This window comes from Coturnix japonica, chromosome 18 (assembly GCF_001577835.2).
Source record: "Coturnix japonica isolate 7356 chromosome 18, Coturnix japonica 2.1, whole genome shotgun sequence".
In the NCBI taxonomy this organism is placed as follows: domain Eukaryota; kingdom Metazoa; phylum Chordata; class Aves; order Galliformes; family Phasianidae; genus Coturnix; species Coturnix japonica.
In genome coordinates, this window is record NC_029533.1 from 4,644,125 (window position 1) to 4,887,917 (window position 243,793).

The 243,793-nt window shown below is 54.0% G+C and overlaps 12 protein-coding genes and 1 long non-coding RNA gene across 41 annotated transcripts in view; 7 read left to right on the plus strand and 6 right to left on the minus strand.

Moving 5' to 3' along the window:
- Positions 1-96,753, minus strand: part of RBFOX3 (RNA binding fox-1 homolog 3) — a 106,432-nt gene extending 9,679 nt beyond the window's left edge. Inside the window, exons 1-4 of one of the 13 annotated variants that reach the window (XM_015879970.2) lie at positions 96,383-96,753; positions 48,489-48,594; positions 16,979-17,022; positions 7,556-7,900 (exon numbers count right to left, since the gene is read on the minus strand). In XM_015879970.2, the coding sequence (XP_015735456.1) occupies positions 7,556-7,657 (102 nt within the window). In that variant the 5' untranslated portion in view covers positions 7,658-7,900; positions 16,979-17,022; positions 48,489-48,594; positions 96,383-96,753. Of the gene's footprint in view, positions 1-7,555; positions 7,901-16,978; positions 17,023-34,308; positions 34,427-38,864; positions 38,961-48,488; positions 48,595-71,764; positions 71,859-72,611; positions 72,790-96,382 lie in introns of those variants that run through there. The other 12 variants (XM_032448353.1, XM_032448351.1, XM_015879969.2 and 9 more) reach the window with 12 other exon arrangements.
- Positions 89,325-93,384, plus strand: ENPP7 (ectonucleotide pyrophosphatase/phosphodiesterase 7). The gene is made up of 6 exons (XM_015879962.1): positions 89,325-89,613; positions 90,492-90,637; positions 91,408-92,028; positions 92,241-92,454; positions 92,589-92,689; positions 93,114-93,384. The coding sequence occupies exons 1-5, from the start codon at positions 89,340-89,342 to the stop codon at positions 92,675-92,677; spliced, it is 1,344 nt and encodes a 447-aa protein (XP_015735448.1). The 5' UTR covers positions 89,325-89,339; the 3' UTR covers positions 92,678-92,689; positions 93,114-93,384.
- Positions 96,754-97,158: 405 nt separating the features above from the next.
- On the plus strand, positions 97,159-103,818 carry CBX2 (chromobox 2). Its single transcript, XM_015880185.2, has 5 exons — positions 97,159-97,365; positions 97,451-97,494; positions 98,122-98,187; positions 99,791-99,860; positions 100,163-103,818. Exons 1-5 carry the CDS (start codon positions 97,294-97,296, stop codon positions 101,495-101,497), a joined length of 1,587 nt encoding a protein of 528 aa, XP_015735671.1. The 5' UTR covers positions 97,159-97,293; the 3' UTR covers positions 101,498-103,818.
- Positions 103,819-105,417: 1,599 nt separating this feature from the next.
- On the minus strand, positions 105,418-110,030 carry CBX8 (chromobox 8). 2 transcript variants are annotated; one of them, XM_015880156.2, is made up of 5 exons: positions 109,883-110,030; positions 109,293-109,336; positions 108,997-109,062; positions 108,832-108,922; positions 105,418-108,690 (listed from the first exon to the last, which is right to left on the minus strand). In XM_015880156.2, the coding sequence occupies exons 1-5, from the start codon at positions 109,949-109,951 to the stop codon at positions 107,866-107,868; spliced, it is 1,095 nt and encodes a 364-aa protein (XP_015735642.1). In that variant the 5' UTR covers positions 109,952-110,030; the 3' UTR covers positions 105,418-107,865. The 2 variants fall into 2 exon arrangements, with proteins under 2 accessions (XP_015735642.1, XP_015735643.1); XM_015880157.2 differs by having other exon boundaries at positions 108,832-108,898; positions 109,883-110,029.
- A 14,542-nt stretch (positions 110,031-124,572) lies between these two features.
- On the minus strand, positions 124,573-128,841 carry CBX4 (chromobox 4). The gene is made up of 5 exons (XM_015880129.2): positions 128,660-128,841; positions 128,522-128,565; positions 127,746-127,811; positions 127,072-127,138; positions 124,573-126,726 (listed from the first exon to the last, which is right to left on the minus strand). Exons 1-5 carry the CDS (start codon positions 128,726-128,728, stop codon positions 125,401-125,403), a joined length of 1,572 nt encoding a protein of 523 aa, XP_015735615.1. The 5' UTR covers positions 128,729-128,841; the 3' UTR covers positions 124,573-125,400.
- Positions 128,842-130,064: 1,223 nt separating this feature from the next.
- LOC107321969 lies at positions 130,065-136,064 on the minus strand. The gene is made up of 3 exons (XR_001558737.2): positions 133,467-136,064; positions 131,712-131,822; positions 130,065-131,550 (listed from the first exon to the last, which is right to left on the minus strand). It is a non-coding gene; the product is annotated as an uncharacterized LOC107321969 (long non-coding RNA).
- Positions 136,065-140,306: 4,242 nt separating this feature from the next.
- TBC1D16 (TBC1 domain family member 16) lies at positions 140,307-163,177 on the minus strand. Of its 4 annotated transcripts, XM_015880067.2 has the most exons (13): positions 162,972-163,177; positions 158,583-158,818; positions 157,171-157,582; positions 156,964-157,014; positions 147,799-147,987; positions 147,521-147,680; positions 146,370-146,534; positions 145,491-145,639; positions 144,629-144,763; positions 144,155-144,341; positions 142,956-143,135; positions 142,205-142,351; positions 140,307-141,813 (listed from the first exon to the last, which is right to left on the minus strand). In XM_015880067.2, the coding sequence occupies exons 2-13, from the start codon at positions 158,758-158,760 to the stop codon at positions 141,568-141,570; spliced, it is 2,199 nt and encodes a 732-aa protein (XP_015735553.1). In that variant the 5' UTR covers positions 158,761-158,818; positions 162,972-163,177; the 3' UTR covers positions 140,307-141,567. The 4 variants fall into 4 exon arrangements, with proteins under 4 accessions (XP_015735553.1, XP_015735552.1, XP_015735551.1 ...); XM_015880066.1 differs by having other exon boundaries at positions 147,533-147,680; positions 156,964-157,582; XM_015880065.1 differs by having other exon boundaries at positions 146,370-146,537; positions 147,533-147,680; positions 156,964-157,582.
- Positions 161,482-172,985, plus strand: CCDC40 (coiled-coil domain containing 40). Its single transcript, XM_015879699.2, has 19 exons — positions 161,482-161,491; positions 163,210-163,328; positions 163,691-163,850; positions 164,012-164,166; positions 164,664-164,747; positions 164,836-165,055; positions 165,297-165,454; positions 165,855-165,977; positions 166,353-166,474; positions 166,642-166,885; positions 166,992-167,174; positions 168,018-168,263; positions 168,915-169,128; positions 169,640-169,809; positions 170,127-170,218; positions 170,770-170,890; positions 171,360-171,548; positions 171,966-172,124; positions 172,639-172,985. The coding sequence occupies exons 1-19, from the start codon at positions 161,482-161,484 to the stop codon at positions 172,882-172,884; spliced, it is 3,015 nt and encodes a 1,004-aa protein (XP_015735185.2). The 3' UTR covers positions 172,885-172,985.
- A 27-nt stretch (positions 172,986-173,012) lies between these two features.
- Positions 173,013-177,841, plus strand: GAA (glucosidase alpha, acid). Its single transcript, XM_015879510.2, has 19 exons — positions 173,013-173,520; positions 173,594-173,739; positions 173,936-174,101; positions 174,179-174,275; positions 174,343-174,462; positions 174,547-174,665; positions 174,738-174,869; positions 175,073-175,183; positions 175,283-175,396; positions 175,486-175,570; positions 175,647-175,764; positions 175,904-176,037; positions 176,124-176,275; positions 176,352-176,500; positions 176,580-176,721; positions 176,901-176,999; positions 177,102-177,266; positions 177,463-177,615; positions 177,686-177,841. The coding sequence occupies exons 1-19, from the start codon at positions 173,161-173,163 to the stop codon at positions 177,743-177,745; spliced, it is 2,622 nt and encodes an 873-aa protein (XP_015734996.2). The 5' UTR covers positions 173,013-173,160; the 3' UTR covers positions 177,746-177,841.
- Positions 177,842-178,578: 737 nt separating this feature from the next.
- Positions 178,579-181,510, minus strand: SGSH (N-sulfoglucosamine sulfohydrolase). The gene is made up of 8 exons (XM_015879709.2): positions 181,209-181,510; positions 180,906-181,066; positions 180,702-180,807; positions 180,162-180,312; positions 179,879-180,035; positions 179,701-179,782; positions 179,418-179,621; positions 178,579-179,246 (listed from the first exon to the last, which is right to left on the minus strand). The coding sequence occupies exons 1-8, from the start codon at positions 181,489-181,491 to the stop codon at positions 178,687-178,689; spliced, it is 1,704 nt and encodes a 567-aa protein (XP_015735195.1). The 5' UTR covers positions 181,492-181,510; the 3' UTR covers positions 178,579-178,686.
- SLC26A11 (solute carrier family 26 member 11) lies at positions 181,467-186,770 on the plus strand. Of its 7 annotated transcripts, none has more exons than XM_015879700.2 (16): positions 181,467-181,681; positions 182,046-182,238; positions 182,412-182,497; positions 182,852-182,931; positions 183,451-183,593; positions 183,688-183,863; positions 183,952-184,024; positions 184,135-184,185; positions 184,319-184,379; positions 184,629-184,684; positions 184,772-184,912; positions 185,189-185,316; positions 185,431-185,530; positions 185,710-185,846; positions 186,071-186,174; positions 186,374-186,770. In XM_015879700.2, the coding sequence occupies exons 1-16, from the start codon at positions 181,490-181,492 to the stop codon at positions 186,543-186,545; spliced, it is 1,893 nt and encodes a 630-aa protein (XP_015735186.1). In that variant the 5' UTR covers positions 181,467-181,489; the 3' UTR covers positions 186,546-186,770. The 7 variants fall into 7 exon arrangements, with proteins under 7 accessions (XP_015735186.1, XP_015735191.1, XP_015735187.1 ...); XM_015879705.2 differs by having other exon boundaries at positions 186,102-186,174; positions 186,293-186,770; XM_015879701.2 differs by having other exon boundaries at positions 185,713-185,846.
- Positions 186,771-186,863: 93 nt separating this feature from the next.
- On the plus strand, positions 186,864-232,413 carry RNF213 (ring finger protein 213). 6 transcript variants are annotated; one of them, XM_015879694.2, is made up of 67 exons: positions 186,864-187,285; positions 188,638-188,747; positions 189,629-189,951; positions 190,366-191,037; positions 191,481-191,668; positions 192,102-192,242; positions 192,486-192,679; positions 192,875-193,176; positions 194,238-194,506; positions 195,386-195,574; positions 196,075-196,273; positions 196,823-196,878; positions 197,131-197,284; positions 197,610-197,768; positions 198,335-198,433; positions 199,189-199,311; positions 199,642-199,822; positions 200,135-200,308; positions 200,559-200,714; positions 201,009-201,595; positions 201,889-202,054; positions 202,666-202,883; positions 203,359-203,499; positions 203,724-203,885; positions 204,309-205,449; positions 205,832-206,025; positions 206,395-206,538; positions 207,219-210,809; positions 211,299-211,435; positions 211,727-211,822; positions 212,126-212,244; positions 212,436-212,558; positions 213,320-213,399; positions 214,232-214,379; positions 214,736-214,871; positions 215,019-215,207; positions 215,649-215,788; positions 216,156-216,310; positions 216,811-217,017; positions 217,385-217,566; positions 218,328-218,448; positions 218,543-218,643; positions 218,909-219,088; positions 219,616-219,779; positions 219,862-219,964; positions 220,663-220,777; positions 221,279-221,489; positions 222,156-222,346; positions 222,595-222,723; positions 223,521-223,622; positions 223,852-224,097; positions 224,645-224,726; positions 225,061-225,095; positions 225,407-225,501; positions 226,228-226,387; positions 226,682-226,862; positions 227,674-227,768; positions 227,930-228,181; positions 228,523-228,655; positions 229,288-229,371; positions 229,595-229,775; positions 229,901-230,102; positions 230,314-230,397; positions 230,687-230,884; positions 231,094-231,183; positions 231,259-231,437; positions 231,800-232,413. In XM_015879694.2, the coding sequence occupies exons 2-67, from the start codon at positions 188,651-188,653 to the stop codon at positions 231,951-231,953; spliced, it is 15,600 nt and encodes a 5,199-aa protein (XP_015735180.1). In that variant the 5' UTR covers positions 186,864-187,285; positions 188,638-188,650; the 3' UTR covers positions 231,954-232,413. The 6 variants fall into 6 exon arrangements, with proteins under 6 accessions (XP_015735180.1, XP_015735181.1, XP_015735184.1 ...); XM_015879695.2 differs by having other exon boundaries at positions 186,864-187,176; XM_015879693.2 differs by lacking the exon at positions 186,864-187,285 and adding an exon at positions 187,606-187,713.
- Positions 232,414-232,542: 129 nt separating this feature from the next.
- Positions 232,543-240,850, plus strand: ENDOV (endonuclease V). Of its 2 annotated transcripts, XM_015879710.2 has the most exons (9): positions 232,543-232,636; positions 232,726-232,897; positions 233,140-233,274; positions 233,474-233,513; positions 233,607-233,719; positions 233,835-233,903; positions 234,507-234,635; positions 239,452-239,528; positions 240,569-240,850. In XM_015879710.2, exons 1-9 carry the CDS (start codon positions 232,581-232,583, stop codon positions 240,633-240,635), a joined length of 858 nt encoding a protein of 285 aa, XP_015735196.2. In that variant the 5' UTR covers positions 232,543-232,580; the 3' UTR covers positions 240,636-240,850. The 2 variants fall into 2 exon arrangements, with proteins under 2 accessions (XP_015735196.2, XP_032304223.1); XM_032448332.1 differs by lacking the exon at positions 240,569-240,850 and having other exon boundaries at positions 234,507-234,691.
- Positions 240,851-243,793: the final 2,943 nt, after the last annotated feature.

Below are 243,793 nucleotides of genomic sequence, written 5' to 3' on the forward strand. Positions count from 1 at the left end.
ACTCTGCCTCCTCAGCACAATCCAGGCCATTTCCTTTCAAGTCATTTAACGCGTGGGGCCGGTTCCTGCCGACGCCGCACTTTGGTGATTGTGCCTGTCAGCTCAGGGGCTGACGACGCCATTTTTTTTCACATTTTTTTCTCCTTTTTAAGTCAAATAATGCACTGGAAACCCCACCAACACAGAGGAAGCGTCGGTGCACCTGGCAGAGCATGGTGCTAATGAGAGGTACCAGTGGCACACGGCACATCCCCATGCTTTGCCTTCAGGAGGGTCCTGACCAGCATGGGGCAGCCTGCAGCTCCACCTGCATCGGGGCAGCTGCAATGGGGCTGCAATGCATTGCAGGAGGCAGAGAGTGCTGTGCTGTGCCCACCTGCGCAATGCTGGAGCTGGGGGGAAGCCTGGGAAAGGCTGAGGCTGCTTGTGGCCTCTGCAGAGTGCTCTGCTCCTGTGTGCAAGGATGCATTGAGAGCATCTGCAACTGCTGCTCCAGAGCAGGGCAGTGCAAGCAGGGCTGCAGCAAAGGGAATGTCCCAGCCATGGTGCCATGAGGGTCCCTGCACGGCCATCTGCGGAGAGCCACACGTCCCCTCTTCGATCCAGCCGCTCTCTCATGCTAATGACTGTCAACATGAAACAGAGGCCGTGAAGGGGAAGAAAATTACTCCCTGAAAAGGAATTGACTGATCCCCGTCATTTCTCAAGGAATCACTGACCTGTGAATATTTCATTACCCAAAATGCTGCGCCATCCATACAAAGCAGTGCTCCCGGCCCCGGGGCAGCACAGCTGCAGATCCAGGCTTGGGGGGAGGTCACGAGGCCCCACTTGTGGGGGGCTGTTGGTGAGGATGTCCCATTGCTGGGGGCAATCCCTGCCCACCCTGTGCTGGTGGCACAGCCCACGGTGCTTCAGGACAAGGAGTGGGGAAGGAGCAGTGAAAGGAGGCGAGGAGCTGGAGGTGGCAGCCACGTTTGTAATGTCTTCATTAAGGATGTGGCAGGGGAGGGGGGAAGAGCCCGCTAATGGCATCTGCTCAATGGATGCTCAACTGGGAGCTTTGCAGAGAGCGGGGAGGATGCAGGGCTGCAGGAGGGGACCCACAGCACAAAGCTCAGCCAGGGCAGAGTGGTGCAGGAGCAGGAGGGGACAGAATGCAGCTCTAGTGAGTGGCAATGGGGATGCCCTTCTGTAGAGTGCTATGAGCTGGGAGATGGGTGGCACCATTGGTTGGTGGCACCTGGAGCTGCCCTGGCTGTGCATTACTGTCACCTCCAGCACGGGACTGACAGAGACGGGGTCCAGCATGGGCTCCTGCCTCCATCAGCCGGAAACTTCGGAGCTGAGGCTGCATGAAATATTCATGAAGTAAATGGTGCAATTTCATCTGCATTCAGCCAACTTCATGTATATTTCAGAGTATTATGAAATGATAATGTTGTGTAACTGAGGCGAGACGGGGGTGCTTGGTGGGGGCTCCAGGATGCCGCCACCTCCCAACCCCCCCCTACATGCCTGGGACATTTCCTGGGCTCACACGGACCTGCGCAGGGATGGATTGTGCTGTGTCTGTGCTGGAGATGGGCCAGGCTGTGGTGTGTTGGGCTGCAGCAAGTGGCAGCCTGGTTGCTGTGGGATGTGGAGCCCTGCCCTGCCCGGTGGAGCAGCGCAGACATAGATGTTTGCATGCATTCTGCCAGGATTTCCAGGAGTGTTCATTCTGTATCAGCCACCAAAGGGCCTGGGCTGCTGGTCATGGAAGAGACATAAGCATGGATGTGTCAAGCATGGAAATGGGATAGAAAAGGAGCCACGTCCCCAGCAGTGCCCACCAAAGCTGCACTACCTGCTCCTGCTGAGCCCCTGCAGGCATTCCTACCTTGGGGCATCCCTTAGCTCTGCTTTCCTGCCTGCTCTTGCAGTGTGAGCTGCAGCATGCAAGCCTTGCAGCCCTGCTCTGCCTTACCCACCGTGCTCAGTGCCCAGCACAGGGAGCCCTGCATCCCACAGCCCAACAGTGATAGTGCTCTCATGGACTCTGGATGCAGCCACATCCCCTGGCAGAGCCCATCGCTGCCACCCACCACCACGGGCTCAGGCACAGCTGCATCCAGCACTTCCCCACGTGCACACTCGTGACGGCACGCACACTCGTGGGTGCTCAGCAGCCACGTAGCCGCCTGTGCACGGAGCTGGGCTCACACACGAACCTCTTCTAATAGGCAGTCAGGAGCATAATTTTTCCTCTAATTACATATTCAGCACTTCTGAGAAAATGAGATTTTGGTAATTCAATTGGACTGAGAAGCAGGGCTATAATAAAATGAAATTTGTAACAATCGTGCAGTTAAATTAGTTAAATGGAGAGGAAGGAGCTGTGGAAAATTGACCCCTCGATCTCCTAAAGACTAATCAGACATTTGAACCGAGTTGTGCTAACAAAGCCCCTGGGGTGTTGCAGCACAGAGAGAGGGGAGGAGACCAGAGATGTGAGAGGGAGGAGTGGGCACAGGGTGCACCCTCGTCCTGGTGCTGGGGGTCACAGGGAGGACCCGGGTGGGCATCCTGCAAACCAAAGGGGCTCTGCAGCAGGTACAGAGCAGCCTCGGTCCCGGTCCTGTCGTTCAGCTTTTTATTTGTATTTGATTTTTTCCTCTTGTAAAAGAAAAGGAGAAAAAGACGAGTTTCTCATTTGCAAGTTAATTAGCCTAATTAGCTCTAATTAAGAGCTCCCCACACAATGCAGATCACAAATAAGCTGCCACCGTCGTCTGCCTCTCACTCTTCTCTCCCTGTTTTTGATTTCAGACAGGAGCCTGCAGGATGCTATAGCCAGCACTGAGCTGACTGTAGGGACACGAGGAGGGGATGGTGGCAGAGCTCAGTGCAGCTGGACACCTGCACAGAGATGCCCCCAAGCAGCACGAGGCTCTGGGAAGAGACAGAGAGAAATAGAGAACAGGTCTGCAAAGCATGGAAGGTTCAGGACACGCTGCTTCAGGCTCCTGTCCAGCTGTGGGCTGCGTGCAGGAGGCAATAGGGACATTATGGGGACACAGCGTTCCCAGCACAGCGCAGGACGGGGCATGTGGGCAGCCAAGTGCAGCTCCTCCTGCTGCTTCCCCACTGCCATCCTGCACCGCCCCAGCACTTCCAGCTGCCCTCAGCTCCCAGCTCTGTTGCAGCGCGGCTGGAGGAGGCACGGCGGCAGGATGGGAGCAAAGGGTGAGAAGCTGGGGGGCCGTGTGGCACGTCACAGCCCCTGCCCACCTTCCCCCTCACCGCCAAGGGAACAGATGTTGCGTGGCACTGAGAAACAGCAGCAATCATGTCAGTTTATGTGTCATTTTCTACTTGGGTAATGTGAGCAGTGAAGGATTGCTGCTCGGAGATGAGATGAAAATCATGACAAAGTGCTGCAAGCCCAGCACTTCGGCGAGGGGGAGCGAGCAGCCAGCCCTGCCTGGTGCAGCCTGCAGTGAGCCCCACCAGCACAACATGAGCTGCTGGGACAGGGGTGGGCACCCAGCTTGGCACCGCGGCCACATTCCAACTCCAGCACCCACCACGAAGGACTGGAGGAAGCGATTTCAACAGCGGGCACAGCAGCTCTGATGGAGGAGGTGGATGAGATGCTGAGCCACCCCACAGCCCCAGGCAGTGGCACCCACGTGTCCCCAGCGCTGAGGCTGGGGCTGCCTGCACACCACTCTCTCCCAACACCATCTCTATGGAGTCCCTCCTCCCCGCGGGTCTCCTTCCAGCGCTCGTCTCACTCTGTGTAATCGCTTCCCGGTGCCAGGGATCGCATCTCAGCAGCGCTGCTTACACAGAGGCTGGAGCAAATCCTGCTGATGCTGTGCAAAGCCAATTTCTAAGCTCGGCACGGCGCAGACAGGACGTGGGGGTGGTGGTGGGGGGGGGCTGTACTCTGGGGGTGCTGATGGAGCCAGCTGTGTGCTGAGCAAGTATGGGAGCAGTAAAGCCAGAACTCGGCACACAGACACTGGTCAGGGGAGCAGGGCTTGCCAGGGGATATGGGAACTGTAGGGTAGATGCTTGCCCTGTGCCAGACACCACAGCCCCCTGGCACAGCTGTGCTGCAGGATGCAGCTGCCCAGCGTGTGGGAAATGCAACCCCCATTGCCTCCACTTGGCATTAGGGTGAGGTGTGGGCAGCACGGGGGCACCCAGGGGGTGGATGTGGGGAACACGGGGCGGCTGAGCCTAATTACACCTCATCCCTGCAACGACCGCCTGTAACGCTTTAAAGAATGATAGATACTAAATCTAATTTAATCTACTCATTCACCCATCACTATAGCACTAAAATAAGAATATACCTATAAAAAGAGCATCGCCAGGCAGGGTAGGCCTAAATTACAGCTATTGTGGGAAAACCGGCTTCACAAAAGCTAAAATTAATGCTGGTGCTTTCAATATATTTAAAAGAAAGAGAAAAGGCAAACAGATTTGTTGCAGCTCCAAAGCCACCTTTCCTGTGCAGGGATGGGGTCCGGGCTCCCACCCCATGGAATGTGCACGCAGGGGATGGAACCAGCATTTAAACAAACCCGCTGCTGCAACAGCTACAACACTGCTAGGAATAGACTTGCTCCCTAAAAATATAATCTGCTAAACTTGGCAGCGGCCCTTTAGGAGAGGAATTTTCCAAGCAGCCTTTTGCAGAGGCTGTTCCCCAGCAGCCGGGTGCTGCTTGGATCAGCCCATAGCGCTGGTGCTGGGCAGTGCTGGGGGCTGCATGGACACCCCAATGTGCTGAGCCCACCCACAGCTGCCCTCACATCCAGCCCCACTGTGCCCATGAGCATAGGATACTACAGCCGGGTTCCTCCGCTCTAACACTGATGCTGAGTCTCAATGCCCAGGGCTGTTCCGGGTCAGCAGTGTGTCTCTTCCTGGAGTGATTAGCTGCTCTTATATAATTATAGCAGAGACACTTCAAGCAGTGACTGATTCCTCTGTTAACTAAATGCAACCACCAAGGTCTCGCTGCATGTGAGGCCCTGCCCGAGCACAGCACCGCGCTACAGCTTTGGGTATAGAAGGAGCATTCCCATCCCCTCTGGCCACCAGCACTGCTCCCAACCTCATGTCCCCTCCAGGGGTCCCACGTTGCCGGGCTCTGCAGCACACACAGAGCTGCGGCATGGTGCAGCACCAGGCAGGAGCTGAGCTCCAGTGAGCTGCCACAGCCAGGCTGCCCGCGGTTCCTGCCTAGCCAACAGACAGCTCCATTTCTTGGTCATTCCCTCCAACACCATCAAGATCAAAACCACCGCTGCTAGGGAGCAACACCGACAGAGCTGCCTCTGCAGGAACAGGTAAAGCAGTGGGGACTGCTGAGCACACTGCTGTTCTCCAGGTCCCACTACCCCCAGCAGAACCCAGCACCAGCACTGAGTACCACCAGCACACACACCTGCACCAGCTGTGTGCCACCCGTCCTGCTATGTGGATGCCAGGCTTGTACCCTAACCCTGAGCTGAACTTCCCACAGCGCATTTGGAAGTTTCTTGAACTCTCTCAGGTGTTTCCAGCTGTGTGAAGCAGCCCAGGCTGGCATGAGGTGAGCTCTGGGGCCACATAAACTCAGCACTGCTGCCCTGTGGGCTTTGGTGCATGGGCGCATTGACGTGGTCGCATCCAAAATGCAGTGAGTCCATGGACAGAGCGCTGCGCAGTGAGTGGGATAGGGCTGATGTGTCTGCTGCTCAGATGGACAGGGCAAGAAGCTCTGCACTGTGCCATTCAGCTCCCTGTGCCATTCCCCACGTGGCCACTGCCAGCCCCGTCCTGTGCCTGACATCTTGCTGCAACTTGCACCAGAAACATCATCTCCAAATGCAGAGTAGACCCTCAGCAACAGACAGGATAGAGGCTTTGGCCTCCACCTCAGTCACCGCTGGGTGAAAACCTGGCTCTAAATCTCTCCATAAAACCCTCTTCTCTTGCTTGTGAGGCCAAACCTGCAGCTGAGGAGCAGAAAGCATCACGGAGAGCAAGAGGACGGGCACAACACCACCTCCAAATTACAGCAAACGGGGCAGCAAAGGTCCCAGAAACTGCTGGGTGCAATCAGGGCTGAGCTGCACTGAGACAAGCACTTTTCCTTCCGCAGACCAGTGGTCTTCTCCAGGACCACGTCCTCAGCTGGCTCCAATTGCTGCCATCCCCCACAGCCTCCAACACCGGCACCAGCACCAGCACAGCCCGGGAGTTGAGGGCAATGCAGCCGCTCTGCGCCGGGTGCTGCAACGCATGGAGCAGCCGCCTTGAAGCATCTGCTGCTCTCCCTGCAGACACACATAACCCTCCCCCAGGGATGGGTGGGGGCCTGAGGATGATTCCTGCTCAGTGTCAGAGGCCCTGAGCCTCCCCGGTGCACCAGGACAGCCGAGCAGCGGCTGCGGATGAGCTGCTGTGCTCTGCGCAGCCCAGGGAAGCACAGATCGAAATTCAGCCCAACCCCAGTTCGCCCACAGCCTCTGCCTGCAGGAAGGTGGAATAAATCACGCACCGTTCTGGCCAGCCTCTGCAGCAGCCCCGCGAGCTCCAGACCCCTGCACATGCAGCAGCTCCGCACACTTGTGTAACCAGCAGCGGCTGCACCAGCCCGGCCCCGACGCGCTGCATGGAGCAGCCCAGGCCTTGCTGTCCCCAACCCCAGCCCAGCTGCGTGCTGGCTGCAAGCAGACACGGGCTCTGGGAAGCGATGCACAGCCCCCATCCCCTGCCCAGGCCGTGGGGCTGCACCGTGCCGGCCGCTGTCCCCAGCTGCCAGGTGAGTGTGCGGGCCAGGCAGGGCGCAGTAGGATGCTATGAATTTTTAAAGTCCTGAAAGCACAAATGGAGCAGTTTAGCCCGGCTGGGAGGCTGGGATTTCCGATGCAGCAAAGAGGCTTTTGAAGAAAACACTGCCTCTCTCAAACCGTGCGTCCCCTGGGATGGCAAGCCTGGAACTCTGCGTGTGGGATCGAGCAGCACCCAGGAGCTGCGAGCCCTGACGGGAAGTTGGGAGCGAAGCTGAGGGGCACATAGACCTGCTGGTGCCTGCAGGGCAGCGCTGGCTGCACGAGCTCCGGCCCAGCACCCTCCTGGGATGCACCTGCAGCACCCCACGCCTGCAGCCGGGCAGCCCCATCCACCCCTACGTGACCACACACAGCACACAGACGCACACCCGGGTGCACACGCACTCATGCAGCTCCTCGCTTCCCCTTGTGCATGGGCCGGAGCAGCACGGTCCCCATGCACGGAGCAGCGAGTGCTCCATGCTGTGCTGAGCAGCAGGAGCTGGAGCCGTGCCTGCTCACCCGCCTGCAGCACCCGGCCATAAACCCACCACCAAACAGAGCAGCAGAACCAAAGGGACCCCGCAGCCAACCCAACTCGCAGCCGAGGAGCAGGAGCTGCCAACGCGACACAGAAGGATGCACCGGGGAGGAAGAGGTTAAACTCTGACCCTTCGCTTAGAGAAAGCACGTGTGAGCCACAAAGCAGAAAAAAGCCCCAGAAGAGGGTCACTTACCTGTTGGAGGTAGAGGAAGGCTGGAGGACAGGGGAGAGAGTGAGGAAGCATGCCTGAGTTGGAGACAAGGAGGCAGCCCGAGTTAGCCATGGAGCACAGCATGTGTTGACAGGTAGCCGTGAAGCTGCTCGCAGTTTCGTCCTCTTCTACACACTGCTTATCCTCTGTCTTCCTGGCTCTCCCCTCTGGCTCTCCCCCTCCTCTTCCGTCCCCTCCCGTCCCCCTCGGGCGCTATTTAGGAGGAATTCATCTGAGGAAGGCTGGCCCCGCTCTGCTCTGACACTGCCGGAACAATGCTCGGCTATTTACTTCGGTGCCATTAGACACTGGCACTGAATGAACGGTCTGCAAAGGGTGTGCGTGTGAGAGAGAGAGAAGGAGAAGGGGGAGAGAGAGAAAGGAAGGGGAGGAGGAAGGGAGAGAGGGTGAGGGAGTGAAATAAAAGGGGTGGGAGTTGGAGGAGGAGGGGGAGTCCCCTGTGCATTCAGACATCAAACAGAGCTCTGTGTAAAATGAAGAGAATCCGTAATGACATGAGAACAGCTGATCCCGCACTTAACCCCTCCGCCGCTGCCTCTCGCTCTCGGTTGGCTTCCCCGGCCCCGGGCGGCCCCGGGCACGCGCGTTGCGGGGCGGGGGCGGCGCTGCGGCGGCTGCGGGGCTGCCCCGGTGCTCGGCGGAGCTCCGCGATGCTCCGCGATGCGGCGGCACCGGGAGCCGGGACCGCACCGGGAGCCCCGCAACCGCCGCTCCCCCCCCTTCCTCCGCCTCCCCCCGCGCCCAGCCGGCGGCCCCGGGATCCCCCCACGCACACACAGCGGGACACGTGCACACGCACCACGCTCTCCCCCGGGAGACACGCACGCAGACGCGCGTGGAGCCGCGCACCGCACCCGGCTCCTCCTCCCGCAGCCGCAGCCCCGCGGCAACGCCGGTGTGTTTGGGGGGGGATCGGCCCCGACACGGGTGTGCGGCCCCTCCCCGAGTCGCGGCCCCCCGCGACGGCCCCGGCCACGCACTCCGGGGGGCACTGCGGGGATGCTGCCCTGACGAATCAATACCACGCACACCTTTGTCACAGCTGCCATGGCAATAGCCTACGTGCCCGCACCCGCGAGGGGCAGCCCCGTGTGCTCGGCCCGCTCCCACCCCGCTGCATCCCGCCTCGGACCCCCGGGTGCCCCACAACCGGGTATTGCTAAGGGGGGTCACGGCCCTTCGCCCCGCGCTGCCCACCCGCACGTGGGGGCTGGCACCGCAGCGCTGCCGGGATGGCTTTGTCCTGGGGTATGTGGGTAATGAAACCTGGGTGCCGTTCAGTTTCCATCTTGGCCAAATGTGATGCACAAAGGCAGGTCTGTGCCAGCAGCTGCTGATGCTCTGTCTCCTCTGAAGCCTCCAGCACATGAACGGCCCTATTTGGAGGCTGGGATTTTCCACAGTATCCCTAGACATAGCGACATGCTGCAGTGTCCTGGTACACTTGCAATGATTCCAGTTTCTGCTGCAGATGCTCATCAGATGAGGTGTATTGCATGGCCACCAGGGCCACCAGGCAGAACCTTGTGGAAACAACTGCTCCAGGAAAAGCCATCCCTGAACAGAGGGCAGCTGGGGGCCAGGGGCATCTCAACCCTGTATGGGTTCCTGCTGTTGTGCAGAATGCACTGCTGAGGGACACAGGGTGATGAATTGGGGAGGGGGACCTCAGACTGGGGGTTGTTCTCACCACCATCATTCCTCACTGCCAAAAACAGAAGGATCCAGGCAGCAGCATCCACTGCCAGCAGCACCCTCAGCTGCTGTGGGACCATGAGGGACCCCAGACCCTCAGGAACCACAGTGCTCAGACCCTGTGCCCCCTTAGCTCCAGACCCTACAGCCTCCACGCTGCTCTCCCCTGCATGCTCCAGTGCCTGGGGCAGCTGCGCAAGGGCAGAGGAGCACGTCCCCAAAGCCCCTTGTGCAGCCGTGGTGAGTGGTCTGCACCACACAACCCTGACACACGGTGAGGATGCCCTGCCCAGCAGCCACCCCCGCTGCTCTTAACGCAGAGGTGAAAAGGGAAGGAAATGGCCCACAGCATCCAACCAAAGCAAACCACATGAGGTGAGAGCTGAGGATGAGCAGCTCCAGGATGAGGTCATCTGCCCGTCCTCCCCCTTCCCGGAGCCTGGCTCCAGGCAGGGTGACTCAAACACACTCCTGGCGGGTGGCAGCACTGCAAGTCCTGGCACTGCCCTGTGCCAGCAGGGCCAGCACCGAGGGGTGAGGAGAGGTGGGAGGAGAGGTGGTGTTCCAGCAGGGATCGGGGTGCTGGCAGCCGTGCCCAGCTCCATCCCCAATAGGCTGCAGGCACTCCATCCAGGAGCCCTCTGCACCATCAGCAGCAGGAATTTGCCACATACGCCCTGTGCTCCTATCCCCAGCACAGCAGTGGTTATCTCTGTGCTCCTGCACATGATGTAAAATCCCATAGGATGGAGGAACCAGGTGTGGCTCAAGGATTCGAGGAGTGCTTGCATCTCCTCTCTCCCTCCTGCAGCCATCCCCAGTGTCTGCTTGACTGCAGTGGGGAGCATCCATGGGGTACAAGCATAGAAGGGATGTTTGGGGTAGGAACAGGTCCATGGCCCATTCCCCTTACCCTGCTGCTTCCCCCCACCCCAGTTGATGCCACAGCCGTGATGGGGAGTCCTGACCGGAGCTGTGCAGCCCCGCAGAGCTGCAGCCCCAGAGGAACCCCTCCAAAACTCCAAGTCTCCAGGAAGGAAAGTTTATTTATCTGTTTAATTAAGAAGTGTTCACCAGGCACACAGACCCCGTTCCATCTGTCTCACTTAGAGCCGTGTCCCAGTAAAATTAAACCTAATAAATATCAGAAGAGGGAAAGCAAAGGGCACATGTAAGATATATGATCAAAGGCAGAAGTTGCACAGGGCTGCAGTTCTAAGCACATCTTTCTCTCTGCCCTTTGGGGTTGGGTTGGCGATGCACTCCCATGCACAGGATGGGGCTGGCTTTCCTTCAAATCAACACTATTTTCATTTTTTATTTATATTAAATGAACCCTTGAGGGCTCCTCGGTTTTGTTTTCTGGAAGAGGGAGATCAGCGTGGCACCAGGGTGGGAGCAGCCCCGGACAGCAGCTCAGAGCCCAGCAGAGTGCTGGAGCCTGGCAGCTGATGCTGTGCCAGGAGGGGTGGAAGGAGGGACCTGCCTGCAGTAAAGCCAAACCTTGTGCTGCCCCTGGGATGTACAGGGTGTATGTAATGATGGTGGCCCAGCGCAGCTGCGCGGTGCCAGGAGATGCGTGGTCACATCTGCCATGTGCTCAGCTCCTCTTTTCAGTGCAAAACTTCACCCAAGGTGGCAATCAGGATGACATCCATCCAGAGCGCAGCTCAGAGCTCTGCCTCAAGCACCGGGGTACCACCAGACTGCAGCTGCAAGTAAAGCACCCCGCAAGCACAGCACACACCTGGTCCTCTCCTCCAACCCAGCCCACAGTGCCCTCAAGCTGAGGCACTCATTAATTAAAAGCTCATTAGTTGCTAGTCATAGACATAAAGCGATTAGATGAAGATGTTGATGGATCTGGTGTGATCGAGGGGAGCTCCAGGGCTGGGGTGAGGGCACAAGCCCACACACCCACTGTCCTCAAGGAGCACACAGTGCTGCATGTGGACCAGAGGACAGATAAGGGACAGATGGGTGCCAGGGGCTCTGCAGCACTGCAGGAAAGTCTCTGCCTAAACATCAGCCTGCTCCATATCATCACTGTACACGCACCTGGCTCTACTGCCCAAGCTCTCCCCCACCCACCTCGTCCTGTCTGCTACCGAGCAGCATCATCAGGCTTCACTGGGCCAACAGCACCCTGCACAGACAGCACACAAACTGAACAACTTTCTCCTGTTCCAGCACCACCATCACTCTCTGCACTGCAGCTCCCAGCCTTGGAGCAGCAGCAACCAGGGGCTGCCCTGAGCCCCAGCACACTCTCTGCCTCCTGCACAGCCATCCACAGATTTCTACTTTACTGCTCCTTGTCTGAAAGGCAGATTCAGATTGACCACAAGTGAAATTGAATCCAATACGGCCATTACAGACCATCCCTAGAGGGTGTGAAGACATCACAGGGAGCACAGGTGGGATGCTGGGGAGGGTGCTGCAGCCCAAGGGAGCTGGGGGGAATTGGCTCTCACCGAGAGCAGTCACCAGCTCCAGGTCCCAATTGGCCTTGGGTGCTTCCTGACATCTCTTAAGGAGATGGGAACCATGGGCTGCAGGGAGCCCTGGCAGCAGGCTGCAAGCAGAGAAACACAACAGCCATAGAGAGGGGCTCAGCAGTGAGTGTGTGTATAACCACAGCAGCGAGGCTCACACAGGGGCTGCACATGGTGCCAGCAATGGGCAGTGCAGCGAAGATACAGCCCTAAGAGGCTCACCCTGCCACCAGGCACCCCAATGGCTGTGCAGCCAATACACAGAGGGGGAGAGAGGACTGGGGAGGAGGAAGAGCTCCAGCAAGTCGCTGGGGAGAGGGAACGTGGGGCTGCAGAGCATGCAGCAGCAGGGAAGCGAGCGGTGAGCACTGTGGGACGCTGCCGCATGGGACTCCTGCGTCCAGCATCGCTCCATTGGGACACCTGGGGGAGCCCCCTCTGCAAGCAATTAAGCCTTCTTCCTGTGTTCCCCCCATGCGCTGGTGGCTCTCAGGGGGTTGGTGAAGCCGCTGTCTGCTCTAAAATCCAAAACAAGGCAGAGATTTCCACTGCAAGGAAGCCTTGGCTCTGCACTGATCCCAGTGGGAGCCGCACCTGCGGCTGCTGACCCACATAACAGCCCTGATGCTGATCCAGGCTCCCAGCGCCGGTCACAGCACCACGGTCCCGGTCCCCAGGCAGTGGTGGTGATGTCACCGGCACCAAACATGACCTCATCGGATAAGGAGAGGATCACAACAGACAGCAGCTATCTGGGACAGCAGCTGGAACAGCCGGGAAGGGAGCAGAAATGCAGAGAAAGCACATGAAAGTTTAATGGGAACCAGGGAGAAATATCAGCTTGCTGAAACTTTGCTCACCCACAGCGAGGAGGGAAGAAGGGATGGGGCTCTGAGACGCTCCTCCATCCACCTGGTGCTGCTGCAGGCAAACAGAGCACACCAGGGCAGTGGGGTGGTGGGCACTGCACTGCCCAGTGGTCACACACAGCTCCAGGCTGACTGAGCACGGAGCAGCTGCCCACACTGGAGCACAGGTCAGGCTATAATGAGGGAAAGCAGGCACAACCTTGATACTGCACCTGTGAGAAAGCCTGGCTTTTCCCCTTCCATCAGCACAGCCCTTCCTAAAGCCCTCTCACTTGACAAAATATTTACATGAAAAGCCAATTGGGCTCCCCGGATTTAATGAGAATTAACGCGCAGGCAGCAGAACCGTGGCAGAGCAGATGCTGCTGAGCACCCTGGGCTCACAGCCGGGTATCTCCAGCAGCAGGGAGCCCTGCACCAGCCCATGGCCAGCAGCAGACAGAAGGGATGAGGGGCCTCCCCACAGCTCACTCCAATCTCAGCCCTCCCATCGCATCTCTCCAAGGGGCTGTGGACCCTTCAGGGCCTGGACAGATTTGGGACCTCTTCCCATGAGACAGGGACACATTGCAAGGATAGGAGCCACCAGGACTTGCTCTCCTGGGGCAAGCACTCAGTGTCGTGCCCTCCAGAGGTGGGAGCAGTCCAGCTGGATGAGGGTGGTCATGTTCAATACCATGAACAGCAAAGCACTGTGAGAAACCAGAGCCTTAACACAGTGCCTTCCCAGAGCTTCCCCTTCCTTGGAACAAATCCCTGTGGGTACCCAGGAGAACTCACACCTCCAGCAGGGCCGTGTGCTGGGCTGACACCTGCACTGCGGAGCTGCAGCACGGGGCAGGAGGGGCACTGCAGGCTGTGAGGCACGGAGCAGCCCCAGCAATGGGGTGGTATAGGGATTGCTGCACCACACTGGGATGTGATGGGTGAGGTGGGCAGCGTGGGAGCGCGAGGCAGGAGGTGCTGGGGAAGCAGATACTCCGTCCTCATTATAAGGCTTTTTAAATGCACAGACAGGATATTAGCGTTTAAACAGTCTCTAGGACTCCAGGGCAAACTTTAAAAATCATAATATTTATAGAACCCTCCCTCCACTCGCCCCGCATGCTCTTTATTTCTCCTGCAATTACGGCTAATTTGAAGACGTTTTGCTTTGGCATCTCAGCCTGTTGCGGTGTCGATTACTGAGCCGCCCGCTGCCGATTGCCACCGCAGAGCTCCTGCAGTGCTCCCAGCCATGCTCCCATCCAGGCAGCATTAATACCCCAGCAGGATCAGCTCCTTCAGCCCCACTGATCGATGTGTCCCTTCCCCTTTGCTCCAAGTCTCTGGTACACCAGCAGCAAGCTTGCACCCATATCCACACTCAGCATCCCATCCCTGGGCATGGTTGCTGCAGAGCACCTGCACAGCTCCAGCCCCCCATTCCGAGCTCACAGGGAGGGCAGGGATTTCTGCAGAGATCCCTTCCCCACTCTCAGGCTGGATCCAGCCCCACAGCTGGGCTGCAGCGCTGACCCCACACAAAGGCCTCTGTATGAGCACAGCCGAACTCACACCATCAAGGACAGAGTTGCTGGAGAGGTGCAGGGACCTCTTGGGATGAGGGAAGGGCTGGGATCATCCCATCCCACAAAGCACAGATCACACCACCTCTCCCAACACAGATATCCATGGGGCAGCCAACAGAGCCCACCCCATCTAAGCAGCACTTCCAGCAGGAGCTGTGCCTACACTGCTGTACACCGATCCCACACACCCATATGGGGCACCAGAAAAGGGGGGAATACTTCTGGGCAGGACAGGGCTGGGTGAGGGACTGCCAGCCATGGGATCTGCTTTTGCTCAGCTCCTCCACGGCACCACAACCACACACTGCCTGCACCCGGCTGGAAGAGCACATCACTCCCTTGGCAGGCAGCACTGCTGGAAAGCGATACCGGCATGGAAAAACTCAAAACCCCAAGCAAAGCCCCAGCAAAGATGGAGGGGAAGCAGCCCTGATGGCGGTACCTACCCAAAAATACATCATCATGTTGGCAATGGGTGCAGCGCAGCTCTGCGGATCGGCGGGGGGCAGCGAGCAGCTCTGGGTGCTGCTTCTCGGTGGGCTCCGTCCCCTCTGTCCAGCTGCAGCCCTCAATGCACGGAGTGGGTGCTTAGGGCTGGGTGCCTGGCATGATGCTGTGGGGATACAGGGGGGGCTGCAGCCGTGGGAATGTGCCCGGATGGGCAGCGGGGAGCTCCGGTGTGAGGAGCCAGGGGGGAATTAGTTCATCATAAAGGAAAAGCAAAAATGGGAGAGAGCGAAGGATGAAAAATAAATCCTCTCTAGCGTCTCGAAGAGCAAAGGGAAGGGCAAGAGGCTGAGCAGGAGGCTGCACGAGGTGCGGGTGGGGGTCCAGCAGCGGCAGCGTGTGCACTCACAGGAGAAGCGTGGGCTCCGCACGGACACGCGGAGCGGCAGATGTCCAACCTCAGCATTTTCCAAGCTCCCCTGTCAATAAGGCTCTCGCCATTAACCTGCGAGCTGCCAGCCGGCTCCCAGTACCCGCCTGTGGGAGGGGGGCACCCAGAGCCCTCAGTGACAGCAGGACCCTCAGCAGCAGCCATACAGCCCTGCAGCACAGTGTGTCCTGCACAGCCCCAATGCAGAGCTCCCATGCTGTGCAGGGCAGCTGGCAGAGTGGGACCCCTGGGGTCAGTGGGACCGGTGGTGTAAGGACAGCCCCCCATTTACCCATAGTGGGACCCCAGGTAGGAGAGCCCTGCTCGCACAGGGCAGTTCTGCATGCGCTGCGTGGCTGCTACTAAATCAACTGTCCCTGTGGGGCTCTGCACCGCAGAGGAGAGCAAAGGGACCGTGTGCGCTGAACCAGACGCAGGAGCAAGAGAATAAATAAGAGTAAGGGAAGGCAAAGGAGTGAGAGGGGTGGCAGATTGGTCTCTGGGGCCCTGCTGGCTCTGACATCTCCAGGCCCGTAATCATATTCAAAGCAGAGCCAGGCTGAGGCATTGCTTCTCCAGCACAGCAATAAAAGAAAGCAACACTCTCAATAATTCAGCACCGGGAGAGGGTGATAAAGCAGAGGAGCCACCACTGCAGGCAGCAGGAGCTGGGGGCTTCCTACTCCCCTCTTATGTCTTGGTGATAACACTCTCCCCTCTTTCCTTACACCCTACAAGCACAGCCCCAGTCACAGCAGCCAGACCCCACACTGCTGTTGGGACGGGCAGGATGCTGTCCTCTTAGGGCAGAGGATTCCTGCTGCATTTTGACACAAGCTTCCAAATAAAACTACAGTCACCACAACAGCTGAGACCCCACAGACAGCCTGTGTCAAAACAAGGCTCCAAGGGCTGCATCCACAGGACAGCAACCCCACTGCTGTGTCCCCAGTGCTGCAGGGGAGATCTCCTCTCTGAACACTCAGCCATGCAGGCTCGGGGCAGGCTGTACCCCAGCCCATGCTGTTTATGAGCTCATCCCTAAAGGTTTCTCCCAGAATGGCAGCACAGGGGTGTATGGACACACGGCTCCATCCCGGGCATGCAGAGCTGTGCTGCACCCAGAGCACAGCCCTGAGTGGTGACACAACAGGTGCCCAGGACCTGCGTGCTCCCCACAGTGACTGCAGCAGGGAACATGCAGCCCACATGCTGTACTCCATTGCCTGCACCATACATCTGCTGCCAGCTCCCGGTGCCCAGGGCCCTTTGATGCCCCCAGCTCTTCTGTACTCCCTCTGGCAGACTCACAGTCCCTCTCAGCCCGCAGAGCAGATCACCATCAGGCACACCTGAGCCATCCTCACCCCACCATGACCAGAACTCTCCTCCCCATGCAGCTCTCTGCTCCATCAGCACCACCCTGGGGCTCAGCGAGCTGCAGAGCAGCCAGGCTGTGTTACCCCATGAACCAGCAGCATCCCTCTGGGGTATCATCCTGGGTATGGCATCACCCAGGTGAGAACACATCCTTTCATAGATGGCCATAAGGAGTGCTCCCGGAGCCTCACAGCACACAGATAACACTGCCAACACACACAAACACCCCACAGACACCACAGCCCGGCTGGTGCTGCCTGGACTCACTCCATTCATGCCACTCTGAACCAGGTTTGGTGCCGGGGATGGGAGCCCAGGGCCTGAGCAGCCCTCCCTGCAGCTCTGTGCCCTCCCACCCCACAAAGCCCAATGCTTCCTGCCCCACACATGCAGCTCTCAGCTCCCAGTCCCTGCCTTCCTGGGGTGATCCTGGGGCAGGGTTTGGGCAGTGGGGCACATGAGCACTGCGGGCTCATCAGAAGGGGACAGCTCTGTACCTTTATGCAGCCAAGTTCCTCCCGCGGTGCTCGCGCTGGGCTCTCTAAGAAAAGACAAGAAAGAGGAGGAAGAATTAAAATCAATGACTGCTATTGCTAAACCTGCTTACAGGCAATGCTATTTGCTCAGTGACCAGCAAAATTTTTACAACACGAGGATAAACATGAATGCTACCATCCAGGAGCCTTGAGAACACTCCCTGTTAGCAGCAGGCAGCCAGGCTGGGTGGCATCAGACACAGCTTTGGCTGGTGCTCCCAGCTCTATAGGGTGCCGTGTCACCCAGTGACACCCCATGTCAGACCCCATCCCCTCCAGCACTGCTGTCCCAGCACTGGGTACTTCTTGGAGATGATCACGGAATTTCAAAGAAAACTTCCTGAAAGCTGCACTTCAGCTAATTGGCTTTGGCAACGGTGCCAACCCGAATGTTCATCAATCATGTCAGACCCTCAGAAATAATGAGAGCGGCTCATATGGCACGGGATTTTTTTTGTGAGAGGGAGCAGATGAGGATTGCTTCTGTTTGCTCACTGCTTCTTTGCGGACCTCAAAGCTCAAAGACCCCACAGCCTCTCCCCACCTGAAGATCTCTGCTTGGAGAACACCCCTGGGATGCTGTCCCTTTATATCCCCTTCTGTTCTCCTGGCCCCATAGTGGTGCAGCCCCACACACAGCCTTGGGGCTGTTCCGGAGCCCCATGTGAGCAATACCCAAAGGCACAACCCCAATGTTGGAAGCACAGAGTGGGTTCCCAGGCACTTCTGTTAGCAAACACCGCTCTCAGCCGCACAGCAGGATAATCAATTATGGTAATTCCTGCCTCAATGAATCAGATTCATGGAGGAACACAGCTCATTAGGCTGGTGCTGACTTCCATTAGTGCTCTTATGATAAAAACCCTCCAGAAAGCTCCAGCCTGGCTAGACACGTTCTCCAGCTCAGCACATAGAGGTGGGAAGCCCCTGGTTCTCAGTGCAGGGACATCCCCACCCCAGTGGCAAACCACTGCGTGCTCCCACCCACAGACACTCTCTCCTCTGATCCAGGATCCCTTTGAGCCATCCTGACCCCAGCTGGTGGGATGGAGGGGCAGGGGGAGCCCTGAGTGGGCACCCAGGGAGGACCCCCCACCCTCAGCCCCATCACTGTGCCTTCCCAGGGAACTTCTTAGCAGAACTTTCCCAAAGTACATCCTGCCCCCGCCCCCCCAACAATTCCCTTCACCAAAAAATCCTAAATTAATTTTTTCTTTTAATTAAATTCATTAGCAAAGATTATCTGGCTGAGGAAAAATAATAACCTGCCCCTCCCCCAGCAGCCCTCTCTATTTATATCCCCTATATACATAAGCAGCAGCGAATATTTCTTTATGGGCCATTAAAGGTTTAATGTTTAATTTATAACCACGTTCTCTGGCGGGCGGGATGGCCAGGCACAATGTCAACACTTTTAATTAAATGAGAAGGATCTTTTTTTTTTTTATCCTTAAACTCAGAAGGATGGAACGCCCCATTCCCAGCACTGATGCAGGCAGCAGAGAAGAGAGGGCTGTGGCCCAGAGGCAGGTCCCTGTGTTAGCAGGGATGTATGCAATGGGATGCTCTGACCTACAGGGCAGCTCTGAAGGAAACCAGCACCCCATCATCTCTTGCTCTGCTGCAATATGGGCAGCAGCCATGCAAGCCCATGTAGGTTTTGTTGCAGTGGGAACAGAGCCACAGCACCAGGATGGGCACAGGGATGGGCAGTGGGACAGCTTCAAGGCTGAGTGACTGTTTGGGACAGTCGCCCAACTGCCAGCTCTGATCCAAAGAGTGCAGTCACTTCTTGGCTGCCACTGACAGCACAGCACTGCTCTTCTCCTGTACCTCCTCTCAGATATTGTCAGCAGATGCCTCTTGCCTGGACAGAGCAGACCTGCTCTGCTTTGCTGCACAGTGCTGGCTGGCATACACCTGACACAAGGTTAGAACATGGCAGGCACATGACTGGATCACGGCTAGCATTAGCCAACACGTAGCTAATGATTATTGAGATCCCTTCCAACTCAAGCCGTTCTAAGGTTCTATGGCTCATCGTGGCTAGCACATGGCTAGCACATGGCTCAATCACAGCTCACACACAGATAGCACTAGGCTCATCATAGCTAGCACATGGCTGGCACACAGCTGGCATGTGGCTCATTGTGGCTAACATATGGCTAGATCATGGCTATCACATGGCTCAATCATGGCTGGCACACAACTAATCACATCTGATACATGGCATCATCACAGCCAGCACATGGCAGGCACACTGCTGACACACAGCCAGATCATGGCTGGCACACAGCTGGCACACCTCTGGCTCACAGCTGTCACACAGCTGGCACTTGGCTGGGCACCCATGGACGTGGAGTGCCCTGGAACAGTGCTGACCTTCAGCTCCAGCTGCATTGCCACTGCCTTTCCCAGACAACGCTACCCTGAGAAGGAGGAGAAAGAGGGAAGAGGAAGAGCTTCCTGTGCCCAAATCCACAGCACAGCAGCACTGAGGCACAAAGTGCAGTGTGCTCACATTGTGCTGCTGGGTGCACACCCAGCTCCTGTGCTGGTACCAGGAGAGAGGCAGCCATGGGCAGGTGGGCTCCTCTGAACAGAGTATTTTCTCTTACAGGAGAGATTAAATCTCCACTGAGCGGCGTGAAAGAGATGAGTCAGCAGCTGGCACAGGGCAGGCAGGCGCAGCCATCAGCGTTTGGCCGTGGAGCAGCACTTCACCCTCCTGCAGCCCCACATGTTGGGGGACATCCAGCTGTACACCCAGAGCCAGGCTCACACGGGGATGGACGGGCACACAGCCGCACACGCGTGCGTGCAAGGAGGGAGTGTGTGAGGATCGGCCATGGTGAGCCAGGGAACGGAGCGGTGATGGCACGGTGCCGCTCACTAAAAGCATGAGTGTCACTAAATCAATAATTCATTTACTTTAATGAGATAAGTACTTTGAAAACTAATTGCAAACCTGCTCCATTTACTCCAAGCCGGTGCAGCCCTTAATGTAAATGGCAGAAACACCGCTGGAGGAAGGGGAAAGGCTTCAGTGGAAGATCGTGTGTCATCTTTTCCCCCTTCTTCTAAGAAAGAGAAATATCGCTCATAAACAGGAACAGTGGAAACCCGAGCAGCCACACGATCGATGCTGCAGTGAGCAGAGTGCCCACCACCCCCAGGGCCACCACAGCCCCTGTGCCCACTGCCACCACCCTGCAGATAAATGTCACCTGCAGCCAGAAGGTGATGCTGCTTGAAGGAGAGGTGGTTCCATCCCAGGGCTGCATAGGGATGGGTGGTGGAGGGCAGGAGGTGTGCAGAGCACAGGGCAGCACGGCATGCTGCTGGATGCTGTTAGCCCAGGGCTGGGATGAGCCCAGTGCCCGCTGGCCATGGTTGTGTTCCTCAAAAGGAGCTCACAGCAGCGGTGCCCACACGCTCCCGATGGCAGCAGGATGCCAAGAGCTCTCTCCTTGCTTGCTGGAGCAAATGGCAGGTCATAAAAAGGAACCGTGACAGAAGAGAAAATGTTCCAGAGTCCACAAGGACCAGTCCAGGGTAAATCCATCTGCTCAGCAATTTAAGTAGAAAATCCTTTCCAATCATCCATGCTGCAGGTCCTTCAGGTCACAAGAGCAGCTCTGGGCACAGTCCTGCCCACCCTGATGGCTGTGGGCAGCTCACATGGAGGTGATGCTGCTCACCCCCACCCCACAGGGATGCTCGGGGCAGGGGGTCCCAGCTCCCCCCAGGGCTGCTATGCTGAGACTTTCCCATGGCAATGGGAGATTGAAACCATGCAGAGGCAGGCAGGAGCGCACTGTGCTGTGGAGGGGTCTAGGAGTGGAACTGGGAGGTGCAGGCAGCAGAACACAAGGCCCTGTCCTTCCACCTTCAGCTCTGCCAAGGGAAAACAGCAGCAGGGTGCTTTACTGCCTGCAATAATTGACCAAAGCACCGAATCCCCCAGCACATAACTCATCCCACACAGCAGCCATCAGCTCTGCAGGGCTCTGCAGCACAGACACACAATGTGTCCCGTCCTCCTGCTCCCTCCATACCCACCCCAGTCCCATGTTCACAGAGTCCTTCCCATACCCCAGTACCCAACCACACAGCAGTAGGCCCTGTTACCCTTCTGCAAACAGAAGAAGGAGGCAGAACTGTGCTGGCAGCCAACAGCAAGACCCAAAGCTGCAATGAAGGGATACCCCTGTCCTGCACAGGGCTCAACAACTCACCACCACTGCTCCACCATCAGCACTGAGCTCTCCCCACAACCATCCCTGCAAATCCCACCTCCACCGCTCCTCCTGTCTTAAGGAAAATCAATGGCGAGCATCTCAATTAATCACACCGGGGGCAAATTGATTAGGAGCCTAAATAAGGTCAAACATGGTTGTCTGCTTATAGGGTAGGACCCCTTAATCATCATTTTATCTGCGGCAGGCCACAGGACCTGCAATCACACCATCTTTGGGAACTTGGAGGGATTTTTCACTTACCTCCCACGTTTGCTGGGGCAAGCAGAACAGAAGCTGTGGCAATGCTGAAAAGCAACTGAATTCCAGCAGGCACACAGTTGTGAGCCCTGGGCACAGCCCCAGGTCCACCCAGCCCAGCTGTCTGCTTTGATTCAGGGGAAGACAAAAGCAATTAAGCACCCCTGTGCAAGGTGTGGTGCATTCCCTCCTGACCCCACAAGCCACAGCTTATGCCTGAGATTTGATTAGCCCTGTCATTACCTTAGATTGCACACCTGAAATACTGTTAGTGGTCTCAACAGTACTGAACCTTTGCAGGACTCCAGCCATAGGTCCTGTCTCAGTGCCCTCTGCAGATAGAAATCCCACTGTCCCTGCTGCCCTGTGCCAGAGCCCTATGAGGGACATTGCCCCCATTATCCATTCAGCCCCCAAGGGCTGGTGCTGCCAACCTGTTCTCATGGAGAGAAGGCATTTGGAGCTGACAGAGCCTAAGGAACACAGGGTGTGTGGATGCAAACACAGCCAACTGCCTCCCTTTGCTATGTCCATGGTGGGAATGCAGAGCACCCCACAGTGAGGGGAGCAGATGGGTCAGTGGGGCCCCACACCACACAGCACAGACCCCAGTGCAGTCCTTAGTAGAGCACATCGCTCACCTCATTTCAGGTTGATAATACAGTTTGTTTGGCCAATAGACTTTCCAATTGCAAATGAAATCAGTTCAATGGGGTGTTTTGCTCAGCCCGTTTCCCTGCTGATGGCATCCATTGGCTGTGCCAGGGCTGACGGCTTCTCCCATCCCTACTGGGATGCTGTGGGGTTGGTGGGACCCCAACGTGCCCAGCACTGGGAGGGCTGTGCCCCTGGCCATGTCCCAACCACCCAGGTCCCCCACTGGCACCTAGAACAGCAGATCCACATCCCCAGCTCAGTGTGTGCCACCAGTACCACTCTGCTCCCTCCTGGCAGCGCCCAGCTCTGGGCAAAGCCATTAAGGGCAGCTCTGCTCCTCGTGTCCCAGATGTGTGAGCTGTGGCATGGCCAGAGTGGGGACCCTGGGACCCTTGGATTGGGTGCAGCCCCACCTGCTTGCACAGCCCTGCCCCAGTGCGCACCGCTCCCTTTTGTTGGAAATATGGTTATAAATATTATAATTTGGTTTAATATTTAATATAGTCAGGTTAAATAAGCATTCCCAACCCCATAAATAATCATTAACGGAGGGTTCTAATTGTGCTGTTGGGATCCTGCTTCATGACTTATTTAGAGGGCAGACGCTATTCCCATCCCCGGTTCCCTTGCACACCGTAAATTAACCTGAGCTCTCCCTCCTTGCTGAGAACCGATGGGACACAGCACAGCCCACAGCTCTGCTCCGAGGGGTGACAGCAAGAGGACAGCACTGAGGAGCCCAGTGGGGTCCGGGGATGCATGGAGCTGTGACTGCAGGGTGCTCAGCATCACCAGGCTGCAGGTAGGAGATGGAGGGAGGGGGGGGGACGTGGAGCACAGTAGGGCAAGCCGGGGGGTGGGGGGGTGGGCTTTTTGCAGATCTACCGTAACATCAATTGGGAACAACAGTAAAAACAGTCGTTTTTTTATTGTTATTATTTTTAAAGAAACCAATCCTGAGCGCAGAGGGAATGGCCGGGGGGCAAAGAGCTCTGAAAGTGCAGAACGGAGGCGCTGAGGACAGAGAGAGTGCAGGAAAACCTTGGTGTGAGAGTGCTTTACCCCGAAGGGATGCGCTGATGCGTTGCTTTAAAAAGAGGTCTGGGTTCTGCGTTCTTGCTCTCTAAATGAAAAACTACAAAGGTAAATGGTAAAAGCCCTCTCAAACAGGCCTGGGATTCACTCAAGCCCTAGGCTGATATGGTGGAAATGCTGGGGGGGGGCTCTCTCCTTTGTGCCCCCTCTTGCTGTGCTGGGGACAGCTGAGTGCCACGCTGCAGACAGACACATGGACACTCTGTGCCCTCGTGTCATGTGGGGGCAGCCCTTGGGGGGACCCTCCTGACCCTAAACCACCCCCAGCGGGCGCAGCACGGGCAGTAAGCGGGTTAGCATCGATCCCCTCTGCAGGGATTGAGATTCCATCGGGTGAGCGAGACCGCGCTGCAAGGAGCGCGGGGTTTACATTTCATCTCAGCACCGAGGTTCTCTGCTCAAGTCAGCACATTAATCACGGAGATTGGCCAAGTCGTAATGCTAATGAGGCAGCAGCAGCACGATGTGCGGGAGCCCCTCTGGCAGCACTGGGTCTGGGGGCAGCGGGGGGAGTCCCCAGCACCAGGATGTGGGGCCAACGCTCCTGGGTTGGCAGGGAGCAGGGCAGAGCCCCACAATGGGAGGCTTGGCTGAATCCTTCAGCCCATGGGAGCGAAGCAGCACAGCCCACAGTGATGCTCAGTGCTCACTGCCCCTGCCCCCCTGGAGGACCCCTCCCCATGGCCACGTGTGTGTGGGGCTGCCCTGACTCAGCACCAACCCATCCTCGTGTCCGGGCTGTGGCTCAACAGAAAGCAACGTATTTTATCTTTATGTGTCAGGATTTATATAAAAGGGGGATAGTTCAGCTCTAAATGTAATGAGTTGGAAGAACAGCCCTCCAGTGGCTTCCTCCAGCTCACACGGCATCAATAACATCGATTGCTAAAAATAACGAATAACCCCGACCTCGCAGCAGGGAATGCTCTGTGTGGGGGGCACAAGCTGCACCACAGCCCCAGTGCTGAGCCTGGGCTGCCCACATCCCCTCACCTGGAGACACAGAAAAGGAAGATATTAAGCTATATTTGATGGTAGCTGTGTGTGTGTTCTTACACACGTTGGAGTCAGCACTCAGGAGGGTGGATGCACATTGCCATGCACCAAAAAATGAGGTTCCAGCCCACAAGGATGGAACCAGAGCTTCCTGAGCAGTGCTCCATCCCCAGTACCAGGCATGGTTTGGATGCAGAGCATCAGTGCTGCAAACACACCATGCAGAATGCAGAGTGGGGAAACATGCACTGTGCCCAAAAAGCGATCCTAAAGGTACCCAGCACTGGGCAGAGCCACTGCCAGGAGTGGCACTGAAAAGCAATGAGGTCATAGAGCGCAGTGGAGAGCAATTATTGGTAAATAATACCTAATTAATGAGATCCTGGCGATAGGCAGCACAGTGCTGCTCCAGGCAAGGGTGATGGCAACCACCATCCTTCCACTTCTCAATTACGACTTCAGGGAGAGAAGCAAAAAGTGGCCAGGGTGAACGAGAGAGACTTTTGTCACGTTTAATATCAATTCATTTCTCAGCCTGCTGACGCAGCGGGATTTCAACGCTCGGAATTTATGGCTCTTTGGAGAGACTCGTGCAAATAAATGGAGGGTGGGGGGGGAGGTAAAAAAGAAAACAAACAGAACCCCACCGTGCCATCAGCATAAAGGCACAAACACCATTGGGAAGGAGCTGGAGGGGTCCTGGGAACCTCCTGGTCCTGTTGGTTCCATCATGCCACCAGGGCCACTGGCACATGGCTGGAGCCCCACGGTTCCGGGTAGAGGCACTGCTAATAACACAGCCATTATTACACAGCGCAATTCAGCCCCAAGGGGGTTTTATGCAAAATGACACACAATATAAATGACTGTTGTAAACAGAGAGTTTAATAAAGGGCTGTGTGCGAATTTACAGCCTCCCCAAGGATAATTAAAATTATTTATCTACTTACCTAGCTAGCCGCTGGAGCAGTCTATTAATTATTATCTATTATACGCGGCTGCTTTGCATGCTGCCAGTGCATCGCCCTACACCACTGTGCAACAAGGGGACACCGGGGGCTGGGTGAGGGGATGCTCTGCCCACTGGGTGCAGCACAGCACAGCACTGCTGTGTGCATGGAGGTGGCACTGCCACCCCACAGAGCTGAGCGCTGCACTGGGGCTGCAATGGTGCTGGTTCAAGGAGCAGATGGGGTCCAGCTGAGGGCACGGTGCTGGTGGAGGAACAGTGCCTGGCGCAGTGCTACCTGCTCTGCTATCTATTAGTGTGACAGAGCAATCATCAGTTCGGAGGCGCTGGGATCCCTCGGGTCCTCTCTGCACATAAAAAGACCTCAGGGGGCTCCAGTGTGCGGATACTTAACATTGTTTTATTAGCTTAATAAACCCAGCTGATGGCTCCTGAATCTGCAAAGCAGCCCCACTCCCTCCTCACTGCGGGGACGGCTCTGCAGGGCACGGGGTAGGGGCACACTGGGGGCCTACAGACATGCAGAGCCTGTGCAGGGTTTGCCCCCAGCCCCAGCAGCCCATGGAGCAGCTCGTTGGGAGCGCAGCATCCAGCTGCTCATGGCACTGCAGGCTCAGTGAGCTGTCAGCTCCCTCCAGCACAGCCATTAATTACTGCTGCAATTGCTCTCCATGCCCCATGCTGCCCTCAGCAGCCCCAGCACAGGTGGGCACGGGGCTGCTATGCCCCCAGTGAGGAGCCCCAGGGCCACCAAAGCATCAAGCCCTGGGGTCAGCCACCAGCTCAATGCCTTCAGCCCTACAGCCCTGCCCATAGGCCAGGTGACATTGACCCACAGAAAGATTTCCTGCTGGAGCATGGCAGCAGCTCTTACATCAGGAGCACAGAACCCTTCCCCGGATCCTGGGTTGTTTGTTTGTTTGCCAGAAAAAAAGGCTGCTCCCCCCCAGTTCTGTGGTGCTCAGCCTGCTTTGCTTTGATCCTGAACAGCTCTCACTATCTAATAAACGCAGCATGATCCAATTCCAGGTCATTACTCAGGGAAATAGACCCCTCCATGGCCGCAGTGAGAGCTCCAACCCAATTTGAGTGAGCCCAGTGCTTCCAGAGCTGCCGCTGCTGCCACATCGGAGTCCCAGCGGGCCTGGGCTCACAGTAAGCACGATGCAAAAATCATAATGGAAGCGCTTAAAGGCAATGCCAGAGGGATGCTCGTAAATAAGGGCACTCAGTAAAGTGGGGCCGTGCCAACAGAAGACAGCTCAGAGCTCTGCAATCCCTCCAGGACAGCTCCTGGGGGGAAAGTTTGCACATTTGTTCCTAAATCTGTGGCTGTGAGCGAGCAGGTCCTGCAGGGATGGGTGCAGGGGACAGAGCAGGGACCCTATGGGGACCCCTCGGTGAGAGCAACCACACAAGCAGGTCATGCAACATACATGGCCCATAGATGGCCACGCAGCAGCACAGTGATGGTGTGCACCAGGAGCGAGCCACAGTGCCGTCCCTCCCACCACAACCTGCGGGATATTTACTGCCCGTTCCCCCCTAAATCACAGCTGACGGTGGAGCAGCTCGTGCTCCATTACTGAGAGCTCACGCTGAGCCGCAGTTCCGTTGAGCTTGCAGAAACGTGGCCTCAGAGGAGCAGCCCACCCCGGGCTGTCCGGCGCTCGCTCGGGATGATGGACGGTTATGGACCATCTGCACTTCCAGGAGGGGAGAGATTTATGGGCGGCACAGACAGGCAGAAGAGTGTCCATTACTATAACTCACGGTGCCCTCTTCAGAGATATTGTAATCAGGGCCCTCTGCTGCTGCAGCGGGAAAGTCCGGGTTAAGCACTGGCAGGAAGGAAAATCAATTATGTTTTTTTAATACACTGCTGGCAGTGGGTGGGGGTGGGGCAGGGAGCAGGGCTGGCCCCACTGTGCAGACATTGGGGGGGTGTCAGTGGCACCGGAACCCCCATTGCTTTCAATGGGGTGCTTCAGTGGGGGTGCTTCCCTACATCCACAGTGCTGGGACCTCTGCAGCTGAGCTCCCACCCCTCCAGCCTCATTATTGCCATCACCTTGATTAAGCTTTGATAGAGCCCAGGATTCACGACAACAAGAAGCACCGGAGGGCACCATGAAGCCTTCCTGGCTGGAGCCTGGGAGAGGCAGCAGCAATGCCTGCACCTCACTCATGCCATAAGCATCACAGCTGATGCTGCTCCATGGCCACCTCATACACCCCAACCACTTTGCACAGAGCTCCCTTCATTAATTCCTCCATGCTCCACCCATGGGGCAGCTCCCCAGAGCTGCACCCACCATGGATGCTTTGGTGCTGATCGTGGTGGATCAGACCATAAGGCAGCAATCAAACCATGCAATAAAAAGCAAGGTGCTCTCATTTCAAGGCCTGCCTCCTGCAAAGGGGAGGTGTGGGGCCGGGGATGCTCCAGGATAGAGAGCAAAGGAACTTCTCCTAGAGGATCTGCACACAGAATTTGCTGAATGTGGGATTGCAGAGCATCCACCTGTGCAAACTTCATCCTGCATTGGAATGCAATGCTTCTTGTTTCTTTGTGGCTCACCATTCAGAGACACAGGGACACCATCACAACGACACAGCTGCCCTGGGAGCTTAAATTGGGTGGAGATAAGGAAAGGCAAACGTTCCTGAAAGTTCAAGGTGGATGAAGCCAGCAGGAGCCTTGAGCTGCACAGTGCAAACCCTCAGTAAAACACATGGGGACAGCAGCCCCACTCACCCCCACCCATACAGACACAGGTGAGCAGTGCTGGGCTCAGCCCATTCCCCCTTTGATGCTTTCCCCTTCTCCCAGAGCATCATGCAGGATCAGAGGTGACAACAGCCACGTGCTTCCCCAACCTCACTGTGTCTGGGGCTCTTGCTTTATCAGTTTTTATCCCGTGTAATATTCATCACGCTGGTTTATTTATGGGCCCCCTCTTCGGGAAGGTATTTTTCAGGGCTGGTGAATAAAACATGAGCCTGTGCTGCTTGTCAGAGCGAGCGCGGCTCCTCTGATGTCAGCCTGACGAACGGCCTTTGGTTTTCTCCAACGACTGCACTTTGAGAGAAATTTATTTGTATTTGGGTTCACGTTGCTTGGGAAGATGCAAACGCTTTTCCCTCCAGAATAAATGAAAACTTCAGCTGCGCAACAGCAGCGAGGCGGCAGCAGGACGGGCACTGAGCATTGCAAGCAAAGCCCCATTGCAAGCAACCCCCTGCTGCAAGCAAAGCCCCATTGCAAGCAACCCCCTGCTGCAAGCAAAGCCCCATTGCAAGCAACCCCGGCACCACGCAGCATCCCCCAGGAGGTGCTGAGCATCCCAGGATGGTGGTGCATGGAGAGCACAAGGACCCGGTGCTGCACCATGGGCAAAGCCTTCCCTTCACCGGTTAAGGAACGCCTGGCTGTAACCCAAAACTCCTATTAACAAATCAAACTATAAAACCAACAGAAGCAGCCGGGAGATTTCCCTCCATCATCTGTTAATTTATAGGGTTAGTGGTGTCAGCAGTTGGAAAGGAGCAGAATTCTATCAAAGAGGCACTAAAACCCGACGCCGCGCGCTTTAAAACAATCACAAACGCTCATTGGAGAGGACTGCTCCGGCCATCACTCCTTGGTGTTTAATTATTAACATCCCAGACAAACTAGTGATATTCCACCGAAGAGAAGGAGAAGCAATCAGAGATAAAAATGAGCTGGAGTATCGTCAGTCATCCCAGGGAATATACTGCACAAATCTCACTGGAGCTGCTATGCTCCTCTCCGCTCCTCTCCCCTCCTTGCTGTTCGGTTTTCCTTATCTAGCAGGAAATAAGGGCCAAGTTTTCTCGCTGCTTCATCTCGATTCAGTCGGCTTTATATCTCGCAAGCACATCCGCAGATTGCTCTGCTTCTTTATTTGTTCATTAAGGCTTCAATAAAAGAATGTTATAAAAATGCCCCTTTTTTTTTGTTGTTAATTGCAATTTCTGTTTTAATATGCAAGCAGTGCTGGCTCTCCTCAGAGACTCCCTGTGCCTCTCTGTAAATACCGCATCTGCTTCGCCTCACATCAGATCCCTCTCAGCCTCCTCTTCCCCATGAGAACAGCCCCAGGGCTCTCAGCCTTTCTTCTTATGGGAGATGCTACAGGCCCCACCATCTCTGCACCCTCTAATGGGCTCTGCAGCAGTTCTACCTGGAACTGGGGGGGCCAGCATGGTGGTCAGTGCTCCAGATGTACCCTCTCTATGGCAGAGAAGAGGGGAAAACCTCCCAGCCCTGCTGGCCACTCTCAGTTCAATGCACCCCAAGGAACCATTGGTCTTCTTGACCACAGGGCATGCTGCAGGCTCATGCTGGCCAACTGTTGGTCAACCATTGGCCACCTGGACCCCCAGTTTCCTCTTTGTAGAGCTCCTTTCCAGCAGCTCAGCCCCCAGCCTGTACTGATGCATGCAGTTATTCCTCCCCAGGTGTAAGACTCTACACTTGCCCTTGTTGAACCTCATCAGGTTCCCCTTGGCTCAACTCTCAGCCTGCCCAGCTCTTGCTGAATGGCAGCACAGCCTTCTGGGGTGTCAGCCACTCTTCCATCAGTAAACTTGTGGAGGGTGCACTCCATCCCTTCATACAGGTCAATGATGAAGATGCTGACCAAGACTGAACCAGCACCAACCCCAGGGATCACTTCTAGCCAGGTTCCTCTGCACAGCCAGGGTGGATGTCTGGCTGGGAGCACACTGCAGGCTGCCAGTGCCCCATCAAACATGGGGTCACCCCACAGGGATCACACTGTGACCCAGCAGGGCCACCCCATGCCTGCTTGCAGCAGACTGCAGGTGGCTCAGCCCTGGGCTGCTCCAGGCTTTATGGAGCGCAGCATTACCGCAGTCCCCAGCGCTTTAAGAGACCCTATTATCCCTTGCCTGTAGCTTCACACCGTATAAGTCAGCTTGCTCCAATATCTCCCACACACATCCACAGCAGCCCACAGTCGCAATGCTCAGATCCCAAAGCCCACCTTGCAGGGCTTGATGCACAGCACGGGAGGCAGAAGGATCCCAAAGCTGCAGCACTCCCTCCCCACAGCACTTGGAGGAGGGGGGTTCCCCTTCCCAAAGCCAGAGAGCAGTTCAGAACATGCTGAAGCTGCAACCCAAGCTCCCAGTGCGGCAGCGCAGGGACCCTGAGGGGAGCACAGCACAGCGGATGCTCACTTGCAAGAGCAGCACTCAGTTGCTGGCAGCAGCAGGAACCTGCTTGTGTTGAAACTCTGACTTCTGGAGTGAGAACAGCTCCTGCCAGGGCTGCTGCAGCAGCAGAAAGAAGGCAGAAATTAGCTTGGCATAACAGCATCCAGCAGCCTCCCAGTCAGCAGTAACACCGACTTTCTGGTTGCTAATTCTGGATGATGGAACTGCGCAAAGCTTAAGATTTCTTTATGCCATCATTTTTCACCCTCAAAGGAAAAAAAAGAAGAAGACGAAGAAAATCCAAGAAAATGTTGGGCTCTTGTGGCATATGCCTGTTTTGGAAGTAAAGCTGCTCTCGTATATTATATTGTTCTGGTACCGCATCACAATCTATCAACGTCGGAGTCCCCAGAGCACGAGAAATCAAAACATCATGAATAAAGTGCAACTTTAAAACTCCAGCAGTCTGACAGCGTTAGGCTGAGCCTCCTAACATGCGGTGCTGTATTGATGCTCTCCCCTAATAAAGTCAATGCTGGCCTAGCTTCGCTGCCTACAGCGCATTTGCTCAATTAGAGGAGAACAAATAAGGCAACAAGCCAAGATGGTGGTAAACGCCGCGCAGAGCTGAGCCTGGAGCTCAGCAGTCACAGTGCTGCTCTGAAGCTGCTCTGCAGGACCACCCTGTGGGGTCTGCAGGGCCGAGCACCCACCTGTGCTGGTGTTATCTACAGCTGCACTGGCTCTGCAGATCCTTCTCCCTGGCCACTGCTTGCCAGGAAGGGGATGCAAAGAGATGCAAGCTTAGCTCAGGTTTTTGCTGCTGATCTGCCCATCCTTGTGGAAGCGCTGGGCAAGAGGCACCTAAGACCCTTTTGCACCAACACTGCTGCTGTGCACAGAGCACACAGGCTCGGCCCCAGCCTGCCAACCCCTCCATGCAGTGCTTGCCCCAGGTAGTCCTCATAGGGCTCCTTGTGCCATCCCAGCACACAGCATCCCTGGCACAGCCCAGGTGGATCCTCCCATTGTCCTCAGCTCCAACAGGCACCCGTGCTGCCATAGGCAGCTGTGTTTCTGTGCCCTCACGCAGCGTTCCTGGCTCTCGGTTTGCATTTTTCAAAGGCAATTAGAACAGCCTGAGCTGCAAAATATGTCAGCGATGGCTCAAGAGACCAGGCAGCGCAGGGACTCGCGCTTTCACACCTTTTCTGCTGCTCAGAAAAAAGCCCTCACAGGTGCAGAAGGAGAACACAATGAGAGGACAGAGCAGCTGGTGGGTTAACGCCTGATTCACCCATACAGCCCCAGGGAGCCACCAGGAAGGCTCCCATTGCCTCGGGTGGAAACGTGCTCTGCAGCATCACCAGAGTGGGAGCACACTCTGCCCCATGCACCCAAAGGGATGTGCTATTCCTGCTGTGTTCCACCTTACCCTATTGCTTCCCAGAACCAATGGGTCCCCATCCCCTCACTGCCATCTGTGTAGGCACCGGGCACTGCCATGTGGAGCACAGCGAGGAACCCAAAGGAGAACTTGCCCTGCCAAGAAGAGTGAGAGGGAGAGCCAGAAGATGTGGGCAGGCTTAGGGTGGGAGAGCTGGGAGCACAGTTAATGGGATGGAGCTGGGAAGGGCAGTGCAGGGAACAGCAGGAAATATGGGCACACAGAGCAAAAGCTGCAGCAGGTCTGAAGGCGAGCCAGGCAGATGGCAAGGCAAGGAACAAAGAGATGGCAACAGGAATGAAGGGAGGGAGGAGAGGCCACATCAGGGCTCCCAGGGACAGGAGAGCTGGTTCCACCTGCACTTTGGGCACAACCTGCTGTGTTCCTTCTCTTCCACCAGCTCTAAATTCCAACCTGAACCTCAGGGCTTCCACCCAGCCACCTCCTGCAGCGTGAGGACAGATGATGGCACCTCTGCTTATATCATGCGGTGATCATCCCCTGCATTACACACAGCAAGTACAAAGAAATATCAGGGTGTGCAAAGGCACCAGGGGGGTAGTGGGGGGTTAAACTGCCCTGCTTTAAGGCAAACCTGCTCTTAGACCCAGGACACAGGGCTGCCTCCTGCATTAACACCATCAGGGCTGTGCAGACACCACCCGAACTCATTGCTCAGGGAGTGATGCTCACACCATAGCACTCCTTGCAGCTGCCTGCACAACTTATTCCTGTCCCCCCCCTCCCAGCACGTCTCATCACAGTCCTGTGAAGTCCCCCCCGCCCCATTTGCCCTTTTGCTGGGAACGAGCGGGAGCACCAGTACAGCAGAAGGATTTAATTGCATGTCAAAATTAAATCTCTTTTGATGAAGAACAATTCAACTCCGGCTCTGCCTAATCAAATTAACAAAGTCTTTTTTGATTTTCAATTATCTTCTTCACTGGAACACTTTATCCGACGCTCCTGCGCTCCAGCCGACAAGCCCCGACTAACAATGAAGGTGTTTGCTGCACTTCACCAGCACGCGGTGACCACCAGAGCCCTCCTCCATCTGCCTCCATGCAACCAACCAGGGAAACACGTACTTCTCAGTGCCCTTTTCTCCCCCCAGCTGCACTGTTACAGATACGGATGGAGCTCTCCCCCCCTCTACCAGAGCCCAGGGAGCTGCAGGAGGTTGATGATGCCCCAGTCCCAGCACCCAACAAAGGCAAATCCTGCACCCACTGCAGCAACCCCACACCAGCAGAGCTGTGCACACCACAGGCACCGGAGTTGTTCCCAGCTCCCTGCAGCTGGAGAGGAACATTAAGCTGTGATGGCAAGACAAAATGTATTAGATGATGCTAATTTAATTAAAACAACGCGACACTGGCTAAATGAGCAAGCGAAGGAGAACACCTATTTGCACCAAGGGCATGCACACAGCAGCATGGGGACGCTGCGAGGCCCTGTGGCTGCAGGACTGTGGTTCACAGGACAGGAGCTCACCCCCTGCCCTATTGCATGGGCTCAGTATGCACTGAACATGCAGATCTCTTGGCTCATCTTCCACCTGCAGCCTCCTCCCAGCCCCGGGCAGCACACTGGGTAACCTCCAGCAATGCTCCCAAACACAGCCATGGCAGTAATCCCACTGCAAGGTCTCTGGGGCAGGGAATGGGTTTCCATTTACAGCTTCCACTGCATTTACCAGCAGCCAAATAGAGCTGTGCTTTCTCCCAGCAGTGCTGGGGGGACACCACATGCACGCAGCCCTTCTTCCAACCCCTGCCAACCCGAGGTTGCATCCTGCCGAGCCAGCTCCAACCCTGCTGCAGCAGCCACAGCCGCCTGAGCACAGCTTTATTGCCTTTTCGCTTTATTAAGCTGTTTTCCACGGAAACCATCTTAATTTGGATCGATCTGCAGTTCAGCAGCGCACCTTCCTGCGGGCTCACTGCAGGTTCACCCCATCTCCCCCATCCTCCAGCATAAAAACGGGCCCCGCGACTTCAGCAGCGCAGGATGCAGAGTGGGATGCTGCGGCTTCGCACCCGACGCTCCCGGGGGATCTCAGCGCTGCGGGGCCGGAGGGATTTCCGAGCCTCACCACCACCACCCCCAGCTCCTCCTGTCTCCACGGGCTACAGCTGCCACCTGCCGGCAATGCGGCCCCACCGTCGGGGCTCTGCGCTCCGCATTCGTCGTCCTCCCCGCATATGTGAGTGTTGGAGGGGGGTCCCGGTGCCACGTCCCCGCCCCGTGGATCACGGCGTGGCACCGGACACCCCACAAAGCTCCCCGTCCCCCACATCCCATCCCCTGAGCGAACAGATTGCGAGGCAGAAGGACAGCCCGGATAACCGTGCGGGTGCCAGATGCCTTCTGCAACACTGAGCGGCATAAGAGCGCACCCTGGTTTCAGGGTCCTGCCTACCTTGATGGCGAGCTGAGCTGCGGGGCCAGCACTATTGTCCCTGTCCCTCCTGCAGCCATCTGTATGGCAAAGGGTGAGCTGAGGGACGCCACTCCTCAGGATGCTGGTTGTTTCCAAAGAGAATATGTCATTCCCTTCGTTCCCTCTTCGTGGATGGAGGGACGGGTGCCCACTCCCGGGTCTCTCCTGTTCCATTCCCTTTTGTGCATTTTCCAAAGAGGGGTTGATCACATCCTGGCAGATGCTGGGAGCAGACGCCTAATGGAGGCCATCTGCCACATTTCACAGGGAAAATTATTCAAACTCACTAGGACTTTAATTTAATCAGCTGGCACTGAAGTGGGCACTGGGCTTTCATGTGAGCAGGTGTGAGCGCAAATCAGCAAAGGCAAGGAAAAGCATTTCATCTCCATTCACTTCGCCCACAGCAGAGGAGCTGCTGTGCCTTCCCCAGCAGTCTGCACCAGTGCAAAGGCACCGCACGCTCTGGTGCATGCAGTTACCCTCAGGAAGAGATAACAACGCATCTGCCACAGACAGGAATGAATCCAGCACAGCTCCTGTAAGAAGCAGGGCAGTGCCCCAGGTGCTGCTCTCCCCTCACTGGGCCACAGCCGTCCCACCATGGCTGCTCCATGCACACAGACATGGAACAGGTTTGTGCCATCACCTCCCTTCTACCAACTTCCATCCCAGCACACCAGGACCCGGCTTAGCTGGAAAAGCCAATGAAATTGGGCAGAGAGAGAACCGGGATAACTTGGCAGCTGCTCACATTGAGTTTACACCTTCTTTGCCAGTGTGGAAAGAAACAAACGACCTGTGAAGGGAGCGGAGTGCAGTGATTCATTACCCCTGATGTGTGATGATGGCTTAATTATTTTTCTAACTGGGGAGAGACGCTTTCTGACAGCAGGTGCAAATTAATTCTCCACTGTTTTAAGGAGTGATCGGCCCAGGACAAGCGGAAAACTGGAAAACCTAATTAAATCTGGAGCTGGGTGGAATAAATGGAGCGGGGAGTTTGTTTGCACGGTGCTGATGGATATTAACGATTGGTGGTGAAGCACCGGGGCTCCCCGGCAGGAACACGGAGCTGTCAGGGGCTTCACGAACTCTGACACCTTTGGGCAGGAGGGGCTACGAAATACGGCCCGCAGATGGAGAAAGGCCTGAGGGGAGGGGATGGACCCGGTGGGATGCGGGACCGGGAGCTCCGGAGCGCACCGGGCAGCTCCAGCGCTCCGCCTCCGCCCGACGTTCCCGCAGCCCCCGAGCACCTGAAGGGCTTTGCCACGGGGGGGAGCAGCCTCGGGCTGCCGGGGAACATCGCGGGCTCCGACGTCGGAGAGGAAGGAGGTGATGCTGAGGAGTTACCATAGAAACAGGACTTATCCATCCCTGCAGCTCCAATGGGCGGCTCAGCACGGCCCCCTGCAGCCCCCTCCTCTGCCCCGCAGGGTTGGGGGAGGTCATATCCCCCCCTACCCCGCTGCTGCACACACCTCTGCCCGGGGGCTTCTGCTCCCCTGCACTGCCACATGCAAGGGAGCACAGGACACTGCTCCCATCCCACTGCTAGGCTGCAAAGCCCTGCAGAGCTGTGGCAGAACTTGAGGGTCCCACCAGCACACCCGGCCCCATATTGCACATAGACAGAGCAGTGCAGCAGCACCAACACCACAGCATTACACACAGCTCAGGCACAGACACCACTGTGTGGCAGCTCTGCCAGCACCCGTGGCTCCAGCATGAGCTCCCCCCCAGCCCCCAGGGGTGCTGCTGCCCAAGGAGCCGGAGCTACCTGCAGCTCTGCCCCACACCTGAGCACCAGCAGCGCTGGGAAAAGAGCCCTAATTGCTTTTTGTTTTGCTGTTTCTCCCATCATTAAATCCCTTCTTCATCCCTAATAGTTTGGGATTATATGAAGGTTAATATGTTTCAGGTTCCACACAACTACAGCTAATTAACAAACAGTCCCCTCAATTCCCTTTAATGCCTACACATGTAATGTGATCACTGCAATTACCTGCTTCCCAAAGCCATTAGAAACCTCAGAAAATTAGCTGGAATAGGTGATAATAACCTTCCTTTATTGGTGCACACAAGGAGAGCTCCCAGGGCAGCACCCCCAGCCATCCCCAGGTGAGCTGTGCAGCTGGAAGGGGCTGTGTCCATGCAGCTGCTGGGGGTCAGGCTCAGCACTGCTGCTGGGGAGCATCACACCCAGCTCTGCCTTATGTCTATGAAAAGAAGGCTGTAATCAAGCAAACCCCTTCACACACACCTCCTGGATGCTCAGGGTACCCTCAGGTGAGCAAGCAGAGTTCTGCTCCCAAGGGATGTCCTCCCTGGTGACATGGGCAGCATAGAGCTGGAACCCGAGGGATGTATCTCAGAAGTACCTGGGGATAGGGATGGGGTTAGAGCTACTCAGCATCAACCTGGGGACAGGGATGGGGAGGGGACACAAGGGAACAGGACAGCCCCTCTCCAGATCCATCCATTGAGAAGCTGTGCCCTCTGCAGACCCTGTATGGACCAGGATCAGCCTGCCCCATGGGACAGCCCTCCCCCAGCCCTGCCTGGGGAGCTGATCTGCTCCCGCAGCAATCAACACCGCTCACTCCAACCACTCCATGGCTGCTCCAGGGAGCCACAGAGGGCCAGACCCAGCGCCAAGGAACGCAATGAGCTCTCAGCAAATTGCTCCATCTCTCTATTAGCCCTCGTTAAAAGAAAAAACCCATCCCCATCAGGCGAGCCTCAATTTCCAGCTACCGCATCCTGCAACGCTCGCGCCTGCCAGATTAAAGAGCTCTCTAACAATCAGCATCTCTGCTCCACCGGTTACACTGCAGAGGTGATGCACACTTTCTCTCTAGAGTTTGCAGACCAGAAGCACTGTTGGCTGCAGGGCCCTTCCTCAGCCCCAGCATCCTCCCTATGTGCCCAGAGCACCCTCCAGCGATGGGCTCCCGTGCAAAGAGCTCCTTCTGAATGTAAATTGGGAACAGCCTCGCAGCACCGGAGGAAAATCACTGTAAACAAAATCTCAGTTGCTGTGGAAACCAGTAAAAATAGATTCCCCACGCTCCCCCTTTTGTGCCGGGTATTATACAGCTGGTCTCCTTCATTCCGCATTATTATTACTTTTTAATTATGAATAATTTCCTCCTTTCTATAGGAAGACGGAGTAAAAAAAAAAAAAAGCAGAACTTTCCCAAACGAAGGGCCTTTAGGACACATTTCGATATGCAAATGAAGGCAAACACGCATTCTGTTGTGTTTACGCCACAGGGTAAAAATCCTCCTGCATTAACTCTTTCCATTCCACATCCCCCCCCATCCCTTCAGTGTAAGGGGAGGTGGGCACTGCCCCACTGTCCTGCTGCAGGATCTGCTCTCTGAGCAGCACAGAGATGAGGCTTTGCAATACCATGTGAGCACAGTCCCCATCCAGAGCCTGACTTGGTGCTATTTGCATCACCAGGAGGATGCTCATCCATAGGGATACAGGCAGAACTCAGCACGGTGAGCTCCTGGCAGCAGCTCCTTCCCAGCGGAAGGAATGGAGCAGCCTGGCCTCAGACCACAGCACAAATTGCACACAGCAGTGAAGGAGCAGATGGACGGTGCTGGGGGAGCATCCCGGTGCCTGCAGAGCTGATGTCCTGCCCGCTCACCCGCTGCTCGTGCTTCCCCCCATCCCGCAGGGCTGTGGCTGCCCGCCCACAGCTCTGCCAGCTCGGGGGTTTGGGGAGCACAAAGCATGCGGGTGGGCTGCGGAACATGCATCTGTCTGCCTGCCTGTGAGATAAGGAGCTGTGCAAGCACACATCCCACCGCCCCCCAATTGGTTTGGGACCCCAAAACCAATTTCCTCCCCAAGAAGGAGCTGGAGCCAGTGGATACAGGGAGTGCAACTTTGAGAAAGTCAACTGTACCCCATTACCCAACACTATAAGCAAAGCAGAGACCTTCCCCTGCAGGAGAGAGGGACAATTTACACACAATAAGACCAACAAGCCCCAAAACTCTGTATTGCCAAAAGGGCATCTGTCCCAGCGCTGAGCATTGCTTCCCTCCACTGTGCATTGGATGGAGTCAGCCCCCTCAGACCCCACATCCACATGGGGCACAGGTGATGGAGAATCCCCCATGGACTGGAGCTGCTCCTGTTATTAACAACCATCCCAAAGACTTAAAAGCACTTTGTTGGTAGTCAGAATTTGCCTGGTTCTCAGCCCCTGGATCTCATTACGTCTCTTTGCTGCTAAATCAGAGAGCTCACAGAAATCTCTTGATCACAGCTCAGCGCTGCTGATGTCGCACGGCTGCCTCTCAGACTTTTGCTGGATGAAAGTTCACCCCCCCCCCCCCCCCCGTCACATCCCGCTTCCAGACCAAGAAACACTTCTCCACACACCCCCATTTCAACACCATCTTTCCAGCACAGACTCCAAGAGCAGCCTCAGTGTTCCAAACACAGCAAAGAGCCACAGCAGCCCCCAAATTGCCAGCATTCATTCCCCCCATGCATGCACATTACTCACCCCACCAGCTCCACAGCAACTAGCGGATTCCAGCCACAGCAATGCAACACCAGGCTTCAGCAACCTGTCTCCAGGTGCCAGGAAGGGAAATGCTTACAAAGAACAAGCACTCCCCCCCACCCCAAGCTCCTGCTTTACAGCAGGAAGGTCCCACCCCTGGGCAGCCAATGAGCTGCACATGGGCCAAGGGCACAGGTGAAGCAATCGCCACCCCAGCACTGTTTCCTGCACTCCCAGCGCGTCCAGCTCTCAGCTTGGCTCTAGTCAAAAAAGCACGTGGAAGAGGGAAGGATGGAAACTGCAGATGCCCTGAAGGCACTCGGTGCTCACCTCAGGGCTCAGCAGAGCACAGACATGGGGTGCATTGCTGCGCTGCACCCAGCACCCATAGGGTGACACAGAGCCCCCAAGGTGCAGTCAGGGGGACCCAACTTTCTGCTCCAGCCATTCCTGCATCCTCCTCCAACTCACAGCAATTACACTCGCATTCTGCTAGACAAATAGATTTTACAAGCCCTCAGTTAAATGCGGATAATTACAGCTGCCTGCACCAGGGGACAGCCCTGCCCGGGCTCAGGAGAAGGAACCACATCCCGGCTCTGCTAATGCTGTAAATTAGCACAGAGCGTCCCAATGGCAGCAGAGCAATTATCAGAGATCCCCCCCCCCCTTCCCTTCCTGCTCCCCCTCCCCCAATCTGTGTGTGTGTTTCCAGGCATATGCTGCTGTTAATGGGGCTTCTGTCACTTCAGCTGCTGGCGGAGATTATTTTATCTTGGGAACCTCTTCCCATGTCGGAGCGCAGACTTCCAGCTCTAAATCATCACTGGGAGAACACACAGGTAAAGGGGAATGCAGAGGGAGGCAGCAATTCCTGCAGCACTGCTGGGAAGGGCATGGCAGCAATGGGCAGCCCAGAGTGAGGGGTCTGCCAGCACTGAGCCCACAGAGCCCTGCAGGATACATTGAGCCCCCTCATACACACATACACACCTTGGGGCACATCCCCCTGCAGCCCAACAGAGAAAAACAGGTGATGCAAAGGGAAACTGCTGCATTTTTCCTGATGCTCCATCACAGCACAGCCTCCCAGCCTGACACCCCTGGGCCCCCATCACGGCCCTGCTGCCATGCAGTGTATGGGGTGGGCACCCACCCGTGCTTAGGGGAGCTCCTAGCAAAAGGAGCTTGACTGCTTGGCTGCTGCTGAGAAGCCTTGACGTTCCTGAAATATCACCTCCCCCTGGGCAGCTCCTTGTGCAGGGCTTGGGATGCACCAGAGCATCACTGCCATGTAGGTCAGAGCACGGTGCCTCCAGGAAAAGGGTTTTCCTCCTGAGCTGGTACTCAGAGGGGGACCACAGTAAGGCATGATGCTGGGGTGGGAGTGGAAATGGGATTTAAACACTGCTGGGACCTGGGCTGGAGATAAGCTGCCTTCGCTGGAGGCTCTTTGTGGTCCTCAGAGCAGCACATCTGCATCAAAAAGCAACCGCAGAATTTGGAGCAGTGGGGGAGTGTGTCTGGGCAACCAATATACACATCATGAATGCAGCACGGGGCACGGGCAGGTCCTCACTGATACAACCCTGTGACCCTGCAAGGACTGCACTGCCAAGGACCCTGCACAGCCCCACTGTCTGCAGGGATCCCAGCTCCTCCCTGTAACCCCCTCGGCTACAGCAGAGCAGGACCTGTAGCAGAAGCCTGTGTGTCCCCTGCATCTCTGGGGTAACCAGGGCTCCATGCTCTGCGTGCAGCCAGAGTAGCAGAGAAATGCCACACTCACAAAGGGCTGAGCCCCCAAAGGAGGAAAAGATCAGCTCTGGGACTGGCAGAGGGATGGGATGGGATGGGATGGGATGGGATGGGATGGGATGGGATGGGATGGGATGGGATGGGATGGGATGGTGCAGTGGTGAGGCCAACCAGCCCCATGCTCCTGCAGATCTCAGTGTCCAGCACACGCGCATCTCTCCCCCGCTGTGTCACAATGATTGAGTGCCGGATGCAGGCACCGTAATGGTTTCATCAACTTAGCTACTTTTTATGAGAAATTTGTTCCAATCCGTCCACTTTCCCATGGTGCTGTCACTTTAACAGATGCCAGACCAGAAAGAATAATCATCGTGATAGGAAAACTTAGCGCTGGAGCGAGCAGCTTCCCAGGGAGGGGGCAGAGGGTGGGCAAGGGCTGATGTCTGCAGGAGCCCTCACCAGCTCAGAGCTCAACCTGCCACTGTCAGAGATGCTCCTGTGCCCTCTTCCACCCTGATGGGAAATAACTACTTGCACACAGGACATGGCTGAGGATAAGAACATTCCCTCCGCCTCAGGAAGCCCCCCTCTCTCCCACACCTCCAGTGCCTATTTCAGTCCCAACTCCTCTCCCCTCCCAGCCCTGAGCTCCCCACACAGCTCTGCTCTGCCGTCCCACCCGCAGCCCTCCCTCTCCCCGCTCCCACGCTCTGTGCAGCACTCAATTATGCCCCAGAGCACTCTGTCACTTACTCCTTCCACCCACAACTTTGCCAATTAACTCCGGCGCTCGCCTGCTACCGCCCTGACTGTGCTCACCAAGGAACAGCCGCCTGCAGCACGTGGAGCCATGGGGAGGGCTGGGCAATAAACCCAACTGTGGGGCAGACATTCCCATCCTGGGGTCTCCCTGCAGCTAGAAACCAGCCTATGGCAAAGGGAAACCAAGCATCCCTGCAGGCACATGGCAGCCATGGGGTGTACAGCAACCATGGGGCACATGGCAGCCATAGGATACACTGCAGCCATGGGACACACTGCAGCCAGGGTGTCCCTTCTGCATCCAGAGGGTTTGACACAGAGACAAAGCAGCAGCAAATAGTGATGAAGCAGCCTCTGGGCCGTGCTGTTAATCAGCAGGTTTAGCACTTGCACGATGGGATTGCAGGAGTGGCTGAAAAGGATCTGGTGAGGGCAGTGCAGCACCCCCTGCCCCACGCAGCACCAGCAGGGATGAGCTTCTAATAGCAGCTCCTGCTGGGTGTGCCTGCTCCACTCCTGCCCTCCTGTGGAGGCTGTGCCAGGCACGGGGTCACTCAGCACCCTCTGCCCCACACCCTTCCCCTGAACCCCACATTTGGGGCACAGGGATGGTGCCTCAGCCCCGAACTCTGACCCCTGTACCAATGGGGCACAGTACACACCGGGGGGAATCCCCAGTGCTGTGATACCAGCCCTGCCCAGCACTGCTCAGAGATGAGTCACTGCTGGGAGATGAGTTCTATTTAAAGGGCGTTATTCGTAGAAAAACTGAGTTTTAATAACAGGGCATCAAAATGAGGAGAAAATACCAAACTTCCAAGCAGAGCACATCTACTGCTCGGAGGCACAAGAATCGCACAGAGCTGCTCTCCTTCTGTCAGAAAGGCACTGGGTGCCCCCAGCTGCTCCCTGCTATTGCTGTGAAGGAGCATCCCCAGCCCCAAAGCATCGGGGCAGCCGCTCTGGGCACAGCACAGCCACGGCACAGGAGTGGGGTGATGGGAGAGCAGTGATGGAGCTGCGCTGTGGGAGGGTGGGTAGAGACAGCGCAGAAATTGCTTTAAAAATAGATCAAACTCTGCGCTCCGGAGCCATTTCATTAGAGCAGAGCGAGCTGTTGGGCTGCTGACACCTCTGAGAAGTTTTCCTTTATGGATTTGGAAAACAGCTGAGGGGAAAAATGATGATGACAGCAGCGCGGGGCTGTTTTCCACTGGTGAAGGAAGGAGCACCCAGCAGCACATGGAGCCCAGAGGGCAGAGAGCAGTGCTGTTGGGCTCCGTGCTGCTACAGAACTGAGGCTGCCCCCCCTCAGTTACAGCTCCTTTTGGGGTTTTTATGGGACTTTTCTAAGCCTGGAGCACAGTGTGGCAGTGCTGGGTCCCAAACTGGAGCAGACCCCACATCAACGGAGCAGATCCAACTGCATTCTAATAGAACAATCCAGTCCTGAATTCTGGGTGCAGCTGCAGGAGCCCTGTGCTCCTCAGGTCCTGGTGGGCTCCCATTTGCTGTGCCTGGGCCCTTTAGGGCTGACAGACCCACAGAATCCCCCAGTCATAACATACCCCGAGAGGGAAGGGCCCCATAGGGGACAGCAGGAGAAGCACCTCAGAGGGGCAGCACGGTTGGCCCCATGTCAATGCCACGCTTGGTTTGTTCCCCTGCCCTCAGCCTCCTCAATCCCCCCTCCACACACAGCTCTGATTTCAAGGGGGGAACGACTGGGCCACATTCCTTCTCTGCCAGAATTTAACGAGTAATCAGTGCCAGGGTCACCTTTCCCCAGGTGAGGCTCCCATGAATACTGGATACAGACACAGCATAGCACAGCGGCTGCGTGCAATGGACCCCAACCCTGGGATACAGGGACCTCACTGCTGGCTGACACCAGAACGGTGCCTCCACAGTACCCAGCTCCCTGTGTCCCATCCCATCCCTGGGTGCCATTGCCAGAATGGCACAGAGAGCCATCCCAATGGAACGATCCCCAGGGCCCTATGGCTGTGATTCTCAGCTTCTCAAGCTGGGGAAGGCTGGAGGGGCTGTGCCATAGGGATGTATTCCAACACGGCCCTGGAGCATGCAGCCCCCAGCTGAGGCTCCCAGCGCTCCCCTTTTGTGCGCGCTGCAATTGACTCATGTTCTTAAAAGGAAAATTGAGGAGGGTTGGGGGGGGGGGGGATGATAAAAAACAGAAATGCCTCTGAATCCAACCTCAGAGAAAGCGTGGGAGCTCTCCGGAGAGGAGGAAAGCACTTTCTCTATAATTCACCTTTTGTCATTTAATCACCATCCCTTCTCTCTGCGGTGCTGCTGGGTAACAGCATTGCACTGGGAAATCCACCTCGTGGTGCCCGGAAAGCACTGACTGACTGACTGCCTCCATCCCCAGGGCTGTGTGCATCCCCTGCGCCCGGCCACAGCTCCACACTTCCAGCCCTGGCCTCTGTTCTGAAGCAGCTTACCGAGCAGCTGGAGGAAAGCCAGAGTCTTTTTAGAGCAATGTGAGTGATGCCCAGGGAAGAGCTAATCATGTGTCATGGAAACAACTTCGTGCCACTCAGAGCGCCGCAGGACTGAGCGCGGTGACACGTGGACACAGAGCTGGGCTCCTTTCTGCTGCTGTGTGCCATAGCCCTGAGCATGGCATCAAGGCCCATGGATGTGCAGTGGCACCAGCATTGCTATGGGGCTCCCCTAGACAGTGCTCCTGGCTGAAAGCAGCTTGGGGCTTCGGGCAGGCTTAAGGCTGCAATGAGACCCTAGTGCAAATGGCCCTGTGTTGGTTCAGCCTCAGTGATCCATCTCCAAACTCCATCTGCAAAGCAGGGCTGGATCTGGGAGCAAGGAGAGAAGCACCTCAGAGGGCACCGCCTCCAAACTGCCAGGAGTGCAGAGCTTTACTTAATGCAAGGAGAGGAAATAAAGTCCTCAGCGAGAGGAATAAAGCTCACAGAGAGCAGCCCCAGAACTAAGCGGATAAAGAACGGAGCCAACGGGATCTGAGCCACAGGAGCTGGGGAGCACCAGAAAAGCGGGCATGGCACAGAGCACAGCTCCCAGCAGCAGGGGAAGGGCAGAGCACATGGAGCCCAGCAGCACAGAGTAGCACTGAGCAAGTGGGATGCAGCAAGGGGCAGCAGTGCCCTACCAAAGCTGCAGCCCTCCTGCAGTGCATACGGCCCAGCATGGCACCATGGGCAGCAGCAGCAGCAACCGGGCACCAGCAGCCCTGAGCAGCACCAAGTTCAGAATGCTGCACATATGGACCATGCAAGAATTTCTGCTCTAACCTGGAAAAACACCCAGAGAAACATCTAGGTACATTACTCAGTTCCAAGCTGACTATGAGTCACCACCTCCTGCATCTGTGAGAAGGAAAAAAAAAAAAAGAAAAAAAAAAGGAAGGAAAAAAAAAAATAGCAAGTGTGTTTCTGGGTTGCTTGCTTGGGAGGAGAGAGATTTCCAGGAGAAACGAGGAGGGGCGGCTGTGCTTTGTGCACAGCAACAGCCCATCCAGAGCCACAGCAACAGAGCAGCACAGCGCAGGGTATCTCCTGGGGTACCTCCCCATAGAAAGGCTGAGCAGAATGCTTTGGGATCCCTGTGCACACTGCACTGCTTGGCTCCCAAATCCGAGCTACGCATCAGATGGAAAACCTCCACCCCATCATCAATAGAACGAGCTATTTATAAACCCCAAAACCTCTTTTTGCGTTATTATCATCTCCCCCCCAACAAACCCAAGGGAAAAAAGAACAAACCAAGCAAAATAAGGAATAAAGCAGAAGATGCTGCTGAGTGCACCCCAGCACGGAGCCGCGGCTCTGCAGCGCTGTGCCGCTCCCCAGGCAGTGCCCAGCGGAGCAGATGGCAGCGTGGGCGCGAGGTACCAGCCTCCTGGCAATCCGAACAGCTGTTACCGTTAGAAAATGCTAATTGCCATCAATCAGGACAGCACCTACCCACATTTACATGCGAGCACCAAAAAAAATAATAATAATAATAATAATAATAAAATAAAAAAACGTTACGTCTAAATTTCGCCCGAGTACAACACTCGCTGCATGTTAACTATGCAGAGCTGCTGTGCTGCTGCAATGGGGATGGCCCTGGTGATGGGCACAGCAGCACCTGCCCATGGGGGCCCAAGGAACTGGGTGCTCCCTCAGCCCTGCAGCTCCTTTTGCTCCAGTGAAGTGTGGTGCTCCATCCCCAGGCACAGTGTCAGTGCTGTGGGGCAGCCCCCTCCTTGCAGTCCCCCTTTGATGGGCTCCTACAGCCCTGTGCTGTGCTCTGGCTGCAGCCCTGGAAGCTGACAGGTTGAGCAGGTTGCAGCACCGCTGCTCGCTCTCTGCAGCTCCCACCATCACTCGGCAGCTGAAGGAACAGCTCGGAGCTGCAAGGTCACTCAGCAGCACCATCTGTCCATGCACCGTGTGCTTCACCCTGGGGAGAGCAGGAGGAGAACGATGGCAGCACACCGAAGACCATCCCCTCCAAGCAGTGCCTGCAGCCACTGCACCGATGGACACAGCGCCCACCTTGCCCATTTGGGATCGCACATTGGAGCACCCTAACAGTTCCATGCCCCCTCTCTGCACCAGGGACTATTTTAGGGAGCTGAAGTCACTTGCACTCAGGCTCTGAAGTCACCCCCATCTGCTTGTGCTACATCTCCCGTGCCTCAAAGTGTCAAAACAAGCGAGCTATCTCTGTCGAGGCAATCGTCCCCCACGCACGCTGTCCCAGATGCATTCCCAGCACCACAGTGTGGGGCTGCCAGCACTGCTGGGCACACAGGGACTGGGCCACACCAAGCCCAGCCACTACATAAGCACCAGACCCGAGTTCACATGCAGACTTCATAACAAGGAGCACTTCAGCAGGTGCTGAGGCACATCCTGATGCTCAGGGACACCTCTCCCAGCACTGGTGTCACTGCCACAGCCTCGATGACTGTGACCCAATGTGCTCAGCCCTGAGCCCCACATCCTCACCCCACCCCAATGGGAACAGCCCACCTCGTGGCCCTACACCGACCCCAGGACCCCAAACCAGCCCTGGGATCCTCACACTGGCCCCACAGCAGGACGCCGTCCTACAGCAAGCCCTGCTGTGCTTGAGATTGTTTCCATATGGGAGCACCAAGCAGAGCTGCCAGCTCCCGGCTCCAGAGCTTGCTGCTACATCTGGAAACTCTTCTCACCCTTAATTGTTCTTAATGCTTTAACACACGGAGTGACTAATAAGACACTAATTGGGCGGCGTTAGCAGAGAGAGGCAGTGTGGGGAGCAGGGCTGGCAGTGCCCTCTGTGCTGTGCTGGTTCTCTCCCAGCCACTTTGCTGCAAACATCAGAAATCTCAGCAAAACTAATGCCTGCCCCAAAGCAATGAGCAAAGCCATTTCCCAAAGGCACAGTGAGCCAGGACCTGCAGATTTCAGCTTACTGTCCTGCAGACACTTGTTGGCAGCTGAGGAGCTGGGGGGGAGGAGTGGCTGCAGTACAGTGTGGGGGAGGCTTTCACTGAGGGGTCTGAGGAATGGAAACAAGGAGGATGGGGATACATAGGGATGCATGGCCCCACTGCAGGAGCTGGGGGTCCCCAAGCCCATCCCATCCCACAGTGCACCAGCCCTGCCCCGGGCACACAGCGCTCACTGGATCTGCTCTACAGCGGGAAATAGCACAAATCTTGTTACACACCGCCTAAGCCTCCCTGGGCATGTTTTCTATAAATCTCCTGGAATTTATTATATGATAACTAGCCTGGAAAAGCCAAATTAAATCCACAGCCAAGAAACTGACTTTCAAGTGTGACCCAATTTCCTCACTCAGAGGGGAGGGGGAAGAGGGGATCCCGGTGACAGCCGCTCCCGGGCTGACCTCCCCCTGCAGCCGCCCCCCGTCCTCCCCCTCGCCGTAGCCCCGTCCTGACTTTGGGGATGGAGCTGCAGCCTTTCATGTCTAAGCGGATCTAGCACTCCCACTCACGGAACAAAAGCGCCTCGAGGGCTCCCCTTTCTGATGTTTTTCCATTGCTCAGTTTCAAGCCTTCCTTCCAGGAGCGCTTTCCCCGCGGGGAGGGCTCAGTTGGATTGAAGGATGATGGGGAGCATCTCCTTGGGGCTCAGCGACATGCAGGCATAGAGGATATATCTATGAGCCCCCTGAGCCAAGCAAAGCACCATGCTCCTGCCCTAGGGCTGGGATGCCACATGGCCATCCATGACAGCCCCAGGCTGGACAACCCCAGCCCATAGGACCCAGTGGCAGTGCAGGGCATGGGGCAGCACAGGGCTGTGCAGCCCTGGGGGTGGGCTGGGGCTGTTGTTCTGGAACAGCATGCACTGGCAGAGCTGCATGTGGGAAGCTTGCATAATAGCGGCAGCCCACACTATGCCTGCTCCTACCCAGCATGATCAGACCCTCGCTTTCATGAGCAATAACATCCACCCAAAGTTTTCTAAAAGACAAAAAAAAAATAATAAAATAAGAGCTTCAAGGTGATACACAGAGCTCAGCTTCCTTTGCTGCCTTCAAGCTGATTAATGCAGCTGGGGAAATACATCTGCACAGCCTCCTCGCAGAGGCTTCGCTTTAATCCTTCTCTCAGGACAACCTCTGCCCTCAGCAGGGGGGGACTCAGCTCCTCCAATTCACACTCATTTTCCCATTCCAGAGCACTCCCATGGGACAGATGAAGCAGTGCAGCAGTGCTGATGGGCTCTCCCCACACCACTGGGTGCCGTTACATGAGAGATGCACACACACCACATTGCATCCCATGCAACACCCCATCATCATGCAGTGCCTATGTCGTGCAGCTCCAATCTATGGGGACGGGGGTTCCAAGTAAAGCAGCGCCTACCCCACATGTGGTGGCACACTCTGAGGGAGCTCCATGGAAGCATTCACACCCAGGCAGGTGGCACATACCCCTTGCACAGTGCCGGTACCAGGTATGGAATAACTCAGATCAGACCATGGGCTGCAGCACCAGGCATGGCCCTGGGGAAGCAGGACCTGGCTTCAGCCCCATTGAGACCACGCACTCCCTCCCTGCCCAGCTGTGTGGGGACAGACAGATGGACATACCTGGGGATGGAGAGGTGCTGTGGGTGCAGCTGGAGCTCACGCTGATATCTGCTCCTGCGTGTGGTCGGGAAGAGCCGTCGGGGTCTCACAGCAGCGGCTGCTCAGCCTGCAAGAGAGAGGGAGAGGCTCCAGTGCTGTCCCTGTGTAGGCATCACCACTAATAACGGAGGAGGCTGCAGCAAAGCTGCTGAGCAGCACAGCTTGCAGGGTCTCATGTATATTTTGCCCCATCCCAACACGCAACTCGTGGCCATAACACATCCCACCTGGCTGCAATGGGCACAGCATGGCCCCCCAGTGCTCAGGGTTTCCCCTTGGTGGGGGCATCCCAAAGCAGGATGCAGCACACAGCCTGGGGAATAGGAGAGGCAAACACCCCCAGCCCCTCAGCTCCTGGGAGGCAGCTGCAGTCCAACATTGTCTGGATGGCTCCATTTTGCTTTCCCCCCACTGGGCAAAGTGGGCAATCCTTTAACACATACCCCCCACTGTCACAGCCTTTCTCCTCACACCAGGTGGGACAGCATCAATCTTAGCACTGAGCATTCACCATCTACCCCTCGAATCCCAGCACTGCCCCCCCCCCACCCCATGTGAGTGATGTGAGTGCAGTGAGACGGGCCCTGCACTGGGAGCAGATTTATCCCCATGGCACAACAGGGGGCAGAGGGGGGCAGATAAGTCACTGGGAAGCAGCAGGAGCATCTTTCAAGGTCCTCCAAGGTTGGCTCATTACAAAGCAGAGAGAAGAGGGAAAAGGAGTGTCCATAGCAGCGTGGCACACAAGCATCCCTCTCATTTTGAGCAGCACGGAGCTCTGGGTGAGGGTCGGTGGTGACACCAGGACAGGGCACAGCCAACAGCACCACCAGCACAGATTCAAGCAGCATCCCAGCAGTGAGCAGCACTGCACCCAGATGGGGCCATCAGTCTCTGTGCAGCAGCTGCACAGCTGCCCCATCCCATAATGCTGCAAAGGGACCAAGAGCCACTGCTGGGAGCCCACGGAGCAACTCAGACATCAGCACCACACATGGGGTACCCTCAGCTCCAGGCATCCCCACTGCATGCAGCCTGCAGCAAGAGCTGCACCTGCGAGACCACAGAGAGGACCCAGAGCCATGCAGGGAGTCCCCAGGCTTCCCCAACCTGCTGGAATTCCCCTTCCATCCAATTATTCCTGCTCATTAGGCTCTGCTCCTGATTAACGCGTGTAGCAAGAGCGCAGCTCAACAGAACCTTACGCTTCAAAGCCCCTCCCCCCCCCAACCCCCGCCATCAGTCACCTCTGAAGTCAATCTGTCACAGCCCAATTTCCTAATCCACCCTGCACGGAAACCCATTTGCAGCTCTCCCTCAAATTAAGCTCCACTCGCAGCTCTGCTCCTCTCCTCCTTTGATTATTTTTGTTACCAGACACCGAAGCGGAGCGCAGGGTTAAGTGGAGATTCAGCCGTGCGGGCTCCTGAGAGCGGTTTTTAATCACGCACGCGGCTCCTGTGCTCTCCCACTGGCACAGCCACCATTAATCACCGCCAAACTGCTGCCTGCAGGCAGGGGACCCACAGCCCCAGGGTGCCCATAGCCCACGTGCAGCATCGCTGGGCTCCATTCCCGAGCATCTCCTCACCAACATGGACACATCCACCCGCTGTTCAACTCTTGCACTGCAGGGTTTATCCAAGATGAGATAAAACCTGAGATGCTTAGGACCCAAGGGAACATCATGGAGATATGTGAGAGGAGGGTCAGGGCAGGGTGAGGGAAGGACTCTGCACAGAGAGCAATGGGCACAGCCCTGAGCTGCTGGAGCTCAGGGTGTGCCAGGACATGGCTCTCTGTTGTAGGATTTGGGTTTGGGTGGTGCTGGGGTTGGGTTCTGTGGTCCCTGTGGGCTCCTTCCAACTTGGGATCCTGCATGACTCCACGCTTATGCACAATGAATGTGGGACGTGGGAGCGCATTACTGATCCCCAGGTGCACTGCACCCTGCGTGCTGCTGAGCTGGTCCCAGACAATAAACCACTGCGATTGTATCTACAACCCAACCCCAGGAAGGCTGAGGAGAGGGTTTATCAAAGCCAGCAGCAGCCCAGGGAAGAGGAGTGATAACACTGCAGCAGCGATCCCAAGGCCAACCTCAGTACCAATACAGCTGCTTATTTTTGGGCTGCTGGGTCAATGCTCTGCCCCAGCCCCATCTCTGCAGGACAAACACCCATACATGTCTGTGACTTGGATTTCACTGCGGCAGCATGGCTATGCAGAACTGTCCTTTTGGGCTGGGTTGTGTGGGGGGGGGAGAGGTGGAGGGGAGGGCTGTGAAGGCGAACACGGGCAGCTATTCTCCCTTTGTTCCAGCAGCAGGGGACTCTTTCAGCAGCAAATGCACTGAAGCAGCACTCGGAGCCTGTGCAGCCCCAGATAGAGAGGCTGCAGCAGCTGAGATCAGGAGCTATTTCCCACTTATCTGCGCCACGCTGATATCTGTGCAGCAGAACACAGCGTTGGGTAATAGGATTTCGATGCTGAACAGAAGATGCTTCTCCCCAAGCTTCACTTACGTCACACCTGGAGGTATCCGTGGCCACAGAGGTGACACAGAGGAAGGCTAAAGACTCTGAACTCCTGCGCCGAGGGAGCAGCATCTCCTTCAGCTGCAAAGCAGCAGAATGAATGTAACCTAAAGAGTGCAAAGCAGAGCTCACCCCAGCACCCATGCAGCCCCCAAACCACACTGCATCCCCTCCTGCTGTCACCGGGCCCTGTGCTACAAAGGGCCCCATGTGGAGCCCCTGGGGCTGCGGGTGAGCAGCTGCTGTACCATCAGCATGCAGTGCTGCAGAGCCCGAGATAACGAGCTCCAAACGGCACACAGTGCATGCTGCTCACGATGCGCAGCGCTAAGTCCTGAAAGGCTGCGGGCAGGGAAGGCTGAGTGAGCCAAAGGAAGGGGCTCATTAAGGAGCAGAGCGGGCGCTGGGAGCAGGATGTGCCCCGCTCGCTGCATTTGCATGTTGGAACCCAGCTCCAGAGAACAGGGAGTTATCGCAGCCTCATTTAGTACTGGAGGTGCATTTCTATGAGACTAAAGGGTTGGGAAGGAAGAGAGAGAGAGGCATGGAGCAGGAGGAGAAACCACCTTGAAAAACAGGATGGAGAAGGGCTTGGGAAGAGCCCAGAGAGGTCAGAGGGACCTACCCCTATACAGACAGCAGCTGCAGGCACAGTCCCTCTGTTGCAGCCCTCTGGCTCCTCACCATTAGGAACACACTCAACCCTTCTGTGCATTCCCCAGCGCTCAGAATAGGACTGGCAGCGCAGCCCCTGGCCATGGCAGCCCCATCCTCACCCCACAGGGACCACCTGAGGGCAGTGCGTGCCCAGGGGGAGGGCACAGGCAGCACCTGCTGCGGGGGGGCCGGGTGCCAGAGGAGCGGTGCAGTCTGTTCCTCTGCACAAGTGCATTAAGTATTCCACACAGCACTTTTGCTGTAAATCACTTCCTATTCAGGCTCACTGCTGAGGGTCTCTGAAGGTCGATTTTCCATGGTTATGACAACAAAAACTAAAATTGGGTCAAACCTGAAAGGTATTATCTTCCTCCAAGCTGCTAAATGCACAATAGTAATGAGGTTGGTTAAGCAATTCACCCACAGACTGCATTATTTGCTCTGAAGATGTATTAACCAGTTAAATGAGCGTGATAAGGCAGCTCTGCTTATTTCCCTCAGCAGCGCACAGAGATCTGAGGCTCTGGGTCTCTGCATCCCTGCTAATAACCACAACTGCAGCAGCTCCGACAAAGCACCGCTCTGCTGCAAGCCAGGCTCTGCCCACCTGACCCACAGAAAGAGAATGGGAGCTTTATAGGCACCCCACACACCTCCTCCCTCCCCTTGCTTTTCCTTCTTAAATGCTCATCTCCCCTACCCCAATCTTGCTGTGTGTTAGGGTTAGGGTCTCCCCAAGCTTATCCTCACCGCCCCTGGCTACACCAGCTTTCAGCATCCAACCCACAGTGGGTCACCACGTGCCCACATGTGTGCACACAGCAGTGAGTTCTCAGCTGGCACATAGGGCTGCTGAGCTGTGGGTAGGGGTTTTATTGGGAGCTGGCAGAGGTGGGATGCAAGGAACGTGTGTTTGTATGGGATTTCTGCTGCTTTTCTGAAAACAAACACCATTCATGTAAATAGAGCCGATGTAAACAAGCATGACCCCAAAATCCATGCGCAGCTGTACGTAACAGGAGGGAAGGAGGGAGAGAGAAGGAAGAAACACTTCAGTTAATCCCTAAAATGATAAGATGGAGAAGTTCGAACGGAACAGAAAGCATCTGTGCCTGCAGCAGGACAGGACTGCCATGGAGCAGTCATGGTGCCATTCCCCCATGCAGCTCCAGTGCCCTGCGGGGACGGTCCCAGAAGGTTCTGTTGTTCCCTCTGGTGCTCCAGCTGGTGCTTTGCCAGCAGGCAGTAGGTGCATGGAGAAGCGCCAGTGCTTTCTAGCACAGAAGGACTGAGGTATCCTGAAGTTGGATCCTTGTCAGCAGCTCTGGAAGCAGCACGTCCGCCAAGCACGGGACCAAAATACGGCTGTGATGCTCTCAGCAGGGGTGGGACAAGGGGAGCTGCCCTGAAGAATGGCCATCCCAGCTGCATGCACAGCACTGCCTCTCAAGGTGACACCCCGGCTGCTCAGGGATGCCTTCACCACTCCTCCAGCCATTATTAGATCTTAAACTCTTTCCCTCGCCATCTGCCACTCACTACTCACATTTTAAGGATGGAAATGACAGCTTCCCCATAATCAGCCCTCTGGAAACCCCGCAGGGCTCAGTGTCATGGAATGAGGAAATTGGTAATTCTGCTTAAGGGGGACTGTGACCTCTGATCACACACAGTGCTCAGACCTGGCTTGCTCCATCCCTGGACCATGGTAGCTTGGGATGGCTCTGCCCCACGATGGTAAGCCATTGTTGCTCCAAATCCCAGACAGCCAATGTACAAATCCAACCCAAGATGCACACCCAACCCAATACACAACAAAGTGCATAGCCAACACAACGTATTCTCCCAACCCAACTCACACCCAAACCGATGCACGAACCCAACTCAACTCACACCCCAAACCCAAAGCACTCCCCAATCCAATGTGCACCCAGAACACAGCTGCATCACCAGGGCCAGTGCCCAGTTTTGCCAGTGCACCAGGAAAGGCAGCCTATGTCCACAGCAATGTGTGTATCACAGGGAAACGTGAGCATCTCCAACCTCCATGGGGGTTTCATGCCAAGAGGCTCCAGGACATACAGTGACAATGTGATGCCCCAGGGTCCCCAAATGCCACTGCACTCAGCTCTGCAGCCCTGCTGCTCCCAACCCTGCTGTTCCAGGCAGCTGCCGTAGCATCTGAGCCCCGCTGCCTTTTGCAATGCTGTCGGTGATGGGAGGGAGCCAGGAATGCCAGGAGAAGTGTTCCTCATTTTGAGGAGCTGGATCACCTAAAGACTGGCAACAACCCAGGGCCTGGAGAGACAAGTCCCAGATTTATGAGCAGCACGGACACAGCAATAGAAAAGCTTTAGTGAACCTGGTTGAAAACTCATGGGAAAGGCGACAGTGAAAGATGGGAGCCACCAGGCAACACCAGCTCTCCAGACAGAAAACATAAGCAGCACAAGAACCGAGCCCACCAAGTGACAGCCCAGCACCCAGGAACCATGCAGCAAAAGCAGCGTGGCACACAGCGGGCACACAGTGCCTGGCTGCTGGCCCCTGAATCCGTGTGTTAATTAACATTCCACGTGTAAAGTTGGGATTGTAATTACTGCAACTGATTAACAGGCCGAAGGTAGCCAGTCTCTGAGGGAGCAGATTAACAGAGGCTCTCTCAAGCTCCTGCTCTCACCTCAGCACTGCCGATGCATTTTAAGCAGGGCCTGATGCCCCCACTGGCAGTGATTAATGGGCTCTGAGAACATGTGGTTGCTCCTGCCCCGCTGCTCTTCCCATGATCTGAGATGGGATGGCACAAAGCTCCTCCAAGCTGTGCTCTGCCCCGGGGACAACACTGCTACCAGGGGACCACATGGAAACACAGAAGCTCCATGCAATGCTCTGTACACCATTCCATGCAATGCTCCATGCCCTGCTCAGCGCTCTGCTCCATGCCCTGCTCCATGTCAAGCTTCATGCCAAGCTCCGTGCAATGCTCTGTGCCCTCCTCTGTACAATGCTGTATGCCCTGCTCCATGCAATGCTCCGTGCCCTGCTCCATGCCCTGCTCCATGCAATGCTCCGTGCCCTGCTCCATGCAATGCTCCGTGCCCTGCTCTGTGCACTGACCCAAGTAGAACAAGGGGGAGTGCAGCAGGAGGGAGCCTAACGAGACGCCAATAATTACCAGCAGATCAGACGATCAGCTGTAATTAAGCACTATCCACAGGCAGACCGTTCGGCTGCAGACTTCCTTCCCTTCTTTTCCCCAAGACTGCAAAATAAATTATCCTGCAAAGTTAGCCCAGGCTGAGCTATGGAAACAATTAAACAAAAATTAAATCTAATTCATTTATACTCGGAGCACAAAGTGGATAATGTGGGGGTTTTCTTCTCTCTCCTCTCTTTGCCTTGGTGTTACAGAGGACTATTATGGGAAATTAATCACGGGGAAAAGCAATGAACGTGATCTATCGCTCTTTAAAAGTGCACTGTAGTGATTATATAAAAATCTATTAGAGCAGCCAGGAAATTTAAGAGTGACACCATTTAAAAGGAAAAAGGAAACGGGGCCGGTGGCAATTTCTGCACAGACGGATCCTTGAAAGAAGGAGCAGGAGGAGGTCAGGCCTGGGGGGGGGGGGGCACAGCTGCTTCTCACCCCCCATAGAAATGCAGCCAAACACCCCAGGGCAGAGCTGGAGCTGCAGCTCAGGAGCAGCAATGCATGGAAACACAATGAGGTTGGTGGGGGAGCACCAGGGAGGGGACAGGGGATAGTCCAGACAGCACTCATGGATGGGAGCAGGGCTGTGTGCGATGCTCTGAGCCCACAGGGATTGGGTGTGGGGTGTGATCCTCCTGCTCAACCATGTAAAGGATGCAATAAAACCTTTGTCTGGGCAGATTTCATCATAAATCCTCACCCCCGGGTCAGCCTGATGCTTTCATGGCACCATCAATCCCAGGGGATGTGTAATCATCGTGCTCAGCACAATGCCACCAGGGGGGACCCCATCCCAGGAGGGGACAGCAGACATCCCACTGCTCCCTGCACCCTGACATATCAACACAGCCATTCTGGGGATGGGGATACTCACATAATGCCTCATCCTGGAGGTGCCCAATGCCAACTTAGATGGGTCCTGGGCAGCTCAAGCTGATGGGGGGCGACTGGCCCATAGCAGCGTGGTTGGAACTGGGTGATCTTTAAGGTCCCCTCCAATCAGAGCCATTCTGTGATGCTATGCCACATCTGGCAGAGACCAAAGGGGATGTGGGGAGGCAGCACCCCATGTCCCAGTGGCACTGCAGGGCAGTACAGGGGGAGTCCCAGCCCGCAATGTTCCCAGGCCATTGCCCCAGAACCAATCTTTACCAACAATCCACTTCTGCAACAATACAGGCAGACGCCTTGATGTGAATTGAATGGAAGTTCCTCCTCCCTACCAGGCTAATGGAAACAAAAACCCACACAGCTCTCCCTCCAATGCATCTTTTCAACAATTTCAAAGAAATAAGCTTTTAAAAAGAAAAGAAGAGGGAAAAAAAAGGGGAGGGGGGGGAAGAAGAACTCCTTTGATCTCAGCAGCCCGTTTGTTTTGTCCATGCCGGGATTTAATTGAGGAGGGACGTCCTTGAATAAACGCAGAGATGTCCTCGCTCCCCAGGAAGCCCGCTTGAAGCGGCAGCACTGCTGTGCAATGCTTTCTAATAGCCCAGGGTGAGCTGGGATGGTGTCACCCACGGTCCCACAGCACCTGATGGGAGGAAGGAAGGGGGAGGGTGGGGAGGGAGATGGAAGATGCTGATGTCCCCTTGCCTACAGTTCAACCCTGTGCCACCATCAGGTTGAGGTGTTGGGAGGGCAAAGCTGCAGCCTGGGCTGGGATATGGCCCACTGCTGTAAGGGAACAGGAGTGGGGTTTGTCCTCCTCCATCACTGCCAGCCCCAAAGGTGAATTCGGACCCTGGGGTGTAATTAATGGTGATAAAGGTGAGCAAAGGGAGATAGGACACGGGGAACTCCCGGCTCGTTAAAGCTGTTGCTTCCTTTATCCCATGGTAACAGCAGCTCCTTTTCTCCCCACAGCCCCCACATTCTCCCCCAAGGGCACAGTCCCCCCTTGTTGCCAGGCTGGGGGCACCCCACAGCGCCTGGACCCCTGAGCTGCACACAGGCCAACGGCGAGCTGATTAAAGCAATTAGGGCTTTAAATAGTAACATCAGAGTGGCTCATCAGCACTGAAGAGGCAGTCAAGTGACAGGGCTGAGGATCCTATTTAGGGATGCAGTTGGCACAGCATCCCAAGCCCTGAGCCCTGCACAGCATGGCCGTGCCATGGGGCGCCCACCCCACACCCAGGCAGCACCGTCCTTTTTCTCAGGCTCCTTATTCCATTTGGTTTAATTATCTTATAAAGGCTCAGGGAAGAGAAACGTGGGAAGAATGGAGCATTGCTTCTCTGGGAGGCAGCACCGCACACCAGCATCCAAAAAGTACCTTTTGCAATAGATAAAACAGAACACGCACATCTTGTCTGTTTGGACTCAAAGCCTGATGTGGCAGAGATTTAAGGCAGTCTGGTGGGAAATCCGTCTATTTTAGTATATAAGAATCTCCAATCACAAAGGAATCTGGACACAAATACAGATGCAGGAGCAGCACAAACAGCCGTGAAATGCTCCATTCCCTTCCTTCTGCTGTCTGATTTCCTGCCCTTGGATTTGTTTCTTGCTACAGCTGGCGAGCTGCTGCACACAGATGGATGCAGCGCAGCCCCAGCACCTCCTGGGATACTGGCAGCAGGGTGGGAGGGACGGGATGGCATGGGATAGGATGGGACAGGATGGGATGGGAGGGGATGGCATGGCATCACTCAAAGCAGGGCTGACCCCCATACAATCTCTGCACCCCAGGGCAATGGCACAGCTGCCCTGTGAAGCTTTCCCCTTTCTCCATCAGGAGTCAGGGGGTGAGATAGAAGCTCACCAGCCCCACACACAGCCCCTCACTGTGTGAATGCCCACACTGACGTGTGCCAGTTGCTGTGGTTGGCACAGGGATCCCACCAGGGGGATCCGCCACTCTCAGGTGGGGACAGGAGACAACAGCACAGGAGTGGATCCGGAGCAGAGCCACTCATTGGCTTCCTGCAAGCTCAGGAGATGCTGTAGGAGGGCACTGGCAGAGGCATTTACATTTATTTATAGGCATTTCAGTGGCACTCAATTAAACGCTGCGGTGAAGATATTGCAGCGTGAAGAGTATTTAGAGCCATTTAACACCTCTGAGTCGGCACAAACCCATCTGATCCCCAGGGTGAACTGGGGCAGAGTGAGCTGGGGGGCTGTCCTGATCCAGGAAGGTGGATGGATGGATGGATGGATGGATGGATGGATGGATGGATGGATGGATGGATGGATGGAGCTGCTCACAGCGGAGCATCCCTCACCTCACCTCGTTCTGTGCTTTGCAGGAGGGGCACAGGGGTACACAGCCCCCTCCATCCCTGGGTAGAGCCCAGCTCTCCAGCCTCACAACCCAAATGGAACAGTACTCAGAGCATCCCTGCCCCTCTATGGAGGTTCACCCACCCAACAAGGCTTAGGATCACCCCGCTGCCCCCCCGGCTCGCCCCACACGCCTGGGATTGTGTTGCTTGCAAATGGCTGCAATTAAGTTGATACAGCAGCGGGACAATAATTGCTGTTTCCTTAGCTCGGCAATACGACCCTGGAAACCCCCATTATCCTAATCACTGTCAACCAAATCCAATCGCAGCGCGCATACAAACCCGGTGCGCTCCGCGGTGAAACAGAACACCGCAGAAGGCTGAACCGTTCCATAAATCTACTCGGCACTTAACACCGCCTGCTAAATGGCCCCGCTTAATTATAGCTCTATAAACATGACTTTATAGCAATATCAATACCGTCAAAAATCAATCCCGCTGACGGACACGCGGACAGGGTGGCACTCTGCCTGCAGGGCGCTCACAATGGGGACATCCATAGGTGCCACCCGCTTGGCCCCATTGCTCGCCCGTCCCCAGGGCACACAGTGACCGACCCCTATTGGGAGCCGCCCCTCGCTGCCAAACCCGCCGCCACAACATTAGCATTACAACCCACACCGATCTTTGTCAATTACGCTCCAGTATTTGAGCTCTAACCAGCTTTAAATTGAATCAGGACGAAATCATCAGTATAAAAAGAGCCCGCACCAGCCTTTCAATTCCAGCACTGGGGAAAAAAAAAAGTTATACATCTCATAATGGCCTTCTACCCCATAATGAACAGGAAAAATAAATTAGATTCCCAGCTAAGGGTATATTTATACAATTTCATTATGTGCCCATGAGCAAGTCTGGTTTTCACCAAGATAAAAATGAGCTCTCAGCAATGCTTGTACTAAATAAATGGAGTGATTTAACAGCTTAACAAGGAGTGTGAGAGAGGGGATGGGGAACTATGGCAAAAATGGAAAATAAAAATACAAATATATATATTTATATATATAAAACTTTTAGAATGCTTGTGCTTTTTTGTGAGCCCAGATGCTGCACAGCGGGGCTGCGCCGTGCCCAGCACTGGGATGGGATGGGATGGGATGGGATGGGATGGGATGGGATGGGATGGGATGGGATGGGATGGGATGGGATGGGGGCTGCTCTCATCCCACAGCATCGCATCCCTGCATCACTACCCCTCTGGGACTGGAAGGGTATACTGTCATGATATACTGTCATGATACCCATGTGCTCCTGCATTGAAGCAATGCCCGCACAGCACAGCCCCCAGCACAGCTCTCTGGGAGCACCACGTTCCCCTGGTGCTGCTTCAGAGCACCACAGAGCCCTGCAGCTCATCTCCTGTGCAGACACACAGCAATGATCCCTCTTCCCTCTCCCCTCAGTCCAGATGCAACCCAGTGAGAGAAGAAAGGAGCAGCAGAAAGAAACCCCAGGGCCTTGGGATTGTGGAAGCTGAGGATGGGCAGAGTGGGCACGGATGGGTGCAGGAGTACCAGGAGCACAGCATGCAGCCACAAGCAGAGATGTGCTGATGGCTCGAGGCGCAGCGTGAGCACCCCAGGGAAGCTGGGAGCTCAGTGGGAGCTCACCCACAGCTCAGCTCCACGGGTTGTGGCAGCACGGCACAGCATGGCACAGGGATTGCACAGCACTGTCCCTGCCGGCTGCTGCTGCTGCAAAGCCCCTCTCTTCCAGCCAGCTGCCTCATGCACAGCCCGCATTCCCTTCCAACCAATTTCACCCAGCCCAGAGGGAAATGCTTAACTCCCTCCTCCGAGTGCAGCCTGCTTAATCAACCTCCTATTATCCAATTCGGCCGCCAGCTGAAACCCAGCCATGCTTTTCACACCGCTTCCCCCATCTCCCTGCCCGTGGGGGGCTGCAGCACATCTTCACCCCACGAGGCCCACGCTGCACATATACACACAGCCATAGAGCTGTGGGACCCCTGGGAATGGCCCCTTACAGCCCCACACCGTGCATCCATCCGGGCTCAGCATCGCAGCCCAGGCAGGCTGATCCTAAACCCATAACCCACACTTGAATAGCTCATCCATTTCATGGCAGCTAGCTGCCAGCAGGCAAATCTGTCCTCTCAGCAGCAGCAAAACCAGAGCTAAGCAGTTGCCTTTTCTTTTACCGTTCCCCCCTCCTTTTCTAAATCAATTGCCAGGCCACATGGTCCATTGCAACGATCTGGAGAGCAGGAGACATCTCCACGAGGGAGCTTGGCAGCGTGTCACAGCTTTCCTGCCACAAGGTGACATTCCCCCCATCCCTCCCTGCCCCAGGGAGTGCAGAGGATTAATAGTGCCACGGGGCTCTGGGGATGTGTGTGCTCAGAGTTATGAGCCTGCTTCAGAATTGGAGTTCCCTCCTTTGCTGCAGAGATTGATCACCACTACAAACACCATTTGGGATCACCTGTCCCAACCCACAGCCTGGTTGGGGGAGAGGAGCATTCCCTGCACAGCACTGCAACATTGGATGGAGATCTCCTTCCCAAGGAAAGCAAAGGCAGCAGCTGTGCCATGAGCTTGAGTCCCTCCCATATAAATTAAGGCCAGGTAATGCTTAACACAATATTTTAACCCCAGCCCAGGCAGTTTGCTGGGGCTGCTTGCACCCCCCTGAAGGGCTACAAATGGTTTTACACTTTTCCTTTCGACTGGGGAGAAGGAGAGCAACGTCGGCTCAACAGCAATTAGAGCAAACTGCAGCTCTGAAGCAGCCCAAGCTCACATTACCACTGCGATGTGGGAACGAGCTGATCAGACATGGGGTCAGACACCCCAAAATGAAACAAACCTTAAGGGAGATGAACACGGCTCATGCACCCACACAGCACTGATGGGCAGGAGGAGAGGCCACAGCATGTAATGAGACCTTCATCCCCAGAGGAGGAGGAGGGTCCCTCAGTCCCTGCCATGCTCAAAAGCAAAGGGCCCTCTGGCCCCTGTGCCCCCTGCCCTCCCTTTGCCCTTTTGTGCTCTGAATCTGCCTCCCCAGCCCTGAATCGAGTAGGATGCAGGTTTGGTTGGGTTGGATGCTAGAGATTAGATTGCATCTGTCTGGGTATAAATAATTTACTGCTTGATGGTCAGAGTGAATTTAATTAGTTCTTGTTCTCCTGATAGAATCAGCCCACCGCTGCTAAAGCATTTCACTCCGAATTAGCCTGAAAAGGACTAACAAGGCAGTGCTAATTTTACACACACAACATCCCCCGCAGTCTCTGAAAATACAGCTCCATGGAGCAGCGCGCTGCAGTCCCTGCCTGGGGGGTGGGGGGGGGGGGAACAAACCCTGGGCACAACCTGTGAGAAGAGATGGGGGCACATGGGTAAGGGACAGCACCATGAAACCAACCCCAGCTCTCCTCCCACTGCCCAAAATTGCATGTCAATGGCAGGACCCTGAGTCCCAGGGCAGGACCTCAAGCCCCAGGGTGCAGCCATGCAGTCCACCCCCCCCCCCCATCCCCAGCATGGGGTCAGGCCCTACTGTTGGGATGTGCAGGAGCAGCAGAAGCCTCACAGCAAAGTGAGCACAGAGCTGAGAGCTGTCAGTGACCTGGAAGGAGAGCACGGAGCGGGAGCGCTCCCTCTGCTCCACATCAGACCCCGTGTTCTCCTCTAAGGACGGTGTCTCATTGACTGCAATGCATTGCTGCTCCTGCCTCCCTCCTCTGACCTACCCTGTCTCCACCACGATTTATGCTCCACATTAGCAGTCTAGAGAAGCCTCTTCCCACGACGCCGGTGAGAGGTGGCACTGCGGGTGTCTGTGCTGCACTGAGCAGTGCCCAGCAGGTGCCCCCCAACCCCCACCAAACAAAGGGCAGTGAAGGATCTCTTCATACCAGCCACAGATATTGCTGTGAGCAGGGTGACAGCAGAGCTTGTTGATGTCCTGGGCACCTCTGCTCTGCAATGGAGCAGCGACCTCAGCCTTGGGAACTGCCCCTGACCTGGGAACCTTCTGCCCTAAGGTGAAGTTCAGCCCCATTCGTGCCAAGGGAACCACCAGGCTCCTTTTCTTCACTCAGCTCCCATTGCCAGGCTCTGGCTCTCAGCCTGCAATCCAACATGCAGCATCTCCCTCAATACATCATAACCCCAGAAAGACAGACCAGCAAAAAGCCATCAGCAGCTGTCACAGCCTGCAGCAAACCCATGGGCTTCCACGAGCCCATAGGAGCATGCTGCCCTGCCAGGTGCTGCAGGAGGGACACAGCACCATGGGACAGGTATCATCTACCCACCCTGAGGTCATCCTCTAGGGCAGCTCTGTCCCTGCCTCAAGCAAGACAGTCACTTTACATGGAAGACCTGAAAGACCTCAGCCCCAACAGGGCTGTCGCTACCTCACATGGATGTCAACAGCACCTGGCCCTGGAGATACCCCTGAAAGCCAGGTCTGAGCCCAGCAGCCAAAGAGGAAGCAGTGAAATGCATTGCTGGGAGCAATGCCAAGCAGAGGAGAGCAGCGGCCACCACAGCCATGTGAAATGGAGGCTGAGAGGTGAAGGAGAGGCTGAAAGAGTTCAGGCTGGAGCCTCACAGCATCCCTCAGTGCAGAGCCAACCCCAGCTGCTGCCCCAGACCCCCACTGCTGGGCAGCACCAGCCCCAGCCACAGGGATGCACAAGAGCTCAGCAGTCCCAATGCAACCTGGTGCCCAGCAACACCATCAACCAAACCAGCAACACCAACCCTGCATTCCCCCTTCCCCCCCACCCTGCAGCAGGCAGTCTCTGCTGTCTGCTTGCATATTGTTACCCTCACTCCTATATCCACATAAGCTGTGCTGACACCTCCTCTTCATCACAGTGCCCGGCCCTTCCTCGGAGGCCATGCATCTCAAGCAGGACAGCACCATAAATATTGCATAGGAGGTGGTTCTAATCTAGTTATGGGTTCTGCCTCTCACGCTCTTCCATCAGGGAGCCTTGGATTGAAATTGAAGTGTATTAGTATAATTTTATCAGGTTTTATTAAGCCTGGGGTCTTACGTTTTTGATATATAGTTTTAATTAAGTTTTAAGTCAAAGAATGCGGCCGCTCATATTTTATCTTGCCATGTCACATCAGAGGGAGGCAGTTAATCAGCCTGTACAAAAACTTCCCATCGCCCATGAGGAACACTCCTGAACTCTGCCTGCAGGAGCTCAGCCCTCCCCCATTGAAAACACTGGGCAGCAGCATCCAGCAGCATCCCATATAGCCCAGCATGGGCACAGGCTGGGGTCATTGGGGAGGCCCTGTGGATGTATGGCTCTGCATAGAGGTACTGCATGTATAGAAAGGGATTCAATTAAAAACCATTTAAAAAACAAAACAACTCTCATATTTCGCACGTCAAGTTTCTCCATAAGGGAGAAATACAGGCAGAAACCTCCATGTGTAACATGAACAACGTTGGGATCTGCACCCTGCCAGCAGCAGCCACTACCCAAGCAGCCTCCCCAGGCCTCCCCCAAGGGGCAATGATGGTACCAGACCCATGGGCATGGGGGAAGGTTTGGGGGGTGGGGGTAACCAGCCTTACTGCACCACACAGAGCCCCAAGCACCCACCCTGCCTGGCACGCATGTTCCCACAGCTCCCACCCCGAAGCAGCACAGCCCCCACTGCTCCCACCAGCAGTTCTCATCTATTTTAGGCTGCTCTGAGAGCTCCAGTTTCTATATGAGGAGAGAAACACAAGGAGTGCGGCTGCTCGGCTGCTCCCTTCACACCACTCCCTCCCCAGCCATGCAGCCCACAGTCCCAATCTCCCCATGCCCTCTTCTCCCTTCTACTGCCCTAGAGCCCTTCCCAGCCCCTGGGGTCAGCACCAGCTCCCCATCCCCCCCAAACCATCATGGTACAGGAGGATTAACACAGCCCCAGAAGCCCCAACCGTGGGTGTCTCCCCACATGGGATGGCCAAAACCCACAGCGCTGTGGCAGTGCCATGGGAACAGCAGCAAAGAGGAGGGAAGGGAATCCCAAGAAGGAATGATTCTGTTCATCCGTTGCAAGATCGATAAGACGTGGTGGGGAGGAGGGGGATGGGGAGAGCATTTTGCTTTTCACCCTTTCTCATTCACAGAGAAACAGAGATTTGGGTTTGGATTTGAACATCACCCAGAAGGGAAGAATTTTCTTCCCCCTCCATCCCTGTTCTCCCAATTAAATGGGACTGGGGGCAAGAAGCTTCATGCCAAGCAGCCTCACACTGCACAACACCTACAAGGACGGTTCCCCAGCCCCACACCAGAGACCCTACATCCACCCACAGCACAGAGGGGACACATTGTGCCCAAAGCACACCATGTCTGTATAAATAAGGAACCCACAGCACAGCATGGCTGGGATGCTCTCCAACCCGCGCACGCTGCAAGGCAGAAGGTGCACACAGAGCCACATCCAGGCTGCAAAAAGACTCCCTGAGAGCCTGGGGCGTGCATGGACTTCAAGGCACACTGCAGCCCATTGCAGCCCCAGCTCCATCCCCTGAGGGCTGCACTGCCCGGTGCCCTCACATCACCATCATCTCTACTCCCTGCATTGCTGGGGGGGGGGGACGGGCACCTCTATGGGGATGTTTCAGATGGGCAGCAAGAGAACAGGGGGAATGAGAGCGCTGTGTGCCATCTCGATGCGTGTATTTATATCCTTCCCCGACGCAGCATCCCTTTGTAACGGAGCGGAGCACGCATCGGCAGGGCTGTCAGCTCGGCGGCATGTTACAAGTGTTTGATATGGAGATTTTGGCAGTGGGAATGGATGTACCTCGCTGAGAGGTTTATGTAAAATGACAGCTTCTGGAAAACGAAGCACTTAGATTAAGGAGGGGAAAAATAAAAGTACAAACAAAAAGGACGGGGGGGGGGGGGGGGGGGGTTCCAGGCAGTGGGGCCAGAGCGGCCACCTCTCCCCATTGCAGCCCCCAGCCCCGCTGCCCCACTTCCCTCTCCTGCTCTCCATTTGCTGTTTACTGGGCTCAGCCTTTCATTGCTGCCTGTGCGTAGGCATGCGTGGGTGGAGGGAGGTGGATGCCATGCAGAATGCTGCTCTCAGGGCCCACCAGCTCTGCCCATTGCAGGGGGTTTCAAAGACCAGGATGGCTGTGGTCTCACCCTTTGGCTCTATATCCTCCTGGGTTGTCCCTGGCCCAGGGGTAGAATGCACGCCTGTAGCAGGTCCTGCTCGTACCCAGCTATCATGATCTATAAAGGAGCTGACTTATTTCTTACCTCTCCGCAATGAAGGATGGTGATTACCCTCCATCCCAGTCCACAAAGCTTAATCCAAATTGATGGCCTCCCAGAGATTGCTTCTCCTACCTATCGCCCAATATAATACCCAGCCCTCCCCTGCCCACCTCTGCTGAGGAGCAAAACATCAGAGTAACTCATGCCAGCTCTGAAGGAAAGGCCATTTATCCTGAAGTGAAGGGCTCCCATACCAGACATTAGATTCACCGTGTGCTGGGGACAATGACAGCAGCCTGAGCTGTGCCAGTCTGCAGGGTGAGGGTCTGCCTGGCCCCAAGAGCAGTGCCACCCCCCTCACACCTCTATGGAGCAGGACATGCCCCACAGGGCACTTCTGGGACCGCGCTGCCCCACAGGCACTGTGCTCAGCCCCTGTCCTGCTCTGCTCTCAGTGCAGCATTGGGCTGCGTGCGTGCAGGTCTGCCGAGCTATAAATATCCAGGGGCAGGGATGACAGTGAAGGCTACAGCTCAACTGCATGCCATATATTATGGGAGCACAGCACAGGCACTGAACTTAACCGCTGTGTGCTTCCCCCCCCCCCCCCCCAACACTTTAATGAAAAAGCTTTCCCATGTCCTGCTCGTGGACAAGATCCACTGGCAAACACGCAATCGTCCCTCCAGCACATCCACCTCGGCTGTCCCCAGCAGTGCTGGGACGCAGCATAGCGAGAAGAGGCAGCTGCATCCCAGCAGCACCAACTGCAGCCCCTCGGCTCCATCCCCAGCCCAAAACTTGCAGCACCCTCCCCACTAATAGCATCCCTGCTGACCTCAGGCCCCCCCTCAGCTGCTGATCCCTGCACCCTAACCCTACATGCCTGCACAGCACATGCAGGGGATCATGGGCCCCAATGGCCTCAGCCCTGGGCAGGAGAGCTGATGAACATTCATAAATCAACATTCCCTTTTGCTTGCTTAAGATATCCTCATTTATCCCGCACCACAGGTGTGCACGGCACTCAGAGCCAGAGAAGCAGCCGCGCTCCCTGCCAGGAGAGCTTACTTTCTAATTAGACAGATAACAGCAAATCATGACAACAGACCACCGTGGGGAATGGAAAGGACTGCTGCTCTGCGGACAGCGGGAGGTTCGGGGCCGTTCTGACACATACACCGCTTGTTTCACATTCATTTCCCACACCTGATAATGGGAACGCAGCAGCAGCCCACACTACAGCCAGAGCCTGAGGGGAGAACATTAGCAGGAGGAGTAGAAGGGAGAGGAGCTGGTGGTGGGGTAGTGGGGTCCCAGCCTCAGTTCCCTTCACCCTCTCCATTGCTCCTTAGAACCAAACTTCCCCGTGCATGGCAGGCTGCAGCGCGTGTGTTTGCATGTGTTTCCAGCCCAGTCTTTAAATGAGGTCTTTGCGGAGAATTTACAATTCCCCCATGGCCTCAATCTTGCAAAGATTGCTTTTTTAACACTGTTGGGCTTTAATTCTAATAAGCCTCGTCTTTATTACGGAACCAGGTCACATTGCCTTGACACTGCAAGAAAATCTTTCATCAGGAGGGAAAACAGAGAAGAGGGAAAAGAAAGGAAGGAAGGAAGAAAAGGGGGGGAGGAGGAAGACGGGCGAGACAAACAAGCAGAGCTGCTCCCCTCACCTGAAAGACACGGAGGACCCACAGAGCTCCATAGGGAGCACAGCCCCCTATGCACACCCCAACCCCCAGCAGTGCTCCTGGTGCAGCTTTGCCTCCCACACACCTCCCACCTTCAGCTGCTGAGAAGTACAGGGGGAGCAGGAGGGGCAGCACGGCGGAACTTTGACAGACACAACCAGGACAGAGTTCAGACGTGCACATACACAGAGCAGCTCTGCATCGCCTGCCCATGGAGCAGCACAGCCCCCACCTGCCAGAACCACAGCCCTCCCCAGTGCTGGAACAGGGATCTTCCCCCCTGGAGGCTGAGAACCCTCCAGCATCGCATCCCACAGCCATATGGGGGCATTGCCTGCCTTTCCAGCTCTGCACCAGCTCCATCCTGTGCCACTCTTCAGCATCACTTACCCAACTGTGGCTGCACCATGGACAGAACCCAAAGGCAATAGCACCCATTGATGCTCCATCAATGGAGGTCAGGGAAGAGCAAGGACTCAGCCCCCCCACCAGACACCGGCCCCAGTGACACCACCACTGCAACCACCCCTCACTGCATCAAGCTCCACACTTCCAAAAGCAGCAATGCAGCTCTGCACAAACACCTCCATCCCATGCCACGGACCCCATATCCACCCGCTCTATTTGTGCTGCTGGGCTGGGAAGAGCAGCGCTTTGCTAAACCAATGGGGGAGCTGGGGAGCCCCTTCCAGGCTCTAGCGCATCCCACACGGCAGCACAACGGGATCGCAGCTGGGGGAGGCCAGGGCTGCTCCAAATGTGGATGTTTTAATTCTTAATGCCAGCAGCTGCACTTAAGGCGCGAGCGGCATGGAAGCCATGCACAGGAGTAACCATGGCAACTTCACGGAAGTTAAATAAAAACTTCTTTAAAAAAAGATAACGAGGTCCCTGAATCATGCTTTATCAGCTATGTTGCTATAAAGATCGAGATACAGCCAGCTCAGGATTCCTAATTACTTCTGCAATATACTGGAGATAGCTTTATTTAAAACAAAACAAAAAACCAAAAAACCTGGCTCTGTGGCGCATCATTTCAGCCCTCATCCACACAGTGCATTGATCCTCACCTGGATCTGCCCATGAGCACCTTCCCATGCAGCACCTGCCCACCCCTCATAGCTCCCCATGCACCAGAGCTGTAGCGCTGCACCGACACACCAATGGTGACCTGGGCTTTGCAGAGCCCAGCAGCGTGCATGAGAGCTGCAGCCCCAGCTGGAGGTATCACCCAGCCTTGGGATCACCTTGTATATCCCTGAGACCCACACGTTATGTTGGGAGGTTGCACTGAAACACGCTCTTTTTCCATCAGTCCAAACAACAGCAGAAAGATGCACCGCAGCCATCCAACAGAGCAACAGCACTGGTGGCAGACTTGGGACCAAGCAGCACCCAGTGCTCCCCAAACCCAGCTCAGCCCCCAGATAAAAGGGGCAGAGACCCCCTGGGCACACAGCCCCATGGCCAGGGAGGGTTTAGGGATTGCAGATGGAGCCGGCAGTCCCCCCTGCCCCCCCCAAAGTCTAAAGTGATGGATTTATTCCGACTGCTGCTCGCAGGCACCACTCACTCCCAGCCATGCAGCACTTTTAATTGCCCATCAACAGAGTGGGGAGGGACCATAAATCTCCCCCCCATCCCTGCTGTGGGCTGGGGCACGGAGCAGCCCCACATCCCTATTCCTCTTGCTGAACACACGCCGGCACCGCGCTCCACCAAAGGCCTGTTGTGCTGCTGGCAGAGGGATGCGCTGCATGCAGATTGAAGCAGCGACTTAAATTCTTTATTGCCACAGCTTATGTTGAGGCTAAGTGAATGATATTTATTATTTACTGTTTGGTTGGCTGGTGGGGTTTTTTTTCCCCTCTAAACTCGTTTCATTTAAGGCGGTTCTGAACAGAAATTAGAATTCAATTAAAACGCGGTTGGGGAGGGGGGTTGGGGGGTGGTTGGAAGTCAGCATTTTGAAGCAGATTATTAAGCAAAGCTCCATTAAACACGTTGGGAGCAGAAATATCGAGGAACGAGTGCTATATTTAAAAGGAGATTTATTCAGCAAAGGAAGCATCATCCGCGGTTCAGGAATTTGAGCGCGCCTTATCGAGGTCACCATTTCAGAAGCAGAGCTCAGATTCTCACATCTCTGCCTCACCCACGGCCTGATTCAGAGTTTGGAGATCTGGAAAACTCCCTTTTTCTCCGGCTCCCCGCTTTCCAATTAATTGTTTATCGATCTGATAGGAGGAAAATCTCCTCTCTCTGGCCGCGCGGGAGGTGAACCCGTTGTCAAAAGTTGTTTTATCGCTCCCATAAATTCTGGTTGTAATGACTTCCCTCTGGTTCAATACTTCGAGTTGCTCTAAACACCAGCAATGCACACGACCTGCTCGAGCATCCCTTGTATTACCTTGACAAGGGGAAGGAGCCGTAACAGAGCCAGGAGTGGAGACAGAACTGGGGACATGAATGGGTCAGGGCGGCCTCAAAGGGGCATGTGGGGCTGTTGGTGAGCAATGGAAGCGCTACAGCACTGCTCAAATGGGAGAGCAAGAGGCACAGCAGACTGAGCGCACCACAGAGCCTTACCCAGCACCAGGAGGCTGCACCCAGACTCAATCCCTGCAACACACATTGCCCCCATTTCTCACCCAGGTTCTCCTTTGTGCCGTAACAACTCCATCCTCCTACAACCAAACAGGCTCCTGCACTCACACCAGCCTTAGATCTCAGCCTTTGCAAGGAGCCTGGGGATGCTCACGCAGCGGTGCAAGGAGCAGCAAGATTAGGCTGTGCATCCCTCAGTGCAGTTGAGCCCACAGCCTCAGGCCCACCACCAGCTGCCCTCCCTCTGCTATGACTGTTTGTTCCACAGAGCAAATCGTTTGCATGAAGTGATGATTCAGCACGCTCTCACCTCCTAATACCATAAATTAAAAGTGCTCACATAAATGAAGGAACTTCCCTCACGTCTTGTGTTATCTCAGTAACCTTCAGAGACATTTATCCACCACCATCTGATCCGTCAGAGAAATTGTGACAATAAACTCATCTAATAAACGCACGCATTTTAAAACCTTCACTTACACACCAAACAAGCAGCCCGTGCTGGATGAGCTGCTGGGGATGCAGCTCTCAATGGGGACACCCAATCCCTGCACTCCCAACCATCCGGGGACACCCAGGGCACCTCGAGGCATCACAGCAAAGCAAAACTATGCCCAGGATGGAGAGCAGCCACTGCTCTGTGGGAGGAGGTGGTGCAGCGTTGCAATCAGCAGCAGCACAGAGGCAGCTCTTAGTACAGCGCTGTACCAGCTGCATGGCACCTCAGAGCCCAGGATGTGCATGCAGCCATTAAGGATGACACGTTGTGGTGGGGGGAGATGGAGGAATACATGCAAGTAGGGGAGAAGCTCTTTGTTTGGGAAAGAAGACCTCAATAAAAGGCACTGACGAAGTGGGGAATGCACTGAGTTCATAGGAGGGTTTGGGAGAGCAAATGTAGAGGAAGAGAATCTCCTCCTTTGGGCTGGAAACATCACCTAAACCCTTCCAGGGTCCCTCTCCCACTCAGAAAAGCAGCAATAGAACTGACTGGCACTGCAGCAGCCACCAGCGGGTTTGCATGCTTGGAACCGCACTCCGGAACCACCTTTCCAGCTCAATGCCCAACACCTGCAACCCCAAGAGACAACCCTAATGCTGTGCCCCAAAAGCCCTCGCTGTAATCCCAGCAGGAGTTTATCCACTGCCGCAGCAAAGCATTTGTGCGTGCCCTTGTGCCAAAGCTTGCTGAGTGATCCCACCCATGGCTTCAAAGGAGGAAAACAGACAAATAAGTACAGAAAAACCAGATGTCTGTTTCTCCCAAAGAACAAACAGAGGTTCTGCACGGCTCCCCAGAGCCAAGAACAAGTTCCCAGCGACTGGCCAGCTCTGAGCAACCCTGCCAGCCCAGCCGCTGCATTCAGCCTTCTGCAGAAATTACAAACTCTGAGCGTTTGCTCCATCTATTATACAGAGGGGGATAAAAAAAAAACAACCACCCAGCCTTCGTTTCTCGCTTTGTGAGGCTTTGTGCGGTTTGATCACGCCTCAGCCATTTTAGCCAGAAGCCTGGAAGCTCTTTGGGGAACGGACCGTCCTAATCTGCATTTGCACAGCACCCAACAGAACGAGGCCTCCAGACTGACTGCAGCCTTCAGGCACGCAAATAAAGCAGAGGCAGCACGCAGTGTGGGGAGACTGTGATAAAACACAGCCCTCTGGACATCCAGGAGAGCAGCAGGCAGGGAGATGGCATGGGGTATCCCCAACCTTCAGGGCTCAGCCATACACCATGCCCCACTGCAAGCACCGCACGTGGCACCACACACAGTGGGGAACACCCCCGCTCAGGGCCAGGCTTCCACGGAGGCAGCAAGCGAGCTCCAACCCTTCCCAAAAGGCAGCCGAAAATAGCCGCTGTGTTAATGTCATGCTTACTGGAGTGAGAAACCAAGAAATCCCTGCTGCCACACTCCCCACCGCAGCCTCTCCAACCCCACAGCGCCTATGGGGATGGGGCCATACCCCCAAGCCCTACCCAGTGCTCCCAGCCCTAATGCTACATTTGTTTACCTGGAGCATCCGCGTTGAAGTGCTGGGACGCAGCACCGCACACTGCTGCAGGCGCACGCACCGCCAGAGCATCACTGACATACAGAGGGCTGAACAACGGCGCTGGGTATTTACCCACGCAGCACCAATGAACCAGGTGACTCCAGAAGGCCCTCGCTCCTTCCATACACAGACAGCCCTGAGCACAGCACCTCAGCACAGGGAAGGATGCACATCCTGCACCCATCTGCTCGGTGCACCCCTTCCCCACACCAATGCTGCCCACAGAGCCCCCCCTCCAGCCCCACTCCTCCTCCTCCTCCTCCCCATCAATCCCAGTGCCACCTCGCCTGACTTTTCATTACAATTCATCTTCACCTAGAGGGTGTGATGTTAATTAGCATAATATTCCCTTCCACAACAGTCCCTAATTAAGACATCCATTAAGAACCTATAACGCAAACTTAATGAGAAGTTGTGCCAGGATTCTTTCGCAGGCGAATAAAACGCTGCAGACGTTAACTTAGAGAGACAGCCTCAGGAACAGCCGGGTTTCATTAACAGATGCACCTGAGCCGGGGAAATCGGACTGCCCGGAGATCACGGCCGCAACGCGCAGGGGAGAAACTTCCTACTGCAAAGCACCGGGCGCTGCGTGATGCCGCGCCGCCTCCCAGCGAACCGAACCGAACCGAACCGCTGCGCTCCCACCGGCACCGGGGCTCGCAACATCCCCGCACCCTCCCGCTGCCGGTGGGGGCAGCCCCTCAGGGTCACCCCAACGGAATCTCCCCGCATCCTCCCCTTCATCCCGCTCGTCCTCCCCGGTACCGCCCGACCGCCGCCCCCTCGGCTCCCGGTGACTCACGCGTTCAGATGTCCCCGCGGCGGCGGCGGAGGCTGAAGGCAGCCGCGGGTCCCCACCCGCCGAGCGGCATCTCCCAGCAGCGGGCGGCCCGGCGGCAGCAGGCGGCGCGGTACCGACTGGGCTCGCCTCGCACGCGGCTGCGCCCGCGCCGCCGCCGCCCCCGGAGCCGCCGAACGAAAGAGAACGGAGCGCGCCCGCCCCCGGAGCCGCGGGGATGGGGGTGGGAGGGAGGGAGCACGTGCGGCCGCACCACCCCCGCCCCGGCGCCCCCGGCCCCCGCCTCCTCTCCCCGCCCTCGGCCTCGCTGCTCCGCCGTGACGGTTTCGGCACCGGGTGAGGGCACAGACTGCGGGGTTCCCACCGTGGGGCCGGGATCCCCCTCGCTCCCACCCTACGATGCGCCCTACCAAAGCAGCGCAGCACGCCCCTCACGCCCCCTCCCACCGCGGTTTCCCACCCCCCAGCCGCACGCGGTCCCAGTCGTCGAGGCGCTCTCCCACCTCGGCAGCGTGCTCGTAACGAGCCCGGCACGCTCCCACCTCCGCCCTGCAAGAAGAGCCGGCTTTTTCCTCATATCTGCCTTGAGAACGAACACGTTACAGCAGTGTCAAGCGAAGAGGTGATTTCCGCAGCGAGGCATTGCCCACTTGCAGAGATCTGTAAGCACCGAGCTGTCCCAAGGGCTTTAGCTCTGCCTTAAGACGCGTTCAGCAGCACCAGCCCGGCGAGGAGTGGCCTCCTGTATTTCTCACCCACCCCAGCAGAAGGGGCACGGGGCAACGATCCCGATGTACCCACAGCAGTGGGATGCAACAATCCTTCCTATCTTACACAGCAGCAGCCCTCAGGCTCCCCCAGCCCCGCTGTTTGCCTTCACCTTGGAAGCCCGGTGCATTTCTGCACTCCAGGACTTTACAAAGCACGGCCTGCAGGAGGTCCCACAGAGCTGCCCCTTCTCCTCTGGCTCACCAGCGGGATGCACGACCTCACTGCACCTCAGTACCCTCTATAAGATGCGTCTGCATTCTGCTACATCCCCTCCTGACACGTTTTCTCCTTCCTCCAAAGGCTCTGAGAAACACAGGATATCATCGGGGTTACACAGAGCAGCAGTGTGAACACAGACTGCAAGATGCACCCATCCATCTCAGCACCATTCTGCATGACACTGCCATGCACAGCACCTCACTGCCCTCATTCCCAGCCCTACCAGGACACTCCTTGCTCTGCCCCTCCGTGCTGCTTTCCTCACGGTTCGCTGAGGCTGAAGATGCTTTAGGCAGCACATTTAGAGAATGCAGAAGTGGGAATGCAGGAGGAAAGAGGCGCTTTGCAAAACCTCACTGCACATCAAGGCCCTGAGCTGCTCCCAGAGCTGGGCCCGCTCAGCACAACCCCATGCAGAGCAGGAGCCGGCGGTGCTGTGGGATTGCTAAGCAACCCCACGCTGTGCAGGGCTGCACACAACCATCCCCCGGCCCCATAGAGCAGCCCACCTCGTTGCTTCCAGAAGGAGGAGGAGTGGGAAAGGAAGGCAGCGTGGAGTGATGCTGTGGTGGGAGAGGCGGTTTGGAAAACACAAGTCAATAGAACCCTGCCTCTTGGCAAAGCTGTGATGTGAACCAGAAGGAACAAGTATTAATCTGGAAAAAAATATTTGTTTTTCTTAGCTTATTTCACAGCCTATTTGCCATTTAGAGCCTCCGTTTGGAGGGAGGCAGAGTTGCTAAATGACTGTTGCTTTTTTATCCATAGTGATGGGGCTGTTTTCCTTTCCATAGCTGCAACTGGAAAAGAGACCTGTTGTGGCTCTGCCTGGGGTTTTCCTTGGATTCAGACTCTATAAACCAGAGCTGCAGCAAAACCACAACATGCAGGGATCCTCCTGTCCCCTGCACTGAGCATCATGACCCTCCTGCAGCACCCAAACAAGGGCAGTACAAGGCTCCAGCCCTGCAGGGATTGCCTCTGAAATGCAGCAATGTGCTCAAAACAAGGAGAGGAGACAGGAGGGGTTTCCCTCAAGCCACCCACAGTGGCTCGAGCTCTTGGGGACCCCCAACTTCCAGGTGCCCAAATACAGCCCACCCCCTTTCAGAGCACTGACCACACAGACAGTGCCTGCATTGCTGATGCTGGGCACCCACTGAGCCCCACAGCTCTGTGTTCAGCCCCCTGCATGAAGGTGCATTGACCCCACAGAACACCAGGTACCTGCACAGCCCCTATAGGGTGGGTTGAGGTGTGGAAGGGCCTGGATGTGCTGATGGCAACGTCAGAAACCCTGACCCACAAAAACCCAAAGCAGAGCACGTAATAACCATACAGAAAGTAACTGCATGCCTGGTCGTGGGCGAGTGCAGCCTGCAAAGAGCTCTCCTGCACCAGAGGGATAAGGAGAGAGAGCCCATGTTAATGCACTCTGAAATAATGCTTTTTCAAAAACAATTTGTGATAGATTTCATAGCCAAGTTACGCAACGTAATGAGCAAATCTAAAACATAATTGTCACTGCACATTAACAGCAAAACCCTGAGCCTCTACTACGCTAACAAACTTATTAAATCAGCCAGCATTGCACTGCATCAGTCAATTACTCCAGCAACACTAAGATCACCAGAACAATCTGATATCCATTACAGAGGGAGGAGGAGGGAGAGCGTGGAACTGGAGCTGCCCACAGCGTGACACGTTCTGAAGCATCACATGTCGTTACACTCCTGATGCGGTGCTGCACCTGTGGGATATTTGCAGCCACTCCATAGAGCAAGCTCAGCATCTGTCAGAGCAGATCTGTTGCCTGGCTCCATCCCTGTGCTCTGAGCTCACCCCTGGCTCCAGGGCAGGCAAACACCCACAGGGACACACAGGTCGGCACAGCTCCATGTCCCCAGCACCACCATCCCATAATGTTCTGTCCACACAGGGCTGCCAAACAGCAGAATAACCTCATTTTGAGGTGAGCCTGGGAAGGCATCCCCGCAAACACCTGGAGCAAAGTGCTCCTCGGCACCGTGATTTGACACGGTGTTAATTATGCAAATTAATCACTGCTAAATCAGGTGTGTGTATTTATTTATTTTGCATTTTGCACAGCAACCAAAGCAGGAGGAGCGCCGTGAAAGCAGCACTGCCCCATTCATCCCGATAAGGGCTGCCTGCTGACACGCCGTGCCACCCAACCTCCCCACCTCCTGCTTGAAGATCACATTCCCCATTGACTCCTGGGCATCGCACCATTCCCAGCTCTCAGTGTGTCATTGCAAAGAACAAACCACGCTGGGGACGCAGCCACAGCCCTCTTCCAAAGAGGTGGGATTATCTTCCACCCTCTCTCTTTGCTCTGAGGTTCTCAAAGTTGAAAAACAGAGCAACAAACATCACTCCAACAGCCGAGGATGGGAGATGGAGAGGAGCTGCCCCACTGTGCAGTGCTGCCACCCCCTTCATTCCAAACACAGCGCTTTAGGAACACAGAGACAACTCTATCAGGGGAACAAGAGCTAATTAAATTCACCACAATCACTGGAGAGGAAATTACTTAATATTCTGCATGGAGTTTGATATCTGAGAGCATGAACAGCCACGTTCTGTTGGAGATCCTTCTTGGTGCCTGAGGCTGCACTGTGTGGGACAGGTTGATGCGGGGCTGCCACGTCTCACAGTGGGCAGGCAGTGCTGACCCGCAATGCTGTCACCCAGCCCTGTTCTCATGGCCAACGTGTTATGGCAGCTCATCCATTCCCACTTTGCCACTCAGCCCCAATATCAGCCTGGGCAGGGAGCAGGAGGGCACCCAGCACCCTCCCCACAAGACCCTCAGAGTGTATCCATCCATCCACACTGCAGCTCTCCCCCCATGCAGGCTGCTGGGACCATCCCAGCCCTGAGCACTGCACAGCATGCAGCACTGCATGCAGACAGCAGCCCCACGCCATCCCTGCACACAGGAACACCACGAGTCCCCCTCCAGCCCAGCTCCTTCCTTAGACATCTCATATTTTAGAAGCTAAACGTCAGGTTCCACTCACTGTCATTGAGTCCAACAAGGCAGTGGGCGCTTCCCAAACGCACTCTGCTCCCCAGCTCCCATCCCACTCCCTTCACCCCTTCTCACCACATGCACACATACAGGGAAGTGATTGCAAGCAGCAATAATTTTCCTTCTGTATTTATGTCACCAATACCTTCTGCTAATTCCTGAGGCTGCCAGCATGGAAGCACTAATACCTCTGCAAAAGACAAAGCAATTATTTCTAAACATAGCTCCCCTTCCCTTGCGCTGTCACCATCTAAATCACTAAACCCCTGCTCTGTTGACAGCATCTTCTTCTTGGTAGCAAGGGAAAGAAAAAGTTATTGGGTTCTTCCCCTCAAAATAAGCATATCCAGAGGCATTAAGCAACATCTCCAGCCCAATGCCTGAGCCCAGCACTGAGCACATCCCCATTGACATCCATAGGGCATTGTGAATAGGGTCAGCCCTAGGGAGAGCTCAGTGGGGGGAGAGGAGCAACGAGAGGCCGAGTTCTTATCAACTGCCCCCAAAATATCTCCGCAACATCTCACATCCAACCTACACCAGCACCGCCGGTAATTAACAGCTATGTTTTAATTAAACATTGATTAACTCCTAATTAGTCTAATGATTAGTCACCTGAAGGAGACAAAGCAAAATAGTGGATCTGCCAAGACAGGAGAGGGAGAAGGCAAATGATGAAAGATGAGAGGAGACTGAAATTCCTTCCCCGCTTCCCTCTGGGCCAAATGTTTTCTCTCATTCCCCTCCTTTATAAATGAGCCCTTCGATGTGAATCTTTCGAGTTGTGGCAAGTCTGCTAAAGTCTCCTGTTAGTGATGCAGAGGAGGCAGACTTGCTTTTGCCTTTTTCATCAGATTTCAGCTTGTTAATGCAGCTAAAGAGCCCAGCTAGTAGCCAAATTAGTCTCCATCACCAGAACAAAGTGAGCCAGAGCTGCACCTTTCCTTCAGCAATGTGAGCCCCAATGTGAGCACTGCACAGACAGCAAGAGGATGCCATGGGTGCATCCTCACAGCCCTTCCCCTTTTTGAGACAGGGCCATTTACCTGCATTACTCAGAGAAATCACTCCTGGCTGAAGGCTGTGGATGTAATGGCAGCAGGGCACACTATGGGATGTACTGGGCAGCATGGGTGTGCTCAGAGCCCCAGTCACACACAAGGGATCTGCTGGCACCTCACCACCCCCAGAGGCACCGTGGGACCCCCGCAGCAGGGGATGCAGAGGTTGAAACCCTGCCTGCAGGCTCTTGCAGAGCTGCAGGTGGATCGATTGCTTCGCACATCTCATCAGAGCAGGACTGGTACGGATCAATGCAGCGAGGGCAGCAGGGGAGGCAGCCCAGTGACCACCCTCCTCCTGGAGCAGCATCAGCAGGGAACCCCCAGACCCACCTGCACCCTGCTCAGCACCCACTGGGAGAAGCAAACAGCAGCAGGATCCCTTTGCAAACCCTGCACCCTTTTGCACAGCACTGCCCCAGCAGCACAGACAGCCCCACAGCACCCCCAGCCATGGGCAGGGGGGTCCACAACCCAACCCCCACCATCCCAAGGACCTTTGGCCATTGCAGGTTTAGCAGTGCAAAGCGTGGCTTCATAGCAGCTGAGGTCAGTGGGATTGATTTCTTGTTTTGTTTTAAGTGCAGCTAATCTAATAGTTAATTTATTTAAATTGATAGGCCAGAGAGAAATTACATTTCTATCTTCTCCAAATAGATTTGACGCCGCCTGCGGTCCAGGTGAGCTCAGAGCTGGGCTAAGGGCCCCAACACAGCCCTACCACAACCACCTTCATCTCAGCTGTGACATTTTTCATCTCATTACAGCCATTTTAGCAAACAAACCAGTATAGGGTTGTGTGATTTTTAATCACCCACAATAAACAGCAGGTCCAAGGACAGATCCCTCAGCATCAGAGCCAAAGTAGGGCACTGAGCACCCAGATGCTGCCCGTGGGCACATGCAGAGACCTCCCACCCCCCCAGCCCTACACACAGCCATAGGTTTCCTGTAAGAGTCAGCACCGTGCCAGATTTATGGAGGATGCTGCTCAGTATTTCACGAGTGCTGCAGGCAATCCCATCGCTGCCACTGCGGCTGCATAGAAAAGCACTTTGTAGATTTGATTACGCGATAAGGGGCAGCCGAAATGCAACTTGTTGCCTGTTTCCCAGAGTAATTAATTTCGTCTGTATTGAACAAATGACATAATTTTGAAGATTTCTGGGTTATGGATTAAGTAAAGACCAGTTGAGAGTGTCCTCATTGGCTCCGAGATTAATTAACGCTGAGGCAAAACGAGCTCTCTGCTCTGCAGGATTGGTTTGCTGGCACATTTGTGATCTACCTGCCCAGCCCATGGCTGACCCCAAGGACGGCACATCCAGCACAGCCAGGCTGGGAGCAGCAACCCCCATTGATCAGGGCAGAGGAGCCCCATTGGGACCCGTTCCTATAGCAGGACATTGGTGAATGCCAGATACACCCAAACTTCAGGGCTTCTCTCTGGGTCCCAAGCCACACACTCGAGCCATGGGGCAGGCACAGAGCAGGGCACATCCACATGAAGGCAGAGAGAGGCTCAGGAAGGTGGATTTCCCCTCATCCACCCCAGACTTGCTTAAGAATCCCCAAGTGGGGTGAAAAAAAAACCAGGGCTCCGCGCGGCGTTTATTCATGAGCCAGGCGTTCCATTCAATGCGCCTCGCCACGCAGGATCAAAGATACAGAGCAGCACCTAATTAATTATTTTTTCCCTCTTCTTCTGTAACATCCCCTCGTCGAGCGCTGAGCCCCAGAATCTAAAAGCCTCCCTTTTCAATGACTCCGCATAATGAGATGGATTTGGACTCCAGCAAATTTGTTCGGTTTTATGGAGTATTACATGAAAATGCTGTGAAATTAAGTTCTGTCTTTGCTATCACGCCACGGCCATCAGAGCGCTTTTATGTATGGCACTGAGACTAAAAGATGGGAAAGTGAGTCCTTGCTGCAGTAATGTGGCGAATGGGGAGAGGGAGGAGCCGTGCAATGAAGATGACATGGTGGAGGGTTAGACTCGGGGAAATGATGAAGAGAACAAGAAAGTGATGCAGATAAAGAGAGTACAAGCTGAGAGCCCAGAATGGGGCCAACAGAGCGGCACAGCAGCGGGAGGTGGGAGTCCCTGTGTCTCCTTCCAAGCCGCCCTGCTGAGCCCATCCTATTCTCTCTCCTCCTTTTCCCTTCTTCCCTTCCCACTTCTCCTTGCTCCCTTCTTTGCACCAGCCCCGCTCCCTCCGCTCAGCCCCACAGCCATCTATTTCTTCCCTTGGCAACTTTATAACCCATTTCCTTGCCTGACAGCAATTAAGCAAATGCTTCACTTCCAATCCCACGGCCCGTAAACAATGGGAAAATAAAGCACTATAAAGGAAAAGGCAACGAGATACACACACACACATTTGTGGAGGGCAGGGGGAAGCCGGGGACAACACCAGCCATATCAGAGGCTGTACACATCCCCATACACTGCTCAGCTCCCAGACCCTAAACACACATAGGGGAGGGAGGCATTCCCAGAGCACTCAGGGAGCGCTGAGCTGCCTGCATGGATGGCACTTACATAAAATGAAACAGCCAAAAATAAATAAATAAGAAGAGGAGGCAGCAGCAGCAGCACTCCCCCCTCATGGTGATGTATGCGATTTTTGGTGCCTGATAGGCCCTGAGCCTCCGGGGAGCTGCATTGATAAATCGCACCTTTCAGTCGGCCGTGAACATCTTCACGTCCCCGGGCTTAAAGAAACCCAGCGCATCCAATGGTGGCACTCAGCCTTCAATCTGGGGCTGCCCACCACGAGTCCCAGCCACCTAATGGGAGCTGCTCCCGCATTAGCGCAGCGAGAGGCTTTCTGATGTACAAACCGCTGGGAACACGGAGCCCTGCGCCGAGGAAACTCAAACAGACACACTTTCTAATTTCCATGACAACTGTAATAGGGTATTTGCTTGGTTTGGGAGAGCCTGGGTGTGCAGGAATGCACTCATTAGGCACACAGAGAGGAGAGAGGCTTCTGCCAAGCAGCAGTGCCCTGGTGCGCATCAGGGGCAGGATGGGGTGCTGGGGGGCAGTGGGAGATGCATCCCTGTTGATTCCTGTGATGGGATGCACTCCACACCTCATGGAGATGGAGGAGACAGAAGCATGTGTCCATGTGGGCAGAACAGGGCAGCACAGGGACCTGAACCAGAGGCAGGCAGTGCTGCTGGGATGTATGGGCACACAGTCCTGTGCTGTGGCCCTGGGATGGGGCTGAAGGCTCAGAGCAATTCCTTCCCTGAGATACTCAGGGGGCAGAGGGACCAGCAAGCAGTTAGCAAGCAAGAGAGAAATCCAGGCGATTACTGAAAAGCTTGGACATGGCAGTGAATCCCGTCGCTGCCAACAGCATCCCCAAGCCATTAAGAGGAAAAAAAATCAAGATGTGGACAGAATTAGATTGGCCATAGGTGAAAAATGGCTCAATTATTTCTAGTGCCAGAACCGCAGAAGGACATTTCCCTCTGCTCCTGATCCACAACCTCCCACTAATTAGCAGACCTAGCAGAGAGAAAAATGCTCCGAGCTCTGAAGAGAGCAACAGCTCGAGACAACACAGCCACGGCCACATCCAGGCGCATTTGTATGCACTGCGTAAGCTGGACACAAAACAACGCACATGGAGAATCGCGCTCTGGCAGATAGGAACTTGCTATAAGAGGAGCTGCTTCCTGCAGCCATAGGGTGGGCTCCCAGCCAGAGCCAGCCCTACAGCCCCCCCCCCAAGCTCCCGGTATACTGAGGACTCCATCCTGTCCCAGCACCTCTGCTGGGATCACAGTGGCACAGCCCTGGTCCCACACAGGGCTCAGCAGCGATGCAAGAAGCAGAATTCAACAGCTCTAAGCTGGGAAAGGCACAGCCAGGACGGGAGAGCTGCGGGCATGCAGGGGAGGACAAAGCCTGGAGGAGAATCCAGCTCTTTGGGAACAGGCTGGAGGACAGAGATAACTGCAGGCGCTACCTCCCCATCCTCTCTCCTCTTTGTACGCAGGGATCTTTTAAGGCAACCGATGCAGAAAAAACAACAACAACAAAAAAGTTACCAGGAGGCCCTGCCCCCTCCCTGACAAACTTCCGAACATGCTGTCATCAAGAAAAATGATGCTGGCAAGGGAGAAATCCGCTGGGGTTGCTGGCAATTTAACCAGGCTCCAGCCCCAATGAGTGTTTATCAATAATTTCAGGATCTGCCTGTCGCAGCCACAGACTCCGTGCTCAGGCAGAGATCTGGGAGCAGCGCGGGTGTCAGCACTGCCACGGGGAGAGGAGGCACGATGAAAAGGGAAATCAATTAACTGCTCCTCAGGAGCGGGGATTTGCCAGCATTACAGGGAAAGGTCTGTTCACCTTGCTGTAACAGGAAAACACTTAAATGCTCCTCGGTGACACAAAGGCACGTCCCAAGCCACGGTGAGCTGATGCCGCGGGCAGCTGAGCTGCAGTCAGGGACAGCGATGGTTGCAGCGGTTACTGCGCAAGAGGGAACGATAAAGCAGCAGTGGCTGCATGCACTGAGATGCCCACAGGCTCTGTTGGGGCAGCTGCATGCCCCAAAGCCCCCTTGCAGCCGCATGGGGCTGAGCCTTGCCCCCATTCCATACCCTGTAACCTGCTCTCAGCCTGGGAGGGGACAGGGAAGCAGGGTGCAAAGGGGTCTGCTTGGAAATAGGCAGCTGGGACAAGCCCACAGGCTCTGCCAAGCCACTGCCCACTGCTCCTGTGCTGAAGGCAGCCACAGCACCCAACCACCGAGAGCAAGGCACTGCATCTGCATCACTATGTGTAAGAGCTGCTAATGCATCCACCTTCCTGAATGGGTCTAATGGCTTTCTGAGCCAGGGGATGCCGGACTCTTAACCACCCCGTAGTGCTGGACTGCACAACACAACCAAGCACTGCGTGGAAGAAAAAAGATATCCCTCCTTTCTACATTTTAAATTTACTGCCTTTTTCATTTGATACCACATATTTATGAGATGTAGTGAATATTCATTTCCTGTTACTCACTTTTATGCCACTCCTGAGTTTATACAACCCCATAGTCTATCACCCCAACCGTCTCTCCAACCAAGAGAGCCCTAATTTATCAGGCTCTTCTCAAACAGTAGCTGTCCCGTGCCTTTGATCAACCTCATCATCCTTTACCTTTTCTAGTTCAACCATCTCCTTTCTGTCACTGGAAAACCACAACCACCCAGAACAGTTGTGCTGCAACACAGAATATTATACCTTGGCATAACACTGCTGCTGTTTTGTTTTCAGTCTCTCTCCTAACAGCTACTAACAATCAATTCGCCTTATTTGACTGACACCGCGCACTGAGAAGACATTTTCATACAACTACCCACAGACACTGCAAGATCCCTTTTCCCAAGCAGGAAATATTGAAGGTCTGCTTTGTTTTTCTCTAGTTGAGAATGTTTTCTCATCTGTATTACTCGGCTACAGCAACATTCATCTGCTATTTTACCACCCAGCTGCTCACAGCCCTGCCCAATCAGCTTCAAACTATCCCAGCTATTATAGAAAACTCTCAGATGGAGATCGGGAGAGGCAGATAAGACGCCAAACCCACAGACCCCTAGGCCAGCTCTCCTGCTTGGGGGCCAACCTCATAGAATCATTAAGCTTGGAAAAGGCCTCTAAGCACACATAGCCCAACCGCCCACCTACCACCAACGCTGCCCGCTGAACCATGTTCCTTAGTACCACATCCACACATTTCTTGAACACCTCTGGGGACGGTGACTCAACCACCTCCCTGGGCAGCCATGTACATCCCCACATCCTCCTCCCAGAGCCTTTTATTTCACTCCATGTTTCTCTGCAGGCAGCGCGACCCCAGAGGCTCAGATAATGAGGACAACGATAGCAACATGCGAATAAGGGAACATGTGGTGGTTTTCTTGTTCAGCCGGATTTTTAACTGCAGAAGCAGTCTCTTTATGTGGCCTTCCTGAGCCATTCACAGTTCTTCCTCCCTCTGAGATGACTTTACACCTTACCAAAGAGCAGGAAAAGCCTGCCCAAGCATCCTGTGGCCATTTGGCCAGAGCTGCAGAGACCAGCAAAGCCCAGCTTCCAGCTGAAACGGCTGCCTTGAGCCAGAGGGAGGCTACACCACCTGCCCTGCAGTAAACCCCCTACCCCTTCTAGAGGAGGGAATTAAGAGAGGATTACGCCTCCAGGCACGTATTGACAACAACGGGCAAATCAATCGGGAGCAACAGCACAAGCCATTAAAGCACATTTGGACTTTGCAGAAGAGTCGGGGGCACAGAGGAGGAATTTCGAGGTGGAAGAGCTCCGTCTGGTGCGTGGACGGCAGGAGGGAGAGAACGGTGGGCACGGCCGGAGTCAGCACCACGGACAGCGCCCGCAGCCCCACGGAGCGCACCCCACACGTGGGAGCCGGAGCCCCATACTGAGCACAGCCCCATTAACCCCCCCAACAGAGCCCTACCCTGGCACCCATTACCCAGCCCACAGCAGGGAGACAGCCTGATGTCCTTTTGTATGGGAAGAACACGCTTCCTCACTAATACATATTCACTTCTAGAAGGCACTACCATCCTACCCAGCCGTCTAGAGCTTATAGCATCCTTTAGCCTGATCTTTCAGAGCTGTTAAGACCCGCTGGTCCTGCTGCCTGCAATGGGAACAGCCTCTCAGTATCACCGTGCTGCAGGCTGGACGGCCAGCCATGAGCCATTTTGTTGCTGGAGGGGATTCTGCTCTAAGCAGCCGGCCCAGCATCCAGGCTGCTGTCAGATGGGGAATGCTCAGCCCTTCACTCCCTCTGCCAGACTTCAGACACCCCTTCCAAAAAGAACCCTTCTGAAATTAGCAGTTCTTAATTAATATTAATACCCTGCATCATGTCAGATCATGTCCTGTATTTATACTCCCTCCCCAGGCAACTTTCCTGCCCACCCCTCATACAATAGAGAGGTGATTACACAGGCAGGTCCTGTGTTGCTGGGTGCTCCTGAGCCACAGGCCTGGCGTGGCTGTAATGGATTGGTGACACTGTTGTATTTATGGGTATTTCAAGGGAAAGGAAAAGGCTAGTGGGTGTTCATATGTTCTTGTTGTATTATTTAAGAGAAGCCATTTGAGAGCACAGGAGAAGCAGCGTCTGCTCCCAAAAGGAGGAAAAATAATGGAGGGGAATATTTGCAAAAAGCTCAGTTAAGTAAATATTTTATGCCCAATAATGTTATGGCTTTTGAATGATGCATGCGGGGGAGTTGAAAGGAGGTGAGGCACAGAGCAAGGCAACATCCAGTGAGTGTGGAGTGCAAAGGTGTTCGTGCTGGGGGAGAGCAAAAGGAAACACTGTGACCTGGCTGCTGCACCTCATCCCAGCTGGGTGAGCTGCAGGAAAAGGCAGCACAGCAGGGAGAGATCAGCCCTGATCCTGGATTGACAATGCCCTTCTGAATCAGGAAAGTTAGAGCTGACCTTATACAGGAGTGGGTTTGTGCCCCCAAAAGTGGATGATGCTTTCTGACACGCTGACCCTTCTCCTCCTGTGTTTGGTGCCACATCACAGGGAGGGATGGTGGGAGAGATCTGCATCCCACTGACCAAGAGGAGCAGGGACACCGGGAGCAAGGAAGTGGAAGACAAGCAGATGGTCCAGGAGGAAAAGGAAGATGGGAAAAGCATAAGGAAGGCCAACCAGGCAGAGGGAGGCTGCAGGGCTGCCAAAGGGAAGAAAGCAGTGCTGGCACACACAGGGATGCTGCTCTGACCAGGGGAATTCTGCCACTTGCAGGCAGAAGCACTGGGTGAGCATCAGGCATGAGGTAAGCACAGAGGGGAGTAAAATACCATTAAGCGTAATAAGAAATGTACTTGATCAATGAGCTCTGCAGCTGAGGATCAATGGGAGGCAGACACAGCCATTAGCTAAGAAAGCTGAGAAAGAGCCCTAGGCTCTGATGGAGTGGTCAATACCAGGTTTAACTGCGCAGTGGAGGAAGGGTCCCCAGAAGGGAGCAGATGCAGCCTGCAACCAGAAGAGATGGGGCTGACCTCACCCCATTCCTCAGGGCTCAGACCCCCAACAGATTCCAGGCTGTGGCTTGATGAGAAGCACACACACAGGGGTTTCCTCCAAGGGAAATCTGATCTTCACCCTATGAGTACATACAGACCCAACAGCCACAGGGGTAGCATCCCTGGCCCCAAGCCTGGCCCAGCTGGCAGCACTGCCACTGGTTGCCTGGCACGAAGACCCCATCACGCTGCTGCCCAGGACTCCATCAGGCACCCGACAGCTGCACTGAACTGACCTCACTGCTGAGCTCCAGCTCTGCACTCCCTTCACACATCCTCTGGGGCTGTCTGCTGCAATCCTGACCCATTGCACCGCTTCTCACTTGGCTGAAACCCCACGGCCAGAGCCTGACCTCAGTGAACCAAGCTAGCAGAGAAAAGCAGCACTGATCTCTGGGAGCCTTCAGGGACTAGACACATAACCAGCAATGTCTCAGGAGCATTAAAGCCTGGGGTTGTGCTAAAGGCTGTGTCTGTGAGCGTGTGTGAAGACAACAAGACAAGCAGCTGCTCCCTGGGGTCCCTCCTGGGGAGGGCTCCTTGCTCCCACTGGAGCTAAAATAACAGCCCCTCTCCCAGGGGGCTGCTCCTGGCTCCTGCCACACGCTCCAGCCCTTCATCACTGCAGCCAGCACAAAGCACACTCCCATCATTGTCCCCTGCCCTGCAGGAATAGCTGCGTGGTGACCCCAGTCCAGGCAGGGGGCCACAGCTTTTTTGAGCCCTGACCTTGGGCACACTTCAGCAGTTCCCACTGGCAGAGCTCTGCCCCCTCCCCACACATTCCTTCAGACCAAATACTTTCAGCAGCAAACACAGCATCTCCAGAGACACAGATGGCAAAACTCCCATCCCATCCCAGCCAGTAATGGCCAACCAGGCAAACACCTGCAGGAGGAACTTCCTGCTGGAGAGGTGGGAAGAGTACAGACCGTCCACCCCCCCCCCTCCCCACCTTCCTGCTCTCACTGCTCGTCCCCATCACCCACCCACAGTGATCCCTACATCATTGCAGGTGGGCACACAGAAGGTTCCTCCTCCACTGGGAACAGCCCCCTCCAAAGACCTGCTGTGCTCCACAGGGAACTGACCCCACTCAGCTCCCATTGCCTCCCAGCTGTCCCACTACAGCCTCCAGCCCCCCCAGCAGCCCCACACATCTCCATCTGTGTGCAGTCCAGGCCATCAACGTGCAGAGTTCATCCCAGCTCTGCTCACTGGTGCAGCACTGCAATCTCAACCACAAGGTCCCAGCACTGCATGCTTTAATGGCACTAACAAGCTCTTGGTACACACAGCTCTGTGCCAGGAGCCCAGAGGAGCACTGCAGACACACCCCCACGTATCAGAGGAAAGAGCAGGTTCTGTGTAAGCACACACAGGAGCAAACGAGGACACCTCAAGCTACTTTGTTCAGTTACCTTCCCACTCTCCTAGCTACCTCCCCTCCCTTTTCCTTTCTTCTCCCTCTTCTCAGAGGTCTACTTACACAATGCTTTGACCATTGGGGTCGGGATAACTGCTGTATAGGACAGAGCTCTTTGGGGCCAAGCAGCAAAGCAAACAAGAGGTGTTCCCCTACCTTCTGTCAGCACATCCAGCTCACCATTTCCAGCCTTCAGCCAACCTGCTAAGCACCCAGGGATGCTGTCACTGTGCCTTCCTGCATAGGACAGCAGCCATTCACCCACCCAGACTCCACTCCTCACCTTTTTGAAAGCAGCACACGCAGCCAGGTCTGCACCTTGCTCCCCTTTCTGCTGGTTCCTCTTCCTGAACTCGAGTAAAACAACACCAAAAGGGCAGCTGGGATGTGGGAGGGCAGTTATAAAGAGTCCCATCCCTCCCCCAGCAATCAGTGAGGCTCACCTGTGCCCACTCCCTCACCTCCTCCCCCCATTAATAGTGAGCAGCTCCAGCTGTGCCAGTAATGGTCTCTGCAGAGCCAAGTGACGGCTCTGTGGGTCAAAGCATGAAATCCCTGTCTGAAACTCAAGTAGCAGCTTTTGTCCTGCTCTCCTGAGAAATATGCAGCTTTATTTTCCATAGACAGAAAGAATGGAATCTATGTGACCCAAACAGACCTCAGCAGGTGTCACACTGGGCACTTGGCTTCCCTTTGGGAACACCTATAGGGCAGAGTTCCTTCTTGGAGCTCCCAGCCATGAACCCACAGTGCTTTCACCATCAGCCACAATCTCAGCACTGCTCCTGTGGCCCTGGCAGCATCAGCAGCATCAGTGAGGGGTCTCTGAGCCGTGGTGTGCCTGACAGCCCCTCGGCCACATCTGCTTATGGGGTGAGAGCGGGGTTCTGCTGATGCCAGATCAACTGCATCAGCTCCAAGCGCAGATTAGCAGCGTCTCCAGGTAGAGCGGCCAAAGGTAACGTTCTTTATCTGCACCTCATGCCCCACAGATACTGAATATCAAAACGCACCTCGAAACACTCCTATTACTAAGTATTCCTCAGAGATTAGAGCAGTGCTTTCTCCTCGATACCCTCTCCTGTTTCCCAGTAGAGCAGATGGACATGATAACTTATCAGGACCTTCCCACGCGCTGTTCATCAGTAATAGCACAGGGACTTGCTGACCCACCTCAGATCAGCACATGGAATATTTAGGGCTACTCCCGAGCTGGGCAGGAGATAACATCTTTATCAAGGAACCCTTTAACCCCTCAGTGCCTGAAAGGCCCATTTATCCTGATGGAGATGACAATACTGGGGGGGATGCTCAGGGGTACCAAGGTCAGGAAGGGAGAGCTGTGGGCAGCACAACTCATCTGCACATTTCACCCCAGGAAAGGACATGCCAGGGGATGAGCTCAGGCAGATCTGGGAACCAAAGAAGGTGGTTGTGCTCAGTGAGGCAGGGGAATGGCACAGCACATGGGTAGCAAAGAGGCCAAGGAATAATACATCCAGAACCTGAGCAGAGAAGGAGATGAGCAAGACACAAAGGACACAAAGGTTGAGAGTTCAAGCCCCGGGGACCCATGTCAACCTCTGTTACATAAGTCTAGAAAAGCCTTAAAGTTGGTTTTGCTGAGAAAGGAGTTGTCAGCAATGATAAAACCCTGGAGAAGTCATAAAAATTACAGATTGATGATGAAATGGGACATAAACACAGTGAAGCTTCGCAGCAGGCAGTGGGACTGGGGCCTGCACTGTGACATGGAAGGGCCCCCATGGGGAGGGGATATAGGCTGCCAGAACGTGGTGACAACACCCTCCCTCAGGCTGTTCCAGCACAGCCCATCACCTCGTTCTGCTGGTGGCAGAAAACTCATTCATTCTTCAGCAGCAGGAAGAGCATCACGTCACATCCATGAGCACGCAGCACCACGGATGGAGGTACAGATGTGGTGCTGGATGGGGAAGCAAGTCCCAGCTAATCCACTCCAGCCAGACAGAAACAAAGAGGTTCCTTCTGATACGAAGTCCTGGCTGAAGCCCGGCACCTGATCAGCTATTACAAGATTAGATAAGAGCTGAACTTAGTCCCCTCCTGCATATATTAACGTGAGCTCTGGATGTCCATGTTAACCCTCCTCAAGGGCGAGAAGATGTTCTGTTCCCTGGTGTTGCTGCTTGCTGCCCTTCCTGCAGCCAAAGGCAGCCCTGTGCCGCTCACATCCAGCCGTGACAAAGTTCTCCTGGTGTCCTTCGATGGCTTTCGGTGGGACTACGACCAGGATGTGGATACCCCCAACCTGGACCTGATGGCTGTGGAGGGGGTGAAGGCTCAGTACATGACCCCTGCCTTCATCACCCTCACCAGCCCGTGCCATTTCACGCTGCTGACCGGTGAGTGCCACCAACCTGCAGGGGTGCAGAATGGGAAAGGGCAAATGAGGGGTTGTATAAGTTACTGAGCCCACAGGTCGGCCTTGATGGCACACTGAGCTTTAGCACACCCATACCTTGGAAAAGGAGTTGAGATGCAGCAATGGTTGCAGAAGCGATAGTTCATTGGAGGTAAATAGCATCAGACTAACCCGACAGCCTGCTTTGATAAGGGAAATGATTTTTTAGACAAGGGAGAAGCAGCACATCTCATCTTCCCGGACTCCAGCAATGTATTTGATACGGTGCCACATGGGAAATCATTAGTTAAGGTGGAGAAGATGAAGATTAGTAGGAAATCTCTAATGTGGGTAGGTAAGTAACCGGCTGTGGGGAAGGCAACAGCAGGTAGAGCTGAAAGGAGATGCGAGCAGCAGGGAGGGCAGCAGGGGAATTCCTGCAGAATCAATGCCAGAGCCAATCTTATTTAAGATTTTCATTAATAACCTTGGCATAAAAGAGTGGTGCATGCTAATGAAAGGCGCCGATGAGGAAAGGCAAGGGAGGGTTGTTGATACAAAGGAGGGCTGGGGCGTCATGCAGAAGGAACTGCTCAGCCTTGAGAAGCAGGATAATAGGAATAGCGTGAAATGTAACAGCACAAAGAGCCAGTCTTCCACTTGCAGCAGGGATTTGTGCTTCCTGCTGACCTCAGCCGTTGTGAGCAACAACAGAAAGCAAAGAGATGGGTTAAACACAGCATAAAGGTGAACCCTAAACAGGGTGGAAAGGGCAGGAGGAATCACAGGAGGGATGAGAGCCCCAGAATGAGTCCTAGGATGCTCCCAGCGGGTGGGGAGCCCCACTGTTTGGTGAGCCCCATCCATCTCTTCCGGCAGGGAAATACATGGAGAATCACGGGGTGATCCACAACATGTGGTTCAACACCAGCACGGGGGTGAAGCTGCCCTACTACACCACTCAGGGCATCGACAGCTGGTGGGACAATGGCAGCCTGCCCATCTGGATCACGGCGCAGAGGCAGGCAAGTGGGGCTGCTGCTGCAGCTGTGTGCTCCAAGCGATGGGAGAGCCACGATCTCTAGTGGCCAGCAGCGAACCTCCTCGCTGCAAGCAACGGGGCTAATTACACCAGCAAAAAGCAAATCAAATCCCCAGGCAGTAGCAGGTATCATCGTGAGCGTCCTATTAAGAGTAGCGAAAAATGAAAGGTGCATTTCAGCTTTATTAATATGTTAATAAAAGAAGTTATACGCTCCTTCATTAAAGAGACACCAGACAGCTCTCTAGGGAGCAGACTGAGCCTGAGCACTCCATGCTCTGCAATCCATCTCATCTCCTTGGCCTCACCCAGGACCCATAGGGAGGCTCTGCTTGGGCTGCCTCTCCCTCCCTGAGGGCTGCAGAAAGGCTTTGAATCTGGCTCTAAGGTTGGAATGAGACCTTGCCCCAGACACAAACCTCTGCTATATTTACCTGCCAAACTGGACTCATTGACTTCAGGGTGAGCACTTGCACAACTGCAGTAAAGCACACCTTAATGCTAGGATGGTACCAACAGGTCAGAGCTTCTGAAGTTATCACTAGTGTTGTTAACATGAGAGAACCAGCAGAGGGGTTCTGGGGAGGGCAGTGCCTCCCATCAATCACTTTAAATGGGTGACGAGCGAGAAAACTTTGTTAGAGGCAGAAGGAGACATTAAGGGGCTGAATGAATCAACCACATCCATGGGCAGCAGTTGTACTGACAGATGGAGTGAGTTCAGCTGAGTTCACACAACGTCTTCACTGACAGGGTTTAAAGACAGGCTCCATCCATTTCCCTGGGACAAAAGCAAAATATCAAGGAGAAGAAGTGAGCATGAAGCTGGTGGAGCCCCCCCTGTTCAACTACAGCAACGAAATCATTTGGAGACAGAACATCGACACTGTCATGGAATGGTTCACAGTGAACAACCTCGACTTCATCACTCTCTACTTCGGTGAACCAGACTCAACAGGACACAAATACGGCCCTGAATCCACGCAGAGGAGAAACATGGTCAGCCAGGTGGACAGAACCATCGGCTACTTAAGGCAGAGGATCAGGGAAAGTGGCTTGGAATCAAACCTCAACCTCATCATCACATCTGACCACGGCATGGAGACTGTCATAAAGAAGGATGAGATCTACCTACGGAACGTTACGAACTTCACCTTCAGTGACATCCAGTTTGAACTCTTAGATTACGGACCCAACGGGCTGCTGATACCAAAAGAAGGGAGATTAGAGCACGTGTATTCAGTCCTGAAAAACGCCCACCCCAAGTTACATGTGTACAAAAAAGAAGAGTTCCCAAAGAGATTCCACTACGCCAACCACCCCCGCATCACCCCGCTCTTGATGTACGGTGATCCGGGATATGTGATCCATGGGGTAAGATGCACATACACACACTTTACTGTCTTGGATCTGCCTCTTTCCTCCTCACAGCCCACAACCTACCTGGCTTTATGCCTTCATTTCAACCCATCCATCGGGGTTATACCCCGAGACTGTAGCACCAGGAGGGAGGGAACAGGGAAGGTGCCTATGGGAAGCTGTGCTCTTGGAGGTTGAAGGGGCACTCACATCCATCTGCCTTCCAGAGATACAAAGTGCAGTTCAACACGGGTGAGCACGGCTTTGACAACGAGGCCATGAACATGAAAACCATCTTCCGCGCCGTGGGGCCAGCCTTCAAGCAGGGACTCTTGGTAGAGCCGTTCGAAAGCGTCAACGTCTACGCTTTGCTCTGCGAGCTGTTGGGCATCACTCCAGAACCACACGACGGTTCATTGGACGTAACGAGGTCGATGTTGCGTGAGTGCCCCCAGCCCCTCCGAGCCCCGACGGCGCGGCCGCCCCGAGCCCGGCATTGCCGCACGAACAGCGGCATCTAGCGGCGGCCGCCCCGGTCCCAGCTCCAGGGTAACGCTGCACTTTCGGTGTTGCAGGTTCCAGTTCTCCTCTCCTTGCTGCCGTTAAGCTGCCGGTGATGCTGGGAATCGCCCTCATCTTGAGCTGCTGGGGAGGTGTATACTGACCGCTACCAGAGGTAACTTACAGCCTGAAAGCTCAGTGTAGGTGCTGTCTCTGTGAGCTGTTTGGCCAACCAAATGTTCTGTCTTTAGGGCTTATAGTAAAAAAAAATGGGTAAACAGAGCCCAGGTACCCCCAGCTCAAAACACACAGCACACAGGAGAGGCTCTGGCTGCCATCCTGCACAGCCACGTCCACAAACATTTACCTACCCACAGCCCTGACCCCGGGCTGTAGATGCGGCTCATGGAAGCTTTGGAAGGAAAATACACCAAGCTTTGATTCTTGATTGTTTTTGGAGAGACATAGTCAGGATACACCAGATCACAGCAAACCCAGGACCACACAGACCCCGTGCCCACCCATGTCAGCCCTGCCCAGGGCTGATGTGCCATGGGTGCACAGGGCCCTTATACGAGACCACGTTTTCTCTTCTGCAGGAAGCAGCCCAGGATCGCTCCCAGGGGCTCAAGGAACAGCACAACTCTGCCATCTCAGGGTCCTGGGTGCTGCCCTTCCACCTGGGCCATCAGCTGCCCTGACCCCATCCCAGATGCTGAAGTGCCTCTCCCCATCCCTGTGCCTCATCTCAGGGGCTCGATAAACATCTGTTGCCATAGAGATTTGCTCGAGCTGCCTTCCCTGCATTGGTTTCACCCAATAAGATGAAACAAGAGACGCATGCTTCACTCAGGGAAAAAAAAAAAAAAACAGGAAGAAAATGTTTGGCTTGAAACCATATTGGGGGTGGGGGGTCAGACCAGCAGCATGCAGAGCAAACAGTCCATTAGGCAAACAATGGGGAGGCTCTGCAAGGGGAGCCACATGGGCCAGCATTGCAAATATTGTTTAAAATAACATCAATACTGTAACTTTCAAAGTAATCCTGCCCTGACCTCGGGGCTTTCCACCTCGGGCAGAGGCAGCCAGGACTGGGGTGACACCATAACCCCGGCAGCTCGGTGCCATGGAGCTGACAGCCCAGAGAGGCACAGCCGTGCCGGGGTCCGCACGTGCCCAGCCATGTGGTCACAGTGCAGAGCACAGCACTGGGCACCACCCCCAGGAGCCTTCCTGATGTGACCCCTTACCTAATGCAGGGGCTCAGCTCAGCTGCACAGGGTGACGTCCAGCAGACAGCCCTCCAGGCTGGAGGGTGAGCACGGTGCCATCCCGCTGAGCAGACGGGATGCAGCTTTGACTTAAAGCAGGGATGAAAAACGAAGGAAGCATTGAACTGGTGTATTTGCATCAGAGGACTCTCAGCCCCGTGCTTGGAGCCAGCAGGAGCAGGGCTCGCTCCCTCCCCACCCCCTGGGTCTCGATGAAGGAGGGGAGCAGGAGGCCAAACCCCGCTGAGCGATGCGGTGCGGCCCGTGCGGCTCCCGGTGCAGTTCCGAGTACCGGCGGGCGGTGGCCCCCGCGCCGTGCTCAGCGCCGGGAGCTGCCGGTAGCGGCCCCGCACAGCCCCGCAGCCCCTCTCCATTCCCGCAGTGCCGGTGGAGCTGTGCGAGGTCCGGGGGGAGGGGGGGCTTGGAAGGACCCGCACACGGAACAATTCCCATCCCGGCCTCACCCCATGCAAACTCCATCCCCCGAAGCCCTGATGTCCTTGAGTCCTTCCCAGCCCTTCCCTTCACATTTCACACCTCGCACACATTCACCCTGCGACATTTCAACCCCTGCCAGCAGCCAAACCCCCGCCTGCAGCCGCTCAGCCCTGCGCTGTGCCTCCCCCCTCCATCCCCATTTAATTCATTCCCCACCACCACCACCACCTCCCCCCTCCCCAGGGCTGAGGGTCACGCAGCAGGGAGAGGCCTGTTGTGCATTGCATCCCAATTTGCTATGCATTTCCACACCATTTGCTCTCCTTTCTTTTTCCCCGCACTAGAAAGCTGCTTGCTACCCAGGGGTCCAAACTGCCCCAAGATAGGAATCTAACAACAAACATCAACGTACATATATTTATGTTTTCATGGCGGTTTGCAGGTAAAATTACTGCCCACCTTCAACTTCTGGATGCTGCAGTGGGTTCCATGCAAGAAGGCAAAACCCCACGCTGCTTCACCTCTGTGAAAACCCAACTTGCTGTCTAGAAACACCCACACTCTTCTGAAGCCCATCACAGCACCCTGTAATCTCACCAACCTGCACCCAGAGAGCAGAAGCTTGGGGTGAGATGCTCCTCCCTCACCTGAGCACAGCACAGCCCCACCATGCAGAGCATTCCTGGCATGTCTGACATGCTTGGGAAGAGCCGTAAAACTGTATCCCATCAGGTCGGGTAATGGGTCTGCATCTCTTTAAGGTGCTCTGGTTCTCACTGTCCTGGTCCCACTGGTCACACATGGTCCCTGTGAGCAGCCCAGCACTGGGGAGGGCAGGCAGCGATGCTTTCAGCAACATCATTTTACCACTGCTGAGCTGCAGGGCAAAGGATCTGAATCCCAGTGTAAACCCTCACCAAACTTGAGCCTATCAATATCACAGAATCTTATTATTATTTACTTCCAAGCTCAGTCTATTTTAGTGCCTATACTGCTCTCTTTCTTTCTCTGGAGCCATCCTATAACAAAAAACCTACGACTGAACTAAGAAAGCTGGCACACCTCGTCAGCCACCACTAAGGCAGGGAATACCAAGGGTGCAAATCCCCACATAGGGTTTGGATCACTATAGGGTGACCCACAGTGCCAGGGGGGTGCACTGCAGTGCACAGCACAGTGCAGACCACAGAGCTTCCAAGTGTGGGGATGGGATCCAAAGGTCTCTGGCTCAGCTCATGCGAAGCGACAGTGGAGCAACACAGAACTTTTTCCCACTGATGGTGATGGGAGCTCAGGTCAGCATCAGTGTGGGACGCACACGGCGTGCTGGGACACACAGCATTCCATCTCCTGTTCTGGAGATGAAGGGATGGTGCTGGGCAGGAGGGTCCATAGAAACAACGGCACATTGGACACAGCACTACAAACACGGCACACGCTCAGTCCCCAGCCAGACCCAGAGCTCTGCTGCCACCTCCCTGCTCCAGCTTCTCCCAAGCTCAGGCAGACAAAGCACCAACACCCAACCCAGCCTCTCCCTCGGTGCTCTGAGAAGGAAAAAACCCATTATCACATCTTTGCATCCTGCAGAGGAGCTCAACAGCACCAGCACTGAGGTGATCCAACCCTCAGGAAAGAGCCCACCCAGCATTGCAGGAACACGGAGTGATTTCCTTGGGGTTCTTATTTCCTCGGGGTTCCCATTCCCTCGGTGCTCCTCTCGCATTTCCAATGCAGGCAGTTCAGGCCCTGCCCAGTGCCAACACAAAGCACCATCCATGCCAAATCGTGCCCACACGTGCAGGATAGAAACTCTCACATGGTTGGGCTTTTATTTTCCCTTTGATTGCACACAAAAGCCCAGAGCTGCTAAAAACCAAATTAACTTCAAATAACACCGCTAATAAAAAGCGCAGATCTGCCTTCTATCCCTCCATCCCATTCGGCTGCTAAAACAAACGCTTCTAACTATTCTTCCCATCAGCGAACATCAACAGCCGTAAGAAAACAATAAGATGCGACACCACCCGACGTCGGATGAGCACCTGGAGGGGACGCAGCGCCTCGACCTCCCTGCAGCTCCATCCCCTCCCTCCACGTAGCGGCACGCCGGGCCCGGAGGTGCGCGCACACGGGATTCTGACGCCGGTATCGCTTACCCGACACGGGCGGCCCGGGTTGCGGGCGGGCGGGACTCGCCATGTCCCGCTCAACCCGAGGCGGTCGGGCTGCGGATGTTGGTCGCCCCGTGGCTCTCCCGCACGGTTATTACCCGCAGGCTCCGGGCCCGCGGCGCGGTGCTGACTCATCTCCTCCCATGCCCGTAACGCACCGTGTGCCGCTGCTCCACGCCCCCCGCGCTGCCCCGCGTCGCTCAGCGCGGAGAACGAAGCCGGGCGCTACCGGGCTGCCACCCCCCGGCGAAACGCGGTGCGCTCCCCCGCAATCAATTGCTCAGAGCCGGAACCGGCGGCAGCGACACGACTCCGGTGACCGCGGGGCTGGACGTGCGCGGAACGCCCCCGGCCCGGTGGGTTCCCCCCCCTCCTCTCCGGATGCTCCGTGTGGGACCGCGGGGCCGGCCCGGCTCTCGCCAACCCCACGCGTGTGTGCGGACGCCGCGGCTATTTCCCCCCACCCCCGTGCCGCCCCCCGGCCCCGCTCCCATCGGAACAAAGCCCCGCGCCCGCTCCCGGTGCCGGGCCGAGCCGGAACCGCCCCATTGTCCCCGCGCTGCAGGAAGGGGAGGGGTCGCGCAGACAATGCCTCCCCCCACCCCCCGCCGTCTCGCCCCGCCCCCCGCTCCCCATTGGCCGACGGGGAATTTGGGAAGCCCCCCCTCATCACACTCTGCCTCCCCCCCCCCTCCCATGGGGGCGCGCGCGCTGCATTGTGCCGGGGGGCGCGCGGGGATGGGGGGGGGCGGGGGCGCGCGCGGCCGCCGTCGGGGGCGCGCCCGGGGGCTCCCCTTGTGTGTGTGTGTGTGTGTGTGTGCGTGCGTGTGTGTGTGTGTGTGTGCGTGTGTGTGTGTGTGTGTGTGTGCGGGGCCGGAGCGGGGCCGGCCGGCGCCATGGAGGAGCTGAGCAGCGTGGGAGAGCAGGTCTTCGCCGCCGAGTGCATCCTCAGCAAGCGGCTCCGCAAGGTGGGCTCCCTCCCCCCCCGCACCCCGACGCCGCCACCGCCGCCGCTCCCGCCGCTAACGCGCGTCTCTCCGCTTCTCTCCGCAGGGCAAGCTGGAGTACCTGGTCAAGTGGCGGGGCTGGTCTTCCAAGTGAGCGGGGCGAACGCGCGGGGCGCGGGGTGCCGCCGCCCGGCCGCTTTTGTTCGGGTCGCGCCGCTCCTTTTGTTTACAAATAACGCGGCCCGACCCTCCCCGTCGCCGCGTGGCTGCTCCCCCCTCCCGCCGGGCCGCCCCCCCCCCCCTTTTTCGCCGCCCCGCCGCCTTCCCGAGCACGAGCACCGATCGCGCGTCCCTTCCCGACGGGCAACCGGGGCTGCCCGCGTTGCGCGGGGATCACCTCGCGGTGCGGCAGCGTGGCCGCCCCCCGCCCTGCCCGGCCCGGGCCTCTGCCGCGGGTAGGGGGCTCCGTGCCGTCGCTGCCGGGATGCTCCCGGCCCGGCCATCCCTTCCCCAGCCGTCCCCATCTGTCCTCGGCTCCCCGCTGCCCGGCCACCCTCGGCCATCCGCGGCCATCCCTTCCCCCTCCATCCCCTTCCCGACCATCCCCACCGCAGCGCCGTCTCCATGTGAAGCGCACCGCCGGGCGCCGTGTCCCCGGCCCGAGGCTGCCCCGGGACCCGGTTGTCCTCAGATGAACTCTCCAAGCTGTCCGGTATTGGGGGTGCGGGGGGGGGCATCAGGCTCCCACTCTCTCCCATCGCGCATCTTCTGTTCCAGGCACAACAGCTGGGAACCCGAGGAGAACATCCTTGATCCGAGGCTCCTCCTCGCTTTCCAAAAGAAGTGAGCAATCTATAAATATTTCTTAACAAATGATAAAGTCAATTAACTTCTAATTGGCCACGCGTGCGGTGGAAGTTGTGGAAACAACAGTCTGAAGCTCCTCGTGCCTTTTGTGGCCAGGCCCTTTTGTTCATCTCCTGAAATTACTGTTAGGTCCACCTAGGACGCCTCTCCCAGAGCTGGGTAAACACGGAGGATTTATGGCCCTGTGCACAATATGTTTGTGCTCCCACTGCACAATGGGCGCACGGCAGCGCCCGGCAGAGCTCGTGTTCCCATCCGACAGCGGGGCTGTGCTGGGGGGTGGCTGTGTACCCGGGTTGTAGAGGGGTAGGAAAAGCACCACCAGTGTGTGTTTATGGAGGGCACAGCTCTGTGCTCTGTGATGGGTGGGAGAAAATGGTGTCCACCGCCAGAGCTGGGGCTGCTCCGCTGAGCTGAGCTGCAATTGTTCTGCAGCTATTATACAGCGGGCGTCAGGCTTGGGGCTAGAGAATAGCCAGCTGGCTGCATGGAACACAGCGCTGCCAAATATTTCGGCTCCGTATTAATAAAAAATCATTAAAGTTTATGATAGGATTTAATTACAGCTCATTTCTGGATCCTTTCTGGTTGTTTTTGGTTTTTTTTTTCCTTGCCTTCACGGAAGGAAGCTGGTGGTTATCTCAGGCAGCGTGCTGTTTAATTAGCAGCACACACTGCCCTTTTTAAATGGAGGAACACCACACAGCACAGGGATATCAGCAATGCTCTTTGTGCCCAGCGTGTGTCTGTGGGGCCGAGGGTGGGAGAGGTGAAATGAGCACAAGGACAGACCTCGCTCTGCTCCGGGGAAGGCGTGTGCTTTCACTCTGCAGAGGGGCCAGGCTGCTGCTTGCTGCAGAGGGGAAGCACAGCTCTGAGCCTATCAACAAGGAAGGGCTCTGCAGACAGCTCAGATGCTTCCGTTTGCCCGTTCCCATTGTAGCAGGAAAAGTGCAGATTTTGCTGGGAACGGGAAGAGCTGTTGCTCAGGACGGGGCACGCTGTGCTGTGTCACTGAGTGCTGGAAACTTCTTGCTGGGGTAGTGCTGTTGTAGGGAACAGGGATGCAAATCAACAGCTCTGGGTGCAGAACGTCCTCAGGTCCCAGTGCAGAGCCATGTTGGGCACAAAGTTCTTGGAAAGCATCACCAGTGCTGGTCTGAGGATGCTCCTGCAGAACTAAAATGCCAGGGCAGCCCTTGGGAAGGTGATGCATGCATGCACGTGGCTCTATGGGCACTTTGGGAGATGCATTGCAGCAGTCCATGCAGCTTAGCTCTATGTTTTATACAGACACTTCCCATCTCTCTGCCTGTGTTGCAGAGCTCTGCTGAGCAGCAGAGGGTCCCATTGTCCTGACAGCCACCTTTGCTGGGGGATCACCATTTGCAGAGCCCTTCGTTTCTAAATCTCTTTTTCTCATATTGCATCACACACAGGAGCTCAGTGCACACCAATGGGTTTTTGTTTCATTGAGAAGCTGCTTTGGAACGATAAAAGTAAAGGGCAGAATTGGGCTGGGGTTGTGCTGTGTCGTTTTGTCATTCAAGCTCCGTCTTCAAGCAGTGCTTTCTTTCAGGGAACATGAGAAAGAAGTGCAGAACCGCAAGAGAGGCAAGAGGCCACGGGGCAGGCCCAGGAAGCACGTGGTGAGTGTTGGGTGGGGGGGAGGCACGGCAGGGGTCTGCCTGCATTGCAGGACAGGGGTGCCTGCAGGAGGACTCCTTCCTTCATCACTGATCTGGAGGGGTGTAGGAGATGGAAGATTTCCCCAGCCCTGGTGTCTTTCTGACCCTACGAGTCAGCCCACCTCCATGATTTCATGGCACAGGGAGAGAACCTGCTTGTCTGCAGTGAGTGGCCGGACTGTGCTGAGTGGTTTGCAACACCCACAGCGGTGATTCCAGCATTTGTGGTGACTTTTTCCATGTCCCTCTCCATTGCTACTTAGGAACCAGAGATGCCTTCAAAAAGTAAGTCGAGCAGCTCCTCTTCCTCAACATCCTCTTCCTCCTCCTCCTCTGATGAAGAGGATGAAAGTGACCTGGAAGCAAAGAGAGGTCCACGCAGCAGAGAGACCCATCCAGTGCCACAGAAGAAAGCTCAGATCCTGGTGGCAAAGCCAGAAATGAAGGACAGTTCCAGAAAGAAACGTGGACGAAAACCTCTCCCTCCAGAGCAGAAAGCGGCTCGAAGGACCGTGAACCTGACAAAGGTGCTGAAGACATCCCGAAAAGAGGTGGGGGGCAGCAACAAGATGCTGGGGAAGCTGCAGCCACAGCATGGCACACAGGGCACGGGGCTGGCTGGGCTGAAGGAGCCGCCGGGTGCATTGGCTGGGCTCAGCTCTGGGGGATCCTCGGCAGAAAACATCCCCAATGCGATGAAGAGCGGCTCCAGCAGCCCCAGCCGGGCCATCAGCTGGCAGAGCTCCATCGTGCATTACATGAACAGGATGTCTCAAAACCAGAGCTCGGCTGAGACCTCGCCACTGGGAAGGCTGGCGCTGAAGTCGCAGGCATCCGGCAAGAGCGGCTTAGGGCTGGACTTAAAAATGAGGAACCAGAAAGGAGCTGGGGAGTTGGGGCCGTCCATGCAGGGAGCCAAGACCACCAAGGTTCCTAGCAGCAGCACTGGAGGGGATCAGAAATCAGGGTTCACCACCGGAGCCCAAACGCTGCATAATGGCAGCAAGACGCCCACAAGCTCCTCTGCACCTGGGGGGCAGCAGGCATCCAGCCAGGAGCTGAACCTCCAAGCTTTAAACCTGCAGAGTGTCAAAAACGGGCAGAGCGCAGCGGGGGGCAGCAGCCTACCTCGCCATGCCTGCAGCACCCTGCCCAAAAGCACCACTGCTGCCACAGGTTCGGGTCCTGCTGGGTCCAAGGGTGGCGGAACCGGCTCTGGGTCTAACGCTGCTAGTGTGGGAGATGGCAGCAAGAGCGAGAAGCAGGCACGCAGGGCAGCGGCTGGTGACAGGGACGTGGCCAAGGGTGGCACAGGCAGTGGGCAGGAGGGGCACGCGGCCCCCGAGAGCCGCAAGGCAGCCGCCCTGTCTGAAATGAGTACAGGCGACGAGAGCAGCTCGGACTCGGATCGGGATTCGGCTTCATTTCCCAGCGTGGGTCAGAACATGTCTGTCTCCATCCAGACCAGCCAGGACTGGAAGCCCACCCGCAGCCTGATCGAGCACGTCTTCGTCACGGATGTCACCGCAAACCTGATCACGGTGACGGTCAAGGAGTCCCCCACCAGCGTCGGGTTCTTCAATGTTCGGCAATACTGAGCCAGGAAGCCTGAGAGGAGGGAGATGTCCTTCAGCTTTCCTCATCCTTGCCCAGCTCTCCCACCAGATTTTCATTTCTTTAGGTACTGCCCCATGGCAGGGACTCATGGGGTGACCCCCCTCCACCAGCCGCCCCATGCCACCCCACTGCAGGCAGTGCCAGCTCGGATCCTGCAGCCCAGCACACCCCTGGGACTTACTGGGAGCTTTGTGCAGAGGGTTGGGAAAGGTGAAACCTGTGCAGAAGTGCCAGCAGATGAGATGGGGCCCTCCCTGCCTCCTCCATCCATCCCAGCCGGTGCTGCTCACCAGCAGCAGGGGCACTGGGAGGTGACAGCTGGCAAGTTCTGAGCCAGGCTTCACTGCATGAGGTTTGCTTGCTTTATGGCTTGAGATGCCAGTGTGTGGTATGGGGCTCTGGCAGCAGGGAGAGGGGCAAAGGGGAGGTGCCAGGTCTACACTTGGGAGAGAAGAGGGCAGCTCTCCTTTCCTCTGGGCAGCCCAAGCTTCCAGAGCAGCCACGATCCAAATGAGACAGCTCCCAGCCTCAGGGCTGTGGGGGCTGCAGGATGGGGGTTTTCAGGGTACAGGAAGCCCAGCCACCCCCCCTGGGCTAGGTCAGTTCCAATGACAGTGAAGGCTGTGATGTCTCTGTTGTGGTTTCTAGCGGAGAAGGAAACACTGTTTACATTTCTTCTGAAGGGAAAATCTTTTCCTTAGAGGGACGGGCACCAATACAACGTAGATGAGCAGGCATCGGGTCCAGCTGGTGCACTGCACAGCCCCAGAGCCGCTCCTTGTCCTGGCACCACGTGCTCGCAGGGACCAAGCTGGGCAGTGCCCATCAGCCCCATGTTCTCCAGCTGAAGGGCTGCGAGGTGCCCACACTGCCTGGCACAGGGTGGGCAGCAGGGGCCAGTTGGTGGCATCCCACAGCCACCTCCCGTCTTGTGCCAGTGCCTGGGCTTGTAATCACAACCAATAATGACTTTCTTAGTGAGGTCTTTTTTCCTGCTATAGATTATTGTTACGAGCCAAAATTAACAGCAGTAGTTCAGGCGGAGTTTAATAGCATTTGGGGTCATTTTAGTTGTGTTAATGCCAAACTCCTGCTCTGGAGATGGCACAAAGCCTGCAGCCTGCCAGGTCTCTGGGTACACCCATGGGAAATGCTTCTAAGGCTCCGCTGTGTTCACAGGGCAGGCATCTGGCATTGCTGCAGATGGCATTGCAAGGAGATGCCAGCACCTGTAACACCTGGGGCTCCCTGCCCTACACACCAAATGTTTGCTAGTTGGCCTTTGCAAATCCAAACCGAACGACCACGTGCCTTTTGCAACTGTCCTTACTTTCTGTGTCTGTGACACCGCTCCTACAAACAGGTTTGTGCCTATGCAAAGCTGGGCAGTGCCAGGGTCCTGGTGACAGCTGTGACACCAATGGGGGACACCCAGTTGAGCTGTGATGCCGTGTCATGGCTGATCAAATGGGGAAGACCCATGGGGCTGCTCCTACATGGGCTGTGGGGCTGCTGTCCCCACTGTCCCCTTGTCCCCTTGGTGGCAGCAGGACTCTGCCATCCCCGCTTTAGCTCTTGTGCCTTTCTGCTCACCAGCCAGTTCAATTCCAAAGGTGTAAGGACAGTGAAAATTATAACCTAGTGTTGTGTCTTCATCTCATCCCACCCCCTATTGCCATTCCTTCCTCACCTCACGTGTATCTGAGCAGAAGGTCCGTGTTGGAGGCTGCCTCCCATAGGGGATGGGGGGGGTCCTCATGGGACCAAGCGCAGCTTTGGTGGACAGAGGTTGGAGCCCCGTTCACCGCTCAGTGCCATTAGTATTCAAGGTCCACCTTCCTATTTTTTCTTTGGAGTTTGCTGCTATGGGTTGAAACGTTCAGTTGTACGTCAAACAACCAATTAAAGGTTTGTCACTTGGCATTTCTTAAAGGCTTTCCGACATGGAAAGTCCTGCAGTATTTGTATATTGAATGGATATTTTCTCTGAGCATAATCTGGTTAAGTATGCTTGTTGTTTGCCATTGGACTGGAAGGAGAGGCCGACGCAGCCGCCGTCCTTAGAAGCTTAGTATATTTTTATATATATATTTTGTACCAAAAAATAAATGGAAGTTGGCGGAGGGATGGGGATGGTTTTAAGGGGGTGATTCCATTTACTCTGAGCTCTGAAGGGCTCCGGAGGTGGAGAGAAGGCTTTTACCGAGAGAAGTTGAGGGATGGGTGAAAACAAACCGTTGTTGTAACTCACACCAGTCCAATTTGTATGTTTTAATTAAAGAGAGAACCAAATCATTCCCGTGTATGGACGCTTGGCTGAGGTTGCTTTTAAACTACAGCTGCTTCTTCGCTTTTCTTTGCCTTGAACAAAAGTTGGAGATGGAATTGCCCAGGGAACGCTCAGGAGCTTTGCTGGGCACTGGGGGGGTCCCAGGGAGTTCCCACTCAGTTTCCTATGTGTGCCCTGTCCTGGTGCTCCGAGACCAGCCAACATTGGTTCAGAGCCGGGAGTAAAACACCAGGAGGTGGCACGTCGGGTGGGGTTCTTTTCTCGTTGTTTTGATGCGTGTCGCTTTTCCAATGCTCTTTTTCTTTCGGGATGGAGGGTAGATCGATATTTTTTGATTATTTTTTTGGTAACTTTTCAGCCTGTTGTGGTCTCCGCTCCCCAAGCACCGCCCTGCCCTGGGGGTACGGAAATGGAGGATGAGGGGGGGGAGGGAGGCGGAGCGGGGTGGCTGAAGGCTGCGGGAGGGGCAGGGGCTTCTGCACTGCACGCTGAGCGAGGGGGGCACGGGGCTGAGCGGAACGGGGAGCGTCAAACCGCCTCCCCGCGAGGGGCTGTCCTCAACCCGAGCCCGGCTACTGCCCACGGGGGGATGAACGCGGAGCTTCGGGCGCTGCTGCGAGGCGGATAAGGATGGAGGTGAGGACGGAGCTGTGCCGAACCCGGGGCCCTCAGGTGCTCCCGCTCAGCCCGACCCGAGCCCGGGAGCGGCCCCACACGTGCTGGATCCGGGCACGGGCTGCCTGCGGAGGGCGCTGCGCGGCCGCAGACGGACATCGGCCCCCTCCTTCCATCCCGGCCGCCGCGTCGGGGCGGGGAGCGAGGCGGCCCCGAGCCGGGCATTGCCCACGCCCAGCGCTCGCCGTCGAGGGGCCGTCGTCGGGGCGGAGGGGCAACACCAGGTTGCGGGGCGGGGTCCGGGCTCTTCGGGCCGTGCCCCGGGGCTCCTCCGGCCGCGCCCCCGCCCCCCGCGGGTCGTCCGCACCCCCTCCGCACCGCCCCGGCCCGGGGCCCCGCCGCGCCCGTGTGAAAGGGTCCCCCCCGCTGGGCCGGGGGAGAAAGGCGCCATTGTGCGAACCTTTCTCCCGCTCCTACTTGACACTCATTTTCCGCGCACAGATGCTGACAGCTCTGATAATAAGGGGGGTCTGCGCCTTTCACCCAGCGGAGCAGAAAAAGGAGGTTAATGAGGACACAGCTTTAAAAAAATAAAATAAAATAAATGCAAAAAAAAGGGGGGAAAAAAGAAAGAAAGGAGAAAAAAAAGCCAACCTCGCTTCCCCTCCAGCTGCGCGGCCGGGAGAGATTTGAATACAAAGGCCGGGCTCGTCCGGACACGACCCCGCATCGCACCGCCCGCATCCCGCGCCGTCGGAGGGCCGCATCGTGCCCGTCGCTTCCTCCCGGCTCTCCCCGCACCCGGCCTTGCTCTGTGGGAACGGTGCGGGCCTGGACCCCGCTGCCCGCTCAGACCCTTCATGCCCCGTATCAGCCGCTCCCGGCCACGCACATCCCCGCCCACCCCGTCGGAGCCCCGCAGCCCATTCCCGTTGTCCCCCCATCCCACGTCTCCCTCCTCTGCTCATCTCCGGCCACAGACGGGAGAAAGACACGTTTCTATTTACAAAGTATATATTTAAACTCACATAAAAAGCAGGTCTCATACGGACATTCACGGCTGGCAGAAGACACGTAAATTAAGCTTCACTTTTCTGAGACTGAGATTTCGCCAAATCTTTTCTGTTTGTTTGTTTGTTTTTAATACAAGTCTTAGATTTAAATAATTCACGCACACACACACCCCACACACACGCTCAGTATATACGTCGCTATATACATACACACATATACACCCACATGTACGGCTTGCTCTATATACGTGTTACAAGGGGCTGCGGGAGGCAAAGCCCTGCCCCGGGATCTCGCACCATTTCTCAGCCTTCAGCACCTCTGCAGGTGGAGGGAGGGTGGCTCCGTCCATCCTCAATCCCACCCCGCAGCTCCTGCTGAGCCCCAGCGCCGACCCCAGAGCATCAAACCGAGTGGAAAAAAAAGAAGTCTCCATTTTACGAGATGTGCCTTGGAATGAAACGAAACAAAGAAACAAACAAACAACAACAAGAGAAATAAAGTCACAGACACGGCTCCCTTTGTACACTCAATACAGCATCCTCTCGCTTCGTCATCCTACAAAGGCAACGGGCCCAAAAATGGAAGGGGAGAGGGGCACGGTGAGGCAAAGTGTGGCTCTCCCATTGGGATGAAGGGAGGCTCCTCACCGAGCCCTATCTCCCCACTGGGTCCCCCATGTGCTTTCAGCTTCTGTGCAGCCCCCAGATCAGGAAACATCGAAGAGCTTCCTTGGGCCAATCAAAAAGGATGGAAAAGGGCCGATCTCCCCTCCCCAGCCCTGGGCCCTCGGGGGCTGCTGGACAGATTTGTGCTTTCAAACCGCCAGAGATGCTCAAATCAATGCATGAGGACGTGAGGACACCCGCTCTACATCAACTAAAGAATACAACAGAACAGCCCCCCCCCGACATCCCCAAACCTTGGTTCAGCTGTAACAGAGTTTAGAGGAAAGCAAAAAGGAGGGGGGCAATGGGAGCAGAGGGGAGAGATGCTCCTTAATCAGAACCACCCAGCCCCACTGCTATGGCACTGCAGAGCTGCACAGCCCTCGGGAGCCACGAGAGACGGGCAGGGAAATACAAACACTGAGAGCCACCCCGAGTCAGCAGGAGCTGCTCCACACAGGCAGATTCAGCCTCTTGGCTATTGTTTAACCAGCAAAAGAAAAAGGGAAATATTTATTGTCTCTGAATGCATCAAGGTGGCTCTGGGATTTGTCAGGGATGCAGAGATTACAAAATGCTGCACCAGGCTCCTTCCGACAGCCTGAAGCGAAACATTTGGGGGGGAATAAAAACCAAACCCACGACGATCCGCTTTCTATAGCAGCATAAAGCATCTAAATATGGGCCGCCATACGGTTACCCTCCCAAACCTCTCTGGCATTTCAGGAATGTAAACAGAGTTGTTGGCTTTTTGTTTTGTTTTTTTGGAAGCAAGGGGGGGGGGGGGGAGGATTCAAGCGACCAGACAAAATGAAAACAGATTCTCAGCTCAGTTCCGTCTCTCCCACAACTGCTGTGACAACTCTATTAAAGTGCATTTCAGTATCTCCCCTCTCAGGAACCTCACAATCAAACCTCCTCTTCCTCCGCAAGAAAAAAGTAATTCAAGTTAATGCTCCACTCCGACCGGTTTCAGCCTTTTTATGGACTCCTGCTTTTTCCCCGCCCCGATGTCTCAGCCGCTATTTGCTTTTAAATGTGGAAACGCCCCCTCCCCAGCAATACTGTCAATTCAAGTGCTAACTTCAGCCGTCAAGGGCAACAGTTCTGGATACAGCACACTTGATTGTACAAGCAAACACCTTAATATCACAATCAAGAAAGCCGGGGCATCTGACCCCGAGGGGGAGCATCACGTCCCCCCTTCACCATCCATAGCATCGCATGGAAAATAATAGTTAAAAAAAAAAATCATCATCATCATCATAACAATAACAAAGAAAATCAGAACATGATTTGCTATGAACATCATTCGTTATGTACAGCGGCTCCTGCAACAGATGTGGGAACTCCGTTGGTTCTCAGTTTTATTGTCCTTTCTAAGAGCAACTGAGCAGTCACTGTTGTCTCCATTTAAATAAAACAACTCAGAGTTGAAATATATATATATATAGATATATATATAAGCATTTTCTTCTTAAATAACATATTTACATCTAATAGAAAATATAACTCTAGAGATAATCTTTCCAACGAAATGTGAGACGTGGAGGAAAAAATAAACCAAACCAAAACAAACCCAAATCAAACCATAAAAGAAGAATGAGGGAATGAATTTAGGACAGTTTCTAAATCCTCTCCGGGAAATTAAAACAATCAAAAAATCAAAAGAAGAAAAGGAAATAAAGCCCACCGAGCTCTAACCAAGCTTTTGTCTGGATCTAGCCCGAAGAAAAGCCCCAGCACCACCACCACCAGTGGGAACTCATCGCTTCTCCTTAAAGAATCCTTGGTCCGTGCTGCTCTCCTTAATGGTGACGGTCAAAAAGTTAGAGGTCACGTCGGTGACCACCACCTTCTCCAGGTTGCTGAGCGAGGGGCTCCACGACTCCTCCTCAGGGTCCCCCAGGATCCGAGCCACAGGGATGCGGGCAATGAGGGAGGGTCGCCCTGCAGGGCCCCCACCATCACGGAACAGCCCCCCCCCAGGGCCAGGCCCCACGGCTCCGTGCAGCAGTTTGGGGTCCAGCCCGCCCGGCCCTTTGGGGTCCAGCAGGTCAGAGCGGTGTTTGGCCACACGTGGTGCGTAGGGGTCGGCAGCACCCAGCTTGGTGCCCACCTCCAGGCGGTTGGGGCCGGGTACGGTGCTGCTGAGGTCGGGCTCGGGCCGACGAGCCAGCTGGATGACACTGTGTCCCGAGGAGAACTTGGCAGCACCCGCCGCCTCCTCCATCTTCCTGGCCTTGAGGTAGTCCCCCACTTTGTCCCCCGGCTCCCCCAGTTTCCTCTTGGAGGCGTCCAGACTCTCCGCCAGGTCCTTATACAGCTCCTTCCTCGGCTTCGGGCCCCGCTTTTTGGGGGTCTCCCCAGGTTTCTCCTCCACCCGGAGGACGCGGTCCCGCACGCCATCTGCTTTGGGCACGCTGCTGCTGCTGCTGCCCTGCGGGGTCAGGGCCATATTCCTGAGTCCTTCCCGTGCACGGGACGTGGAGCCCAACTCCTGCGGGGAGCGCCCGGGGTATGGAACACGGATACCCCTGGACGAGTCGCTGCGGAACTCATAGGTTTTAGCTTTGGCCTTTGCCTGGGCCTGCAAAGAAAACCAACACCCCATGAGTTCATCACCCCGACACCCAACCGCAGCCCATGGGACCCCACACAGAACATCCCACATCCGTGAAGGGACCGAGGGGTTGTCCGCTCCCCACTCCCTGCAGTGCTCCCACCTCACCTTTAGCAGGAAGGTTTTGGGCTTGGGGCCGCGCTTTTTAGGCCCGAATAGCTCCATTTCTCGCTCCCTAGAGGTGTCAAAAGAACCAAAGCTTCAATTCAGCATAGCTACAAGACAGCCACATATTTACAAGATCAATGGCTACGGCTACAAAAGGCCTTGTACCTCTCCTCGAAGGCCGCGAGCAGCCGGGCATCCAGGATGTTCTCCTCGGGTTCCCAAGTGCTGTACCTGGTGGGAAGAGGGGGGAAGGGGAATATAAGTGGGAGGGGGCACAGGGAGAGGGCAAGGCATCAGGAACGAGCAATGGCAAGAAAGAAAGGAAGAAAAACAACGACAACCAAGTGGCAAAGAGAAAAGGGATCCAACTTTCCTTCCTGCTACAATAGGAACTAACAGCCACAAGGAGCCATCTCCCCAGCAGCCCCTAGGCTGCAAAATTGTGCAAACAGCAGACTTACTTCTGAGACCAGCCCTTCCATTTTACGAGATATTCCATGCGCCCCTGCGGATGCAAAGAGAAGGGAAATAAATAAAGAAAGGGCTAAATATGCACGGAGGGGAACCCACGAGAAACGCTCTGCAACAAAGCTACACATGCAACCGCACGCGTGCAACCAACACACGCCTGCACCCAACGCGTGTGTCAAAAACATGCGAGGGGGAGGGAGCGGGACCGGGGTGTGGGGTGGGGGGAGGAGGATGGGAGAAAAGGGGAAGGGGGGGGGGTTGTAGGGGGGCGGAACGCAACAAAAAAATGATGGGAAAAAAAATGCGCGTGCAGCAGCCCCGCAACCCGCAGCCTGCAGCGGGAGGCCGGCGCACAACGCCCGGCACGCAGCAGCGCGGCACGCACGCCCCGCACAGCCCCGTGCATGCGGATGGGAGGAGGAAGGGCCGCCCCCAGCCGCAGCCGGGGCCGCCGGAGCCGCCGCTGCAGCGCAGCTCGGCCGGGGGAGGGCGCGGGGAGGGCGGCGCGGCCTGGAGACGAGCTGCGGGGCGGCGCGGGAGCGGCGGGGCGGCGGTGTCGGGGGAGGGTGCGGGCACCTACTTTGCGGATGCGGCGCTTGAGCAGGGCCTCGGCCGCGAAGACGCGCTCCCCGACGGCCGAGAGCTCCATGTTTACGCGGCCGCTCGCAGCACACAGGCAGCCGCCAGCGCAGCCCAGACCATAATACTCCGCCCGCTGACGTCAGCGCCGCGGCCCCCCCCTTCCTCCTCCTCCTCCTCCTCCTCCTCCTCCCCTCCAGGCCCCCCCCGCACTTGTTGCTGGCGGAGCCGGGTGGAATATTCCGCCCTCGCCGCATTGGCCCGGGCCCGGTGCCCGCCCCCGAAAGCCGCGCCGCCCCCCGACGTGAGCCGCGTCCCGATGAGTTCGGGGCGGGGCAGCAGAGGGGGGAGGACGTTGACCCCCCCTCTCGTCCGCCCCGCCCGCTCCGAGGGTGCCCCCCCCCCCCAGGACGCAGCACAAAGGAACCGCCGCCACCGGGACGGGATGGGGCGGAGCGGGGCGGAGCGGTCCGGCCCCCTCGAGCGCACCTGGACGGGGCGAACCCGAGGGGGCGGCCGAGCAGCTCATAGCCCCCCCCCCCAGCTCCCCCCCCTCACCTCAACCCCACCTCCCCGTGTGACAAAGAAAACGGGATTTTTTTGTTAACGAAGCTCTCGCGGATTGCGTAAAAATCACCTCATTACAGCCGAGCTGCCGAGGCAGCCAGCGGCCGGCAGAGTTCATCATCATAAAAAGCCATTGAGGGAAACAAATGGCCGCGCCGGGCCGTGCCAGCCGCGCAGCTGTTTCTGGTTAAGTTTAAATACTTTCCAACAGTTTGGGTAGTAAAAATAAAGTAGACCTCAACAGCCCATAATACGAGTTTTTGGTTTCCTCACTCCGGCAGCCTGCGGCTGAATTCCCGGCTCAATCGTGGGGCATTGAGGGGGTGGGAGGGGTCCCTGTGGCCACCGAGGTGGCCGCGGAGGGGGTCGGACCCTCCGAGACACTCGTGGGAGGGGCCGGGTGGCACCGTGGGTCCCTTCCCTGAGGACCCCACCGGAGAGCGAGACGGCGAGCCCCGGGGTGCGGGTCCTACCTGCTCCTCCACGGGGCCGTCGGGGGAAGCTCCGGGGATGTCCTGGAGCGGTTCAGCCGCGTCCCACCGAGAGAAACAATTCCCGACCATTGAGCGGCACCTCCGCCCCGCGCCCCCCATCGCCACTCGCGGATGCGCTGCTGCTGCTGCCGTCGCGTCCACGCGGGGCGACGCCTCGCACTGCTCTGCCCCGACCCCCGCGGGCTGCACGCTGAGGAGCAGCGAGGCCCGGTGGGGCTGCGTTCACTCGTGGATCTCCACGGAGTGGATGTAATATCCAACGAGCCGGCTGCCAGTCAAAGGGACAGTGGCTTCTTTCTGCGCCGGGAGCGGTGGAGCTCCGGTGCTGTTTCCATCTCGGGGAACGTTTCCTTCCGACGTTCCCGCTTGCCACAGCGGAGCTTTCCCCGTTCCCATCTGTCCCGCCCGGCCGAGCTCCGACCTCCCACGGGTGTCACGCGTGCAACGGTTCCTCTGCTGCTGGAGAAACTCACGTGGTGGCTCCGGGCTCGCGAGGACAACGCCGCGTGATGGAGACACGCGGCCCCACGGGGACCTCGCGGGATCCCAGTGCAGGAACCCGGCACTGCCGGTCGCTGCCGGGCCGAGCGGTGGGCAGCTCGGAGGAAAAGCTGTGCAAGAGCCCCTCCGTGATCCGTCCCGCAGCACGGGGACCACGGGAGGCAGCGGGTGAGGCGGTAGGGGGGTCCGGAGGAGCAGGTACCGGTGACGGGATCCCGCTGCCGAACCGAGCAGGGAGGTTCCCGCTCCACGGGCCCGCAGCCCCACGCAGTTGAGGGTCCCCGCGGAGCGCCGGATTTGAACGGAACCTCCAGGAGGAGCCGGAGAGAAGGGAGGTGGCCGGGAGGGGACAGCGCAGCCCCCCCCGCCCGCCCCGGTCCCCGGCAAGCGGCATCCCGAGGAGATTTTCGTTAATGTCGAATTAATCGTTGTTAATTAAGGCAGAGCGGAGGGGCGCGTCGTTAACCCGCGTGGACGCAGCGGCTCGGATGCTGTGTCCCGAAGAAGCTGAGCAGGGGAACGGCCCGCGAGGAGCGGGAGCTACGCCCGGCCTGGGGGTGCGGGGGAGGGACCGCTCCCGGGCCGCCGCTGCCGGTAACGCCGCTCTCCGCTGCTCGGGGCTCTGGGGCAGAGCCCGCGGCTGGGCCGGGTTCGGTGACCTCGGGGATGTCGCAGCCGTAGAACGGCGTGTGGGTCCCGCACCTTCTCTGCCGGTGTGCCCGCTGCCAGCGGGAAGAGCCGTCTCGAAGGTGCCCGAGGGGATGCGGAGAGCGTGCTCCAGCAGCCGGGACCCACGAGGGACCCATGCGAGCACGGGGTCCGGGACTACGTCCCTGAATGTTGTGCGGGGGACAGAGGGAAGGCGAGACACAAACGAGAACGGCTCGGAGAGGGCAGCAGGAAGCTATCGCCGCTGAGACGGGGTCCGACCCGAACCCCCGAAGCCGTGGGCTAGCAGGGAGCGGGGCTGCGGGGTCTCGAGGCGTCTCGGCCAGGAAAGAGGGGGTATGGAACCACCGGATGAGAGCGCGGCGGGCGGTAGAGTCTCCGGCTCTCCCGGGCAGTTCCTTCTCCCGCCGGAGGGGGCCCGGGTCCCAGTGCCCAGTGGGTGCAGGGTCCGCGGTGCGTGGCAGAGCACCGGGATCGACAGCGGAGCCGGGAACGGGATGCCCTCCGCGTTCCCGAGGTCAACGGCAAAAGCTGCCGAGGCGCAACTCGGACTCCCGGTCCTGTGGGGTCCCGGCTCTCTCCCCATCCATCCCCTCCGGACCCTTCGCGTTCCCGGCTCTGCTCCGAAGTGGCGACGTCGGAGCTCCCTCGAGGATCGCTCCCGTCCGCGAGAACGTCTGCTGCAGCACGGGCAACCGTGGACCTGGTTTCTCCCTGTTTGACCCCAAATCTGCCCTTCGGTTGCCCGCTCTCCTTTCACCCCGCTCGAACTCTTGCAATGAGCGCTCGGGGTCTCAGCGAAACGCCCCAGGGCAGAGAGTCCGGTTCCCCCCTCGTTTCTTGCTGTGCGGGGGCTCCCGCGGCTACGAGCATTGCAACGAAAGTGGGGGGCTGAGACCCTTCCTCGGGCCGCGCTTGAGGGCGCCGGGAAGAGCACGAGTGTCGAAGCCCGGCTGAGCTCGAGACAGGGAGGATCTGGCTCCAACCCAGCCGGGGACGCAGCGCATCGCCGCGCTTCAGCCCTGCTCTTCCCTGCGGCTTCCCGACAGCTCCGGCGACCGGGCGGCTCCGCCCCCGGTTTCCGCTCCCGGGACGGTGAGAGCACCCAGCCCGGAGCACGATTCGACCCCATTCCTCGGGCGGCCGGGGCTGCCGGTGCCAATGGCAGACCCGGTTCTGTTGATGTCGCACTGCTCCGTGTCCCGTTCTCCTGGATGCCCTGGGATCGGTCCTGGGGCTGAGACCCCGCAGGGAAACCGAGAGCAAAGCTGCTCGCTCCATTCACAGAGCTCGGGCGGCTGCAGGTGTCCGCACAGTCACTGTGGTCGGGTCGGTCCTTGCACCTCGGAAGACTCATCTCTCAGGACCCCCCCCCCGCCCCGCCCCGAGCTGCAGTACTGCCGGGCATGGGAGAGTCCCACCCCGGAGCTCCCGGTAAGTGCGGAGCCCCCATGCTCTTAGTGCCTCCCGTCAGAGCTGCTGCCCCCGGCCGCGGCTCTGAGCAGCCTCCCGGGGTCCGGTTCTGCTCCGAGCTCTGCCCGGTTCGCTCCCACCCCGGGGCCGAACAGGAAAACGATTCTCTCCTCACGGGGCTGAACGGAGTCGCGCCGAGCGGCGGGGCAGGCTGCCGGGCCCCGGGCTGCTGCGGGGCTGGGTCGGTGCTGCGGGAGGGGCACCGGGACCCCGCGGCGCTGCCGGACTCCACAGCTCCGCCCCGAGAGCGGGAGAAGCACGGACACCGAGACGGAGCCGTTGCGTTCCTGAGCACCTCGGGTCGAAGAGAGGAGGCAGCGGCCGGGACAAAGCGGCAGTGCCACTACAGCCTCCATCTCCATCCCGGACCCGAGGGACGAACACACGGGCTGGAACGGCCATCCCAGGACGGAGTACAAGGGCGGGTCCGGAGAGCGGACCAATAACCGGAGCTGCATTTAACACGGGATCGCTGCAGGAGGGGCTGCACCGGCTGCTTTTCACACCTCTGCCCCCGGGCACGGCTCTGCCAGGCTCCGGACATCCTCGGGACCGGAGCGATGCGTTGGCCGGGCCGAGTTGATCGCCGGTGGGGAGATTTCGGGAAGAGCCCGGCAGCGATGTCCCCACAAAGACGATCATCGCGGAGCAACATCTCGCCTCTCTGAAGCCCAGAAATCTCCCTGAGAAGAAATCTTCGTGTCGACTGGTTTGACATCGAACCCCGCTCCCAAGGAGCAATGGTCCAGGGATGGCGGGGGGGCAGCGCTCAGCACGGCCCCGGAGCCTTCCCCTTCCATCTTCCACCCGCTCCTCCCGGTGCTCGGCGCTGCTCTTGCTCCACCGGAGCTTGGGACGGAGCCCCTGCGTTGCCCCTCGGATCCCGTGGGACGCGGAGCTTCCACACCGGGAGACCCCAAGCTGAGCCGCGGCCGGACCCCGCCGAGCATCTCAGCCGGGACGGGAGCAGAGCTGGGGACACCCCTTCTCTCCGCTCCGTAGATCGTTATCTCCCGGTTACCGGGTCTGTGGGCAGCCGAACGGGGGGGTCAGCCCCAACAAGGAGCTGCCCCACTCCACGTCCAACCGGAACCTTCCCGGGGCAGCGGCGGTGCTGAAGGACAGCGGCGGCCCCGCCGCCCCGAGCTGGGTGGGGGGATCAACCTGAGGTCGAACCCCGTCCGCCGCCCTCCGGCCCGGCCCGGAACTGCCCCGGAGCTTAAGGAGACAGCGGGACTCGTCCCCGGGGGTTCCGCACGAAACTGCGACGCTTCCCGGTGAATTCCAGGTGTTTTCCATAGGTGGCACCGTCCTCCTGAAAATCGCGGCAGTGGCCGCGCAGCCCACGGCGCTTCGGCCGCCCCCTGGGACAGAGACCCCCGCGAGACCGAGCCCGGTAGCACGGTGCGAGCGGCCTCTGCACCCAGCTCTGCTCCCAACGTGTTCTCAATGCCTCCCACCCGGCCCTATTCCCGCTGCCGACGGAGGGGACTGAACGGGGGGACCCGGCGGGCACAACCCGAGCCCCGTCCCAGCGGCAATGCGGGGCCGCCGATTCTCCCCCCATTCCCCCCCCCCATCGTCCTGCGGGTTCGCAACGGGCCGCTCGTGGGGCTCGTGGGGCTGAAGCCGCTCCCGGGGGTGGGGATGCAGGGCGGGGGGCTCGTTATCGCCCAGCTCCGGGTTGCGAATACTTTGCACAAAAGCTCTTTTGTTTCCGGGCTTTCTGAATTTGCTGATTATTTGTAGGAGTATAAATAAGGAGTTGTTTGCAAAGGCCAGGAGGCAGGAACCGAGCCGGGCTCGGCGGCGGGGGGGGAAATATGAAGATCTCAGAAAAGACCCCCGAACCCTCGACCCAGGACGGGGCTGCAGCTCTCGGCTCCGGCTGCAGCGGCATAAGATCCCCAAGACCCCCATTTCTGAGGGCAGAGATCCCCGTGGAGGAGCGGACCGGAGACGGGAGCACGGGGATGTGGTTGGGGGGGGGGAGGCAGGGGATGCGGCCGCAGCGGGGCCGTGTCAGCTCCATGCCCACGGCCACGAGTGGGAAGTGGGAAACCCGGGTCCTCGGAAGGGAGATAGCGCACAGAGCGGCCCTGCCGTGCCCCCGTCCCGTTCCCATCCCCGTTCCCCGCCGCATCGCTCGCCTCGCGTTTAACAAAAGCAATTAGAGGTGAGGCCCATTTGCATCTCATGCACCGGGCCGGGGGGGCGGAGATTCGCTGCTTTAATCCCCGCCCCCCGCCCCGCCCCCTGCCCAAGGTAGGCGCTGTATTTAGGATCGTGCCCTTATATGGCGATGAGCTCGGCGCCCCGCGGACGGAGAGCGCCATATAAGGAAGCGGTGCCCGAGCCCCGGGTGAGCTGGTGAGCTCTCATTGGTCCGCCCGTATCGCAGCAACCGCGAGCTCACGAGTGGAACGGACCCACCGCCCCCCGCGTCCCCCATTCACCCGTGGGGCCGGGAACGGCCGCGACCCCCCCCCTTTTATCCCCCCTTTTACCCCTCCAGCCCGGTGCCCCCCGACGGGAACCCGCTGTCCACACCCTCATCCCCGCGCTGTCCCTCCGCTGCCCCACGCGTCGCGAGTGGGAACGGCAGCACCGTGCTCCGGTGGCACCGACGGCGGGAGGGGGCCGTGATGCGGCGGGACCCCCAGCACAGCGGGGCTGAGGGGTCGGGAGTGAGCAGAGAAGCTGCTGTTGGACACTGAGACCTGCGGCCCCACGAAGGACGGGATGGGTTTTTCGTGCCCACGGGCGGGTGCTGAGATCCACGTGTCCGTGACCCCGGCAGCCCCGGCCCCGACACACGTTCTCGGTGACCCCGGCAGCCCCGACTCGCGCGGCCGTTTCCCCGTGGGGAGCATCGCGACCCCGCGGAGCCGCAGCCGCGTTTAGTGGACGTCCCCTCGAGACGCGATAACCGCCCCCCGCCCGACCCCCCGTCGGTAGGAGGCGGCGGCTCCGCTCCCACCCGCGTCCAGACGATGGAGAACGGCCGCGAGTTCGGGCGGGGCGGGGGGCTGCTCGGAGCGGGGTCTCCGGGCCGACTTTTCGTTGCGGCATCTCCTCAGCATCGCAGCGCCGCGTCCGTGCACCCGGCCCGGCTTTTATTTGAGTTCTTTCATTTTATTTCTTTCCAACGGAGCGGCAGAACGGCCGCCGCCAGGTAGCGGGCGGGAGCTGTGCGCCTTCAGCCCTCCGGTGTGCGACAGCCGCCCCCCGCCCCGGCCGGCACGTGCTCCCCGTGCCCCCGCCCCGCCGCAGGTGAGGCCCGGCCGGAGGCTCCGTACGGACTCCGGACTCGGCTCCCGCCGCCCCTCGGGCTCCCGACCGTCCCCTTCGCCGCCTTCCGCGGGCACCGGGGGGCGCGGCCGCCGGGGAGAGCCGTGCCGCCGCTTCCTCGCCGTCCCCCCCACCCCCCCCCTCCCGACAGGATTCAGCGGGCTCCGCCGAGCAGCCATTTTCTGCAGCTGCGGCTGCACCGGAGCCCAGCCGGGCGACGCGGGCGAGAGGCGGCACATCCCGGGGGGTGCCCGCTCCCCGCTGCCGGTTCCGGAACGGGCGCCGGGAGCTCCGCCGGGTGCTGCCGGGGCCGGGCGGGCTGCGGCGCGGGGCTGGCCGTGACAATCCCACCCTTTCCCCGCCATTTTGTTACCGTGCTGGCGTTTTCCCAAAGCAGACACAGAGCGGGAGCCTTGGGAACGAGCCCCCGTTGTGCCGGGGCGGACGCTGCCCCCAGCCCGGTCCCGGCCCCCCCCCTCCCCGTGCTGACATGTCCCGGGACGCCCGGCGGCTCCGAGCTCCTTCCCACCGGGATCCCCGCTCCCCTCGGCGCTCCGTGCGCGCAGCGGTCGCGGGTCGAGGCTGCGGGACCCACGCGGGACACGGTCACGCCTGTCCGGCACCGTCTCCTGGGCCGCTGTCCCAAAGCGAGGAACCCGCAGCGCGGCCACCCCCTCCCCTCCCGGTGCGCCGGGAACGTGGAGCTCCCCGCTTCTCTCCGCCCACCCCGCGAGCAGCCAGGTGACCCGATGGAGCTGCGGACCGTCCCGTCGGGCAACGGCCGGAGGGTCCGCCCCGGGATTCGGGCACAGAGCCCGTCGGTTCTGCCCCGTTCCGGCCCGACCAGCCCGTGCTTCCGATCCGGCTCCCGGCCGCCCGCCGGGATGGCGCAGGGCAGCACTTGGCCCACGCGAGGCGGGACGGCCGCCGGGATTCAGGTCCCACTGGCCGCGGGGCGGGGCGCGGTCGGATCGAGATTTCTGGTGTCGGGACGCGGCACCGGGGATCGGGCCTGTGGGGCAGGACGGGCCGCCCCGACGGGACGAGACGGGACGGGACGGGACGGGCCACTCCCCGCCCCCACGCGGGGGTCACTGAAAGCCGGTGGCAGACAGCCCCGGTCGGCACGGGCACAGCGGGGCGGGACGTGTCCCCCTCCCCATGACTTGGGGACGGCTCGGTGACCCACGTGCGGCGGGGCGGGGGAAGGTGCCCGGAGCGTCGGGTCCGACCCGAGCCCGGTCTGTGCTCCCGGAGCTGAGTCGGCGGCGGCGGCGGGAGGAGAAGGGCGAGGGAAAGGAGGGGGCTCCTGCAGTGCTGCAATGCAGAGCTGCGCCGAGAGCTGAGCCCGCGGCCCGGAGTTCTCCGCCGCTGCTGCATTGCAGGTGTGAGCGCCGCGCCCGGCGGCCGGGCCGAACCGAGCCGAACCGGGCCACGCAGTCCAAGCGCCGCCGGGCCGCCCCCTTCTTGCCCCGCCCCGCGCTCCGGCCCTCCCCGGCTTTCTCGCTCCCGTTTCGTTTTTTTCCCACCCCTGTCGAGTCCCCGGGACATGTCCTCCAGCGGCGGGACACCGGCAGCCGCCGTCCCCGCGTCCCTCCGTTCGCCCTGTACCCGTCGAGGTGGGTGCTCATCTAAACCTACCAGCCGGGCCACAGTCGGCACTGATTGTTCTTAACCCCCAGCTTCTCACCGTTGTTCCCCCCGACGCCGGGACCACCGCGGAGCGCCCGGTACTGCGCGGATGGGGCCGGACCCCGGGATCGGCTTTGACCCGCTCCGGTATTTTCTCGACGGGGCATCCCTCGCATTTCCATCTTCTCTGTCCAAGAAGGGCATCGCCCCCGCCCCGCTCACCCCTACCCGCAGTCCCACCCCCATCCCCCCCGCAAACAGCGCTGCCTCTGTCCCGTCTTTCTCTACCACTCCTCTGTCCCACAGCGGGGTTCGACTCGGGGACACACGGCGCCCGGGAAAGAGCTGCCCCACACCGCCCCACCGCACCCACCCCTCCCCCCGGAGGTGCGGACACAGCGGTCGGACAACGCGAGACCCCCCGGGAGGAAAGATCAATGGGATCAAGTCGGAGGTGCTGCAGCGCAGCCCCGGGGGGACGGGGCGGATCACGGGAGCGCCCCAAACCTGGGAGGGACGGGGATGGAGTTTTCAGGGCAGCAGAGCCGCTGTGCTCACCCCCCCCCTTGACCCCCCCCCCCCGCCATCCCTGTGACAGAGGCTGTGTTTTCCCGTCCCTGCCTTTCTGAATCCTGCCCGTGATGGCAGAGATCCCACAGAGATGCCACGCAGCGCACATTTTTGCCTTCCCACCTGGATTATTCATTTATTTATTTATTTCCCCTGCCGCTGGCTTTCATTCACTGCTAAAATGGCACCGCTCTCCTGTCCCTGCTGCTGCTGATACGGACTTCAACCGCTGGTTCCTGGTGTGTCCTCATTTACCGGTAGAAAGCTGAACAGACACACAGCGTTTCCTCCCCTTGCGTATAACTCCAAGCTGCTCTCAGAGTCCCGGCCCCTCCCGTGCATCCCCTCGGACACCCCCGGCTCTCTACCCTGCTCCTCACCCTGCTTCGAGATGTCGGAGGCTGAAAGCGAAACGCGAAAGCGGGCTCGGCAGTGCCACACACCGCAGCAACCCGTCAGCCTGCTCTGCCTTCAATTCCCCTGCAAACACCGGAATCCCCGCTGCTCCCGGCACCGCTCCCACCGCCCTCCCGTGTTCCTGCACAGCACCGTAACCGGGAGCTTCGGGTCCAGAAGCCCCCGCGGTCCCGCAGCCCCGATCCGGTCCCCCTCCACCCCCGTGCACCGCGGTGCCGCCCGGTGCAGCCGCAGCACTCACCCCCCTTCACCCCCCACCCCGCAGCTCGGAACCCGGAGTCCCATCGGCTGCTTTTATTGACGGCATCCACATGCCGTCCCCCAACTTCGTGCGGTGCCATTTGTGCTCAGCCGATGCTGCGTCACGCAGCGAATCCTTCACCGAAGGGATAAAAAACAAAATGAAGCAAAGGTAAAATCGCCTCATCCAGGGCAAGAATAAAAAGAGTTAAGTGTGTTAGTCCGAAAGCAGAGCAGACAACGCCACAGCCGAGAGTTATTTGTCACACGCTCAGGCGAGAGACAGAAGAAATTCCTGTGATAATGCTTGTCTCTGCTCAGCCGTTGCTGCCGCACCACAAATTGCTGCTTGCAGCACAAACTATGGCAATGCGATACACGAAATGTCTTCTTGTTGGGTCTCTACGAGCCGCGGATTGCTAAGAGTTATTTCTGAGTCCTGAGAGTTTAAAGAGCCTTCAAGAAACAGAGCATCAAACGCTCCGAAAGTGGGTCTTGCTTCTGGTGTCAGAGGTACAGAGAGGAAAAAACGACGGGAGAGCGGAGAGTGGGGAGAGAGGGAGGAATTTCTCAAAGCAAAGCAGGACTCCCGGGACAGGATCTTCCCACCTCGGGTTAAAAATGGCTCAGGGTCAGGTTGAGCCCTTAAACTCCAGATAAGGCATCACTCCAGCCTCCAGGCAGCGAGATTGAGGGCACCTCTGGTGTCTGGCCGGGGACACCGCCGTTGTCCCGTGATGAATCTCCCTGTTTGATCTGTCGCCGGTGACTTCATGTGGCAAAAGGAAACAAACAGAGGAGGACGGTGTCACGGCCGGACCCAGCGGACAGAGGGCAGAGCTATAAAATCCGTTCCTGCTGTTGAAATGACAGCCTGGCTCTCAGCGAGCTGCAAATGGATGGGTGCGCTCAGGGACAACGCTTTCACCCTGTGTTTTTTTCAAGCCACGTGGAATTGCTTGCATATGTGGAAATCAGCATTCACTAACACATGCCAGTCGATGTTTATTTGGTGCTTTCAGGTGCCTCCTTGGCTCCATGATGCCCAGCAAAGCGTCCCTCTCCAAAGGTCACCTTTGACAATCAAAAGAAGCTGACGCAAAATAGAAACCATTTCTTCCCTCCGGTCGCTAAGTGAGCTCAGAACAGCTCTGAGGGCTCTCATTTGCAAAGTGCATCCCCCTCTATTGCAATCCCAATGCCCTGACCTACACGAGGGACATCTGCAGGGTTCCTTGGTGCCACCAGCCTCATCTGGGTCCCACCACCAGCACCTGACAGAGGGAAATGCTGAGTCCTGCTTTCTGCTCTGACCTCTGTTGCTCACAGCTCCTTCACACCAGCTTTGTGGTCTGCAATTTTCCATGCTTGGTTTCAGCCAAGAGGTGACTTCTGAAGTTTGAGTCATCCTGCTTCTCCCATCCTTGTGTTCTGCGAATGAAGGAAGGTCATTGCCCTGCTGTGCATCAGGAGGGGGCAGAGCAACAGAGCTGCCTGGGGCCCAACCACTGCAGCTCCAGGACAGGCGGCTCCTGCAGAAGGAGCTGAGAACCCAATGTCTCTCAGGAGAGCAGGAGATGCAGCTTCACCCCAACACATGAATTTCTGCTCAGTGTGGTCTTTATGTCCAATATTAAACACACATTTGTTGCAGCTTCCACCAGCTCAGGCCCTCCATCATGCTGCATTTTATAACCACGGTGACATCTGTTTAATTCACTTCCTCTAGCTGTAGCATTTTTCTGCCCCAGCTGATGCAGCATAACTTGCACCACCTCCCAGAGGTTTAGGCTGTCCCCTTCCCTCCCTCAAGCTAAGCACTGCTGGCTGCAACACACTCAGAAGCTGCAGCCCCCCTGGGCCCATGGTGATGCTTCAGACCTCACAAGAATGGGGATGCAGCTGCTCCCTCTCTCTCCCACCTACTCAGAATATCCCAGGTTGGGATCTTGGCTCCCGCTGTCCCTTGTTGTCTGATAGAGACCTGGAGGAGCTGGCAGCTGGTGATGGAGCTTCCTTCCCTTCTCACCCCTTAAACAATGTGTGCCTACGATCAGCAGGGCCAGCAAGGATGACACATGGCCAAGATTGCCAAAGTCACAGCTGCTGAAATGCAGGGAGCTCCCTACCGGGCTGTGCTGCCTCTCACAGTGTGCTTTATATGCCTGCTCATCCCATATAAATAAATCTTCACGTTTGCAGTTTACTTTAAACTACATCAAGGTGACAGCTGAGCCGGCGGCTCCTGCTGAGCAGCAGTATCTGTACCACAAGGCTGCTCCTATGGGCAGGAGAACAGCCAGGATTGTCCCTCCTCACCCCCTTCCCTGCTGTGCCCATCACCCCTCCATGCTCTCATTGGCACACATGGACCAAAAGAAGTTGGGAGCCCAGCACTGAGCCCCATTAGACCCAGCTTTACTAAGAGTGGTCAGTAGCAGCCAGTGTGTGCAAGGCCATGCTGTGCTGGGGGTGGAGGGCATGGAGGAAACATGACCCCCACGGCAGCAAAGTGACACCATCAGCACAGAGTAAAGTTGGGAAAAATAAAGAAAAAACTCCACAAAAGGCAAAAAATGGCTGCTTGGAGGAGCCTCCCATGCATGTGAGCACACACCACTCTCACACCCCTTCTTCTGCCATCTCTTTCTCTCATCCCAATCTGCAGCTGAAAGTCTCCCAGTTCCTATGAGGTTGTTTAGCATCCTCACCTCATTCAGCTCAGTACCACAAGCAGAGGGTCACAGAGCTGCAGTGATGGGGTCAGTGCAGGAAGGCAGGCACTGCTGCAGACACAAAAGAGAAAAGGCAAAACCAGCTTTGGAGCACAAGTTTGCAGTCCCCCCTTCTCCCAGCACAGCATTGGTCTCATACAGACGGACGCATCAGACCCTTTCAGAAGAGCTAAAAAACACGAATACAAATTCTCCTTTGAAATCAGCAAACGTTTCTCTGGAATAAATCCAAACCAAACAGAGGTTAACGCATTCCTGGGAAATACATTAAATGCAATGCAAGGCCATCTCCATAATGGAGAGCTGCGACGCTCCATCTCATCCTGGATCACTTTGATAACCATTGAAGGCATAGCAGACCTCACATTAATTTTCTCAGTAACAGACATTTAGGTTTGATGCACTTAATATGGCACCGGAGCAGCATGAATAAGTAATTTATACCCTGGGCACTTGGCCTCTCTCAGCCAATTGGCGCTGAAGGAGCATGGAGCGTATCTTTAAAACCAACAACGACTTATCGCACCTTTCAGAGCACAGGAAGCTGCCAGAGCGGTGATAAACACCATCAAACTCTTAAACCAGGAGCTATCTGCCTCTGTGGTTTCCGGGAAATGATGCCTCCAACAAACCACCCCAGCGCTGCTGGTGTATTCAGCGCTCATAAGGCGGTGGGCAATGGGAAGCTGTTGCAATCCTCTTCTCTCAGCTCAGCCAGCTGCAAATGGCTGCAGAGCTTCACACACCTGTATATTGGGGAAGGCAGCTCTGACCCAGCTCAGGCTCCAGCCACAAGGCTGCAGCCCATGCACAGAGGTCAGGGGATGGTATTGGGGAGACAGCTCTGAGGTCTCATCCACATACAGGTTCCCATCACATACAACATCTGCCCCAGCAGAGCCCGGCTGATCAGCCCCGCTGCTGGACTGGCTCCTGCCGCTGTCTGTCGAGCTGCACTTCCTCTTTCATAAATCACATTTTGCATTCTGAGCATGCGTCTCCTCTTCCGTGCCATTTTTTTTGTTGTTGTTTTCAGATAACCATTAGCTTAATTAATCAAGGGAAGCACATCACTCCTGATTGCCGGCTCTGCTGGGATGGCAGCGCTCCCACCCAACACACCCCACACAGGGGCTCCCACCCCACAGAACCCAGCAGCACATCATGCTGGTTGCAGCCCTCAACCCAGCCCAGCCAGCAGCAGGTGCTGATGGATCCTAAGTCACCTCTTCCCACTGCAAAAGCATGGTGAGATTTTGGGGTCTGCTCTCCTCCCCACAGAGATAAAACACAACTGCATGAGTTCCCATTGGCTTTGAAGCATCCACAGAGGAACAGATGAACCCAGGAGGTTGAGCGAACAACAGGGATGAAAGCTTCATTATGGCATCAGCTCCCAGAGGGTAATTCAACCACAAGGGCACACTGAAGAGCAGACCCGAGCAACGCCACCACCAACAGCAACCACATCTGAGATGGTTCCACATCCACATAAACCTCCTCAGCCACCCGAGCTGGAGAAAATGGCATCTACACATAAAATCCTGGGGAACTGAGAAGGGAACGGCTGCCAGTATGATGCTATTCTATTCTATTTACTTCTATTCTATTTACTTCTATTCTATTTACTGAGCAGGAGTTGATGTGGCCTGAAAGATGGAAGCGTGGAGCAGAGCATCCTGCACACAAAGCATCACGCACCTGCACAACAGCCAAGGGGCACCAATAGGGTGAGGGCACAGCCCCAGGGAGCTGCAGCTTGTCTGCCAGCTCCACCTCATGCAAACCACACAGCTCTGCCTCTCACGGCCTCAAAGCTGTTGTACACGCACGTTATTATCAGCTTAGATCTCCAGAACAGAACTCAACCTCAAGCCAAAGCACGAGCTGAACACAACTGACCCCACAGCACTGCTGCAAGCACGTGGCTCCAAGAAGCCACCACCTCAGAGGACGTGGGGACCATCACCCCCAGGCTTTGGGGGGAGGCCCCCAACCTCAGCCCTATATCTCAGCCCTGCTGTTACCCTCAGCAATGCTCAGAGCCCCCCAGCACGGCCGTGCTGTTCGTATGCGGTAACAAACGCACTCCAAAACCCCGGTAGGTTTTATAAAGGTTTATAATCCTTTGCAATGATTGCATGATACATTTCTCCCCCATGATGCAACCCTGGGAGCAGCCAGGCTCTGCCGTCCGACCCAACCCGCCTCACACATCGAATGCACTTTTCCAACATCTCCATTTAATATTTACATTCAAGCAATTAATAAATTGGAAGCTTATAGTTTAGACATTTCTAATAGCAGCAATTTCTATAAGAGCTCCTTTAGCTTTAGATAACCATTTTTTTTTCTGTTTATTTTTTATCCTCATTTTTCTTCTTTTTTTTTGCACATAGAAACACCACATGTGTACAGTATCAAAAAATATATACCAGGGATGGTCCTGCAGGGATGGGGGGGGGGGGGAAGGGGGGGAAACGAGACTAACAAATGCCGAATGGTTAAAAAGGAGAACAGAAAATAGTCGTCTGATATAGTTTATAAGGTGATCTAGGGACTCCATAAATCTAGGCTTTATATTTCATTATATAAATACCTACAAATAAATATATTAGCACAGTCGGAGGGCGACCAGCCTTCAGCTCAAACAATACATTTCAATAACACCACGTACAAACGGGAGCAAGAATCACTCGACAAGTTAGCACTGTTAAAATATAATACTATAACTCTGAGTAACCGCCCGGCCCCATAGCGCCCGGGGCAGCCCCATAGTGCCCGCAGTGGGAGCAGCAGCAGCATTGGGCACCGTGTGGGGCAGCACAGGGCCCCACATCCCGCAGTGACCGGGGCTGGGGATGCCACCCCATTGTAGGCTTTGGGGTCGGGGCAGCAGCGGGGCTGTGCTCCCATGGGGAGCAGCCGCCTCACACCGTCACATACTCCTTGAAGGTGACGGTCAGGCAGTTCGCGGTCACGTCTGTGATAATTATATTCCCAAAGAAGGGCTTGAATTCCTGCAGGCCTTCAGCCTCCTCCTCCTCCTCCTCCTCGGCCACCTGCCTGGGCTGCTGGGGGGGCTCTACAGGCGGCTGCTCGGCTGGTACCGGCGGCTCCTCCGGCTTCACCTGCACCAGGGTCGCCTCGCCCTCCACCCGTGGTTTGACGCAGCGCAAGTCTATGGGCTCGTCCAGGTCTGAGTCCAGCAGGATGACCTCGGGCTGGGCGGGCAGCTCCGGCCGCTCAGGGCCGAGGCAGGTGGGGGCACTGATGCTGCGTGACGTCAGGCGTTTCTTGCCCGGCTCACGGTCCCCGTGTGGCTCTGACAGGCAGCGCTTGCGTGCGCTGGGGCTCGAGAGGTTCAGTCCCATGGAGGATGGGCTGTGCTCATGCCCGGAGCTCAGCGACCACGGCACAAGGTCCGGCTTGGTGGTAAGCTGGAGCGGCTGCTCAGCCACGGGCAGGGGCAGCTCCTTGCCCGGAGAGGGCTTCCTGGGGCTCTCCTGCAGCTCAGCAGCCAGCTGCCTGCTCTCACCCTCCGCAGCAGTCAGGCCATTGCTGCCCACCGCCCTCTCCTCGCCCGGCTTCCTCCAGGCCTCCAGCTTCTCCTCCCCACCCTTCTTAGCAGTCCTATCCTCCGGTGCCCGTTTCCGGGGTGGTTCCCCAGACTTGATCTTCACCGCCTGCATGCCATTCTCCATGTACTTGCTCATGACGATCACGATGCGTCCGTTCTTGTTCTTGTTCTTGACGATCTTCATCTTGCCCCCGAGCCCGTTGCTGGTGACTCTGTCCCGTGGGGGTGGCCCGGTGCCACTGGACAGGTTCTTCTCAGCCCCATTCTTGCTCTCAGTAGCGAGGTTCTTGACTGGGCCCAGAAGGTTCTTGGTTGCACCGTGAGCCCACTTATCCGGGTGGGCGCCCAGGGGGCTCTTGGTGCTGTCCAAGCAGGTCTGGCCCTGCGGCTCCTTGCTGCTGGGATGGTAGTGGGGCTCATACATCTTGGGGTCAGGCTGGTAGTGGTGGTGCTTCTTGCTGTTGAGCTGGTAGTAGTACTTGCCCTTGCTGTGGGACTGGTGCTTCACACCGCTCTCCTTGCCGTTGGGCTGGTACTGGTGGTGCTTCTTGCTGTTGAGCTCATACTGGTGCTGCTGGCTCTTACCAGAGGAACCGAGGTCCAGCTTCGGCCGGGTGTCCACGGCGGGGTCCTGCAGCCCTGTCAGGATGTTGGAGCGGCGGGCGAAGGAGGGCAGCTGCAACACAAAGCCGAGGGCTGAACCCCACTGCAGGTGCCACCCCCGGCACGCTCAGTGCTCTGTGCAGCCCAACCCTCGCCCACTTCCAGGCCCCGCATTGCTCCGGATTAATGAAGCAATGAAAAGAAGAAAAGCCCCCTTCAATCAGCTGCCTGGGAATGGAGACCGGCCAGAGCCAGCAGCCTGCTAATGCCGCCCGGCAGCACATTGCCCAGTGCCCGGGGGCTGCACCATGAGTTCAGCACCAGGGATGCATCCCCCAGGGTGCTGCACACAGCTCCTCTGCATGATGCAACCCACAGAAAGGAGAGCGGCCCCCCGGGACCCCCCCATCGCCTTTACCTGCACGACAAGCGGCTTCGGCTTGGGGCCCCGTTTGCGGTATCCCATCAGCTGCTCCTGCCGCTCCCTGCGGGAACACAGCGTCACTTTAAGGCTGAATCTCCCCTCCCCAGCCCCCCCAGTGCTGCGGTCCGGGTGTCGGGATGTGAGGGTGGGAGGGGGCCGGAGCCACAGGTGCGGGGCTGCAGGAAGGGGTCCCAGAGGAAGGCTGGGGCGGGACGTGCCTGCGGGACGGCGAAATTGTCACCGCCTCCCCCCACCGCAGCGAGGGGTGAAGTTGAGGGTTTGCGCCAAAATACGGCAGGAAATAAAAGCGTGGAAGGGAAAGGAGGAAAAAAAAAAAAAGCAGAAGAAGAAGGAGGCAAAAAAAAAAGCAGCAGTTGGAGCGCAGCAGCAGCGCCGCCTCCTCCACTCGCAGCCATCGAATCCCCGCGCGGGCAGCAGCCGAGCGCGGCGTGGGGGGGAGAACGGAGCGGGGATCGCGCACCGCAGGCGGCTCCCGGCCCCCCCCGCCCCGCACCCGCCCCGACGGGGCCGCGCCCCCCCGACCCCCCCCAACCCCGGGCCCGTCCCGCACCCTCCGCCCGCCCCTGCGCGGCCCCCGGGCGGCGAACGGCCCCGTGACGCATCTACAATTGCACGGCCGGGCACGGGGCCGGGCGGCCGCCGCTCACCTGTTCTGGAAGGCGATCAGCAGCCGGGGGTCCAGGATGTTCTCCTCCGGCTCCCACGTGTTATACCTTGCGGAGGGGACGGGGGGCAGCGGTCAGGCGGGGGCCGGGGTGCGGTGCAGGGGTCGGGGCCGCTGTCGTCGGGTGCCCCGGGCCCGATCCGCAGCTCGTACCCGGGGTTCGGTCCCGCGGGAGGGGGATGGGCGGGGGAGTGAAGGGGCGGATTGGCCAAGGGGGGGGGGGGCACGCCGGGGACAGGACTGTTTATTTAGCGCAGTTATTATTCCGGAGGAATTCTAAGCATGTCATGATGAAATTTTCCAAATCCCCTTTCCCGGACCCATTAAAGCGGCCCCGGCGCGGAGGAGGGACGCGGCCGCGGGGTCCGACGCTGCTCGGGGCCCCCTCCCCGCCGCCCCCCCCCGCGCACCCCGGCTCTGTCACGCAGCCCCGAGCGCTCCGTGACCGCACCGCCCGCTGCCACCCGGAGCGGCCATCCCGGTCCGACCCGCGGGGTTTTATTTTAGCCCATATTTCCCCCCCTTTCCCAACCTCCCCCCCCGCCCCCCACCGCTCCGTTCTGCAATATGGAGCCCGGCTCCCGAGGAGGGAAAGGGGGAAGGAGCCATTTTCTGGTGCACATCAGCCGCCGCCTCCCTCCTCGCTCCGCTCCCTCCGCCGCCCGCCCGGGCCCCGCCGCCTCCTCCAGCCGCCCGCCCGATCCCCGCCGGGGCGCCCCCGGGGGCCGCTCCCCGAGTGTCCCCCCGCTCGTTACTCACTTGGGCGACCAGCCCCTCCATTTCACCAGGTACTCCACTCTGCCCTGCGGAACGCGGGAGGCAAAGACACGGCGTTCAGCGGGACCCACCGCCCGCCCGCGGCCCCCTCCCCTCCTCCCCGCCTCCTTCCCTCCGCACCTTTCGGATCCGCTTCTTCTCGATGCTCTCCACGGCGAAGACGTGCTCTCCCACCGCCGGCAGCTCCATGCTGAGCTCGGGAATGGGCCGAGCCGGGGCCGTCCGCGCTGCCCGCTGCGGCCGAGCGGGGCTCGGGGCTCCGGCAGCTCCCGCCGCCGAACCGACAGACACTGCGCGGCGGCCGCGGCACCGCAACCCATGCAAATCCCGGAGCGAGACGTCAGGGAGGCGGCGCCTCCCGGGCCCGGCTGCCCGTCAACGGCAGGGCCGGGGGATTGGCGCAGCGCTGCCGGGGAGCGAGGCGGGGATGGGGGGGGGGCGGGCGCGGGGCGGAGGAGGGGGGGGCACACGCGAGCGGCCCGGCCCCACGCGTGACTCAGCACGGCCCCGCGGGGAGGGGGGTGCGCGGCCCCGCGGGCAGGTGCGCGGCCGGAGGGAGCGGCGGGGCTGGAGGTGCGGGACCCGCCCCGAGGATGCGCCGGGCCCACGCGTGGGGATTGAGCCTCCCACCCCCCCCGGAAAGGCGCCGCGCTGCCGTGGGCCGCCCCGCGCTGCCCGGCCCCGCCGCCTCTTTCCTCCCGTGGTCCCGGCGGACAAATTCCCGTTCAGTTTCTCGCTGACAGCGCGGTCCCCGCCCGGCGTTGCGGGGTGACCCTCGATCCGGCGGCGTGTTTCCCCCTCCCGGTGCCGGAAGCTTCAGCCGGCGGCGGCGTGCGGGGCTCCCGCCGTGCGCTGCGTGTTCTCGCCGCTCGTTTGAGCGGACGGAGGCAGCGCGGGGCTCCCTCCACGCGAGGCGGTCGGGCCCACGTGTGGCCTCGCCGCGGGGCGGGGACGCCGGCCCTTCGTTGCCAGGCGTGCGGTGGGAGCCGCGGCGGAGCGGGAGTGGGACGTGACCCCCCTCCGGGCAGGTGGAGCGGACCGGACCGGGCCGAACGGCTGCGGGGCACGGCACGCGTGGGGCTCCACCTCCAAATCCGCGTCCCAGGGTCTATGATCCGGATCCCGCATCCCCGTGCCCGCTCTGCCCACGCCGTAACTTCAGCCCGGAGGGGCCGAGTCCGAACGGCTCCGGAGCGGATCCGCTGCCAAAGGTCCGGCAGCGCCCCGAGGGGGTCCCCGTGCTCTCCGTGCCGTCCCCCCTCCCCCCGTTAACAGCAGCCGGCGGCTTTAGGCGCCCGGCCCGGCCCGGGGGTGCGGGGGGCACCGCGCAGACAGCGCTGAATGTCACCGCGCCGGGGACCATAACAAAGACTCAGCCGCCGAGATCGTAGAGCCGAGCCAATAAAAAGCAAACTGATATTACAATTTTGATTTCCCTGGAGGGCCGAAGGGGCTTAATGTAAGAATTATTATCCATTGTGAACAGCAGCCGAAAGAAAGCACAGACAGGAAGATTTAATTTTTCTTTCTTTTTTTTTTTTTTAATTTTTTATTTTTTTTAACTTAGCGGTTTTCCTAAGAAACATCCATTCATTGAAATTGATGCCGGCGGAGTTTGTTAACCCTCCCCTTTGACATTTCAAGCTTCTCCTGTTGCCAGAGGAGACAAGCCGAGCACAAACCGCTTTAATGCTCGCAATAACGCTCAGGAGACGAGCCCGATTTGGTGCAATTTCCCCTCGGTTCGGGCAAACGGAGAAACGAGCGGAGGCCGCGGGGCCGCCCCGAGCGCTGCGTTACGGCACCGGGGCAGCTCCGTACCCACCGACGGCAGCGGGACGGGGCGGGCAGCGGGGATACGAGGTGTGTGTGTGTGCTCGGAAAGGTGCGAGCAAATCTCCTTCGCTCGGCCGTAAAATCCGGAGAAGAGGTTGAGGGAATCGGAAAGAAAAAAGGTGAAAGCGACGCTAAACAGCATCGTTAGGAGCTCTTTAATCGCGGTGTGGTTCACAGCTCCTGCAGCTCAGCACCAATTCCCGTGCTGGAGCTGCCTGCTGGATGATCGTCTGCTTTCTGTTAGCGGGCTGATTGCACATGATTCCCAGTAATGATCGTAATGGTGGTGATTTTCTTTCTCTTACCTTGCTCATGTAGCAGTGGTTCGCGAACTGGCACAGCTTTCCCTTTGTCAGTTCGAAAGAGGACACCTGATAGGAAGCACGTAAAACGCCCTCACTAAAGAAAGCAGGAGACGTTTCTAACTGCTGCCTCTTCTCCGCTGCCATCCCCTAAGATAAATCCCCACATCATAGGGATGAGGACAGGAAAAGGGTCCCCAACCCAAAGGGATGAGAACCAAAGGGATGAGCCTTTTAGAGCTCCAGGGATCGCTGGTTTGATACCACGTATGCTCACTATTTATCTGTTCATAAGGCAGGGATGAGGTGCAGGTGGACACTCTGGGGATGTTCTTTCTCCCCTCGGCCACACTCGTGTAAGAACCTGGGTTTCTCGGTGGCAGTTCTGGGTGGGAGCTGCCCCAGGCACAGCTGTGAGACAAACCCCGAACAGCCCGAGACAGATGGGCTTCCTGCAGGTGTTAGGAAGCACACCGAGGCAATTTCCCCTCAAAGATTTGCTGCCCGCGTTCTCTCCTATTACCCAGCGCTGATATCTGTCTGGCTTTATTCTTTTCATCATTAGTTACAAACTTCTTACCCTGCAGACAGAGCCAGCTCTGTCAGCTTGGGGCCGAGCTCTGCCTCTCCAAAACACTCCTTGCTCTCTTTCCCCCTATGCCAGTAGCTCCTGCAGACCTGCTGTATGTTTGCTATCAAGCAGCACTGATTACACATGCCATCATTTCTGATGTTGCTCATTAGTCTATATCATTATTAGCAATTCAAACCAGCAATTCGTTTCCAGCTGCAATCTTCTCATTCCACCAAGAAGGCTCCAAGGCTGCAGTCTGGGGCTCTCAGCTTTTCCAGCCTTACCTCCTGCAGCCCAAACTAGCCAAGAGAACCAAAATAACAACAAAGTTAATTCATTAATAGTTGTAGCCTTTCCTCCAAGGCCGCTCCTGCAGGCGGCCAGGCTCGGACTTTGCAACTCTCTTGCATCACGGTGTCCTTGGAGGGAGGGGGAGGGCATGGGCCCCATTCATTCCTACCTGCCCAGCTGGGCTCTGGGTTTGCCCTTCTGCTTTTGTCAGGCCTGGCTCACGTTTGGAGCAGTAGCTGCTCTGAACACTGGGCTTTAATATGCTGAGGTCAACAGCGTGCTGCAGAAAGACAAGGGAAGGAGGAATAGGTAGGAATGGGGGGGAAAAAAATAAAGAGAGCCCAACCAACAATCAATAGGATGCCATGAGGTAAGATGCACACAATGAAACCCTGTTCCAGGTTGCCAAGGCAAATCTGTCAATAGAGTATTGAACAAGCAAATCTGACTTGCAATTATCGTCTCCTTCTAAATACAAGCTGCCCCTTTGCCTTGCAGTTCAAACCCCTTGCTGGTTCTGAGTGCTCTGATATTGCTGGCCAGGGTTGCTTCAAAACAGGAAGGGAAGAGCCAACCCAGCTGGAACAGGGGCTGAAACCTGCTCTGAATCTGTGCTGAAAACCCCTGGAGCATCCCTGGTACCTTTGCTTCTGCAGCTGAAGTGATGCATTCCAGCTCCAGCACAACAGGCATTCTGAAACAGCAAACTCTTTTTGCAACAAACTCTTAGTGGGAACACATAAATCTATCTTCAGACACTGCTGCAGGAAGAAAATCAACACACGGAGCACCCGGCACCTGCAGCACTTGGGAAGCACCACAGATCACTGCTTCCCCTCCTGGGGGTCCCTGCTCACCCCATCCTGCCAGCCCCCACCTTTGCCCTCTCCAGGCCAAGTAGCCCTGCATCATCCCCCCCATTACAGCAGGTCTGAGATCCTTACAGCACCAGTGGGGAGGGCAGAGCCAAGCAGTGGATTCCCAAGAGAATCCATCCCCTGGGGGCTTATGTGGGGATCCCCCCCTCCCCACAGCCCTTCTGCTGTGCCCTCACCCCCAGGCTCACACATGGGTGCTGGTGAGGGAGCCTGAAACCATCTGCCCTTAAGCTTCTTAGAGCCAGGGAAGTGGGGAACAGCGCAGAGGAGGGAGGCACTGCTGCCGTGCAGAGCTCAGCACTGATCTGAGCCCATCCCACTGCCCCATATCTCCCAGCTCAGGACATCCCTCAGCCCTGAAGTGCCCAGTACACAGCAATGGGCACTGACTGGAGCATCCCTAAGCCCCATAGACACAGAGGGGCAGCTGTGTGTTTGCAGCAGGTGGTGCAGCACCACAAGCCTCATCCTGCACCTCCTCCATGGTTCCTGAAGCATCCCTGGAGAGGGCTGAGCTCTCCTCTGCCTCTTATCACTTAAGCTGATGCTGCTCCTTGGCAGCTGAGTGTAATTATGAGCTTTCCTCCTCCAGAAATGGCTCTGTGCGTGTTTCTGCCACTGGGGCTGCAGTCCACTGGTGGCAGAGCAAAGAGCTGCTCCGAGTTGGAGAAGAACCTGAGCTCTCTGTGCGAGCTTCTTCCATCATCCCCATCCACGGAATCACAACAACTTCCACTGGTTTGGACTGAAGTGCTGCTTTGGGAAACACTGCTTTGCCATCAGTGGAGGCATTCGGAGTGCACTGCACCCTGTGCCTTCCCTGTGCTTCAGGGGGCTCTGATCCACAAAGGGAAAGCAAGTAAGGCCCTTTTCCTTCAGAGCAGGCTGTGAAACTGCAGCTCCATTCACACCAAAGGGGCAAGGCCAGACAGCTGCAGGCAGGCAGACACCCACAAAACCCCAGCAAGGAGAAGCGGGGCCTCTAAACCTGCTTCTTAATGAACCCAACCACCAAACGACTCGGAGCAGTGACTCAAAGCACATACCTGTTGGGTCCTACTCCCTTTAGAGGAAGGCAGCCTGAGGTTTCCATCTACAAACATAATCTCGACGTGCTGAGCTGTGGCTGGGTGCAGGGGTTGGTGCTGCGGTCTGATGGCTGGATAAGGGCTCTGCAGGTGGACACAGCTCTAAGCTGAGCACGTGGGCTGCAGCTTCGGATTGTGAGCAGGAGGAAGAAGTTTCCTGGGCAGGATTTTGATTTGGAAAAGCTAAAGCAACCTTTTGACCTTTTAGTTATCAAAGGCAAAGAGGATTGGAGCAGCTCTACCTGGAGGTTCTTTTAGAAACGTCACCTTGAAGAGAGCACTAAACTCAGGGAAAACCAGTCCCCAAACCGTCCTTGGGAAATAAACCACCAGCTTAAACCTCAGCAATCATCATGGGTGCAGCAAAACCTGATTGCTCCACCCCGTGTGGCTGCAAAGCAAGCTTGGGCCGTGCTGGCAAAGAGCAGCACTGGGATCAGCAGCAGCCCCACATTGTGCTGCTCCAATGCCACTCCCAACAGGGAGCAGAGACAAGCCCTAACTATAGGGTAGGACACCCCGGTAGCTTTATCTCCTATGCAAACCCTCCCAGCAAATCCCCCTGAGCAGGATTAGCCCCTGCAGCCAGGCCAGGCAGTCTGAGCTGCTCACACAGGCTGATGGATTGATTTATTTGCTGAGCTCACAGCTGAGGAGCGTGTGCTGCAGCCTGGTGCTGCCACGAGACAGCGGCTGTGCAGGACAGGAGGGCAGTGCAGGAGGTGAGGTGGGTAATTGCCCACAGACAGCAGTGATAATTAACTGGTTTGGGCTGGGCCGCCTTCAGGAGCTGCAGGTGAAGGCAGGGCCCCAGCAGCATCCCAGTCATGGTGTGGGGACTGCATGCATCAGAGTTCATGCCATCAGCCTGTGGCTGGGCTGAACGGGCCCGGCTGCACACTCAAACAGCAGGGCTGGGGCATGCACGTGGAGCTGGGGCATGCACAGGGCTGGGACTTGCATGTTGCCTGTGCAGCAGAAGCAGGAAGTGGGCAGCAGTGCTGCAGGCAGTTTCTATCCTGCCTGCACCTGAGCAGAGGCAGCAGCACAGCTCCCTGCAGCCTTCCTTCCCTCCCTCCTGGTTTCCTTCCTCCCTGCCCTGCTCTGCAGAGCATCACCTCTGCTCATGTAGCTGCATCCTGATTGCAGAGCCACTTCAGCAGCCCAACAACTACCCCAGCACGTTCCCCCTTCAGTGGATTACACCAAGTATTTGTGTTTGCAAAGGCTTCACAAAGATTTACCAGGCACGCTGTCAGCCCTCTGTGCATTACACTGTCACTAGAGAGCTCTGCTATGAAGCTGCTCAACCCAATAGAAGCCATGCTAAACCCTTTGGGAAGATTTACATGGTGGTGGGAGACCACCTGTGCTTTCAGACCAACCCCCCCAGGCCCATGCTGTACCACACACTTGCAGGTTTCCTGCACCAGCACTGAAAGAACTGAGGACAGGGATGTAGACATGGATGAGGACAGCTCTCAGCATCACCTGTGTGCACTGTGATGGCCCTACAGTGCCTGGAGAGCCCAAGGATCCAAAGGGGACACTGGGCTCACTGCTGTGTCATCTGTGCCCCAACTGATCCAGCCCCGGCCCCAAGGCCCAGCTGTGCAGTTCTGAGGTTAACCACAGGTTTTCACACGGGAACTTGGTGCAGCGGGGAGCTCCACCCAGACCAGGGAAAGAGATGCAGAGCTGTTGTCAAAAACATGTAGCTTGTTTGTAGCCAGAGAGGGGACAAGTTGCTGTTCCAGCGGCTAGGGCCACTTGTGTTTCCCCATTGGATTAAAGCTCTGCCCTCTGAGTCATAGTGCCAGGATCAGCCCTTATTGCAGCTCTGGGGCTGCAGAACATCCCCAAGCCCCTGTTCGCTCCCTGATCCCCAAGCAGAGGGGCTTTGGGACAGGATGCTGACATGGGGTGTGCCAGGCAGCAGGAGGCTGTGGGGTGCAGACAGCAGCAGTGCTGATTCATGGAGCTCTGTCACAAAATGAACAGCCCCTGTCTCCTCGTCTATGGGGATTTACAGCCCTCAGCCAGGAAATACGGCTGCCTGGCCTCGCTCACACTTCACAGCCTTCATGCAGCCCCAGAGCTCAGCCCCAGCTTTTCCCCAGCTTCCATCCTCTGGGTCGTGGCATCACGGCTGCGGTGACACCGTCCCCACCTGCGGTGACCTGTGGTGAGCTGGGCTCACACCCGGCCGGGTCCCCAGGGGAGGTGACAGGCAGCACCTTGCCCTTGGGGTGATGCTATGGGGACGGTGGGGACGGTTTCATTTCTGCTGCCTGCCCGTTGTGCTTTGGGGGCACACCCTTTCCTCTGGATGGGTTCCCCAAGCCCTGCCCCAGTGACAGGCAGTGGTGGTGGTGGTGACAGCTGTCCCCCCTCCTCCTGTATTCTGGGGTGAGGTGAGGATCTGGGCTGTACATACCAGCACCCCAACTCTGCTCACAGCTTGTTAATGTGCAGTGCTATCAGCAGCACTGCGGCACGGTGCACGCTGTGCTGTATCCTATGCATTGGGGAGCACATGGGTGTGCAAAGTGACCCTGTGCACCAGGAGATGTGAACAGGGTGGAGCAAAAAGCTGATATGGGGCTGTGTGGGATGGGGCTGGGGCTGCGTGGGGTAGTGGGTGGTCAGGGTAAGGCTCCAGGTGTGGGTCCTGTGCTGCTCAGTGGGGCTGGGGGGGGCCTCCGGGGCGGCTCCCATTTCTACTTCCATGTTTGGGCCACGGCTGCAGCAGAGCCATAAAAGGCGGCGTGGGGAGGGCGCTGGCTCTGTGCCGTGGGTGTGCAGGGTGTGGGGCCGGGCGCAGGGTGCTCCCCCAAGGATGGGGCCTCCTGGAGTGGGGGTGGTCTGGGTCCAGCAGTGCTGCCTGCTCCTGGCTGGCCCAGGATAGTGTGTGGGTGCTGGGGAGCGTTGTCTTGTGTGGGCAAGGCTGGAGCCAGAGCCGTATCACTGTGCTCTGCTGCTGCTGTGCCAATGGCTGGGATCAGCCTGGGAGTGCTGCAGATGCTGAGGTGCAAATTGAAGACAATTGAAGACACTATCAGGAGCCGAATGCTCAAGGATGAGATCCAGGCTGAGGCCACGCTGCTAATCCATCCCAGGGCACACTTGGGCACCGAGGGTCTCAAGGGGGAGATGCTGAGGCAGTGGCTGAGTTGGGGAAGAAGTGCGCAGGTTGAGGGACTGATGCAGTGAATGTGGTGCAGGTGTTTGGGCTGAGCAGAGCCGGGCAGGACCCCATAGCACAGGCTGAAAGTCGGAGTTCAGCACACGGGGAGGAAACGTGGCCCAACATCCAGACAGCAAAAGGGAGACAAAAAGTGGAGTCTGTGGGACTGTGGGGCGGTACGGGAGGACTCATCCCTTTGGGATCCTGCTTTGACTGTTCCTAAGGACTTCCTCACTGGCAGGGATTGAAATGCTCACCAAACCCAGGAGAGAACAACAGAGATAAGCAGATAACAGATCAGAGGGCAGTGCCTAACTGACAGGAAAGCCCGAATGTGCTGCTGCCCGGGGCGCAGTGTGAGCCAACCCACAGGAATGCAAAGGCAAACAGTGAGTGGGGCGATCCCCGGCACTGGGTGGGCACGGAGAGCAGCAGGGCAGTGGGAGGGATGTGGGCTGGGAGCTGGGATGTGAGGTGGATGGGTGCTGGGACACTCCACAGTGCCATTCATTTATGGGACCTTTTGGGTTGGGCTGACTGCAGGCTGGGAGCTGTGCTGGGACGGTGCCCTGTTCATGGCATGACAATGGCGGCTGCCCCCCCCCCCCCCCCCCCAGGCCGTGTCCCCCAGAGCTCCATCCCTGCTGCTGGCTCAGCTTGAGAAGGATTCCTGGCCATGCAGCTGTTTAATATCAACCACAACCGCAGCCATTTTAGACCTGGCACTGCACAGAGTGAAGTACATCCCTGTTACCTGCACTGCTGCAGATGCGTCCATCCGCCTGCCTGCCTCGCTCAGCCCCTGCACCACAGAGGGCTCGGGGCTGATTCATCTGCTGCTTTTTCTCTTGCTTACGTACACTCACATTGTTCCTTCCCCGCCTGAATGGCTAAATTAAGCCCAGCAACAACGGGCCATCGATTATCCTATTGTATTCCATAGGGGCTGGCTCGGTAACTGGCTCTGAGGGCAGCAAGGTGGGCGCAGACCATGCTCACATCGCTCTCAGGAGCCCCCCCAGAGCCAGTGTCCACAGCAGCCTCTGTCCTATGACAGCAATAGCTCAGCAGAGCCATGTACAAGGTGGCTGCTGCGGCAGGTCACCCCTCTGCCACCCCCATATGACGGCAATGCCATGCCATGCTGTGCTGTGCCATGCCCAGCCATCCCACACCATGCAGGAGCACATCCCTGCCAACACCGTGTCTCGGTTCTTCCCATGCCACCCGTTTCAGCACTACTCGCTTTGAGTCTTTTTATTGCCCGAGCTGCTGACAAGTGATTTTTCAAGAGCAGAAAGGTCAGTAAGTGCAGCCCTGCAGCAGCGCCCTCCCGGGGTCTGCAGGCACAGCTCCGCCCTGGGCATTTCCATAGGGCTGCAGTGCCAGGTGGGGTTGGGCAGCGAGGTGAGGGCTGGGAATACCCCGACCACCCCCAGACCCTCTTGGTTCTGCGTCCCTGGGCTCTTGGGCAGCGCTGGGAATCGGGGCCCTATGGTCAGAGCAGCCCCATGTGCTGTGCGGGGGGAGCTGGTGGTGACGCTGCTGCTGTGTCTGCAGCAGGGATGCTTCGCCTGCAGATCTCCTACCTGCGTCAGCAGCTGAATTCCCTCTCCTCATCCCCGCTGGCAGCTCCTTTAACCCTTTCCTCCCGCTGCCCTCAGATACACGGCGCTGAGCACATGAAGGGCAGCCATCACTGTGCCCGCGAGCTCCCGATGCGGGTGTCAGCAGCGTTGGGGCCTGACCCTGTTCCCATATTCCTGCAGGAGGGAACGAGATTTTCCAGCTGGGGGAGCTGCTCCTCGCCCTGTTTGCTGTGCCCAGCTCCGTGCAGCGCTGCAGCATCCCCGAGCAATACAGAGCCGCTCTCCCTGCAGGTCCCCCCAGCCCCCCGAGACCCCTCTGCACAACCAAGCGCCCACCCGGCACCGCTGGCAGCCAGCGGAGCCCCCGGGGCAGATTTATTACCCTTGGCAGAATTCCCAAAGTCCAGCTGGTGTTTGGGACGTTTCCAAGGTTTCCAGTCCTCCCTCAGCCGCCCCCCCATGCAGTGTGTGGGAATTGGGTTCCTGGGACAGGACCCAGCTGCTGGGACCACCCGTGGGCTGCCCACCCCCTGCCCGTGTTCCCCCTCAGGGCTCTGCTTTCACGCTCCCTCTGCTGGGAACAAGGGCCACTCGGAGGGTTTGTGGTCACCCCACAAAGGCAGGCAGGACCCTGAGAGCTCAGCACACCAGCAAGGTCCCCCTTGTGCCCATAGGGATGGCAGCTCCGTGCTGTGGGGCTGTGGAGGTGGCTCTGGTCACCCATCCACCACCCTGGGTACTGTGGGGTTGGGCAAGGCAAAGGCAGAGGGAGAAGCGGCCCAACTTGTTTGTGGTTCCTGAAAGACAAATCCCAACCCAAAGCAAACCAGAAATCCAAGGCACAGGTTGAGGCTGCTCCTCCTGTGCATCCCAGCACTGAGCAGCACCTCAGTGCGTGTCTTTGGGATGGTCCTGCAGACCTTGGAGCAGCACTGCTGGTCAGAATAACCAGCTCACAGCAGGTCCTTCTTAGCAGTGCTGTCCCTGTGCTCATCAATGTGTTTCAGGGATCCCCTGATGTACTTGTGTTACTCACAGCACCCAGCCTGGCTGCAAGGATTTGGCTCCTCAAAGGCCAATTTTCCTGCATCCAGACCTCACACAACAGCAGCTGTTTGGGTCATTCTGCTTCAGAAGCACCTTCATTTAGAACTATGGTTCTAACACTGAGATGCAGCTCTTGAGTCCAGCAAAACATACGTGGGCATTTGGCACCGTGTGATGGGGTGGAGCAGATCCCTGCTGCAAACACATCTCAGCCCTGGTTGTGGGCACACCGTGTTCTAAGGATGGCCCTGGGGAGCTCAGCAGGAGGAGGCATCTTCATTTGGTTTTGTTTTCCTGCTTTTTATGCCACCGTATCATGGCATGGCTCTGCTTATTTATTTACTTGCAGGGAAGGGAGCATGTGAACAAAGCAGCACTGGGCTTGCAAAGGGAAAGAGTTAAAATAAACCTCTTTGATATTCCCTTCCCTTGAGACCAACTGGGGCTTTGTTTTAAAGGTGAGCTGCGAAACATCAGTTTCAATGAGAACAGCTTGCAGACAATGATGGGATTGAAAACAAAATGCCAGAACTGCAGAGATGGGCAGGGATGTCTGAACTGGGGAGCACGGAGGAGATGCATGTGGCCATACCATTGGCTCCATGCCCCCGTCCATTCCTCTATCCATCCCTCCCTCCTTCTTCCATTCATGCCTCCTTCCCTCAACCTATACATCCTTCCATCCCTTCATTCTTCCACCCCTCCCTCCCTTCCCCATTCACCCATCCATCCATCCATCCATCCATCCATCCATCCATCCATCCATCCATCCATCCATCCATCCCTCCCTCCTCCCTCCATTCATGCCTCCTTCCCTCAATCTATACATCCTTCCATCCCTCCATTCTTCCCCCATTCACCCACCCACTCCTCCACTGCCCATTCCTGTGCTGTGCTGCACCAGATGCTTCCCAGGAGCCTGAGCCAACCCCAACCAGTGCCCTCCAACACGGGAATGACACCAGCATAGAGATCTATGGACACTTAGTGTGGATTTAATAGAGGCACCGTGAGTTACCAGCAGCCAGCACTGGGACCATCGTGCTGCAGATGTCTGAAATCCACTGTGGGACATCGGGTGGCAGCAGGAAGCTTTCCCCAGGCTCTGCTTGGCACCAGCTTTGGCTCAGGACACACCTTTGGCTGCCAGTGGATTTGGTAAGGATGTTTCCTATTTGGCTGCACTCAAAGCCCCAGCACAGCTTCCAGTTGGCAGATCTTACAGAAGGCAGCGATGGAAACACGCTGTCCTTCCAAAAATACTTCAAGGGAAACGATGACCAAAGACAGCTCAGCAAAAAAACAACTGCAACAAACCAAGTTTTGTTTTCCTTTCGGGATGGGGAAGAGCGCTGGGTCCGCCCCACGTGCCTATGGCAAAACCAGATAAGGACAGAAAATATTCAGTCGTTGGGAAGAGCCAAAGGGAGCACGTTGGAAACACACTGGAAACAACAGAATTCCATAAACAAGGGTCTGAAGTCTGTGGCCGGCAGCGTAAAGCAGCAGCTTCGCTGTAATGTCACAAAGAAGTAAACTCCGACAGGTGTCTATGAAATACCCTGACTACAGAAAGCAGTGCTGTCAGACCCGTGGCTGTACAAAAGGAGAAGATTCATGCTATGTAAAAACAGAGGGAGCAAGAGATGGCCTTCAGGTAACCGGCTCTTCCTCACCAACAAAGTAGATTCGTTCCCTGCAGTCCCAATGGTCTGCAGGTTTCTTTTTGGCAGATTGTAATTAAAATGATGGTTGTGGCTTTAGAGAGAAGCCACCGAGTGGCATTGTGCTGGTTGAAGCACGTATGTTTGGGGTGCAGGGATGTTGCAGGGCCCTGCCCCCCCCCCCCCAGCCACACACACAGCTGGGGGCACTCGGCTCTCATTAGTGTCCGTGCTTCTCATCAGCAAGGTACAACTTCTGGTTCCTAACCAGTCCAGTCCCAGAGGCAGAGTAAAGAGGTTCTTGTAAAGACCTACGAACACTTTGTGTTCCTAAGGAAATCAAATCCAAGCACGTGCAAACGCTGCTCCTGGTCGGGTGCGTTTCGCTCCGGTTCCTCCACTCGTGCAGCAGCATTCTCCTGCAGACAGATTCCAACCCTCTTCCATTCTCCCCCTTCCAGTCCTCTCTGGAGCCTTGACAAGCCACCCGTCCATTTTTGTCCTCTACATTTTTCCTCTGCACATCCTTCCTGCCCTTCCCTCTTCCTCCGGCGCGCCCTGTTCCTCTCCAGCTATTTTCGGAAGCTGAAGATGTCGTGTGTTTTCACTCCTCTCCTGCCTTCACCTCCCGGCTTAGGAGAAGATTCCTCCACCAGCCCCCCATAGGGGCAGCCCTCGGCCGCAGGGTGGTGACCAGAGCATTCCACCGCAGGGATGAAGCCGCTGTCCCACATCCCCGTCCCACACAGCTGGCACAGGTTGTGTAGACTGCAGGGGATGCGGGGCAGCAGGTGGAACTGATAGAGCAGGCTCCTCGCCTAGAGGGGAGAGAGACAAAGTCATTCCCTCGTGCCAGGGTGTGGATACAAAGCACATTGGGCCCTGGGAGAGGAGTCAAAACTTGGGGTGCCCCTCCTGAGCTGGAGGTTAAACAGGGCCTGGAGGCACTGCCAGCAGGTCCATTTAGCAGGAGCTGCCCTCAGCACAGGATTCCTGCCTCTGAGCATCGCAGTGCCTACATCTGCCCTGCAGCCTGGGCTTGGTGCTGCTGTGTGCTGGCACATCCCAGCAGCATCACCCTGTTCTTGCAGGCTGCGGGCAAGCAGGGGATACAGGAGGTGTGGAAGATGAAGCACCAGTCTCTGGTTTTCTCTATGCTCTGACTCATCTCATGGGCCCGAGAACCCACCTCAGCACACAGACATTTACCTTCCTGAGTACGAGCTCTCCATTCATGTGCATAGCCAGGTTGCCGAAATGCAGCAGCATCTGATCGGTGGCCAGCTGCTGTTCAATGACATCATCCCCATAAATCACCACGATGGCCACACAGATGAAGAGGTGGAAGTAGTCTGTCTGCAAGGAGAACAAGGGCTGGGTAACAGCAGGTGGAGGCTGAGCTGTGGCTCCCCACCCTCCACAAACACATCCCAAGGAGAGATTTGTTGCTCCTTCCAGTTCTGCCTAGTGGTGCTCATAAAGGAGCTGTTGTGGAACCTGAATCACAGCTGAGTCAAAGTCTCTCACCTTTCAAGTGTGGGAGCATGGTTTAGACCACAGCTTTCAAAGCAGACCAATGACTGTGGGAAGACATCATCCAGCTGTTAAAGAGGAGTCTGAACCTCAGAATGGATGGTCAGCACATTCTGAAATGCATAGACATCCCCAAGCTGGGGAGCAGCATCCATCCTTTTGCTCTACAGGTAAACCTCTCTGGTAGTTACAGACTCTCTGAAACATCTACAGTCTCCCCATAACATCTGACAGGGATAACTGCTGGAAGATGCCCACAGGGAACACCAGCTTCAGTTTTCTTCAAAGCAGAACTCGAGGAAGACAAAAACAAGCTGTCAGACCTCAGCTAAGAGACTGCTGTGGGAGGGGGAATGCCTGCAATGTAACTTATTTTGGACACTTTGCTATGAAGAGCCCCCTTAAGTAACCCTGCACGGACCCCCACCTGGTAGTGTGCCCAGCACGCTTCCCACATGCGCAGAGCCTCAGCATCGGGGAACTCCCGTTTAAAACAGAGAAGGATCCAGCGGTGACAGAAGAGCATCTGCAGGCCGTCCTCCCCCAGGGCAGAAAGGTGCTGATAGAAACGTGGGTGCATGAGCCGCAGCAGCTCCCGCAGGTACATCTGCAAGAAATTCACTTGGCTGAGCCACTGTTTGTGTGCCAGGACCTGCATCCCCAGAGCCCCCCCACGTCCCCAGCACTAGCCAGGCCCACTAACACTGACCTCAGCTCTGTCATCCCACACAGAGGCCCAGCTTGCAGCCCTGGCTCACAGGCAGCTCCTTATGTTCAACCAGGAGCACCCTGGGCCACTGCAGCTATTCCACAAGGGCTGGGCAAAGCAGAATGCAACCCTTGAGAACAGACAGGATATGGCTATCTATAGTATTTCATTTCAGCAGGGGCTGAGAAATATGTGAGTGATTTTAGGAAGCCTGATGCTATGGGCACGCTGCAGAGCATAGCCCATACAAGAACTAATTGCACCTGACCAGCAGCATCCCACCAGGCTTCCATGACAGACTTACTGTTTTACATCAGAGCCATCATGACCTGGACAGGAGTGTTGAGATTTAAAACGTTATTTCCCAGGATTCTGATCAGCAAGCAACTGACATTAATGTTCAAATCTAAAAAGTTCCTATTTTTTAAGCAAGGTCACTTTATTTTAAGTAACCGTGCCGGATAGGAAAGGCTTTTCATTTGGATATCATTAAAGAAACATCCATAACAAATGTTAAAACCTTCAAAAAAGCCCATACAAAGGGCTGCAGCTCCACTACTCTGCCTCATTCATATCTAATGCCCCCAAATCAGGACAGAAACGAATGAGTGAATCTCCTCTGCCTGACAGAAGCGCAGAGAAAAAGGCAGCAGAATCCTAAATAAAAGATGACCATAAAAGATTCCTTGAATCAGCATCCTTCAGCACAGCCAAGGCAACCTGGCTGACAATTTATTGCCTGTAATTGCCCCTGGAGTGCCTCAATCACCTGAGATCCATTTTATCCATCAGGTGCTTTGAGGATTGGTGTAGGATTTCACACAGACCAGTTAACAGCTTTAAGTCATTCTTCCAGTTTGAATATGGAAGGGTGAAGTTACAGACAAGACCAAACTGAGCTCAGCCCTTCTCCTCACCAGCTGTTTCTCCATGTCCTCATCCCGGGGTGAGCTGATGAAGATGGTGTTCTGCATCAATCCCACAAAGCACCAAAAAGTATCCGACTCATCCAGAACCTCTGCCAGGATTGGGGCGACCAGGTCAGACATGCCTTGGGAATACCCAATTGCTGGGTTAAACACTGCATAGTTCAGCAAGATCCTCCTGGAGAAGACATTCAAAAGGAGAGGTGAGACATGGAGGGAATGGACCTTCCCTCCTACCCCAGCCATTCACCAGGAACATGTTTACAAGTCCCGCACCCATTAAGGAGACTCTGAGGGCTGGTCCTCCACCCCATTAACAGAACCACTCTGGTACAGCCATCCTATGTGTGATGCTCTTCAGTATTCCCAAGGCAGCAGCAGAGGCAGCCTGGGCCATGGGGAATTCTGGAGTTCCCTACATGCTCAGTAGGGCACCGTGTGGGACACTGAAATCAGACATGTCACCTCATTGTTTCCACATTGGGGTTGTTTTCTCCTCGAAAGAACTGGTTGCTGCGGTCAGTCCTCACTACATCCTTATCTACAGTGAACTGCACCTTGCGCCAGAAATCCTTCTGCTCATCTGGAGACATGGAAAGCCTGAAAATTGAACAGCAACACGGGTATGTTGAGACAACAGGAACAGGACTGCCACAAGGAATAAACAGCCTTACTTCAGCATTGGTTTGGAGAAAAAAGCCTATTTCTATACTGAGTTTTCTAATCAGTTGAAAACCAGACAAGTGGTCTGTCCAGAACAGCACATCTTCTGGCCAAAGGTGTTATCAGAAGGGGCTTCCTGGCTTCTGAGTGGGTGACTCAATGTGTTCTGTGATGAAGTCCACTTCAGGAGCAGCTGATGATGCTCTATGCTGCTCCTTGTGGGTACACCTGGGCTCTGGACACAGCAGATCTCACCACTCTGCTGCTATTTACTTCAAAACAATAATAATATTGCAGTCTCTCTCCAGCTTAAATTTACCCACAACCAGTTTGCAAAGCACAGTTCTGGCAGGAATAACTTCCTTGAATTTGACACAACTTATTCCCTATTTTTACATCCAGATATATTCATAAAGAAACCTAAAATCATGTTTTCACCTTCAGCCTGCTAAGCCACATCAGGCCATAGCCTTGCCTGCAATACAAACTCCCTGCATGGTGCTGTTGGGGCTGCTCTAGAAGCTGGGTGAGATAATATCAGAGCTTTCTGGTGAGACTGGCTGTTCTGTGAGCAACTCTGCTCCCCTCACCTCCATCCCCAGCAGCTCTCAGGAGGGAGAAGCTAAAGAGAGGGGAGCAGCAGAGGCCGAGGCCGCTCTGTTACCTCTTCTCCTGGATCTCAAAGTATTCCTTCCTCTTCTGCACCCTCAGTGCCTCTCTCTCCTCAGAGGTGGACTCATAGCTGTAGTAGCGCAGCAGGAAAGGCCACACTTCCCCACGGATGGACATGTCGATCCCACCGAAGAAAATGGCCTGGAAGGAAGAGCAGAATCATAGAATCATAGAACGATTTGAGTTGGAAGGGACCCTAAAGGCCATCTGGTCCCACACCCCGCACTGAGCAGGGACACCCACAGCTCCATCAGTGCTCAGCGCCCCGTCCAGCCTGACCTTGGCTGTCTGAACAGAAGTTAGGACCGGTTGAGTTTTAGCAATCCTAAAAACAGCAACAAGGAACTGCCCGCCACTGTGCTGCGGTGGCTTTGCAGCTCTCTCCTGACAAGTGACGCCTTGATTCAAGCTCCTGCAATTTGCACATGTTTAGAGGGAAAGTGCTGGCCTTCTATTCCCAGACGAGACACAAATCGGGCTCATTTCAATGTCAATAACCCCCCCTGGAGAGGCTCTATGATTAACGTGTCGTTCTCATGTCACGGCTTAATCCCCAATCTTGGAGACACCGCATTTCACTGCAAACCCCTCTCAAGACCCGGACAGGAGCTCCCCTGCAAGCCTCACATTCTTTCATACAGTCATCTCGATTTTTCTTTCTTTGATTTGCTCACAGCTCATAGAGCACCCACACGTTGGTTTACCCATCCTGCTGCCTCCTTGGGATGATGCTCGGATCTCACCTGCAGAGCTCTGCGGTCCCACCAATGCCTCCAGCCAAGCACCATGAGCAACCTTCATCCCCTCTGACATCACCTGCCCTCCACAACTCCATGACTCTGCCCAGCACAGAGCAGCAGCCCCAACTCACCTTCTGCAGCTTGTACTCCTCCTCCACCTGCCCACAGTGGTTCAGGTGGCTGAGCCATGCTGACACATCCAGGCGCCTGTATGTATTCTCCTCTGGGTGCGTCTCTGATGAGGGCAGCTTGGGCCGACGGATGGAGAACTGCATGCACGTCTTCTCATCAGAGAGCTGCTGAGGGAGGGGAGCGAAACAAAACCAAACAAAAATGAAGGCGGGAGGCAGAGATAGGAGCAGCAAAACCTTTCCCTGTGGTTCTTGTAGGATTAAGCTCCCAGGCACAGCACTTAGCGAGGTTGTTTTCTTAATTCCAACCATTACAATAGCATGAGTGATTAGAATAATTAAAAATAGGAATGCCACGAAACAGCTTCATCTTTAACAACAACAAAAAAAAAGCCCAGTTTCCTATTCCTCCCCCCATCTTATCCCTGACCTGAAAGTGAATTAATGCTGCTTACAGCAAAACTTCACCCTGCCAGGAATGCCTGCAATAAATTACATATGATTGGCCATATACAAAGGGATTGCTGTTAGGCAAGCGGGGAACGGCACTGCCAGGCTCTCTAAGGGCACTCCTGATCCCAGTGCAAGACTGCAGCTGACATTTAATTTAAAAATCAAAGGTTGTTCAATGCAAAAAGTGAGCCCATGCGACCATAATAAGAAAAGCAGCGGGGGTCTCTGTGGGAAGGATGGAAATTTAAAAATCACTGTTTCTAATAAGCACATATAGTATCTTAAACAGATAATTAAACAGCTCTTATCACATTTGTATGTAGATTGAACAAAATATGGCAAGATGCCTTGTCAAAACATTTTCGGATGCAGTATGCTATGCTTCACAAAATGGATGAAAGGCTCGGATGGAATTTCCAATGTACTGCTGCAGGTTCCCAGCCACCTCACCACCCAGAGCACAGTGCTGACCTACCTGCTTACCACAGCCAGCAAAATTACCCCCTAACGAGGTTCCTGCCTTATCTGCCCCACATTCCACGGGCAGAACAGGAATGGATGATGAGCAAACATAACCAAGACCTCCCAGCTAACTGCTGGCTGCATCCCAGTAACAGTCGGTGCCTTGCTGCCCTATTTAGTGATGGGACCTCGCTGCTTCATTTCCCCAGCTCCTTGTGAGAAGTCCCCCGCCCCACCTTGCCCGCTACCTGCTCCTTCAGGTGGGTCTCGGTGCAGTACTTCCACTGCTGGAACACCTCTGACACTTTATCCAGGCCTCCGTGGTGAAAATGGAAGATCTTGTACTGGCTCTCCCGGCTGGCGACTACCAGCTGCCCACAGGTGCATGCCTCGTCACTGCAGAATGGAAGTGGAGAGGGTAACGTGTGGTTAGAATCAGAATCATACAGTCACAGGATGGCTGCAGTTGGAAGGGACCCTGAAGGCCCCACTTCTGTGAAAGGTAACCTGTTACCTAAAGAAAAGGCGCAGGGATCTCATTTGTCCCAGGTCCACTCTGAAGACTCCGCAGATCTGCTCCAGGGCTCCCACCTTTTGCTGCTCCTCACCCTGTGCTCGCCCGCTGCTCCCTGGGCTCTGGGTGCTGCTATTGGGGCTCTCTGTGCAGCAGTAGGAACGTGGCACGTGGTCATCACCTGTGTCCCTGCAGCAGAGCAAGGAGAGAGCCCAGCAGTGTTAGCCAGGGCCTGCAGTTGCGTGAGACAATCACAGCTGCCACGAGCTCTGACATTGGAATTCAGGGCAGGTCTAGAGAATCAATAACAGGCTGCTTACAAAAGAGATTAAATGATTTTTATTGAAATCAATGCCCTGCCATCCCAACAGATGCTCCTGGGTTTGGTCCGCTGCACACAGAAGTGGGGAGAGTGGAATGTGTTCCCCATCACTGCCTGGAGTGGCGAGCTGTGCACCCTGGGTCTTACCTGGCAAAGTCCCTCTGAATACAGCAAGACCAAAAGAGGCTTCTCCTGAACTTCCCCCATGCAATCAAGCCCCACAGGCCTTGATTCAGGCATATCCACTTCACATTCCCATTTGCAAGCTTGGCACTTGGGGAGTTAAGGAGCGGGAAGTGACATGTGAGCTCCAAGCCAGCCTGGAGCAGGAGAGTGAAGCAGCACGCTGCAGGGAGCTGGGAGCATGCTGCAACCATGCACCCACCCCAAGGAGCAAACGAAGCTCTGAGCAAACACCCTGCATGGCCGGCAGCAGCCCCAATCCCAAAAGAAAAATATCACTGCTTCGAGAATTAAGTGAATCTGAAACAGTGACCCCTCGGTTCTTAAAAAGGCCAATACATGCGAACAATCTCAGTGCAAGCTCTGAATGGGTTCCGCTGTGAAATCAGGGTTTGCAAAACAAGGCAAGTAGCAGGTATAAAGACAGCCCCCTGCAATGCCACTTTATGCAATGTTTTCTAATCCGCTTATCTAACAATGTAGGCACTGAACGCTGAAAATCACACACTCAGCATGCATCTGCAGCACAGCACATCAGTATGCCTGCCGAGCCCGGTTGCAGTGCTTCTGCACAGGGCCCAGCCCCACGTGTAGCATCTGCCCGTGGTTCAGGTCACTGCACCCCAATGGCCAGGGCTCTGGACATCCCCCTTGGCTGTGGGTTACATTTTTAATGGTTCCAATGGATGGCTCAGAGCCTCAGCGCCCACCCGCATGGGAAACAGCCCCCCCAGCCCCTTCCATCACTCCGCAGCATTATGTAGGGACAAACACTGCTTGGCTGTCAGCTTGAAGAGCAGCTCCATGGCTCCATTTGTGATGATCTGCTGCTCCGTGCTGGTGTTCCAGTCCAGCACGTTGGTCTCAACAGCACCATGCAACGCTGCAGGCTTGGGGCAAAGTGGTTGGAACGCTGCCTGAATGTGAGCCACCAAGAAGGCGGCCAAGAAGGTGGCCAACAGCATGTAGGCTTGTATCAGAGGTGGAGGTCAACCTCTGCTCCCAGTTAACAGCAATAGTATGAGAAGTAATGGCCTTGCATTGCACTGCAGGGATTCAGGTTGGATAGCAGGAGTGGCCAGGCATTGGCACTACTGCACAGGGAGTGGGGGGGGGTCACCATCCATGGGGGTGTTCCAGAGCCACGTTGCTGAAGGACACAGTGAGTGGGCACGGTGGGGATGGGTTGGGGTTGGACTTGGAAATCTTGGAGTTCTTTCCCATGAAAACTGTACAGTTCTTTGTGAAAATTCAACTGCTATTTGCAGCTCAAGCCGCAAAATGTAACACCTTCCTATAAGAGCTCTGTAGCTCATATGAATGCAAAAGTAACAGGAGTCCTGGTTCAGGACACCCGTGTGGGGCTGCCTGCTGTAAGCAGCTGGTATTTGTGAAGCAACACTCAGCAGCAGGCACAGCTGGTTCCACAGGATTGCCATGGAAGAGGTGACTCAAACGAGCTGTGAGACTGAGCAGAGGTCTTATATCTGTGTGTGCAGAGCTGAAGAGAGGCACAGAAATGGCTCTCAACTGCTGGCCTATTTCTTCAAACACTGCTAATGTACCCAAGTAGTGGCACATAGAATTACCAGCACTGGTTTGGTGGCTGCTGGGGAGTCCTCTATTCAGGCACACTTGATGTGCAGACACAAGGGAAGAATTTGACCATTTATTATTTATGATAGCCAAGCCATTATACCTGCTGGATGAGGGATTTGCACCAGTGCAGGGCAAAATGCTGGAGGAATATTTAAGAGAGAGCTGGCCATGGGAGCCAGAGAAAGCTGAATGCCAGGAGAACACATGCAATCCCCACGGGAACAGAAGGGACAGAGGGAAAGATTATCAGGGGGATTAGCAAACCCAGAGGCAGGAAGCCCACGGACACAGCCACAAGGCCAGTTATACCTTTTCTCTTTGCTCTGCTCCTGTCACTTTCTTGTCACAAAATACATCTCAGTCTCGCTGGTGAGCAAGATCAGGGAGTGATGTATTTTCTCCCAACCATCATCTGCAGCAATCAATGTCTCTACGCCCCATGAGCTCCTGCTGCTTCTACAAAGCAAAACACACCCATGTGGGGCTGGCCCCATGCTTCAGCTGCAGCAGGAATGACTTGCAGCAGTGGGGCTGACCTGCAGCAGTGGGGCTGCTTTGCCATCCAGCCAGCACGCACCTGCTGCACAGAGACAGGAAACCAGTTGTTATTCCTGTTCCAGAGCCAGGGCAGAGACCTGCAGCAATTACATGGGAAGGCTATTTTAGCGACAAAGATCTAATAAGTCATTTTATGACAAGATGTGACACGTGTAATTATAAGAGGGAGGATGGCAGCCGGGATGTGGCAGTTATTGAGTGCCTCCCAGCCACCTCCCAGAGTCTCTTGCAAAAGCCAAACCCTCTCCACTTGGCTCTCCATCACCACTGCACTCAAGCACACCTCCAGTAATTGCAGCCTGCCTCACATCCTCATCTATTCCTGTGTGCTGGCTTGTTTACAGACAATAAGGATCACCATAATGTATGAGTGCCATGTAATGGGAATGATGTGCCCCTTCCCTCCCCAGGGCTGGTGTTTCTCTGCACTGACCTTCCAGTTCCAATTCTCTCCAGCAAGGTGATGCAGCTCATGGCAGCATCAACTGCCTGCAAGTCCAATGACAGATGGCTTCAAATGAATAATCCATCAATAAAAGTTCAAAGCTATCCCAAAACACCTAAACACTGAGTGCGGCGATGGTACAAAGTGAGGTCAGGTTGGGTAGCTGGAGCCCAAATCTATTGTTCTGATAAATAAAAGAGCGTCCTTGACAACATACATGTATAATGAATTGTGAAACGTGCTGATTTCAGCAATAGATGAAAGAAGTGCAAAAGAACACAGGTAATGTGGAACAAAGCAGTTTGCCAAAACAGCCCTGCTTGCACTGGGTGATGCTACAGAGGGATGGAAGGACACAGCCCAATGCCAAACCCCAACTGGTGGGATCATGCAATGAGGTTGGGAGCTGTGCAGAATTCCCCCTTGGGTTGAAACCATTTGGAACCTGAAGCCCCTCTGCCTCAAAGAGCCCCAACAGAATCAATCCGTGTTGACCCGCAGGGAAGGGGTGGTTAGGAGTTTGGGTGAGCACACAGCCAGGAATCCCCAAATGAGATGTGGGAACACCCTGATGTGGAGGCAGCACAGTGCAAAGCCAGCAGTCCTTCCCACTTGTCAGGGAGACTGCTGAAAACTGAGGATGTCACATCACCAACTACATCAACGTCAACATGGACTTCCCCAAAGCCCGTTCCACAGCTTCCCATTGATCTGTTTGCTTTCAAAACATAATTTTCCCAACGCTGAACTGCGCTAAATGAATGCTATTTAGTAGCTAATTAACTTTCTGTGCTGAAAAGCTCCCTTAATTGCACTTCTTTCACCTTTTTTAGCCCACGTTCTCCAGGGAACCTCAGCTGTCCTACAGCATTTGCTCTGCTCCTTCCTATGGCACTCAGCGGCTCCCAGAACTGCAGAGGTTTGTAGTGAACTGATGTGTTCTGCATCTCCTTCCTCCTTGCAGGTCTGTGATGTGATGCCCACCAGGTACCCAAAAAGCAACACTGAGATGGAAAACGTGAATTCCCAGCAAAGCCCCCAAAAGAATGTTCGCTTTTCAGCCCATTCGGGATGAGAGAAGGGGACCCTTCTCACCAGTGCTTATGTTCTATTTGAAATCAATGGCTTATTTTGCTTTTCTCTTTCAGTTCTACCCATGCAAAAATAAAATCCTATGCTAATTATGCCAATTACAATCAAGCCTTCACACCACCGGTCCCCTGGAAGCCCCAAAAATTACCTTTGTTCTTACACACTTGGCTCTAAGCAGTGGATGGGGAAGTTTGGGCAGCTCTCTACCAGCACCAAAATCATGCACCTCTGATCTGGCCCAGCACCACTGCCCTTGTGGTGCCCAGAATAGGAGCCCAAAGGAGCCAGGTGTTCTGTGTTAGCAGCAAGAGGAGTGAATTACTGATCACACCACTGACGTGCTTAATGTGAAGCAGTCTGTGGGAGCAGACCTCAGCAAGCAGCACCTGCGTATTCCTCAATTAAAATCCCAAACAAATAGCTCCGCCGCCCCTTCGAGCCGTAATTCCTGATCTCAAGTTAGCTGTCACTATTTTTCTTCCACAGAGAGCTGGCAGCAAACCAACAGAGGCAAAAAACCAAACCTGCCATAATTAACATGCTTGCTGTTCAAATATTGATACAAAGCAAGATGGAGCCGTATGTCCGCACTGCTGCTCGGCTCTACCCAACCTCACAGAAGCGGATTGGGGCAGCACAGCCCTGCCCAGAGCCCCCACAGCTGCCCCACTACTATGGGGGAGAACCTCACCGAGGGACAGTGCTGTTCTTACAGGCACAGCTCCAGGTATCAGCAGCACTAAGCTCTTCTCAAACCACATGGACCCAGAGCCAGGCCCTGGGGCTGAAATCACAAAAAAGCAGGTGAGAGTGATGTAAGACACTGCAAGAAGTTACAGGAGTGGGGAACCCAGAGTCTAATTCCCTCAACTCTGGGAACATAACCACCCCTGGCAGCACGACACAGCCCCACTGTGTCTGTATGAGGCCCTGGCCTGGTCTGCAGGGGGCTGAGAGGCACCGAGGTGCTGCCACAACACCATGATGCAACAGCACGCTGTGCTATCCTCGGGGAAGCCATTTGCTGATGAGCTCCCCAGGAAGGACTGAGCAAGACTAGCAGAGATTGCATCAAGCGTGCACAAGGAGCTGCTGCTTGCGTTGCATGCTGAGCCTGTAAGAGCTGTTCGTGTGCACTCATGACTCCTTTGAACCATAAGAACTCTACTGTGGTTTAACTCCAGCATGTAAAGGTTGTTTCATGACCCAGAGAGTGGTGGTCAACGGCTCAGTGTTCGGATGGAGATCAGTGAGCAGTGGTGTCCCTCAGGGGTCAGTACTGGGACCGGTACTCTTTAATATCCTCAATAACATTGACAGTGGGATCAAGTGCACCCTCAGCAGTTTGCAGATGATACTTGGTCTTGAGCTGCATCCAAAGCAGCAGGACCAGCTGAGCACCCTGATCTAGCTGTAGGCATCCCTGTTTATTGCAGGGCCTGCAGAAGTCCATTCCAACCCAATCCATTCTATGATTCTATGGTTATGGTTCACTGCTGCAGTGAGAAACCCCTCACAGCTCCACTGCCCCTGGCCTGGCTAACTGTGGGCAGAAATCCAATGCACCCCTGCAGAGCACCAAGTGCTTCAGCAACTGATTGGCACAGGGATGCTGCCATGACCAGCTAAAGCGACTTTGGAAGCACTGAGAGTCATCGTGCAGGTGTCAGATTCTATCTCGTCGCCAGGACGTACCAAAAGCTTTTGGTTTCACTTTGCTGATGGGGAAATGGAAGCTGCGTAATCTAACAGGGCAGCAACAGCCCAAGGCCAGGTCCAGATCCCGTTTGTCCTCAACTGGTGCCCTTCAAAGCAAGGCAGATGTTTCCTGACAAATAACAGTGATAAGAGAGAAAAGGAACAGACAGAGATGATTTTATTTCCAGCATCTCTCCTCACCCACACAAACACAGCTCAGGACAAAGCCACCGTCTGTGCAGCCACTACCCCCAAGGAACCTGAGAGCCGACAGGGGCACGGGAACCAGTGGGGGGGGACACAGCCCAGTCCTGCCCATGGCCCAACCCAGCTGCAAAGGAGCACAAATGTGTGCTGGTAATGGGGCACTGCCCTCTCTCCAGCCCCAGGAATTGTATAAATGGGAGGAAAGCATTGATCGCTGCATGGGAGCTTGGCAGCCTTTCAAACTGAGAAGAAAAAAAAAAACAAACCAAAAACATAACAAAACAAAACCCAACAATGGATACGTTTTTATTTCCTTATGCTCTAAAAGGCGAGTTGTCGACTTAAAATGACTGACTCATTGTGCAACTCCAAAGCTTCCCAGCTCCCTCCTGCCCCCATTCTGCTCCCTGCCTCGCACACAGCACTGGGGCTGCAGCTCCATCCTGCCCCCAGGAGCAGGTTCTGGGGATCCAGGAGCCATTTGGTGTCATACAAGCTGCCCATCTCCACCCTATCTGACCCAACACACCCTCATCCTTCTGCAACATCACACTTCTCCATTTCTGATGGTACCCAACTGCATGGAAGGGACAGCCGAGCTGGAAAAGCCATGCAATGCATCAATGCAGCTTTTGAAATAAGCACGGAGCAAAGCAGAAATTCTCTTTATTGCAGTTCCCCAAAGGAGAGGGAAATAACCAGAAACAGTCACTCCTCTTTGGAGGGAGGGTGGTGGCTGGGGGGCAGGGAGGGAGCTGCCGCCAGCAGCACTAACTTTGTTCGCACTCCAGCTCTGCTGCACGGAGGAGCTGCCAACAGAAAATCCTTCTGAAACAAGGAAGCTGTTTTCAAGTTTGTGGTGACTTCTGGAGCAACATCCCCTGCCCCTAAAAAGCTGGGGTGAGCGTTGGGAGTCAGAGTTATGCACAAGGCATTTGCAGAGTATTGTGTACAAACTCCCTGGCTCAAGCGGTTTGCAAGTAGCACCCAGATCTGCAGCTATCATGAACAAGGCCCCGTGGGGAGGAACAACTTGGCACAAAAGAATGGACACGCTGGACAAAAGCCTTTCAAGCCTCAAGTCCCAAACAATGAAAGGTCTGTTTAATTAATCTGTTGCAAATTATGAGGGCCACATCCACTGTAAGAGGCTTCCAGGCTGCTGCCAGAGGAGTTAAAATAAAGGAGAGAGGAAGGAAGGAGCAGCCCCCAGGAGCAGCAGGCAGGCAGGGCCAGCAGGGGGCTCCCCAGCTGCCAGGGCAGCGTGCACACAGTGCTTGCTGTAAGCCCCCAATCTCTTTGCTGCAGCTATTGGACTCTGAGAACACAGATGTTACCACTAAAAGGAGTGAAAGAAATAGAAGTTTCCTAAAGGTTGCTCCAGACAGCAACCCCTGATTGGTGATCACTTACTGAAACTCAGGTTGCAATACTTCAAAAAGGAAATGCACTTTTTCTATAGGGACAGAAACAGCTCAAGCACTCTCAGCATCGCGTGCTGCTTCCAGGTATCAAACTACATCTCCAAAGCAAACTAAAGCACTGGTAGCAGTGGAGTTCAGTTGTTTTGTTTTCCTTTTTGCAAGAGGTCAAAGTCATCACAGCATTCTCTGAAAGCACGTGCAGATGAAGGCTCAGCCCCAAACAGCAGCTCAGCACTGGAGGAAAACCTCACTCGGGAAGCAAAACTCAGAAGCAACAGAAGTGAAACTGCAAAGCCTATTTCACAGAGTCAGCCAACACACAGAATGGAAGAAGGAAAAGTCAGCTGTCAGAAGCTGTATTTAACTCATTCAAAGGCCCCTCCAAGCTTTCAAGGTATGTCTCACAGCATTTATCTAGTTCCCAAAGCCTTCTCAAGGTCCACAGCCACCAATAGGATATGGGCATGCAGAGAGCTATAAGGGGCACTTTCAATACCATTTGGAAACCTCATCCCAGCCTGAGCAACCTGCGCTGCATTCAAGGCTGCCCAGCAGGGAGCAGTGTGTTCAGAAGGGACCGTGAACACTGCCCTGCAGCACCAGGCTCCCACTTAATGACTGCACACTGCTAAGACCTGCACCAAACATGAGGCCAATACAAAGGCCTGACATCACCACACTTACGTATCCAAAAAAGACATCCAGAAAGAGTTAAACCACTTAAAACACTTCCTTCCATAAACTTGTTCTTACTGGCATTCTCTGGGTTTGAGATTAGACCATGAAGCACGGAGGCCAAATCTCTCTCCAAGCGTCAAGTCTCCGCACAGTCCGTGCGTTGCTGACACACACAAAGTAGAACTTGTTTTTCCTAATTTCAGGTGTAGTTTCAAGTTCAGCTGTATCCTTAAAATCAGCCCTGGGGTGCTTCATGAACACACCCCTCCTCTGTGTGATGGAATCGAGTGATACAGTGTGGAGACTGCAAGGCAGAGAGCCAGAAACACCGCAGATCAATGTGGGAAGTGATCAGGTGCATGATGATAAAGCCTTGCTTTGCCATGGGGCCTTCTTTCCCCCCAGAGTTGACTGCAGGTGCCATTGTGAAGCACTGATCTTTGAACGCACCAGTGCTGATCATATTAACCAGGTTAAACATTTCAGAATTCATATTTCTGCCCTATTATGACCGTGTTGTCAGCAGAGCAGCCTTCCTGCCCCTGCAGCACTTTGCCCGGAAGCCAGGCTTGCAGAACACCAGCCAGACTCTTTGATGTGGCTTTGCACCAGCAGCTAACACAGCACAGCACAGCCAGCAAGACCCACAGAGGACCTTCCCACTTCAGTAATGCTGCTCCCAGGGCTGCAGACAGCTCACCCGAGAGGGCCACACATGCACAGTCCTGCATGATGGACAAGGCCAGGGTTCAACGAGCAGGAGCAGGACTGGCCAACAAGCAATTTCCTGTGAATTACACAGGTGTCATAATCGAGAGGGAATTAAAGCAAGTCTGAAGCCAGACAGGATATTCAGCTCAATGTCACTGTCAAACTTCTCAGCTTCCTTTAACATTCCCAAGCTCAGCAACCAGCAAACCAACGATTCACTCCAAAACTGGAAAAACAGACGCACTCACCTGCTTTCATTATCCAGAAACACAGAACTACTGCTTTTCACAAGGGCTTCGCTAATGGGAGAGAGGCAGAATGGGGAAGAGAAGGCATCAGAATCAGAGTCAAAAGTACTGTCCCTGCTCACATCATCAGCAAACAGCTCCAGGGAGCCCTCGTCCTCCCCTGTCTCTGGCCTGCAGTCCAGCCCTTCCTCCACTGACAGCTCTGACCTGTTCTGCTCATCCTGAGAGCTGATTGTCGATAGGATTCCTGAGTCGCTGCGGGCAGGTTGTGGGGACTGGTGGGCACCATCTGCTGCCACACAGCTCTGGGGCAGCTTCTCCCCATCCAAAGAAGGGGAATTGATGTCAGCCCCGTCCTTCACGAGCTGTGACACAGTCAAGATGTCTTCCTTCAGGACCACTGTCCCTTTTGACTCGTTGGGAGAAGCCTGCTGAGCAGCGCTGAATCCCTGAGCGTGACGGCCTCGTTTGCGGGGAGCTTTGCGGACCGGGGAGCTCTCAGGAGTGACGTAGCGCAGGGCTTCTTCATCCTGCCTCTGGATGCGTGAGTTTGGGACCCAGGCAAGGATGAGTGTGGTGCCAAGCAGCTCATCCTTCTCCATGTACAGGCACAAATAGCCTACAGGAGAGCAGAGCAGTAATCAGTTACAGCGCAGCTTCACTCTTAGGAAAGCAGCTAAGCCAGGAACTTGCCCTTCCTCATCACCTCCTCTCTTCACCATCACCGCACAAGGGCAAGGCAACTGCTTTTTAATCATCAGGACAGAATTCTGCCAAATGAATTGTGGAGTTCTCAGCATCACTCGATATTTAGAAATAATTCCAGGTCTGCACATGGCTTTTGAATACTCTAAATTCCCTCTGGCTTAAGTGAAGACAGAAATTGCATGCAATGCTTTCAACTTCCTGGCTGGATTACTAATTGAGAGTAAATTCTGAAATATGTTGCCACATGAAAAACTTTCACTGTTTGTTAGTTGAACAACATCAAGCACCAGCTGAATATTTCTTCTTTTTAAGAATATTTACCTTAGTGTAGCCAAAGGGCTACAATTCTCACGGAAAGCCAATAGAAGAATCACACATATGAAAGGGGAAGTGTGGGTCAATGTTCACAGAATAATCAGTTTTGTGAAGTTAAGCCAGTAGCCACAGCTTTCTTTGATGAAAACATAAAAGAGCACAGTAACAGATGAGAATAAAGGGACAGGGGCAGTATTTATCTTCATTTATGCCAGTGCATGCAACCACAATCAGGTTTTATTTTCCCTCTACCAAAGGTTGGTGAGGCCACTGTAGCAATAACAGTTACAGGATGATACTTGGCTTCGCTGAACCATACACATTTAAAAGAGCAACAGAAGTTAGTGCCCTCAAATGACAACTGTTCACCTTCTGGCAATACGAAAGGATGCACTGAAACAGGTAAATCTATGCTACCATAAGAAGCGTTGTCAGTTTTTCCTATTAAAAGTACTGATAGATCAGCTTGTGGATGGCTTTCCTTGGTGCCTGCCTTGCCTCGTGCCCCACTGGTGTGGGGATGCTGACAGGAACAAACTCCCCATGAAGAGGAGAGGGTAAAAAAAGGTGAGTGAGCAGTGCCTGCAGCTCCTCACCTGGGTGGTGCTCCCCGATGCCCTGCAGCAGCTCAGGTGGGTGGACGCAGACATTGTTCTTGGAGTAGATGATCTCCCCATCGAGTACAGAAGATGAAGTGCTGCTGCCACCAGGATTCAGGGTCAGGAGGTCAGAAGCTTTAGAGGAGGCACGTCGGAGGAGTCGCCCCAGAGACATCGCCGAGGAAATGTTTCCATTATCTGTCAGCTTTAATCAGGAGCCAAATTCAGAAGATCTGTCAAGAAGGAGGAAAGAACAACGTTAGAATAAACACAAGGGCAGTGCAGCACGTGCCTGTGGCTGCCTGAGAAGGAAGAGCCTCCAAATGCTCTGGATCCCTAATGGCCCCTCTGCAGGTTAAGCATGCTAAAGCACATAACTGTGGGATGTTTCCCTGTGCAGTGAAGGGATATGGAAACAGTAAAAAAGCAAAACAAAATGACCTTTGGTAGATAAAAAATTTATTCAGAGAGAAGTGACATCCCATAGATGGCCCAACAGAACTCAGAGCAGGCACTACTGCCACCACTGCCTGCAGCTGGAACACGCAGCATTGCAGCTGCTGTTCTGCCAAAGGGACACGAGGAGAGGAGACGCCTACTTCTGTTCTTCTGTATTTACAAGGCCTCACTTAAAGAGGAGCAGGCCGGCCCGACCCAGCAACACTGTGTATTGCCACAGGACTGGGTGCAGGTGCAACACTCATTGCTCACTCCATGGTCTGCAGAGCACATGGAGGGGCAGCCAGGAGGAAGAAAAGCAGACAGGGTCAGGTTTGTGCTCTTGGGGAGCGGGGAGTACGTAGGGGTGTAAAGGATGTGCAGTTTAACATGGAATTGCTCTGATTTCTTGAAATGTGGTTCTAACGGTATCTCTGGATAAATGAGGAAGCAAGGAGGCCAAGAGGGCAAACAGAAACCAGAACTTCCCCAAGAGCAGAGTGAAAGCTGCTGGGAAGTCTTTCACACCAATGTCTCCTCCTTGCATCAAAAGCAATGCATATCTTCAAGTCTCAGCTCTAAGAAACAAACACCAGCAGAGCCATATGCTCACTCCTCTCCAGACTGTCAAAAAACCCACATTACTGCTTCAGGCTCTAGGTTGTATCTTGGAAGAAGTCATTTGTTCGAGGATATCTACAGAGGAAGCCACCTCTCCTCTTGCTGCACCCTGCAAGAATAGAACCAGGGAGCTCTGCTGCAGTTCCTCCTCCCCACCACTGCGTTGAGTGCTGAGAGTCCAAAGTGGTGATGAGGAGCAACCTGTGCAGCATCACTGGCATTGAGTTTCCACCACACACACAGGGGCTCAACTGTCTAAAAAGGCAAAGCCTGTATAAGCAAAGAAGGAAGGTGTGATTGTGGTGACTGCAGCCCCAGGGGCTCACAGGATGCAGGAAGAGGTACAGGACTTCTCTGCCACGAGAAGCAGCATTTAATTAGCTTTTACCTGGCACAGTGCGAACAAAGCAATAAGTAAAGATCTAAATTCCTTCTGCTTTTCAGCTTTTTTGTTGTTTTTTTTTCCAGCAGCTTTAAGGAAAGTGTCACTTTGATCTGCAGAGCATCTGTTGCTTCAGTGCTGCCTTGATGTGCAGGTGGAAGGCACTGGGGGTACGTGCATACATGAGCAGGTTGTGTAGAAGAAACAAAAAAGCCAGGAGGTCCAAAACATAACATCGTGCCAGGATGGAAACAGCTTGTGAACCTGCCTCTGCTCCTCAAAGGGCAGGAGCTCAGGCAACACAAACCAGCAGTACCAGAAGCACCAAATCCACAGGGTTTGCTCCATTCTGAGCCCTTTCCCACATGGGACAATGTCCCAGGGACTGGGCTGTGGACAGTGGTGCCGTCATTGCCCCAGGCAGAACCCTGTCCCACAGCTGAATCAGTACAGAATCCACACCCATTAAGGATGCACTTTTCATACTAACTTTCTATTTATCCCCCCGATCTGAAGGGCTTCTTTCCAATGTGGCAAAACCAGCCCAGCTGTCCGGAATCCGAAGCACTGAATTAGCTGATTAGTTCTTATTGAGTGCCAACATTTATTAAGCTCACAGACGTTTTTCTTCTCCCACACATTAACATCCATCGCTAAAAACCTTCACTTCAGCTCCCAAGCCTGTCCTCACCACCTCAGCTGCCATCCCAGCCAGAGGCAGCTCAGAGCCACATTGGGCCACCAGCTCCTCTGCAACAGCTTGATGCCCTCTGTATAAGAGCCTGCCCACTTCCAAGCAGGGGCATCTCCAACAGTGCTGGCTGCCCGCCTCCCTTGGAAGTGCCCTTCCCCTTCTCATAAACAACAAGATCCTGTTTGGCTTGGCAGATTGCACCCTCACCTTGGCAGCGGCTGATGGACCAAATGTCACTGCCTCCGGTTGCACAAGATCCCTGTCTGCTGGAAAAAGAGGGCAAGGCAGGCTCCAGCACATTGCCACAGACACTGCAGCCACCCATGGGGCCTCTAACACCAACACGCTTGACCCAGGGTCACTCAGTGATGTGCTGCAGCCTACAGTCACGCTGCCGGTGCTCCGGGTCTGACAGCAGATCTTATGGCTCCAAGGGCAAATGTTCTGTACAGGAGTATAATCACTCCAGAAGCAAAATAAGCCAAATGACAGGGATCTTGAAGGGAAACACGAGTCTCACAGCATGTCTGGGCACAAAGGAGAAATAAGAGCTGTCAAAATCAGCACCAAATTTGAGCATGAAACACCGTAGGAAAGAAAACCACAACAAGGTTTTATTTTTTTCCTTCTTCTGCCTTAATAACTTGAATTATATTTTGCAGATTAAAGGAAGAGTCACCGCACAGGGGAGGTCTCAAGCACAGCAGGAGTTACTGCTTCCTCCTGCTCCGTCTGCACTCTGGATGGCAGAGCATGGGGACATGGAGCCCGGTATCGATCTTCCCTTTGTACTAAGAAACAAAATAGCTATCCAACCCACTAACTATTAGCTGGAGCTATTTAAGATGACTGAGTCAAAGCAAGTGGGAAAAAAAGTTTACCATGGGGAGCCATTCTGAAGTCATCCCATTTTGCAGGGATTGTAGGTCACCAAAAGCCTTTCCTTTCTGACCTGCAGGTGCAGCAGCGGCAAGCAGGGCACAGAGCAAAGGAAGGAGCAACAGCAGCCACAGCGAAGGCTGGGATCCAATGCAGCTCATGCATCCTGGCAGCAGGTTTCACTCGGATGCATCACAGAATCACAGAATGACCCGGGTTGGAAGGGACCTCAGGGATCATGTAGTTCCAACCCCCCTGCCTGGCAGGGCCACCAAACATACACCTTTACTACATCAGGTTGCCCAGGGCCCCGTCCAACCTGGCCTTGAACACCTCCAAGGACGGGGCATCCACAACCTCCCTGGGCAGCCTGTTCCAGGGCCTAACCACTCTCCTAGTGAAGAGCTTCCCCCTATCATCCAACCGAAATCTTCCCCTCTTTTAACTTCAAACCATTTCCCCGTGTCCTGCTATTGTCAGCCCTTTCCAAGAGTTTACTCCCCTCCTGGGAGTAAGTTCCCTTCAGGTATTGAAAGGCTGCATCGCAGCTGAGAAGTAAAGAAGGGACAGCAGACTGCACGCTGCAAGTTTGTGACTCAGAGATAAAAAGGGAAACGAAATGCCATCATCGGCGCCTGCTGGCTGCTCCCAGCCACACCTGCTCAGGCATAAAAAAAGCAAACACAAGGCTTACACGCCTCCAGCCCTAAAAGTCAAACGGCAGCATGGAATTATTCACGCCTCACGTCCCTCTGTCCCAGGATTAACCAACATTTCACATTACTTAAGGGCAGTATTGGTGTAATAGACAATATAATGGCCTTTTATCAGCATGGTCCTGCAACCCGGTGACTCTCACAGTGCCAATGCCCAGAGAGGAACTAAAGAAAGCCCAGACTGCGGCCACACTGAGCAGGGACTCACAGCCCGGAGCAGCCACAAAGATGGGCCCAGTGTCTTCCAGCTTTAGCCGAGCAATCACCAGGATCAAAGCAGGTCCCACAACCTCAAAGGAAGCAGCAAGCCGGGCATTCATTCATCCTCTGAGCTGTCAGCAGCGGCTCCTCTCGTTCATCCTATTCTCTCTTATAAAACACCTCTCATTAGTTGTGTGCGATTGGATCTATCAGCCGACAGCCTCGCAGGGTAAAGCAGCTCTGGGGGGGGGGGGCACGGGAAGGGCCGTGAGGAAGAGGGAGGGGGAGACAAAGAGAGGGGAGATGCTGCTCCCACCCACCGGGCTGGGGGCTGGGAACCACGACCCGGCTGTGAACCACGACCCCCCGAACAGCCCTGGGCTGCCACAGACCGACTAGGCCGGGAAACACCCCCCACCCCACACAGAGCCCGGCCCTGCTCGCCCCGTACCCACCTGGCGCCGTGTGGGGCCGCCGCCGCCTCCTCCTTCCTCCTCCTCCTCCTGGTCTCCCCTCACACAGCACCCGGTAACCACCTCCGTGCCGGCTGGGAGCTGCGGGGAAGGACGACAAGGCCCCGCCTCGTTCCGCCTCGCCCCGCCTCGTTCCGGCCCGGTTTCCCCGCTCCGTGTTCCCGGGGTTAACGCTGGGATGAGGCGGCGCGGCCCGTCCCCCCCCGCCCCCCCCCCCCAGGGGTGAAGTGGTGCGGCCCGAACCCCCCCATAGCAGGGCGAGGTGGTTTGGTCCATCCGTCACGTGATCGACTGTTGACTCGTCGCCTGGCTACGGCAAGATGGCGGCGGTGGAGGCGGGTGAGTGCGGGTTGTGGCCCGGCCCCGCTGCTTTGCGGCCCTATCTCGTCTGTTGTGGGCAAATCATTAAGTAATAATAAAGATAAAGAGGTTAGAGGCCCTGCCTGTGGTAGAAGGATTGGGGCTCGATCCTTCCGACCCCAGGCTCTCATGAAATGGGAGACGTTCCTTCGCAGTACCGTGTCAAAGTTACTTTGATGAGAAGCGATGCAACTTTAGCAATATATTTATGAGCTGATGTTAGAACGGGGTTGTGTTGCTTATCCTTTGTATGATCTGTATCTCATAGTGCTAAAAATCAGCAGGTTTTTAGGGGCAGACAGCTTGCGAAGCCGATTCAGTTGGTGTATTTCATATCCTAGGAGAAATCTGAAGTTTTCTCAGCTGAATTGGAATCTGATGGTCGCCCTGAACTGACAGAGATGGAGCAGATGGGAACAGAGAGAGAGAACCCTTCCCCCATGGCTTCAGGAACTGCTATGCAGGCATATACAGGGGAGCAGAACAGCTCCACAGAGCCAGGTATCATCCCACCCCTTATTGACACCACAGTAAGTGATGACATCTAAGAAACAAAGAGTTTTCTCCCATTCTGGTGTCTGCAAATCCAACTTTAGACATAATACTACACCATATAAGCGTTGTTTATTGTATTTCATTTTATACCTTCCCTTTCTGTTCAGAATCTGCCTTGGAGAGGTTTAGTCAGCTCACTAGTGAGCATGGAGGTCAAAAATGGGAACAGAAAGGCCAGCAGCTTGCAGCTGAAAATGAAACGAGTGGAAGAAGTAATGAAGCAGCAGAAGAAACGCAGCTGGTTGTCTTGGATCCAGAACATGTGAGAAATCTGCAAATCTTGCTTTTTGCTATTGGTTATATAGGATATATAACAGCTATATGGAATACGTGAGGCAAATTCTAAGCAGTGCTTCAGCTGTGGGCTGAAACTGGATGTTTAAGAATAGATTCTGCAGAAGTACTGAGTCCTGAATGTCTGTTCTCACTATTAAACTCAGATTCAAACTTGAGCAATTCTGTGGGCATATCAGATACTACTTAGTACTATTTAGAGAGTACTTGATACAAAAGGGAGTGGATGGGCCCTCAGATGTGGCTCTCTTGACTTTCTGACTTTCAGATATTCTTAGTCGTTGTTTTCTGTTGTCAATAAATTCCCACTATACAACTTACTGCAGCAAATGTAACTAAACAGGAATCCAAACCTCCATGGTAGAGAATATGATGTTTTATTCAGTAGTGGCAGTAGTATGAAGGTTCCTTCAGCATTTATTTATACAAGTGTGCTAAAATCATCACCATCGTGTTTTTTTATAGCCTCTAATGAGAAGATTCCAGACTGCCCTCAAGAATTACCTTACTAAGCAGATGGAAAAAGTGGAGCTAGATCTTCGAGAACTGGTAGATAAGAGTATTTTGTTGCCTTCCCACAGTGTCCTGTCCCTGTGCAAGTTGAAGTCAGAGAACCGATTTCCTCTTGTATTTGCAGAGGACAGCAACAAAGAAGAGCAAAGAACAGAGAGAAGAGCTTGGGGTGGTTCTTTATGGTGTGCAGCAGCAGCTGGCCCATCTGCAGCTGGAGCTGGAGAAGAGCCACGACCGTTGTTCTCAGGCAGCCACAGCACGTCGGCAGCTGGAAGAGGAACTGGAGAACCTCAGGCTGACATACCAGAAAGTGTCTCAGAATACGGATGATGAGCGCAAGAAAGGTGACTGAGTCCTTGTGATATTTCCCTAATTCAAATGACTTAGACTTCAAGTCAAGCACTGGATTTTAGAATGCAGTAAAATTCACATGGAACTATGTGCACACTGGGGAGTTTCATAGGTACTCCTGTTTCTTAGACACATCTGTGTGGCAGCCTCTTCTAGTCTTTCCATTTTATTTGTGCTTAAAGTGTGTCTTTCAAACATAGTTCTCAGTAAATATTCTTTCTCCCACCTCCCCAGTTTCTGCGATGCAGACCCAAGCAGAAAACTTGGCCTCACGTCTCTTGCACATGCAGAATATGGATGAGGAGATGCATTATAATATCATAATGATGAAGCAGTCAACAAAGAAGGCTGAAGCAGAGAAGGTCCAGGCTGAGGTGGAAAAGAAAAAACAGGTATCATATTCTTATGATAGAAAATCACTCTTCAAGCAAGCGAAGGGGGATGGGGATGGAAAGGTAGTGAAGAAGTATCATTGTTCATTAAGGATTATTCTGAGTCACAGTGAGGTTCACAGGGAAATGAACAAGCCTGTTGGTGTGCTGGAGCTCCCTCTGCTGCCTTCTGCTTGCAGCAGATCACACACACGATTTTCAATGTAGGGTTTTACACAACCAGTTGAAGTAGAGTGGATTTAAATGTTTTCCAACAAAGCATTTTACATCATTAGTTATTAAGATTCCTGGCTAATGGAGAGGTGTCATAATATAATTTAAACTGTCAGGAAGAAATGCTAATTCAAGATTCAAAGTATTGATTTGTATTACTTATCCTGAACTGATTCTGATTCTTTAGGATCTCCTAGTGGAACGCTTAACAAGAAAAGCCTATGAACTACAAGAACAGATTGCTCTGTTTGAAGCTCAGTTTGTGGCCCAGGCAGAGGACACCAAAGTAACTCGACAAGCAGTGAATGAGGTAGGAAGTGTGTGGTTTTTTTTCTTCTGGTTAATATTTCCATCTGGAGTGACTGACCCCTTATGCTCATGCTCATGTGATAGGTACAATATGGGCCACAGTTTTATTGTTTGGTCCTGTTTGCTGACATGAAGATATTTCTTGCCTTTGTCCTTAAGAACTGTCTGTAAGACACTTCTCAGCTCACTTCCTCAGCACCTTTTCTTGAAGACCTGTAACTTTCATGTGCTCTGATGTGATGATAAATCAGGCACTTTAACTGAAGCTGTTTCTGCCTGGCATATTATATAAAGAAAAAGGTCCTGTGTTGTAAAGTGTATTTGGTTTCTCAGCCCAGTATAGGTTCAGCCCTTCTACATGTTCTCTTTTCTCTAGGCCTGTATGGAGGTGCAGGCTATTAACATGGAGAAGAAGCGCTTGATGAACAACTGGACTAACAGCTTGGCTGGACTGAAGCAAAGAGATGAGGCCTATATTGCTGCACAGGAGCTGCTGAGGTATGGCATCTGAGAAATGCCCCTGAAAAGGCCTGAAATAATTTGGATTAGATTCCTTATAAAAATGGTTGTTTGTTGCTGCAGTAGTGTGTTTGAAAGAACAGTTTTAGATGATTGTTCAGCACAAGTCAACCCATGTGAGGTTTTTCATCTTCTTTGCTTCTCAGCAAGTACAGACATGACCTCAAGTCCATAGAAACAAACATCCATGGCTATAGAAAGTCAATCAGGAAGGAGGAGGAGAAGAATGAGATGCTTGTCACTATACTGAACCGTTCACAAAATGATGCCAACACGACAGAGAAACTGATTGCTCAGTGCCTTTCAAAGCAGGAGGCTTTGAAGCTTAAAGCTGGTACCTATGCTCACATTCTGGAGGAGACACAGCAGGCTATCAGCAGGATCAAGATGGTGAGAGGAGCCAATGGGAAGAAGAATGCTTTTGAATTGCACATAAAGATTTAATCTCCTTTCCCCAGACAGTTGTAGTGATCTTTGGGTCTTCCCTACCTTTTAGGATCAAGCTGCTCGTCTAAATGAGTTGTTATCCATCAGTAAGGATATACAGAAAGGAACTGAAGCCAAAGAGCAGATGGAGAGTGAGATCATGGCGAAGCTGAAGGAGCAGATGATGTCCAACAAAGCAGAAAAGCACTTCTCACAGCTGGTTGAAAAACTTCATCAGAGAAAAACAGATCTGGTATAGTATGTTTTCCGTTTGTGAGTGAAACAGGCCACAATCATAGCCTAGAGCAATGTCTTGCAAGTGTGTTTTGTCAGTATCTTTGCTTCTTCAGCTCCACAACTGAATCCTTGTTGGGTTTTTGACCCCAGTTTTGCTCATCCAATGATCTTACTGCATGATACGGGTGAACACAAAAGAGCTGGCAAAAAAGGACTGACACATAAACTTTACTTTAAATAAAAATGAGGCAGTATGATGAATCCTTGGAGTATTTACTATGAAGTGTTACATGTTCTTTGATCTTGGAAGAAGTCTGGACATTCTGGATATCCTGCATTAACTCCTATTAGTGTCTGTGTTGCTCAGTGAAATGCAGAGACGGTGGGCTTGGAAAAGACCAAACTGTTACTCTGTGTGGTGCAGGACAGACAAAATTAGCAGGCATGTTCTTCAGAGCTGCATTCATAAGAAACAATAGACATAGCCACTCTCTGGTTACTGTAGTCGTTGTTAATCGAGAAATGCATTTTGGAGAAGATACAGTATGTCCTACTATTGTTAGCCAAAGATCTTGGGACATCTGGGCTGGAAATACAGTTGCAGAAGCAATCAACGTGGTTACTTTGGGGTTTGTGGATGTTTACACTTCTTAATGTTTTTCAACAAGCTTATGGCAGAGGTAAATATTGATATCTCCTGTTAATGGTTGGGTAAACAAAGGTACAGTCATGGTATGTTACTTGCTTACAGCTTGTAGAACAGACCTGTGTACAGAATCTATTTCTAATTCCTTTTCTTTGCATTATAAATCAGTGAATTGCTGCTGGTAATACTAACTTCTCTTCTGTCTACTACTAGGAGATACATTTTTCCAAGGTTGAAAATGATATGAGCCAGGTTATTCTGAACACAACTCAGACTAACTGCAGGCTGACAGTCCTTCAAAAAACGCTGTGTGAGCTGGACAAGGAAATAAAGAACATCCATGATCTAATCAATCGGAGTGAAAGTGAGATCTCAAAGGCCAACCAACTGATTGAGAACAAGCAAGGGGTCATCAGGCAGTACAACCAGAAGTTGGAGGTGCTTCTGTCTAAGCAAGGGGTACGTATGTTTGCATTTTGATCCCGATTTGATCTTATTCTTTGTGTTAGCCACAGATGTCCTTGATAAATGTAACTGTGTGAGTGTCGCATAGTTAAAACTTCCAGGCATCAGTATGGTAATTCAAAGGCAGCACTAGTTAATGTGACTGCTTCTGTTTGTCAATCAGTGCTTAATATGTGCAGAGAGGAAATGAAAGCAGGGAATTGTTGTGCAAGGAGGGTGTGCCTCGTGCAGAGTTGTCTGTGCCTGAAGACAATGTTGAGTGACATCAGTGCTTTGAGAGTAAAGAAGGTAATAATTGAGAATTGGCCTCGAATGGATGATACCCAGATCTGTTCCTGGCAGTTCATTATGGATACCAGTGTGAGAATTAGTACCATGGCATAGGCTTTGTATACTTCTGAATGTCCAGCTGTGCCTTTTGTTAGCACTTAGGTGGACCTCTCACTACAGAACCTGAGGACATTGCAGGTTTCTGTTGCATTTATTCCCATGAGGTCATACTTTCCTATTAGTGCCATTCAGCTCATGGGAAACAGAAGCAGGGAGTTAGGCTTTGCAGCAGCTGAACTGCCTTCAGCAATGGTGCTATAAACAAGTTCTCCACAACCTTCCATCTAATTGATCCCAAACCTTGCACTTGTACAGGGGCAAGAATTGGGACCATTGGAAATTGAGATCAATAAGCTGACCAAGGAGATAGAAGAATGTAATTCCGAGGTGATGACGCTGCAGAAGCAGTGGCTCAATCTGCAGAGAGAGCTGCTCAAGCTAACCCGTGAGCAGGAGGAGCAGCTCACCTCCTTGGACATGTTAAAGAAACAGATCACAATAATGCAGCAGAAAAAAGTGCGCACTGAAAGTAAGTAATTCCCCAACTCTTTCCTGAAACATTAGGCCATGAGTGGAAGTAAGAAAGGGAGAAAAGGCTTAAAGGCACTTTGTTAGTCCTTCACCAAAGAATGCCCTCAGTGCTCATATTATATGTGTGCAAGCAGTAACACATGGCCCAATACTACACTGTGGGGCTAAGAGCCAAGCACCTCTTGCTGTTTTGTTTGTTATATTTCCTATTGATCTGCTGCCTGAACTGAACCAGTTCAACCCAAAGTGGCCACGTCATGAATTCCATACCTTTATCCAAAGCTTGCAGGTAGTTGGCAGGCAAATGTTCCCACAGGTGACAGCAGTTTCCTTGGCCTAAACCAGCTTTTTTTTCACAGCAGCAGTCTCTATTGAAAGCTTTATCTGAGTTTTGGGCTGGGTGGATCCACATGCAGGGCTGTTTGCTCTAACAGCAAATTGGTTTGACTTGGTTGTACTCAACACGGTGCTCATGGGAATTTTACATTTCTTTTTCTGTTCACCTTTAGATGACATCCAACAGGAAATTAAAGAGCAGAAAGACCTCGAACGTCACATGAAGAGCGTATCCAATGACTTGATAAAGCTGAACGTGTTGATCAACAAGAACGATAACAGCTTCACAGAGCTGCAGTGTGGCAACATTATCACAGAGAATGAGTTCGTACGCTCTCTGAAGGTACAGGAGCTCCCACGGTGTGGTCACACTGGGCTTTTGAGAGATCTGTACAGCAGTTGGCCCAGAGGGAAATAGCTTTGGGCTATAGAACAGTATGGCTAAGTGGAAATTACATAGTTATGCACAGACAGAGCATCAGTTTCTTTATTGTTTAAGGATGGTGACTTTATCTCACAGTAGAAACTGGCCAGGTATGACATTCGTGGAGTATAAGAAACTGACAACCTAAAGGGATACACAGATCAGAGATAAAGAGTGATGCTGTGAATCTTTCTCAGTCTGACAAATTTGTATTGTTTTACACTTCCCGAATCCAGGCAGCAGAAAAGGAATCAATTGAGATGCAGGAGAAGCACAGCCAATTGACTGAGGAGAAGGAAAGACTCTTAAACAGCCTGGTAGAAGCAGAGTAGGTACCAGAGAGTTTCTTGCTTAATGCCATAATCTTAAAACTACTGTGTAATGGCCCACGTTGCTTTTTTTCTCCAGTCTCCAAACTCAACCAGCACCTGTAATTGTGCCTCTGTCTTTCTGGGAGAAGATGAAAGGAGTTTAATGAATTTTTGGAATGGAGAAACTGAAAGGTGCATTAGCTGTCCCTGGAACCAGCAAGAGTTGAGATGATAATGGTTTTAATGATTCCAGCATACTTGTTCTGGATGTCACAATGATCTGTTATTAACCCAAAGCCAGTGTGCTGTCCTGGGCAATTAATTGTGCTCCATCAGTCCTGTCAGTCTGGGCCTGCTTGTTTTCAGTCATCATGAAAGCTTATAAATTGTGGAGCTTCCTGTCTGATTTCACGCTGTGCTGTTGCTGCCACTTTACTTATCCTGTGTGCAAACTTTTAGGTTATTCTGTGTTCAGAATCAGCCTCAGCAGCGTGCTGCCACTGCTACACAAAGACAGCATTCTCTCTGTTGTTTACAAAGGCCCTCCTTTCCCTTTTTGTCGCTGAAGGCATCAAATCATGCTGTGGGAGAAAAAGATCCAGCTGACAAAAGAGATGCGCTCAGCAGTGGATTCTGAGAGGGGACAAGGAGAAATCCGAGCCATGAGAGCAGAGATTCACAGAATGCAGGTGAGCCACTGTGTGCTGCAGCAGGACTTAGAAATACCTGTTTTCTTTTTCATTGATGAAACATATCACCTTATTTTGCGACTCCAACAAGCAAAGAAATATTGATTACTAACAGTGCCTCATCTTAATCACTGGTTCCAGGGGTCTTCTGCTGAAGCAGCTCTTCCTTTCGTTCCCAGGATATTTCTGCTCTTCTGCTTTTGCTATTGCTAATGATTTTCAGTGAAGCATTCTGAAGATGACTTTAGACATGTTGATACAGAGCTGGTAACTAAGGCAGTCCTTTGCCTTCCAAAACTATACAAGGCAAATTAGGTTTCGATTTAGAACACAGTTTGGCTTGTAAAGGCTCACGTGTCACATAGATCTGATTTATGTTGACAGGATGTGCCAGGCAGAAGACTTCAATTAGGTGCCATTTGTAACCATTTGTTATTTTTGGTTTACTTTATGTTTTGACAAATGGCAGGTCCGCTACAGCCAGCTGATGAAGCAGCAGGAGAAGATGATTCGTGACATGGAGGCATCTGTTTCTCGTAGAGAGACCATAGCACTTCTTGGAGAAGGTCAGAACAAAACAGATAAGAAACGTATCACCAAGAGCGACTTCTACCGCAAGAAAGAAGAGCTGAGAAAGAAGATTGCTGAAACCCAGAAGGTGAGCAAGCAAATCAGTGCTGCATGAGTTGACATAGCCAGCATTTGCCTTGTAATTAGCACCAGTGTGTGCTTAGCACAGGTGCATGGGATGGCAGTACACAGACTCAGGCCTGGCCCTGCACAGGGGGCAGGCTTTGGGAATTCTGTTTTAAATAGCTGAAAATCTGTGAAAATAGCAGACTTGCTGGCAGGGCAGCGTGAGAAACAGAAATGTCCTTCGCTCAGTGTCATCACTGCACAGCAGTAACCAAAACATCAGTGTGTAATCAATGTTATTTTCATCCTAAACCCAAAACTGTGCTGTCTACTGTGAAGAAAACAAACTCTGTCAGCCCCAAAGCAGGGTGCTGGGAGGGTAACCGAACTCAAGAAGCAGAATCCAGAGTCTGCCATTTCCTTCTCTTCCATTTACTAGAATGCTCAAGACTGCAATAAAATTATCCTGGAGCTGGAGAGCACCCAAGCATCCCTTAATGCCAGTCTGTTGGAAAAGCAACAGGAAATGTGCATGCTGCAGACTGAGTCCCATGGCCTCGATTCACACACAGAATGTCTTCGGTACAAAAAGCGATGGGTGAGTGGAACCCGCCACCTCCTTGTCTCACCATCTTGAGCTGGACACACTTCATTTTTGCAGCACTTTGAGTTAACTAAGCTTGTTTTGGGGACAGTCCTGAGCCTGATGCTCCAGTTGTGCTCCTGTTGGTGGGGCAGCATTCACTTGGAACCATCAGCCTGCATCATGTCCCTGGGAAACACTGCCTAAAGCTGTATGGGGCAGGGTGAGAGCACTAATTGGAGAGCCAGCTCAAGGTCTTGAATAGCATCCTATGAAATTTTAAGCTTGTCAAACCTTATCCTGGCAATGACCCCAGCACATCCTTGTATGCATGGGTACTTCTGTGGCTGTGATGTCGCCATACATCTACAGCACTCAATAGGAAGATGCTTTTTCCTCCTTAAGAACCCCTTCTATTTCAAAGTACGGTGCTGACAGTACTTTAATGCCTTGAATTGCGTTGTTTGCGTTGCTTTCTTTGCTGTGCTCAGCCCGCTATCAAAACCATTTCTACGACTGCTTTTCTCAGAACCTTTTGGAGATTGTGGCCTATCAGACTCGCCAGAAGCATCTGCAGGCGCTGAAGGAAGGGAAGTACACACCTCTGTGCAGCTCCGAGCAGGCCTGCAGAAACGAGCAGCAAAAGCTGCAGGAGAGGCTCCGTGCTGTCAGTACCGTTGTCCATCGGGTGCAGCAGGAACAGCCGCAGCACCGCCCAGCCCTGCAGTGGCTCGGGGAGTGCCTGGAATCCGAGCTGGGCTCGCAGAAAGCCTGATAGGTGTGAGCCAAAGTGTGGGCAATGCAAACAAGGGTGAGAGGTGGGTAGGTTTTATAAAGAAATGTTAAAAAAAAAACAAGATGCAAATCCTCCTTAAAGACGCGTTTTGTTTATTTTGCTTCATTTCGTGTCTTTCATTTTCCGACACGGCTTCATCCGTTCAGCCCCATCACCCCGCAGGGTGCGGAGCTGCCCCGGTGTGAGCAGGAAGCGGCGCCGCGCACACCGGGAAGGAGCTCGGAGCCCGGAAGGAGCGAGGCCGGTGCCGTGGCCATGGCGCTGCTGCTGGCGCTGCTGCTCCGCTCGCTGCCCTCCGCCTCCAGCTCCGCGGACTCCTCCTGCTCGCTGCCCCCGGACGAACGATTCGACTGCGGCCCCGAGCGGCTGCTGGCGCGGGCGGACTGCGAGGCGCGGGGCTGCTGCTACGCTCCGTCCGGCTCGGGCGGCTCGGGCGGGCCTCCCTGGTGCTTCTTTCCCCTCGGCTACCGCAGCTACCGGGCGGACAACGTGACGGCCACGGCCGGCGGATACTCGGCCAGGCTCCGCCGCGTGGTGCCCAGCTTCCTGCCTGCGGACGTGGGCACGTTGCGGCTGGACGTGGCGATGGAGACCGAGAGCCGCCTGCGCTTCACGGTGCGCCCGGTGCTCCCCCCCCCCTCCCCACTCCCCCTTCCGCCGGCCCCGCTGAGCCCCATCTCCCCCGCAGCTTCGCGATCCGGCACGGCAGCGCTACGAGGTGCCCATGGCCACACCGAGGGTGAGCACCCGAGCGGCCGACACGCTGTACGGGGTGCAGCTCCTCCAGGATCCGTTCGGCATCGTCGTGTTCCGGCAGCCCGATGGGCAGGTCCTGTAAGTGCAGGTCCTGGAAGTGCAGGTCCTGGAAGTTCAGGTCCTGTAAGTGCAGGTCCTGGAAGTTCAAGTCCTGGAAGTTCAGGTCCTGGAAGTGCAGGTCCTGGAAGTTCAGGTCCTGGAAGTGCAGGTCCTGGAAGTGCTGAACTCCGGTCCTGCCCCGTGCCATGGCTGCAGTCCCCGCTCCTCCCCGCAGGCTCAACACCAGCGTCGCTCCGCTGTTCTTTGCGGACCAGTTCCTGCAGATCTCCACCTCCCTGCCTTCCCGTTTCATTTCTGGGCTGGGGGAGCGTCTGGCCCCTCTCATCCTCGACACGGCCTGGACTAAAGTCACGCTCTGGAACCGGGACATGGCACCTGCGGTACAGACAGGACCGAGGGGTGATGGGGTTGGTGAGGGGTGGGCGGGTGCTGGGGTCTCACCCGAGCTCTGCTCCAGCCCCAAGTCAACCTCTATGGCTCCCACCCCTTCTACCTGGTGCTGGAGGATGGTGGCTCTGCACATGGTGTCTTCCTGCTGAACAGCAATGCCATGGGTAAGTGCTTTGGGGCACAGGGCTGCACTGGGACCACCCCCCTGCTGATGGCTTCCTGCACCCCCAGATGTGCTCCTGCAGCCCAGCCCTGCCCTGACCTGGCGCACAACGGGAGGCATCCTGGACTTCTACATCTTCCTGGGCCCTGACCCCCAGAGCGTGGTGCGGCAGTACCTGGATGTGGTTGGTAGGATGGCACAGCACGGAGATGGGGTTTTGGTGCTCACAGCATGTCACCACCCCCACTAGCAGCCACCCTCCCACCCCGCAGGGTTCCCCTTCATGCCCCCATACTGGGCCCTGGGCTTCCACCTGTGCCGCTGGGGTTATTCCTCCACCTCCACCACCCGGCAGGCTGCAGCCAACATGTCAGCTGGGCTCTTCCCTCTGGTACGTAGCAATGGGTGTGGGGAGGCTGTGGGCACCATGTGGGGCAGCTCCTTGCTGAGTGCTGCCCTGCAGGACGTGCAGTGGAATGACCTGGACTACATGGATGCCAAGAGGGATTTCACCTACAACAAGGAAACCTTCAGAGATTACCCTGACATGGTGCACGACTTCCATCAGCGTGGCCTGCACTACGTCATGATCGTGGTGAGGGACGTTGCCATGTTGATTGAGTCCTACACAGCATCGGTTTAGTGGCAGTTTGGGGTTTATTTATACTTTTATGATGAGGTTGGATGATTCTCAGTAGCCCTTGGCCATCAGCCCATTGAACGCAGTGACTCAGTGCTGAGTGCTGCAGGAGCCATTCCCTGTTCTCATTGGTGACACCCTGGCTTTGTGCCCTGTAGGATCCTGGCATCAGCAGCTCGGGGCCGCCCGGCACCTACCGGCCCTATGATGATGGACTGAAGCGAGGAGTGTTCATCCGCAATGCCACGGGGCAGCCGCTCATCGGGAAGGTGTGGGGGCTCTGTGGGGGCTGTGAGGAGTGGTGAGAAGGAGGGAGCACCCAGGGGGCCCCAAGGGATGCCAGAGATGGAGATGGGGGTGTCCTGCAGGTATGGCCAGGCCCCACGGCTTTCCCAGACTTCACCAACCCTGAGACACACGAGTGGTGGCATGACATGGTGAAGGACTTCCACGAGCAGGTGCCCTTTGACGGCATGTGGATTGTGAGTGGCCAATGCAGCTCCCCAGCTCCTTCCCCACCTTCCCTCCCCCTGAAACTCACTCAGCCCTGAGGGCTCCTTGCCATCCCCAGGACATGAACGAACCATCCAACTTTGTGGAGGGCTCCCAGGATGGCTGCCCAGACAGCAGCCTGGAGAAGCCCCCGTATGTGCCAGGTGAGCAGTGCAGAGGGTGCTGCTGTGGGCAGTGCTCTGTTGGCTGCCCCCAGCTCACCCTCACCTCTCTATACAGGTGTGTTTGGGGGCCGTCTGCAGGCAGGCACCATCTGTGCTTCCAGCCAGCAATACCTTTCCTCCCATTACAACCTGCACAGCCTGTATGGGCTGACTGAGGCCATTGCCTCCCACAAGTAAGCATCAGCCCACTGGGTGGGAGCTGGGGATTGGTGCCATTGGGGTGGAAGTGTGGGCTTGGATTTGTTGGGGCTGCAGGGAGCAGGAGGGGGGGCTGTTTGCAGCACAGGGCTCAGCCCCGGTCTGTCCTTGCAGTGCACTGCTCAGGGTGCGCGGCACGCGGCCCTTCATCATCTCACGCTCCACGTTTGCGGGACACGGCCGTTATGCAGGGCACTGGACGGGGGATGTGGAGAGCAGCTGGGAGCAGCTGGCCCACTCCGTGCCAGGTGGGCTGTGGGGCTGCATCCCCTTCTTCCCTTTGGGGCTGTGCAGCCATCCCTGTGCCGCTGCACCATCGCTGTGCATCCCGCAGAGGTGCTGCTCTTCAACCTCCTCGGGGTTCCTCTGGTGGGAGCTGACATCTGTGGCTTTGCTGGTGACACATCTGAGGAGCTGTGCGTGCGCTGGACCCAGCTGGGCGCCTTCTACCCCTTCATGAGGAACCACAACGACCACGGGAACCGGGTGAGCATGGCACCAAGGGCCGTGTCCCCATCCATCACTGCCATCCCTGCACTGCCTGAGCTCCCGCTTCTCACAGCCACAGGAGCCCTACGCCTTCAGTCTGCCTGCACAGGATGCCATGAGGAGAGCCCTCCGCCTCCGCTACTCCCTCCTGCCCTACCTTTACACCCTCTTCCACCGGGCGCACGTGGCTGGGGACACGGTGGCACGGCCACTGTTCCTTGAGTGAGTGCCAGGTGGTGGGCATGGGGCGGTGGGTGCGGGATGGGCTCTGCTGTGGTGCTGCCCCTTCATTCTTCTCCAGGTTTCCCAAAGACCCCAACACGTGGATTGTGGACCGCCAGCTGCTGTGGGGTGCAGGGCTGCTGATCACACCAGTGCTGGAACAGGGACAGACCAAAGTCAGTGGCTATTTTCCAGCTGGGACGTGGTACAGCTTCACAGGGGTAAGTGCTGGCTGTGGGACAGTGTGTGCCCTCCTCCATCTCACCCCAATATATGGCCTGTGAGCTGTCCCCAGAGCTGTGACGCTTCCATCCCTCATGGCAGTCTGAGAGCTGTGATGCTCTGTTGGGTTGCCCATGGTTTTGCTGATCCTTAGAGTGCATTATTTCTTATTATTTAGGACTCAACCATCCACAGCAAAGGGCAGTGGATCCTCTTAGCAGCCCCCCTGGACACCATTAATGTGCACATCCGAGCAGGGCACATCCTACCCCTGCAGGTGAGCTCTTTCCATGTGACACCTTGGTGACAATGGGACCCAGCCACTCCACAGCTGTGTGTGGGGTTGGGGCAGGGTCTGGGTCTGACCCCACACCCGCAGGAGCCTGGATTGAACACGGCTGAGTCCCGCAAGAAGGGGATGATGGTGGTGGTGGCCCTGACACCGGATGGCTTTGCCCGTGGAGAGCTGTTCTGGGATGATGGGGAGAGCTGGCAGAGCTTTGAGAAGGGGGACTGCACTGAGATCCTCTTCCTGGCTGCACGTGTGAGCATGGGAGGGGGCTGGGAGTTGGGGGGGGACACCAAGGCACCCATATCACACCAAAGTGCCCAGGGTGAGCGAGGCCATCACTGCATCTCCTCGAGCTGCTAACAATGCAGTGTCAGCAGTGATGGCTGGGGTGAGGAACAGGTACCCAGGGGTGCCCAGGGACACAGGCTGACCTTCCCTATCCTCACAGGGTGCCGTGCTCAGTCAGATCTTGCGGTCAGGTGGCCACCTGGATGGGATCCTGGTGGAGGCTGTCACTGTGCTGGGTGTCCCCAGTGCTCCACAGCGAGTCCTGGCCAATGGCATCCCCGTGGAGGACTTCTCATACCGCAGTGACACCCAGGTGAGTGCTGCTCCTCCTGGGGGAGCCCTGGGCCCATGGGATGGGGCTGACTCTGCTTTTGCCTCCCCAGGTGCTGCGTGTCTCCGTGTCGCTGCCCATGTGGGAGCAGTTTGTGGTCACTTGGTCCTGAGCAGGTGACTGTCCTGGGTGCCACTGTGCCAATTGTGCTTTGAATCCGTCTGTCCCTTCCAAAGCACTGCCCATGTATTGTAACTTCTGTGCCTGAGCTTGGGATCCTTGTGCTGAAATGAACTCATGGGAGGTGTAGGAATGGGGCTGGCACAAGCAGGTCTTGAGTGGATGGGGAAAAACTGACACAACGGGGAAAAAAAAGACCTAAGTGCCTTATGAGATAGCAACCTGTCAGTGTGACACATCTGGCACCTGCCAGGGACTGGAGATTCTCCTGGTTGTGGTTTTGGGATGGATGTGGGAAGAGTCCCTTCTGCATGCTGGGCTGTGATGGTCAGTGTGTGCTGGGTGTGGGGTGCAGTCTGGAGATGTTCCACAAGGGCTGGGAGTGGGGTGGGGACCTGGGGAGAAATGCTGTGAATAAAGAGTGATTGTTTGTTCCCAGTAGTCAGCGTTGCAGTAGCCATGGGGCAGTCCCAGCCTGTCCTGCCATCAGCTCTCAGTCCTCCCGTTGGCTGGGGCACCCTGGCTCCATCCCCAGGAGCTGTGCTGAGCTGTGGGGTTTAATCACAGCCTGACCCCACAAAGATTAGGAGGGTGCCTGGTGGCTGCCTTGCAGGTCAGACTATGTCCCCTGTGCCCTCCCTGCACCTGGGGATGTCACTGGGATGATGCTCAGGGCAGCCCCACAGCATGCACAGCACAGCAGTTCTGCATGCTCTGTGTGCCCACCAGTGGCTCCTGGCTGCTTCCCAGTGAGCACAGCACTGAGAGCTGCAGAGGGACAGGGTGCAGGCAGGGATGTGCTGAACCCCAGCTACACCACACAGCTCTCCACCAGAAGCTTTATTGAGCATCGGTTTGGCTTTACAGCTTCTCAGTCTGAGCAGAACCATGAGGATCCCCATGCTGCAGCCTGGGCAGTGCTGGTGGAGCTGCTCACAGCTCATTGTGCAGTGGCTGGCACTGCGGGCTCAGCTTCTCCTCCAGGACAGCATCAGGGGCGCACACCCAAGGGTCCCCTGTGTCCCACTGCCACTTCAGCAGCTGTGCACGTAGCATCTGGAAGATGTCAGCATAGTGTGGGTCAGAGGCCAGGTTGTGGCTCTCAGTGGGATCCTGGCTATAGTCAAAGAGCTCCCAGCGGTCCCGGTAGTAGTACTGGTGCAGGGTCTTGTTCCAGTGCGTGGGTTGCCCGGCCCTGGTGCGGTTCAAGAGGTCTTGGAATGTGGGTGAGACATAGAAGTCCTGGTCGATGGGGAAGGGCATCTTGTAGTTGAGGTTGTGGATGAGGCGGAACTGGCGGTGCTGGATGGCACGCATGGGGTAGTACATGGTGGCTTCGTGGTGGCTCTGGCTGCTGAAGGTGGTGGCCCAGGGCTGCTCTGACTGCAGCGCTGGTAGGAGAGATTTACCCGTGAGCTGCACCTCCTTTGTGCCAAAGATGCTGTACGAAGGGTAGGGGATGGAGAACCAGTCCAGAATGGTTGGTGTGAGATCTGCAGGGAAAGAGAAAGGGAGGAGGGAGCTTGCACCCATGGGAGCAAACTCAACCCCAGAGAGGGTCACCTGTGCTCATCCCACCCATGCTGGGGTGGCTGCAGCACAGAGATGCAGCACAGGGCAGAGGATTGGCACGGCTCCGCTCCCTCCCCACAGGCTGTGCTTACCCAGGAGGCTGGCAAAGGCTGAGCTGACCTGGCCCCAGCGCTCAGGGTGCTCCGGGGAGGAGAGCAGCAAAGGTTCAGCTGTGCCAGACCAGTAGAGGTTGGTCCTGCCGCCAGGGAAGGGGATGCCGTTGTCAGAGGTGTAGATCACCAATGTGCTGTTGAGGACGCCAGCAAGCCGCAGCTCCTCCAGCACCAGCCCAATCCCTGTGGGCAGCAGGAAGAGCTGGGCAGCTGCAGGGCAGAGCTCTGTGTGCAGGCACCAGCCTGCTCCCACACCCCTTACCTTGATCCATGCGCCCGATGGTGGTATATTGGGCTGCCAAGTCTGCCCGTGCAGATGGTGTGTCCGGAACAAAGCGAGGGACCTACATGGAGAAAGGGGAAGTGGTGTGTGGGGCCATGGGAGGGGTGGCATTGATATGCCAGGGCTGGTGGCTGGTCTGCAGCCCCATGGCCCCCACCTGCACGTCCTCTGGGTGGTAGAGCTGTGGTTTCCAGTCAGGGATCCAGCCCATACCACTCTCCCCATTGCCAAATTTCTCACAAAAGGCCCCATACTGGGGCTGGGAGTGTCCGCAGCGGTGTGGGTCATGGAAAGCAACGTAGAGGAAGAAAGGCCTGGAGAAGGGAGGAGGCAGTGGAGCTGGGGACGGCCCATGTCCCCTTGAGCCCCCCCCAGTCAGAGCCCCCTGTGTCCCTCTGCAGGGTGCTCAGGGCTTTGAGGCACACAGGACCCCATCCCACCTCACATCCTGGCTCTGGAAGAAGCGCCGGACAAGAGCTTTGATGCGGGTGATGTTCCTCCCCACCTGCAGCACTGAACTGTTCTCCTCCGTGTAGGCAAAGTCAAAGGGGTACACGGCCTCAGGCCCCACGTGCTTCTTCCCAATGATCCCTACAGAAACACAGACCTGTGCTGTGCCAGGAGGAGAGGGGCAGGGTGCTCTCAACCCCTCCTTCTGCCCCAGGGCTGGTGCAGCGGTTCTGCTCTATCATGAGGGCTGCCCCAGTCCCTGCTGCTGTATGCAGAAGCACTTCCATGTGCAGTGAGAAAACGGGACCTGCCTGGGGTGGCTCTACCCTGGCCATGGCATGCACCAGTGCTGGAGCAGTGAGCGGATGGGGGAAGTGTGGGGCCAACATGAGGCTGGGAGCCAGACAGCAGCATGAAAACAGAAGTGGAAGCAGTATGGAGGCCAGGGAAGGAGCAGAGCAGGGGCACAAACAAACTCAACACCACGAAGGGCTGCAGTCAATGGTGCCCTCCCTGTGCCGGGTCCCCACCTGTGCGGATGTTTGCTTGGTGGAGCAGCCGGGGCAGGCTGCGCACGGCGTCGAAGGAGTTGAAGTGATGCACGCCCTGGTGCAGCCCGTACATCCCATTCTGGTGCTACAGACGGGGGGAGGCCACGCGGTGGGACGATGCCCAGCGGGCCGACCCCCAAAACAGCACAACCACGGCTGCAGTGCCGGGCGGGGGGTGCCCACCTGGGGCAGCCCGGTCAGCAAACTGGCCCGGCTTGGAGAGCAGCTGCTGACGGAGGTGAAGGCGTTCTGGAAGAGCAGACTGCGCCGTGCCAGCGCGTCCAGGTTGGGAGTCCGGATGGCAGAGTTGTTGTAAGCGCCGCTCTCGAAGCCGCCATCGTCCGCTGCGGGGACAGGAGTGCGGGGTGAGCCCTGCGGCACCGGGTGAGCCCGGCCCGGCAGAACCGTGCGGGCAGCGGAGCCGGGAGTGGGCAGGGAGCAGGGCACGGTCAGCCCGCAGCACAGCCGCGTTCCCCGGGCACTCACCCAGCAGGAGCAGCACGTTGCGGGCGGGGGCTCCGCCGAACCGGAGCGCGCCCAGCAGCAGCGGCAGCGCCCAAACCCGCATGGAACCGGTACCGGACGGGCTCGGCGGCCGCAGCTCCTCCTCCGTTCCAGTCACATGAGCCGGCCTGAATGGCTCAGATCCGGCCCGGGAGGAGCCGCCCGCCGGATGCAGCGTTGCGGGTGTTTGTGTTCCCGAGGCCATCGGGAGCGGCAGGAGGAGCGGGGCGGCCCCCGAGGATGCCGTGAGCCCAAACGGAGCCATGTGGGGCCCGCGGCAGCCCGGGCAGCGCTGGTGGCAGCGGGCGATGCGCCGGAGGCTGCCCGTGCTCGGCTGGCTGCCGCGCTACTCGCTGACCTGCCTGCGGCTCGACGTGACCGCCGGCATCACCGTGGGGCTCACGGTCGTGCCGCAGGCGCTGGCGTACGCCGAGGTGGCCGGGCTGCCCGTGCAGGTGGGTGGCTCCGCTCCGGGCTGCCCCCAGCTCTGCCCGTGGGGACCCGCGGGACTCGTCGGGTTGGAGCGGGCAGAGCAGAGTGGGACGGCCGGGAGGGTCGGGCAGGGCTGAGCGCGGGCACAGGTGGCATAGAATCATACAATCACGGGGTGGTTGGAGTCGGAAGGGACCCTAAAGGCCATCTGGTGCCAGCAGGGACACCCACAGCTCCATCAGTGCTCACAGCCCATCCCTGACCTTGGCTGGCTGCAGGGATGGGGCACCACCACCTCCCCTATGGGCAACCTGTGCCGCTGCCTCAGCGCCCACAGTGTAAAAGCTTCCTTATATCCAATCTGAGCTCTCCCTTGTCCCCGTGCAGTACGGCCTCTACTCTTCTTTCGTGGGCTGCTTTGTGTACTGCCTCCTGGGCACCGCCAAGGACGTGACGCTGGGCCCCACTGCCATCATGTCCCTGCTTGTCTCGTCCTACACCTTCCATGACCCTACCTATGCTGTGCTGCTCGCCTTCCTGTCTGGCTGCATCCAGTTGGCCATGGGGCTCCTGCACCTCGGTGAGATGCATGTACTGTGTGCTCATGTTGTGGAGATGTGTCCTGCAGTCAGTCCCACCCCTGTGCTCTCTGAGATGCTGGCATTGTGCTGCTGTCACTTGTCACAGCTCTGTGTGCACCCCATGCTCCCCATCAGTGCCAGCAGAGCACTTAGTGCCTCTCATCCCATGCAGGTTTCCTCCTGGACTTTGTTTCCTGCCCAGTCATTAAGGGCTTTACATCAGCTGCTTCCATCACCATCAGCTTCAACCAGGTCAAGGTAGGGGCTCAGCTCAGCCCTGCTCTCCTGGAGATGTGCTGGCTACTCAGCAGCGGGCAGCACTCCGGCTCTTCTGGAGCTGCAATGTTTCCTTTGTGGTTAACCAAAATCAGGCTCGGGGCTGTGGTGTGAGGTTGTGCAAGGAAACAGGGCACGGGGCTGGCAGGGGCTGCCTGGGCTGGAGGCTTCTCAGGGCCTGGGCTGAAAGAGAACCTGAGCATCCCTGGGGCAGCCCAGGAGGTCTGTCCTCACTGTGATGGAGCTCAGGGAAGTTGCCCTGAGCTGTTCCAGCCTGCAGTGCTTTGGGCTGGCCATGTGTGCTGGGCTTGCACGAGGCTCTGTCTTTCTGCACAGAACATCCTGGGGCTGCAGGGGATCCCTCGGCAGTTTTTCCTGCAGGTGTATGAGACGCTGAGGAGGATCGGGGAGACCAGGTCAGCACCATCCCTGCACCCTTGTTGCACTCAGGTTCTGCTGCTTCACCACACACCTCTGGTCACCCCTTGGACTGCTTCTCAGTCCATGCCCAGCACTGTGACGTGACAGCTTGTTCTCTGCACTTCTCAGTTTTCCTGGAAATTTGAAGATGGGGATGCACGTGGGCTTCTAAAGGGGAGCACTGAGCAAACTTATCCTGTTTTCTGCTCCCCATTGGGGTTTTGCCAGCCCCAAAGCACATCCTTGGGGCTGTGCATTTGTCACAAGTCCTCCCCCATTTTTTGGTAGCCCAAGAGAGGAGTTCCCAGCTTTCACTGGGGAGGGGATGTGGTGGGTTCAGCTGCCCATCACTGGGGTCCTTCTTCCCTGTCCCCAAAGATCTCACAAGTGGTGTGGGGGGGCAGATGCTCTCCTCCTTCCCCTGCAGTGAGGTGATGTGTTTTGCTGGTGATTCACATTGCTGGCGGTGCCACAGCATCCCTGCAAGGCAGCAGCCCTGACACATCCCATTGCAGGGCTGGGGATGCCATCCTAGGGCTGTCCTGCCTGGCTGCACTCGCTGGGCTGCGGGCCATGAAGAGCCGCCTGCATCCCACTGCCAGCATGGAGCCATTGGCCACCAGGGCCAGCGTCCTGCTCGTCCGGAGCTGTGCCACCGGTGCGTTGCTCCTTGCCCCCTGCTCTCCAAGGACCTCACAGCCCGGATTCCCCCCCGTTTGCCCCAGGTTTTCAGTGCTGTTCTCTCCCCTCAGCACGCAATGCCCTGGTGGTGCTGGCTGCTGGCCTGGTGGCGTACTCCTTCCAAGTGAGCGGCTCCCAACCACTGATGCTCACCGGCAGTGTTCCCCGTGGGCTCCCCCCATTCGACCCACCACCCTTCTCCAAGGCTGTTCCCAATGGCACTGTGCCCTTTGGCAGGATGGTGCAGGTGGGTGTTGAGCTCTGGGGTTGCTTTGTAGGCACCTTAAGGGTGAGGGTTGCCCCTGTGTTCTGATGCTCCCCATCTTGCTCTGCAGGACATGGGGGCTGGGCTGGCTGTGGTCCCACTGGTGGGTGTGCTGGAGACCGTCGCCATTGCCAAAGCTTTTGGTACAGTGGGCTTGGGGAGGGGGGGAGCTGCAAGGGGGACTTAAGGGGACATTGCTGTTCCCATGGGGGCTGTGTGCTGAGCACTCTGGGCTGTGCTTCTCTCCTTGCAGCTTCACAGAATGATTATAGAATCGATGCCAACCAGGAGCTACTGGCTATGGGTAAGGCTGTGGGGCTTGTAGGGATGGGTGTGCCTTGCCTCACACTCAGTTCCCATCTGGAGCAGAGGAGGTGACGGCGGTGACATGAACCAAGCTGTGCACCCACATCCCCCCCTGTCTTTCCTGACTGCAGGCACTGCCAACTTACTGGGCTCCTTCTTTTCCTCATATCCCATCACAGGAAGCTTTGGCCGGTGGGTGTATGGTGGGGCTCATCCTGGGCGGGGGGTACAGAGACCTCAGGCAGAGGCTGTGAGGTGCTGGCTGTTCCCATAGCCCATGTCCTGGCCTCCAGCAGCCCATGCTGGCAGCAAGGCGTGCACATCACTCAGCTGCTTTGCCCTCCACATCCCACAGTGGGTGGGGGGCACAAGCCCCCCAGTAGGGCCTGCCCAGGGGCTCTGCAGGCAGCAGGAGGGGCAATGCATGGCTCTGTGTTTCAGGACAGCAGTGAATGCACAGACAGGGGTCTGCACCCCCATGGGGGGGCTCATCACAGGTATTGCCCCTCACCCTGCTGCTCCTGCCCTCAGAGAGCCCCAGTGTGTGGGGGGGAGATGGCTGAGACACCGCTGCTGCCCCACAGGCACCCTGGTGCTGCTGTCCCTGGCCTACCTCACTTCGCTCTTCTGCTACATCCCCAAAGCGGCGCTGGCGGCCGTCATCATCTCTGCTGTGATCCCCATGTTCGATGCCAGGATCTTCAGGACACTCTGGAGGGTTAAGAGTGAGGGCACAAGTGTGATGGGTGATGCTCAGGCTGGGTGAGATGGGGCAGTTCAGCCCTGGCCCCAGAAATGCCTGAGTCCTTCTCAGGGGCTGTGTGCCCACAGCCTGGGGTTTCTCCTTTTGCTGCCTGTCCCCTCCTCAGCTGTTCTGCCCTTGGGTCAGAGAATCAGAGCATGGTTGGGTTAGAAGGGACCTCACAGCCCCCCCAGCTCCACCCCCAGTTCTGCTGGCTGGAAGATGAGGCACAGCTAAGCCTGGGCCATCTCTTTTGCAGGGCTGGACCTCATCCCCCTCTGTGTGACATTCCTGCTTTGCTTCTGGGAGGTGCAGTATGGCATCATGGCTGGCGTGCTGGTCTCGGGCATCCTCCTGCTCTACTCTGTGGCCAGGCCCCCGATCAAGGTGGGCTCACCCCCTGCTTGGGCTCTTGCTGGGCCCTGTCCTGTGCCATTTCCTAGCTCGGGGCAGACCCCAGCCCTCAGCCCGCTGTGACTCAGCCCCATGGGCCCCATGCAGGTGTTGGAGCAGGGCGTGCTGCTCGTGCAGCCAGGGAGCAGCCTGCACTTCCCTGCTGCTGACCACCTCCAGGACATCATCCGTGACCGAGCTCTGGCAGGTATGATGCTTCTCGGCCATCAGATGGAAATGGGGATCCTCAGTGCCTCCCAGACCACTTTTGGGGGGAGTCAAGCCCTATAGCTACGACCAAATGCAGCTTTGGGCTGCCTGATCCACAGGGCTGTGTCCCCTGGGGCACCTGCATTGCTCGTGGGAAATAACCACACATTCTCCCAGCAGCATCCCCACCGCGCTCTGTCATCCTGGATTGCCACCACGTCAGCACCATCGACTACACGGCGGTGGTGGGGCTGGCTGAGCTGCTGCAGGACCTGCACAAGCACGGAATCTCACTGGTGTTCTGCAGCCTGCAGGTACATGGGCAGCCGTGCACAGCCCCAGCCCTGCCAGCACCGTGCTGATTCACATGTCCCAGGCAGGGTTGGTGCAGGTGTCTCAGCCTTCCTTGCTCCAGGGTGAGCTTGCAGATCTTGCCCATGTGCAAAGCTCGACCATGCAGCTACCTCTCTTGGTAGCATCCCTGTCTCAGAGAGGTGGAGGCTGCGGTCTCTCAAGCCACACTGTGCTCCTGGTGCAGAGTTCTCCAGCCCCAATTTCCCTGCCCCCAGGACCCGGTTCTTCGAGCCCTGCTGGCCGCAGACTTGGAGGGATTCCGACATTTTCCCAGCTGGGAGGAGGCAGGTGAGGCTGCAATGAGACACACTCATGGCTGCTGGCAAGCAGGAGCCCCCAGGGAGCCGGGAGAATGAGGCTGAGCTCTGGTTTATTCCTGCCCTGCTTTTCCCCCTTCCTCACTCAGCGCGCTGTAGTGAAGCAGAGCTGGGGGGCAGCAGGACAGACTGCATCGACAGCAAGAGTGAGAGCTCACTGCTGCCTGCAGGGCTTATCCAGTGAGGCAGAGCAGTGGTGTGGGGCTCGCTCTGTGCCCCAAGAGCTGGATCCATGACCCCAGGGGCTGCACACCCCGTGCCTACAAGTGCAGTCAGTGCTTGGGGGAAGAGACACCGGGACAGAGGAGCAACCTGATGGATCCCTCAGTGCCGTGGGGGTAGAGTCACCCCCTCCAGGTTGGCCCCATCCTGGAAGAAGCTGCCTTTTAAAATCAGATGTTTTATTTCTGGAGGCTTTTTTTACTCGGATACACTTCAGAGATGTGTAAACTCTTTGAGCTCTGACACACAGATGCGCATTTCAAGGACATCAGAGCTGCCCTGCAGCCCAAGGCCGCTCTGCAGCTCATGCTGCCAGGAAATTAAAGCCTGTTTTGTGCTCCTTAACGATCCCTCTGCTTTGTGGCGTTATCTACCAGGCTCTGCCGGGTTGTCCCACCTGTGAGCTGGGTGCTCTGGGGCACAGGGATCATGGGGAGCAGTCGGCTGACCCTCATCAGGGGACACAAGAAAACAGGAACTCCAGTTGCTGAGTCAGCACATTTCTTATCTTGTTTCGGAGAAAGCTGACGTGAGGTAGGAGAAATGGGATCTTTCTTAGTGCAGCTGAGCACAGCGTAAGGAAACGAAAGCGAAAGCCGCTTTGCTGCCCTCCGCTCAGCTCCCGCACTCAATACGGCTCCCGTGGGTCGAAGGGCGCGGTGACATCGCTTTGTTATCGCAGTAGAGGCACTGAGAGCTTCCCAGCGCTGAGCGGCTCACATCTGCCCGTCCGTCCGTGCCCGCAGGCGAGGTGAGCACATCCAGCTCCAATTGCCCCTCGCAGCTCCGCACCGAGGGCCGGGGGGATACATCCGTGGTGCCGGTGGAGGGACACGAGCCCGGACGGGACGGCGGTCCCGGTAATAAGGGAGAAGCGCACAGAGAGGGAGCACGCGGTGGGATTGGGGTCTGCGTGACTTCATGGGGCATGTTCATTGGGGGGGACCCCTAGATGGGCTTATTGGGGTGGGTTTGGTGGTCTGAATGGAATAAGAGCGACAAAAGAAGCTGCGCTCCGCCCCACTTAAAGCCCTACCCGGAGCTCCCGGCCCGGTCCGCTGCCATCGGCCGGCACGGGGAGCGCCGGGAGCCGGCCCGGGGGAGGTGTCCGGAGCCGCCCCGTGCCCCCCCCGCCCCCCTCCCCGCGTGGCGTGGATTGGCCGGGAGCGGCCCGGGAGGCGGCGGCGGTGACGTTCCGCGGGGGAAACTTGGTGGCTCGGAGGAAAAACGAAACTTCGCCGGGGGCGGCGGCGGCGGAGCGGTCGCGCTGCGGGTCTGGGTGCCGTGGGTGAGTGCGGCCGGTGGGTTCCGGGGGTCCCGGTGGGGGGTGGCAGCGCTCTGAGCTGGGCCGGGGTAGTGGGACGATCCGAGACACGACCGCGGTGCTCCGCGACCCCCCGGGCACCCGGCTCCTCCCGGTACAGCCGGAACTGCTCAGCCCATGGGTCAGCCCGGTTCTCCCCACGGTACCACACCGGCACCTGTTCGGTGCCCCCCTCCCCCAGGCATCCCCCTGTACTGCACTCCGGTGTCCCTTCCCCTCGTGCCCGCTGTCCCGGCCCCATCTCCTCCATCTTCCCCGCTGTTTCTCGCTGTGCTACCCTCTCCTCCCCTCCGTCCCGTTCCCGGTACCATTGGCAGCCCTCCCGGTCCCGGTTCGTCACGGACCGGGCACATCAAGCAGCCTCACCTAACGGGTCTCATTAACATTCCGCCCGCCCTTCACCACGGCATTGGCCCATCCTTCCTATTCGTTTGCATATCTAGGAAGGAGGTGGCGAGCGAGCGCTTATCAGTGAAGGAGTGGGCGGGGTTAATTAAGGCTTATTTGCATATAGGCCGCGCCCAGTGCATCCCTCCGCCTTACCGCGGGGCGCAGGTGCGGGCGGTGTTGCCGGTACCGGGGTTTGGACCCCTCCGGATCCGCTCTGCCCTCCGCTCCTGTGTGCGGGCAGCCGGCTGTGAGCCTGGGCCCTCGCTGCCTTCCCAAGTGTGTATAATGTTAACAGGTTTCTGCACAGAGCTGCTCATTTTTCTTTATTCCAACGTACCCATGGTCTCCTGCTCTCCCCGCTGGGCTGAGGGTGATGGCTGCATACCGTGCTTGTGGCCCAAATTGATTCACGAACACTGGGCTGTGTGAAGGGTTAACAAAGACCCCTCGCTTCGCATTAATATGTGTGTTCCTCTCCTTCTCTCTGGCTCCTTACAGCTTCCTGCAGGGCATGGAGAGCCCCACGTGCCTGCACACCCCTGGGGATGGGTCCAGCTGTGCTCAGTGTGGGGCTCAGCCCCCTGATGGTGCAGGGGACCAGGCTGCAGGTAGGGAGCTGCAGGGTGTGTGGGCTGGGGGCTCCAAGAGGGGTGGGCTGGGCACGGTGCTGGTGCTTTATTTAGATCTGAGCTGCCGTTTCACTGGAGGTTTTAAGTTTGGGTGAAAAGGGAACTTCCCATTCCTTGCTGGGTGCTGCTCACAGAGTCACTCGCTGTGAGGTTAAGAAGGCTGAGAAATGGCAGCGTTAGGTCAGCATGCATCTCAAGGAGCCTCAGGCCTTTTGGTAGGCAATGCCTGCTGCTCCCCATGTCGTGTGTTGACTGGAGCTTCACTGGAGATGGATCAGTGCCCCAGCACGGGAGATTTCTTATCTTATTCTGCTGCCCACTGCTGGAGCTTTGGAGAGGGGCTGCTATGGAGGGAGGGTGCTGGATGGGGAACAAAGCAACTCTTGTGCCTTCCACTGCTGCATTCAATCAGTAACTGACCCTGTTTGCTTGCCAGCTGCTGAGAATTGTTTTCCTTCCAGACCTTCTGTAGCAGAAATTCTAAGGGATTAACAAAGACCAGTGGTGGAACACCTGGTGGGAAGGCAGGGCCAACCCAGGGGAGCTCAGGTGCATGCAATGAACTTGAGTGACCAGAAGGGCTGGAGCTAGGATCCACCCCTTCCCAGCCCTCATTTAAGGGCTGGTACTGGAGTTGAGGTGAGGGTATTTCACTGGAGATTCCTGTGTATTGGAGGGTTTCTAAGGGTGAGCAGAGTCTTTATTTTGTTTCTGTACTCATGGCTACTGTATTTGAGCTTATCCTCACCTGCTTCAGCCTAGGACTTTGCTACTATGCTGTCATTGCTACTCTTTTCATTGCTACTCTTTCCATTGCATTACGGCCTCTGATTTAACAGTGACCATTCCCACTGTTGCAGAAAGAGAAGAGGTGAATCTCGCTCCTGATACAGGCCCAGAGCCCGGAGGAGAGCCAAGGGATGATGGTGCTTGTGGGCCTCCTTCCACCACTGAAACGGAGGAGGAGGGAGGAACGCTACAGGAGGGCATTACAGCTCCAAGCAGTGCCTCAGAGGCTGCACCTGAATGCACTGCAGCTGAGTTGTCTTCTGCTACTGAAGGGAAGGAGGAGGAGGAGAGAAGAGGAGCATCGTTGCAGGAGGATGTAGAAGCTTTATGTGATGTCTCAGAGAGTGATCCTCAGCAAGTGGCAGGTGGTTCATCCCATAAATCAAAGAGAAAGGTAAAGTTTTTTGTCAGTGTTACACTGAATACCACTGGTGGAGTTACATTGTGTTGCATGTGCAGACAGCTGATGTGCTGACCAGCATTGCTTCCCTCTTTGAGGGTGAAAGTACCAAATCCAGCTTAGTGACTGGTCTGATCTCATTAGTAGGCATTATGCTCATGGCTGCTCTGCATTCCTGCTTAGGAAGTTTTCAACATTGAAAATCCAGATTTCTCAGGAGTCAGTTGTGTTTCTCCTAATACATAAAGCTGTAGCTGGTCCCATCCTTTATTCTTCATGGTCATTCTTCCATAGCCCAGTGTAGCAGAAATCTGTGCTAGCTGCAGTAGAAAGAGTTTCTCTTCAGTGATGAGTAAAGTAATATTTTCTTAAATCATTTCCCCCCTCTTTTTTTCCCCTAAATTGCAGAACAGAAAGAGGGATAAAGCAAAGAACAGACCTTCTGGCCACGGGGAGCAGGACTCTCTGCCTCCTGAGTGCACAGCACCAGCTCGAACTGCAGACTTGTCTGATGAATGCATTGTTTCACAGGAAATCCAGACCTCGAGCAGTGAAGAGGCCAAGCAGAGTGTTGGCTTAATTGCCAGCGATGGTGGAGGTGTGCAGGAGGATGGCAGTGCCGTGGGCTGTTTGGGAAGGGAGGCTGAAGGTCTGGAAGTGGTTGCAGGAGGTGGTGACAGCAGCGTGGCTGTGATGAACCCATTAAAGGAGAACAGCACGGATAATGAGGCTGCCCCATCTCCCAGCTCTGCAGCTCTGAAAGAGGTGGGAGACGGGAGCACCACGCAGCATGGAGTCATGGAAGAGAGGAGTGCTGCGTCTGATGCTGACCAGGCTCCAGAATCTGGACGAGATTCCCAGTCTTTGGATGGTGATAAGAAACCAGCTTCAATGGGAGAGAGAACAGATGTTTCCTCTAGGGTTTCCCCTGATACTGAGGTGCCTAAAAGTAAGCCTGTAACTTCTTGTGCTGAACATCCAAGTCAAGACACAAAGACTCCTCTTGTGGCTAAAAGCTCGAAGGCTGGGAAGGGTAAAGAAGAGGGGAGCAGCCAGAAAGTGAGCAGTTTGCCTTCCAAGGTAAGTGTGTGAGTGAAAACTCCAGTGAGTGTTTGGATGTGTTGGAAAGCATTTCTCCTCCTTCCACTGATTCTCTTGTGCTGTCAGGAAAGCTGAAGGTGATGAGGCCAGGAATATGGGGAGAAAACAGGGAATGCAATAAAGCTTCTCTTGAGTCTTTGCTTTTCTGTGTGTTGGTTCTAGCAGCAATTTGAGTGGTTGCTCTAGTAGCTGCAAATGCATCTTTTCTCCAGGTGTATTCTTCAGTACCTCCATTGGCTCCGGTATCTTTGTGCTTTTTAGGTGTCTGTGCTCCAGTTGTGGAAGGGACATTTAAGCCTTGAATTGCTTTTGATTGTCTTTCTTTCTGGGCATCTCTCACTGTATGATGAGATGCTGTGCATTTCTGCAGACCTATTTGCGAGGTTTTCTGTTTCATTTGATGTTTTGTCGTTGTAATGCAGGAAAAAGACACAAAGGAGAAAAAGACCCCAAATGAGAGAGCTCAGGAAACATCTGAGAAGACAAAGACAACAAATCAGACTAATGGACCTCAGGCTGCTAGAAAGAACAATGCTCCTTCTGTAACAGGCAAGGGAGAGGAAAAGCATCAACAAAATAACCAGAAACCAGTGGGTGAGGAAAAACAAAGGTAAGGATACCACTGCTACCCCACTTATAGGTGTGCAGGGATGTTGGATAGGGGACTCTGAACTGAGGCGAGGGATTGATGTACTAAGTTTGCTCTGAGTGCATCGTGGGTCTGTGGTCATAGAATTGATCTTAAAACTGACATAAACTGTTGTTCATGAAGAAAGTCCTGTTGGGTGGGTCTGGGTGTGATATTTCTGTGCTCTCACCCATGCAGTGACCCAGCTGGATGTGAGTGGAGCATTTTGTGCTTCCCTTAAGAGCTCCTTCTTCCTTTCTGCACTGGGTTTTGCGTTAGGTCTTCTCCATAGCCTCAGCTGTAGTGAACTGCTAACAGAACCCCAAGTCTTGCCTCCATTAAACCAGCAGCTCAGAAAGGTTTTATAATTTATAATGATCAATGTTCTTTCTTTTTGTGCTTCTGTGGACTGAAGTGAGGGTGTTACGGTGTATTTCCATGCGATATTATCCAAACACTTCAAGCTAAACCCCGAAACCGATAAAGTGTTTGTGATGTCTGGAGGCTTTTCTGTCAGCGGGCAATGGGAGCCTGTTTGTGAGATGAGCTGTGTCAAGTAAGTACCCTCTGAGTCACACAGACACAACAGCGGTGGTTTGGGTCTGGGGGGCAAGAAGCAGCATGGCACTTTAATACCAAGGCTGTAGATGTCTGTCTACAGCTGGGTGGGTTTTGCTACAAAACTTCATGCTGGCGTGTTCTAAGATCCTTCAGTATGGATAAAATGACTTGTGTGTATTCCTGTATGTAACCCAGCTGGTGTTTCAGCTGTCCTCTGCTGTGTGTTGGTGCTATTTAGGGATCTAGATGCACACGGATACCTCATGGAAGGCTACGCGACTCTTCCAGTGGCAAACATCGATAAACACATTCCTTACAAATACCGGACTTCTTGTGGTGGTGTAGAAGAATATGAATTCATTTACAAGAAATCAAAAACAGGCATTTTGAATCGATGCTTACATGTGAACGGCATGTTGATCAATGACAGGGGTGAGCTTTTCAATCTGCATCTGCATATCATGCTACTCCATGTTCTTCTAGTGGGTTACCCCTAACACCAAGGGGAATGGTGCTGTCTGGAGCTGGGGATTGAATGGGTCTGGTGGTGCTCCTGCAAACAGCTGGCAGGACCAAGGCACTCCTCTCAAACTGAATTCCTTTGTTCTTGTCTCTCATTTATTCCAGAATGGCACCAATATGACGACATTGTGTGTAAAAAACCTTCTACGTTTAGAGACCGTTTACCTTCTGTGCTTCAAGACTTACTCAAGTATTTTCAAGATAAAAAGAAAGATGTTGTGCAAGGGAAGAAAATAGCTGCAGAAATCATGTTAGAAAATATCTTCAGCATTCTCGGAACCTGGAACCTCATCAACATGAGGAACTTCAAATGCCAGCTGAAACAATTCTGTAGTGTTACAGCGAACCCATGTGTATATGATGGTATCTGTATGCAATGGGTGGAGCTGGGCTTTGGATCGCAACAGGTGAGATCTGTTTGAGCGGATGCTAATCGACAGTTGGGTGGCAGAACTTTGGTTTTCATCTTGAATTAGTTGCATTGATTTTTGCTTTTCCAGTCAGAAAGGTTACGTGACAATCAGTTCATGGCGACTCCACTGTTCACCTTGGGATCTGCCCATTAAGCTTTTGCAATTAGTCACAGTTCAGAGTATCTCACGCTGATAGAAGCAGAGAGATGATGTGGGTTTTGCCTTATTAATATAATAAGATTATATTAATAATCTTATTCTTTAATAATAAGAAAAAATATTAATTTCTCCTGCCTGTCCTCCTAAGAGCTGGTGCAGACAGGATTTCTATAGCCCTAAACTTCTTACCCAGAGTAGTTATGAAACATGGCAGAAATATATCATGTCTTTGCTTTAGGAGCCAAATGCTGTGGTTGTGGCTGCTCCTTTCTGCAGCTTCTTTCCTGCTGGTTGCTGGGGAGAGGCCACAAGATGGCACGCTGGCCTAGCAGCACTCCCTGGCTGCCCACACTCAGCTGATACCACAGATTTCATGCCTATCTGCTTTCAGAAGGCTGATTTTTGGTAGTGTGGTGCATCACCCAGCATCGCAGTGTTGTGAAACCTTTCAGATGTGGTTTCCAAGTAATATCTGAGGGCTGTAGGTGAGGACAGCAGTGTCTTATTGACTCCCAACCAAGCCTGAGTCTGATGGATAAAAAGCCTGCTCACTAATCAAGGCTGTGGCACAGAAGGGCAGCCTTGGTGTAAGGCTGTTGGCTCACTCATTGCTTTGGAACCCTGCCCCTTTTCCCTGGCTCTCTCCAGCTCTGCTCTGTTGGGAGGTTGCACAGTAGGACCTGGGGGTACAGAGGTGGGCATAGAAAAGGCACAAATGCTGCCCTGATGTTCTAGTTGTGGTCCCCTTCTTATGTCCCGGTGTCAGCTTGGTGTTGTGTTGTGTAGGGGGGTATTGAGGATCCTATCTGTGACAGAAGGAAATAGCTTCAAGAGAACAAGACTGACTGGGGAACTAATGCTCTGCGTGGTTTGTTTCTTCTCTCCTTTGTCTTTAGGTGGAAGAATTGCTGCTGCAGTATATGAGGAAAATAGCCCAGCCCTTCCTCCTTCCAGAGGATGCAGAAGGATCACAGAAGGGTGTGCTAATAAAAAGTAAACTGGCTCTGGGGCTCACCCTGCTCACCATAGTTGACGTGTTCCAACTGGCAGCATCCAAAGAGGATCTGGCTGAACTGTGTGGCCTCTTGTGCTTGGAGCAGAAGTCACAAGAAGCCATACTTAATGAATTTCATCAGGCCTTGGAGGTCTTTATAAGTTCTGCATGGTATGTATGTTACTGCTTCACTAACTAACTGGGCTTATTTTGTAACAGTGTGGTAGGCAACAAGTGTAGCACCCTGTGATAAAACAGGAAGGGATCCAGCTCTTTAGTTTCATAGAATCACAGAGAAGTCCAGTTTTGAAGGGATTTCTGGATGTTTCTGTCCTGCCTTCTACTCAAAAGTAGAGCCAACATCCCGGTGGGGTTGCAATCAGGTTCTGGAAACCCCCAGGGATGAAGATGACCCAACCTCTGTGCCATTTCTTGATGTGAAAAATGTTTTCCTTCTGTCTGAACAAGATTTCTCTCATTGCAACTTATCACTGCTGGATCCAAGCTATTGTATTTTCCTTTGTATTTAAACTCTTGTTATCACTTTCTGTCAAGCAGGTCCTTATTGCTTTACTGTTTATCCTTACAAACACTTGATCAGTATCCTCACACGCTTATTCCTCTAAATGCCCTATCTGGATTGCTCTTGCTTCCTCTGATGTGCATCGTGCATATGTTTTGTGTCAGTCCTTTCCCTTCAGACTGGCTTGGACTTTGCTCTTACTTCTTATCTGGCACTCTTGAATCTGTAGTTCTCTGCACAGCTGCAGCTACTGAACTTCCTTTTGGAGGCACTGCTTCAGCCCATTCACTGGGCTTCTTAACCCTTTATCTATAGGGTTTGTGCCGGGACAGTTGGGTGAAATGACAGTTTTGAGTCTTAAACTCTTTGTCAAAGAAAATAAGATTTAACTCGAATAATTACGAGAAGTTATTTGGAGGTCCATCGTGAGATTGAGGTGTAGCCTTTTTTCTTTATTCTTCCCCACAAGATCATTCTTCATTCCTGTAAGAAACTGTTTCACTACTGTTTTGTTGTAATATTTTCAGTTTGAACCATCAGCTGATAAACTTGTGTCAGAGATGCATCGATGGCAAAGTAGGCCAGTGGGTGTGGATTCTTCCTCTTCTGCATTTGTGTATTGATTCTACACAACATAACCACTGCCCAATGGATGAAGAAAGCTGGGCTGGGCTGGAAGGACTTCCATTTGTTGAAGTGAGGAAGAATCATGATGTGTGAGTTCTCCAGACCTATTGGTTATACTCAATGCCTTGACCTTGCAGTTGGTGATGGTTGCCTTACTTCATCTCTTTATCTTTCTCTTGTATTTAAGTAAGAGATATGGCATGTTAATGGTGGGTATTTGGGATACACAAACACGGTCTCTCTTGGTTGCTCAAAGCCTGTGGTGCACAGTGAAGCTGTGCCTTGCATTACCTTTCAGCCATAAACCAGCCCTTAATTCTGCAGGCTGCAAAGCGTCTTGTGTGATTGGTTCTGCCTGCTGTGAGTTACAGCAGTTTGATGTGTGTGGTGTTGAAGTTGAGCAACACATGGAATTTATTTTCCATGAACACCTCTGTTGTTCAATACTTGGGTCCTGGGGTCCCTTCCTGATCTTCAGCTGCAGATGAGAGAAGTGCTTGAGTCAGAATGAGAGCTCTCTCTGGGCTCTGTAAGCCTTCAGCCTTTTGTACCATGAGAATGTGAAGACTTTGTTTTCCTTTCCATCCAGAGGGACCCTACTGCAACTCATGAAAGAGAAGAAATACTTGATGGAATTGGATACGACTTTGGTCAAATCGTGGATGTGTGTGCTGCCCCCAGAGAACCTCACTGAATTCATTGAAGACTTCTCAGCTGATACACTAGTTACCCTTCAGGGTGTTTGTTACAGACTGCAGAACACCGACCCTTCATGCAGGAAGCCTGAGGTTTGTCTCTTTATCTGGTGAGGGATAGAGGGGAGGAAATGAGATTGGTAACAAGTCAGAGCAGAGAGAGCTTGAAGCTTAGCTAAAGATAAATTGATCTGAAGCAAAGTGACAAGATGTGTGTGAGCAAGAAGTGTTACTGGAATAGAGGAGAGATGCACCTGCTTACCTGGGTTTGCTCTTAGTTATTAATGGCAAATGCTTTTATTCTGAGATCCCTCTGTGTTGCCTGAAGGTGGTTTTCTGCACAGTCTTTAGGGCTGCCCAATGTGCTGCTGATGTGAGATGTTCCCCTGTTTGTTGTATGAAGCCAACGAGGGGTTCCTTGTTGCATTTAATAACAGTACATTTAAAATCTCTGAATTGTAAGAAGTGCAGCTGTTTGGGCAAATAATGTTCTCCTATAAGCTGAATCTAACGTCCAGTAACACAGTTTAGCAATCTCATTTGTATGAGGGCATTGCAGAGCTCCCTCTTTCACTACATTAATGAGAAACCAGACCATAGGGGCCCTTCTATGGCATAATATTTCTCTCTCTTCATTCTTAGGTAGTAGAGAGGCTTATGGAGATGCTGCTGAGCGTGTTGGATGGCAGAGGTGCCAGGTAACAGAAATACCTCTCTCTGTTGGGAGAACGATCTCCATTCTGTTTCCATGTGTGTTATGGGATTGCATGGGTTTATGCTCGAGTATGTGCATTGAAATCTACAGATGGAAAGCTCCTACCTTTCTATACTCATCCAATTGAAGCTTTTTTCTTAAGTCACTCTGGGGGAAGGGTTGCTTTTTGATGTGTTGTTAGATTCGTTTTTCCTTCTGAACAGAAGATATGTTCTCCTTTATTCCTGTCCTCCAGAGCTCTGCAGCCTCGCTCCTGGTTCCCCTGCCTGACCCTCTGCTTCAAGTTGCATGAGACAGTCTGCGGGCGCACCAGGAGGGTGCTGGACTTCAAGATTCCTGTCACTTCTGCTATGTTGATTGCGAAGGTTGCCAGGCTTCAGCCCACAGAAGTGAGTACCAAGGCAGCCATTCGTGGTTTGTGATGAGTGTGGTATCTGGAAATGTGACAAAAATGGTACAACCACCTGGTTTGGGATTGGATCTGTTCTCATTTTGGTAACCTCAGTACTCCCAGTTAAAGAAATAATGTGATATATCCAAATAGGTGTGTGATCACTTGATGATTTTGAATGTTATAGTTGAGATCAAATGCTTAGGCTTGCTGTTGTGGGTTCCTTTCTATCTGCCTGTTGGTTCTTTTGAGGAGGGTGGCTATTTTAAATCAGTTGCTGTCCTTTTCGAACCAATCTTCCTTTTTACTTCCCTTGGGTGCAGCAGGTTCTGAGCGATGAAACGGCGCTGGAAAATCCAGCGGTGGAAGTGCTCAGTGAAGCTCTGAGACACACTCGAACCTGGTTCAAAAATGCTCTGAGCAAGAAGTTACTGAAAGAACACCTCCAACACGTGACGTTCGCTTTTGGTGCTGAACTTCAGGTTCGTCACCTTCTATTAACTGGAATTAAAAGTATTTTATTGTGGCTTAAGTGTGTAGTCCGAGTGTAATGGAGACCACAGGCTGCTGTGGCTGGGTAAGGAGTGAGGCAGAAAGAGGCGACATAACAGCTGAGGTGTATCACAAGTTGAGTTGGAAAGCATCTCGGCACTTAAAACGGCACAGCAAAGGGCTCTGTTGGGTGCTTTGGGGCTCGATTTTGGCTTTCTCTGCTGCTCTGAGGGGTGGTGCTGGGCTGATGAGCTGCCCCTTGCTGCTGGTTAGCTGGAGATGCTGTCCATAAAGCACAGAGCAGCTCCTTAAAGCCTCATCCTGGGGCAGGTGCCAGCATCAAGGTGGGGGAGCTGTTTATCCTTATCTCCTTTCATAGCAGGGGCATGTTGGAGCTGTTTGGGCTTAAAGGTCAGTTCTGCAGCTCCGGAAGGGATCTTTTTCTTTGGAATGGAAACATCTGAAAGGGCTGCAGGCTGTTTGAAGGACATGGGTTCTTCTTTGGAGCGTAGTGATATCCTGAGTTGTAACACTTAGTGTTCTGGGCTTGTTGCAGGCGTGGAATGAGTTCGTGAAGATGAGCTTTCCAGATGAGCAGTTCACTGAGCGGTGGAAGAACACCCTGCTGGCGGATTTGGAGAGGAGAATTCAGGAGGTGCTGGGAGCTGTGGGAGGCTGCTGCCTGAGGGCTGAGCTCAGAGGGGGTGGATAGTTTTCTTCTATGCCCGTGGAATAAGTTCTAGAGCCTGAATGGGCACGTGAAAACACTGGCTGTTGTCATGCAAATAGTCATTGTTGCTCCAAACCGTGCTTTGGAGGCTCAGAAATTGGGCATGAAACGATACTGTGCTTTATTCTTGCTGTCGGCTGATAGCCTGGCTGCGGTCCTTCCACTTTTGGCATTGACTGATAGATATCCTGTTATTATAAAGGCAATCGAGTGCTTTGAGCAATTACCGCCCCGTTAGTTTTAAAGAAGCGTAAATTACCATCCATTGACTCAGGGAAGCGCTCATTCAGTAGGTCCCGTTGTCCAGGCTCTCAGTTGCATACCCTGTGTGGGTCCCTTTAAAACGGAGCCATTTAATTTCGTCTGCTTTCTGTAAAGATATTTTTCCATCAGAAGAAAAGTAATTCTCGATGGAAACACAGATAGGAGAGGTACTTATCAGGTACTTATCACCTGCTTTAGAAGGAAACAGTAGGAGATTTTTCTGACATTTATGCTTAATCTTTTCCAATCCCTATGTAAGTGATACATGGCCAATGCTCGGCTTTGCTAAGAAACTCACATGTTTGGCTTAGTGCCTAATATTGTTTTAATAGCAGCGCTCTTGCAGGAAAACAAAAAACAAAAAAACAACCCCAAACTTTGAGAAGGTGATGAGGAATCTCTTGTTTGCCCCATAGGAGGATCCAGTTAACCAGATCTTAGCTTACTGCTGTCAGCACCACGTACTTCGAGATCTCGACCGTTCCATTGTCTGCTGCTTTGAGAACTGTGCCATCGAGGCTGTTACTGCAGCTTGTCAGGTATTGTTTGCTCCCATGGAAGGAAAAGCCTTTCTTTTTCGAAGAAACCCTCCATAGGGATGCAGGTTGTGATGGAAGGAGCTCACTGCCTTCTTCTGATGGCTTGAGTTGCTGTAGGCTGTTTTGGTTTAAAATGACAAAGGAAAATGGCCAGGAAATCAGGATCCACTTACAGAAGGTCCATAAAAAGTATCTGTAGTGTTTATCACATTGTGGCTTCCTGCCTTAGCACTGGAAATTGTGGCTTGTTGCAATCAGTGCCTGCTTGAGACAGACCTGGCATGACTCAAAACACTGATGTGTTCCTTCTGTCGTGTGTGCTTTGTGCAGACCCAGAACAGCCTCCTTGATATGATATCTTCCTACAACTTAGACCAGTTCGGCCAGCTTGTATCAACTATCATTGTGAAGTCGTGGCCCAGAAGGACTGAGCATTCACGGGATGATTTTGATGAGATTTTGCACCACTTGCTTACATGGCCTGACGTCAAACATATCTTCAGCTTTAATGGTATGTCTGTGTGTTCTGATAGGTTACAGCTACCTAAAAACGCAGGTCTTTGTCATGTGAGTGGGTTGAAGTGGCTTGTGTTTTGTCTGGGGTATGGGATCTCTATGGGAAGGTATCTGAACTGTTGTCCTGAGGTCTGTGTTGAGGTGAATGTAAAGAATCAGAGGATGCTGTGGTAAGTTCATACACTTTTGAATGGGGATTTAAATGGGAAATGGAAGGACTCTGTTTTATGGCATTAAATTAGAGCTTCTGCCTTGTTTTTGTGAAGAGGGACAGACAGAGGTTTTACTCATTTTGTTTCTTGAACAGGAACAAACACAAAGCTCCAGGAACAGCTTACAAATGAAGCAAGAACTGTGATGGCCGAAGCAGACTCCGTGTTCACGAGTGTCACCAATGACCTCCAGGAAGGGAGCATCCTCATCAAACACCTGGAAGAGATTTTTCAGCACGAGACTCAGTTTATCTTTATCTGGGAGCTAAGTAAGTGTGCTGCTCTGAGGTGGCCTTGTGGGTTTGCTGTATCCTTGCAGTGACTGATGGCATGCTCTGTTAAGATTACTCCAGTGATTAGTTATACTAATTAAGTGCTTCAGCATTTAATGGTGCTCCCCTTTGTGTTGAGCTTGTCCTGTCTGCGCTGCAACATCTGTGGCTGTGCTGATCCAAACCTGAGCTATGGGTGCAGGGAGGGAAGTACCATCCTAGTGACCGCAGATGTGTTGTCTTTCAGAGCACAAGCAGCTGTTACATGGGCAGAAAGAACTCCTGAGACAACTGAAAGAGGTGCTGCAGAGGAGACGAGAAGAAGTAACACATATCATGGGGGAGAAAAAAGCAATAGGAACCTTTCTGAACATGTGCAGGAAGTTGCACGCATCAGTGACAGGTAGGGCTTTGGGGAAGCAATATTCAAGTGATGGCAGCTCCAGAAAATGCAGTTTTTGTTGAAAACCATTCAACTTTTAAAGCAGGTTTTATTCTAAGCCATAGGAAAAACTGGGGAGGGATGGGGAAAATAAACCTGGAGCAACTGGCGCCATGGGTGAGGACTTGTGTCATAATGGTATTGGTAGGGGTCTGCGTGACCCTACGTGCATTGCATCTTGCAGCATGGAGGATTAAATTAATTAAGGCTGATGTGGGTTAGACAGCAGACCTCTGACCTATCTCTGTTTTAAAGTGCATGTTGGTGAAGTGGCTCATCAACACTCAGAAGATCTTCGCTCAAAAAAACTGAATAGAGTTGTGAATGTGGGAAAGAGACCCGTGCAGACCTACTACAGTCTGAGCCAAGAGCTGAAAGAATGCGCCCAGAAAATGCACACTTTTCAAGACAGCCTGATCTTCCAGCAGTTCTGGGAGGAAGCTGCCTTGAAAGCCAAAGAGGAGAATGGTATTTCAGATGAGGAGGAGGTTCTTCCTGTTAGTATGGACCTGGATCGTGTTTTTGATGACCTCATCTCCCCTTGTTTTAAGAATTATGAGAGGTTGTATGATGATCTCAGGTCTGGAAGTCTCACTCTGGCTGCAGTTGATAGAATCTTTCAGGATTTCACCGATCATCCCGAAGATATCAAAGCAGAGCTGAACACCATCTGTAAACTTCAGCCTGAGGAAAGCAAGCGTTGGGTTGATCGGCGGTTCCAGCAGATCCAGCAGTATCACGAAATGCATTTAACTTTTGATGCTGCAAAGATTATTGCTAATGTCAAGGAGAGTTTGAAACTTTCTGGTGACTTCAGTGTCCTGGAGAACTTGCTGTACATGGTAAGAATTAGTTCTTTCAGCTCTGTGCTGTTGGGGCATTGGCTGGAGGGCTTAGTAGAGCTGAGCCTTCTAGGAAGCCTATCCTGATCTGTCAAGCCATTCTCTGCCCTAGAATATTGATTTGGGATAACTGAAGTGTTCAAATGAAGTGCTTGTGTGTAATCTTTCTTAAAAGAGAGAAGGATGTATTTGATGTTTGGGGTATGTCTTTGCAGAGGGCTTTTCTTTCCCTTGGAAAAGGCTGTGTTTCCCATTCTCAGAATGAATGCTTGTTTCTATTGCTTGCTTTGTAGACAGAAGAGCTTGAATCACACAAGACACAAAAGCTGGACTTCATCAGCTCCGAGCTTATACATGCCAAGGAACTTCTGCAGGGGATGACAGTGAACCGTCGGGGATGTCTGAGGGAGCTGGCCCAGCAGAAGGAGTTTGTCTGCTGGGTCAGAGAAGCACTGAAAGGTGTGTGCTGCACACCCAGAAATCAGGCAGATGGTACCAGAAGGGATGCTAGTTTGTGTGGGGGGGCAGGAGGAATGCCATGTCCCTGACCCATCTGCTTTATGCTTTCACAGCTTCTGGTATTACAATTATCAGCATCCCTTGTGGGTTTCAGCATGGAATGTGCTGTGATGTAGCCCCTGTAAACATGCCACTGTAGTCTTGTGCTGCACACAGTGGTTACCCTGCAGGGCTTGGTCTGAGCACTGTAACTGCTGCCATCATTCAGCTCAGGTTGGTTGCTTAAGAGGACAGAGGCTGTCCATGTAACAGGATGGCAGCAGTCTGAATTCTGTGTCAGCTCAGTTGTCTGTGTCAGTGTAAGACACCATACCCACTCAACCCTGGCTATGAGCCTGTGCTATTCATGGCTATACAGATAGAAACCAGGGCCAAGGATGTCATTAATTCAGGTGAAATCCCAATGGAGTGGGTGGTGGTGTGGGTGGAGGAAAGCTGCACTGGAGATGCTGTTCCAAGGCATTCTTTCTGCATCTTCTATAAAAGAGTGTTATGAAATTGCAGTAAAACCACTTCATCCATTCCTTATTCACATGTTTATCTCATTTAAGATATAAACGAGCTGAAGGTCTTTGTGGATTTGGCCTCCATTTCTGCTGGGGAGAATGACATGGATGTGGACCGCGTGGCATGCTTCCATGACACTGTGCATGGCTATTCTTCCCTGCTCTATGAGCTGAATCAGGAGTCGGGGTTTAATGACTTCATGCACTGCTTGAGGAAGCTGTGGAGAGCCCTGGACACAGATGAGAATCTTCCCAAAAAACTGGTGAGTTCTGCTGTGGCTCAAAGGCTGACTGCAGTAACTCTTGTTATTGGAAGGGAAATATCTTACGTTCACGTGGCACAAAAATTCACTGCAGCAACTATTGCTTGTATAGCACAGATTCCTCCAGAGTATTACCGAGGCTTTTAAGCATGGCGTGGTGTAGCTTTGCTCTTTAAAAGAGCTTGATTGATCGTGCAGAAGAGGGAAGGCAAATGACTGGGAACTCCATTTTATTCTTTGCAGCAGGGCAGCTCTACCGTAAGAGGCTCTGAAGTGCTGCAGGCTCTGTTCTGCAGCCCAAAGTGTTGGTAAAGAGCAGCTGTGCTGAAGGATTGGGCTGTGGCCCTTTCCTCTTTCCCCATCTTGAAGCTCTCTGAAGCCAGCCCAAGCTGTTTTTCATGAACAGAGATATAACCCCAGATAGAAATGCGAAGTCAGAGCGATAAGATCAGTGCTGTGTCTTCTCTCCCCACAGCGTGCTTCAGCTCAGCACTTGGAGTGGTTGAAAACAGTGAAAGAGAGCCATGGGTCTGTGGAGCTGTCGTCACTGTCACTGGCAGCCACCATCAACAGCAGAGGGGTGTACATCCTCAAAGCACCAACTGATGGCAGGAAGGTGAGGCTGCTTCTCTCTTCTTGAGCTGCTGTTGTGTCAGACTGCTGTTTTCTGATGAACATCAGCTGCAGACAGCACTGCTGGCTTGTCAGTGACTCTCATAAATGTGTTGTAGCTTCATTGCCACTTTGCATGGTTTCTTTTTGGGTTCTGATGTGCTCTTCTTGCTGCCTCAGTGGTGGAACCTCCCTGCACATCAGCACTGATGATTTACTATCTGTTAGGTTTCTTTGGACAATGTCCTACACCTCACCCTCCCGGAGAGCTCTGAGGATCACAAGCCATCATGGAAATATTCCCTGGCAGAGCTTCGTGAACTGCAGAACAAACTGATGCTCATGTCAGCAAAGGGAGAGCAAGGCCTGGAGGTGGAGAAGTTCTCTGAGGTCAGATTTCAAACCCAGTGTCTTTATTGATGTTGAAGCTGAGGATGTGTTTTGCTTCTATATCAGCTTTTAGGACTGTGATTTACATTTGAGTTCAGGGGATGGGTGGTAGCAGACAAATACTCCTATCTCTTTTTGGTTCCCTGTTAGAGGGGAAATAATCTGGAAGTGGAATAGAGGATTAGCATCCTTGTCTTCTGTCTATGCTGGGGATGCTCCTGGCTGAGAAGGTTGCTGTACTTGTGTAGAAACCAAAGGGTTCCTTACAGGTTTCCTTGGGGGTATTGCAGTTAAACCTCCTCTAGGGAGCCTTTTGTACAGGACCTGACACACCTAGCCTGGCGTTTATAATTGGAAGCCCCTTGTGTGGTTTTGCTGGCTTGGTAAAATCAAGTGGTTTTTTTTTTTTTTGTCCTCACACAGACCTTTTCCAACGTCCAAAGACTTGCACAGGCCTTTATAGACCTTCACTCAGCTGGGAACATGCTCTTCCGCTCCTGGCTTGCCCATGTAAACTGTTCACCCAAAAGCGAGTTGTGTGTTCTTATAGACTTCACTCTGAGACTGATCCCGGGGCTGGAAGGGCAAGGAGAGCTGGCAGATGTGCTCCCTCGCCTCTGCAAGACAATGGAGAGCTTTCTGGACAACTGGCAAAGCTTCATGTCCAAGAAGCGATCCCAGCATTTCTACTTGAACTTCTACACTGCTGAGCAGCTGGTTTATTTGTGCACGGAGCTGGGACAGGGGCGACCCAGCCAGAAAGCCCTGATGATGCTTTCGTTCCTAAAAAGTAACTGCACTGCAGAGGATGTCCTTAAAGCTTCTGAAGGCCACAAGCCCCCCAGCTCAACAAAGGCTCTTTCTGAGTTGCCTGCGCTGCTGGATGAGGAGATGGATCTGACCACCTGCTTGGAGTACATCTGGGAGTGCTACATGAGCAACATGGGTGCCTTCCTTCCAAACTGCCTGGATGTGGACACGCTTGGTGTGTGGCTGAAGAGCCTGGCCAGCGAGGAGAGGGACTGTGTCACCAGGGGCTTCCCACAGGATCTCCTGCACGTTGGTCAGCCCAACCTCATCACGTGCCCTCGCTCGGAGGTGCTCACTTCTGCCCTGGCTGTTTATATGAACAGCCCCAACCAGCCCCTCCCCACTTTTGATGAAGTTCTCCTGTGCACTCCTCAGACCACTGCTGAGCAAGTGGGGCTCTTCCTCAGGAGATGCCTCATTCCTGGCGGTGAAGGAGAGAAAATTTACACCATGCTGTTTGCAGACGAACTGAGTTACGATGTCAGCTGCAGGGCAGAGGAGCTGTTCCAACACCTGCAGGGCTACAACAGCACCTATCGCCTCATCATCCTGTGCAACTGCGAGAGGGAGCACTGCTACATCCCTTCTGTCTTCAGCCAGTACAAAGTGCACATGATACCCCAGAGACCCCTCACTGAAATCCAGCAGTACCTTCAGCATCACTACAGAGTTGCTCAGCATTCAAACTCAGCCGCTTGTGTGTTCAAGGACAGCTCGTGTGTTGGGGTTGTGTCCTCCAAAAGAGCTGGTGTAGGTAAGAAGTCTCGTGCGAAGCGGGCTCTGCTGAGTATGGAAAACCAGGCTGGGGTTCATTTTGCCTGTTTTTCTGTCCTAAGTACCTGGTCAGGAAGAATGATTTGGACTTTGGGCAGTGGTGAGGTGATAGGCATCTCTAGAAGTGGTTTCTCTTGCTAATCTGGCACCATTCTCTTTCTACTGACATGCATCATGAACACAAATTAGGTGGCTTTGATTCCAGGCTGCAACTGCTGCTCTGACAGGATTTAGACTTTAGAAAGCTTCAGAGATCTCAAAGAATACCTATATCTTAGCATTTGACTCATTTCATTCTATGATGTCTGTAGTATTATATGGCTGATATTGATGTAATTCTTGCGGTGTTCTTCTGATGACAGGGAAATCCCTCTATGTGAAGAGACTACATGAGAGACTGGAAGAACAGCAGCCTGACTGTACAGAGCTTCTGAAAACCATCAGGCTAATTGAGCCAGCAGTGGATGAAGATAAAGTGCTGAAATCTCTTTTGCCTTTTCTGGAGAGCCAACAGGCAACAAAACCCATGATATTCCATTTTGACATCACCTCTTCAGTAAGTTCACCTTTCCTACCCATGCCTCTTCCTTGCAGAAGCTTTCTTTAAAGCTTTTGTTTCTTAGTAAGCTGTTTAACTAGGCCGTGCTTTATAATGATTGGTTCTGTAAGTTCATAAAAGGCTCTTAGCATTGAGGTGGTGTGGCTGAATAATGAAGTGGGTTGCCCAAGGGAGCTGTGGAATCTCCATCCTTGGAGGCATCAAAACCTGAGTAGATGTGGTCTTGGGCAGCCTGCTCTAAGCAATGGCTTGGGGGGTTGGACCCATCTTCAGAGGTCCCTTCCAGCCTCAGCTGTTGTGTGATTCTGGGAAGCCATGATGAGTAAATAACACAGGAAATGTCTTTTGTCTTTATTCTAATGACAGGTACAAAGTGGAGTTCCAGAGTTTCTATTCAAGCTGTTGGTTTTGCAGTATCTGACAGATGCTAATGGAAATATGTGGCTGAGACAGAAGTGCCATTTGTATATCATTGAGATCCTTGAGGTGTCACCACTGCCACAGCAAACGGTAAGACACCTACGTACAGCAGTGCTTATCTGGTTGGATTTCTCAGTCATTTGGCACAGCTGTTGGTATGTAGCTGGACACAAGTTGTACAGGCTGTAATGGTAAATATAGCTTAGAGATTCCCTGTTTGTGGGGGGGTGTTGCACATCTCCATTACAAAGTGGTGCTTATGGGATTGTACAAAGTGATATTAAAACACAACAGATTGGATTTGAGCTGTTGTGGTTTTCTTGGGTTATTCATTTTTTGAAGGTCTGCTAGTTCAGGCATCACTGGTCCTGTTGTAACATCTATAGGAGAGATTAAAAACACAAAATCCAATCTTCTTCATGTTCCTTTGCATGTTTGCGAGTCCTCAGGATTTTTATGCTCAACCCTAAGAACATTATTCTTACAAAAGAAAATGGATAAATAACAGGCTTCTGTGGTTTAATTTCCTTTTTCCTTGAGGTGGCTTTGAGAAGGGATTGAAGTTAATATAGGACTGCTGGTACAAGAAGGAGACTGTAGGGAATGGGATCACCAAATCATGGTGGGGAAAACACATTATGGCTACGTAGGCTAGTTGGTATTCTGTAGCGTCTGTGATCTAAGGCAAGAATACTGTAAGGACAAAGTAAAACAGATGAAGATCAGGGCTACAGGCTTGTGATGAAATATTTCCCTTTCCTCTACTCCAGGTATCAATGAGTCAGAAGTATAATTTCCTTGATGTGTTCCCTAAAGTAACGTGCAAGTCTCCCAAGGAGATACTAGAAATGGAGGCAATTAGGAGGCAGCCCAGGGATGCTTCAGACCCAGGAATGGATGAGGAGGAATTTCATAGTGAGGCTTTCCAGAGACCTTTCCAGTATCTGAAAAGATTTGACAGCGGGTGCAATCTGGACACGTTCTGGTATAAAGAACACTCTGTAGAAGGGAGCCCAGCAGAATGCCTGCAGGTTTTCCTCATACACTGTGGGATTGTGGATCCCTCCTGGTCAGAACTCCGGAACTTCGCATCATTTCTCAATGTTCAATTGAGAGACTGTGAAGCTTCTGTCTTTTGCAACCCTGAATTTGTCCAGGACACTTTGCAAGGTTTCAAGAACTTTGTTGTTACCTTCATGATTTTAATGGCGAGGGATTTTGCAACACCCTCCTTGCACATTTCTGATCAAAGTACAGGAAGGCAAACCTTCAACCTGGATGGTGTTTCTGAAGATGATCTTCTTCCTTTCCGCATTCGGAAGAAGTGGGAGTCTGAGCACCACCCCTATTTGTTTTTCAATGGGGATCGTGTGTCCATGACGTTCATTGGTTTCCACTTTCAGCCCAATGGGACTCGTGGTGTTGATGCCATTAATCCTTTGAATGGCAAGATTATCAAGAGGAACATCATGTCTTCACAGCTGTACAATGGCTTGTTACTCCAGAGAGTTCCCTTTGATATTTCTTTCGATAGCTTGTCCCGTCTTGACAAACTAGATAGGCTTTGCATGGTTTTGGGAATCTCTGATGTAACAGACCCTGATGAGACCTATGAACTCACAACAGACAATGTGCTGAAGATGTTGGCTATTGAGATGCGGTTCAGGTGTAACATCCCAGTTGTCATCATGGGAGAAACAGGCTGTGGGAAAACCAGGCTGGTAAATTTCCTGTGCAAGTTACGCAGGAGCTTTTTGGAGGTAGAGAACATGAAGCTTGTGAAAGTCCATGGAGGTACAACTGCAGAAATGATTTATGCCAGGATCAAGGAAGCGGAAGCCCTTGCTATAGCCAATAAGAAGCAGCACGGGTTGGACACTGTCCTATTTTTTGATGAAGCCAACACAACGGAGGCTGTGAGCAGCATCAAGGAAGTTCTGTGTGACCACACAGTGGAGGGAAAGCCTTTGGTCTCTTGCTCTGGCTTGCAGATCATAGCAGCCTGCAACCCTTACAGGAAGCACACGCCAAAGATGATTCAGCGCTTGGAATTAGCTGGGTTGGGCTACAGAGTCAAAGCAGATGAGACAAAGGAGAAGCTTGGATCTATTCCACTGAGACAGCTTGTGTACCGGGTCCATGCGCTCCCACCCAGCATGATCCCATTAGTGTGGGATTTTGGGCAGCTGAACGATTTAACCGAAAAGATGTACATACAACAGATTGTTCAGAGGGTTACTGAACAGATCCGAGTGGACCAAGCTGAAGTGAAGGTAATAGCAGAAGTGCTGATTGTTTCCCAGCAGTACATGAGGCAGAGGGATGACGAATGTAGTTTTGTCAGCCTGCGGGATGTGGAGCGCTGCATGGAAGTTTTCAAGTGGTTTTACATGCGCAGTGATCTGCTGTTGGAAGAGCTGGAGAAGTACCTTGAAGAAAAGAAAGCTCCAAAGAGCCCTGAGAGAAACGTCGTTATGTGGTCCTTGGTGCTAGCAGTTGGGGTCTGCTATCACGCGTCCTTGGAAAAGAAGGAGAAGTATAGGAGTGCTATCAGTAAGGTCCTCCCAAAGCCTTACGATACTCAGAAAAAGATTTTGGAAGAAATCAACGTGATGCAGGATTTATTCCTGAGTGGTGTGCACCTCCGAGACACCATAGCAAGAAACTTGGCCTTAAAGGAAAATGTCTTTATGATGGTCATCTGCATTGAGCTGAAAATCCCTCTTTTCCTTGTTGGGAAGCCTGGCAGCTCCAAATCCCTTGCGAAAACCATTGTGGCTGACGCGATGCAGGGCCAAGCTGCTCACTCAGATCTGTTCAAGGACCTGAAGCAAATCCATCTGGTGTCTTTCCAGTGCAGCCCTCTATCTACACCAGAGGGTATCATAGGCACTTTCAAGCACTGTGCTCGGTTCCAGGATGGGAAGAACCTGCAGGAGTATGTCTCTGTGGTGGTTTTGGATGAAATTGGGCTGGCAGAAGACTCTCCCAAAATGCCTTTGAAGACTTTGCACCCGCTTTTGGAAGATGGCTGCATAGATGATGACCCTCTTCCTCACAAGAAGGTCGGCTTCATTGGGATTTCCAACTGGGCTTTGGACCCCGCTAAAATGAATCGAGGTATCTTTGTCTCCCGTGGTGACCCCAGCAAAGAGGAGCTCATAGAAAGCGCCAGGGGAATTTGTTGCTCAGCACGGGGGGCATTGCACAAGGTTGAACAGTATTTTCACCACTTTGCCAATGCGTATGAAATCATCTGCAAGGCCCAGGACAGGGAGTTCTTTGGTCTGCGTGACTACTACAGTCTCATAAAGATGTTTTTTGCTTTGGTTAAGAGTTCTAAAATTGAGCCCACGCCTAGGGACATTGCTGAAGTTGTTCTCCGTAACTTCAGTGGCAAAGATGATATCAATGCCTTGGAAATATTCACTTCGCAGTTACCAGAAAAAGGAGATGTAAATGCTCACGATATCAGTAGAATTGAGCTGATACGACAAAACATTTACAGCAGCAGTGAGGATGGTGATTGCAGGTACCTGCTTGTGTTGACTGAGAATTACGCGGCCCTACAGATCCTCCAGCAAGCTTTCTTCACTGCCCGGCAACAGCCAGAAATCATCTTTGGCTCCAGTTTCCCCAAGGACCAAGAGTACACCCAGATATGCAGAAATATCAACCGTGTGAAAGTCTGCATGGAAACCGGCCAAATGGTCGTGCTCCTCAACTTGCAGAACCTCTATGAAAGCCTCTACGATGCCCTTAACCAATATTACGTGTACCTTGCTGGCCAGAAGTATGTTGACCTGGGGCTGGGCACCCACCGGGTGAAGTGCCGGGTGCACCCCAAGTTCCGTTTGATTGTCATTGAGGAGAAAGACGTGGTGTATAAACACTTCCCCATCCCATTGATCAACAGGCTGGAAAAGCACTATGTGGATATCAGTACAGTCCTGGACAAGGAGCAGAGAGAAACGGTGAAAGAGTTGAAGAAGTGGGTGCGTGACTTTGTTGCTGTCAACACCAGGGAACACCTGGTGAGCCAGCAGAATTACAGCCCTTCGGATGTGTTTGTGGGCTACCACTCTGATACCTGTGCCTCGGTGGTCCTGCAGACCACTGAGAAGCTGAAGGCAGCGTGTCCTCCCGGCCAGCTCATGGCACGTGTGAAGGCTGAAGCACAGCTGGCACTGCTCAACTGTGCCACCCCTGACTCTGTGATCCGTCTCTGCAACTCAGGGGGGTTGTTTAGGACCGATTCTCTGGCCAATGTGTATTTCAAGCAGCAGCAGCACTCATCGTTTGCAGACTTCCTCCGAGCTCACGTCCGCTCTGGGTTGGAGTGCCAGACAGTCTTTACAGAGGTGAGCATCAAAATGCTGTCTGCCTGTGCTGAGGCTTTTAGTTTGTGTCACTACTGCTGTATTATGACCGTGTGGGAGTAGCCTTGTTAACAGCTTTGCTGCTGAGGGGTGCAGGGGTGGGTGTTAGGTTTTGCTTTGCTTTCCCCTTATGCCAGAACTGAGGAACTTCAGCTGAGATGGGCTGGAGAATTTTTCTGTCTCCTGCCTCGCTTGGAGAGAGGCGATGTGGGGAAGGCATGCTATGGGGGCTGACAAGCCATTTCTTAAAGCCTTGACTACCCAGCACTGGCAGCACCAAGTGACGCTGCTTCCAGCTACACAGTTCTGGCCCTGGGTTGATGCAGCAGCCCATGTTGCCTCTTGTGGGTCAGATAAATGACTTTTGGGGTGCAGTCCAGCTCTGCAGTAAGATAGCAGCATCTGGGAGCACAGGCATGAGTCTGTACTGCCTTCCTAAGTTGAGAACAAACCCATTTCTTGCACTCATAGGTCACCACCTTTTCGAGGCTCCTCACCAGCGCTGATTCTGCATGTCTGGAGAGAGAAGTACAGGGTAGAGCACAAAGACCTCAGATCCTTTTCCTGCAGCAGTTTGACACAGAGTATTCATTCTTGAAAGGGATCCGGTGAGTCCAGTTTTGTGTTCAGTTGATCTGTATGGAAGATGCACCGGCAGGACTTTGGGGTAACATGCTGACAGGGGAGGTATGAAGCCATGTGGTGCTGAGCTCAGTGCAAACTGAATTCCTTCTGTTGTACTAAGCATGAGATTTGTTTTTGGAGGTATTCTGTCACTGCAGGGTAGTGTTTCTAACTTCTCCCTTGGCCTGCAGGAGCCAAAGCCAATCTGAACTGACTCTCCGCAGTCTCTTATGTTTTGCTTTAATGCTTCTCTTAAATCCCTTTTCACTCTTTAGAGATTTCCTTGAAGCCACATCAGGAAATAAAATCCTTATTATTCAAGCAGACTTTGAAGATGGCTCTCAAAATGCCCAGCTCGTCGCCTCGGCCAAGTAAGTCCCTTGTGAAGTGGTTCCCTGCTGGCTGTTCTGCATGGAGGCTGCATAGCCTTATTTTGCTCTTTCTGGGGATTTCTGAATCAGAAATGGGCTCGAGTCTAAATAAACCAGTACTGGGCTGGCTTAAGTCATCAGGCAGTGCCCTATGAAGTGCAGGCTCTTTCTCTAGGCTGTGTGATTGAGTAAAGGAAGCAGAGTGACTTATGGAGTGCAGGGAAAGGAGGATGCCCTGTCTAATGGAGGAAAGACTGATGGCCTTGACTTGTGTCTGACAGCAGCATTTCCCCTTTGTTGCAGATACACTGTCGTTAATGAAATCAACAAGGCAAACTTGGGAGACGTCTCTGTCTTTGTTTACTTTATTATGAAGCTTACACGGGTGGAAGGAGGAACATCATACGTGGGGTTCCATGGAGGTGGGTTTGGCCATCTGTCTGTCCTTACTCTTTAACTGGCTTCAAAGCAACGTTTCTCCAGTTTTCCTTCCATCCTGATGCTTAAGATCTGGAATCAGCATGTCCTGCAGCTTGTCTGAGCTGTTCCCTTTATCTGTGTGGGGACTGGGTTCCCAAGTACATAACATCACTATTGTGGTTTGTGTCTGTAGGTCTGTGGCAGTCAGTGCACATAGACGACCTCCGCAGATCCAAGGATATGATCTCTGACATGTCTGTGCTGCAGAACCTCACCATCAGCCAGATGCTCTGTGAGGATTTGGGTAAAGCCAAAGGTAGGCTGTATGTGAGCTGTGCCAGGCAGTGTCAGATGCTAGAGGGGAAAAACAGGGAGATAACCCCCCAGATTTGATACTGGGAGATCCTATGCTGAATACAATGTACCTGTTTCCACTGCTAAGCACCTCATGTAGGGAGCGCTGCGTGACTGTCAACTTTGCCTTTCTGTTTAGTTTGTTTCTGCGAGGTTTTGGTCATAAATAAGTTAATTTTGTCATTTTTCTTGATGAAAATGCAGTATTTTCACTGCTTGATGTGCTCTACCTCAGCACAGGAGGAAGCAGGTGCTGCAGATTGGGGCCCAGAGTGCAGCCAGTGTGCAATGGCAGCTCAGACAAGGGAGTGCTGATAGTGCACACATCAGGGACCACTGACAAGGAGCCACCCTGGGGAGCATCTCACTCGAACCAGTATAAATCTGTTCACTTTAACCCATAGGAATGGGTTAGTCTTTTTTTTCCTCAGGTTCTATTTTCCTTTTGCCTTACTAGAGGCAGGGTGCTGCTGTAAGGACTGTGGTGCAGCTTAGTGCATTAGTTCAGCATCATCACTTCTTTTGGTTCTTGCTGCATAAAGCTTGACAGCCCCAGCAGCTGTAAGTGCGTTTAGAGAGATGGAGCTCAGCTATTTGTGCAAGCGATGATGGATCTTACAGATGTCCTACTGCTCTCAGATGCAGTCACTAAATAAGCTCTTATGTGATGGATGCAGCAGCGTGCTGCTTCTTTCTAATAAATATTCTACACTTTGCATGCAGCTCCACCTGTAAATGGAGAAGAGGAGGAAGAGAGAGAGGGGGAGGCTGAAGCATCAGCACTGGAAGCAGAGCACTGTGAGGTCAGTTTGGGATGAATTTGTTTGTTGTTCAGCTATCAGTACAGCTCTCTGCTCTATTATCACCCACAGATGCAATGCACTCTTTGCATCCACAGTCACTTGAAATCCATCATATTATTTATTTACATCAAGAAATGTGGGTGAGGGGGAAAAAAAGTCTGTCCCTCTCTGCTGCTTGGTGAAAATTGGCATCACCAAAAAAACCCAACAACCCAATTGCAAGACTCCATAATTCCTTACTCAGTGCTCCTAATTCTTAAATACAGGGTTGTTATTTTCGGTTGTTATTACAAGCTTCTGTTTGATGGACCTGGAACCTGAGGACTGTAGTTGTGAGCCTGCAATCCCAGCTGTCAATGCCTTCTGTTGGAGGGCTATTGGAAACTGTGCTGGAGTTGGCTGCAGGCTTTGCTGTTAAGGCTGGTTTGTGCAGTGTGATTCCAGAGGATGCCCACTATGAGGGTGACCATAGGTGGCTTTTGCCCTTCTAATGCCTAAAGGTCTTTCAAGGAAGGTGTATATACCCCCAGCCCAGCTGGGTTGGTTGGTTCCACTTTCATTTGTGAACTGCTGGATCTTTCCCTGCAGGAATCATATCTTCACAGCCACGCTGTTTTACATGCCACTTTAAAAGGCTGTAGAAGTCACAGTGTGTACTTGGTTGCAAAATAAGTGCTTAAATTTGTCACCAGGGATAACAGAAGGCCTGCGTTATGGGAAGCAAATGACACGAGCTCTCTAGAGAGCACTATAATCCATAATAAGATGGATGTACTCGGGGCAAGGGAGTGAAACCATATAATGAGCATTTTTTATCTCTGCTCCTGGGAAGGGTGAAGTCCTGGACATTGTTGTACTGCTGAGGAGCTGCGTGCAGAGCGCTGTGGGAATGCTGCGGGACCAAAATGAGAATCTTAGCCGAAGCAGAAAGCGAATTGAGATTCTTCTCAGCCTCCTGTCCAAAGAGAATGGCCTGAAAGGTATGCAGTGCCCTGTAGTGCAGCTGGTAGCATCCCTCAGCATCCAGGGAGCCACCAAAATGTGCATGTTATCTCATTGGGGGCCTAAGGGCTGGTGGTTCTTTGTAGTGTAGTGAAGGTGGAACTCCTAGGTTGGCTCCTGAGTGTGTGTGCTCCAGCCTCACTGCTTGTGTGGTTGTAGGGCGTTGCTTGGCCTTCTGGCTCATGGCTCTCTCTGGCTGTGCTGTATCTGGTGGCTAATTGCTCCCCATTGGTTGATTACTGAAACAAATATAAAATACTGTGCTTGCTGTGATATTTGTGTTTTGATCCAAGGCCATTAGAGGAGGAAGTTGAAACGATGTGTTGTTTTCTAGCCTCTTTTCTGAAGACAACAAGGGCTCGTCTCTCCAGCCTTTTGAAAAAGCAAGAGGAAAATTCTTTTCAACCCAAAAACTGGGTGCTTCGGGCAGCTTCCAACCTCAGTGCCCTGCAGGAGGCAGGTACCTTCAGGTAAGGACAGCAGCAGTATCTCAGCCTGCAGGCTGCCAAGAACAGCCTGCAAATGGTAGTGGTTTTTTTTAGGACCACCACTCCTGATTTGCTGATGCTGTTGTTCACATTCCCTTTGGTTTTCTCGGTCTCTTTCTTCCCCCCAAGGCACACCTTGTGGAAGCGAGTCCAAAAATCCATCACTCAATTCCTGGCTCTCCTAATTGCTGTCATAGACAGAAATGGCAATCTGGAGCTGTTGGCCAGGCCAGTACCTGAATGGGTGACAAACCTGTGGATGTTCATCTTCAGGGACACAAAACTCCTGACTGTCCCTTCTGGTGTGGGTAAAAACAGGTGAGCCCCTGGAGGGAGCAGCACGATGGCTCTGCTGGCAGCACTGACACTGATATTGTCTCTAAATCCATGTGGGAGATTGACATTGTTGGTTGTTCCCCAGTGCTGTGCCAACGGCAGTGGGGAAGGTCTTTGGTGACTGCAGAAGTCTTTTTTTCCTCTGCCTTATCCCTGTCAGTCCTGGGCTTTGCTCTGTGGTTCTTGGCTTTCTCACACTTCTTACCCATCCCTTGAAGACTATGTGTTGTGCCACTAGAGTCTTTTTGCTAGAGAATTCTCACTAGATAGGTCTTAATGCTATGTAATTGGTGCAAGGAGTTCTATTAATGAGTCCTTCAATTCTTTTCCCCTTGTAGGGCTGCTTTCTGGATCTTATTGCCTCTGTCTGAATGTGCTTCTCGAGCAAAAGCCTGCCATACTAATGATCTTTTAATCTCCTAGCTCTCAAACAGAGATAATTCTGGTGCAGAACAGCATGATGGTGTCTGCTGATGATGGGAATAAGATGCCTTTCAGCTGGAGGATAAAGGAGTATTTGGATGAGATGTGGCTGAAGGCTCAGTACATCCAAAACACTGAAGGTGAGCACCTGGCTTGAGCTTGTGATGCTCCATCCATCTGCCCTGTGAACTCCAGTGTATTGCTAGCATGCCTCAACCCATCACTACCACCCTGGGATCACCTTCAGTCCCTCTATACTCTGTTTCCCAGTATTAGTCTGTCTCATGTCCTGAATGCTGTGGGAAATACTAAGAGTTGATGTTAAGATCCAGTAAATATGGCAACGATGCCTGGGCTGAGAAGGCCTGGCCTCAAATTCCTCATTAGCAATCTGAATGGGGGGAGTGCTGTATGCACCAGTGACTGATTAGGTGTCCAGGCAGAAGCTGTGTCAAACCCAGCTTCCTCCTGACATGCTGAGCTTTTCTCTGCACTCTTGTTTTCCAGACCAAGCGGAGAACTTTGTGGATATATTCCAGAAAACTGCACTGGGAGAATTTATCTCTGCTCTGACCAAGGAGGAAAAGCAGGAGCTCTTCCAGTGTTATGTCATTGACTTCATTGTCCTGACCATTGGTGTTTCCTCCACAAAGGAGCTGCAGGTCAGTGTGTGGAGCAGGAACTGGGAACCCCTTGGCTGAAGAGAAGGGCATGATGCCCTTCTGTGTATCAACGTCATGGAATGGCCTGGGTCGAAAAGAATCATAATGATCATCTAGTTTCAACCCCTCTGCTATGTGCAGGATTATCAACCATCATACTAGGCTGCCCAGAGCCACATCCAGCCTGGCCTTGAATGAATGTTGCTTTCTCAGACCCAGTCCTCCTATCACATGGGTGATGAGCTGTCCCCAGAGCAGACGTTGGATTCTGAATGGCTGCTGGAATCACTGTGTGCTTACTTTAGGAGCACCAGTAGGAAAAGCACTTCCTTAGGAGAGCCCATAGAAATGGCCCCAACATTTAAGACTGTCTTCATAAAGCACTAATGAGGGTTTTAAAGACAATTTTGTATTTTAGTACAAAATAAAATTAAAAAAATAAAATAATTTTTGGGGTAAATTTTAATTTTCTTAACTTTTTTTTCTTCCTACCTTTTCAGTGTCTGCAACTTGCTTTTCTCTCCTGTATCGAGGAATGGAAGGCAGCTTCTCCCAGGAGACAGGAGGCGGTGCCGTGTCTGCCCTGGGTCCACTTGGGCTACAATCAGTTCAAGAGCCGCTTGCAGAACTTCTCTAGGATCCTGGCTGTACACCCCAGTGTGGTCGACCCTCTTCTTAACCAGGATGGGATGCCCCATCCCGAGATGGTACAGTCATCACCAGGCGTTTTGTGATCCTCAGCCCTAGCACAGAGCTGTCTTCATTGAGTTAGTTTGTGTCCAGTGTCCTTTTGATTTCAGCTGGAGTGGGAAGTGCCAACTCAGATGGAATCCTTGGTGTTAGGAATAGACAGCTATGTTAGCAGCCTTACTAGTGGAGTTTAAATTAGCTTGCCATGCTTTTGTATTAATTAGTAGGGTGTGCTAATGGTCTGAGCCACAAGCATGGGAACCCCTTAGAGCTTGAGATCATCAATAGGGAATTATTCAGTGCTACATAGCAAAGTCAAATAGCTCCTGGATAATTTTCAAGTGTTACTGCTGCATTATGCTTACAGTCTGTGTGTGCATTTAGGTTTTAGACATCTTAGCTGCAATTGTGTGTGCTGAAGACCTGGAGGACCAAATGCAGGCAGCCCACCCAGAGACCTGGCTGCAGAAAGTGAAGAATCTTCGAATGCCAATTGAATTTATTTGTAAAGACAAGTCGTTACAGGGGAGTGCTACTTGGTGCCATCAGCTGCTAAAACAACTCAAGTATGTACTGCAGTTCTACTCATAGCCTTGATCTTTTTTCCCTTGCTGTTAGTACAGACTGGAAACTGTTCTGGTTCTGCTTTTCTCTGATGAGAACTTTGTATACATTCCCAGGTTCCAACTCAGGAGGGTTGTTATCAATTGCCAGATAGTTTTTCCTTTCTTTCCTTCCACAGATGCTCCCCTGAAGTCTAGCAGTGTTATCCACTGCATTCCAATTGCGTTCAGGGCTGCTTTGAATCTTGTTTGTTTGGCATTAATCAGCAACGATTCCCTGCTTTATTCTTGTAAAGACAGAGATGGGGAACTTTGCTGTGCCTGAGACAAGAGATTTCTCTCCCACAGTTCAGGCCAAGGGAGCTACGCTGGGGTATCTTGCAGACCTTGTTTAGTTTAACTTAAGTGGGAACAAAAGCTTGGTTCCTTCTTTAAGTTACTTCCTATTCTAACGGAAACCAGAGATAAGATTTTTGTTGTGCTCTTTGTTGTGCTGCAGTGCTGTCTGCAGGACACTTTCCCATGTCATAAGTTCACTTGCTACATACTGCTGTGTGTTTTGTCCTTGACAGAAAGCCAGGCTTTGGTTAAGGGGCTGATAACCAAAAGGCAAATCTAAGAAGCTGCATGAGAATTGTACAAGAGCTGTAGCAGTGAGCATGAGAAGCAGATCTGATGCTGTTCTGCCTTTCAGACTCATAGCACAGCCACATCAGCTCTGAACTCCTAACTGTACTTCTGAAATCATGCTTTCCTTCCCACAGAACCTGCTGGAACCGTGTTTTCTGCATGTCTCTGTTTGTTGAACATGTATTGCTTGGTACCAGCGCTTTGATGCCAGAGGTTGAAAATATAGTGAAAAATCATACTTTGCTTCTTGCCAAGGTGAGCTAAGAGATGATTTCACCTCTTTCCTGTTTGCTTCTGCCAATTGTGTCAGCAGAGCTGAGCCATTCAGCATTGCCCTTTTCTTCTGCAGTGCTTTGTGGAGGATTCAGACATGAAGACTCATCCAACTTTTGTTGCAGTGATGAAAGTACTGTGCAGATGCAAGGAGGACGTCAGCAGCAGGCTCTACAGGTAGTGATGCTGAGACTATCTGTGCACAATCAAGGAGAAATATTGCCTATGTATTCCTTAGCATAAAAAGCATTGCATTCAATGTACTGAAAGCCAGATGGAGAGCAGTATGTTCTATTTTATTCTGCACCCTGGGGCTGAGTGGTTAGCCAACAGGTCTTTAACTTTCTTCTGTGATTATAGTTGCAGATGAATGTCTTACTCAAGACTTCCTTGGTAAGACAGCATTGAAGCAATCATGTTCGCTGCTGTTCCTGACTTACAGGCATGATTTGAAGCCGTGTTCCATCTGCCATGGAGAGCCCAAGGATCCAGTCCGGCTGTGTTGCAACCATGCCTTTTGTGAGAAGTGCATCAGAGCGTGGCTAATTCCAGCACACATGCATTGTCCATTATGCAGAGTTGCTGTTGAAGATGATAATTTAACTGTTGACAAGGAGCTCAGGTACTCCTTCCTGTCTTAAGGTATAAGCATCGCAGCGGGGCTGGTAGTGTAAGGAAATACACTTAGAGGATGGAGGAGGAAGCTCTGCTCAGCTCTTCCTTGTCTGGGATTAGATCCATCCATTTCCCCTTTATTGTTTCAAAAGAGGGGAGGAGGTTGCCTTTGGCCCACTTGATGGGGCTCATTGCAAAACCCTGCAAGCTGAGGCAGCACTCAGTGGGCTCCAAGGCCCTCTTGGTGGCTGAACTGGATAACGGAGCTGCTGGTCACCTCAGATTGCTTTGTGATAGTGTAGCAGACAGCTCACAGTGCGTGTATCTGGCATCACTCTGACAGCTAAGATCACAAGTAGCAATCTGATGTGGCCTTCTCACTCGGATGCTTTTGGAGAGTTATATAAATCCAGCCTTTTTGAAAGCTGGAGAAGAGCATCGCTTTGACTTTTGCCCATGCCTGCTTTGCTTCATCCATTATTTAACTGGTTCTGTATTTGAACGCCGTCCTAATGCTTTTTACTCTCTGCCTAGTGCTGCCATAGCAAAAAATGCCCTGTTCCGCCAGAGGTGCAATAACTTCTTCATAGATGTGGTTACCACCATGTGCTTTAAGGACAATGAGCCCCCTGACGCAGCAGTGATCCAAGAGCTCCTCAATCTGCTATTTGTGTACAGGCGCCTCCTGGGGGATTCAGGTGAGCTCTATTCGTGGAGCCTCATAGAGCTGATTCTCTTTGTAGCTTCTCTCATTTTCCCATCCCTCCTGTGTTCCCACAGATCGCCCTGCTACTTACACCAAACTTCTGTCCCCATTTGATGAGGAAGTGGATGAAACTCCCATTATCCGCTCAGTGATGCTGAAGCTTCTCTTGAAGTACAGGTGAGTACAGGCAGTTATTGGGTGTTACACTGCAGGTAGGGTGTCATGGTTCACCTTTTTCCATGGCATCATCAAATTGATGTTTGTTCTCCTTACTTCCCTACTGCTTGTTGAATTAGTACCACAGCAGGTGAAATTCATCCTGCACCTTTGTATTAGTTGTGCAGCTAGGCTGACTTGAATGTGCTTTGTATGATGTATCTGATCAGTCTGTGCCAACACTTACCTATTTGCTCTTAACCTGGAGCTGTGCTGATTGTGGATGGCTCTTGCAGCCCTGGGGGAATGGCTGATGGCTTTTCAGATCAGTAAAGCAGCATTCCTGATCCACAGGCAATCAAAGACAACAATCTTTTGTATGCTTACACAGAACCCTCCCTTCACATAAGTTCCTCCACCTTCCCTTTGCAGTCAGAACATACAAAGAGCCATTTCTCCAGTGTGATTGTTTCCTAATTCACATTCCTGAAATAGAGCAGGTGATTTATGCCCTGGAAATCCTTATTTGTCATCTCTGATAAAAGCCTAGCTTGGAGGAGGAAGCTGGATGTTATCTGGTAGGAGCCAGTACAGTTGCTCTTCCATCACTTCCAAAGTGATCTCCACCTGTCTCATGGCCTTAACTGGTAGCTTGATCATGATTTAGTACAGCCACCAGCATCGCAGCTGTGATAAGAGTGTGTTTCTCTCTCCAATAGCTTCAGTGAAGTGAAAAATGACGTGCAAGATTACCTGTCCCGGGTTGAACGCTGCCACATCCTGGACAATAGAGATAAAAAAGAGCTCTACTTGCTTTTTGTCAACTGCTTGGAGGTAAGACTTTGGCAACAGAACTGGTACAGGGGGAAATTTAAGCCCACTTCCCTCCCCCAGTAAGTTAAATTAAAGCACTTGTTCAGAACCTGCTCTCCAATACGTGGCTATGCCTCCCAAGGTTTTGTTTTTGCTGTGTTTCATAAATGCTTCTTTCTCTTGGGCACCTCACATAAGAATGTGTGAAGGGAAAGCCTCTGCATCTTGGGACATGTGAGTGTGCTCAGTGAACATGCTCTTCACTCTCATGCTCAGCTACACATGTGGGAAATATAGGAGAGCTTGGGTGTGTTGCTAAAGAAGTGTTTGGTGATGCAGTAGAAGTTTGGGATAAGCACCAGAAGGATCCCAGGAAGGAGCTGATGGCAGTTGGGTGGAGGGTGTCATGAAAAACATTGGAGGTCTTTTGGCAAGGATGCACTGGATGTATACAGCACCAACACATGGGGTATCTGACTCCAGTGACTCTGCTGCTCATGCAGTGTTCTGGTTCATCTTTAGGATTCTATGTGTGACAAGTCAGAAGGCAGCCTTGGATGTGAGAGTGTTAATTCATTGCCTGGAGACAGAGGCTTTCCAGAAAACTACCTCCCAAAAAGCAATCGAGGAGCTCCTCAGGAGTCATCTGTGGAATACCTGCAGGCAGTGGCCAAAGTTCGCTTGTACCTGACTAAGGCTGCAGAGCTGCTCTATGACATGTATGAGCTCACAGGTAAGTAATGATTGTGCTATCAAATGGAAATGTTGTAGACAATGAAAAGTTATCGTGGGAGGTGAGCTGGGCACAGTCAGTGTGTGTGCTGGTGTCTGGCTGAGACAGAGGGCTTTAGTAGTTTTCCTTTTCTAATGAAAGATAGATACGTGTCTACTGTAAGGCTTCTGGTTTTGTGGGCATCTGAAAAGGAGGAAGAAGTAATTCCAAAAAAGCAAGCCCTAAAAGAAGATGTTGAGCTGCTTCTGTGATCCAGTGAAGGAGATGAGTGCATGGAGAATGGTCTTAGAGATGCTCACACAGTCCATAAGGCATCAAAATGACTTCAAAGGGATTTCAGAGTCCAGCTCTTGCACTGAGGATGTCAGGCTAGTGGAATGTATGCAAAAGCTGCTCTTAAGGCACTCCATCACCTTGGGAGTTGAGTTAATGGAAAACCAATGTTAAGAAAAATGGAAGAGCTCTGGGAATTAACTACCTGGTTCCAAAAGTGTGTTTGGAGTCTTGTGTCCTATTGGAAACCTAGAGCAGATTTCCATGTAATCTAAGAACACCTTGGAAATGACCTCATAAGTCTCAAGAACAGGTTGTGGGCCAGAGTCTGGCTGAGGGAGCACTTTAGATGAGGAACAAGGTAGGATGTATTTTTTGCTTTTTCCCTTCCAGATAAAGACCAGGTAAAGGAGAAGGAACGTTACCTGGAGAATGTGAGGGTGTTCTGTGGGCTCACCAAGAATGACTGGCACCGTGTTTACCTGATCCGGAAAATTGCCCATCTGTATGGGATGGAATTTGCTCAGAAGCTTGTGATGGAGGAAAGGTTCAACTGGGTGTTCCCAGTGGAAATTCTGCGACAGGTAAAGAAGAGGGGTCTCCTTGGAGGTGGCTCACTGCTGTTAGTCCTGTTTGTTCCAGTGCTGCCTGGCTCTGGGGAACTTGCCACAGTGCAAGATCTATTTGGGTTACCACGCCTGTGTGCTGCCTCTTTGTGAAGGCTGAAAGGTCACATCTACTGGGAGAAATGGTTCCTGCAAAGAGCAGGTTTTGCCTTGTCCACTGGCTGGTTAACATCCACAGTGCTTACTGTGTGCTCTTCCCTTTGCAGGTACGGAGCAGTCAGTCTAACCCCATTGATCGTTACCTGGCGTGTGGCAAGAACTACAAAGTCCTGCGTGATGCTGTGGGGAAAGCCATGATAGAGTGCAAGCTTGAGGGACTTTCAGAGGCTGAGAAGGTAGGGAATGTTCTTCTCACCATAACCCTCTCATGGATTCTGGGTGCCCAGCGTTGATGCTTTTTATGTTGGTGTTGGCAGTGTCTCTTTGCAGTGGAGATGCCTGGGTTGCCTTTGCTTGTGGAAGCTGCTGTGGCTTATCCTGGCTGAGGCGCAAACACTTGCTTTTATCATGCTCTGGCACCCATAGCACTGAGATTCAGTGGGTTGCCTCATCCTTGCTATTCATCCCCTCTAATAAATGCAGGTTGATTTACAGTGAATGTTTCATGCACCTTGTAGCCAACTGCCAGCTGAGGAGGTAGTCAGAGCAGTTTTATGCCCATTCCCTGCCTGCCCATATCTGCCTGTCCTTGTGCCTTGCCTTGTAAAATCAACCAAGTGTTTTCAGTGCAGTTGTAACCTTTCTCCAATACACATTTTATGTACGAGAGCGTTCGGGATGTTTGACAAAAACCCACCATTTGAATTTCTCCACATCACACAATGCATTCACTGGTGGCGATCTGTTCCATCACTTGTGTGTTGATTTGAAGGCAGGGAAACTCAGGGTGCTGAACTGTGAGATCATAATTCTGGCTAGACGAGAATAAAATACTGAAGTTTCTGATATCAAATCAACTGGAGGGCTCAGATTACTCTTCTTGTAGCTTGGACAGCAAGTTCTGCTTCATCCCTTCTTATGTGGGGAGAGCTTTAGTGCAGACCAACCAATGCAATAACCATCTGAATCCATGTGAATGTTCAGCCATCACAGCAGTTATCTCTTCTCCACTCTATCATTTCATCTTTTCCAGGCCTCTGGCAGCACCCCAGCTGTCCATCTGCTCCTGGCTATTTTCAGAGAGGTCACTGCCCTGTATGGATGCAGTGACTCAAGTTTTCATCCCAAACAGCAGGTAAGATGCTGCCCTTTGGGGGGCTTGTGACAAATGTGGATTCATCAATAAGTGAGATATGAATCATTGGTGGAAGAACTTTTTGTTCTGGCTTATGGCCCAGGTCAGGGCAAGGGGAAAGTAGTTTAAAATTGGGGAAAAATGCAGTGTGAGAAGCAGCTGCTTATCCTCCTCCGTTTGATGGACAATATCATGGTGGTTTTATTTCTTTTTAAATGTGTGCTTTCAGCAAACTTGTGCTCTGGCTGAGTTCATTCAAAACTCCAAAGTCCTGAGTTCTCCAGACCTGCAGAACTTTGCGATGTCCCTTGCCATGAATACGTTGCCATCTGTTCTGAGTGTGGATCCTCAAAGCTTCAGCAATAACGGAGCACTCATTGAGATGGCTGTTCATACTATGGCTGTCCTTCTGTGTGGGCAGAACCCCATCCTGCAGCCACTGAGGAATCTGGCATTCTCCCCACACACCATGGAGGTAAAGAGATCAGCACATCAGTAATACTTCCATTCATCTACTGGGCCCGCTGTAATATCACCATAGCATCAGAAGACACCAGCTCATTGTTTTAGTTGTGGATTTCTGATGGGTATTTCAGTGTTGTTGGCATTAAATAGCACAGCACAGCTCTGGACTGGCACCTTTTCAATGTACTTCTGCAGACTGAGCAGTATCAGGCAAATACTTGTGCTGATGTTTGAGAAAGTCTGAAAGCAGTTGGCTGACAGCAGTGTGGAAACCTGTGTGTCCTAGAGGGTAACGGAGCCATAGACTGTGAAGGTAGAAGGATTTGCTGCTTGGTTTCTTCTGGCTTTCCAGCAAAAGGAATCCAGTTTAGAATGTGTGCGTGCAAATCTTGACAGTATTGAGGGTAGCATTTGAAAACATATGCATGCATCACACCCTTCATCTGCACTACGTCTTTTAGATACTGTGATGGGGAATGAGGACAAGGTAACAGTGGGGAGCTGCTACAGTAAAGAACCAATCCAGACATTCATTTGTCACCTTTCTTACTCTTTAGCACTCTTTTCTGCCTACAATGCCGGAAGATATGGTGGCTCAAGCAAGAGCCTGGCAAGGACTGGCTGATCTGCACATGTACAGTAAGTGCTTCTGACTGGCTTTGAAAGAAACTGAGGATAACTCCTTGTTATTGGAGGAAGCAATTCCTGATAAGAGGATAGACATCATCTTCTTCATGGTTTGGGTTATTTTTCAGGCTTCCATTCCATGTTTTTCAAGGGGAAAAGCAATAAAAGCTTCCTCTAGTTCCTGCACGGACCTTTTGCACTCTGTTGGGCTTTGGGAACTTCAGTGTTTTCTATTAGGTCTTGAAGCATATTTCTAGTTCTAAGGTGATGGTCCCCATGATAGGAAATAACGGGGGCTTCATAAATAGCTCTGTTAACACTGTTCTACTTTTTTCTTTCTTTGTAGTATGTCCAAATGGCCACCCCTGCACTGTAGGAGAGGTAAGAGTTTGAGATTGGTAGGTTTTCTTTTTATTTTAAAGCAAGTAACATTTGCAGCAATAAACTTCCATGTTTTAGTTATTGCTGAAGTTCTTTTGTACTGCATTTCGTCCTATAAACTCTCTGCATTGCTGGCCATTTTGTTGCTGTAATGTAACATTTAAACCAGACGGTACCATAAATCTGGGCAATAAATCAGCCAGAGGTTGTTTGTCCAGCATACAGCAGCCTTCAATATAAGCAGCTACAGTCTGGATCTTTGCTTCATTCTTACTCTGGAATTCAGTGTTCTCTTTTTTGTTCTTTGCTAGTGTGGCAAACCCAGGCAAATTGGCCGTTGTATTGAGTGTGGCTCAGAAGTCGGAGGGATTAATTACAGGCCAGTGCCTGGCTTTCAACAATTATGGTATGCTTTGATTGATTCACCTTCTCAATACTGAATGATATAGTGTGCTTTCAGAACAAAAGTTATTGCCCCGTGATGAAAGGTGGCACATGGGGTTCCCTCCTAGCTCACGCATTGGCCTCTTGGAAGTAGAAGAGGCTGAGCCATGAGGGGTGCTGGTAGAGCTCTGAATTTCCAAAAACTACATTAAAATAAGAGCTTGTTAAACTTTTAGTTGAAGCTTTTCAACTCTCTGTTTGTCCAAGCTGATGTATGTTATGTGGTGCTATAGTGGAGCAGAAAGCTACGTGTTGTTAGCTGGCTCATCAAGGCAGTAGAGCTCTTACCTAAACTGCAGGAGCTACAACTTATGCTCCTTCCTCCTTCTCTGGATTTGCACTTCCAGCCCTTGCATAGAAATGGTGATGTCTCAAAGTCTAACAGTAGTGGCTTTTCACCTGTCCTTCATGGTGCTGACTAAACCCCTGCAGGGCTGGACATTGCCCCTTTCATAGACTACGTAACAAGAAGAGATGCCCAACAAGAAGAAATCAGGCAACAAAACTAAGGGAATTAGCTTATTTGCATGCAAAGCTTATTGAAATTCTTCATTCCTCTGCAGCACTCTTAATTGGTACCTTTTATGGCATTCAGAGAGCTCATGAGCAGAAAGATATTACTGGGTATTGATAACCTTGTGTGTTCTCTTGTCAAGGCAAAAATGACCGTACATATGCTTTCCAACAGGAATAGTGGAGACAGAACTCAGACTGGCCACGTCCTTGGAGATGCACAGCATAGAAGAGAGCAGGGAGTGTCTGATCGCTCCATGTCCCCGGCTGTCTTCATGCTGATCCGCTTGCTCACACATTTAGCGATGTTGCTGGGAGCCACAAAAGATCCTCAGGTATCTCCTAGTGGTAACTTCAAGCAGCTGCATGAAATGTATTGAAATCTGTGTGATGCTGGTCCTTTTTATCCCACTGCCTATTGACCAGGGCAGTCTTTCAAGGCACAAGACCCAAATTCACTCCCCTCCTTGCCTAGTGATTGTGTTGGTTTCATTGGTTTCATATGCGTGCATACCTGCCTTAATTTGTTCAATAGTCCTGTAGGGCAAAATAGAGCTGGTAAGACTGCAGTTCTGCATTGATCTGGGCTGTGTTGGCTGTACTCATTGTCACCTTTTGTCACTCTTTAGTCACTGAGAAACATTATCAAGCCAGCAGTGCGCGACTCAGTGACCTTCCTGCAGCAGCACATCCAGGAGGACCTGGCACAGCTGACAAGAATTTTGGGCAAGAGCGTGGATGAGGCTATCGGCATCCTTCATCTGGTCCTAGGCAGCCTTCTGAAGGACCCCTACCAGCACCCAGGGCAGTGTAAGGAAGCTATCAGCCATCTCATCTACAAGCTGTGTTGGCATTTTAAAGGGCAGCAGTTATTTTGCTTCTTTGGTAAAGAACCATTCCCGACAGGCAGTAGCTGAGCTGATGAGGAAGATGCAGGAAAATAAGGCTTGTTTCTCACTCTAGGGAGTGAAGGAATTTCAGCTGTGTACTTCTATTTAGGTTGAGTTCAGGGGGGTTTGCAAGATTTGACAAGTAGTTCTGAAAAGGAATTGTGGAATAAATAGCCTCATGATACACTGACAGAGTTCTCAGCTCACAAGCAGAGGTGCTGCTCAAAGCACAGTATTGTGTATAATCATATACTACTCCTTAAATGACTGCCAAGGAGTTAGTTGATGAAATAGGGGTGGCAGATTATGGCTAGAAGTAGAATCTGGAGTTCAAGTTGACATGAGTCATTGTTGTATGGTGATTTATATGGAACAGCTGTATTTTCAGTGTGTGACTACACGGGCCATTATTCAAGTTCTGTTCTTTATTCTGTTGTTGCTCCTGGTCTGACCTTGAACAAGTTGTTTAACCTCTCTGGGATTCTGAATGACTCGTATAAATGGCTGCATCATTTGAATTGAATGACTGAAGTCTCTAAAAGGCTGAGATTACTGTGTGCTGTTCTGGATAATGCTCCTCTGTTGGACTCAGATGCTCATTCCAGGACCTCTATAATTACTCCTGGCTTACCATGCAAGCTTGCAAGGATGCCACATCTAGAAGCTAAGGGAATCTAAGCTCTTTTTGCAACTAAAGTGTTACAAGCATCACTCGTATATTTCTGTTACAGGGCCAGTTCAGTTTGATGATGTGCTTTCCACCAAGGAGAAAAGAAACAAATGGGAAGAAATTGTTGCAAGAACTGTTATTATTCCTGAATTGGAGGTGAGAAATTTGTTTGAAGAGATTTCAGCAGCCACTTCTTCAGAAATCTGACCTGCTGTAATGCCTGAGTTCCCCCTTTTATCCAGCTGTTCCTAAACCTGAGCTATTTAGGGGTTTAGGCCAAGCTGCCAATTCTGATAGGATGTCATTCTTTTATGCAGGGCTTGGATAAGAAACTTCTGAAGTTAAATGAGCAAATTCAAGAGGATGAGAGAATCTCTTCCAATCCAATAGTGAAAGTAGTTTATGGAGACCCAGCGACTTTCCTGTCCCAGCTGCCCCAGGACAGCCACATACATCACTCTAAGATGTGGAGCAGCCGAAAGAGGATTTCAGTGGAGAACCTGGGCCATGTAGTCCAGCAAATGAATGCTAAGGACACCGTCCCACTCCTGTGGAAGTTCCTGCAGAAGGTGAGTGTGATACAGGGGTGGGACCCCACAATGCTTGGATATCTGCCTGCAGATTCAGAGGCCAGGGTATTGCTGCCCTAGTATGAGCAGCAACATCAAACTGGAAAAGAACAATAAAAATTGCACAGAAATGATTGGGAAGACAAAATCAAAACTGAGAGGTGTTGTAGCATTTGGTTATAGTGCCTTCCTCATCATAACCTTTGATAATCTTGAACTGCATGTGTTAAATATATACATTTCTTCTTTGTAACGTCTAAGAAGTAATTCAGTGAAAGTATTCGGGATTAGGTTTTGTCCAAGGATGGCTTTACTCATGGGGTCCCGTTTTCCCCCTCCAGGAACCAGAACTGAGGTTGGTTAAATGTCTGCCGGAGATTCTGGCTCTTCAGCGAGACTTGGTGAGGCTGTTTCAGAACACATCTGATGCCAAACGCTGCACGATCAAAGAGTTCCTCAGTGAGCCCCTCTCAGGTGAGAAGATGATGTTGCCTGAACTGTAAATTAGTGAAATTAAAAGTGCTTTAAAATGATTGCTTGGATAATCCAGCTGATAATGAAGGTGAAAAGTCCTGTGAAGCTTACAGTCTTTTCCTTGACGTTAGAGGTTTCTCTTTTAAAAGCCATGAAGTGGTTTTTAAGGGAATTATAAGCACAGGAAGGGGTGGTTACAAGGGGCAGGGATGCTGTTCAGAGATAGGCAAGGTGAATGCAGCTGTGGGTATGTTGAATTTCTGAGCTATGCCCTTGAGTAGGGCCTTCCTAAAAGGTACGAGGGATGTCTGTCCTTTCTGATGCTGGAGAGAAACAGTTTGTGGCAAATCCCTTCGATTATATTGATGTACAATTGCTTCTGTTCTTGAGTACTTACAGAGCAGTACTTAAAGGTCATGCAGAGTCAGACTGAGTTTTGTAGCCTGGGCCAGCTTTGCACAGTAATAGAAGAACATAAACGGAGCAAATTATTCCATTTAACATTAGGAAACTATCTAATGTGCATTTAGGCACTTCTGATCTGTTTGAACAGTGGTGCTTTGAAAACTCTTGTATTACTGGTTTTCGTGGTGTTGCCAGTAAGAGGTGTTTCTTGTTTCTGGTGTTCCCAGATGTGATGTGGGTTCTGCTAGAGAGGAGAGTCGATGTGTTTCTGTCAGTTTGGAACAAGCTGAGGTCATCACTGGATACCAATGGTGAGTACTCTTCTTTCCCAGCACTGTTCAGAGGGGAAATGAGGGAGTGCCTGCTGTCAGGTGGGGCTCCTTCAATATAACTGGTGGGTTTCTCCTATCAGTTGCTAAAATGCATCCTCAAAACTGAGCTTGGTCACTTAGAGCCTCTCCTTTCAGCCCAGGAGGTGCTTCTTATTGTGGGTTTTGGGCCACCTCAAGGAGCTTTCAATGCTTTTTATTTCAGGGGAAGTTAAACTTCCTAAAGGCTATTGTGATGCTGACCTGACCCTGGACAGCAAGCTTGAGGTCCTTCTGCCACGTCGACAGGGACTGGGCCTCTGCTCCACAGCCTTGGTCAGTTACCTCATCAGCCTGCAAAATGACTTCATCCATTCGGTGAACAAACATATCAAAGAAGACGACCAGTATGTTGCTCTTGCAGCTTAGTCCATTTTATCTCGTGCTACCACACGCTCTGCTTTCCCTGCTTCATAAAGGCTCATCATTGTAAACAGAGACCATTTTCCCCCCCTCCCCCCCTTTTCTTCAGGTACTTGATCAGTCCATCAGAAGTGGCTGACCTTCACTTGATCAGTTATGAGGTTGAGAGAGACTTGATCCCTCTGATCTTATCCAACTGCCAGTACAGCATGGAGAAGGGAGGGGAGACGTTGCAGCACTTTGATCTGGAGAGGATCCAGCAGCAAGTCATCAGCAAGTTCCTGCAGGGGAAGCCACTCATCACCCTAACGGTAGGACAAGGCACTAGCTATGATGTTTCTAGACAGCCAGAAAACAGCTAGCAGGCAACTAGCTGCTGCCTGGCCTGCAGTTGTCTGCAGGGCTCTGATGATGTGCTGGCTGATGCTGGAAGCCCTGCAGTGTTTGCTGCAGCAAAGCATACGCTGCATTGGGGTTAGTGATGTGACAGAGCTCTACAACAAAATGTTTCTCTCTTGACAGGGAATACCCACCCTCGTTTACAGACACGATCGGAATTATGAAGAGCTATTTAATGATATCAGGAATAAGCAGCGTCTGCATCAGGTGGGTTTCTGCCCTGGAGGGAACAGGGCAAGCATGTGACCCCATAAGTGCTAAGAAGTGTCAGGCTTGCTTTGCCCATCTGCTTTGAAGACTTGCTTGCTCATCTGTTGGCATGCCTTGAATGTGTATACTGTAGTTGTCTTTCATCAGTTAGGATTTACAAAGCAAAGATGTAGATGTTTTCAGTCTCCTAAATCCAGGGCTCTGTCATTGTCTGGGACTCCAGCGACTTGAGCAGCAATAAGGAGTGGTTCTAAACTAACACTGCTTTGACTTCATGGTTTTTCAGAGTGCGCTTCCCAGCTCTGTGATGAACGCCATCACTGGGGAGCTGCAGTCTTACAGTGATGTCTGTGATGCTCTGTCCGTCACTGAAATTGCCTTGGAATTTCTGGCCATGGCTGAAGAGAACACTGAAATGCTTCTGACTGACTACATTGAGAACGTTCTGCAGATGGGAGATCAGACAAACCTTCATGTACTGCAGGTGAGTCCTGAGAGTGTGGGTTGGAAGGGATCTGAAGAATGATCTAGCTCCAACCTCTATGCAGGTCAATGTTACTTTGCCTTCTCGTGTGGTTTCTTCCTTAGTGGGCATCTTGCTTGTGCTTGTAACTCCTCTGCAGTTTTGCCCTGCTTGGGGAAATGTGGAAGAAGAACAAACTAAACACAGCCCTCCCATCCACTTTCTTTCAGGCCCTGAAACGATGCCACCTAAAGCACATCATAGCCCTGTGGCAACTTCTCTCTACCCACAAGTCTGAGCAGCTTCTGCGCCTCAAAAGGGTAAGATTCTCAAATGAAGTTGCTTATTGTGTGGGGGTTTTGGTTCTTCAATTTGTTCTCTCGCTGCGTTTTTAGGATCCTTTTGAAGACATCAGTACAGAATACAAAGCTGATCTCAGTCCAGAGATGGCCAAGCTCCTCAACACCTACCTTGTCCATTCGAGGCTGGAAACCTTCCTACAGGAGCTCCATAAGATGATCATCCTGAAGCTGAAACGTGTCAGATCTGCGGATGAATTCAGACCCACGTGGGGGTAAATGGATTTGTGCAGTCCCAAATAAGCCATGCTTAATACCAACCTCAGCTTCTCTGCTGCTATGAAAATGCCTTTGATGGAAACAGTTCTGTTAGCAAATGGTTGCTCTGCTGGCCACGCAGTATGAGTGTTGCTGTTAGGGATATGCAGCCAGTTGTAAGCTGCCCTGTGTATTTCTGCCTCTTACAATGGGCTGTTTGGGGAATACAGCTGCTCAGCACAGCATGCCTTAGCTTCCTGTACCCACAACTTGACCCTAACAATATGATTCCAACCAGCAGCCATCCCTCTTAGGGCTCCTTAACCCACTGAATGCTGTATCCCATCTATTAACGCTACTTTTCCTCTTGGATTTCCAGCGTGAAGGAATCGCTCATTCCTCTCCTCGATGACAAAGACTTTGAGCTGGCTGCGGAGCTGCAGGACGCGTTCCCAGATGAGATTCACCTCTCCCACATCGCTGCCACCTGGAAAGCAGCCGCTGTCTTCAAGAGGGAGCGGAGGGAGAGCTAAGGGTGCCCACACTGCCCTATATGTGCACAGGGGCTGCAGTGCCTTCATTGCTGGTGGTGCCAGTGAAGTTTGGGAAATTCAGGGATTGGTGTTTTTTTTTTATTTTTTGGTGTATTTTGGTGGGTTTTGTTGGCTTTTTTTGTGGCTTTATTTTTTGGAAGGGGTTCAATCAGTGTGAAGGTGAGATGCTTTAGTGCTGTAGAAGAGTGGAGGAGGAGGGGTCTTTCTTCTCTCTGATGGATGAAGATGAATCTTTTGGAAGAGCGATGCTCGAAGAAGATGGGGGAAACTTTTCCAAGCTCTGTGTTTATAGGGAGGTTTTGTACTCCTGGTTTCTCTTAGCACTCAATAGGTGCTGGGCTGCCTCTCCCAGCCCCACACTGCCCCTTTTTGCTCCAGAACCGAGAGAAGAAAACAGAACCGAACCGAACCGAACCATTCCTTCGCATCCATTCCATCACTGCCCTCTATGCACCGGGCAGGCCCGGTCTGTTCCTCCCCGCCGCTAGGTGGCGCTCTGCGTTTCTCAATAAACCACGGAAGTGCGCTCGAACCGCCGTCTCTTTCCGCCCTCCTGCTCCGAGGGGGTTCGTGGTGGTGGGGGGGGGGGGTTCGGTTCGATCCGCCATGGCGAAGATGGGCCCGAAAGCGGTTCCGCCCGCCACGCTGCGCCGCTGGGAGCGGTAACGGGGCCTAAGCGGGATGGAGGAGGAGGGGAATGATGGTGGGTTGGGGCTGGGAGCGGGGTGCTGAGCTGTGCGGTTCCTCACAGCGAGCAGGCCCGGCTGCGGGCCGCTGTGGTACCGGAGGATACAGAGAGGTGGCAACGGGAACCGGGCTGGGCCGGACTGCAACGGGTGGGAGGCGTGGATCTGTCCTACGTCAAAGGAGACGACGGCAGCGCCTGCGCGTCCCTGGTTGTGCTCAGCTATCCCGGCCTCGAGGTAACGGCGGGGCGGGGGCACGGAGCCGCTTTGTGGTTCGTTAATGATGGGGAGGAGGAGTTAAAGCTGTGGGGTGAGCTGGGGGATGCCCAGCATGATGCTGGCAGTCCTTTAGATTGACACGGCCCAGTGGGAGAGATCCAGAATGCGATGGAATGATGAAGTATTGAGAGTTAAGGATGTAAAGCAGAGCTGTCTGCAGCCTGCAGGTTGCTGTCTGTGCCGTCTCGCTGTGCTCTTAGGTGCTGTACGAGGATTACCGGATGGTGGCTGTGAGTGCCCCATACGTGGCTGGATTCTTGGCCTTCAGAGAGGTCCCTTTCCTGGTGGAATCTGTTCAGAGACTTGAGCAGGAGAAGCCCGAGCTCAGACCTCAGGTGTGGCACGTTCCCTTATCCCAAGTAGGCTCAGAGTCTGCCTGTGTTGTGCTGGTAGAGCAGACAGCACAGCACTGAAGTTGCACTGAAGCAGCTGGTGTGATTTCCCTGGGGACCGGGGATGCTGAGCCAGCATCAGTCAGGTCTGCTTTGGCTTTGGGAGTCCTATTCTGTGTGGGGTTTTTTTTGGCTTTTTCAGGTGCTGCTTGTAGATGGGAATGGCCTGCTCCATCAGAGAGGTAGGGCTGCGCTGGAGAGCTCTGTTCTGCCAGCATCTGTTTGAGAATCCAATCCTCTAGACTCCAGCAGTTACAATGCTGTCATCTTGGTAGGGTTTGGTGTGGCCTGTCACCTGGGAGTCCTGACAGATCTGCCATGCGTTGGAGTGGCCAAGAACCTCCTGCATGTGGATGGCTTAGTCAAGGATGAGCTGCACAAAGAGCAGGTGAAGCCAGGTTGGGAATTTTTCCACTCTCTTATAGCCCTAGAGAACCAGGACAGTCATGATTATGTACTTTCTCACCATGTACTTTCTGACCTTGAGTGTTTTTATGCCCTAGATTCGTTCCCTGCAGAAGAAAGGAGATACTTTCCCTCTGACAGGCACTTCGGGGGCTGTCCTTGGTATGGTAAGACACAGGGGGTCTCCTGTTTGCTTGGCCATCGTATCTTCTAGCTTTGTGTAGCTGGGAGCACCGGGGGATGTTTGAGCAGGTGACCAGTAGCACTGATTTCCCTTTCCCAGCAGCTCAGACATCCATAGAAGGAGCTGGTGGTTCAGGTGTTGGGTATGTTCACATACGGGGCTGTGACACCTGAGGTGCTGTGTTCCAGCACACTTTTCTTGAACCACAGTGTTAAGGAGAGGTGCCAACTCTGCAGCACCTTACCAGGGTGCAGTGTAGAAGGATTCTCAGAAGAGAATTGCTCAGGAAACAGGTTTAAGAAACTTCCTTTGTCTGCTGTTAATGTCAGCATAGTCTGTATTCGCACATCTCACTGCTTCCCAGAGCAGCAAGAGGCATCTGGGGGTCCTGGGGGTCTGAAAGAGCAAACAGTCTCTGTAAAGAGATGCTGTAAAGCAGAAGATACAGAAGACTGGGTGTTACCAATCACAGACCCACCTCCTGCTTCCTGAAGGCAGCTAGCTAGCCTGTGATTCATCTGCCACTTTATATTTGTTTGAAATAAGCCTCTTAAGAATTTGATCTCCATTGTTTCTTAATGCACAGGCCCTGCGAAGCTGTAACAACAGCTATAAACCCCTGTATATCTCAGTGGGCCACCGGATATGCCTGGAGACAGCCGTGCGTCTGGTCAAGTCCTGCTGCAAGTACCGGATCCCGGAGCCCATCCGCCAGGTAGAAAAGCAAGGGAGCTGAGGAAGGGGAATGCAGGCCTGGGGCAGGGAAGGAAGGCAAGTAGTCAATGGAGGGAGTGTGGCAGCTGTGGATGCCAAGCCTGTGTTTTAGAGTCCCAGTTTGCAAGTGACAGTTCTGCAGTGGGCACCTTTCTTGCTGGCCTGTTCTCCTCAACCTGTTGTCTTGTTCTTCTTGTTCTTGTCCTTCCATCTTCCTCACTTCTTGCTTTGACGCAGTGCTCAGAAGCTCACGCAGCCTTCACTGCAGACCCAGCCTGACTGATGTCTCGGTTCCTCTCTGCAGGCAACTTCAGCAGTGCTGGTGTTGTTAATACAGAAGAGCTGGAAATGCAGTTCTTCTCATGCTTTGAGCCTAGCACAGCCCGCAGTGCTGCTCCTGTGGGCTTTTTCCTGTTACTGCACTATGCAAGGAACTGCAGGCTCTGAGGCGGCAGGCAGCCAGTAGGTGACAGCACTGGATCACATTCAGTGAGCCGCAGCTGCCACCTAGGCTTTGCTTCATGCTAATTAAATCACAGCAGCGCTTGGAAAAGGGATCTGGAGAAGCGTAAAGCCTTCGGGACTTTTAGCCTGACAAGTAGGTCTCCCCTTGGGGTCACCCTGCTGTTAGCAGCTTGGGTGTACCTGACCCAGTGACTGCGTGGGGGAGCAGGGTCTGTTCAGATGTCCCTGTTGGGAATGGTGCTCTGGAACACAGCAGTTCACGGTGCTGCACCTCTATGCTTGTTAGGTACCTGACCACCTTTGCTCTGCAGCTCCTTGGAGCAGCACCGAGATGATCCTGCTGAGGGCTGTTAGGCTGGCTGTGCACACAGGAGCTTTTCCTCAGCACTGCAGTGTTTTCTGAAAACAGAGTATTGAGACTGTAGTTATAAAACAGACAATCTAACACCTTGGAGCAAAACAAACCTTGAGGCATCCATTCCAGAACTAGAGTTTCTGATCTCATAAACCACTACCTGCCAGACGGGAGTAGGCTGATAGATCTTCTTATGTAACCTCTTCCAGCAAGGGACAGATGCCTCCGCAGAGCTCTAAGCTTGCTCTGCAGTTGGGCAGAGGGGAAAAGCATTCCCTTTGGAAACAAAAAAAAGTGTCTTGGAGCCTTTCATCAGCTTAATTTAATTCTTAGCTTTTTCCAATCCACTGACTGTGACCTTTTTATTTCAAGTGATGGAAAGAAATGCTGTTGTGTTCCTCGCAGAGAGATTAAAAATTCAGAAGGAAATGAATGTGTTTACTGTAGAGGTAAAGGAGTGGTAGCAGAAAAGGACACTTAAATGTCCCTTTCCGTGGCACATCTCTCCATCACACCTCTTTGTGGTAATTGTCATAGGTCTTGATGCAGGGCTGTGCTGGAAGCCTCAGCTTGAGCACCTGAAGCAGGAGTTAAGCAGAAGGCTGTTGGGAGTCCTGCCTTGTATGACTTCCTTTTTGCTCCAAGATCTCTCCAGAGCAGATTTGCAGACCTGGTGGGTGATACGCTTCTAGCATTCTCAGTGTGCAGTGAAAGGCTTCTGGAATGTTAGCACTTGGTTTGTAAGTTCTGGCGGCCCCAGAAGTGTAGTGAACTGCAGATAGCTCAGCTGCCAGTGCCTTTTTGAGGTGGTTGTTTACAGCTTGTAGGAACACACTGCCATTCTGCTGCATGTGTAATGCTGTCAGCTATTGTGGCAGCTTAAACCTCCCCCTTTCATAGGGGTCAGGCCTATGTAGGTTCTTATGGCATGAGACTGATTTGCATTCAGCTCACAGTGTGGTCATGTTGGCAAAGGATCTGGCTGCGATGCAGGTGAGAGGGGTGATCTTTCAGAGAAAGCAGAGAGCAGTTGCTTATCACCTTGTAAATATTTACATCCTGCTTAGTCCACCTTCCATGTGCAAGGCTGAGCTGGGAGAATTTTGTTTGCGAGCAGATGATTTCTTCACCCAGACAGCTGGTGAGATTTTGAGACAGAGGGTTGGTCCTTTGGAGCTATCCAGGCAAAGGTCAGTACCTCTGAAGTCAATACCAGTTGAAGCAGGCAGAAAGTGTTGTCTGAGAACAGTAGGCAAAGCATTCAAACTGGAACAGTGGCAAGCTCTCCTGAGAGCATCTGCCCTTGTCTACTTCTAGCAGGGGTCAGAAGCCCTCTCCAGTGTTTGTCCACGCTCTGAGCCTGCTCAGACTCAGGATCCCCATACACAGTGTGGAAACAGAAGCTTTTAACACTCTCCATCTGATAAAGATTGCTCTGGGACCGATTCTTCTGCCTCTTGCTGCTTCAGCTTCCTGCTTGGCTTCACACCAGCCTCCAGCTCACTTGATGATCCTTTTAGCTCCAGCTGGCATCTTGCCCAGCTGGTTCCTGTTGGTCCAAGAGGTGGCTGGTGGGGCAACCTGATGTTGCTCCAGCCCACCACAGAGGACAGAAGTCAACCAGGCTACAGCTGTGAACTTCTGCAGGTGGTATCATGTGGAGTATTACTTACAAAAGCAAAATTGAGCAATTAGCCAGCACCCTCTTTCTATGTGGCATCAGCACCTGCTGCCCTGCAGGAACATCAGCACCTCATGTCCAAAACTCTTATCTTGAGATGTATCCCCCCTGTACAAGCTTGCTGGTCACCACCACACCTCATAGAATAGCCAAAGCAACAATTCCAGACCCTAATGCCAGCACTAGGCCTGGCTGAAAATAGAAACAATCTGTGAGGATTATTGCTGGACAGTTATCCATCTTATTGATTAACCTCTTGGTTAATACGCTGGGTTAAGCTGTCTCTCAGCAGTGTGTTAGGAGTGAGGACCGGGCAGTAATTTGCCACCTGGGTGAGCATTAGCTTATGTTACCAGCAGAACGTGGTTTGGGCTTTTTCTTACCTGGAAACATAGTTGTTAGACCTGACTCTTGCTACCCTTGGTCTCCCAGCAGGGACTCTATTGAACAGCCTCTTTCCCTTGTTCTAAAATGCATCACGTAATCTCTTATCCTGAAGAGTGATCAAAGTTATTTGTCAGTTCAGTTATGAAACTGTCCAATTATAGAGAGAAGGGGAAAAAAAAATCTCCCAAACAAACCAGCCCTTATGTAACTATTTCTCATTCTTGAGCTCGCAGAATTGTTAAGCAGTGGTGGAGCTGCATTTCCAGCAGTAAGCTGGCAGAGCCTCCACCTGAGAAGCTGGACTGGGAGCTGCTGGGATGGATGGACGGATGGATGGACGGATGGATGGACGGATGGATGGACGGATGGATGGATGGTGGGGAGCTCTTCTGGGGCATGGGAGAGACTTCAGAAGGAGCAGAGACAAGAGTAGTGAATGCTTCAAGGACAGCCACTGGGGATGTGCTAACCCACTTTATTAGGATGATCATTATATTCTGTGAAGCTTTTCCAGCTGGGAAGGTCACAGACTGCTTTTTAAGTAGAGTGAGGCACTCTTTCTTTGAGGTGGGGCGCAGCAGCTGTTCTAAAATGTCACGGGGTAGCAGCGTTCTTGAGAAAGGAAAGGCTCTGGAAAAGGAAAAAACTTGAAGGGAATGTTAAAATCAACTACCAGTTCTCAAAGTTACCAAGAGCCCAGGGTTTGGGTGCTTGTGATGGCACTCAGGAGCCTTGTACTGCTATGGAGCAGCACTGGAAGCTGAACAGTATCACTTCTAGGTGATAGGAACATCCAGTAAGTGTCCAGCATCGCTTTCTACCCCTCTTGGGATTTCTGCTGGTGTTCTTGCCCTGCTCTGACTGTGTGCTGTCTTGTGCTGTTGATAAGGTGCAGCAGTTCAGTTCTCCTGGTGTTCCCAGGTGGTTTTTGTGTATATCATAAGCATAAGAGAAGATGGCTGCTGGCAGGAGCAGGAGTTTGATGATGGCTCTGAGCTTGGCTTCAAGGAAGAGGAGGGCAGTAAACCAACACTTGGTAGAATCTCAACATTACACCTCTTAATTGTGGCCCCAGGAGAGTTTGTACTAGAAAGCAGAGCTCGTAGCACTGATACAGTCTCATATATTTACTGCTCCCCTTGGCAGTTTTGCTTTTGGTCTCGCAGGCTGGGGCAGTGTGAAAGGTGTGTCAGTCAGTTGCCTTGCTGCCAAGAAGTGGTAGAGCTGCGGCTGTGCTTGTGCCTTGTCTCTGTTTGTGTTTACTGGATGTTTTTACCTGCTTTAGCTGCATAATTACTATCACACAGCCAGCCCACCAGGCGTGAAGGCAGGATGAGCCAAGCTCTTGCCAAGGGAAAAGGATATGCAGCAGTCAAGTGGTGTGCTTCTCCATCTGTTCCTGCATGGTACAACTGCTGGAACAGAGGAAGGAAAAGGATGGGTATGAGAGTTGGCAATGCCAGCTTTTCTTTTCATCCCATGTCATCTTGACAACTTGCCTGCTGTATCACCATGTTCCCAAGCTCTTAATGGCCCTCTCCATAGCCTTGTTCCCCCTTCTTAATTTATAGTTTCCTGTGGAGGGAGCAGTCCCATTTCTCAGCTGGTTTAGTGACCAGAAAAGCTAATTCTGTGCGAGTATCACAGAGTCACAGCTGCTAAGACCGTGGATGACCTTGGAGTGCTGTGAGCTGGAAGGCTGCAGCCCACACCTGTTTGCAATGCCTGTGGCAGTCCCTGGTAGCAAAGTTCCAGGACACAACTTCTGTTTCAGTAAGGAAGAACAACACAGCTTCCTCTTGGTGAGACAGCTGAGGGCTGGTTAGGGCCTGCTGGCATCAAGGTGTGCAGAGCAATACAGAGATAACTGTGGGAAGACACCAAAAGGTGGCTCAGTCCCTTTTCACTTATTTTCCTCCTTAATTCCAGGCTGACATTAGATCCAGGGCGTATATTCAGAAGCAGATGTGTTCCCCACCAGCAGTCGCACCTTCTGGGCTAAAGAGGTAGGTGTGTGGGCAGCCCAAGCAGCTGCCTCTCCAAAGGGGATCTGCTCATGTAATGATCTTCAGTAATGGCATTAAAGGGACGGGTGGGGTAACAAGGTGAGCTCCACTGACATCAGGACATGCTGCCCCCACAAAGGGTGATTTCTGGGGGTGATTGTGGCCATGCTACTTCACATGTTTCTTGTGCTGAGCACCATGTCCTGGGCAGGGGAAGGTCGCTGGGGATTTGGTCTGTTTCCAGCACCTATGATAAGTAAGGTGCTAACGCCCACGAGTGTGACAGGAAGGTGAACAGAAATATCCTGCAAGGAGCTGGTTTCTGTTAGCAGAAAACAAGGGGAGGGTCAGGCTCCCCCACTTTTACATAATGTTGGCCAACAGCTGCTCAGTTAAACAGCGTAAATCCATAGCAAGTCCACTGGTGTGTGGGAGCTCCTTGTGCTGTGAGAAGGCTCCGCAGCCTTATCAGTGCAGTTCATCAGAGTTTATCATTGGGTCCCCTCAGAGCCGCCCCAGGTTGGGCAGACACCAAGTTCTGAATGGCTCCATTGGGGGGAATGAAGTCTGTCAGAACTCAGAGCCCACCCTGCTCTGAGAGTTGTGCTGGACCAGAAAGTGAAGACCCTTGGTGGCAGCAGTCAGGGATTACTTGTGCTGAGTCGAGGCACCTCACAGTGATTCCTTATGACACCTTTGCAGTGCAGCTTGTCATGTTCTGCTCAGCTCTTCAGTTCTCTGAATCACAAAGCCAGAAGCAAAGGAATGAGGTTCTCTGTCATAGTGGTGTTGCTCAGTGCAGCCAGGCCATGGGGGTAGCACTGCGCTGGTAGCTGATGATCCTTTTTGATGCTGAAAGCTACATAAAGGCTGGCTGGTTTGAGGGCCTGGACAGTAGAAGCACAAAACTCGTTCCATTGGTGACTGTATGTCTCAAAACTTGGGTATCTGAACCTCTAAGCCTTCAGGTGACATAATGGTCAGTCCTCCTGGCTCCTTTTCCCAAGTCTCTGATTCTTCCTGTTTTCTTTTTCTTGCAGAAAAGACAGGGCTGACCTGGAGGAAGAATCTCATTGTAGAAGTAACGAAGAAGACCCTCAACATTGAATCCGCTGGCTGTGGTTGTGCAGAGGGCAGTCAGTGGCTGTGTGCCTCCTGGGGCAGAGCAGCACACGGCTGTGTTGGTCAGCACAACACCAGCAGCAGTGCTGCACTGTTCCATCAGGCTCAAATCAGCCTCTGTATAATTTGTTACTTGATATTTAGATGTTTATATTTTTCATTGTTTATAATACATATATCCACTTGTAGTTTTGCTACAACTTCCTTGAGTGCTCTGGTTGTTGCAGGAAGGGATTGTTGAAGAGGCAGTGGGCTGCTTAACTTAATATCCAGCGAGCTGCAGAGCTGGCCTTTGGCTCCAGCTCTTGTCTGGGGCATAGAGACTCCTTTGAGGGGTTTAGAGCCATCCCTGCAGCCTGTGCTCCCTTCACTCATCTCCAGGGAACAGAAGTGCAGCATGCAGCTCCGGCTGGTCCTGACAGACGGGCAGGGGACGCTGTGTCTCAGGTGGGCGTGTGACTCACAAGTGAGGGGACAGAGCAGCCAACAGTCTGCTGTGTGTGTTGGAAGACGCTCAGAGGTCTGAGCTTTGCTACCTGGGAAGCTTTCAGTCTGGTTGGTGTCAGTGGTTTCTGTGTGCCTGCTGCCTCAGTGTCGGGGTGGGAATCATTTGCTCTGGACACACAATGCTCTGGTGTTGCTGATGGTGCTGGGAAATGCTCTGCGTTGCTTCTGAAGCACAATTCTGACACAGGGGTGTTAGGAGACACGGGCCTGCTTGGGGTTCAGACGAACATTTGTAAGATAAGCCCAATTCTATGATTCTTTGTGCAGCTTTGCATTAACAGCAGAGAGCAGAACAGACACTAAAGCTACTATAGTCCACAAGGGTAAAGCTTTTCCTCCAGAGGTGTGGGTTCTTGGTAGTATGGAGCAGTTTGTCCCTGTGGATGCTCCATCCCTGCAGGCATTTAAGGCCAGGCAGGATGTGGCTCTGGGCAGCCTGGGCTGGTGGTCGGTGACCCTGCACACAGCAGGGGGTTGGAACTGGATGATCATTATGCTTCTGTCCCCAGGGGCTGCCTTAGAGGACTTTGTTGGGTTGGTTCCTGGGAGACAAGGAGGGATTGGCAGCAATTGGTCATTGACAGAGTTCTCCTTTCCCCCACAATCGTGCTGGTTCCTGTGTTGTAAAGACAAACCCAGCCAAAGTTTTCAGGCCTTGAGGAGCAGCTCGCCATCTCCTGGGGAGCCTCAAAGCCATTTTCACATGGGAATTCACTGCGGGGGTGGACAGAGGTTGGGAAGGAAGGGAAGTCACAGCCACACTGTGCTCCTCTGATCTCTGTGCTGCGTGGGATCAGAGGGATCCCTGTGCCTGGCGGGGGCAGCCATTTGATTCTGTGTGACCCCACCATTGGCTCAGCACCTCTTCAGTGCAGCCACATCCTCAGCAGCAGAGCTGTGCACAGAGCATGCTCTGTGCCTGACCACTGAGCAATGCATGCATGCTCTATGAGCCTGGGCTGCTCTGGGTTATGGGGCTGGGGGTGCCCCATAGACCCCACTCTGTTCCACCTCATGCTGCCCTGTGCTGTGCGGTGCTCGTGGCTGCTGGGACCTGGGGAGTCAGTTAAACAAAGCATATAATCCCCGTGTTTGGTGCCTGCTGGTGGCTCTGAACACAATAAGGGATTAACTTGGTCTTTATCTAATTGGTTTATAAACCAGGGAAGGGGAAATCGCTTTGTGAAGCATGAAACCTCCTCTTAATGGAAACTCAGAGACCAGAGCTTGTGTCCTTGCTAAGGAAACTCATGTGCATCCCTTCCTCTTTAGCTCCCTGATTGCTGGAATGAGCTTTTGGAGTGTCCCAGGAACAAATAACCTGGAACCAAGGGCTGCTCTGGAGCTTCCCATTGCTCTCCCCCATTGGGTGGCAGTAGGAGGGGTGAACTGCTTTCCTGCTTCCCATAGCAGGACACAGCTGCGGGCTGCTAACATCACCCCTGGCTCCAATATTAAGGCCATATTCATTAAAAGCAAATGAATGGATTTTCTTTTGACATCCAAATTAATAGTAAACGAGGTAATAATTATGTACCATGGTTTTGGGGGAGGTGAATGGAGCAGTGGGCTGAGTTGGGCAGAGACCCTGGAGGAAAGCAAGCAATGAGTGGTACCCCAGGTTAAAGAATACAATTTAAAGGCCACATCATCATCATGTAGTGAAGCATTGGTGCAGTTCACAGCACCAGAGCTCAGTGCAAAGGGTTTCCTTAGGAACGTGTGTTTTCCTGGGCTCTGCTGCCTGTGAGCTGTGCTCCAATTCCACGCTCATTTATGTTTGTATAATGGTCTGTTCCTTAAGCGCTGTAAGGACCCCCTGCCTGGGGGGCTGAGTGTGCTGCTGGGGGGGGCTGCCTATCCCCAGCTCCACCAGCACAGGGCAGCAGTCAGAGCAGCCCACAGCCATGATCCCACCTCATGATGGGAGGGGAACACATGCAGGATGCACCTGGTTCAGCCCTATGGCAGCGTGTGGCTTTGAGTAAAAGGGCCTTGCAGCAGTGGAGCCGGGCTGATAAATGTTAAAATCTGCTGCAGGCGATCGCTGACCTAATTTCCAGTATTGCTGTGGATTCATCCCTTCAGCTGTTGCTTGCAGCCCGGCTGTGGATGGGCTCATGTGGGGAGAAGGAGGCACAGGGAGCTGAGGACCCAGGGGGGTGATGCTGTGGGCTGGGGGTGACGCTGTGAGATGCAGCTGGGCTGATGCCCACCCTGCTTGGAGCCCTGGCTGGTACACAAAGGATGTGTGGGGTCCAGCTCCGCTCCCTGTGGATTTCTGATAAGCAGCAAACAAATGCTAATTACACAGCATAATTAGTGCGATGCCGCATCTATTTTTAATGTGCTGGGGAGACGTTCTTCCTTCCTCTCCATGGCTCTATAGGGCCATCCCACAGCGTACCAGCTGTGCTAACCCCCACACCCAGAGCTGCTTCACCCTGCGGGGGGTGGGAGACCCTGAGCACAGCATCCCCAATGCTGCCCAGTGGGATCCCTGGGGCAGAATGGGAAGGGACCCCATGAAGGCAAAGCTCCCACCTGCAGCAGGCAGCAGCTCTAAGAGACCCAGGACAATGAGGATCATTCCAAAGCCATTTAGAAGCAAACTCATGGGCTGCTGTGGGGGATGA

Bases quoted from the DNA above. Each gene is read 5' to 3' on its own strand.
- ENPP7 (XM_015879962.1), top strand. From the start codon at position 89,340: ATGTCCATGTTAACCCTCCTCAAGGGCGAGAAGATGTTCTGTTCCCTG. The intron at 90,638-91,407 runs GCAAGTGGGGCT...CTTCACTGACAG, and splicing joins GGATCACGGCGCAGAGGCAG to GGTTTAAAGACAGGCTCCAT. The intron at 92,029-92,240 runs GTAAGATGCACA...TCTGCCTTCCAG, and splicing joins CGGGATATGTGATCCATGGG to AGATACAAAGTGCAGTTCAA.
- CBX2 (XM_015880185.2), top strand. From the start codon at position 97,294: ATGGAGGAGCTGAGCAGCGTGGGAGAGCAGGTCTTCGCCGCCGAGTGC. The intron at 97,495-98,121 runs GTGAGCGGGGCG...CTTCTGTTCCAG, and splicing joins TGGCGGGGCTGGTCTTCCAA to GCACAACAGCTGGGAACCCG. The intron at 99,861-100,162 runs GTGAGTGTTGGG...ATTGCTACTTAG, and splicing joins GCAGGCCCAGGAAGCACGTG to GAACCAGAGATGCCTTCAAA.
- CBX8 (XM_015880156.2), bottom strand. From the start codon at position 109,951: ATGGAGCTCTCGGCCGTCGGGGAGCGCGTCTTCGCGGCCGAGGCCCTG. The intron at 109,337-109,882 runs GTAGGTGCCCGC...TTGCATCCGCAG, and splicing joins TCAAGCGCCGCATCCGCAAA to GGGCGCATGGAATATCTCGT. The intron at 109,063-109,292 runs GTAAGTCTGCTG...TCTTCCCACCAG, and splicing joins TGGAAGGGCTGGTCTCAGAA to GTACAGCACTTGGGAACCCG.
- CBX4 (XM_015880129.2), bottom strand. From the start codon at position 128,728: ATGGAGCTGCCGGCGGTGGGAGAGCACGTCTTCGCCGTGGAGAGCATC. The intron at 127,139-127,745 runs GTGAGCGGCGGC...GTGTTCCCGCAG, and splicing joins CTGATCGCCTTCCAGAACAG to GGAGCGGCAGGAGCAGCTGA. The intron at 126,727-127,071 runs GTAAAGGCGATG...TTTGTGTTGCAG, and splicing joins CGAAGCCGCTTGTCGTGCAG to CTGCCCTCCTTCGCCCGCCG.
- TBC1D16 (XM_015880064.2), bottom strand. From the start codon at position 158,760: ATGTCTCTGGGGCGACTCCTCCGACGTGCCTCCTCTAAAGCTTCTGAC. The intron at 147,681-147,798 runs GTAACAGGTTAC...TCCATTCTGCAG, and splicing joins TCCCTGCGCCTTTTCTTTAG to TGACGAGGCATGCACCTGTG. The intron at 141,814-142,204 runs GTAAATGTCTGT...TCTCCCCTCTAG, and splicing joins GAGAGCTCGTACTCAGGAAG to GCGAGGAGCCTGCTCTATCA.
- CCDC40 (XM_015879699.2), top strand. The intron at 163,851-164,011 runs GTATCATCCCAC...CTTTCTGTTCAG, and splicing joins GAACAGCTCCACAGAGCCAG to AATCTGCCTTGGAGAGGTTT. The intron at 170,219-170,769 runs GTAGGTACCAGA...TTGTCGCTGAAG, and splicing joins AACAGCCTGGTAGAAGCAGA to GCATCAAATCATGCTGTGGG.
- GAA (XM_015879510.2), top strand. From the start codon at position 173,161: ATGGCGCTGCTGCTGGCGCTGCTGCTCCGCTCGCTGCCCTCCGCCTCC. The intron at 174,870-175,072 runs GTGAGGGACGTT...TGTGCCCTGTAG, and splicing joins TGCACTACGTCATGATCGTG to GATCCTGGCATCAGCAGCTC. The intron at 176,276-176,351 runs GTGAGCATGGCA...CGCTTCTCACAG, and splicing joins ACAACGACCACGGGAACCGG to CCACAGGAGCCCTACGCCTT.
- SLC26A11 (XM_015879700.2), top strand. From the start codon at position 181,490: ATGTGGGGCCCGCGGCAGCCCGGGCAGCGCTGGTGGCAGCGGGCGATG. The intron at 182,239-182,411 runs GTGAGATGCATG...CATCCCATGCAG, and splicing joins CATGGGGCTCCTGCACCTCG to GTTTCCTCCTGGACTTTGTT. The intron at 184,380-184,628 runs GTGGGTGTATGG...TCTGTGTTTCAG, and splicing joins ATCACAGGAAGCTTTGGCCG to GACAGCAGTGAATGCACAGA.
- SGSH (XM_015879709.2), bottom strand. From the start codon at position 181,491: ATGGCTCCGTTTGGGCTCACGGCATCCTCGGGGGCCGCCCCGCTCCTC. The intron at 179,622-179,700 runs GTAAGGGGTGTG...TGCTGCCCACAG, and splicing joins CATCGGGCGCATGGATCAAG to GGATTGGGCTGGTGCTGGAG. The intron at 179,247-179,417 runs GTAAGCACAGCC...CTTTCCCTGCAG, and splicing joins AGCCTTTGCCAGCCTCCTGG to ATCTCACACCAACCATTCTG.
- RNF213 (XM_015879694.2), top strand. From the start codon at position 188,651: ATGGAGAGCCCCACGTGCCTGCACACCCCTGGGGATGGGTCCAGCTGT. The intron at 199,823-200,134 runs GTATGTCTGTGT...TTTCTTGAACAG, and splicing joins ACATATCTTCAGCTTTAATG to GAACAAACACAAAGCTCCAG. The intron at 215,789-216,155 runs GTGAGCACCTGG...CTTGTTTTCCAG, and splicing joins GTACATCCAAAACACTGAAG to ACCAAGCGGAGAACTTTGTG.
- ENDOV (XM_015879710.2), top strand. From the start codon at position 232,581: ATGGCGAAGATGGGCCCGAAAGCGGTTCCGCCCGCCACGCTGCGCCGC. The intron at 232,898-233,139 runs GTAACGGCGGGG...CTGTGCTCTTAG, and splicing joins TCAGCTATCCCGGCCTCGAG to GTGCTGTACGAGGATTACCG. The intron at 233,275-233,473 runs GTGTGGCACGTT...TGGCTTTTTCAG, and splicing joins AGCCCGAGCTCAGACCTCAG to GTGCTGCTTGTAGATGGGAA.